The sequence below is a fragment of the Sturnira hondurensis genome, unplaced genomic scaffold (assembly GCF_014824575.4).
Source record: "Sturnira hondurensis isolate 20B ecotype Veracruz unplaced genomic scaffold, ASM1482457v3 Scaffold0016663, whole genome shotgun sequence".
Taxonomy (NCBI): Eukaryota; Metazoa; Chordata; class Mammalia; order Chiroptera; family Phyllostomidae; genus Sturnira; species Sturnira hondurensis.
The window spans coordinates 522019-739924 of NW_028089294.1; the positions used below are offsets into that span (position 1 = coordinate 522019).

The 217906-nt window shown below is 41.6% G+C and overlaps 6 protein-coding genes and 1 long non-coding RNA gene across 13 annotated transcripts; 5 read left to right on the top strand and 2 right to left on the bottom strand.

Annotated features, from left to right (window-relative positions):
• The first annotated feature begins 26130 nt into the window (after positions 1–26130).
• On the top strand, positions 26131–73666 carry GALM (galactose mutarotase). Its single transcript, XM_037066497.1, has 7 exons — positions 26131–26494; positions 34701–34855; positions 36620–36826; positions 42521–42602; positions 69904–70045; positions 72030–72204; positions 72816–73666. The coding sequence occupies exons 1-7, from the start codon at positions 26305–26307 to the stop codon at positions 72891–72893; spliced, it is 1029 nt and encodes a 342-aa protein (XP_036922392.1). The 5' UTR covers positions 26131–26304; the 3' UTR covers positions 72894–73666.
• LOC119001225 (uncharacterized) lies at positions 70052–71253 on the top strand. Its single transcript, XR_005069521.1, has 2 exons — positions 70052–70317; positions 70591–71253. It is a non-coding gene; the product is annotated as an uncharacterized LOC119001225 (long non-coding RNA).
• Positions 73667–84411: 10745 nt separating the features above from the next.
• SRSF7 (serine and arginine rich splicing factor 7) lies at positions 84412–89712 on the bottom strand. Its single transcript, XM_037066574.1, has 8 exons — positions 89564–89712; positions 88347–88527; positions 87903–88079; positions 86959–87033; positions 86775–86876; positions 85811–85864; positions 85249–85284; positions 84412–84711 (listed from the first exon to the last, which is right to left on the bottom strand). Exons 1-8 carry the CDS (start codon positions 89589–89591, stop codon positions 84657–84659), a joined length of 708 nt encoding a protein of 235 aa, XP_036922469.1. The 5' UTR covers positions 89592–89712; the 3' UTR covers positions 84412–84656.
• A 211-nt stretch (positions 89713–89923) lies between these two features.
• On the top strand, positions 89924–102976 carry LOC119001273 (tetratricopeptide repeat protein 39B-like). The gene is made up of 2 exons (XM_037066575.1): positions 89924–90152; positions 100850–102976. Exon 2 carries the CDS (start codon positions 101013–101015, stop codon positions 102783–102785), a length of 1773 nt encoding a protein of 590 aa, XP_036922470.1. The 5' UTR covers positions 89924–90152; positions 100850–101012; the 3' UTR covers positions 102786–102976.
• An 8376-nt stretch (positions 102977–111352) lies between these two features.
• Positions 111353–116433, top strand: GEMIN6 (gem nuclear organelle associated protein 6). Of its 2 annotated transcripts, none has more exons than XM_037066890.1 (3): positions 111353–111642; positions 112010–112143; positions 113924–116433. In XM_037066890.1, exons 2-3 carry the CDS (start codon positions 112019–112021, stop codon positions 114297–114299), a joined length of 501 nt encoding a protein of 166 aa, XP_036922785.1. In that variant the 5' UTR covers positions 111353–111642; positions 112010–112018; the 3' UTR covers positions 114300–116433. The 2 variants fall into 2 exon arrangements, with proteins under 2 accessions (XP_036922785.1, XP_036922786.1); XM_037066891.1 differs by lacking the exon at positions 111353–111642 and adding an exon at positions 111706–111785.
• An 8416-nt stretch (positions 116434–124849) lies between these two features.
• On the bottom strand, positions 124850–180618 carry DHX57 (DExH-box helicase 57). Of its 5 annotated transcripts, none has more exons than XM_037066886.1 (24): positions 180566–180618; positions 176282–176508; positions 169930–170088; positions 168437–168622; positions 167289–168127; positions 165194–165372; positions 163628–163749; positions 162450–162645; positions 161774–161898; positions 156679–156812; positions 153727–153781; positions 152056–152261; positions 148308–148424; positions 145468–145564; positions 144507–144680; positions 143708–143908; positions 141593–141869; positions 137439–137534; positions 137267–137350; positions 134222–134356; positions 132928–133002; positions 131970–132104; positions 128388–128588; positions 124850–126848 (listed from the first exon to the last, which is right to left on the bottom strand). In XM_037066886.1, exons 2-24 carry the CDS (start codon positions 176500–176502, stop codon positions 126705–126707), a joined length of 4158 nt encoding a protein of 1385 aa, XP_036922781.1. In that variant the 5' UTR covers positions 176503–176508; positions 180566–180618; the 3' UTR covers positions 124850–126704. The 5 variants fall into 5 exon arrangements, with proteins under 5 accessions (XP_036922781.1, XP_036922780.1, XP_036922783.1 ...); XM_037066885.1 differs by having other exon boundaries at positions 180443–180592; XM_037066888.1 differs by lacking the exon at positions 180566–180618 and adding an exon at positions 180332–180425.
• A 62-nt stretch (positions 180619–180680) lies between these two features.
• MORN2 (MORN repeat containing 2) lies at positions 180681–186253 on the top strand. 2 transcript variants are annotated; one of them, XM_037066892.1, is made up of 5 exons: positions 180681–180794; positions 182757–182807; positions 183194–183300; positions 184268–184404; positions 186020–186253. In XM_037066892.1, the coding sequence occupies exons 4-5, from the start codon at positions 184268–184270 to the stop codon at positions 186120–186122; spliced, it is 240 nt and encodes a 79-aa protein (XP_036922787.1). In that variant the 5' UTR covers positions 180681–180794; positions 182757–182807; positions 183194–183300; the 3' UTR covers positions 186123–186253. The 2 variants fall into 2 exon arrangements, with proteins under 2 accessions (XP_036922787.1, XP_036922788.1); XM_037066893.1 differs by lacking the exon at positions 182757–182807 and having other exon boundaries at positions 180716–180794.
• Positions 186254–217906: the final 31653 nt, after the last annotated feature.

Genomic DNA, 217906 nt, shown 5'->3' on the forward strand with positions numbered 1-217906 from the left:
TATGTACTGAGTGTCGATGCCACATGCCGGAGACAGCACTAAACCACACGAAGCAGGCAGTGTTATAACCCCCATCTCCCAATGAACAGACGTGGGCTAAGCTGTTGCCCAACTTACCCCGCCTGCAGGTGCTCAGACCAGAGTCCAAACCCAGGCAGTGGGATGGTAGAACCCACTCTGCAACTGCCACACTATATTGGCACATTGCAGCCCTGTTTCTAATTGGGGAAAAAAGGACCAATTTTTAGTGATTCAAAACAGTGTAAGACAGTTATCCACAGGGGGCAAGGGGGGAAAACAACTGGCAACCACCGAAATGTCCAATAATGGCCAAATAAGGTATTTCATACACACGTAAACACTTTAGGTAGGGAGAAAACACTCATTTCAGAAACTAATACACGGGAAAATATGCCTCTGAGAATTAAAGAAATGTAGCATCATGATGCAGGGCGACTGTACTACTGTTAGAATTAAACTAAAAATGAAAGTCTTACTCCCGGTGAATCAGTAATATCACCTTAGGGAGCAAAGGACGGCACCTCTTCATTTCAGTTTTAACTTAATGCTAGTGGATAATACGTTCGCAGTGCCCAAACATCAAACAAGTATGAAACCGCGTGGCAGAATGTCTCATTCCCACCCAATCCCAAACTTTGCTCCCACCCCGAACCCCACCGTAGTTCATTAACTTTAGCTGTTTCTCGGTGAGCCTTCCAGGGGATTGTTCCTGGTGAAAGAGGCCAATTTTTACCTTCTTCCTTTTTTATGTAAGTAAAATACTATCCACATTTTTCCAGCAAGTTAATTGTTTCATTTAGTATACTTTGAAGATATTTCTAAATCAATAAATACAGAAAGCACTTACTCATTTTTAATAGCTATATAGTATTTTAAGGTATAAGCTGTACCATACATGATATTAATTGACATTGTGTTGCTACCAATTTTTTGCTATTACAGGAAATACTGCAATAAGTAATATTTCTTAGATACCATCTTGAGAAATCATGATTAAAAGTAGAATGTTGAGTCCAAATGTATGTCTATTTATAATGTTCGTGGAGGCTGCCCATCCCTACTGGGCCAACATCTTCACCCTGTTAGGTCTTCCTACCCCAAACATGGTCTGCTCTGACACCTGTCGCAGCCGTCTTTTGTGGGTGTAACACATTTTGGACCAAATACTTTTCAAGAAGTAATATATATATATACACAAAATTGTATATATAAGTGATTTCAGTTAAGCAAAAAAAGGAACAAAAGGGAATAGTTCATTATGTTAACATTAATTAATCTATCAGGGCAGGTGGGATTATGGATTATATGGATTTCCTCTGTATTCTTTTTTATATTTTTCTGCATTTTTCAATGTCTTATTTTATTTTGTTATAATGAGCATGATTGCTTTTTAAATACGGATCTTAGTAAGGTCCTCTTGCCCGGCCTTTTGCATCTGTCTTCCAAAATGAGTCAGCTATAGCAGAGTTAGGGTGACAGGCCTGGGGTCACAGTAAACTATTCTCCATGGCTGGAGGACGGTGCAAGTCTCCTGCCTCCCAGTGTGGCACACCCCCCTCCCCCCCCCCCATTCCCGTACCACTGCTGCTTTATTTCACAACACCGGAGATTTTAATTACTCACTCAAGTTTGGAAAAGAGGCCTCCACAAATTTCACTGTGTCATAATGGAGCTTCTTTTCAAGCTTGATTTAGTGCTGAGTTTGAATGCAAGATCGGGCTGTGTTCTAGGAATGAGCTCACCATATCCCTGGAGTAAATGTCTCCCAAGAAGCCCAGACATTGCCACCACTGCCCTGCAGACTAGACTGAGTGCAGTTTAGTCTGGCCAGCCCACACTCGTCCTACACCTTCACTGACCCACCCTCTACTGGGATCTTCAAAAGTGAGGTCCTACCTTTACTATTAAAAAAAAATTGGTTTCAAGGCTTTTGGTTGGGAAATCTGGCCCAATTTGTTAACCAATAACCCTGAGGCTTATACAGGAAATTCTACACTTGCAAAGACACTGTCTGATAGAAAAGGAGAGGCAGGGGAGAGGACAGGAAGCAGGTGGAACCCGGAAAACACAGGTTTCTTTCAGAAACATAAAAAGGAAGTATGAGTCTGCAGTTATGCAAAGGAAAAAAATTATTAATTTAAAATCTTAGAATAGTCAATAACTTTTCAAAGTAATAAGATGGCATCATTCATCATGAAAAAAAAGGATTAATGATAAATCCACAAAAGATTGGCCCAGAGAATCAAGTATGCTGAGATGATATTGTAAATTGTCTAGGCAAGGCAGAGTCTCCACTTGTCATTACTGTGTCTCACTTCAAGTGAAGAGTTCCTGAAAGATGAGTCGAGGCTGTACCCTTGCACTGGGTTTGACCTTTCTCAAAGCAAAATGTGGTTTAGCCAAAATTAGAAAAGAATCTATCAAGGTCATGCTCTACTTAGTTGTTCTTTTACAAAATGTGGCACAAGTTTTGCCCCAAACCTACCCACAGCGCTGAGAGCTCCGTAGACGAATTTGTCTACGCTGCTGCCATGGCTACTGATGCAGAATCTTATTTTGGGAAAGTCCATGGTCTAGGGAAACCACAGTTTAGAGATGCATAATTTGATTTCCTCTGGGACAATTAAATAAAGAATTTCTAAAGGGAAAAAAATTTGTAAAATAGAGACTCATAGAAGAAAAAATTACTGAAAATTTCCTTTAGGGGAAACTTCCTATGTAGCATAAATGACGTTCCTCTTTTCTGATCAATTCTTATAATAATTCCTTTTTATAGGCCCAAACCTGTTGAACTTCATATATTTAAAAGAAGAAACAAAGGAGGAAAAGGTCTTCAAATCCTGGTGGCCATACAAAGGACTACTCAGTTGTGCTAGGGGTTCGCCCCAGAGAGAGTTACAAGCAAGTTTCCTCTCCTGCTGTTACGACTCTGGTTTCCTACTTACATGTTTTCATATTAGTGTTCCAAGCGCTTATTCCCAGCTGGATGTCAAACATGGGAAGTTCTTGTAAACAAACCCAAATCCTCACCAAGATGCTTTACCTTTCTAAGGGAAATTCACATTTCAAAAAGGTTTTGAGAAACAAACAAACAAAAAATGAAAAGGCCAAAAGGAACATAACTCTGACATCAGTGCTTTAAAGAACATAGGAGGGGGGGAGGGGACACAAGAGGCCCAGCCTGGGTCAGCGTTCTTGACTTAAGCACTCAGGTTGGTCACATATGTCACCTACTTCAGGATAGTCCCCAGTCCCCTAAATTCCTGAAGATAAAAATCTTGATTATTTCTTCTTCAAATAATATAAAAAGAAAAATGTTTAAAGAGAGGACATATAGATCTGGGTTTTTGGTGGGGGCCGGGGGTTGAAGCAAAATATACCTTCAAGCCATGACTCCCAAACTTGTTTCATTAGAGTTTCATCAAATGCATTCAAAGTCTATCTAACTATTAGATTAAAAGGATTCATGAAGTATTCATAGGAAAATAAGAAATGAAAATATCTATCACAGCTCATGGATACTTCAGTACAAGAAATAATTAATCCTCCTAATAATAAATGTCCTTTTTCTGTTACTGGTCAGCTGACTGACTTTTCCTGGATCAGGAGCAATGAAAACTCCCACTGACCACAGGAGATCGTTTGTTAAATTCTTTCTTAAATAAATGTAGGGCATCTCAGAAAAATTCATAAATTATACAGGATTTTTAAAAATGCATAAAGGAAAAACACAGACAAATGGTGAATGAAGATTAGAAAATAAAGACATGATGTGCTTAATACACAAATAGCATGTCATGAGGATATTTCCTGTTTATTCAGCTGTGTATTTGGTTTTGAGCTCCTAGCAGCCAAATAAGAGGAAGACTAGATCAGAGAGTCAAAACTCCAGGTGAAAGTTCCAGTCATCAAGCCCCCAAAGCCAGACCCAGATGTCATTAGGCGCAACATCATGCATTTATCTGCGCTTTTCTACAAATCTGTTACCTACTGAAGGGTAGGATTGAAGGAGGGAGAAGACAAGTCATACTCAGGAGAGGGGGCAAGACACACTACTCACCAAGTCTGGTGGCTAGAGGGGATGGATCCACAGACCAGTGGCAGCAAGGGCCGGCCTCTGGGGAATACAGCTTCCACCTGGCTCATCCCTGTTCAGCAGGGGAAACTGACTGTCCTAACACCTCCACCAAGAACGTCATACAAAAAAAGAAGGAGGAGAAGAGGGAGAAAAAGAGAGGAAGGAAGGAAGGAGAAGGGAAAGCAGAGAGAGAGAGAGAGAGAGAGAGAGAGGGAGGGAAGGAGGAAGAAAGGAAGGAAGGAAGAAAAAGAGAGAAAGAAATAACATTCATGGTACAGAATGAAGAAATAGCGGAAAATGAAAAATGAACACAGAGAGTTTACAGCAAATTCATGGTTGACCTTGCAAAGGATGAGGCAGTGGTGGGAATGCAATGACTTTGGGGATCAATGGTACTTCAAATGTATTGAGGAATATTTTATGACATACGCAGAAATACACTTAAGGCTAGAAGCAAATATGCCAGCAAGCTAACAACTCTTAACTCTGGGAGGTGAGAAAACTTGGTACTTTATACTTATCTGTTTTTTTTTTCCACTTAAAAAAATGGAAAAGTAAGACATTGCAGTAGGAGGAGGGACATTGGTAAAGTATTCCTGGAGAAGAGGCGTTCTGAGGCAAATTATTAAAAAATGGACTTTGAATGGCCTCGGGGGTGAGGTTCCAGTGTCAAACATGGAGGAGCTTTCTGTTATAAATATTTTTGCTCCTGTTGTTTAGAAGTCAATTGGGGGCATAAAAATTACATATGTGAAACACCCAGACTCCAATGTGTAGTAACACAGAGTTGAAAGTGGTATCACTTACTACTAGTAAAAGAGAAAGCAAAACAAAATTATATCAGAATAATTCAGAGTTTTTCACATGACTCAACCTCAAATATAACTTTGTTTCTTTAATCTTCCCCACTTATCATTGCCCATGTCTGTACCAACACTATGTCACTGATTTCCTTGGAATGATCTAGAAACAACCAAAAGAAAGAGAGAGAGGGAGGGAGGGAGGGAGGAAGGAAGGGGGGGGAGGAAGGAAGGAGAGAGGGAGATGGAGAAAGAAAGAAGGAGGAGAGAGGAAGGGAAGGGAAGGGATTGGGAAGGAAGAAAAAGAAAGAGAAGGAAAAGGGGAGAGAGGAAGGTAGGAACAGCGAGGAGGTTAGTAGAGACAGAAGAGAGAAAAGAGGGAGACCAATACATGTCCAGGTAACTCACTAACAGGCAGGATTTTCATACATTCTAGACAAGAAGGAAAAATCAAGTAAGTCCACAATAGATGTTCTATAATATCATATTAGAAAGTTAAGAAATTTCTGATTCCGAGGGACAAAGCAAAGCTTGCCCTAGAAGGATACACAGCTAGTCTCTGACTCTGTAATTAAAGAATACCTGAACACTTTTGACTCTGTTGGGTCAGCCATTTTTGTGAGCATGTGATTACAACAAAAATCCTCTACCTCATGGTTGAATCCTATTTGTACCAATTCAAGTTCTTTTTTTTTCAAATTTCAATTTTATGGCTCTTTATTAAAGTTCTGCTTTATTTAAAAATGGCAAGCATATTTTAAGATCACTGTTACCGCTTTTTTATGCTTAATTGCTTTTTTTCACTTTATGGAAGTGTAGTTGACAAATATCAATTCAAGTTTTGGATGTCACTTTGGTGTTAGACTTCTTTCTTTTTTAGGATACTGCATTGCCTTGGTATCTTTGCATGCCGCCTATCAGCAGCATAAGACAGAGGACACCTGGCCTTAGATGTTGTTAGCACAGCTGCAGAACTCATTTATTCTATAAAATGTCATTTAACTTTTGCCTTTTAAAGTGTGAATGAACTATAATTCCATTATGATGCTACTGATGCATTGATAGCATGAACATTCACCAACACTCCCTCCGTGATAAAACAGCTCAGCTGCCCCTTTTTCCTAAACAGTTGAAGACTGTGATCTGTTGCTTGTTGTTTTTTTTTTTAATTTATTGATCTGAGAGAAGGAGAGAAAGAGAGAGGAAGAGATCAATTTTTTGTTCCACTTCTTTATTTATGCATTAATCGGTTGATTCTTATATGCACCCTGACCAGATAACCTGCAACTTTGGCAGACGATACTCTAAAAATAACTGAGCTACCTGGCCAGGGCCTCTGTTGCTTGGTTTAAAACAACCTATAATATGAGACCAGAGTCAGATGCTTTAACAAACAAAAAGCATCTATTTTCATGCCGTTACTATGTCTTAGTCCTTAATGAGGAATGTCATTTCCAGAGAAAATTAAAATAGGAATTCTGATGCCGATAAAAATGTTTAAATTAAGGCAGAAAGTGCAAACATTCAAACCACTCTGAAACTAAATAATGATAAATTTTAACAGCTTCCAACAATTCCTTAGTTCTTATGAAAAATATTTACCATGGCAACCACTGCATCAAATTGCTCTTAAATAGGTCCTGAGCCACACCCACAAAAACAAAGGAAGCAGGAGGAAATTTGCCCCCTAGACCCATATTTGTCTGGTTTAGAGGCAAGGAGGTAGCCTACAGTAACACGATAATACACAGATAGCGTGGGCTCCTCTTCATACATCATGTCATATACACCAGCTTGTAGATGTGCTCATGAGGGTGGGATCAGCTTAATTGTGTCCATCCCTTCCTAACATTTCAAAAAGGACTTTCAGACTATTTCACTGTGAAATAAGAGGTCTTCTGCAAATGGTGTGGGGATCCCTCTTCTCATGGGATTACCAAAATTGAGTTAAATTCTTGAAGTCCCTTCTACACCACAAAGTATGGCTTCTTCCATACTTGGATTTTATATTATAAATGGAAATATGTAAGGGTTTTAAGGAAAGAATTTGATATGTGGACAAAGGTGTAAGAACACAGATATACAGAGCAGCATAACAATAGCCAAGAAATTAGAGCCTGCTCTTTCTCTCGTATTCTTTTTAGGGCAACATGAGAATAATAAGCATAAAGGATTAAGAAGATGGACAGTGGAGCCAGGCTGCCTGGTTTTAAATCCGGGCTATGCCACTTCCTAGCCAGGCTGCCTGGTTTTAAATCCGGGCTATGCCACTTCCTAGTGGGTGGCCACTTTTCCCCTGCTTTCCCCCTGTGAAATTGAGATAGTCATAATACCTGTTTATAGGATTATTGTTAAGGTTTGTTCTAATCAACACATACATAGGGCACATGAATAACACACACACAGTAAGTGCAATGTGAATGCCTGCTGTTACTGCCATCATTGTTACTAGTAAGCACATTCTACATGTCTGGCCACAAGACCCGTCGAATACACTGGCTCATTTCATCATTGTAGGTATCCCTTATGGTAAGCAAATATCATAAGTCTCATTTTATAACTGAAAATCCAGACTCAGAAAAATTACATAATCTACCAAAATTAGACAAGTAATTGCTATTGCATAGCTAATTAAATAAATAAATGTAAGATTCTGGACCAGTTTTTGCTACATTTAGGTAGAATATTTACAAAGAAGGATATGACTTAAAATTTAGACATGATTTACACAAGAATCACTTTGTGGGGGACTACAGAGTAGTTACTGTCCAGCGCATCTGATACTGGACGTGAGGTCATTGAGAGTGCTCACTGAGAGAGACGTGAAGTACCTTCACTGTGCACCAGTTGTAATGGCAAACTTCTTCCTGCTATTGTGATAGTAATTAAATGCTAAGGAAAGAAACGGCTAAGAGGAAGAGAAATTTGGCAATTTGGTTGTAACTGAAACCAAATGAACAACATTCAAATATGCAGGAGTCAGATGTCTCCTTTAAGTGGTATGTAGCCCGTGATCACAGGCGACTCATGAAAGTATTCCCTCACTTTGGTTTGGGCACAGTCTTTCTTTTTTCGGTGTTATCTGGTGCAAATTTTCCGTTTCCACAGCTCCTCAGACCGCTCATCGGAAGGCCCTGGCCCTGTCCTTCGCCTGTGCTCCATACAGGCCCCGTTTCCTGTTTTCTCTGTCTTCTTCATGCAACAGGTACAAGCAGGATATGACAGTCAGAGGGAATGGTGCAAACAATAATGAAAGCAGTTACTCTGAGCCTCAGGCCCCCTTTTTTTTTTTTTGCTCATTTTCCTGTCAGTAGAGAAGTGATATTATCTCTTATGTAATGTTTTAAGTGGGACAGGGCTGTCCCCGTGCACGTAGAGAAGAAAAGGCACCTGGCTTCAGCATTCACTGTGCATCAGCAGCTTGCTTGGCCTCTTTCGGTCTTAGGTAATTTTTTTTTAATTAAAGCCTTTCCACTAAGGAGCCTTCGAGTATGACTTTGGAGTTACGTAACTTTATATTTACCTTATGTTATTATAAATCTCACTACCTTAAAGAAAGGCTGAGATATAAGACAGACAAGATTTAGAAAAACAGCACGATTCTTTAGGACAAAATGAGGAAAGGGATGAGGTGTTTAGAAATTCTGCTTCTACTGAGTGTAATACTGATTTTGGTTCTTCACAAAAATACCCTACCACAGCAGATGAATTGCCTTTCATAATATATTTAAATCTGCCTTTATACCCTGGTGCTTATTTTTATAGTGTTTTTACTAGACCTTCCAGCAGAAAATCAGAGTCTTTTAAATATTTGTTCTCAAACAAAAAATGAATTAATAGTGGCCTAGGCCTGGGGGTGGATTAGGGGTTACTCTTTGGGGTAATGAAAATGTCCTGAACTTAGATTTGGGTGGTAGGTACACAACTCTGTGAATACTAAAACTGTTGAATTATACACTTTAAATGAGTAAATTTTATGGTTTATAAATTATGCCAATCATTTAATCAGTAATTTTATTTTTTTTGTCCTCAAGGAAACATCTGAAAGACAGAAGAATATCATAAAGAGATGTTAGAAGTCTCTTGGATCTGAGTCATCTCTTTGCTAAAACACTAAGGTCAGGACAGACATGAGGGGGTTTTTTTGTTTTTTTGTTTTTTTGATTCAGTATATCCTAGCCTTTCACTGTTTGTTCTCCCCACCTCCTACCAAAGTCCTTTCTTATAATCAATCTCATGATATAGCCCTGTAATAAAAATATATAGCAGTGGGGATAGGCAACCACAAAGTCGTTCATAATGTCCTGTTCTCGTGCCCTTTTCTACTGTTGAGACTGGAAAAAAATACATGAATTTCCCTTTTTTTGCTGCTAGCGGTGGCCATATAATTCCATTGTGGCCACTCCAGCCTAAGCAGAGCTCTCTTAGGTCCAATTTCCAGGAACTTTCTTACCAGACGAAAAGGGGTAGATGCAACCAGCAGAGCCTTTTTGCTCTTTTTGCCCCCATTGCTTTGTCCCTCTTCTTCCTGCCTAGAAAGCAGACATGAGGCCTGGAGTCTGGTGGTGACTTGAGGGGACAAGCATGACGACTAAAGTCCATAAACTAAGAAAGGTGGAACGGAAAGACTGAAAAAGCCTTGGTCCTTGTCAGCATGTCCCAGCAGTCAGACCAGTGGTAGACTGCTCCGTTCTGAGCTCCATTATATGAGAAAAAGAAAACTCTCTTTTTGCTAACCTAATGTTACTTGCTGTTACAAACAGGAATCCTGTTACTTGCAAACAAGAGCACTCCTAGCAAGCCAATTATGAGACTTCCATATTTCAAAATTATTTAGATATGTCAGTGTCAAAGTGGGTTTATTTTAATGTCAGGAGCTGCATCTTGTGAAAAGACCATTTATAGTTAATTGGTGTTTCAATTATTACGCAATTTATTAGAGACACAAATTTTCTTTAAGCCTTTAAGTTTCATTTAAACTGTTTAACCTTTCTTATAGAAAAAATAAGTGTCATATTAGAGTTTTCTATGCACTCTTTAGGAAAACATAAAGAAAAAGAAAAACCCTTCCACAGAGAAGCATTTTGAGCGAGGTAGAACTAAAGAATGAAAAGAAAATTTCAAACAGAAAGAATTCATAAACTCAGAGGCATGAAAGGGCATGATGTCTTCGAAGGGCCTGTGAGGCTGGAAAAGGGGAGGTGAGGCTGGAAAGGAAATTGAGGTCAAATTGTTCAGAGTTTTATCTATCAGACTGAGCAATTTAGAAGTAATTCCAGAGTAAACAGGATGCTTTTAGAGCATCCTGCTTTTAGAGGTTTTGAAGGAAGGTAGTGACACGATCATACGGGTATTTAAGAGAGAAAAAAAAGATTGGAGAAAGCCATAGGTAGAGAGGCTATTTGGAGACTATTGCAGAAGAGCTAACGGGAGAGGATAAGGATCTGAACAGAGAAAAGATGCACCCCCTGCCCAGAGGCTGCAGGGGACCCCAAGGCAGGGGGCCCATGGAGGACAAAGCAGAGGCTCAGGGTCCACAGGCAGAGGGAGAGAGGGTCAATGCTCCCAGGAAACATTGTCAAGGCTGTTAAGGGTCCCAAGAGGCTGCAGCCTCGGAAACAGCAGAGCACATAGCAAACAGGTGGACAAGGGACAGAGGAGGCAGAAGATCCCCCTGGCCCAAGGACCCTGACTCCTCCTGCTGTGACTTAGACTTGTAAGCTCTACCCCTTCCTCTTCACCATTTTAGGAAAACAAGCCAGGAGAAGGGGAAGTTATCTGGTAGTTCTATTACTTTTATCTGAGAGAAACTGAACATACCCATTATGAATTAAACAAGGAGGCCATTAGACAAAGTGGCTTTAATGCCATGGCGACTTGCATAAGCAAACAAGAATCTACGCCTGTAAACGTCTCAGTGTTATGAAATCAAAACCCAAGACAACTGACCGCAAACAGCCAACCGGGCTTTCTGCTCTAGCCAATCAATACTTTCCTTACTTTGCTTCTGCCTTTTCTCTACAAAAGCCTCTGGCCAAGCTCCTGTTGGTGGGTACGCCTAACTACTTTGGTTTGGTGCTGCCCCGATCCCAATCAATTTTTGCTGAAATAAACTTAAAAATTTTAATATACTTCAACTTATCTTTCAACATACCTAAAGGGATCCTTTCCGTTATCAGCACCACCGTGCTTTAAAACAATTCAGACATTTAGAGAACCGCCAACAACAACTAATGGTGTGGGTAGGAGCTCAAGATGAGCCTGGATTATTTATGAACAAAATAAAAGGAAAATTTATTTTCTCTGCTCAAGAGAGTGGTAGCCCAAGCTAAATTATGCACTTCTGATGCAGAAGCAGAGACAAAGCAAAGTCGAAACGCAAATATTGGGTGATTGCAGCCGGGGTGCATCAGCAACCTGCTCATCAGAAATAACTCCCACTGGTGAAGTTGGTGTATTTTGTGGGGCTTGGCTGTGGCCCTAGACTCTCCAGCTCCTTGCTCCAATCCATGCTCATCAGATGGACTTTGATTACTAATCAGTAATTACATCATCAGTTTGATGATTACATCATCAGTTCTTCAATACCGTAGACTGGAAAACAATAACCATCTTTCAAAGAAAAAATGGGCTTTTAGTTTATGCAGCAGTCTCTTAAGAATGTGGTTGGTATTAGCATCCCTAGTCAGGACAAATCCTGGGGTCCTGTCTGACAAGACTGAGTGTCTTGCCTAAAAGGCCAAGGACCAGACCCTGGACTCATGGGTGAATTCACACCCTGGTGATCACTTGCCCAGTTTCTCTGATAATACCACTCCCTTCCTTCCTGTCCGGTTCCTTCTGTCAATGTCATATCACACTGCTGCCTCCACCCAAGATGGACAAGAGCCTACATAGAAAGAGAACACAGGCCAGCTGGGTGTACATGTCTCCTGTACCTGCCATACCACATACTTCGGGTTTGCTAGCCAGCTATCCACTCAATGACTCATCCCCATTTCCTGTCACCTTGTCCACCTCCCTTTAACTTACTCTTACAGTTCCGCCTGCTGGTTTTTATATTCCTTCTCATATTTTTTTCGCCACCACTCCTGGTGGATTGGACCTTTGCAGACTCAAAAAGCATTGGTTCACACTTTCTTATGTCTCCTTCTACCCTGAGCCTGAACACAAGGGCTGCTCTCCCACCAGGCCTGCCCTGGCCTTACAGACAAGACAGAGCCATTAAAACAGTCCAGGGCACATTCGTCCTGTCAGAAGAGGCACAAGTTGGCATCAGCCAGGCTAGATTCAGCATGAGATGGGTAGACCCCAGCAATTTCCAGAACTGTTGGCTGGGTTTTACCTCAGGGATTGGAATTCAGCAGAAAAACCGAGGAACATTCACTCAGCAGGAGAGATGATTTCCCAGGGAAGCTCAGAGAAAATAGCTGCTTCAGTGAGTAGCATCTGTGGGCTGAAGCTTTTTGTACTCGGCATTGCAGAGCTGCCCATGAGCGCTGCCATTTCCAGAAGGGATGATGGAGTGGCTGACGGTCTGTACTGTGGCTGCAGCGACTCCAGCTCACAACCAAGTCACACCAGCTCAGCAGGCTCCCTTTTAATTACTTACCATTTTGAGGTAGGTATTGGAGTACCAGCCATACCTCCTTGGTCCCATCTTTTCTTAGTTTTCTCAGCCATGAAATAGTAACAGTTATCCTCCCTCACACATAATACACGTAACATCTAGCGGGCACATCAGCCAACACAGAACAGACACTGACCGATGTTAACCCTGATTCCTTTTCCTGAGATTCTGAGGCAGAATTTCCAGAATCCTAAATCTGCTTCACCTAAGGGTGTTCTGTACATAGTTATAATTCTTCTTTATCCTTAAATCAAGAGAAAATCACAACCTGCAGTCAGACCTCAGCTCTTCCTTCAGGGTGTGATTAGACATGCTTCTGGAAAGGAGTGGTGTTGGGGGTGGGGAGGACCCAAGGAAATACTTACTCCGTGGTTCTTGAACTTCCGTGAGCATGGGAGTCATTCAGGGAGTTTATTAAAAATACAGATACCCAGGCCTCTTCCTCAGTGACTGAGAGTCACTAAGTCAGTAGGACTCGGATACAGGAATCTATGTTTTTAAGTTTCCCAGAATATTCTAATGTGTACCGGAGTCGAGCATCACTGCCCCTTCTAGAAGTTTCTCTCTTCTCCTTGACCTGGTTGCTCTGGTAGGACAAAGTGGGAGGTGGGGTCCAGTTTGATCCATAGTATATACACAGGGTCCAGCAGAAGGAAGGCCTGCTTGAGTGTGGTTGGTAGGGTAATAATTGTGGGTGTAAAAATTTATAGTTTTAACTTGAACATTTCACCTAAAATGTCATATGGTAAGAGTGAGCGTGATATTGTTTCATTACATAATTACATGCTTATGATTTTATAACAGAAGATTTTGTATTAAGATGACTTAGCACGGGGGTCCTGGCAGCTACACCCTCAGCTCTCTCGCCAAAGCCACTGTCTCCAGTCTCTCAAGCATCTTTAGTCTGCTCTGTTTCCCCTTTGCCAGAGCCTAGGAGTTTTGGCCAACATGGGGGCATAGGCAGAAACCCTTTACTTCCTCACACAATCAAAAGGATAACAACCAACCTAAAATCAACAAACAACCAGAAGTGCCAGAAAATCAAACTGCATGGAACTCCAACAGCCAAGGAATTAAAGAAACAGTCAACCAGACCAACCAGACTGGTGCACTGAGACAAAGAAATATGCCCCAGCTGAAAGAACAGAGAGAAACTCCAGAAAGAGAGCTGAGCAATGAGGAGATAGCCAACCTATCTGATGGAGAGTTCAAAGCCCTGGTAATCAAAATGCTCATTGAATTGATTGAACTTGGTCGCAAAATGAAAAAACAAGTGAAGGATACCTGAAGTGAAATAAAGCAAAATATTCAGGGAACCAACGGTGACAGGAAGGAAACCATTTGATTTGACAGAACTCAAATCAATGATTTGAAACAAAAGGAAGAAATAAATGTCCAACCAGAACAGAAGGAAGAAACAAGAATTCAAAAAAATGGAGAGAAGCTTAGGAACCTCTGGGACAACTTTAAACATTCCAATATCCAAATTATAGGGGTGCCAGAGGAGAAGAGGAAAACCCTAAAATTGAAAACTTATTTGAACAAATAATGAAGGAAAACTTCCCTAATCTGGCAAAGAATATAGACTTCCAGGGCGTCCAGGAAGCCCAGAGAGCCCCAAAGAAGTAGGACCCAAAGAGGAACACACCAAGGCACATCATCATTAACTTACCCAAGATTAAAGATAAAAAGAGAATATTAAAAGCCACAAGAGAAAAGGAGACAGTTACCTACAAGGGAATTCCCATTTGACTCTCAGCTGATTTCTCAAAAGAAACCTTGTAGGCAAGAAGGGGCTGGAAAGAAGTATTTGAAGTCAAAAAAAAGCAAGGACCTGCAACCTAGATTACTCTATCCAGCAAAGTTGTCATTTAGAATGAAAGGGCAGATAAAATGCTTCCCGGATAAGGTCAAGTAAAGGAGTTCATCATCACAAAGCCCTTATTATATGAAATGTTAAAGGGACTTCTCTAAGAAAAAGAAGATCACAATTATAAACAGTAAAATGACAACTATCAACAAATGAACCAAAAAAAAAAAGGAAAACAAAAATTAAGCAAAGAACTATAACAGGAACAGAATGAGAGAAATGGACATCACATGGAGGGTTTTTGTCAGAGGAGGGGAAGAATACAGGGGGAAAAGACACAGGGAAGAAGAAGCATAGTTGATAGGCATAAAATAGAAGGGGAGACGTCAAAATGGTGTAGGAAACAGAGAATTCAAAAACTTTGCATGTACAACCCATGGACATGAACTAAGTGGGGGAATGTTGGAGGGTAGGGGGGTGCAGGGAGGAGTGGGGATAAAGGAGAAAAAATTGGGAAAACTAATAGCATAATCAATAAAATATACTTAGAGAAAAGACTTTGTATTAAAAAAGGGTCATTATTTGACCCGGACCCCATATAAAAAAATCGGTCTTTGTCTCCAGTTCCTGGCACAAAGCTCCCCAAACCCTTAAAATCTCTTCAGTGATAAGACCGTCTGTGCCAATGAGCAGGTCGGTGAGCCCACTGCTGCACTGGGAAGATGGAGCAGCAGGAGAGAGCACAGCTCTCCCCACCCCCACAGCTTGCTCTATGCATTTCTTCCCTTAGGCCATTCCTGAGCTACGTCCAACTAATGAACTGGTGAGAGTAAGTAGTGTGCTTTCCTGTGTTTTGTGAGTCCTTCTAGCAAAGTGCCAAACCTCAGAGGAGCTCATGGGAGCCCTCAGATGTGTGGTCAGCTAGTCAGAAGGGTGGTGACCTTTTAAGCCATTTGCAGCTGGTGTCTGAAGTAAGAACAGTCTTATGGGACTGAGCCCTTTAACCAGTAAGATCTGACCCTAATTCTAGGCGGATAGTATCAGAATTGAATCGAACTGTTGGCTACCCATTTGGTGTCACGGAATTGGTGGGCATGTAGAAAAACAAAAAACATTTAGTGTCAGAAGTGGTGTCAAAAAAAAAACCATGCAGGGGCCCTGCCACATTTGGTCTCCTCCTGACTTCACTTGGCCTTTGGGTAACTATGCTTCTTTATAGAATGTGGTTAAACCCAGAAGAAACAGCTGATTCTGCTGTAATTCTCTGACCTAAATTCAGAGGTGTGGAAGTGGGGTTTAAACTTTCCCCATTTGAGCCTACCCACAGGAGGGCAGAACTTGTCTACAGGCCTCCGACCTGCTGACAGCACACCAGAGCCGATGGGAAACCTCCAACAGGCCAGTGAGCAGAGGGCCTGCTCTGGAACAGGAGACAAGCCTGTTGGAACCTACTTATGGACCCACTGACTACCTTGACTCTGGCTGAACCCAACCGGAGCTGCCTCTTGGCCTTTTAAGCCTGTTTAGAGGTATCCGTCGGGCTCCTTCTATCTAGCTAGATCCTTCACCCTAGTTCCACTCCACTACTTATCAGTAGGCAAGGCTGTCTTCTTGCCCCAGAGTCACCACAATAAACTCACTGGGTCATTTCCACTAGAATGTGTCTCAGGAGTCTAGGCAAAGGCTTTGCTGAGGAGCCTTCCGATTCCTGGCTTCATGCCTGAGGTGCCAGCTGTGCTGCTGTCCCAGCATTTGTTGTTAAAATGCTATCTCCTCCCTCCCTTGCCTTCTGTTCCCTCTCCTAGAAAAGCCACGCCATCTTGCCAATCGGTGTCACACATCTTGGTATACCCGCTGGTATATTTGAAACTATATATTTAAACTAGTCTTTTAAAAAATGTGGTAACTTTTTGACATGGACTTTCTCTGCTAGGACCCTGTTCAAGACAAAGTTAATCTGGCCAATGATGGTGTTGCCCAGCTGCAGGGAGGGAAACAGTCAATTTGGCAGAAGATGGCACAAAATCAAGGGACAGGATTGAGGATCGATGAGGGGTAGAAGTGCCCGTGGCATAAACTGGCCAAGTGCTTCTACTCGGAGCAGAGGCTCAGGCTATCCATGAAGGAGAAGCTCCCCTGGCACCAGAGTGTTGTTTTGCAGAGCCACCATGAGCTAGCGGAGAGTACCTTTCACCTGCAAAGTCGTCCCCAAGGATCCCAGCTGGGCACTACTTGGGGTAGTGCCCCAGGCAGTTCCCAGTCACCTGGCCCCAGAAATTCCTTGCTGTAACTATACTGAGTCGGCACTGACTCCTTGAACCCTCACCCTCCAACACTGGCTCAATCTCCTTTTCCAAGACACAACAGCCCATGTGGTGCTACTGACTTGGGGTTCTCCATGTCCTTCTTGGGAGCCAGTTCTGTGAAGGTTGTGGGAGGGGCATGGAGAGTCCAGTGTGGCTAGGCTTTTTCCTCCCTTGACAAAAGCCATCACCATCGAATGGTGCTCACTCTATACTACCCAACTCTGGGCATAATGAACTTCTCCCACTAGAAATCTTTCAGTCCTTGAGGCTGTGATCTGTGGAGTCTCTAGCTCTACAGTCAAAAATTCACCATCACCTGGGTAGAATCCCTGTCTTCTTCCAGATCTGTGGGAATCATCTGACTCCTTTGTGTCCTCACCTTGTCAGTACCTGAAATGTTTCTGATACCTATAGTCTCATCCCAGTTATGTGCTTGGAGATATCTGGCTTCGTTCAAACACCCAAGCCACAGGCTCAGATTCTCATTATGTACAAAGGCTGGGGAGACCAACATAGTGGCTGCTTACAAGGTCCTTGTAAAGTATTTATTAGACTTCCAGCCAAGATGGAGGCATAGGTAGACACACTGTGCCTTTTCGCACAACCAAAAGAAGGACAACAACAACTTTAGAAACAAAAACAGCCAGAACTGCCAGAAAATCAAACTGTATGGAAGTCTGACAACCAAGGAGTTAAAGAAGAATCATTCATCCAGACCGGTAGGAGGAATGGAAACAAGCAGCTGGGCGGAGAGGACTCTGGGCAAGGTGGTGGCTGGCAGAGCAGGCAGTTCCATATTTGTGTGCAGATAAACTGAGAGGAACAACTGGGGAACAGGGCAGACTGCACAACCTAGGGTTCCAGCACGGGGAAATAAAGCCTCAAAGCCTCTGACTAAAACACCTTTGGGGGTTGAGGCAGCAGTGGGAAAAACTCCCAGCTTCACAGGAGAGTTTGTTGGAGAGACCCACAGGGTGCTAGAATGTACACAAACCCACCCACCAGGAATCAACACCAGAAAGGCCCAATTTGCTTGTGGGAAGCTGGGGAAGTGACTGAAATCTGGCAGAGAGCGGAGCAAGCATCATTGTTCCTGCTAGGACCCCTCCCCCACATATAGCATCGCAACGCAGCTACGTGGGTTGCCCTGCCCTGGTGAACACCTAAGGCTCCACCCCTTACTTTCAGGTGCACCAAGAAAAATGCAACTAAGCAATGAAGAAATAGCCAACCTATCAGATGAACAGTTCAAAACACTGTTGATCAGCATGCTCACAGGATTGGTTGAATATGATCACAAATTAGAGGAAAAAATGAAGGCTATGAAAAGTGAAATAAAGGAAAATGTATAGGGAACCAACAGTAATGGGAAGAAAACTGGGACTCAAATTAACAGTTTGGAGAAGAAGGAAGAAAGAAACATTCAACCAGAACAGAATGAAGAAGCAAGAATTAAAAAAAAAAAAATGAGAAGAGGCTTAGGAACCTCCAGGACAACTTTAAACATTCTAACATCAAAATCATAGGGGTTCCAGAAGGAGAAGAGGAAGACCAAGAAATTGAAAACTTATTGGAAAACATAATGAAGTAAATCTTCCCCAATCTGGCAAAAGAAATAGACTTTTAGGAAGTCCGGGAAGCTCAGAGAGTCCCAAAGAAGTTGGACCCAAAGAAGCACACACCAAGGCACCTCATAAGTACATTACCCAAGATTAAAAATAAGGAGAGAATCTTAAAGGCATTAAGAGAAAAAAAAGATAGTTACCTACAAAGGAGTGTCCATAAGATTCTCAGCTGATTTCTCAAAAGAGACCTTACAGGCAAGAAGGGGCTGGAAAGAAGTATTCCAAGTCATGAAGGCAAGGACCTTCATCCAAGATTGCTCTATCCAGCAAGCTTTCATTTAGAATGGAAGGGCAGATAAAGTGCTTCCCAGATAAGGTCAAGTTAAAGGAGTTCATCAACACCCAGCCCTTATTATATGACATGTTAAAGGGACTTATCTAAGAAAAAGAAGATCAAAAATGTGAACAGTAAAATGACAACAAACAGCTATTAACAACTGAACCTAAAAAAATACAAAAACAAACTAAAGCAAACAATTAGAACAGGAACAGAACCACAGAAATGGAAATCACATGGAGGGTTATCATCAGGGGAGTGGGACAGGGAGAGAGGGGGCAAAGGTACAGAGAATAAGTAGCATAAATGGTAGGTACAAAACAGGCAGGGGGAGGTTAAGAATAGCATAGAAAATGGAGAAGACAAGAACTTGTATGTATGACCCATGGACATGAATTAAAAGGGGGGGGCTGTGGGTGGGAGGGGGTGTGCAAGGTGGACTGGAATAAAGGTGGGAAAATGGGACAACTATAATAGTATAATCAATAAGATATGTTCAAAAAGATAAAGTATTTATTGAAATTCTATTGACTTTTAGTAAAAAATATGACAGAATACTACTTTGCTCCAATATCTTCTCATTTATACTGTATTAATAGAACCCCTAGAATAACAATTATACACTTCTCCACCTATCCTGAAATTTGATATTATGTGAATAAGTTCCAGCTAATGGGGTGTGAGGGACCCCAATAAGTGGCTTGCCACTATTATAAAAGTGGTAGGTTTCAGCTATAAGGCAAACCCACTGTGTGTATAGTGTCCACCTTGGTCCTTCCACATAGGCCTCCATGGGTCATGAAGGACATGGGGGAATCAGCACTAACATGATGTGCATGCTGCCTGCTACACAGTGGGTAATCAAACCCTCGGAGTTAAGGGTAAAATCCCAGAACCTAACACTCCTGTCTCTGGGCGGTTCCTAGGAAAAAAAATCAACTTGTACCTCTCTTAAGCTGCTGTTATTTTGGATCTCTGTTACAGGCAGTAAAACTCAATCCTGACTTATCAAAGAGTAACTTTTCAAAGTTTTGATTTGGCAAAAAAAAATGTTTACAATATCAGAAATTTATCATTCAAGCTGAGCCGAATAAGATCCATACAAAAGCCAGAAATGATAAGAGTGAGAAATAACTGCTGCTTGGGAGCTCTTGAGCAAATGTCACTTGGGAATTCAGAAGGTCGTGCTCAGACTGGCCCTCGTGGTTAGTAGAGATCAAAGGTAGTGGATCAAAGGTCCCTGAATCATTCTGGCAAGATCATGACAGTGAATTCTCCATAATTATTTGAGGGAGATAATTTTAAAATACTGCATAAGTGTTACTTTCTGCCAAGAATTATATTCACCTATGCTTTTTGATACAAGATGCCAGATCTTTGATACATATCATGAGGAATGGAGTCTCGATAAACCTGGAGAGCAGTTCCCAGACCTGCAGGGATGAATCCGCTTCAGGCTAGGCTGAATCTGAGCTAACATTCTTTCTAGAGGTTGAGTAAAACAGCAGAGTAAACAAAAACGTGCAGAAGGGTTCAAGCGAGGTTGCATCACTACCACATTAGTCAGAAGACCAAGGCACACAAAGATAAAACGGAAAGGAATAGAAGTGAGGATGTGGTGACACTTGCTACTGAACCACTGACAAAATGTTGAGAGCTCTTTTTAGACAGATATTTTGATGTGTCAAAATACTCTAGGTGCTTGAACAGTCTGATGAAATGAGCCCCATTACTCTTTTTGGTGGGTGCATGTTGCTTTTGCTTGGGCAGCATGCATTCTCTCTTTGGGAATAGCATCCTGATTTTCCCTTGGGGAGTCACCGCTCCCCACTCTCCCAGTCCGTGTTGTTGAGCCTGGCTGACTATCGTACCAAGCACCAGGTAATAGGTTCAGAAGGGCACGTGACCAAGTGAGATTCAATGCTGGGACTTTTGTAGCTTCTGCTGAGACTTTTATTTGAGTAACATAAGCCTGGGAATACTAGCAATCATAATTATAAAGAGCAATCCTGAAAATAGGGCCATCACAGGAGAAAACAGAACCAAGAAGAAGAGAAACACCAAGTCTTACTGATATAGTTTTGGGCCAGATCCAGCTATGCCTGAAGGCAGCAGACCCATCCCTGGACTTTTCACTATGTTATCTGATAAGTTCTCTTTTTGTCTATACCTTCCAGAAATAAAAAAAGTTCTGACTCTTGAAGATATTGCTGTCACAGGGATACCTAGAAGAGGCTATCTAGTTTGTATGAAAGGAAAGAATGTGCTCAGATCCACTGAAGCTCCAAATCTATAAATAGGTGCCACATTCAAGTCCGAGGGCATAGAAGAGGGATTTTTTTTGAAGCTGCTTTACATAAAATCAATTAATATTTATTACTCATATCAAAGAATAGGGGGAAGAAAAGACATGCCCCCAACCATTCCCTTGGCCCCACTACTGACTCACACTAGAGAAAGATCAGTCAACAGGGTTTCTAGAGTCTAACACATATCCGACTGTCAGTGCCTACCAGGGCCAGAATGACACAATGGAAAGTGTTCTGGGTTCAAGTCCTGGCTCTGCAACTCAACCACACTAAATGGCCCTGGACCAATAGCTTAAATTCAGGGAGATCTAGCTAGTTTTGCAATTTTTTTATATTTGCTATAAATGATATATTTGCAACCTTCTGCCACTGCTTGTTTCCCCTTAACATCAAAATTATGAAATTCATGCCTGAGGACTGGTGGAGCCCTAGTGCATTCATTTTCCTGTTTTGTCATTTTCCTGTTACGTGGATATACCATAATTTTTAATTCATTTCTCAGCTGTTGGACCTTTCCTTGTTGCCACATTTCTATTCTAACACATAATATTGCTATAAATATTCTTATGCCCATATGCAAACCATCGTCTAGGGGATATTCCAAGGAATGAATTTCTGGGCCTTGGCCATTGCTGAGTTATATGCAATTTGACTTTATTAAATGTTGACAAGTTCTTGTCCAGAGCGGTTTTATCAACTGAGATTTTCAGCAGCTCTGTATGAGAGATGCTTCACATCCTTTCTAGCATTCAAACATTCATTCAAAAAATATTTTTTAGTAACCTATTAATCTGTTCTAGGTACAGGAATACAGCAGTGAAAGTTCCCTTGGAACTCTCATTGGAGCTGCTCTCTTGGAGCTTCCATTTTCTCAGCAGGTTACACGATGACAAATACATGAATGAATATATATATATATATATATATATATATATATATATATGCCCCAAAGTGATCAGTGCCTTGTTTTCAGGCTATGTGGTGCCACAGACCAGCTCTTCTCCTTGTCCCCTCTTTATCCTTACTGTATAAGTACTTCTTGAGCTCAATGTGACCTAATGAGCTTCCAGAAGCCAATTTATTAAAATTTGTAATTACTACCCAAATTAGAGGACGAACATTTTACATGGTGTAATGTGTTAGACCTTAAGGAGTGCTTTGGAATTCATGCTCTCGGTTGCCCTCCATAGTAGACAACGTATAAGGAAGTGGTTACATTCTCCTATCTCTGCAGTCAAGCTGCCTGGGATCAAATCGTGGTTTCCTGACTTACTAACCATGTGACCTTGAACAGGTTGGCAAACCACTCTAAATCTCAATTTCTGCATCAGATAATAGTGCCTGGCTCACAGGGATGCTTATTACAGTGCCCAGTAAATTTTTCATACTTTATGTTTACTAGCAATCAATTAAAAATAATTGGAGGGACAATCATGTGATATTATTCCTAGTTAATAGAAGAGGAAATTGAGGTTCAGAGTAGTTGAACAAACTGCCAATAAATTCTAGTGCCTTTGAAACCAGGTCTTCTGACACCAGAGCCAGTTCTCCACTACAACATTGTACTTGTGAATGTATCATGTATTCATTCAATAATTATTTTTTTAAGATTTTATTTAGTTCGTTTTAGAGAGGGGGGAAGGGAAGGAGAAACAGAGGGACATTAATGTGTAGTTGCCTCTTGCATGCCCCCTACTGGGGACCTGGTCTGCAACCCAGGCCTGTACCCTGACTGGGAATCGAACCAGTGACCCTTTCCGAGGGCCGTACTCAATCCACTGAGCTACACCAGCCAGGACCAATAATTATTTATTGAGCATCTAATATTGCCAGTCACTGCTTGGTGCTAGTGAATTCTGAAATAATCCCAGTATGACTGATCACCTTTGGGCAACCCTGATATTATAACCACCTCGAGGCCTGTCTTGTACTTTGTTTCATCCGGCATGGACTGGTAATAAATTTCCAAGGTTTTACTGAAGTTTTCACAGAGAAGAAAAATGAGCATTTATTACATTGGACTGTCAACTCCCTAAAAGACAAGGACAATGTTTTACTTACCAGTGTACACCTGGCACTTAGCACAATGCCTGGCACACACTTGTTGAATACTTGACAGATGATTAACACATCATACAGCTAGATTTAATGTCTTCCTCTGTAACTTCTCACCTGCACCCATAATGTCTTCTCCAGCAGCTGCTCCAGAGTTGTGGATGAAATAGAGGCAAATCAAATTGTGAGAATTCCACTTCCCATGAACCTGATGGGATTCTCCCAGGTACAAGTGTTCCACCTTTGTTTTCTGGATACGAGTAGTTTCCTTCCGAGACTAAGTGTGGTGATGTTTAGAATAAATATACACAAGTCAAAATGTTGAGCCAGAGGGCAATGGTTAACAATCGCAACAGTCAAATGTACTCCCGGCAAGACAAGGCATGATCTAAGACAGTGCGTGCTGAGTGCCCAGTGAAGAGAACCGGCAATAAATACTATTGGCATTCAAAGTGGGAAGAAAGAAAGCAGGAAGGTGGTAGCGTGCCAACCTGACTGAAAACAATCTACTCTAGGTCTCTTTAGAGATAAACGCTGAGGTATTGCGAGTTGTTTTTATTGTTTTATCTCAGAGTCTCCTCTGCATGGCAGCCTGTCAACAGCTTAGGGCTGCCGTGGGCCCAGAGCCTGATGGGTCCCAGGAACGGTGCACCTGTAGTTTCCGTGTAGGATGAGGAGGTGGAACCCAGATGTCCTGGGGCTCAGATGTCCTCATTTCTGGCTCCCAAGCACTCAGCTGCAGGGACTAACCTCCAGCTGAGAACAATGACAGAACTTACTCTTCCCCTGACCACCCATATCTGATGGGAAGTGAAGTTACCCACTCTGAGTAACCCCTTATTAACATAAATGTCACAATTCCTACTCCCTTTACCTCAGAGTGTTACCCTCAGCCCCTATACCCAAAATAAAAATAAATTATCTGCTAGAATTTGACGTTTCCTTTTCAAGATTACTAGTTTGCTCCTGATCTAATCCAATGTTGGGAACTAAGAAAATGGGACATTTTAGTAAGAAAAATCAAGGTTTGTGCCTGTACACCTGCCTTAGCACAAGGTAATCCTACTTGGCACAATATGTTAAACTCTTAATAGCACAAGGAAATTGAAATCAAGAAGCGTGCTCCTTACATCTTAGACATCACGGTATGTTTCATTTTCTACCAAGCCAAGATACATGACTTCCCCGAGTGACTTTCAGGTCTGGTCATTCAAATGCATTTATTTCTTCCTGGTGACAACGTGAGCTTGGCAGAACATTGAGAGCTGGCAGCTGAGAAAAGAAAATGCAGTCTTCCTGCTCACAGAAGAGAGTCGAAGACATCCTTGCTAACACAGCATAAGCTAAAGGGCTTGTGTATGAATCAGCCATAAATGTGAAGTGGGCTGATGGGGGTTGCAGAGTTCATGAGCACTTCTGAAGAAGCCGCACGCAAGAGTGCTTATCGGTTATTGTATGTGTGGTGCAGTCTGTAATTTGGCTTGCTTGCGTCTTTTTATTATTATGTGCTATGCTTCACCGAAGCCTGTTGCAAGCTCTCATTTTCCTTTGCTATCAGAATTCCCCTGCTTCGTGAATGAGAATTGAGACTTTGTGGCAAGAATGCTAAATATTCTCTCCAACTAACTACACAGACAGAAAGGGCTAAGAGACAGTTATGTTTTATCAGCATCAGATTACAGAAACATGACCCCAATTCTCCTAATTTCTTAGTCATAGATGCTTTTGGCACTCACAACTGTCTAGTCGGACCCCCTCTGACCTAGGAACCAAACCAAAAGCAGCATCAAGCAAAGATGAGATGAGTATGCAGACCATCAAGTAAAACATGTCTTTAGGCTTCCAGCATCCTGCCTTCTGCCCAAGGCCCAGCACTGTCTAGCATTGCCAGATTTAGTAAAGAAATACATACACAGGCTCCTGTATTTTATCTGACAATTCTATTAAGGCCTTTAGTAGCTCTGTTTAAGTCCTCTGCCATCAGAGCCTATTTTGGGAGGAGAAAAACCCTGAAATTAGTCATCAAAATTTAGAGAAATATTTTTCAAGGCTTGTTCCCAGAAAATCTGCATTAGAATAACCTGGGGAACCTGTGAAAAAGACAGATTCCTGAGTCTCAGCCTGGACTCACAGAATCGAAAAGCCCAGGGACAGGCCTGGGAATATGCATTGTAAAAATCTCTGCAACCTTGACTGGTGTGTCTCAGTTGGCTTGGTGCCTTCCCGCAAATCAAAAGGTCGCCAGTTCAATTTCTCATCAGGACACATGCCTGGGTTGCAGGTTTGTTCCCAGTCGGGGTGTGTGCGGAAGGCAATGAATTAATGTTTCTCAGATCAGTGTTTCTCTCCCTCTCTCACTCCTTCCCTTCCCTTCTCTATGAAAAAAATAAAATCTCTACAAATAACTGTGAGGCATACTAAGGCATGACAATTCTTTAATGACCTCAGTGTCTTTCCCAGCAGTACACACTTACAGCCTTTTCCTGCTTGGGGAAAGGGGATAATAAAAGCACAGTATCAGATATTTATGAGGACCTTCTTAAATATTTGTTTTCTTAATCCCACGGTAAAGGAACTCTGGGCTTCAAGAACAAGACAAGGGAACAGATACCCTTACCCAGTCCCCTGAAGGCAGAAGTTTGCCTCCGATCACCTGCAAACACACCTGACCTTCTACAACGTCCCTGCCAAGTCGGTTACTGCAGGTCGGCAGTCAGGAGGGCCTTTGGGCAGTGGCTCCAGTAGAAACACCTACAGGACTTTGCCCCATGTGACAAACACAATGGATCTTCTGTCAGTGTGCAGTGCGACAAGAAGCCTGCAATTACTTACCCCTTCTTTAAACCACCCCTGCACTTCTTTGCCCCGGGATCAAAGAGCTAACTTAAAACCAGAATTTACCCCCCTCCCCCGCAAGATCTGCCTCACTGTCTCTAATTCTGCTCTCTGCGTTTCCCCGAATTTAATCTGAAAGTCAGCCGCCACCATTAATGAACAACAGCTCATTGTCTGTGGAGAACCTTGGGCCAGAACAGAGACCCCCGTGGAATCCTACAGGTTCAGCCCTGGATTTACAAAGACTACAGGCCCCAAAATGCAATTTCACCTCCCGAAGACTACCATTCCCAACATGCAATGCATCCAAGGTTAGCAGAGGAAAAGAACTACAGGCAAGGGTGGAATTTTTGCATTCAGGTGACCCTTAGGCAAATAAACTATTAGAAAGGCCCCAGGGGATATTTCTTGCTGCGGTAGTCACTCCCTGGATCCAGGCAAGGACGGGGAGGAGTCTGTGCCGTGGTCCCACCCCTTCTCCAGTAAACTGCTGTCGCTACAAATCTCCCGGCAGGATTTCGAAGTTCCAGGAGCAGCTGTACTCCCCGAGCTTTCCCCATGGTTTCGGTGACCAGATCGGTGTTTGGGGAGCTGCCCTCGGGGGCAGGAACGGTGGAGAAGTTCCGGCTGCAGTCAGACCTGCTGAGAGTGGACATCATTTCCTGGGGCTGCACCATTACGGCCCTGGAAGTCAAAGACAGGCAGGGCAGAGCCTCAGATGTGGTGCTTGGCTTTGCCGAGTTGGAAGGTGGGTTGAACTCTGCCCCGGGCCACTGGTGGGCCTCAGACCCACCCCACGCACGCCCCCGGATCAGACTGCACGAATCTGACTGCTCGCGGAGGGGATCCAGGGGAAGGACTGAGCTTGGGGCCGTCATGAAGGCTTGGATCCCACTAACTCCCTGTGTTGTGATCCAGTGCTTGGAAAAAAAAAAAAGACAAAATGAATGGAAACCGCTTTGGGACTTAGCCTCTGATTATCCATTCAGGCTTTGCCTTAAACGATTAAAAAAGTCAGTTGAAGGCAAGATTAAACTCCAGCAACCCTGGAGCGACCTTTGAACTGCCTGATCTTTGTGAGGGCTGGAGGGGAAAAAGCAGGCCAGAGGGGGCGTGGCTCCCAGGCCCTTCCTCCTGCGCTGTCTCAAGAAGGAAAATCAAAGACTTGCTTGTCTACTTCCTTTTCCTTCATCAGATTCTCTTTGAGGCACAGTTGTCTCAGAAATGCTCAGGGGTGCCGACAGCTTATCTACTTTGATCTGGGTGGGGTTGGTTGGTGCCCAGCGACCCTGCCTGCTCTACAGCTCTGCAAGGAATGGAAGGCAGAAGACCTCGTTGTCTACAAATGAGGTCTCCTAACTAGGGTGGACTTTCATCCTGTTGGAATCCCTGGGCAATTAAGATCACATAATAATACATGTGTCTAAAAACTGTTAATTCAATGATCTTATCCAATGAAGACAGACAAGGTCGTGTCCCCCCGCCCCCCCAATAGAGCTGCCTTTTAGCCAGGGACAAAATTGCTAGCCAAATAATTGCATAAACGCATAACTACAATTGCAGTTTGATCACAAAGCATCATTAGTGCTCTCTTTGCAGTAAGGGTGCAACTAGACAGAAAATGAGGTTTGAAATCAAGTTGGCAAAGAAACTGTTGAGAATGAATACTGCTCAGTGGTAGAGGCACGGACGAAATCTACTTAGAGAGGGATTTGAAGGCTTTCCTCTAGGTGTGTCTTTCTGTCTGGTTCTTTAGATCTGTAGCATGGCTCATGGTTGGAGGTCAACAGGAAACTCGTGAGAGTATTGGTTTTCCCCTAGGAGACTGAAATTTGCTCCCCATATCCTCAGTGTGTTAAAAGAATATTCCTGAGGACCTTATTCCTTGCCCTCTGTTTGTCTTTGTCCACCTTGGAGCTTCCACAGCTTGGCCTGGAGAGGGGGCAGGTCATCTTCAGCAGAATTTCTTTGGTAACTTCAGCAAATCCTTATAGGAGGCTCAAGGGTGGGAAGGTGCAAGGATGTAGGGAAAATCAGCTCCATGGCCCCTTGAATTTTGGGGGGTGAGGGTTCACATCTGTCTTCAAAGTCAAGAGGGTTGACAAATGACAAAAGAGGATTTCTTAGGGAGGGAGGAGAGCAAAAAAAAGGGGGGGATTTCTGAGAATCATTTTGCTGAATCATCTCTTTCTGTTAGTAGCATAACTATTTTTCAGGCTGAAACAGAACCGTAAAAAGATTACTTGACTGGTGCAAAATTGGGCATGGAGTCAAAGAATTAAGTATTTGGTCTCCAATTGCAGAACTGGGAAAGAACTGGAGACGATAAGCTAAGAGCACCTGCTTGCATCTCCTCATTTCCATCTCTGCCTTATCACCCTTCAGGAGGTAACCACCATCCCCCTATACACACTCAGTTCATACCATTTTTACATCTGATGTGAGTCACACAGAGCTTAAAGTACATGGTGTCTTTCTGGAATTCATAAAAAATGTGCGTCACGGTGACATGGCACGTGGGAAGCACCAGGCATCAAAGTGCTGATTTGGTGAGGACATTTATGCAATTGTCTTTATGAGTCTATGACTCTTGTGGGGGTATGGGTGAAAGAAAACATTCTCCCCAAATGTTCTTAAAGGGAGAAAAAACCATGACCCCTGAGATCCACTGACTTATATTGTGTCACCCACTTGCTGTTAACACCTTCTGAGAAAGTTAAACAGCATTTTCTTCCCCAAGAGGCATCACGGGCTTCACAAAAAGCATCAAGAGAGAATTTGAATTCCTATGCTATAATTTAGATAACTTACTTATTTTGAAAGGTAATCAGCCATTTTCAAAAGAGAAGTTGGGGTAAAGCCCTCAGACTATAAAGTAATACTTTCTAACATATTCAGCTCTCTTTGAGGGTGTTGCAGCTGGGCCCTTGTTCCTGTTTTAAGGCCCTGCCCTTCAAGTTTTCTGTAGATTCTTTGCATATTGCCAAAAATAAAGAAGCCTTCGTAACAAGAAGCATAACTGTCTCAATCAGTACATAGTCATGGCTACCTGACAGTATTCTGGTCAAGCTCGGACGTCACATGCTATGGTAGTGCACCAACCATACCATCTAGGTTTGTGTAAGTGTGCTCTGTGAGGTTTGCACAGTGACGAAACCTATGGATGTGTCCCCACCGTTAAGCTGCACAAAACAGTGGCCAGAAAGGGCTCTCGGCTATTTTGATCCATTGCAGTGTATTGAAACTCATGTTAAGAAATTGGCAACAGTGGTTGTCCTCAAGCCAAGACTCTGGGTAGTTGGGGTACAGGGATAGCCAGGAGACTTAATTTTCACTGCATAGTCTTTGAGAATGTCTGAGTCTATGCCATACTAACAAACTGAGGCAAATAATGTGAAGCAGTAAGATGTGCTAGAGTAAGGGGTTACATTCGTTACCATGTCCCCAGACATGTTTTGGGCTATGGGAAGAGCTAAGCATGGAGAATTCCACGAGACGTGGTCCTTTTGTAACCCCCAGGTTAGATGTGAACTATTTCCAGTTTCCCAGATAGCTTATGTAAACTGCTTGGATGATGGCCATGACCTGCGGTCGAATGGTTCACTTTCTCCCTGGGAAAATGAGATTTCTCTTCTGTAGAATTCTAAAAAGGTAGATCATATGATCTTTCAGTTAATAGGCTGGGAAAAACAAGTCATGCATCCTGTGAGTTTTTCTGCTGGTTTTTTTGTTTGTTTGTTTGTATTTAAAATATTTTTAATGTTTTAAAAAATATTTCATTTATTTACTTTTTTGGAGAGAGGGGAAGGGAGGGAGAAAGACAGGAGGAGAAACACTGGTGTGAGGAATGTTGATTGGTTGTCTTTCGCACGTCCCCAGCCAGGGACCAGGCCCACAACCCAGGCATGTGCCCTGACTGGGAATCGAACTGGCAACCTCTTGGTTCACAGACCGGCACTCTATCCACTGAGCCACACCAGGCCACGGCAAAATATTTTTAAATGTTTTTCATCTGCATGTCCCACCTGCAGTCATTATGATTTCTTTTAAAACCTATGATGAGAATATTTGCTTATAAACCACAGGAGCAAACAATACCCATACAATCAATGCGAGTCCTTCCCTTCTACCTCCCCATTGCCGCCCGACACCCAGCTCTTACTGCCATGAGAGCCACTATGGAAAACTAGAGAAAATAAACTTAGTGCTCTTAGAAAACCTGAGTTCATAAGAGGGCGTACCGCCGAGGAAAAGGGACCAGTGCAGAGGCTGCGGTTTAATACGATAAATGCCCAACAAGCCCGTATGGGAACACGGAGGATTCCTGGTTGAAATCTGCTCTGTCCCTTAAAACAGTGTGACCTTGAACAAGTTATTTAACTCAACCTCTCCAGACCTCTTTCCTCACCTAAAACAAGTGGATAATGATGATTAAATGTGCTATTGGCTGTGATAGTATGTAACTATGGTGAACAGTTCATTTTTATCTTCTTTCCTTCCTTTACCCGCCCCCCAAATATTTTCCCTCACACTACTTGAACTTCTTACTTCATTTTGTTAACACTGAAAAAAAATATCATGGAGATTCATCTGGGACAGCCAGCAGCCATTTAAAAATATATAAAAGATTTGGGATCCTTGAAGTGCTTGCTAATCAAGTAAAGTAATGTTTGTTCTCTTCAAAATACCAAGGAAGGTGGATCAGGGTGCGGAGGTTTGGGCTGAGATTAAGGAGCAACTTTATTTGAGAATTTAGGGCACCCTGGCAAAGGTTTGTCTGTCTGAAGTGCATGTTGTAGCTGGGATCCTTGGGATGTTAGAGGGGTGGAAAGACCATACTCCGTGGTTAAGCGTTTATGACTATGTTCTGGCTCATCCCTCGCTCAAAAAAGAAATGGAAAAACTTTTCCTTTACCCTTGACCCTATCTCAGCATTCGACTTGATTAAGTCAGCATTCCTGGCTTGACCTAGAAACTCTTTTTCTTCATAGAAAATAGTACTTTCTGCATTTCAAACAAGCTTTTTAGTCATGTCCTATTCATGATTTGGGGATTGTCACGTTTTCTAATTCTGATTTGATATAAAAGTTTAATAACATGTGGAGGTAGTATAAAATCCATTTGTTCCAAAGGGTTTTCCAGCTCTGGCTGGTGTGGCTCAGTGGATTGAGTGCCAGCCTGCGAACTCAGTCCCAGTCAGGGCACATGCCTGGGTTGCAGTCCAACTTCCCAGCTGGGGACATGCGAGAGGCAACCAATTGATGTTTCTTTTGTACGTCGATGTTCCTCTCCCTCTCTATCTCCCTCTCCTCCCTTCCAAAAATAAATACAAATCTTTAAAAAAAAAGGTTTCCAGAGACACTGGGAGCAGTGGTTTCTGCTGTCCTTACAGTTTAATCCTTAAAAATGCTTCATCTAAACCAAGGACGAACAAGTGCTTCATATCTCCATGAGCCTATTATTAACCACTTCCGGTTGAGGCAGTTCTTGCAAGCCCAGGAGGCAGCAGCCTTGTTGTTGGATTTGTCAGTGTTGCTAAGCTGTGACTGACAGAGAAAGGGCTCAGTGTGCACTTGTTGAATGAATCATCATAGGAGTCAAAAATAGATACAGCCAAACAATTTTTGAACAGAAATTCTGTTTTCTTCACATTTTTGAACTCCTGAAAAACAGATGAGTGTCCACATCATTTGTCATCAGAGAAGTACAAATTAAAATGAGACCTATTAGAGTGGCCAAAGTTCAGAACACTGACAACACCAAATGCTGGAGAGGATGTGGAACAATGGGAGCACTCATTCGTTGCTGGTGGGAATGGCCACTTTGGGGGACAGTTTAGTGGTTTCTTTGTAAAACTCCACATGCTCTAACCATATGATCCAGCAATCGTACATCTTGGTATTTACTCACAGGGGTTAAAAACTGATACCCACACACAAACCTATGCATGGGTGTTTATAAGAGCTTATTCATAATTGCCACCACTTGGAAGCAATCAAGATGTCCTCTGGTAGGTGAATGGATAAATGAACTGTGGTTCATCCAGACAATAGAATATTATTCAGTACTAAGAAGAAATGAGTTATCGAGCCATGAAAAAACAGGAGCACCCTGAAATGCATATTACTAAGTGAAAGAAGCCCATCTGAAAAGGCTACATGTTGTATGATTGCAACTATAGGAGATTCTGGAAAAGGCAAAATTATGGACACAGTAAAAAGATCGGTGGTTGCCAGAGACTCGGGGGGTAGGAGGGGATGAATAGGCAGCGCACCAGATTTTTAGAGAAGTGAAAATACTCTGTATAATATTATAACAGAGGGTACATGTCCTTATACCTTTGTCCAAACCCACAAAATGTACAACACCAAGAGTGAACCCTGATGTAAACTGTGGACTTCAGGTGACGGTAGTATGGCAGGGTAGGTTCATCAATTCTAATACGTGTACCACTCTGCTGGGGGATGTTGATAATGGGGGAGGCTGTGCCTGTGGGGGGGGGGCAGGGCGGATATGAGAAATCTCTGTACTCTCTGCTTGATTTTTCTGTGAACCAAAAACTGCTTTAGAAAAAATAAAGTCTATTAAAAACAAAAACATATGAAGCAAACCCAGGAAAAGATTATTCGGCCCTGTGGGACCCCTTTGGTTACCCAGTGTCTAAGGGGTTTTAAAGGGACAGCTTCAGAAAGAGGATAGTGCAGGGAGAGGTGGGTGGGAGCTGATAGACCGATCCGCCTGGCCTGTGCTGAGAGATGGTAGTGAGGTCAATTAACCAGGAAGGCTGTGCTTTCCAAGTAATGTCACGCTCACGAACACGTATTTAGGAGCCAGGCTGTCTGCCTTCAAATCCTGGTTCTGTCATAACTGGCTCTGTATTTGGGGGCAAGTTGCTTAACTTTTCTGTTCTCAGTTTCCACACCTATAAAATGAGGGTAATAATCCTATCTAACTGATAGAAGCATTCTGAGTTAACAAGTTAATAAGTTAACTCAGAATGAGTTAAATGTAGAGCACTTAGATAGTGGCTGAGACTTTGAAAGCACGCAGTGTTTGCTGTTATGATAGTCCATGGGCGGAACTCCGCGCACCCATAGATTAACAAAGAAGTGAACGAGGAAAGACCTGGAAGAGAAGATTAATGTCTCCTTTAGGCCCAGCCAGTTGAGTAATGGGAACCCGTGACCTGTAACTGGACTGATGGGTTCAGTTTCCACACCCTCAGAGCCCCTCCAGCCATGGTAAAAAGGATTCGTGTGCTGAAACTGCATACTCTTCTGATCTGCGGTAGATGTGGTGGATACCCAGCAGTGCAGGAAAGGGAAATGGGATTCCAAGAGCATCTGAGTGAAAAACAGAACAGAAAGTAATCCTGGTGGCAATACAAAAAACAAACTGCCTGCAAACCTTACTCTGCCAACGTAATCTAAACGAAAAGATTACAGGATGGAGAAATTCAGAGAGAAGGACAGTGCTGCGACGTGCCCAGGCACAGAGTTGCACATACATACAGGACACTGGCTCTATTTCTTTCAAAACCCTCCTAGAAAGCTAACAACAGTCTGTGCTCATCAATATGCCGTGTAGCCATCAGAAAGAATATGGGCCCTGACCAGTGTGGCTTGGTTGGGTGTCATCCCTCAAAGCAAAAGGTCACCGGGTCAATTCCTGGTCAAGGCATAGGCCTGGGCCAGGTCCCCAGTTGGGGCACATGGGAGAGGCAACCATTGAATGTTCCTCTCCCTCTCTTTCTCTCTCCCTTCCCCTCTCTCTAAAAATAAGTAAATAAAGTATCTTTAAAAAAAGGAATATAGTAGGTGGATATGTGTAGCCACATGGAAAGATCTTAAGATATTTGATAACAGAAAATGTTGCAAAATGTGTATAGCATAATTCTCTTTATATATGTATACAGAATGTGTTTGAGTATTCGTATGTGCTAATATGCTGTTAGCATAGACCTATATAAGTGCGTGTGAGCAGTTTCTCGTAACACTCTTAGCAGTGGCTTTCACTGGGAAGGAGAGGGGTTGGGAGGCAGAGGAGAGCTTTCGTGTTTTACTCTTCGTTAAGTTTGCCAGATTTAGCAAATGAAAATACAAGATACCCAATTAAATTTGAATTTCAGATAAATAACAAATATTTTAAAGTGTAGTATGTGCCATGTATAATAATATGGACATATTTATGCTGAAATAGCATTCATTATTTACTTGAAGTTCATATTTAACTGGGTGCCTATAATTCCTCTGGCAAGACTACACTATGTACTTGTGTATTAGTTAACACTGTTTTTAACTTTTTTAAATTTATTGATTGATTTTGAGAGAAACATCAGCTTGTTGTTCCACTTATTTATACATTCATTGGTTGCTTCTTGTATGTGCCCTGACCAGGAATCGAACCCACAACCTTGGAGTATCTAGATGATGTTGCAACCAAATGAGCTACCCAGCCAGAGCTATCTAACACTCTTTAAAGGACATTTTAATATACTAATTGTATGATTTTTTTAAGAAGAAACAAAAAAGAAAGATAAGATGAGTTTCTTCTCAAGACTACACACACAAAATAATTTTTAGTGAAAAAATCGATCAACCTAGGAAAAAAAGCAGATTGCAATGCAGCATGCATACTAAGACCCCAGTTTAATAAAAAAGAAGAAGAAGGAAAGTATATGTAGGCATATGCTAGAAGACAGAAGGATGTGTTTCAGAATATTAACAGTGGTTCTCTCTGTTGATGATATTAGGATGATTTAAATGTCTTCTTTGTGTTTCACAAAGTCCTTTAAAAATGTTTACTGCTTTTGGAAGGGGAAAAGGCCATGTATAGAGAACAGCATTTTTCTGTTTCCATGAGGATGTGCTCCCATGAGAAAGTGGTGGGTAGCTGTGTGAGCCTCGCCTTAGGTTTGAAGTTTTCAAAAACTCTACAGTGCCATGTCCTTGCAGGCTACCTCCAGCAGCAGCCCTACTTTGGAGCAGTGGTCGGCAGGGTGGCCAACCGCATCGCCAAAGGGACATTCATGTTAGACGGGAAGGAGGTCAAGCTGGCCATTAACAAGGGGCCCAACAGTCTGCACGGAGGCATCAGAGGCTTTGATAAGGTGAGTGGGGGCATTGGCCAGGTCCTGACCTGGCATACTCCACCAAGTACCTTCCAGCATACCTTCTGTACCAGGCACAATCCCGGGTCCTGGAGCAAATGCGTGGAAAGGTGGTTCAGGAAACAGGTTGCTCCCATGGTTAGGACAAGCAGAGGCACTGGCCCTGTTCCAGGACCCATCCTTGTCTAGTTCATCTGACTACAGCAGGCGGCACAGCCCCGACTGAGGAAGGACAATGGCCGCTGACTAAGGAAAGACAGGGAAGGACTTTCCTTAGGCACAGCAGGAAGGCGAATTGAAAATAATACCTAACCACTTACTTACTAAACAAGCCATTTGGGTATGTTATCTCTCACCCTGTATTATCACCAGATTAGGCGGCTGAGGGTCTGAAGGGTCACACGGCCCTAAGCCAGGCTGCCTGGCCAGACACCCTCATTCTTGCACCCCATATGCTGCTGTCACCACAGCTGCCACTGGGGGTGCCTCCAGTGCAACCTCCCACCCCATGTTTGTCAGTTAGCCGGCGGCATTCAGGCCTACCCTCCCATGACTCAACATTACCTCCTATTCTCTCCAGCTCCCCCTTCCCACATTAAAACTCCATTCCCCAAGTGAAGCGCTGGGAAAAAAAGGGTTAGGAAAGCAAATTGATCAAACAGTTTCTTCCTGAAGTGGGAATGCCTGGCCTCCTGCTCCCTGGCTGGGTGGGAGTCTGCTGGCTAACCCCAAGTGACTCTCTTGTTACAAGTCTAATTTCAGGCTGTGAGGGAGATAATTTCGATAGGTAACTTGCCTTTCCATTACAGCACCCAGGTTATTTCCTGGAGAAGACAGGAACATGTATGCAGTTAGAGCCGCAATTTTTTCTTTCCTGCCTCTCACCGCCACCTCTCCTTCAGAAGGAAGTTGGCCACTCTCTGCTTCCCCTGCCCCACCAGCTTCCTGTCTGTGGCCCAGACCCAGACTGCCCTGTCAGTTCCCTTTCGCTCAAGGAGAGGACTCCTTAGTCCAGGGAGGCAAAAAGCCAGAGGGCCTCTGGGATACGCCAGGTCTGCGGGCAGACCCCAACCAGAGGAAGTTAGACCCTGCCCTGCTTGGACATGGATCTTCAGAGGAGCGTCAGAACAGTACCTTGTTCCAGCCTGTTCCTGTTCCCTCTATTCCCCTGTGGCGTTTTTTATGGTGTTGACAGGTTTGCCTTGTATGAATGGAGCAAACAGTGAGTTTGCACACACATATCCTTGAATGTAGCGGGCCTTGCCTACTGAGCCCCTTCTGTGAACCAGGGCACATTATAGGATGTAAGGGTCACAATACAGTGAGGGAGCGGGACCCTTCCACAAACAACTGATTTCTCTATCAATGTTTGTAAATAGTACCCCCAGGAGAGACAGACTGATTTATTAAGGCTGTTTTTAATACTATTAGCAGGCAGTAGACATTGCTATATTGCTGCACTTTGAATAGGGTGCCGAGATTTCAAAAAAAAGTTTCAAAGTAAGGGAAGAAAATATTATAGACACATACATATACATTCAAGGGAAAACAGGATCGGAAATGTGAGTAGGTAAAGAGAAATTTTTTTCTCTCAAATTCTGTATAAACAGAATTTTTAAATAATTAAAATCTAAGCTATTATTTTAAACCTTGTTGATTGTCTCATCAGTTCCCTTCCTGGAATCAGTTGTCTTTAATGTGGAAATGTGGCATTCAGCCTGGGGTTGGAGTGACTCAACAGCTTTGAACACACTTTTTTCCTAGGTCCTCTGGACCCCTCAGGTGCTGTCGAATGGCGTCCAGTTCTCACGGGTCAGTCCAGACGGTGAGGAAGGTTACCCCGGGGAGCTCAAAGTCTGGGTAACATACACGCTGGATGGTGGGGAGCTCGTGGTCAACTACCGAGCTCAGGCCAGTCAGACCACGCCAGTCAACCTGACCAACCATTCTTATTTCAACCTGGCGGGCCAGGTAAGTGCCCTTGCCTCTGCTCTCCAGTGGTGCCATGTGCAACCTGCCCCTTCTCTCCTGCCCTGTGTTTTATGGAATGACCTGGGGGAGTGGCTGGAGAGACCAACCCAGCAGGAAATTACTCTGGATGATGAAAAGTGCCCAGCAAAGCATCTGGCTCAGTAGGTGCTCAATAAATGAAGTTATAGAGAAAGATACGTTGAGTACATTGTACCACCGAGAGAATTATCTGCTTCCTAAGAGCTCCCTTAAGAATTCCTTCTCACCCTGGCCAGTGTGGCTCAGTTGGTTAGAACATTATCCCATAACCAAAAAGGCACTGGTTCAACTCCTGGTCAGGGCACATGCCCGGGTTGCAGGCTCGATCCCCAGTTGGGGCATACACAGAAGGCAGCCAATCAGTATTTCTTTTTCTCCTCCCTCCCCTCTCTCTCAAATGAGAAGAAAATGAATTTGTTAAAAAAGGCCCTGGCTGATGTGGCTCAGTGGATTGAGAGCAGGCCTGTGAACCAGAGGATTGCAGTTAGATACCCAGTCAGGGCACATGCTTGGGTTGCAGGCCAGTTCCCAGCAGGGAACGCATAAGAGGCAACCACACATTGATATTTCTCTCCCTCTCTCCTTCCCTTCCCCTCTAAAGACAAATAAAATCTTTAAAAAAAAAGAAGAATTCCCTTTCATCTAGTAACATATACTTACATTTGCCCTACTTCACTCCTACTGTCCCCCATATTATTTCCAAGTAAAGTGCTTTCCATCCTTGGACTTTTGGAAATGTGCTCGGCCTAACCTCTTTAGATATGCTGCCAATATTTGTGTGTTCCTGCTGCGCAACCTACCCTAAGTATGGTATAGAGACATTGATAACCCCTCTTAGGTAATCTCTAAACTACCTCACCCCCTCCTAAAGCTAATATTTTAGCTTGCTGAAGAGGTTATTGCAGGGGATAGAATAAAAAAGCACAGCTAAACTCTGTAGATTATATCTGTTACTTCCTGTTCATATGAAGTACTCATCATTTTGTACTATTCTTGAATCACTTGGGCATGATTTTCTACCACAAAGTGATGTTCACAGCCAGCTAGTAATGTCTTATATTTTCACACTCTTTTAGGAGTTTGCTGATGATCTGCCGATTTTTTCCCGAGGATCTTTTCAAATAGCATAGCTGATGGGTTCTTATATAATTCCCAAAGTTCTCCCTTTAAAAATAAGAAAGATGTTTCTTCACTTGCTTGTTCCTTATCTTCAGGAACTTCCACTATCCTTGTTGAGATCTTAAGACTAACCAAAACACACACAAAAAAGCAAGCATGCCCAGCCATGAAAGGCTCTGCAATAGTATACATAAAGACCTTGCTTTCTAAAATAACTTCAGAGAGAAACTTGACAAAAACAGAGTGAAATATTAATGGTTTTATGTCATAATAGATCATGGTGATATTTCACTGTTTTCCACATTTTTATTTTATTTTATTTTCCAATTTTTTTATTTAATTATTTTTCAAGTACAGTTTTCTATCTTTAGGACATCCTGCTTTATAATCAGGGTGGTCTAAAGGAATGGGTTCAGAAACAGAAAGAGAAACTATGTGGGAAATACTCCATCTGCCCGTGTGTTCCGGTGGAGGGGATTTACTGGCAATGTAAGGTTCACTGAGGCTCTTTCCATTCACCTGGCAGCAGGACCCTCCTGACCAGAATTTTTACGCCCTTCCAATCCTACAGGCACTCAAAGTGGCGGCTATTTCTGAACCTCCTTCCCGAGGCTGGGTAGTTTCCCAGATTGCAAAGCCTACCCAGGAGGGTGGGCAGTGTCAGCTCCCTTCTGTCTTTGTAAGGGCAGCTGCGATCCACAGCCACTAGCTCCAGGGCTGAGGGTGGGCGGGGCGGTCAGCCTTCTGGGCTGCACAGGTGAGAGTGGAAGGTCCGTCACCAGGCCTGGGGGCATGGGGCCTCTGTATTTGCAGAGCATCTCTTGCCCCACCCCCAGACATGTTATCATGTATCTTCAACCCTCCCCAAGGAAACAGGTCAGAACTTGGTGTTTAAGGTAGTCAGCTCAACTTAAACATTTTCTTCTTTTGTTTGTTTGGGTTTTTTTTTAATTTAAAAGGAATACTTTTGTTCTACTTGGGGCCAATCTTTGAGTCATCATTTCCAAGTTTGAGTGTTAGAGACCTAGGGGGAAGGGAGAAGTGTGTTTTTCAAAGAATGGAAAAGTTATGCAGGTTGCAGTTTGGTTGTTTCTGTCTCTCTCTCTCTCTCTCTCTCTCTCTCTCTCTCTCTCTCGGCTGTTCCTGCTTGTTCCTGCTCTTGCCTAACACAAAACAGGGAGAACATGTTTCTTACTGAAACTTTATCTAAAGAGCTCTCAATACAGGTCAGGGGAACCTGAGATGCAAAGCAATAACTGGGGTTCAGGTACGACCGGGTAGGTATGTCACCAAGGACCCAGATTCTTCTGTCTTTCCATTCTGCTCCTTCAGGGTTTTGGCCTTTCTTCCCTTATGGTCACAAGATGGTTGCCACAGCTCCAGAAACCCATGTAGTCACTTCTAGAGACAAAAAAGGGCCTATTCCTTTTTTTCATATCTCTAATGTTCCATTGTATTTATTAATTATTTGTTTGTTTTTATTTTTTAGATTTTACTTTTTTATATCTAGAGGGAGGGGAATGGAGGGAGAAAGAGAGGGAGAGAAACATCTATACAAGAGACAAATATTGATGGTTGCCTCTTATGCGTGCCCTGACCAGGGACCAAAACTGCAACCCAGGCGTGTACCCTGACCAGGAATTGAACTGGTGACTTTTTGCTTTGTGGGATGATGCCCAACCAACTGAGCTACAACAAGCATTGATGGTCTTTTAAAAAAAAAAAAACAAATCACTTATTTTTAGAGAGAGGGGAAAGGGAGAGAAACATTGATGGGTGAGAGATACATCAACCTGTCGCTTCTTGCATACCCCTAGCCCGGGACCTGGCTCACAGCCCAGGCATGTGCCTTGATGGGAAATCGAACCAGTGATCTTATGGTTCACAGGCCAACACTCAATCTACTGAGCCATACCAGCCAGGGCTAATGTTTCCTTTTTAAGAACAAGCAAAACTTTTCCCAGAAACTCCCCACCCAACTTTCCCTCACATTTGTTGGCCAAAAGTATGCCCTATCTAACCCAATCAGCAGCAAGGGAATTAGACCACTGCGATTGGCTTAGACCACTTGAGATTTGCTCTCTGGGGCCAGGGTTGGGGTCCTTTCCCTGCATATCTAGTTTAGCAGAGGATAAATCGACGGGTCCTGGTTCTTCCAGGGGAAAGGGAGGGTGCTGGTAAAGGCGTGGCTATGGCTCGGGTAGTAACCAATAGTGTCTGTTATATCCTGCTAGAGGTGATTAAGAGCTGAATTAAGGCCATGGTAGTGGCAAAGCACAACAAAAAGATGTTTAAAGCCCCACACAGGTCACCGTGAGCTCTGTTTACGGTTAATGTTACAGACTAGTAACGGCCAAGCCAGGTTCACCAAAACAAACACTGAACTCAGAGACGGACCTAAGTTCTCTTTGTAAGGCAGCATTCCTTGCCAAGTTCTCATCAGCCTGAAGGAATGGACCCAACAGTAATATTCCACCGCAGCGGGCCGCTGCATTATTCCAGGTCAGGGGTCATGAAATGAGGCATGCTTCCCTTTCACGAAGGAATGTTGGTGCTGCCTAGTGACCCAATAGCCACGAGGCGACTGGGCGCCTAACAAACATTTTTTTTCCCTTCTCCTCCCAGGCTTCTTCCTAACATCTCAGATTCACCAGTTTCTTTGGTGTGTGGTTTTCATATTGAATCATTTTTCTTCCTGCCTTAGTACTAACAAACAAACAGATAAAGGAAATTCCTAAGCAGCTTTATTATAATAGTAAAAAAAGTGGAACAACCCAAAAGTCTGTCAGCAAGAGATTGGATAAACAAGTTGTGATGTAGCCATGTAATGGAATGCTACTCAAACTTGAACTGAGCGGTGAACAGATAAAGCCAAGGAAACAGTCTCGAATTCTCTTCTCTCATCAGAGAAAAGGCACCTCTCTGTCCCATAAGCCTTTTTGGGGCCAGCAGCCCCGCTGAGGCATAAGAGGGTGGCAGTGTGGAGAGCCACACAGGAAGTGACCCCTCCGGTCTAGAGTGGCCCTAGGCAGGGCTGCAGACCCCTCTCATTTGGGGCCTGCCCTCCCAGGTCAGAACAGGAACCAAACAAGGGCAAAGCTAGTGTAAGCAGAAGAGAGACCCGTGCCCCAGCCTTGCCTGCGCCCCATTCCTACCCCTGCCCAGCATGTACCTGCTGGGAGAAATCAAGAGACGTTCTTCAGAAACAGACCTTCTTAGTAGTGCGATTAAAACAATTTCTGTCTTGTCTGGACACATTCTCAAGGTCTCTAAACTCTTGGCCTTTCTCCTTAGGACAACTCCATTTGGTTATGTGGACCTGAGTCCTTCTGACCATGGGATGTTTTCTGTGAACCACAGGGCTCTCTCCTGCTGACTTCTCAGGAGCCCAACAGAACCTTCTGTGTAGCTTAGCTCAGGGTTTCTCAGTCTCTCAAAATCTGTTCACATTTTGGGCCAGATAACTCCTTATCGCAGGTCTGGGGAGACTGTCCTGTGCATTGTAGAGTGTTTGGTAGAATCCCTGGTCTCTTCCCCCAAGATGCCATTAGCATTACCACCCCCAGCCAGGACCATCAAAAATATCTCTATACTCTGTCAAATTGTTTCCCAGTGGGGCACCATCGTCCCCAGTTGAGAACCACTGGATTAACTTATTTTTTCATATCCACTAAACAAAAGCCCACATCTGGTTTCCCTTTCATATCTCTGCCGTGAAGCTCTAAAATAAACCATTATTAATAAAAAGAATCTCTTAAATTAGAAATGTACCCGTGTATCTTCCAGCTTGCAAGCAACACGACATGTCTTTACTAAACTCTTCTTCACAAGAACCCTGGAAGAGGTGGGGGCATCGTTAGCCCAGTTTTACTTGGAAGGAAATAAGATTCTTGGAGGGTTATGTAACTCCCTGAGGCCACTCAGTGGGAGCTGGAACTAGACTCCAGGCCTCTGACCACTACCTAGCCTTTCACTCCCCAAGATGAGCAGTGTTCATTTTTATGGAGGGGACAAACAAACTCTCAAAAGCAAGGACCCCAGTTCTGAGTCCCGGGCTTCTGTCATGTGGCCAGGAGTGTCTGGGTGAGAAGTGGGCCTGAGAAACGGTGACGGTGACGTGCCCCACCTCTAGTGAGCTGGAGGCCTTGGCTGTCTGGCGCCTGAGCTGCAGGCCACAGAGGCCTGCTCTTCTGTTCGCCCCGCATGTGAGGAGCGTGGGAAAAGCCCTCTGCTAATCAGCTGAAATGCTAAAGACTTGCAAATCATTGGCGTCTCTGTGACTTTGCACCTTTACAATTTCATTTGGTAAAGAAAATGCATGCTGGGGTCATGCTTGAGAGCTTCTTTCAAATCGGCTGCTATTTTGAGGACCTGTCTACCCACACTTCAGTGAAATTATCAGTCATCACCAGAGGTCAAATGAGATTTCTAAAGTTTGTGTCAACGCTTGAAACATTTCTGTGGGAGAAGTTATAAAGCAAGTGTATGAATAAAGACTTAGTCTAGATCTTTTCTTCTCTACTTTTTCCCTCTCAGGGCTCCCCAAATATCTATGACCACGAAGTCACCATAGAAGCTGATGCTTTTTTGCCTGTGGATGAGAACCTGATTCCTACAGGTCGGTGAATTTTACCTTTTTATAGGAATGTAGAGCTGGGGTTTGATTTGAGAAACATTGAAACTTCATTTACCTACACTGATTTTCCCTGTTGGCCTACCAAAATACCTCTAATTATCATGATTAGTCATTTGTTTTGATTAAGGTTGGGTGAACATAGAATCAAACACCCAAAACAGCACCCTTTTGAGAGGGAAAGGGGATGTTATTACTAACAAGCCAGGGCAGCAAGCATAAACTGGGACAGTCCCAAATACACTGGGTCCTCTGGTCATCGTAGCTGAGCCTTGGGTTCCAGAAGTTCTTTACTAAAATGTAAATCTGTTCCTTGTTAGCACCTCAGCACAGAGAGATTTCCCTGAGCATTACCTCACAAATGTAGGGCCCTGATAAGACTTCAGGTGGTTTCTGATAAAGAGGGAAGGGCAGGATGAGTTACACCCTGTGCAGGACAAATGCAGACAAGCCACCTCTGGGACACAGTTTTGGGGATGGGGTGGAACAGGGAAAGAGTATCAAAGGGGAAGGTGAGGTGCTGCCGAATTCAAAATTCAAGAGTGTGTGTGTGTGTGTGTGTGTGTGTGTGGGATCCTAGGTTACCTAGATTGAGATTATCTTGGTTACTGTTATTTGGAGTGAAGAGTACCTTGGTTCAAATAGGCAAATCCATAGAGGTAGAAAGTAGATTAGTGAGTCGCCAGGGACTGGAGGCAGAGGGCAGTGGGGAGTGACAGTGGGTACGAAATTGCTTTTTGGGGCAATGAAAATGTTCTGGAGTAGATGTGGTGGTGGTTACCCAACCTTGTAAATACACCAACACCACTGAATTATGCACTGTGAATTTGATAGGGTGTGAACTACATCTCAATTTGAAAAAAGAAAGAAAGAACGTGTTACCTGGGTTCCTGTGTCATCTCCAGGACTGAGTGGTGGAGTTTTGAACTGGATTGCAGGTGTTTCCTCCAGGGACAGTTGGGGACAGTTGGGTGACCAGAACCAGCAGGGAAGCTGTTGTCTGTGGCAGCTTATGGAAATTAACTTAAAGTAATTACCTCAAAGCAGTAGACAAATGTTCTTACTGGGATTTTATTAGAATCAGAGATCAGGCGAGTGTAGAAGGCTTAGTCTCAGAAAAGTAAACAGCAGTGGAGAATGAAGGGAAGAGCAGAAATCCAGAAAGACACAAACACTTCCTCACCAACTCCTCCTCCCCTGGGAGGAACGGCTGCCCTCACGTGGCCCCTTGGCCAGTCCAGGTCCCCTGCCTGTGTCTGACGGCAAATTCTCAGAGGTACTACCTCGTGGCTCCTTGGCCAGGTGGCTGACATCCTATGTTCCGTTCTCTCAGGCATCTGTCTCATCAGGGTCACCGCCCTTGATATGTCTGTCGGCCAGCAGCTACACGTAGAAGGTCAGGAAGGCCTTTCCCTTCCATCCCTCCTCCCGCAAGGATGCTGTTACTTCAGCTGTCATCTCTGCTCCAGGAAAGACCGTAGCATGACAGCATAGGAGGAATTAGAAGTCAAGGGCACCATCTTAACCAAGTAAACAGGGTTTGCATCACCAGTGATAAGACGTTTGGACATCACATTCCCTCTCACGTGATTTGGTGAAAAAGCACATTGCACGTGTGATGTTCTACTGAAAGTGCATAACCTCAATGCATTCAGAAGAAAATACCCCATGATCCCAACTGGGAAGAGGTCTACAAAATAATCGACCGGTACTTTGTAACAGTAACAAGAGTGTGAAAGTCAAAGAAAGACTAAAAAACAGTCTCAAAGGAGATATGACAACGAAATGCAGCCCAGGATCCTAGATTAGATCACGAGCCAGAAAAACGGCAATAGTGGTAACTCTGGTGAAATTCTAGTGAAGTTCATGGTTTCGTTAATAGTACTATTCCCATGTTAAATTTCTTTTTGTTTTAAGATTTTATTTATCTATTTTTAGAGAGAGGGGAAGGGAGGTAAAAAAGGAAAGAAACATCAATGTGTCGTTACCTCTGGCATGCCCCCCACTGGGGGCCTGGCCTGCAACCCAGACATGTGCCCTGACTGGGAATCGAACCGGCAACCCTTTGGTTCACAGGCTGGCACTTGTTCCATGGAGCCACACCAGTCAAGGCCCCACGTTCAATTTCTTAGCTGTGATCATTGTTCCATCGTCATGTAAGATAATAACAGAGAAAGGTGGGTGAAGGATACACACACATATTTTTGCAACCCTTTTGTAAAGTCTAAAATTATTTCAAAATTAAAAAAAAAAGCCCAGGGCACCAAGTAAGATAGTACTTTAAGTTTACTGGGTATCTGCCTTACTTTAGGGAAGTACTTTTGTTTTATTTTGGCCCCTTTAAAAAAATGGGGTTGTGTTTATGGCTGCTAGATCAAAATGTTCAGGAAGCAAAAGATAAGAACATGAGCCTGCATAATAAACAGCAACTTGAGTTAACTGTAGGAATTAGAAACTCCCCTAAATGCAGGGACTATGAAACTAATTAAAATAAGAATGAGAAACCAAGATAAATGATTCAAATTTTTGGCATCATAGTGCTGAATGTTTTCCTGGCCTCAGGACTGGGTTTAAAGGCTTTTGTGTTTGTCTTGGTGACACACCATATATTTTTTTAATATATGGACATGGCTCAGTACATGGGCATAAGTAAGCCAGCCCATCTTGTCCTAAATGCAGAATTAATGCATTTGAACTAAATATTGTGAACTGCAAGGAAAAAAGTAGTGGGGGCAGCTATTTTGTGACTGATAAGAAAATGAACTGAGTGGAGTTCATTTATAAGTGGAGGTGATGAAACTAAGTGCATATTTATCTGTACGTATTTATCTGTACGTATTTCTTATGCTATCTTATGCTATTCTGTTCAGTTTTGATCAGACACAAATCACAAAAAAATGTGTCATTAATGCTACATAAAGGTTATCTGTCATGACTATAAGAGACAAGGCACAGTAGATCTTAAATTAACGTGCCACCTAACAGACTGTATAAAATCACGTTCATCTCAATGTTGCACTGGAAGCAGTTTTAGGATCAAATCTTGTGCTCCACTAGCATTGAACACCTGCGAGGTTGAGTAGGATGTAAGAGCTCTGGACTCCGGAAGGCACGAGCCCTGGTTCTAGAGCCTTGGTTTTGCTGTTAACCAAGTAGGAGACCTTCAATGCATGTATAATGCTTTAACATTACACCTCTCTACACTCTCATTTTCTCTTCTGCAAATGGGAAGTATGTGGAACTCAATCCAATTTTATGAGCCAGCCATTTTTCTCTAAAAAACAATTTAGGCCCAGGTCATTTGATTGGAGCATTGTCCTGCTGTGCTAAGGGTTGTGGGTCCTATCTCCCATCAAGGGACACACAGAAGTCAACCAATGGGTACATGACAGAGTGGAGCAGGACACTCCATGTTTCTCTCTTTCTCTCTCCCCCTTCTTCTCTTTCTCTAAAATCTGTAAATAAATTTTTTTAAAAATTTGGGCCCTGGCTGGTGTAGCTCAGTGGATTGAGCATGGGCCTGTGAACCAAAGGATTGCGGTTCAATTCCCAGTCAGGGCACATGCCTGGGTTGCAGGCCAGTTCCCAGCAAGGGACACACGAGAGGCAACCATACATTGATATTTCTCTCCCTTTCTCCTTCCCTTCCCCTCCAAAGATAAATAGATTAAAATATTTAAAAATTAAAAATAAATAAATTTGGGAGAATTACCTAGGGTTGCCTAACTTTTCATTTTGCCAACTTAGAAAGCTATCATAGATCTACGACTATTGAAACTAATTAGAATGTATGTACGTTATATTTCAATAACTATTTTAAAAACTACTTGGGGTAATAATGAGGAACAGAGATAGACTACATTTATTTCTTTAAATTCCAAACTGCCATTTATAATCACTGTCTTTTCATACAAGAAAGAATATTTTAATACTATAAAAGTAGGGAGATATTCATCTTAGACTAAAAAACAATCCTTTAAATTGACTTCATCTTGTTTTTTTAAAGAAGTGTGGTAGATTATCCAAATATATCCCAGTTTTCTGTGGATCAGTGAAAATTTTATCATGGACTCTAGGACTGAGAATGAATAATCTGTAGGGTTACTTGTAGCTCCTACATTCTGTGATTCTGTGGAGCTCCTAGTGGAACAATTTACTGCCATTGCTGCCACCCATCATGTCCCCTAGGACTCTGCCCTGAAAGTCAACGAGTGTCAGCAGTCAGAGGTCTGCAAACATTGGTCAACAAACATTGGTCTCCTTGTACATGAATGGCTTTTACTATAAATCAGTTACTCTGGACTTCCGGCCAAGATGGAGGCATAGGTAGACACACTGTGCCTTCTCGCACAACCAAAAGAAGGATGACAACAAATTTAAAAACAAAAAACAATGAGAAATGCCAGAGAATTAAACCATTTGCAAGTCCAACAATTAAGGAGTTAAAGAAGAAACATTCATCCAGACCAGTAGGAGGGGCAGGGACAGGCAGCCAGGCAGAGTGGACTCACAGCAAGGCGGCTGGAGGACCAAGGTGGGCAAGGTGGCAGCTGGTGGACCCGGTGCACAGTGGCTGGCAGACAGGGCAGTCCCACATTCGAGTGCAGATAAACTGGGAGGAACAACTGGGGAGCAAGACAAATGGTGCAACCCAGGGTTCCTGTGTGGGGAAATAAAGCCTCAAACCTCTGATTGAAAACACCTGTGTGGGGTGAGGGAGTGGGAGAAACTCCCAGCCTCATGGGAGAATTCGTTAGAGAGACCCACGGGGTCCTAGAACACACACAAACCCACCCACCAGAAGGAAATTAGCACCAGAAGGGCCCAATTTGCTTGTGGGTAGTGGGGGAAATGACTGAAAACTGGCAGAGTAGAGCAAGCAGCCATGTTCCCTCTGGGCGCCCTCCCCTACATGCAGTGTCACAAAGCAGTGACGTGAGTTGCTCCGTGCTTGTGAACGCCTAAGGCTCCTCCCCTTACCAGGTAACAGGCTCTCTGAGACCAAAAAAAAAAAAAAAGGCCCAAATGAAAGAACAGATAAACTCTCCATAAAAAATACAACTAAGTGATGAAGAGATAGCCAATCTATCAGATCCATGGTTCAAAATGCTGTTAATCGGGATGCTCACAGAATTGGTTGAGTATGGTCACAAATTAGAGGAAAAAATGAAGGCTATGAAAAGTGAAATAAGCCCTGGCTGATGTAGCTCAGTGGATTGAGCACGGGCCCGCGAACCAGACTATCGAGGTTCGATTCCCAGTCAGGGCACATTCCTGGGTTGCAGGCCAGTTCCCTGCAGGGGCCAATTCCCAGCAGGGGATGCATGAGAAGCAACCATACATTGATGTTTCTCTTCCTCTCTCCTTCCCTTCCCCTCTAAAGATAAATAAATAAAATATTTTAAAAAAGAAAAGAAAAGTGAAATAAAGGGAAATGTACAGGGAACCAACAGTGATGGGGAAAAGCTGGGACTCAAATCACCAGTTTGGGGAAGAAGGAAGAAAGAAACATTCAACCAGAACAGAATGAAGAAGCAAGAATTCAAAAAAATGAGGAGAGGCTTAGGAACCTCCAGGACAACTTTAAACATTCTAACATCAAAATCATAGGGGTTCCAGAAGGAGAAGAGGAAGACCAAGAAATTGAAAACTTATTGGAAAAAATAATGAAGTAAATCTTCCCCAATCTGGCAAAAGAAATAGACTTTTAGGAAGTCCGGGAAGCTCAGAGAGTCCCAAAGAAGTTGGACCCAAAGAAGCACACACCAAGGCACCTCATAAGTACATTACCCAAGATTAAAAATAAGGAGAGAATCTTAAAGGCATTAAGAGAAAAAAAAGATAGTTACCTACAAAGGAGTGTCCATAAGATTCTCAGCTGATTTCTCAAAAGAGACCTTACAGGCAAGAAGGGGCTGGAAAGAAGTATTCCAAGTCATGAAAGGCAAGGACCTTCATCCAAGATTGCTCTATCCAGCAAGCTTTCATTTAGAATGGAAGGGCAGATAAAGTGCTTTCCAGATAAGGTCAAATTAAAGGAGTTCATCAACACCCAGCCCTTATTATATGACATGTTAAAGGGACTTATCTAAGAAAAAGAAGATAAAAAATGTGAACAGTAAAATGACAACAAACAGCTATTAACAATTGAACCTAAAAAAATACAAAAACAAACTAAAGCAAACAATTAGAACAGGAACAGAATCACAGAAATGGAGATCACATGGAGGGTTATCAGCAGGGGAGTGGAACCGGGAGAGAGGGGGCAAAAGTACAGAGAATAAGTAGCATAAATGGTAGGCAGAAGATAGGGGGAGGTTAAGAATAGTATAGGAAATAATTTATATTACAGGTGGCAAACACAAGGCCCATGGGCCAAATCCAGCCCTCTACCTTGTTTTATCTGGCCCTGCACCTTGTTTCTACCTGATGGCAGTGCTGAGCTCTGGCTTAAGTGTTAAAGGTAGTTACATTTATACAGTCCTAAAATTACATTTGGCCCTTTGAAGGCAACTGCGTGGCTGATGTGGCCCCCAGTGAAAATAAGTTTGACACCCCTGACTTATAACGTACGACCCATGAACATGAACAGGGGTGGGGGAGTGAAATGCAGGTGGGAACAGGTGTGCAGGGTGGAGGGGAGTGAAGGGAGGAAAATGGGACAACTGTAATGCATAATCAATAAAATATATTTTAAATAAATAAATAAGTTACTATGCTCACCACCCCCATCCTCTGCTTTCTACCCTCAAATCCTCATTCGTGTGTTTCTTTTTTAAAGCTGCCTTCCTAAGATCACAAAAGTCCTCATTGTTTTTCTTTGGAACTTAGAGATAAAAGTCTCATATCATTGTACCAAAAAAGAATCTACGAACCCCTAAACTGCACCCAGCATCACAAGAGCATATAGCAACTGAAAGTGTCTGAAACGAGGGCTCCTGAAGGAGGATGCAGTGGGTTGGGAGGAAGCTGCGGGCCACACTTTAACCCCGCGAGGCCTTTCGTCAGTTCATTCCTTGAATTCCACGTGGGCTTGTCCCAAATGCTTCATCTGACAAGTTTCGATTTCTTAGCCTCATTTGTTCAGCCTTCTGTGGACTTTCAGCCCAGGCTCCTAGGCTGGCTCCTAAGCTTGTGATACAAAGATGTTTCATAGTCCCAGGCCTCTGCCTTTTGTGTCTATCAATTTATACTTATATTTGTTTTTCAAGTCCTTCTTTCTGTGTGGCCTTCATAAAAGCTGTAATCTGAGTAGTTCTTGAGGAAAATGCTGATGCAAATCTAAACTTCGGGGGTGTGTTTCACCTTGGTTACAGACACTTGGAAAATAGTTTTTCAGGTGATGGGAAAACCCATTGTTAGGAGAAGGTAGCACCCCTGGTTTTACAGGGCTGTCAATCTGTGACCACGGCAGTCAGTGAAAAGGGACCTTCCCCAGAGTGTGTTTGGGGTGAAGTCCTGCCCTCCATTTCATTTGTCATCTGCTTACTAATTGGCTGGTGTCACAGAGAAAAAAAAGGGATAGTTGGCATAGTTTCAGGAGCCAAAGCAAGCGCGTGGGACAAAGTCCTCTTGTCTGAAACTTACAGCCCCATCTGGGCCGTCACCCCAGGTGGCCCGCAGGCCTGAGACAGCCTCGAGCACCAGTTTCACCCTCCCTTTCCCTGTTGGGAGTGTTTGGGGGGCATGTGAAATATGGAGACAACAGCCTGTGTTACATGGCTTCTTCTTTCATCCGCTTTCTCTGCTCTGCTACTTATTAAAAGGCTGCCCTTCTCCCAAGTCCAGTGGAAATGCCCCAGTCAGTGATCAGAAGCCTTCAAAGGGTCCCATTCAAGTCACTGAGGGTCACTCCCATTTTCCCCGTCAGAAATTTCAGCCATTTTGTCAGCCCTGGAGGCTTCCTAACACAGGCAAACAGTATCCTCTGTGTTTTCTAAGGCTGGAAGACTCCAGGATGGAGAAAGAAAGAAAGAGCTGGAATAAAAGGGTAGAATCCATCAGCTAGCTTCTGAAGCTGCTGCTCTGGGTGAGATTCTGGGCACTTAGCAGTCGGCCGTGGTGTTCTGAGCACAAGGTCCTTGCTCACTGGGCCCCTCACTGTGCAACAGGCACCGACCGAGGCCTCCGCAAGGCTGAGCATTTGGTTCACCCGCAGACCAGGAGCCAAGTTTGCAGCCAAGCTGTCAGGCTGGGTTCGCATGTTACCAGTTAGTTTAGCTTTGCTTCTTCCAAGCAGTTTTTTTTTTCCGTTACTTAAACAAACAAAAACAAATTATAGACCATAAAGCACTTGCTGATGCTTAGGATGGCCACACACTCTGTAAACGGGCCATCTGCAGGTCCTCTTTGCGTGTGTGTTGTTGTCGCTGTTGTCAGGGCTGTCTCTGTGGCTTCCCAGAAGTGCAGCTCCTGGAAGCCCTTTACCAGGAAGGACAGGTATATAAGGAATGTCCCCAGAGAGAGAGAGCACTCCAGGGCCAGACCTCTGTGCTGCCCTGTCGGGAGGTTAGCTTCGGGACCGGCGTCTAGTGTCCTGCCTGCGGCAACGAGGGGAAACTGGGCCCTGGCGTCCTGCTCAGGTACTAAGCCAGCTAAATGCAAGCAGGTGAGAAAAAACAATCCTGTTTCTCCAGGGACAAATTCCCCCCAGGGTTGTAAATATTACATTTCACCTTTTCGCTGCACACAACTGTGAGTCTTGGAGGCAATTTGGACAATGTCCCAGGAAGACATCAGGATGTAGACAACCCGGTATGGAACTAAGCATGTGTCTTACAGGCATTTACAGCACAAGCTTTTTTTTTTCTTTCTTCTTCTTCTTTTTTTTTTCTTCCCTTTATTTGCAGATAAGGAATTAAGAAAGCAAAAAATGAATGCTTCGACTCGGTCCTTTGAACCTTAAAGTAACATTAGAAAAATCCCATCTTGTTCTTGAGAAAAAAGATACCTCTTATTTTTATAAAAATTACCCCAACCCACTCTTTCCCCCAGCCCATCTGTGTTCACTTGCTATTCTTGCAGCGCTCTGTTTTTGAAAGCTCATTCTAAAATTACATGAAAGCAACCCTATTTTGACAAAATTAGAATTCTGGTGAGGAAAGGCTTACCACAGACTGTGGGGAGAGACCCAGCAAGATCTGTGTATTTTATTTCAACCTCTCTGGGTTCAGCCTGCAGTTCGGTCAATTTTATAATTACTTCCCCAGGGCAGGTGTGAGTCTCTGCCCTGGGAAATAACAAATTCCACAGTAGTCTCCTGGTTCAAAGATGGCACAAATGCAGACGGTTTTGATCTACATGTTTTAATCTTTCTGGAGCTTGTTCCAGAAAATTTCTTTAGACTTAATAGAATTCTAACATATTGGACATACTTGTTTTGACCCTCCACCAGAGTGCTTTCCCCACCCTATACTGTTAGTCATCTGGCCCTACTGATGTTTAACTCCTAAGTATTTCTTGACTCTGCTTCCTCACTACGCATTACTGATTATGTGGCCCCATCTTCATTGTCGCTGTCCTGGTTTAGGCTCTTCTTGTCAGGATCGGTGCCTGGCTTGTATGATGAGCTTCATAAATTTGGATCAGTGAATGAACAAATGAATCTGGACTATAGCTCTCTAATTGAGGGGGGAACTCTTGTTAGAGTTATTCCCCATTCAGTCACTGAAGTTATCTATCTACAAGGCAAATCCCACTTTGATACTCCCCTGCTTAAAAACCCCCTTCGACGGTGACCAGGTCAGATACCAGCTGCCTCCCAGACTCGTCTCTCCCACCCTGACATACACCCCACCCTGGTTCAGTGCCCCCTCCCACCTACAGGTCCCATGTGGTACCCCCTTCTTTGATGCATAAACCCCTAGTCTTTCTTCAAAGCTCAAACTTTCTCCTTAGAAGTCTTCCCCCCACTTCCTGGACACAGTAGACTCTTTGTTGCTCGGCGGTTTTGCAGTGACACACGCTGTTTAGAGCTCATCTTGTGCCCGAGTTGCCTTGTCCTCCCCAGTGCCAGGCCGCCTCGGGTGACCCTTCAGGACTTAGTTACAGCTCCAGAGTAGGGAGCCAGCAGGGAGCCTCAGGCTTGGTCTCTTTGGCTTGAAGCTAGAAAACCAACTTACACCAAACTGAACAATGAAACCACGCAACAGCCCTTCTGTACAGTCTAGGGATGCCTACACCTTCCTTTCCCCGCCCAGTCAGTCTCTCTCCACTCTTATCCTTTCTGTACATTGGTTTTCCACATAATACATTAAAACAGTACCGTGGAATAACTGGGATCCTGAAAACCTGGATATCTGCAGGTCTCAGTTCCGCTGGTCACCAACTATGCCCTTGGGTCGGCTATGAGGACTCTTGGGGCCTCATGCCCTCCTCAGTACAGTCTCATTAGGTGACGTTACATGAGTTGGACTTTGAGGCCCTGTCCATTTCCAACACTGATTCAAAGAGCACACACCCCTCTCACCCAGATCTTCTCAGCCAGGGTCCATATTTGTGAGTCTGGGAAGATGATGGAAGAACTTCAAGGGATCCATGAGCTCTTAAAGCTCTGGGTAAAATCTGTGTGAGTTGGCGGTAGCATCTGTATCCACAGAGGGGTTTTCTCATCTGTTTTCCTCCCTCAAGGTAATGATAGTTTATGTTTTTTCTATGTATGATTACACATAAATGTCATCATTGCTTTTGAGAATAGCAATAGATTGCTTTCCTTTTTTTTTGTAATCTTGGGGAGGGGGTTCAGTTTTTGTTGTTGTTAGATTTTCTGAAGGGAGCTGGAAGGCTAGCTACAGGGGGAAGACGGCCCACCAAGACGCAAAGTGACTTCCCCAAGGTTTTCCCGGAGGAGCAAGAGCAGCCAGGAGTCTAGGTTGGAGGACTGGCTTTCCTGTTCCTCCTCGATCAGAGGGGTGGAATTGCTTTCCAGTGTCCACCAGGCCCTGGAGCAGTCCGGACCCCAGGCCTGGCCATCGGTGTGTGGAAGGTAGGAGCAGCAGGTGCGCGGGGCCCTCACTGTAGGTGGGAGGCCAGAGCTCGGTGTTCTGGTTTTCACTCTTAGCTGTGCACTTTCACAGACAAGCCCCTCCAAGTTCATTCTCAAGTCTCCTTCTCCTCTTTTCCTTCTCCAGCTGATATCAAGTACCTCCTATGTGCCAGGTTCTATGCCGGCCCTGGGGAAGCAACGTTGGGCAAAACAGACACGGAGAACATACAGCTGTGTACATAGCACAGGTCTTTTCCTCAAACAAATGAAGCTAGAGTTCAGATATGGCACGTCATTTACCCCAGAGCCGTTTCTTCTCTGACAGGTCCCTCTAGACAGTGTGCAAAGAAGTTCAGTACAGAAACCCTAAGGGCCTCTCCTGGTAGCAGTGATACTCGCCAAGGGAGTATATTGCTGAGTCATTCTATGAAACGATCCCAAGAAGAATTTTACGAGGCCCAGGAATAACTCCCAAAGCTCCTTGTGTTCCTGCTAGAAAACACATCACTGCTGCGAGATTGGCAAACATGAGCCAGCACAGTGGAAATTTGGCAGGAAGAAGGTTCAGAAATTAGCACTTGGCCGGGCATTGTGTAATTCCTGTGAAAATTTGAGACCGACATCAAGTAAGTTTGTCAAAAGAGTTATTTGCTAGAGCTCTGACTGCTACCCGTGGAGAGCTGATGATTTAATGTCCCCCTGGGCCACCCCAGGTCTGGGTAGGGACTGGCTCTAGTTCATCCTTGGTTCACAGCCCTCCTGAGAGGTCACCCCCTTGTGAAGGGGCTGAGAGGTGACTGTGGGCTTTGCACCGTGGGCTAGAAGGCTGATGCAAGCAAGTTCCCAGAGCAGGCTTGCCTGCTGTTTAGCTAACATTTATGGAGCACCTATTGATTGCTACATGCTGCCTCATGCACTGGTCACAGAAAGGTGACTGCGCACTGTCTCTGCCCTTGAGAAGCTTCTAACGTGCCCAGATCACGTTAGAAAAGCATCCAGTGCGGTCAGAACAGGGACAGAGATAATGGCCAGGGGACTAAGGAAGCACAGAGGCAAGGGTAGAAGAGGCTTTCTCAAGGTCACCTTCAGCAACGAGAAGCTTCTTAGTATCTGTAAAGATCTAGCAACAAGGAAAGTGACAGTTCTAAAGCCAGACAGGCACTCGGGCGGGGGCGGAGGGCAGGGTGAGGCAAGAGACATGCAGCAGCGAGGGTGCAAAATTTAAGACAGCACTCACCCTTGGGGCTGTGCACCTGTCTGGTCAGCACCTGAGAGTGAGTGTGTCCTTAAATTTTGCACGCTGGGTCTTCACTTGCCTCATCCTGGTCCCAGCCCTGCAGCTGGATGCAGTCATGACGGGCCTTCCATGCGGACCCAAGCAGCTGGGCCTTTTCTGTGGATCACGGAGTACTGTGAACTGTTTCAAGCCAGGGGGTTGCCCTAGCAAGACTAGCAGGTTAGAAATACCACCCGGCAACAATTGGGGGTGGGGCTTGACTGGAGACTGGGGAGAGGCTATTTTAGTATGCAAGCAAGAGATGGCAGAGGGGAGATGGCAGAAACGTAGTTTTATAACAGTATTTAAGAGGGAAAATCAGGAGGCTGGAATTGAATGTTGCAGGTGAAGAAACAGGAAGGCTGTGTGATGACTCCTAGGTTTCTAGGGCAGCTCCTAGGGGTAGAAATGGAGATACTGAGGGGGTCATAAATAGAGGAGGAGGAAAAAGAGCTGGCATGGTGGCAGAATGGAGGGCAGGGAGGGACGGGGGAGCTATGGATCTGGTCTGGAAAACATTTGAGATTAAGGTGCCTGTGAGGCATCCAGGTGTTGTCCAGCAAGCAATTGGGCAGGTGGGCACAGTTGTTAGGGAGAGAGAGCAAGAGACATAAACCAGCGTGTACTTTGTAAGTTAAGCCGTGTGGGTGTCCCGGGGAGGAATCTTAGGCTGAGAAGAGCGGTAATCTGAGGACTGTACCCAAGGCAAGCGAGAAAACCTCCACCAATGTTTAGGGTGCAAGAAAGTCTCACACCAAAGGCACCAAGGGAGATGGTGAGAGGAAGAGGCAAAGGACAAAGGGTGACCAGAAGTTTTGGAGTGACTGACGGCATCGGCATTCCAGAGAGGTCAGGCCAGGGAGCACCTCCGCTGAAGTGGCTATTCCTGCTGACCCCATTTCATAGAGTGGAGTGGGCGGATGCCAGACTGACAGCTGGAGGAGTAACTGGAAACGCGGAGGGACAGTCGGGGAGTCCAGGCGGATGGGAGGTTCCCAACGGAGGCGCCTTCCTTGAGCACAGCCCCCCGGGCCTCACCCCAGAGGCTCTGACCCGTTTACTTTAGCATGGGGCTAGGAAGCCCGTCCATCGAGAAGCCACTGGGGTTGAATGTGCTTTCGCAAATCTGAAAGGAAGAAGAGAAAGGTGCCTCCGTAAGGTGGAGATGTGGGATCAGAGGCTTTTTAGGGGGAGAGGAGCCGACTGAGGGCGGGGTAAAATGAGGGTGCCGAGAATCCAGGTGAGGATTGAGACACGAACTCGTCTCGTGGTGGCTTCTTCAGTTGGTGCTTCCATGGGTTTTCTCCCATTTCCCTGGGCAGCATGGAGTGAGGACCAGAGCAGGTAGATTGTGGGATGATCCAAAACCGGGCCTTTGTCAGGTAGGAGGGGCAGTGGGACAGGGTGTCAGGTAAGTCGACAGGAGTGTCACTAACCAAGTGGCTCAGGTCACGGACAGTGGACCCAGGCAGGTAGCTGGGCACCTGATGGACGCCAAGGCGGGGGCCCCGAGGACATGGAGAACTTGGCAGGTCTAGCGGGAATGCCCCTGGGGAAGGCTGCAGACCGACAGACGGTAACAAGTTTCAAATGGCAGCAAAGCCCTGGGTGCCGTCGTGAGGGGAGTCTGGAATGGAAAAATTCTCTGCATGAGAATTTTCTGCCTTCCGTGAAGTGTAAAATTGCCTTCTCACCTGAAAGCACCATGTAACTGGGTTTAGCATTTTATGCTTCAGGTGACATGTCATACCCAGAAGCAGTACCCTCCCCCACTGCAAAGTCAAAGTAAAATGAGAACATGCTCAGTGGAAAGAAAACCCAACCAACCCAGCAGTGGAACAAAGTGGCAAACCCAACAAGCTTCCGCAGAGGAAAGGGGGGCACGGCAGCAGAGACAAGCTTTGACTCGCTGTGATCTTTGAAGATTTATAGAAATGTTACTTTACCAAAAAATCCCAAGGGGCTCTACTTGCCAACCGCTGGAATGAAGTCAAAATTCCCACCTAGAGTGTTACTTTTAACGATCATTCTCTTTATGTTGCCTCTGAAAATAATAGCAGGCATTCTAGAGATGATTGAACCAAGACTGCTTAACTAATTCGGTGTCATATGGGTACCTGTGCCAAGAGGCCCTGACCTCTGGCTTCCCTATGCAGATTTGACTCACTGTTCTGAAGCCAAGCGGAGAAAGAAACAGAATTGGAGCAGCAGGGCTGGAAGCACAGCTGGGCCATCCCCATGGAGACCAGACTCCAGCGCTCTTCCTGTTGCCCTCTTCTTCCTGAGATGAGTGCACCGCACATCTGAGCCTGGGTCTCCCTTGGATGACCTCCACCCCAGCGCCTTTCACATGTAACTTACGCACAGATCCCCTGGAGAACTTGTTAATATGCAGATTCTGATCAGCTGGCCTGGGGTGGAGTCTCTGGGTCCCAGTTTCTAACAGTCCCCAGGGGATGTGGTGTTGAGTCCGCTTTTTGAGTGGCTGTTTAAGAGGCTCCACTAAGCCCCATCTAGCCTCAGGCCACCTTTGTGGCCTTTTTCTTTTTGACACCCATTTGTCCCCATTCACGCCCCTCCCAACAACCCTGTGTCCTGCTGCTGCCCCCTCAGTTACCTTTATTTCTCTCTCCCCTCCACACTTCGCACACCCTACTCTGGCCCTCTCTTAAAAGCCGTTCACAGAGCTGCTCTTGGCCAGTGGCCTCAGGAGATAAACAACCTGAAAAATTGGCATAGAAAAAGAGGGAGGAGAGAAATAACCAGCTATCACTGTGTGTCCCTGAGCGGAACAATCTGCTTTGTTATGTTTGTCATGGGAGCCACTGGCTCTATAGCCCCGGAATGTCACAGTCGAAAAGAACCTTCTCCAACCACCACCCGCCTGTCCAGTATTTGAATTCCTGAACTGTGGGCCCTGCCGGCATTTCGGTGCCCCTGGGACAGGAAGTTCGATGTTCGTCCTGGGTCAGCACGCCGGAAATGCCTTCCTGATACTGAGTTGAAATTTGTCTACCCAAAGCTGAGCCCTGCTGGAGCTAGTGCTTGGGTCGCCGCAGAGCAGGCCCCGGGCCTTCGAAGGCAGCTATCCTATCACTCTGAGTCACTCTTTCTCAGGCGGCACATCCCCAGGCCCTCGGCCATTTTTCTTAGGCTGTGAATTGGCCACCTGCTCATTTTCCTCTGGGCCCGCTTCTGTGCATCTCTCTGCCTGTGATGCCTATATGGAAAAAAGTAACCGAAAACTGCCTCTGCCTCATTACACCCAACGTGACTCCTCCGGAAATGACTGACCACCACATCCTTAAAGTCATTTTCACACATGCTGCAGCTCAGCCCGGTCTCCTGAGTCAGTGACTGTTAGCCCGGACCTTTATGGGAGTTAGTAGCAGGGTGGCTAAGAGCCTGGGGGTGCAGCCTTCTAAGTACCATCCCGCCATTGGCTATCACCATCATGATCACCGTCATCATCCCTTTGCCTCCATTACTGTTTTAATCCCCATGACAACTTCATGAGGTGGGGGCTGTATTATCCCAACTGGGTAAGTGAGGAAATGAAATCTCAAAAGATGACCGTCTAAACCTAGGCCATGTCCTTTTTTTTCTGTCTGTATTATTTTTTTAAGATATTCATTCATTCATTTATTTATTTATTTATTTATTTATCTTTTAGAGAGAGGGGAAGGGAGGGAAAAAAGACCAGGAGAGAAACATGATGTGTGAGAGATACATCAATCAGTTACCTCTCATGTGCCCCCAACCAGGAACCTGGCCTGCAACCCAGGCATGTGCTCTGAGTGGGAATGGACCCGGCGACCCTTTGGTTCACAGGTCACCGCTCAATCCACTGAGCCACGCCTACCAGGGCATCTTGATTATTTTGGGGGAGGCACAAGTGCAGGACCTTTTCTGTTGCTGTTGTCTGTACATTTCATCTGGTTGCAATCAGTGCTTTACCCCCACTTTGCACGGTCTCTTGGGTTCTGGTTCTGTCATCTCGAGTGACTGCCTCCTGCTATCTGTCCTTGTCCAAGAAGAACACCTTCAACGTCTTCATCTAGATCGTCCACAGTTCAGAGGCCACTTGACAGTTTCTTACAGATCTGCTCCCAGAAGCCCAGATGCTGTCTCCAGAAGTCTTGAGAAGTTTGGGAAGCTCGCTAAGTCATCAGCCTTGTAACCCAGTCAGGCCTAGAGGGTGGCTGGGAAAGACTTGAATTTGCATCTATCATGTCAGGCTCCTGGTGAGCATCTTCCTCCCCCCTTTCAGGTCTCCATTCCAGATTCTCCCCAGGACAGACAGCAGCTCCTACATTTTTAATTTGTGGAGTTGACCCTCTGGGCAGGTCAGATGCAAAGAACGAGCAGAATGCAGGGTCTGGGAGCGCACATCCGGAGAGGATAACAAGCATGTTGCACGGATAGTGAGATCCAGAAGGCTGGCCCTGTGTGTCGTGGCTCCCAGCCTCTGACTCCACTCAGACACACACAGGCCTTCTGTGTCCCCCTAAAGCACAGGAGGCCGAGCAGCTGTGATGGAGCTGACATTTCTATGTAGGGGGAGCTGGGGACAGCCATCTCCTTCGAAGGAAGACGGGGCATGCTCTGAAACTGAGGTGGCATGTTGGTTTAGGGCATTTTGCAAGAAGGGAGAGCACTGATGGAAATCAGAGGGGCTCGGTCCCCCACGTGAAGCCATTACTTGGTGCTGCCACTGGGCCAGCCGACCAGAGAGGCTGGACGGATTCCTCCCCTCTCTCCTTGAGTGGTTCTCTTCTCTGACCCCGGGCCATTAATGTAACTTGGCTACGTTCAGTTAGAATCCTTTTCGTGGTGTCAGGATGTCAGCCACCTGTTCCTGGTGTTCCTCTTGGCTTCCTGTGAACTGAGACTGGGGGAGCCTTGTGACTCTTGGAGGAGAGTGAGAGGCCAAGCTCCTGTCTCACACAGTTGCCGCCGGAGCCTGCCTGAGCTGCGGGGAAGCAGCAAAATGAGCTTGCAGGAAAATTCTGCCCCAGCGTGTTCCGCTTTCAAAACCATCAAGCAAACCCGAACGCTGTCTGTCTGTGTGGTCGTGCAGAGGCGCTGTTCCTCTCACGTTAGAGCCATCAGTGGCCATCGGGGACTGAGCCCGTGGGGTCAGAGGGATTTGGGGAAGGCAGTCGTGGTCTCGGAGATCCCCATCTGGCCTGGCAGCGTGCCTGCTTTTGGGCATTGTGCCCCCTGCATGCCATGAAAGTAAAGCGATGGGGGTAGATGAGGACACTCCAGCCAGAAATGGAAAATGCCTCCGATCTTAGTAAAGCGAGTCCTTGGTATGACCCTGAATGGCTGTTTTCAGAAGCTGATTTTGATACATTATCATCAGGAAAATGCAGCAGTTAAGGGCATGAACTCAAGTCTTGACTTGGGTTTAAATCCTTACCAGTTCTGTGAACTTGGACAAATTATTTAAGCTCTGCAGACCACACGTGTCAAGAGGAGATAATATTGGACCTAACTCATTGGTTGTAAAGATGAAATGAGGTAATACGTACACAGTGCTTAGAGGAGTTCCTGGCATTTAGTAAGGGTTTTGTAACTAGTAAGTATTGGTATTACCATTATCATCATCATCACCACCATTTACTCAGCATTTAATATGCTCCAGACACTTAAGCACATTGAGTTACCTTTTTTAAAAAGACATTTAAAAAAAGATTTTATTTATTTTTAGACAGAGAGAAAGGGAAAGAGGGAGAGAAACACTTATGTGTGAGAGAAACATCGATCAGTTGCCTCGCTAATGCACCCCAATTGGGGATTGAACCCAAAACTCAGGCATGTACCCTGACTGGGAATCAAACCAGCGACCTTTTCTTTGTAGGATGATGCCCAACCAACCAGGCCACCCCAGTCAGGGCTGAACTACCCTTTGAAATGGGTGCCTCGGTCAAAGGAGCACATTCAGAGAAGTCAAGCACAAGGTTAAACAGAGAGCCATGTCTCCCCAAGCCCAGTCTGTGCTGTTATCACCCTTGGCTGCAGCCCATACTCAGCTATATTGCTGAGTCCTCCCTACAGACCAGGCAGGCCATTGAGCCCTTTACATGCTTTATCTTGTTTAATTGTCATAATCCTGTGAGGTAGATACTCTCGTTAACCCCATTTGACAGATGAAGAAAGCAAGGCTCAGAGAAGCTGAGCAACTTGGACAAATTTTTACAGCAAAGAAAGCCAGGATTCAAATCCAGGACTGCTTGGCTCTAAAATCGATTCGAATATCTATTGACTTTGCCAAACAGATGAGCAGGATGCTCCTGGGAGGCTGATGACGGTAGCTGGCGATCATGATTCCTGATACCCACTGCAACGCAGGGGGACACAGTTTGCCTAATCAGCCCCGTTTTCTGAGCTGTCATTAGGGGCAATTTCCAAAGGGTGTTGATTTGCTCAGATTAAGACAAGCTTCTTCTGTACCTTTCACACGTTAGTTTGTTGTATGTGCTGCAAGAATGCGGAGGAATCCTAAGCAGGAGGCGGCCCTGCTGTGTTATGCAAAGCCTTTGCTGCATTGCAATAGGAGGGATCTGCCAGCAGACTCCCAGGCTGCACTGCTTGGCCAAACACCCGAGGTTATTTGACTGCATCACTCCAAACGTGCATTTCAGTATAAAGTCATGAGAGAGCAACTTGTTTGCTAACAAGTAGCAGTAGACAGAACATATTCACCAGCCTGTAGGTCAGCGATTCTTAGACTGGAGCCCACACACTGGCTGGGCTTCAGAGGGCCTGGGGACATTCTGTGGGTGAGTGTGTGCATTTTCCTGGAGAGAGAGCCCATAACTTTTATAATATGCTCAAAGGAATCCATGGCTCAAAAAGTCAGTTTAAAATCTATTGTTCTATATTTTTTAATTTTTAAGAAAGCTTGCAAAAACAATTCTTTTTTTAAATGAAAATGGCAATGCCCCCTAGAGGCAGGAATGCGCCTTTCTTTTGCATGAATTATGCTATAAAGAACAATTGTTCTCTCTGCTCTCTGTATTTTTGAAGCATGTGCGTCTGCGATAGAGAGAACAAGAGAGGGAGAGAGAAAGAACTGTGTGCCAAGTTCTAGTCTAGAGATATGACCTATGTCATAGCATTCTCTCAATGAAACCTCACAGTATCTTCCTTGGCTGGTGTAGCTCAGTGGATTGATTGAGTGCGGGCTGCGAGCCAAAGGGTTGCCGGATCGATTCCCAGTCAGGGCACATGCCTGGGTTGCGGGCTGTGGCCATGATGGGGGCAACTGCACACTGAGGTTTCTCTCCCTCTCTTTCTTCCTCCCTTCCTCTCTCTCTAAAAATTAAATAAAATCTTTTTTAAAAAATAAATAAGTAAACCTCACAATATCTGTATTAGGTAGATACCAATATTACCTCCATTGTGTAAATGGGGACAATGAATCTTAGAGGCATACAAACTTATCCAAGGTCAGTCAGTCTGTCTGAATCCTGAGATGTTGTACCTAGATTTCTAAATCAAAATATAGGATAAACCATAGAAAACAACTTTTAAATAACATAGCAATATTTTAAAATATTTTCAAAGGGAGGAAAATATTGGAGACAATGTCTTTCTACTCCCACTCCCAATTTTTCTAGAAAGTCTAGGCCAGATTTCCTTTTTTGTTGTTGTTGTTTTTCCTTTCTTTGCTCTTTTCACAAAATCATTTAAACTGTTATCACCAACAGGACTTACCTGTGCTGAGGACTGTTCTGGCGGGACCACTGTTTTACTCCCGCAGTGGCGTTACTGGGTTGGGAGAAGATGACCTGGAAGGGACCTGTCAGGAAGGGAGGGGCTAACGTGGGTGAACGTGGAGACGCAGTGATGCCTGCAGTGACCATCTGTTCATCTCAGAGAGTCAGGCCCGAGGGCCACCAGGTAGAGAAAAGAGCTATTTCAGAAGATGGGACATTAAAAGCTTTGAATTACGATTCACCCCAGGTGAGTCTTCCTGTCAGACACTGAGAAAGTGTTCATGCCCAGATATTGAAAAACAACCATTTCACCACATTAGTGTTTGACCAGGAATCCACAAGAACTCATTCACCTTTTACTCCATTCTCTAAGTCTTTTGCCAAAAACGGATTAAATCAGAGCTAGGAGCCTATGGGACACGTGTAATATGAAAGCACCTTGCCTGTGCCCCAAATACAAGTTCACAGGTGGTGGGAGTCCATCCCCGTGCTTGCGCCTTGCCCAGTCAGCCAGTCCAGACGACAAGTCCTTCAAGGTTGGGCTTCTACCCTGACCTGGGGACAACCTTTCTCGATGCCCAGGGCTGCATTAGGTGCTGCCCCTTTCTGCTCCACCAGAGCTTTTGAGTGCCACTCATTGCCCTCGCCATTCTCTCCTCCAAGTCTTAATTTTTTGTGTCTCTTGGATCAGATTCTAGACTCCCTGGGGTTAGTGTAATGCCTGGTACATCAGGGTGCCTGATGCTAAAAGAGTAACCTAACGAATTTGTATTTGTTTTTTCTACATCCTAAAATAATTGCAAGGAGTAGTGACCTTAAGGTAGAACCATTTAAAAGCTCTCTGTGTTAAAACGGCGGGGCAGGGAGGGGCGCATTAACCTCCCACCAGGACTTGGGGCAGTGCCAGGAAGTGAAAAGGTCCAAAGGCAGTGTACTACTTACCTACTGCTATGTAAGGTATTATTTCAACACTTTCTTTATTATCTCTGTTTCTGTTGGTCAGGGATTTACGTGGCACATTATCTTGCCTCTGCTGGAAGATTAGAGCCGCCACCTGGAATTATCAGAATGCTTCGTTCGCTCACACGTCTGCTATTGGTCGGGGCCTTTAGCTGGGGCTGTCAGCCAGAACACCCACTGCGTGGCCTTATGATGGGACCTGAGCTTCCTTGGACCATGGCAGGCTGGGGTCCAAGGGCAGATGTCCTGACAGACAGAGAGCCAGACCACAGTCATTCTGGATTTACAGCCCGGCCTCAGAAATCGCCCAGTGTCTCTGTGCCACAGTCCATTGGTGGAGGCAGTTGTAAAGGTCCACCCCTTCGTGAAGGAGTGTGGACCTCCTGTTGTGACCGGAGAGTGTAGGGCGGGGAATATGCTGTGTGGCCATCTTTCTAAAGTCCTCCCTGCCACCAGCAGTTACGGGGAAAAGCCAGATTCCTCATAACAGAATATGTGTAAGAATCCCGTATCGTAAGAGACATGAATCAAGGCAGACAGATTTCATGCAGGTAGTTTCTCCTCTCTTTCCCGAAGACAGGTGATTATAACTCTGCCAGAAATGCAGATAGAAAGAGGGAAACTTAATGCCTTGTGACAGATACCTGAAATGTTAGAGTGTTCTATTTCCAGTTCTCAGGTCTACCTCATCTTGCAAGAATCAGGCAGCTGTACTTGCCAGGGTGCCACTCACAGGACCTCTCTTTGTTGAGGTCCTCCATAGACCGCTCCAAGTCACTCCTCACCCCTTTGCATCTCACCGTGTCACTCTTGTCATAATTCGTGGTGACCTCGTTATCCATACTGATGATACTCTGACCTCTCAGACTCTTGACGTCCTCTCTCCCAGTGATCTTACCCACCACCCTTCTCAGCTGCTCACTCCTGTGCTCGTGGCTCATACCCTTGACTTTGGCATCACCTCTTATTGCAGCCTTCCATGAGCTCTGTTTAAGATGTCTATCAACCCCCCTAATTCTTCCAAGTGAGAACCTACGAGAACCTCTCATCACTGATCTACCACCATTTCATTGTCCCTCGCGTCCTCATAAGTTCACTCTCCCCAAATGTGGCCAGCAGTCCATCATTAGAATCACCCCTTGGCACATGCTCTCAGCTCCCTTGCCCGCTTCCTCTTTTTTTTTTTTTATCCTCCTAACAAAACTCAGCTCTGATTAATCCCCCCACCGCACAGCTGCCAATAGGTCTCATTCTACATCCATGACTGTAACCTCAAGCGGGTCCTTTGCGGTGCCTGCAGTCAGACTGGTCCTGAAATGGGGAAGCACAAAGCGGCCTCGGGCTGCTCGGCGCCCCAGAGCCCAAACGCCACAGCCTTGGGTCGGAGCCCACCGTCTTCCAGGCGTTGCTGCTCGGACCTTCATACACACACAGCCAACCTTCTGGAGAAGAAATCCCTCTTTAGAAAAACAGCTTCTCTCTGCCAACACCCCAGCTTTGTGGTGGCTTCAAAACCAAAGTCACGTGATGTGCAACGGGGGGGGGGGGGCCGCCCTTCCCATTTCCGCTTCATTTTCTGTACATTCAGGGTTGCTGAGAGAGCTATTTTGGCATTTCCTTCTATTCTTAGCACAAAGCACAAAGTTAGAACTGCATATTCATTTTTCAATTAAAAAATCAAGAAGCCCTGACCCTGGAACTCAGTTGGTTAGAGCACCCTCCCAAAGTTGCGGGTTTGACCCTAGGTCAGGGCACATACAAGAGCTGACTGATGAATGGATAAATAAGTGGAAAAACGAATCAGTATTTCTCTTCCCCCCTTCCTCCCTGTCCTTTCCATCCACCCTCTAAAAATGAATAAAATTAAAAAACAAAACTAAACAAGAACACTTGGGTGTGGGGGTGGAAGGGGCTATGACCAAGTCACTCCAGAGGAGGTAGAAAGCACCTGAGTAGGGGCCCGAAGACTTTGACACTGTGGTGATGTGTCACCTTGGGCAAATCCCTTTAGCTGTCTGGGTCCCAGCCTCATCACCTGCAAAGGGAGAGGACTAGATGAGGCAATTCCTAAGGTTCTTTCTAGAGCTTTCATTCTGACTTTGTCACAGGATGCTACTTCATTCACTGTTGCCCCTGCTTTTTCAGCCTCCACTTCACTCATTCATCAGTTTTTCCATCCAGTAAAGGCTGTGCTTCATGCTCGGAAGGTACAAAGATAAATGGGACACAACTCTGGCCCTCTAGGAGCTCACATGCCTTATGGAGGGATAGCTTGATATAATCTTATTACGCCATGTGATGGATTTGCGGGGGGGAAGTATGTTCAAAATATGCTTGAAACAAAGAGGAAAAAGGAATTAGTCCTCATGGTAGAGGTTACAATCCACCAAGGAAATGGCATTAGAGAGCCCTCTTAAATGGTCCAGTGGACTTTGCCGGAGTGAGGCTGGCTCTAGCAGGTGCAGGAAGGACATCAGGTTATGCAAAAGGGCCCAAAGTTTCAACGAGTCTGGGGGACAAATTCCAAGTTTTCCATACGCTTGACCATTAGACACATGAGGGGATGTATCAGGGCATGAGGCTGGAAAAGACAGATTGGAAACTTTTCTCTCGATTTCTCCTTATTTAGCAAAAGTCTCATTTTGGAATTATCCCAAGTTACTCATTTTTTAGGTTAGGACTGCTCCGCCATTCTTGAAGTCTTACCCTCTCTAGTCTTTGCTCTCCGTGTGTTATATATGTTATTCTGAAATGTGGCTCTTTTATTTATGCCTTTTTCCTGTATATGTTCAACCAAGCCGGTGACCAAATATTTCCATGTGATGTATAAGGCGGCAAATAGCAGCAGCTGGGCTTTACAGAGAGAAAAGCTCAAATAATCACTGATTTGTAGATTGCTCCATATCAGGTAAACAGATAAGAAACGTGGGTCCTTCTGTCATGAAAACTCCATGATTTTCTTTTTTCTAAGTTGAGTGAAACAAATAATATTGACTGACCTAGGCAATCACAGTGAGGCTGTCATAAGGGTTAGAGTTACAGTCAAGTACAACTGTAGGGAAGAACTGAATATTGAGAACACCGTATAAGGGAAGGAAGCATTAAAAGTTACCGCTCAGCGCATGGGTGGGTAAAACTAAAATCTTGAGCCCAGGAGAAGAGCTGCTTCTTTTTCCCAGTCCAATTGTTTCATAAAGAAACAGTGTTGCGGTTTTAAAAGTCACTGTGGGAGGTGGTTGGTCACCCAAACTTCATAGGACAGTAATGCCTAGGTGGGTCACTATCCAAGATTTGGCCTTTGGCCTTAGAGATCCAAAAAGTTCAATGATTTAATTCTCTCAGTACAGAGCAGGGGTTAGAGGACTGACTCTGAACTCAGATGAAACATGTTCGTTTTATAAAGTTCTTTATATTGTGTCTCTAGCACCATCTGCTGGAAACCGAAAGTCCTCTTCTTCAGTGTAGAGTTGAAAGCGTCAGAAACCCAACTCAGCAAGAGGAGGAAAGCGGAGAAAGGAGAAGCTAGGCAGATTCTGTCTAAGAAAGAGATTGAGGATTCAAGTACTATATTAAGGCTACTTATGTATAGATGTAACCACTAAAAAAATATGCACTTTCTAAATTATCAGAAACACACACAAACACAGACCATATAGTAAAAGATTTTTTAAAAAGTAACTAGAATTGTCCTGGCTGGTGTAGCTCAGTGGACTGAGCGCGGGCCTGCAAACCACACAATCGCGGTTCAATTCCCAGTCAGGGCACATGCCTGGGTTGCAGGCCAGTTCCCAGGAGGGGACTTACGGAAGGCAACCATACATTGATATTCTCTCTCTCTCCCTCTCTCTCTCTCTCCTTCCCTTCCCCTCTAAAGACAAATAAATAAAATCTTAAAAAAAAGAAAACAAATTAACTAGAATTTATAAACGCAGAAAGCATGCCATAAAATATAAAGACAGAACTAAGAACACTTAGAACATGTGTCATATTAATGCCATCCAATGTCCCTATTAAACAAAGTTTCTCAGATGGAATCACAAAGCAAAACCCAGCGGAATGTTGTGTACCAACCAAGTGAGTCAGAAGGTAGAAAAATGAGAATTCAAAAGCACACCAAACAAATGAAAGCTAAAGTAGCAGTGGCCTCAACCTTAACCTCAGTAAAAGCTGATTTTAGGACAGGACACATTAAATCACCTAAGAGAGGACACCTTGTAATGATAAAGGATGCAGTTCACAATGAAGGTTCACCAAAAATTGAGTGTGTCCAAGCTCATTAAGAAAACGTGAGGCAGTTTCATAAAATATAATATAGCCGACATTGACCTCTTAGTAACTCGAATCAAAAGGAAATCAACCCCCTAAAACTAGGAATATATAGAAAATGACTCAATAGAATATTATGTTATGTGTTGGAATATATAAGAAGTGGGAATATTATAACGCAACATTATAATTCTATGTCATGGAAACTCCCGGTCACCTGCATTCAAGCTGTTTCCTCCACGCCTTCAGCCTTCCTCACCCATTCAACTTAACGTGCTCTCACCTCAGGCCTGAGCTCGACCCTGTCGCTTCTTCCATGAATTTCCCATCTGCCCCTCTAAGCGCACCCACTCACACTGCCTGTCTCCATCCCTTCCTCCAAACCACATGCCAGTTTCGCTTCTCTTTGATCTGTGTGCTGTTCCCTACCCCTCAGAGTGCCTGGCCTACTACAGTCAGTGTTTAATAAATGTCGATGGAGCGGAAGAGTGACCCAGTGAAGGGTTCCTGGTCCGTGGCTCTGGCTCTGACATATTCCAAGAACGTGCCAACAGGAAGAAGGAATGGTGCTGGGCTTCCTCACGTTACTAAACTAAACTAAGTGAACCAACTCCAAAATATTCATGTTCCCTGTTTGAAATGGCTCGGCCTAGCACCGAGGGAAGAAGAGACCTGGAAATTAGAAGAGAATGAGAGGTGACCAAGCAAGCAGCACTGTTTTAGGACAACGGACAATCCATATTGCGGCTGTTCGGCAGGCACGCCCAGAGGACTGTCTGTTGAGAAATGATCTCTCTTCCTTTAATCTCTAGTTGAAGTTACTCACAAAATAATCCTGATTTCTCTTCTTTGCTCTCAAATCCTTGATTACTTGTTCAGAGGTTTTAGAAGAGCAGAGGATACGGGAAACTGTTTTCACATGTTTAGTCAATTCTAAGATGTCATCCATTATAAAGTCATTATTTTACATCCTGTGAAGAAGGAATGTAAACCTGCCAGTTAAACTGTAACATGATTTCAGAGATCTTAAAATATGGAAATGAGGGCCTTAAACTAATGAAATACAGCATGTTAATACCATAGCGGATTGTTTGTTGACATCGAGTTACATGGGTCTCATTTTCCTCATCTGCTACATGAGTAGTTTGGACCAGATGAGCTCTGAGTTCCGTGACACCAGAAGGCATGTTCCCGATGGGGTACTGGTGCGTGATGACCACCAGGACAGAGTTCCTGTACATGGCCCTTCTGTGCTTTGACCTTTGAGAGTTGAGGGGCCCTACACTGCAGTGTCTTCCCTCAGGGCTGACCCCGACACACCATCGTGGAGGGGCTTCAGGATGTCCCTTGGTTAGAACGAATGCACTGCTCCTAGAGCTTGGGGAATCCGGTTCTCTCTCTCTCTCTCTCTCTCTCACACACACACACACACACACACACACACAGGGTGCTCACTGACCAGAACTCCTCCAGGGGTCACTCCTGGAGACACGAAGCTTTCATTCCAAGCATTGACTCTAAAACCGGCGCACTCCCCAGCTTGGCCTGGACTATCCCAGTTAACTCATTTGCCCCAGTGTTGTTATTAACAGCCCCCGTTATAGTTTAGAATGAGTCTACAGGGAGGGATTGGGGAAGGGTCGTGCTAGCATCCCTTTGGCTAATAATGGCCCCAAATGGTATGAGTGTCTGGTTAGCCACGGCCAGGTACAAACGCTTGGTTATGAGCCCTGGGACATTTCAGCAATAAAGCGAGAAATGTCAACAAAGTGATCAACTCCATGGTTGGCCCAACCCTTTAGCCAACTTAGCAGATAATGGAAATTAAGCGTTTCCTTGATCCTTGCATTTTTTTCATATGTGAATGACACTGAATGTTACAATCATTACATTTGCAACTAGGAGCATCTCATAATTTTTTTAAAAATCTAATAACTCATTCTCCTTCTTAGGATCTGGGCTCCTATCTCCTTTACAAATTGTATGAAGCCTGAGAGGATAGAACAGCGGGTCTTTAGAACACCTGTAAAAAGCTGGGCATTTATCACCCTTTTTCCTGTCTCTTCCCACCAGGAGAGGTTGCTCCAGTGCAAGGAACTGCATTTGACCTGAGGAAGCCAGTGCAGCTTGGGAAGCACCTGCAGGCGTTCCACATCAGTGGCTTCGACCACAATTTCTGTCTGAAGGGATCTAAAGAAAAGCACTTTTGTGCTCGGTAGGTGCTTTTCACTTTCTGCCTCTGTGGTGAAGAAGAGATAGCGACCCCTACTGGAGGAGCTTTTCCTCTGGCCACATCAATACTGTGCTACTGGGACCAAACACCACGTCCCATGTCTCTTCAAAGCTTATGTTCCACAGGTGCGCGTGGCAGAATTTTTCACCCCCTAACCCTACATGCCCTCATCCCTGTGGCCCTGCCTGGCTCCCGCCTCTCTCTGCTGCCCCCTCTCCATCTCCACCTGTTCCTTAACACCCATCTCTTAGAAGGTCTAATTCCTCCTGACTGGANGGTGAAGAAGAGATAGCGACCCCTACTGGAGGAGCTTTTCCTCCAGAGGAAAAGCACATCAATACTGTGCTACTGGGACCAAACACCACGTCCCATGTCTTTTCAAAGCTTATGTTCCACAGGTGCGCGTGGCAGAATTTTTCACCCCCTAACCCTACATGCCCTCATCCCTGTGGCCCTGCCTGGCTCCCGCCTCTCTCTGCTGCCCCCTCTCCATCTCCACCTGTTCCTTAACACCCATCTCTTAGAAGGTCTAATTCCTCCTGACTGGAGTCACTTCTGCCTTCCTTGAGCTTCCAGACCCCTCTGCGCTTCCTTGGCTTGTGCTTTTTGCCCCGCCCACTTTCCATGGAAGGTCAGAGGCTGCACCTCCAGCCTTGTTTGAAAGGCACTGTGTGCGCACTCCCCTCTCACTCAATTCTGAGTCCCTCCTGCCAGCTCGTCTTCGAGAATCCCTGCCTCCACCTAACACCCAGTGCCATGCCTGGCACTAGTAGATGAGCAGATGAATCATTAGTGTTTGTAGGATGAATGGATTGTCCATAACGCAGAGAAAATGATTCAGAGTCAAAGAGCACTTGAAAAGCCTTCTTTTCCTCCGCATCCTGGCACCAAGGCCCCAGCTGTGTTCTCTCAGCTCCGCTGCCTTTCTCCTCTGTGCCTGCTGTTCACACTGCTGTCCCCACAGCTCCCACCTGAAGAGACCCTTTCTCACCAGGCCTCAAGTCCTGGCCCTCCTCTTCCCAGACCTCTTTCCCCGAACCTCTTGGTTGACAACACATTGTGGAGACATTTTACTTCTTAGAGAGACTGAGAGACCCAGGCTTTCTTCAGCTATATCCCTTTAACACCAAGTACAGGACCAGGTAGGCACTTACCTCTGTAGGAAAAAAAAAAAAAAAAGGAAGCAGAGATTCTAGCAGCAGCCCCAGCCGATGTAGGAGAGAGCTGACTGAAGAGCATAGCCTGCTCTAGTCCCAGGGAGGGGGCGTTTAATTTGGCGAAATGTTTCTTCTCTGTCAAAAAGCAGCTGGTTGTTTCACCAGGCTGAACAGAGAGCTCCAGGTCTTTATGAGAAAGAATCCCAGCCCCGGCTGGTGTGGCTCAGTGGATTGATCACCAGCCTGCAAACCAAAAAGGTCACTGAATCAATTCCCAGTCAGGGCATGTACCTGGGTTGCAGGCCAGGTCCCCCAGTTGGGGGCATGGGAGAGGCAACTGATGAAGAGCAATGTATCTCTTGCACATAGATGTTTCTCTCTCTTTCTCCCTCCCTCCCTCTCTAAAGAGCAAATAAATAATATTTTTTTAAAAAAAGAATCCCAGTCCTTCCAGAACCCTCAACCTGCCTCTTTCTCCAACCTGGCTATCCCCCTCACCCCCGCCCAACACACACACACACACACCCCTGGCTGGTGGGGTGAATCTGTTTTGTCCTTCTCCAGAGAAATCAGAGTGACAAGTTGCTATTGAGGTTGAGGATCCTCAAAACCACCTGCTACTGCCTCACCTAGGAGTCACTAAGGAGGCTGAGAATTTCCCATGATGTTCTTCCTACCTTTGTCTCTTCCGTATATCTTGTCTCAGCTCTGTGACTGGGTCCGATTCCACTCAAAGCTGCTTCCCAGCTGCAGCTTGCCCCTGCCTGTTTTTCTGCCCTGGACCTAACGTGGTTTGGCTTTATCCTCAGGGTCCGCCATGCTGGAAGCGGGAGGGCACTGGAAGTGTACACCACCCAGCCCGGGGTTCAGTTCTACACGGGCAACTTCCTGGACGGCACCCTGAAGGGCAAGAGCGGGGCCGTCTATCCCAAGCACTCCGGTTTCTGCCTCGAGACCCAGAACTGGCCTGATGCAGTCAATCAGGTAAAGCCGCAGGTTGATCTGTTACAGTGGTGGTGTGTCCAAGGTCACACTGTATGACAGACATCATGACTCTCAAGTCAGGTCTGCGTGATTCAAAAGTCCATGTGCATTCTCTTCTCCAAGTCATGATAAACACAGGAAACAGCCACGTTACTAACCTGGCATTTACATGTTTTTAAAAATCTTGTTCTGTGCCTTCAAAGCCTTTATTCAAATTGACGTTTCTCGATACCTCCTCCTCGTCTGCCACCACACTTCTAAGATGATCCTTCATGTCTTCTCCCCGTTTGCTTCCTCAGGACGTTCTTCCCTGCCCGTTTCCTAGAGTAATGCTCTGCAAAGCCCCCTCCTGCAAGACACTTGGAGCTTGCATCAGAGTATACATCAACACACTGCTTCGTTCAAGAGAGTCTTGCTGTGACACAGTGTGCTTAGTGATGTAGCTGATTTTCATTCTGGCTCAAATTCTCAGTCTCACTGGAAACCAGTAACAAACAGTTCTTACATTGCTGTCCGGTTCTCGGAGCTGGTCTAAAGACCAGTCCAGAAGCCATCCTGGATAAGGGTTTGGCCTGGGCTGGCTGTAACCTGTGTCCTTTCTCCCTCCACAGCCTCACTTCCCCCCTGTGCTGCTGAGGCCTGGTGAGGAGTATGACCACACCACTTGGTTCAAGTTTTCCGTGGCTTAAGGAAGTACAAAGATATAATCTGCTCCAGGCCCAGGCTGGGAGCTCCATCAGTTGCTGCCTGTCTTCTATTCAGAAATGAGATGAAGATTTAGAGGCTTTAACAATGATCCTGTGATTTAAAATCATACAAATGGTCGCTGTCATGATATCAATCAGTAACCAATCTGAGTATCGATTTCCTTCCCGATGACTGGCTCCAGGCCAGGTCTAATGACCAGCTCTATTCTCTGTGTTGTTAAGAGGACCCAACCTCCAATCATCATCCAAACTCTAATCCTGGCCCAGAAATGGCACTTGGAGCCCCATGGGGTGTCCATGGGCTGTCTCACCACTGTGCCTCTTTCTTTTCTACTTTTCACCCCTCTTTTGAGTCTACTCTCTTGTTCCTTTTTTTCCCTTTTTATAAAAAGCATCCGCCTGAGTTTAACTGTCTCTGAGCCTTGTAAGTGGTGTGACTTAAAGTACAAGAATCTGTCATTTTGATTCTCTGCCATTGAAGTTAACTGAGAAAGCCCAGCCCAGACCCTCCAAGGTACAGAAGAAAGGAAGCCGTTGGGAGTCAGCTGTGTGTGTGTGAGGACAGCGCCCTCCACGACAATTGCACACGACACCTGGAACAGATGTGCTATGTAGATGAGGCTGGGGCTCCCTGTCTTCCTGAAGAGCTGAATCATCGGTGATGGGTATGGGTTGGTGGCTTTTAAAGAAATGTGTTTTTTATATACTAGCAATTAGTTGAAATTAAAAAAATAAAAGACCCGCACCTTCAAAAACTCCCAGTTTCTTCACTTCTTTAAACCTGTTGGGCGTGGATCTTTACTACTGGACTAAGTATACCACGTGTTCTGGATTCTCCAATGGGCTCCCATACAAGCCCAGCATCTTCGTAGGGGAAAGCTACCTAACTGGTGGCCAACTGAACTTCCCATTCTTCCTCTTTCTTAGCAACCAACAACAAATGAAAGATGGTGTTTATTTCTTAATTCATTTCAGCATGGATTTTCTGAGTATCTTTTTTGCATAGTTCTCTGCTGGGTCCCTTAAGCGCATCAAGAGGTAATGATGCCTAAGAAGTAGTATGTTCCCCCAGGGATATCCCAGTCTCCGGAGAGAGACCAGACTAACAGCAGCAATCCAATCATGCAGAATTACACTGCACAGCTGGGAGCCCTGAACTAGTACTATACTTTGCTTCTTCTGACACTTACAACTTAGGCAAACCATTTAATTTCACTTGATGTCTACTTTCTCACTTGCCAAGTACTTGGTTTTCCTCTGTTCTAAAAGAATTCTTTTTACTATAAGTCTAGCCATGAGTAGCCCAAATAAGGATATTCACCTGTAGGGCAGTTGAAATAAGTTACTGGTATTTGAAGTTTGGAGTTTGATTGTCAAGCCATAAATCTGATGGAAGTAAAATTTTAGAGAAACTATCTTTTGTAGCAGCAACCAGTCTATTCATTTTCTTGAAACACACACATGAGAGAGAACTTTGATGTGCTTGAGAAAAGACACTATATAGTTGTGACATGTAGGGTAGGATNTAAGGATATTCACCTGTAGGGCAGTTGAAATAAGTTACTGGTATTTGAATAGTGCTTATAAAAGACAATAAAAAGCCGGAGTTTGATTGTCAAGCCATAAATCTGATGGAAGTAAAATTTTAGAGAAACTATCTTTTGTAGCAGCAACCAGTCTATTCATTTTCTTGAAACACACACATGAGAGAGAACTTTGATGTGCTTGAGAAAAGACACTATATAGTTGTGACATGTAGGGTAGGATGGGAGCATAACTGTAGTATTTTATGATAAAACCACTAAAGCTGTCAGCCAGAAACAATTTTATAATAAGACCTGGACACTCTGTTCATGTGCAGTAGTGAAAATAAACATGGTATTGGATACAAAAAACATCATGTACCTACAGTACTAAATACCCACTAACATGCAATACACACTCCCCTCCAGGAACAAGTCTCCAGAGCCCTGGGAATCCAAGCCTTCATTGCCACATACCCACTGCCCACAACCAGATCAGTGCTTTACTATTCTGAGTTCTGGTCCATCACAGGTGAGCATGTTATTGGTTCAGCTCGAAGATCTGTGGAATCCTGTTTGTTTCATATTTGTGGGACATTAAGTTCTTATCTTTAGCTGTGGGATTTTCATTTTTCCTATTTCCACTCATTTTGCCTAACAACAAAGATGTAATATTAAATAACTGCACAAACATTGCTGTAAAGACTAAACTAAGATGACATGCTGTGGAGGTTGAACTGTTGTCTTAGGTGACCAATGACAGTCCAACCTCAGCAGACTAAAGGAAGTTAGTGTGAATTAAATGGACAGTCTGTGACAAGTAGAACATGAGGAAAATTGCAGGACTACTAGAAGACAGGAAGGAGGCACAACACAGGTATAGGCACAACATTACCCTGTTCTGTCGTCGCCAGGGCCCTTTATTATTTGTAACCATTTTAAACAGCTGGATCACCAGTTTGCAGCCGGCTATTTGGACGATTTTGACAGAAGTGCAGTCCTTTTCCAATCGAGCTACTTATCTTTTCCCTGTAAGTTCCAACTTCTTTGGTCCAGTCACTCAAATCATAATTTGCTTGGGGTAGCATTCAGCTGTAGCCAAATAAAGTGCTCAGCAAGCCCTCTCCTCAAAAAACCAAGTATAATGCTGAAAAAAAAATCCACAACTTCGCTGCTCTGGAAACTGCCCAGAAACACACAACAATCTGAGGCGTGTTTATGTTTGAAAACCCGAACGTTGGGCAGGAACAGTTGGGAAACTGTGGCGTTCTCTCCTGGGACTGCTCCCATTCCCCTCACTTTCCCAGTGCAGTCACCGTGGAGGATCTCCTAGGGCAAAACAGAACACGAGGACCGGCAGCTTGCTGTCGTTGACGGGGGGCTCACTCAGTTTGGAGTGGGGAGTGGTATCATGTCCAAAAACTTTATCAAGGCAACGGAAGTGATGATCTCCGTGCTACATGAGCACAAGGGTGGGGGGCTCTGCTGCCCTGAGGTTGCAATCATGATTGGAGCACACAGGTACTGGTCAATCAGAGGCTCGCACATGCATAGCGAGACCAGAGAGTCCAAGCCATTCGAGCAACTCTGGCCAACTCTGAGAGGCTGCAATTTTTCCTGCGTGCAGAAAAAAGCCAAGACTTGAAAACAGCCTAAACACGAAACTCACTCCCTGCCTACTTGCAAGTCCATCAGCAAATGGAAAAAGTCCAAATGAGGTGTTTGGTTTTTGTTTTTTTTTTAAGATTTTATTTATTTATCTTTAGAGGAGAAGGAAAGGAGAGAGGGAGAGAAATATCAATGTATGGTTGCCTCTCATGCGTCCCCTGCTGGGAACTGGCCTGCAATCCAGGCATGTGCCCTGACTTGGAATCAAACCGTGATCCTTTTGTTCCCAGCGCGCTCAATCCACTGAGCTACACCAGCCAGGGCTGATTGAGGTGTTTTTGTCCAGTTATTGGCTGACTGTTGAGCTATACAGTAGAGGGTAACACCCTAATAAGCTAAGCTTAAAAATAAACACAAGATTTTAAAAATAATTTCCAAAATAACTAGATTATAAAAAGGAACCAAGTGAAATTCTGAGGTTGGAATATACAGTAACAAATGAGAAGTTCACTAGAGAGGCTCAGAAATACATTCAAGATGGAAGAAAGAATAAGAAGATAGATTAATAGAAATTATTCAATTTGAAAACCCGAGAAGAGATTGAAGAAAATGGCAAAGAACCTGGGATGTGTGAGACATCAAGTACATCAAGCATATATATAATGGGAGTCCAAAAAAGAGAAAGGAACAGAAAAATATTTCAAAAAGTACCAGTAATTTGGGGGAAAAACTCAACCAAATTTGATGAACACCATTATACTAGATATCCAAGAAGCTCAACAAACTCCCAGGATAAACACAAAGAGATCCCCATTAACCTACATCATGTTTAATGCCAAAAAGAAAGGGAACATTTGAAAGCAAGAGGAAAATGACTCATCCATCTGTACAGGGGCACCATCAATACAATTGACATCTGACTTCTCATCTCAAACAAGGGAGTCCAGGAGGCAGTACAATGACAGTCAATATGCTTAAAATTCAAGGACTTGATGTCATCCCAACTACCCTTCCAAAGTGATGGTGAAACAAAAACATTTCCAGATAAAGAATGAGAGGATTCATTGCTAGCAGACCTGTCAGGCAATGACAGGTTTTTGACAGGTCATTCTCTAGCTATTTATTGCTATTACAACAAATACTAGTAGAGGAAACCCTTTCTGCTGAAAGGAAATGAAGATAGTAACTCAAATCCATGGAAAGAAATGAAGATCAGAAATGATAAATATGTGAGTTAACAAAAAACTGTATCTTCTCCTCAGTTCTTTAGAAGATAAAACATGGTTCATTGAGTTTATAATACATATATAGCATACCACGGAGGAAAATTCAGAAAAAGAAAATGTATTGGAGCAAAATTTCTGTATTTTACCAAATTAATCTGAAGTAGGTTGTGATAAATCAAGATGTAATTAATAAAAAAATAACTCAATAGTAAAAAAAAAATCAAGGAGTTAAAATATACACTAAAAATATTTAATATCAAAGAGGCAGTTATAGGATAAAGAGGAAAAAAGGAAACATAGAAAACAAAATAACTATAAATCTAATCATGTTTAANGAAAATGTATTGGAGCAAAATTTCTGTATTTTACCAAATTAATCTGAAGTAGGTTGTGATAAATCAAGATGTAATTAATAAAAAATAACTCAATAGTAAAAAAAAATCAAGGAGTTAAAATATACACTAAAAATATTTAATATCAAAGAGGCAGTTATAGGATAAAGAGGAAAAAAGGAAACATAGAAAACAAAATAACTATAAATCTAATCATGTTTAACTGTAGATGGTTTAAATACCACAAAAGGCAGTTTGTCAGACTAAATCAAAAAGCAAGATCGAGCCCTGGCTGGTGTAGCTCAGTGGACTGAGCTCGGGCCTGCAAACCAAAGGGTCATGGGTCGATTCCCAGTCAGGGCACATGCCTGGGTTGCAGGCCAGTTCCCAGCAGGGGATGCACAAGAGGCAACCACACATTGATGTTTCTCTCCCTCTCTCCTTCCCTCTCTCCTTCCCTTTCCCTCTAAAGAGAAATAAATAAAAATCTTAAAAAAAAAAAGCAAGATCTAGTAACTAATGATATACTCGTATGCCAATAAGCTAAAAGTAAATGGATGGGAAAAACATACTGTACAGCAGCTGGAATGACTACTTTAGTATCAAACAAAATGGACTTTAAAACAGTATTACTAGTCAGATATTTTATAATGATAAGAGCATCAACACATCAGAAAATATGATTATAAATGTTCTAAATGCATCTAATGGAGCCTTAGATGTTTGACGCAATTGTGACCAGAGCCCATGCCTGGAGTAGCACTGGTGCAGGTAAATATGGCTTCAAACTTCCTGAACAGAAGGTTCAGTGTTTTGTTTTTTTTTTGATGAAATTTCTCTGAGCACAGTGACCTCTACTGGTACTAATATAAACCAAAATGCAATTTCTGCCTTTTTCATAGAAATGTTCCATTATAGCGTTTGGTTAGAGAAAGGATCAGAGAATCCTAGAGGGTATGTAATAGAACCCTGCTTTGATGAGTGCTGCTAACTTTACAATATAATAGCAGTAAGCCAGGTCGATCCACTCAATAACTATTGAACCAGGCTAAGCTGGCTAACAGCAGTTTTCAATGCTGGTTGTATATTAGAATCAGCAGGGCAGTTGTTTAGACTTTAATGCCCAGGCTTTACCCTTAGCAATTTTGGTTTCATTAGGTTTTAAAGCTTCTTGGGTCCTAGTATATAATTAGGAATGAGAACCACTGCCCTTGAGTAAAAGCTTTTGCTATTATTACCGTATAAAACTCACCAATACTGTAAGCACATAAATGTATCCCACTAGAATTTGCTCCCTAGCTTCATGAAACACACCCTCAACAATGAATCACACAGGAACAGCCCTCCCAGACCAAAAGTGTGTCTTGGTAAACCCTGCCAATAATCCCGACACCCAAGATCTTCAGAGATTATTATTTTGAAGATTGTAAACAGTTGAAGATATATGTCTAAGCCAGGGGTTGACAAATATTTTGTGTAAAGGGTCAGAGTATTTTAAACTTCGTGGGACTTAAGGGTCTATCGTAATTATTCAACTGTTGTCATTATAACATAGAAAAATCATAAACCATATGTATATGAATGAGCACTATTCCTATAAAACTTTATGGATGCTGCAATTTGAATTTCACATAATTCTCATGTCCTGAAGTAGTATTATACTTCTTTTTCTCAACCACATAAAAATGTAAAAACCGCCCTCATTTGTGTGACTCAGTTGGTTGGAGCATTCTCCTGTACTCCAAAAAGTCATTCATTCACGGGTCTGATTCCCTGTACGGGCACATACCTAGGTTGTGGATTGGATCCCCAGTCGGGGTGCATAGCATATGAGAAGCAACGAGTCGATATTTTTTTCTCTCTCAAATCAGTAACATATTTTTTGAAATATAAAATAAAATCTAAAAACCATCTTATCCTATTAGCTTCATAAAAACAGCAGTGGACCAGATCTGGCCTGCAGGCCCTCATTTCCTGAATCCTGGTCTAACAAATAGCCAGCACTCTCAAATGATAGGAACGTTATCACATAGCACATTCATCCTTAGGCAAGGGAAGCATTACGTTACATTACAGGAGCCCAGAACCCTGGTGATTGTCCTCCTGAGCACAACTTCGATAAACTGGCTCATCTGCCTTTATCTCTGTCTTATGTATGTTCCCTACACCCAGAACTCTCACCCTTGGCAGTAAAAGGATTCATTTTCCAGATTCCAGATTCCTGAAGATTCGTTACAACCCCAAATAAAAACTAACAGGGTCTTTGTATAGGATTGCATCCAACCACCTTCAATTTCCTGTCTCTAAGATTCCTTTCAGTCAGAGAACCTAGAGGTGGAAACACATAACCTCAGACAGGCAAAGTCATCAAATGGACACTGCTGGTTCAATGACTTGACCTTCCTTACGTGGGTTAGGCTTACTCACCTGGGCTCTTGGGGTGGTAGGGAAGTCTGCACCCTTTTCTGTAGAAAACTCTCTGCACAGAAATTTCCCACACCTTTTCTGGAGCAGAACTCTCCAGCTTAACCCAGATAAGGAGGAAAAGACCTTGTTACAGTTACACAGGACACAGAGCAGGGCATACAAATGGTGGCCTAAGGATCTCAGTCGTCTGCAGGCAAATCCAGATAGGAGAGTCTTACAGGAGACTAAAAGGAAAAAGTGGGCTTTTAATTCAAATGGTGATTATAAAGGTCTCACAGAAGATGGGATTAAAATTTTATGTGCTTGCTTTAATAGAATTTATTCATACACGAACTCACTTTTTGTTCGCCAAATACTTAAGTATTAGTAAGTGCTAGGCAATGAAGAACTGGGACAAGGCCTGGTGCCTGCTGTTGTGGTGGCACACCTGCAGATAAGTAAACAGGCAATCACAGTGTAAACAGGTGTCCCACTATGGAAGAAGTTCAGTGTTGACAGCAAGGGAACCTAAACCAGACTTTTCAACACATAAAAATGTTCCAGAGCTGGGAGAAAACGTATTTTACAATTTAAAAAAGGGGGGAAAAAAAACTATGCTGAGACACCATTTTTTAATACAAGATTAGTAAAACTCAAGCATGACCCACCTTGTGTACCACGTGAGCAATGGTACAGAACAGGCACTCCTACACATCCGCCAGGGTAAACTAATACCTAGGAAAAATATAAAAGCACATACCCTCCTATCGAGCAATTCTACTTCTAGGGATTATACTACACATGCAGGGCTACATGTGCCAAGTATTGTACAAGGATATTCACTGTATCATTGAAATAGTAATTAGAAACAGCTCCCCTATCTATCAATAGGGAACCAATCCAATTCCTGTTATTCTTTGCTCAAAAACTCAAGGAAAAAAAGTGAGTCCTTTCCACAGTATACAGTCCTACATGTGTATCTTCCCACTCTCCTCTGTTCACTCCCTATTGGCCTCCTCACCCTACTTTAGGGCCTTTGCACTCACTGCACCCTCAGCCTAGAACACTCTCCAGTAGCGTGGTCTACTCCCTCACTAGCTCAAATGTCACTTTCCAAAGCCTCCCTAGACCACCTTTTACACCACAGCAACCAGCTCCCAATCTCTTACCCTGCACTCCATTCTTTTACAGACCAGTTATTACCCATCTGGTATTTTTTACTTGTCTGTCTAGAATTTAACCTCCATAATAAAAACTGTTCACCTCCATATTCTTAGGCTAGCACTACCTGGTACATTGAAGGGGCAGAAAAGTCTTACTGCATGAATTATGCAACACCTAGGCAAGTAGTATGCAACATTTTTAAAAAGTGCCATTTTCACCTATATGAAAAATGATGAGAAAAGCAAGGTATATGTATTTCGTGTTGTAAGAACAGGGGAAGAGGGATTGGGTACGGGAGGCGGGGGGTGGGGAGACAAAAAGAAACAAGGAGAAAATATTTGTGTATATTTGCTAACTACATAACTAGCTGACAATGGTTGCCTTCTGAGAGGTAACTGGGTGGCTGAGTCAGCTAGGGAGCCTTCTCACCATATACACCCCAAGTAATGAGACCACATCTAAAAATGAAATGAAAACAGGTTGAGTGAATGGCCCATGGGAAAAGGGAACGAGCAGTAAATTTGAGAAAAGTGCTCCAGAATTATCCTTCTATTCAGCATCTTTTCCCTATTAGGTGTGGAAAGAAAATTGCCAAGTTATTAGCAATGGAATAATCTTCAATGGGTTAGGAGCATTGGTTGCACCTATTTTTTTGTAGATTTTTATTCATTTTTGGAGTGGAAAGGAGGGAAATAAATGTTAATGTTTCTTTTGCACGCCCCACATTGGGTACCTGGCCTAAAACCCAGGCCATGTGCCATAGACTGGGAATTGAACCAGCGACCCTTTGGCTTGCGGGCCACCATTCAATCCAGTGAGCCACACCAGCCAGGGCTGTATGTTTTCTTATATTGTCTTTTCTATGTGATTCTGTTTTAAATGCTGAGTAATGTGCTTTACTGATTAAAAAAGAGCAGAGGCTTTAAAACCATAGATAGGATTCACACTTCTCTTACCTCTTAGCAAACTGTTTACTGGTGCTTTTTCCCCCTTTATTGACAATAATCCTGGGTATAACAGCTTTAATATAACACCACAACCTAGGCATCTTCGCCTCATTTCTTTGGTTTGTCACCAGTTCTCACCAGTCAGTCAAATCACTCGAAGACCAGCCAGGCCCCTAGTATTTCTCCTTTCACTTCTTTGCTCCCTATCTTTCCAGCTATACAATTATGTATACATCTTCTAGGTTATATTCCAAAGGTCTCTAAGCAGCAAGTGTTCACTAAGCTAGATCTAATGAATTCTTTGCTACTATCCTTCACTCTGATTAACTCTCTGCCAACATGTCAGTTTAAGAGCTTCCTATTCCTACTCACTTAATGTATCTTTGAAATCACTGTGCTCCTTCAGACTTCTAAGATAGGCCACGTAAAAAGACCATCACAACCCTATACACCACTCATTTAACTAGGTCTCAAACAGATGACCTTTCAAGACCATCTATTGTCTGTCCTCAGACGGTACACTGCAAGATGTAGGCCTGCACTTTCACTTGCTACTTAGCCTACCTAGTTCCAAGCTCGAGAGAGAACTACTACTGTCAGGTCAAGGGTATGCCATTCCTCACCTCTCTCTACCTGGGTGAGAGGACCAATAAGGTTCTATGTTAAAAGCATGCCTGTTGTGTTGTTAGCTATAAATAATCAGAGCCAGGTTTAAAATTCAGAATGATTTTAGAGTCTGGACAAGCACTTTCTCAAGGCAGTCACATATTTAGCAGCCCTAACCTCTAAAAACAGAATGGTACACAACACCAAAGTATGTCATTTGATGATGCACACTAACACAGGGGTACTGAGTTACAGTCAGTAGGATGACAGGTGTTTACCTACATATCCAGGCTTCCCTTTCCCATAGGGTAGACCTTTCTGTGCTTGATTCTTAAAACCATTTTGCCCCTACCCCTTCCTCATACTAATCTCTAGCACATTGACAATAATCCATCCCAAAGCTACAGAAATTACTCCTGCTGTTGGCTCAGAACTCCCACTCCCAAAAATTGAGTATCAGGATTGTTTGTTCTTTGCAGATTTATTGTGGAGTAAACTTATCTTTATGTAACACAGAACAATGTAAAGCTGACCAAGTGCAACAAGCCTGCCAATTACACAGTTTTATACCAACCATAATTTGGCCACTTTTCAAATTCCAAAAACAAAGTATCCAAACTTCTAACATACTGGTGATCATTCAAATCAAGTAATTTGAGGCAGACCAATATCCCCAAATTGCAATGCTACCCCAATAATCCAAGGAAATGGACAAAGGCAGACACTGTGCCACCAGCATTGACTTTTTTTGCACGATTAATTTTTTTCTTTTGCTTCAATGCTAGAGAATACCTAGTAAGAGTTTCACCAGTAAATTAAAAATTAACTATTACTGTCCTACTAAAGATATTTAAAGTTTAAAGAATCTACTGGCCATAATATCCTAAGGTCCACCAGATGCTACTAAGAAACTACATAAGGTGTTAAATATAGGTGAGATTTACAAAACTGCACCTCATTAACATTTGATTGACAGCTTTAATTACTTTGCACCAGCCTGGCAAAATAAAAGTATGTTGGTGGTTGAGAAGTGGAAGGAAAATCTAACGGGAATTAACAGATCTCTGCTCAAAATAAGGCAATTCATTTGAAGGGATAGGAGTATCTGGATTGGAAAATTTTGCAAAGCTGGTTTACATAAAGGTGTCCCAAATTTAGACAATTCCTCAAACATGCAAACATGTTGTATAAAATTGGCTAACACTAAAAACAAAGTACATTGAGAATTTCCTAAAATGGGAGTTGTCATTTGACACCATCCCATCTAATGGCCTAAAAAAACCCTTCAGTCACTCTAGTGTTCAGGAAGTAATTCAGTTCCCCAAGCATTGAATCCAATTGTTATTTTTGACACCATTTGCTTTAATAAGCTCTTTGTTTAGTTCTTGTCGTGCTTATTTATAGGCAAATCAGTGGTTCCTTTAGCTTAAAACAAATCGAGATCATTAGCCTGGTAATATGTAACACCAACTCTAACTGATTAATTCAGGGACTTGTAATGATGCATTCATGCTGTCAAGGGGTACTTGAGTTGTCTTACCCAAAGCTCTAAGGGTAAAAGAATTTTCCAAGTGTGTGTATACTACAGTTAATGATGTTGAAGACCAGATCTGTACCAGTATGGATGGTATCAAAATTGACTACTGAAGCTTACCAATTGAGTATTAATATTGAACACAGATCAAAAATCTAGTTAGAAACATTTTATTTAAATGTGCCAAATAAAAACCCACCATTTTCAAACCATAAGATGTTAATACATTCAACAAAAATTTATATTATCTTACTGCTGTGAATTTACAGAGTAATAATCCAGATCCATTTTGATTATGTGATTGAAATAACCTTCCTAGGTTACATTTAACAAACATCACAAATCCCTTATAATAATGTAAACAAAATAACTTTTTCCTAAAAGGTGAACTTGAGAACTTCAGTCCACTCTTTCAGGACTTGCACTTCTTCGTGGACTTCCTGATGGGGAACGACTAAAAAGAAAAACATTAGGTTTGGAACCCATTAGTGTCTACTGAAACTTATTCTTCTCATGAACCCGTCAGGGCAAAACTCAGTTTCAATCAATTCAAAGGTGGCCAAAGGAACTATAAGTTTCCACAGCAGAGATCTAAAAATTCATTTAAGATTTATATACAAATCTTCTGTTGCTGTGTTAAGATTAGGCTTATTAGCCTCCTTGATAAAACTACAAAGTTAATGAGAACTATATGAGTTTTTTTTTTAATCACTGAGCACCAAGTAGATAATAGTTTGGCTCCAAGATTTCAACCTAAAAATTTTTCTTCATGTAGGCACTTCTTTCTTACTTATTGTCACTATGTGGGTGATAATGAAGCAGGAAAAACAATCCTCTAAGAAACTTAAGATCTAGTGTTTTTTATATACATAGCACCAATTCTCCAAAGAGCTCAAAATGAAAGCCTACAAGTAGGCAGGAAGCAAGCAAACAAACAAGTTATACAGAAGCCACATCTAACAGTTAAAATTTGGCAACAAATTTAACTTACCTTCTTTTTGGAGATGGAGATCTGGACTTTGATCGGCTGTCAAAACATGAGAAATTCTATTAAGAAAATGTACTAACCAATCCCTTCATTATAGTCACAATATTATGAAATGAACCCCCAAACTGTCCTAAACATAAAATGTCAAGCTGCAATTAAACTGAGGAAAGGTGGGGCGGAGGGAGCTATAGGATTTAACTAAAGCCAATTTTCCAACAACTGTTTATCATAAAAATGAACTGCTGCACCATGATTAATCTGTCTTAAGCACAACTATTTCAGAATGCTCCTCCATGCACCTATCAGTTCTAATATGTGCTTCCTAATGTAACACCAAAGTCACAAACTTCTTTCTCACTATAGCTTGACTTTCTCTTGTCCAAGTCAGCCAGAACAGGCCACGTACAGATGAAGTTCCAAAGTTTATTATTAAGGTACTGTGTTCCCACTTAACACCTAGGCTTAGAGTTTACACCTGAAACTTCAACAATTCAAAATACTTTTGAACTTTTTCGATATTGATGCCATGTAACTATAGGAGCATTAATCAAATGTATACCCTTACCTGCTTCGTGGTCGTGAAAGAGACCTGGACCTTGATCTTGACCTTGACCTAGATCTTAAAAACAAAAATTACACCAATTAGTCCATACTAGTGATTTCCTTAAACACCTCCTGAGCACCTTATGGGGTAGGCTCAGAAGCAGTGGCTAAGACTGAGAAAGTTGCAACTCCTGCCTATCAGTCTACAAGTTTAGATAAATTACCTATTTTCAACTAGCTCTGATAGCCAACAAGGTATCACCATTTCAATTATTTACTTCTATCATACTCAGTGAGCTAGATATTCTTAAAGTGTATAGTATCCGAGAGACAATAGATGGTTTTCATTTAAGACTGCTATGATTTGATTTTATCTTAAAAGAATCAAATCAACATCACATAGACCCCTGAAATGAGATTTCAATTATTCAGGTGATAAGCCCAATGAAAAGAAAATCCCAACACAACAGGTAAGGCAATAAGCTCTCATGGTTCAAGACCATCACTTTATCTATCACGAGGCTGACGTACACACCTTGGGTCTGGCAATCAAATTAAAATTCATTTATCTAGAGAGGGGGTCCAGAGCTTTTACAGATAAGTTTTAGACTCTGCATTTAAAGAATTATAAAACAATGGTATGTCTCAGTAGCATTCCCTAGTACTCATCAACTATAGTATCAACTTATTTTAGACTTGACTCGTTTCTGTCACCTTTACAGGCCTTCTAAAAAAGGGAGTAAAAAAAGCTTAAGTTTTTAGTTTGATCTTTAACTTCTTAAATTTCAAAGTCTAAACTAAGCGTCTGGCTGCTAACAGGCCACATCCAACCAGATATACTACTACTTCCCTACACAATGTCCCAAGGTCTCAAATTCACCCCCCCCCCCAACCCAGATTGTGTCCTTGAGACACTGCTAATGTCATTAAGACGTGACAATCCAAATACAAATGGGGCAGGGGGAAATGTTACATACTGGAAATACCTTGATCCTTTTATAGAACCAGACCTAGATCGTCTGAGTGAGGCGGACCGTGATCTCCGAAGAGACACAGATCTTGATCGTTGAGGAGATGCTGATCTTGATCTAAAAATTAACCAAAGAGGTTTAGGTTCATCTCCAGTTAATTGTTTATTGCTTGTTAAAATCTCAATTAATGATTCCTTACCTCCTTCCCCTGCTCCTGCTCCGTGATCGAGAGTATCGCCTACCCCTGGATCTCGAATGTGATCTAGATCGTGACCTATTTTTCAAGTTAGAAATAGACAAAATGTGAGATGGCAACTCATTTTATAGTCTGTATACCTCTGCTGAAATCAAATCTCAAAACTATTTAAAAATTTAGCGTCTCATATGGAAATAAACTCTGGGCCTATTAGTTGCCGAGTTTGTTTTTTTTTTAAATTTTTAACTACCTAAAAAAAGATTCGTTAACAGCTGAATTACATTTTAGAATTACAAAATAGAAAACACTGTAATGTGTATTTAAAATAAACCTTGCAAGTTTGCAGGTCGACCCTCTTTGGCCCATGGTCTAGTAGATCTAGACGATCTAGAAGTATCTATAGCCGATCGCTGCATCTAGATGTTTTCTTCAATCTAACGACGATCAAACTGACAGCCAAATGAGCCAGGTGAGGCTTGATTGACGCAAGAAGATTTTTCTAGTTGGGAATGTGGTCAATCTGGTGTTCCTCTTTCTAAACCGGAGGGGGCCCCAATTGTAAGCCAAATTTACTGTTACGGCGATCACCGACTCAAATTTTCTGCCTTTTAAATAAGGTGAAGCTAGGTGTAGATGACTCGAGGGGATCTGGCCTCTTATGCTGATCACCTCAAGGTCTAGGAGGATCTTAATTGTCGGATTTGCAAGGCGCCTCAGCATATCATAAGGCTCGTGACATTCTGAATCAAGGCGACTGACTCAAACGAAGAAACCTGAAAGGTTTTGACCAGGTTGATTATTAATATATTAACATTTAATTAAACAAAAATTGTAAAATACACCTGTACAATTAACATTTACAATTATATAAAAATACTAATTTCTGCCTTGCTAATAAAAAATTACTTGATTAACTAGTATACCAACCATTTCTTTAAAATAAATACCTGCTTCTTCTTCGGCGGCTATAACGATGACAATCATAAGCATAATGTCCCTTTTCACCACACTCATAGCATCTATCATTGGGATCAAAGGGACGTCGAGCAGGTGGTCTATCAAAACGAGATCTCCGAGGCATGCCTGTCGATAGTTCAACCCTCACTCGGGAACCACAAATCACCCTATAAAAGAGAATCGACAAATTCTAGTGCTAAAAAACTCCTGTGACGTCTAAATTTACAATCTGCCAACCACTCTTTCCTTTCATAAGCTTCAGCTATCTTTGTTAAGTCCTCCTAACTCCAACTTTGCTCACTTTCTTAAATACATAAAATTAGCTACTCACCATCTCCTCTATACTACAGAATCCAAGCTTAGCACCTAGCTCATTACTCAATCCACTGGACTATTCTAATAAACCTAAGATTCATAATCGGCATCTTACTTACTTGCCATCCAGGCCTCGTACTGCATCTTCAGCATCTCTAGGGTCTTCAAATTCCACAAAGGCAAATCCTGGAGGATTTCTTGCAATCCACACAGTTCTTAAGGGACCATAATAACTGAAAGCCCTTTCTAACTCTCCTTTGCCAGCACCAGTTCCCAGGTTACCAACATACACCTTGGTTTCTGTTTAAAAACGCAAATAGAAGAATGCATGTTATGCAACATTTAACCCAAGTTTGAATGAATTCTTTGCCTTAGGACAGGCCGACCTCGGTGCAAACAAGTTCAGTGCTCTATCAAGGGTTGTATTTGGTCTCAAAACCAGCGAGGTGGGTAAATTTCGTAAGAGTTAGGCACAGGACATAATTCTCAACATTCCAATAAGGTAGGACTAAAACCTCCAAAACTCAGGCTTGGAAGAACTCAGGTCATATTCCCAGGCGCGAGGCGGGCTCCGCCCCGGCCCCGCCCCCGAGTCCCGGCAGCCCCGGGCACGCTGGAAGCGCGCGGACCCGCAGCAGCAGCAGTGGCGGCGGCAGGCAGGCAGGCCCCATCAGGGTCGGCCGGCAGAGCAGGGCTGCACCGGCTCTCGTCCTCCGCGGCAACCGCCCCAGGCACAGGCTTGCCTAAGACTCCAGCTCCCCGCCCCAGTCCATAAACTGCGCTCCAAAGAGCTAAAAGAGAAAAGAAACCAGCCTCCAGACAAAAAGATTATGTCTCCATACCCACTCCGCAGTTCGACCGACTGTATGATGAGAGAGCAGAGCTCGAGGCGGCCAGTTTTGTTCAGGCTCAAATTCACCTTTGATTTTATGGCTGCGATCCTATCTGTCCGCTAAAGTGGCGGGAAAGCGCCAAGGAAATGCGCCACCATGCTCCTCAATGTGCGCAAAATGGCAGCCGAGGGCGGGGGGGTGTGGGGGGCGGCAGGGCGGCTCGAAGAAGGGCAACAGGATAACAGTGACCGTGGGCCTCACTTGGGCTGGTATGCGAGACGAAAATGCCCAAGAATTAACATGGAAGTCGACACAGACCTACACCCGCCATCCCCCGTTTCCTTCAATATCCCGCCCCCGCTGCCTCCAGCTTCGCATGGTGTGCGCCGAAGCCGCCATTACGCACGCGGAATAACCGTCTCCCAACCGACGCGCCTACCCCACAGCCTCGCTATACTTGCTACACCCACACTGATGTCCCTTGTTGGGCCACAGCCTCTTACCTCCTCCGTACCGCCCGTAACGCGACATGATGACTGGCCTGCGAGCTCCGCTTCTTCAGCTCGCAGTGCCCAGGGATCAGCGATACAAAAAGCTGCGGATCCCTTACACACCAACACTCCCAGTGGCACTAAGAGGAAGAGCCTGGGGTTCCGGCTTATAAGTGCGGCGCTGGGGTTTTTTGCGCATGCGTCATGTCACTGTACCGCGCGGCACAAAGGAGCTGGGCGGAAACTCCGAAGAAGCGGCGCGGAGGGAACCGAAGAAAAGATACCAATCACAGGCGGAGGGATATGTTTCCATGGAAACGATAGAATCTCGCCTGTAAACCCTCGGTCTTCCCCACGGTGTCCCGCTCCCTCCCTCCTCCTTTTCCTTTACGGTCCTTGTTTTCCTTCCTTTCCCTTTCCCTTTTCTTTGTAGTTTCCCCCAATTTAGGGACCCTCAGCCTTAGTAATCTTACTGCAGGTGTATTAGACTGGCCTTATGAAAGGCTGTAAAATTTAGCCGCTGATGTTGCAGCCGTCGCCGCAGTTCTGCTGGGGGACGTGGCCTAGAGTTCTACTCGGTGATCTTTGGGGCTCGGCAGAGGTAATCGGGAGTTTGTCCAGGGTGAAAACTCCATGAACCCCGCCATTCTGAGTAGTGGTCTCTGCATTACAGACCTCGCTGCACCACCCTCCAATCCCTTCAGAATAAGCCACCAATTTTCCCCAACACGTTCCGCATACTTGGAGTCTGGGGGACGAAGTAGAGTTGTTTCTTTATTTCTCTTTTTCTTTTTTTTTCTGTTATATTGAAATTACGACCAAACCCTAAATCCTTAAAGCATTTTGACTAGTGGCAATTCTGAAATTATTTGCATTTGAAACAATTGAGCTGTGCTTCCCTTCTAGTTCTTTTTGTATCGTAGTTACACATCTCATCTACTAAACACTCAGATCCTAAGGACTGGGACTGAAGTCTTTGAGTAGCAGCCGCGTGCTGCTCAGCCAGTCTGTATAGCAAATACATGGAAACCTCTTTACATGAAAATCACTTAAAGTCCACTTTTGATTTTACACATTGCATTTACCAGCTCTACAAATTCAGTTTTAACCTTTTTGTTCACTATCCACCAAAAAAAAAAAAAAGACTTTATACTGTAAGTACTTGGCATACACAAGTTGGAAATGTTCCACATAAAAGAAGAATTCCTTAAGTATTTGTTCTTTTTTTTTATCTGCTGTATCTTCTGCTGTGGGATACAGAATATATGTATAGAGAAATATATGTATAGAGAATATAGAGAAAAGGAGGCTTAGTTGAATAAGCCTTTATTCAGGTGAATAAAGTATAGATTTTCTCCAGGTAATGCTATGAATTTATATTTTTTCCAGATTTATTAAACTATGGAAAGAATTTGTCTGTCTGAAGGAAATCTAGCCAGAAGAAAATTTCTGTATAGTATGTTATGTTTGTTCTCCATTAGCCTTATTGATATTTCTGATTTACTTAACAGGGTTCTTCTCCAAAGGGTTAAATGATAAAGATATTTTTACATACTCTGAAAAAATACAGTATCAATTCTATAAAGCCTCACTAATTTGATTTTCTCCTATTAAGAATTAATGAGAATTGCAGTTGGACAAAACATGATAACATCAAAAGACAGTACTTATTAGTCAATGGCCATAACACCTTGAATGCCCAAGATTTGGTCTGATCTCAGGAGCAAAACTGTTGGGTCTAGTTAGTACTTGGAAGGGAAAGATAGTACTTATTATTCTGCATAGCTCCTAATAGGCCCCAATAAATATTTTTTGGTTCTGAATACAAAGTCCATTGTACAAAAGAGAATTTCTAAGTAAGAAATGCTAACAATATTAAAGGAAGCAATTTTCCAACTGATAACAAACTGCTTTCAAACACATTAAAGAGTAAGGGGTAAACCCTGACTGGCTTGTCTGCCTCTCTAGGAGACAGGCCCTTTGATAAGCTAATTACATATTATATATCTCTTAAAAGGGCCAATTCTAGGTTGGGCTTTGCTAACATAGTTGCCATGAAAAAAAAATAGTACTGTATACTATTTCTGTACACTATTATACTGGACACTCTTTCTCTTAAGAACATGTAACCAATTCTTTTCACTAAAAGCCAATCTATCTAAATGAGGGAGATTTTATTGTAAAGAGTTCCTTTATTCCTGCTGATTCTTTTGAAATCAGTTTCAACTACATTTTTGCCTCTAGGTTTCTGTATTAAATTAAGATCCCATTTCCAGATTCAATTTGAATGTGAAAGCTTCCTAATTCAATTCAATAAATATTCTAATATTTCTAATATGAAATAGTTCCTAACACATTAGTGTTGAGTAGTTAGTTCCTAACACATTAGTATTGTTGAACACTGATATTAGTTTGTGTGTGGGGGGTAATTCTTAATCCTTTTACAGCAGCTTTCAAAATTTATCTGCATTTCCTAGTTCAGTATTTCCAGGGAAGCATTAAAGAAAAAGTCCACCTTTTTATCTTATTTTCTTGATTTTAGTTTCATTTTTAAGTCATTGTCACCATTTTAGATTGGCGTAAAGCAAGAAAAACAAGTTTAGAACTTTTGCACATGTATCAATTTTTAATCTAACAAAATAGTCTGTAGTTACAAACACTAGTCTTTTAATAAATATGTATGTATTTGCTGTGTGTCAATCCAAACAGCTATGGTCAAATACTTCCTTTTTTCAATATTTCATAACCTGTTTCTTCTAGAATGCTGTACATTCTGGGAAGGAAAACTTCTGAGAGACATGTTTATAATTTTTTATATTCTGTAAAGACATTAAGTTCTCACTAGCCAAGTGTTGGGCCACAGTCAGTACTGAAGTATAACATGGGGCAACAGTTAAAGAAAGCCAGTGATTTGACCAACCTCAGAGCAAAACTGGGTAGAAGACAAACAGCAGTGACAAGTATTTCCCAAATGGGTGATTTCAGAGTGTAAAAGAATCTAGGGAGAGTGAGGCTTGCTGAGGAATGCCTGACTGTATTAAAAAGTGTGAAACTGGAGATAAAGGCGGAAAAATGTGCACCTGTAAAACCATCAAGCATTGAACTAATCAGTTGTGCCATTCCTTCTTGAAAGAAAGAATATTCGTGAAATGGACTTGGTCAGCTTGGTGTCTGAACAAGAGGACTAGACTAGTTTTTCTTTTTTCTTTTTCTAAATCACACTCACTGGCGTGACAGTGGTTATGAACTACTTTCAAGTTTAGCAGTTCATCCAGCACTGTCTTCGAAGAAGAAAAACTATGTTACTTAGACAAATACTGCTCAAGACCATTGACTTCCCTTTGTTTGATGTTTTGATACTTTCTATAGTCCCTGGACATGAATATGTTCTACTGTAAATTAATAAAAATGGTTTTAGTTCATGGATCCTTAGGAGAGGTGGCGCAGTGTGGTAACCAAGAACGTAAGCACACAAAGTATCACAGCAATGGGTTTGAAGCTTGACTCCTGTATTTAATAGCTGCCTTCCCCAACCAAGTTTTTAATCTCCTGGTACTTCAGCTTTCTTATCTGAAAAATGGGGTTTAATAATAGTAACTACCTCAGGGAGTTGTTTTTAGGATTAGATCAGGTAAACCAAGTAAATAACATTTCAAAGTGTCTAGCAGTATTCAATAAATGGTAGCTGGGAGGAGGAAGAGGAAGAGTCATAGTAGTGGCAGTAGTAGTCTGAGTAAACTTTGGAAGCTTATAAAAATCTGCTGTGGCGCGTGAACAAAATTGAGGTTTGTTTGTGCAAAGCTAAGGACTAGGCTCTGGAACATGGTGACCAGCCTTAAATGGCCACTCCTAAGACATCTTTGTCTCCTTACTCACTGAGTAAGGGGCAGAGTCATGCTCTGGTCCCCTTTGGTAAGGGACGTCGTCACCTTTCTCCTTTGACCCAATCCACAGAGAGAAAAACAATCTGACATATATAAGGAGCAACAACTCAGAAAAAGACATTTTCTTCATGGAAAGTAAACCCCCAGAAATTCCAAAATCAAATAGCAAAACCTTGTCAAGGGTTTATACAAAGGTACTGGCCTGTGGAATGGAGCAATGTGTGTTCATCAACAATGGGGACATTGTCAATTTTTATACAGAGTTTAGTCATTGAAACTAATTTCTGTAAGATTAGGTACATCTTTAAAAAGAAGCCAAGATTTATTTCAAAACCAATAACAAATACACTCCAACTCTCAGGTAGATAATTAAGTTTAGACTACCTGTGAAAAGAATGGCTTGAAATTATTAGATCATTAGTCTAACAACTTTGTTTTCCAAATGAGACTGAGACACAGAATTGCGGAGTGGTGAGAGCTTCCTTCCCGAAGGCTGCTACAAGGACTGTTGGTCAGAACTTGGATGAAACTTGCCGCAACCCCAGAAAAATGGGAGCTGTTGGCAACCATTCTTTCTCGGGAAGAACCATCCTTTATTCTGTGAATACATCTTTTTATTTTCCTATTAAAATGATCCCCCCTAATTTTTTTTTTAGGAAAGGATGCTAAGGGTAAAAAATTTAAAAATCTCTTATGTTTTCTTGATAGAAAAATCTGTCCCCTCCACCCCCCAATTTTTGTTAGATCTATCTAGTTGCCAAAATATGAGAGTCTGGAAAAAAACAAAGCATAACTTTACCCAATAAGAAAATAGAGGACAAAAAGAAAAAGAAAGAAAGAAACACAAACACCCAGAAACAGTTCAGAAAAGAAAAAATAAGAAAATAAAGTCTAGCCTTACTAAAAATGCAAATTAAGAACAGCATGCTTTTTTTGTTGGGAGTGCAATGAAATTGGCACTTATACCCACTAATGGGAATATGAAATAATACAATATATTTGAGAGTCAGTTTTGTGGCATGTTTTAAAGTTATTAAATTGTGTGTACAATAGCCCACCCCTTACCTGCAGTTTTGCTTTCCATGGCGTCAACAGGGTCCAAAAATATTAAATGGAAATAGACAATTCATAAGTTTTACATTGTGCACCATTCTGCGTAGTGGGATGAAATATTGAGCCATGCTGCCCTGTCCCGCCCATGACATGGATCGTCCCTTGGTCCATCACGTTCATGCTGTGTGTACCACCTACCCTATACTCGCTTAGTAACTGTCTAGGTTAGTAGATGATTCCAGAGACAGTCCACATTCACAGAACTTTTATTATGAGTGTTCTGTTTTACTACTAGTTATTATTGTTAATCTCTTACTGTGCCTAGTTTATAAATTAAATTTTATCATAGGTATGTATGAATAGGAAAAAACATGGTGTATACAGGGCTCAGTGCTCTCCACTGTTTCAGGCATCCCCTTGGGATCTTGGGACATAGCCCCTCAAGGTAAGGGGAGAATGTTGTACACTTTGGCCCAGCAATCCTACTTCCTGGAATTATTCTAGGAAATAATTACAAATATGCATGAAGACAAAAATGTTCGTAGGATCTTATACTATCAAAAAATAGAAATAGCTTAAAAATCAAAGGGATTGATTAAATATGTATGGTACATGAATTAATTATATATATTATGGCCATTAAAAACCAATTGTAGAAGAATTTTTGATGTCAGAAAAATGTTAATGGTATATATAAGTAATAAAAGCAGATTCACCCTGGCTGAGTATCTCAGTTGGTAAGAGCATCCTCTCAATATGCCAAGGGGGTTCGTTATATCCCTGGTCAGGGCACATGCAAAGATCAACCAATCAGTGTATAAATTTATCCACCAATGAGTGTATAAATGAGTGGAAAATGAATTCTCTCTCTTCCTCCCCCTACCTCTCTCTCTGAAATAAATTAAAAAATAAATAAAAATAAAGGCAGATTTCAAAACAATATGAATGTACAGAATGATTCTGGTTTTGTAAAAATAGGTTGTATTAATGTATTAATAAAAGTAAGTTTTTTTCATTTTGCCTTTCTGTATTTTACAATTTCCTATAATTTTTAAAAGTGGGATGCTTGGAGACAGAGGAATTCTCCGTCTGAGCTGAGGAGTCGCTGTTCAGTAGCTGTGTAAACTGGAGCATGTTACTATACTTGTCATCTGGGCTCTAGAACTCCGAGGGGGACATAGAGGCTTTAATGTTGCTGTCTGTGGGTGGGTGGTATTCTAAGAAGTTTACCTGCATTTTGGCTATTTTTTTATTTTCTGTTATGACCTGTACTACTTATAATTGAAGAATTAAAGTAAATCTTAACTATAAATATATTTAAATATTTTAAGTCGAAGTACTAATGGAAGAATGAAATAAGATAGTTAATATACATACTCCTCAACTGTTTACCGCAGTTGCCTGTGGGACATGAGACTGACGTGAAGATAGGGAAGAGCTTCCATTTTTTAACTATATAATCTGCTGTATTGTTTGAAGTTTTTGTTTTTTTTAAACAAATATAGCACTTTTGTAATAATATTTAAACATTAGTACATGCCCTTCTTCTACACTTTCTATATCTTTTACTCAACTATATTTTCCTTCATAGCTCCTCTCACCTTCTGACCTCTTTCTTTCATGACAGCATCTCGCAAGAGCAGGCACTTAGTTTTACCCACTGATGCGACCCTGCTGTCTGACATTGTGCTTGGCCTGTACTGGATTCTCAATAAGATATATAGAATTAGTGAATATACGAAGAAACTATTTCAGTGACGTCACATGACTGTTACTCAATTAATATTTATAAATGATTTTTCTAAGGTTATATAGATACTTAGTGTCCAAATCTGAACTTCCGATTCTCCCAGTCCAGAGATGTTTATTTTGCAGCATGCTGATTCCCTAAAAGTAACTTGTCTTGGCTTTTAACCAATTCTCTGAAAGTTGTAGTGAGATATTTGCTTTATATTTCAAAACTGTGCCTATGACCCTGTAAGTATACTACCATTTTCCAGTGGGACACTGTTGGTGTTTAAAACAACAAAATCCCACTTTAGTCTAGAATTTTTCTCTTTGGTTACATACCACAGGAAGTTGTTTATTTTTTTATGAACAAATACCCCTGGTCCCTCTTCCTCCTCCCATTCAGTACAGCGGGTTCAGGGTTTCTCAAACACATAAGCAAATTACTACAAATATTGGAAGGCATCTTGATTTTTGGTAACCTCAGATTTAAATATCTTTGAGATGCCAATGAAGTCTAAGTTTTATTTCCTACAGGAACCTTACAGCTTCCATGAAAAGAAAACTTGAATGCCTATGTGTATTTACTTGGGTACTAGGAGCAGAGTATAAATCATTTAACACTCCTTACACTGCCAAATCTGGGATTATAGTAAAGATATGTTGACTTCCTTTCATCCTTTCTTTCTCAAGAGCTTGTATGATGCACTTGGTAGGTATAAGCTACTGCTTAAACACCAAGACAAAAAAAAATATTGATCTTGCCCTCAAGTCCAGTAGGATATAAATATGTTAAAAATACAAACACACATACACGAACATATACAGGGTGAGGCAAAAGCAGGTTTATAGTTCATATGGAAAATAATATAATAATAAATAATAAGAATAAACTTTCATGTACTCAAAACTGTAAACCTACTTTTGCCTTACTACACACACACACACCACACACACACACACATTTTAAAAACAAACTGACTTGGGATCCATTATTTTAGATTTAATACTCTCACTTGTTTATTTTCTATTAATCATTCTGTTCTTTCCCACCCTGAGTTTTCTCGGAGTCCTAGCTGTGTTGAACGAATGATGAGAAGGAAGGTTCTTTGTTAGTGGGAGAGGTTTTTCTCATCTAAGTCTACTCCTTCCTTCATGCGTGCTCTGTGCATCCCCCCTGCCTCCTTTTTACTGAATTATTCCTTTCTGTATCTTCAACTTCTCTCTCTCTACCTTACTCAAGCCCTCAGTGACTGATCTGGCTCAGTATTAGCCATCCCTAGTCAATCCCCACTAGACTGATCCTTTCAAACATAGACAAGCAGATAGAGGTAAAGAACACAGTTCAGACAGAACATTTTAAGCAAAAGAATAATAGGAGCATGACTCTGCCTTTATCACCAAAAGCCCTGGAACTCCTACGGAAAGCAATCTGCATCCCAAACCTCATTTAAAACAATTCTGTAAGCACTTACTATGGGGGGAGGGGTGGATATAAAATAATATATTGAGAATTTACAGTGTATGCCAGATACTGTCCCGATTGCTTGATATACATTAATTCACCTACTTCTGCCAACCACTCAGGCAGAAGCACTGTTACTCTCTATTTGCAGATGAAGAAGCAGCAGCACAGTGAGGTGAAGCAAGCGGCACAGTCAGGATTCAGACCTAAGGAGTCTCTCTTCACGGTCTGTCCATGTTACTATACTATAACCTTAGTGAGGAGCCTTGGTAAAGACTTTTTCCCAAGGTGACTTAGGGGACAAGAGAGAGGCACCTTGCTTAGCAAAGCAGAATTGCCAGGGCTTGGATGGCAATCGCTGATGGACATGGAAGAAGAAAAGAAGTGAGAGACTACAGTGGTTGATTCGATCAACCATCTAGATAAGGAATACAAGGGTAGATAGAGGAGGAGATAGTGTTAGGGGTCAATAAATAACATCCTTTTCCTCCCCTGAGTTCAGAACCAATGAGATACAAATGCAAGAGTCAGGAAAAGGAGACCAAAACATAACCTCTTTTTTTTTTAAAAAAAATTAAGTTGATAGTTACTGTAACTTCAGAGGTGTTGTCCAGTGGGCTCACTAATGCTTCACCCTTAATTAAACAGATTTACTCACCTCGTCCCAGGAATGGCTGGATAGCAGAAAATAAACTCTTCCTGTTTTTTGGTTTCAGACTTGAACAAGCTGGTTACAAAAGAAGGAATTAAGAAGGCACAAGGGACACTTTCCCAGTTCTTTCTATCAGCTTCCAGCCAGCAGTCAACCCACTGGCCAGGAGTATTCCTCTAGCAGAAAAGTCCCCTTTGGGCACCTCAAAAATAGGGGATACGCGCCCTGGCTGGTGTAGCTTAGTGGATTGAGCACGGGCCTGCGAACCAGATGATTGTGGTTCGATTCCCAGTCAGGGCACATGCCTGGGTTGCAGGCCAGTTCCCAGCAGGGGACACATGAGAGGCAACCATACATTGGTATTTCTCTCCCTCTCTCCTTCCCTTCTTCTCTAAAGATAAATAAATAAATAAAATCTTAAAAAAAAGAATAAGGGATACAGTGAAGGGAGAAACAGAGAGAGGCTGTTTAAACAGAACAAACTTCTAGTTTTGAGATGAGTAAGGTTGATGAATAAGGTCTGAGGATCTTATGTATAAAAGGACTACAGTTGACAACACCACTGTAAACTGAAATCTGCTAAGAGAGTAGAACTTCAATGTTCTCACTCCCCCCAAAAAATCATGTCATATTATAAACTTTAAATATCTTGCAATTTTGTCAATTTTACCTCAACAAAACTGAGAGGAAAGCATAACTGGGAATAGGGCTTCCCCTCAACAACTCCCCGCAACAACTTGTTTATTTGTGGATTAAAGAAGTATTAGTTCTTGAGATAAGTGAAAAATGGAATCTCAGATAATCAAAGGAAAAGGAAGAAATTCCGATTTTTACACAAAGGGAAGAGAAAAATCGAAAAATAGAATCCCCGGGATATTAGAGCAATATACAAGTAAATCTTGGTACCGTGAATTCATTATGGTTACATCTTTATGTGCTTGTTGGGAGTAGCAAACAGCAATTATGTGGCAGAACGATGCGTTTACAACTTGCTTTCAAGAAATTCCTAGAAATATGTTGTAGGTACCTGAAGTCATTTAGCAACCATTTATTAATGCCTACTTTGTTTAAGGGAGTATGCCAGAGCTGGGATATAATGCTAAATAGGACAGAAATTATGCCTTGGAGCTCCCAGGCTCCACTTGGTGAAAGCAGGTGTAGAAATCATTACAATGCGGTGGGCTACAGGCTAATAGGAATCTATACAGAACGGTTTTAGAGTGATTGTGTTGACAGACTCCAGTAAGGTTCTGGAAAAAGGAAAAAGTTTGTGTTGGATGGAGAGTAGGGATTCTATGGAATATCATTTGAAAACATTAAGCCTGAGGAAAGGGAGCATTTCACTCGGGTTGACTCTGGCCCTCTACTAGGTTTCTTCAGCTAATCCCCAGCTGACCATAATCCAGCCACTACTACTGCTGCTCCAAGAATAATGTCCCTTCTCATGGACTGCGTGGCTCTTCCACTTTAGTTCCACTAAAGAACTGAACCTGTAGATCAATATGTAATTAACTTAGCTTTTCAATGGATAGTGATTATAGTTACTAATATTCGGAAACATAACTAAACCTTAAGGTATAAAAACAAGAAATTGAATGAAAGTAATAGCTCCGAGGTGTCCTTCTCCCCATCACTTTTTCCTCACATACAACATATTTTCCTTCAGGTTTTTTCTTTTCCCTCTGTGTAAAAATCTGAATTTCTTTTCTTTTGATTATTCTCCTCTGCTTTATCTTCTACTTCTGTCCTTTAACTTATTCAAAATATAGGATTAAAGTACATTTTAAAGTATACTTGTACTTATTGTAAAGCGTGGTCGTTAAAACTAAAGTGCTGTGTTTGCTGTTTCTACTTTTTAAAATAGATTAATTAAACCTATTGCATTTTTATGAATAAATTAAGTAGCTTGCTCTGTAATTGGTTTTCCATTGTGCCCATCCCCCATCGCACTTTCTTACCAAGATACCACAGTAATGCTGTGATAACAACTATTACATTTGATTTTTTGCCTAACTGCAACAATGCTAGGAAGTCTTGCTAGTTCACACAGTACTTTCCATGCCCAAAGTACCATACGACTAACCATAATATTTCACAATGATCTAGTTTTTTTTAATGGAAATATATGCAAGTGTAGTGGTGTTACTAAGAATAGCATGGAAGGGATTTTTCATTCCCAAAATCTTTATTCTTTCATCTGACAGTTCACCCTTCCTTAGTCTTAACTAGAGACCTAGGCAAATACCTTCCCTTTTCAAGCCAGATTCTTGTCCCCAAGGCTTTCCTAGAAATTTTATAGCTGTCCCAGTACAGCCATATAACATAAATATGCAAAAGCATGATCTTAGGAAAATAATAGATTGGAAGGGTGGTTACAAAAGAAGTCTTCTGTGATTTACTTCACAGTGTTTTAAGAGAACATGTTTCCTTTAGTAATTTCCAAATTATTTGAATTTTCCAGAAATACATCTTCTAGGTAAATAAAATAATCTTCCCCCCCGCTTTGTCTGATCTAGATGAGAATATCGTAATGCTGCACCTCACAGCTCTCAGTCTGTTTGCCTCCATTATAACCGCACCTGGAAGAAGGGGCCCCAGTCGGGAGAACGGGAGCGGCCCTCGGTGCAGCCACATCATTCCACTGCAAGTATTCCCCGTCTCTAAAGTGGGGCAGCAGATATGTCGCTTGCTCTAAGTAAAAGGGGAGACGGTAAGGAAGATAACTTCACATCGTTGACTTTGTGGAAAGAAGAAAATGATAGGGAGGACAAGTTTGAAGACGCCTATGAAACTATCCCCGCAGCAACAACAATGACTCTAATGTCTTCCCTGGAAGAATGCACAACTGGCTTGTATTTATTTCTAAATAACAGATTCTCAGATGCTATAAATCTCATTCACCCATGGTCGAAAAACAGCATTTACCACGCTCTAATTTATAGTATCCTTATGGTCGTCAAAGCCGTTTTGACTTTTGATCCACAGGATATAGAGGTGGCGATGACCGCTACAAAGGAAGCGTTGAGAACCTGCAACAATTTCCGGAGAAAAGCTAGGGTGATAAGCTTTTCTCGTCTAGTAAGTAAACACGGAATAAAGTCTGTCAAAGAAGAGGAGTTGCATGCAGAAGTCTGCTATGCTGAGTGTTTGATCTTGAAATCCACTGTAACATTTATGCAGGATGAAAGTATACTTGGTTTTCTTAAAAGTGGCATCAGCCTTGGGTTAAGTCACCAAATATACAAAGACTGTCAACAAATATTAACACAGATACCTAACAAACAAAGCAAAACCTACGGACACTTAGTGGGAGGAGTAAAATTTGGTCTTGGAGCATTCAATTTGATGTTATCACTTGTGCCACCAAAGACACTTAAATTACTCAATATTGTTGGCTATTATGGTAATAAAGAGGTAGGCTTGTCTTTGCTTCATGAGAGTGCATCCGAATCCCATATAAATAACATCTTAAGTATTTTGACTCTACTCTTCTACTACAATTACATCTGTGTAGTTTTTGGTGTTGAAAAGGGTCACACTTCTACAGTAGAGGACCTCTTCTTGATCTACCTCCAGAAATTTCCAAAGTGTGTCATACTTAAATTTTTTCATGCACGTTTTAATATGCTGAAAGGAAACTTTGAAAATGCACAGTTAATATTAGAGGAGTGCATTTTTATTCAGAATGAATGGAAGCAGCTTAATCATCTCTGTTACTGGGAACTCATGTGGTGCCACATTTACCTGCAGGATTGGAAGCAGGCCTACCACTATGCCGATCAGTTATTTCAAAATAGCAGGTGGTCCAAAGCAATGTATTCCTACAGTAAAGCTATGCTTCTGGCTTTGCTTCCTTCTGGATTTGCTCAATCAATAAGTGAGGACATGAACTCTCACTTTTTAAAAGTGGATAGCCTGAGAATCAGATTTTTAGGAACTTCTGTGCCAATAGAAAAGTTTGTTGCTGAGAAGGGTCGGCGCTACGGTACTACTACAGGCTGGTTTACAGCGCAGCCCCTTCTGGAATTCCTTTATGCCTGGAGTGGTTTCCGGATCATGAGCAAAAAACTGCAACTTATTTCCTGCTGGCTATCAATAATTAACAAAGGAGAAGACCTCTTACGAGAAAATCCAAATAAAGAGTACGGTACAGATGACATAAGTTTGCTAAATTTACTGAAAGGTCTATGTCTGAAATATTTAGGCGAATATTCGACGGCTGAGCAGTACTTTATTCGTGTCATTCAAAATGAGAAATTGTTAAAATATGACCACTATTTGGTGCCATATACTTACTATGAACTGGGAATTCTGTACTATCTGAAAGGAGATTATGTCAGTGCAACAAAAAACCTAGACAACATAAAAAACTACAAAGACTATTCCATGGAAGCCCGATTACAGTTTAGGGCTCATGTAGCTCTTGAACAAATAGCTAAAGAAGAAAAGTGATTTAGGCCAAAGTGTTGTTTTGTTTACTCTGAGTGAAGTATTCTACAGCCAGCAAGGTAATTAACAGGTAGGAAATAATTTCTTTGTGGAAGAAATCTAAAAGGAGGCAGCTGCTGAGAATCTGACTGGTAACAAGAAAGAAATTACTTTTCCCTCTTTCTTTCTCCATATCTATAAAATGGAATGTCTTAGTCTGGCAAATGGAGTGATGTGCATTCTTGAAAAAGAAAAGGCAAATGATGTACCTCTCACATTATGAAAGATACTCTCTTAGATGTCAACTTATTAATCATGTTAAACATTTTCAAACACTCAAATATATTTTTTAACATCTCATTAGATAATGTTTACAACTCGTAAATAAATTAGGGAAAGTAGCTACACTAGGAATCCCTGTGCCCTGTAAATGTTTTTATTTAACTAGTAAGAGAAGGAAAAAAGTTTGTGTTACATTTCAAAACAATGAGGAACAAAAGAGCACAGACTCTGAATGGTTTTCCCTCATGCGCGGTAATTTTTACTGGCTTTTTGTACAAGAGAAGATACTCCCCCCGCTGTGCATTCAGTGGTATATTCCACCTGTTTTCATTAGGAAGCTCAAATATGGGGCTATAACGTACTGGAAGATAGAGAAGAAAGAGGCCCCCATACACACACACACACACATGCACACTAAAACCCTTTGAAGGTAATTGGAGGAAGCCAAGAGGACAAATACATTGGGTAGAAAAAAAGAGAAGATGAGGCCATTGGGGGGTAAGTTTAGTTTCCACTAGCCCTCCCTTTAAAAAAATATTTTACTTATTTTTAGAGAAAGGGGAATGTGGGGAGAAAGAAAGAAACATCGATATGAGAGAGAAACATTGACTGCTTGCCTCTCATAAGCCCCTGACTTGGGGACCACACCTCCAACCTGGACATGTGCCCTGACCAGGGTTCTACCCAGCAACCTGCTCTGTGGGAAAAGCTCCAACAAACTGAGTGACACTGGTCAGGGGTAGCCCTCCCTTTAGCTGCTCTCCCCGTAGCTGCCCTCCCTAGGGTGTAGTTCCTATTAAGATCAGCTTTTTAACATAATTAAACCACTTGCAGCTATCCTCTGTCATCTTTAGCAGGCTAATCTGAGAGCAAATAGCAGCTGTAAGCATGAAGCTTGGTATTGTTTTATTCACCTTAGGGATGAAATCAGTCCCTAGTTTTTAGAGCATTCAGTCCAGCTGAGTGTACCTTCTGTGCAGTAGTCACCCATGGAAAAGAAGTTTCTGGGAAAGTTTGCTTTGCTACAACACATTAATGAAATACATTGTATTAATGCTTTGGGTGTCCAAACAACCTACTGGAGCACATCATGGGGCTATATTTCAGATTTAGAAATGCTTAGGTTGAAAAACATTAGTTAAAAACAGACTTTTGCACCCTGGCTGGTGTGGCTGGCTCAGTGGGTTGAGTGCCGGCCCGTAAACCAAAGGGTTGCTGGTTCAATTCCCACTCAGGGAACATGCCTGGGTTGCAATCCAAGTCCCAGTAGGGGCACACGAGAGACAACCGCACACTAATGTTTCTCTCCCTCTCTTGCTCTCTCCCTTCCCCTCCGTCTAAAAATAAGTAAATAAAATCTTTAAAAAACAAAAAACAGACTTCTGCCCTTGCTGGTGTGGCTCAGTGGATTGAGTAACTCTCAATCCACTAATTATGAAATTAGTAACTCTCTGCCTAAATTATGATTTTGTGTTTTGTTCTGATTTCTAACAATGAATAGCAAGTTTATTAATTGGTTAAACAAATACATGTTGAATGCCTACTACATGCAGGCACTGAGCAGGGTCCTGAGGATATAAAGACAAAGTACGTTCTCTCTCCTGAGGACTTTATTAGAGACACAAGTTAGAAAAAGATTTTGATGGGGCTAGAAACACTTAAAGCAGTTGCTTCAACAGACAGGAGTTTATTTGTCCCAAACAAAAGAAATCTGATGGTAGGTAGTTCAGGTCTGGTCTGGCTCTTTTTATCTTGTGTTTTTCTGCTTGGCATATAGGTCTTCTTATGCATATTTCCTTATGGTACAAAGAGGCTGCCTCACATACAGGCCTTATGTCCAAGCCAGGCAGGCTGGAGGAGAAATGGTTAAGGACAAAAAAGGCTTTCTCTTTCTTAGGAGGTTTTGCCTTTTCATTTCAGAAGAGATGGTCTTCCTAAGAACATCCATGTATATATTTATGGCCTGAAATAGCCCTATGGCTACTTCTACCTACAAAGGAAGCTGAGAATGAGTTTTAGCTTTCAAGCCTCATTTATTAGGAGGTTGTGGGGAAGGATTTTAGTTAAATGAACCATTCTGCAGTTACTGCTCCAACCCATATGTAAATAACAGTAAGTTAGAAAACAGTATCAGAGGGGTACAGTTAAAGGAGACAAGGTAACAATGAGATCAAGGAATCACCTGGAAAAAAACTCTCTGCAGATCTAACATCTTAGTCAGTCTCGTGATTGACATTTCCTTAGTGAAATGTCAATTTCACAGGCCAGGTTCTTGCTACCCACAGCCCAGGTTCTGACCTTTACCGGGCCCACAAGTTGACTAGACACAATTGAGGCTGATTTTCACCAAACTCACTAAAGATTAAGGTATAATTTACTTTGTTAACTTATTTATTTATAGCAGGGATTACTCCAGCATTACAAACTCAATTTCCTATAGGGGTCAGGCAAGCAATATAAACATGAAAGAGCCAAGTGCAAAACAATAAAAGTGGGAACTAGTTGTGAAGAAGAGAGCACACCTATCTAAAAGCTTACACATTATAAAGAAATTTAACACTGCAGACATTAAACCTGACTGCATGTCCTGATATGACCCTTGGCCCCTAGTCTCTGACTTCTGGTCTATTCCTCTCTATTCCTGACTAGGAAGTGCTCACATTTCTGTTTCAAGAATCATCTCTCCTGATAAATCATGTACCTAGAAAACCAAGAAGGGGTCGCAGGCAGCATGGTGAGAGGCAGCACAGAATCAGACTATAGAGAGACCAATACACTTTGAGGAATATCTATTCCAGGCCAGGGTGAGATATAATGAAGTATCCATTCCTCACTGTATGGATACATCTCTGGAAAGTCTCTGTCTTCCAGACTCAGAGTCTCTGAGATGTAGCTCTCAATCCTTTGCTTGCTCACCTTCTCTTATGCCTTCTGCTGTCAACCCTGAGCTACTGAATGTCTCAGCAGGGTTCAATGCAATTAAGTTTTCATCTACTAATATACCATCCCATTCCAGCCCTGCTTCCAGAAAATGCAACCAGATCACTTAGTTTGGAATTTCCAGTCATCCCCACTGAAAGGATAAAGTCAGCCCCATTTGCTATTGTGGCACCATCTACCTTGCAGGCCTGTGACCTTGTTAAACACAACTGCTATTTTATTCTTCTAAGCTTATGTCCCCAGGACTGGAATGTACTGGAAAGCAAAAACAGAACTAACCTCCCTATAGCCACAGGCAGAAGGTAACGTCAGAACAAAACTGCAGCCTCCTGTTACAACACCTCAACAGCCCAGGGGCCACAGGACAGCAACCCATCCACCTTTTTTGAATCCAACTGTAATCCAATAAAAGCTCAAAGCCCCGCCCCTCAATGCTGGTGGATCTCTCCACTGCATGCCCTTCTCTTTTCTTGGAAAGTGAGTCAAGAGTACTCTCTACACTTTCTACTCTTTGTGAATTCTTCCACAGCCCATGTTGCTGACCACCCTAACACCCACATTTTTGGTTACCCGCATTATAGATGATCTCTTTGTGCAGATGAATCACAGATCTAATCACATCCATTTTATTTAACGTTTAGGGTCAGTTTATCAGAGCTTGGAGAGGGCACCTCAATGTTGCCTCCTGCCATAAAACACAGAGAGCTATGGAAACATTTTTTATTCCATGGAGAAATTTTCTCATTTAATGTAGTAAATATAATAACTATTTGGAGGCCCGACAGCCTGAAAAATGAAGAGGAAAACAAGGGGTTATGCATGAAAAAAAGAACAAAGATAATTTCTGTGAAAGATACTAGTATCAAAGGCCTTCCCAACATGCCCTTGCCCCAATCAATCACTAAATGCTGCTGATTTCTGCTTTGAAATATGTGTTGAATCTACTCCATTTTTTTCTCTCTTTCACTTCCACTGCTATCAGCTTAGGCGAGGACTTGATTATTTCCTGTCTGAACCACTGCACTAATTTTTAGGAATTCAGTAGTAGACTTCCTTTTTTGTCCCAAGACAATTCCAGTGAAAAATAAAAATGGTTAACTTTATTTTTTTTCAAATTAAAACATAAAATTATGTAACATCTATATTCTTACCACTGAGCTTGATTACCTCATTGAATAAGAAGAATGCAATGAAAAAAAAAGGCCCTGGCTGGTGTGGCTCAGTGCAATGAGTGCCAGCCTACGAAGCAAAGGGTCACTAGTTCGATTCCCAGTCAAGGCACATGCCTGGTTTGCGGGCCAGGTCCCCAGTAAAGGGCTTGCAAGAGGCAACCACACATTGATGTTTCTCTCCTCCTCTTTCTCCCTCCTTTCCCCCTCTCTAAAAATAAAAATAAATTCAATCTTAAAAGAAAAAAAGGTACTGATTTGTAGCCATAAAGATATTATCTGAGCATATTTGATAGGCAATGTACACAGTAGCAGTTTTGTACATTTTCACACATTACATTTGTTTAGTATGTTGGAGTTCACAAAGTCTGTTCAAAGCATTTTCATCCTAGGAAAACAACCCTATCTTCATTCTACTGCTGGGGAAATTAACCTTCCCTCTCAGAGGTAGTAAAATCTCCCCTCTCTGAGGAGGTAAAACCTCCCCTCTGGGCAGGTCTGGGGAGGGCAGATAACTAATTCATTTGGAGATACTGCCTCCCACAAACTGGATTTCCATTGGGAAAGTGGTTCTGGAATTACCGCCCGCCCCCACGCCCAATACCATTGGTTGGTTGAGTAGAGAGGCTACACTTTATACATAAAGTTTCATGCTGTGTATGCTCCACACTTCCCTATTTTTCCCACACCCAGTTTCTCTGCATCCTTTCTAATACACCAATTTCATCATGTCATTCCATCACTCAAATTTTTCACATTCTCTTTGGTTTATTTATTCATTCATAAAATGAGTTAATGTTTGAAAGTTCTTAGAGTAATGCCTGGCACATATTGGGTGCTATATTACTGATTAAGATATAAATATTCAGCCCTAGTTGGTGTGACTCAGTGGGTTGGGCATTGACCTGCAAACCAAAAGGTCTCAGGTTTTTTTTTTAAATTTATTTATTTATCTTTAGAGGGGAAGGAGAGGGAGAGAAACATCAATGTATGGTTGCCTTTCGTGCATTCCCTGCTGGGAGTTGGCCTGCAGGGAACTGGCCTGCAACCCAGGTATGTGCCCTGACTGGGATTCGAACCGCGATCCTCTGGTTCGCAGGCCCGCGCTCAATCCACTAAGCTACACCAGCCAGGGCAAGGTCTCAGGTTTGATCCTTAGTCAGGGCACAATAGGGTTGTGGGCCAGGTCCCTAGTTGGGGGTATGTGAGATGCAACAAATTGATCTTTCTCTCTCACATCAATGTTTCTTTCCTTACCTTTCTGCCTCCCTTGCCCTCTCTCTAAAAACAAATAACATCTCTGAAAGAAAAAAATGATATAAAAATTCAGTTTGAATTGAGTATCACTTACAAATACCAGGCAATGCTCTAGAGGTGGGGTGCACGGTAGTAGGTAAAACAGACAAGGCTCCTGCCGTTAGAGGGTGTAGAGGGCCTAGTAAGTGACTGTGTGTGTCTTAGTCATGAGAATTTAGAGCTGAGAGGATCTTGGGTCATCTAGTCCCACATTTTTACTTACAGATAAGAAAACTGAAATCTAAGAAGGCAAATAAAGGACTTCCAAAGCCCTACAGCTGGGATCAGCACAGTCAGCGGTGTGCAGGAACCAGCTGAAACTGGCTCAAAAGAGCGCGCTGTTAAATTTCGTCAATTTTTGGAGCCTGCTGTTAAACCATCGGCACCTTCAAATCAGTCGTGGTGGGAATCTTACACCATAGAAATTGGCAAATTATTGCCTATAAATCAAATTCAAGCTCTGGTCGAGTGGCTCAGTTGCAGCGTCCAACCAACTGGTTTGACCCCTAGTCAGAGCACCAGGAGGAACTGACCAATGAACTCTTTCCCCAGCCTTTCCCATTTACTATTCCCTTCAGGTAGAATGATGGCTTACTTGCTTACAAGTACAAGGAAACATCAACTCCCCGGAGACAAGATGCTTTTTAAATCAGGCTTTGAACCCCTAGTTCTTAATAGAAAGTATAGAACGTATAGATACACAATATATGTTTGAAGAATAAACATGGACGTAAAAAATAGAGGCTTTTAGTGGGTTCTATTTGTTGAATAAGTGAAAAAGTCAGAATATTTTAAAAATCTTTGGCAAAAATGATGGGGGTTACTTTTTTTCTGATCTTACTTTGCATAAAAATACAGTAAATTACCACCCCACTCCACTTCATTTTTTTACCTACTTCTAAGACTACCCAAAGTATGAATTGAAATGTATCATAGTTCAGTCCAGGCAGGCCAGGTTTATCTTTGTACCTGATAAAGAACAGTGAACAATAAGACTATTGACAGTTTTGAAACTTTTTATTATCTTCAGAGCATTTAAGAAACTTTAAAAAAAATGTTTCTTACTAACATTAAACTAAATGTACTCCAAAATCTAAAATAAGCAATTTGGTATTGGCAGAGGAAGGGGTTATGTATGTGTGTGTGTGTGTGTGTGTGTGTGTGAAGGTCTGACGGGGAGGCAGACCTTAGGAAGGAGATGGAGGAAGAGGGACTGGGACTAGAGGGAGAAAAGTAGAGAATGTGAGAGGAGAGACACCAACTGGTGTGAAGGACACACCAGGGCGGCCAAGGGCAGGGGCTGTCTGAGGAAAGGAAATGGCACCATCTCATCCCAGTGATGAGGGGCTTCAGGAGAGGGTCTTTCTGAGAACTTGTGTTAGGGAATTTGCATCAGCAGATGTCGAGAATGAGCCTTTAGTTTAGTCAGGAGACTAAAGGGAGAGGGGAGAGAAGGGAGGGCAACTGCCCAGGCTCAGCCTCATCCCTGTAGAAGGGGTAACTTAAGCTAAGCTTGAGGTTAGCTCATACTTGTAAAATTTTACTAGTATATACATATATTTGAAAAATATACAACAATATATAATATACTATTACATTATAATATATTATATATACTTGTTATATATATATATATATATATATATATATATATATATAATCAAAGGCAGAAGTCTTTCATTGTGCAGTATAGCTAGAAGGTTTAAAATGTAAATGACCAGTTGTTACAAAATGATGGGATTTTTTGTGAGGTCAAATGTTTTCCTTTACTCTGTAATAATAATTGGTATTTAAGTTAGCTCTTTGTAGGTTTAACTGACAAAATCTGATTTAATCCACTAAAGCCACATTAATATAATCAACCAGCTTTGGCTGGCGTAGCTCAGTGGATTGAGCACCGGCCTGTGAACCAAAGGATCACGGTTCAATTCCCAGTTGGGGCACATGCCTGGGTTGCAGGCCAGTTCCTGGGGGGACACAGGAGAGGCAACCACACATTGATGTTTCTCTCCCTCTCTCCTTCCCTTTCCCTCTAAAGATAAATAAATAAAATCTTAAAAATATATATATATATAATTAACCAATCATTCAATGAGTGGAGGTTGTGGGAAGGATTTTTTTTAAATGATGACAATAAGAAACAGGATTATATGGAACTCAAATCTCAAGTCGTAAGGGAAAAGTTTCATTTTCCATGTTTTCCAAATTATGTGTTTTGTAAATCTTCCTTCGTGTTCACGTTTGCAGGAACTCAACATTTACCACCTTGTATCATTTTTCAAGATCACAATCCAGAAAACATTCTGGACCAGGCCAGGAGCAGACCAGACCAAGTACATAACCAGAAACCTGTGGTGGGAAAGAGTCTCTGGCACTTTTCCACTTGGGAGGATGTTCACAAGGAGTCTTCGACTGGGTGGAATTCAACCCAACCCCGTGCTTTTGTCCCCAGTTTCTGCACCTCCTGCAGGAGCGGATCAGGGCGCATCCTAAAGGAGCAGGCACCGTAATCGCCTTACACAGGCCAAACAAACAAGAAATACCTTGGCGCTGTCGCTCTCCTCCAAGGCACTGTCTCCACACTTCCAGAGCTTTAGGCTTTACCTAGAGGTTTCATGTGCTTTGAATTCCATTTCTCCTGCCAACGAGGACCTGGCACGAGCATTTTCCTCTTTAAAAAACATTTTTTTAAAATGCCCGCCGCGGCAGTGGAGAGGGTTGGCCCCAGAGGAAAAAAAAGCTTATCATCATCACACAAAAATCTCTGCCCCTGCCCACTCCTGCCTACAACACTCCAGGGCTCGCGACTGTCAAACCCCTAGGTTTGACTAAGGCCAAAGACTACAAAAAACGGAATTCTGGGGGCAGGAAATGACGCCACGGCGCAAAGCACGCTGGGCGCAGGCGGGCTCCACTTGAGAACAGTTCCCTTCCCACAGCGTGGATGCTGAGCCCGAGGTGAGCTAGCGGTTGAAACTGACACTTTTCCGGTTTGTGAGGGTGAAACGTTAAGTACCACCCGGTTTGAGCACGGCCCGGGATACCACGCGGCTGCAGGACAAGCCAAGAACTCTGAGATCTAGAGCCGTAGCTGCTGCTGCTTGGTTTATACACCCGCCAAACAAACTAAGAGGACACAGCGACAAATCCGGGGACCCGGCCTCTTCCTGGAGGCAGAGCCATAGGGCCAGTGGGTGGGTATCTGAGTTTTCTTTTACAGTTTTTGGTGTGGCGTGAGCTGCTTGGCTCGCAGGAGAGCACAGTTTACGGGTTTGAGCAGACCCGAGTTCAAAGCCAGCGGGAAGGCGATCTGGAATGGGTTTGGGGTGGAATTGAGGTATATGAGTTACCGCAGGCAGGGCCCCGGGGCTACGCGCTGTCGGCCCCTCAGCTTCTGTGACTTCCAGGAGTGAGTAATAAATACCGGGTTAACTAATTTTCTGATATGGAACTTGAGGCAAATCACAGATGATTTTCTAGGATGGAGATTAGGGGTAAGACATTTGCTTGGGTGGAACACATATATTAACCCAAAGTGGTGGTGGTTTTAAATCTCGCCAGACGGCAGCCATGAATGAATGGATGAAGAAAGGTCCCTTAGAATGGCAAGATTACATTTACAAAGAAGTCCGAGTGACAGCAAGTGAGAAGGAGTATAAAGGATGGGTTTTAACCACAGACCCAGTCTCTGCCAAGTGAGTATGGGTCCTGCTTCCCAGAAATCACGACACCCTTTTGTGCTCCCTCTATGCTATATCCAAACTCAAAAGGCAGACAATGAAAAGCTACCGTAATTATTCCTGTATAAGAATTTTGTTGCCTTGGAATCTAACTGCTCTAACTATGGAGTACCTTATCGGACCAAACAAGTTTGTAGAAATGAGTAATTTCTTAATATATTTTATTGGAAAATTTCAAACACACAAATGTAAAGAGAATGGTATAGCAGACAGTATCTTACCCCTCCCACATGTTTTAAAGCCAATTGCAGGCATATAATTTTGTTCATAAATACTTAAATATATCTCTTGGTAGATAGAGTCTCTAATACATATAGGCACAATATTATAACACCTAACAAAAGAAATAAAAATTTTAATATTAGCTAAATCCTAGTGTGAGTTCAGATTTGCTTGATGGTCTCAAAAGTATCTTTTTATATTGGTTTATCAGTTTGATTGATATGTCTCTTAAGTATCTTACTCTGTAACTCTGCACTTTCTTTTTTTTTTTTTAGTTTTCCAACTCCTTTATTTGTTGAAGAAATGGAGTCGTTTGTCTGATAGAACTGAACACATTTTGATTAGAGTTTCCAAGGCAGGGACCTGGAAATCTCTTTAACGAAGCTATTCCAATGGTTAGAATTGAACACATTCTGGACTGAGCTTATCGCTTTATCATGATGTAGTTTAACATGTTTTTATCTTCTGTATTTCCTACAAACTGGTATTCATATCTAGAGGTTTGATTAGAATCAGATTTATTTTTGCAAGACTACTTTAAAGGTGATGATACGTGCATACATACACACACTTTTTATTTTGGAGTAGTTTTAGATTTCCAGAGCAAAGCAAGTATAGAGCATACCCACGTACCCAGCTTCCCTAATGTTAGCATCTTGTCAGAAGTAAACATTTATGTTAACTCAACTGTAATCATTTGTATTTTTACTGGTTTTTCCACTGATGACCTTTTTCTGTTAGGATCCCATGTTACATTTAACCATGTCTCCTTAGTCTCCTCCCATCTGTGACAGTTTTTCAGTCTTTCCTTGTTTTTTATGACTTGGATTCATTTGAAGAGTACCGGTGAGGTACTTTGTAGAATGTGTCTCAATTTGGGTTTGTGTGTTTTCTCATTAGTAGACTTGGGTCGGGGGAAGAGTACCACAGAAGTGATATTCCTTTCACATCATATCATATCATATATATTGTATTTTATTTAGAATTTTTGTGTTTGTGAGATTAGCCTGTGGTTTTATTTTTGAAATTAATTTATTTTTAAAAGTTATTTTTTAGAGAGAGGGGAAGGGAAGGAGAAAGAGGGAAACATCAATGTGTGGTTGCCTCTTGAGTGCCCCCCTACTGGGGACCTGGCCTGCCATCCAGGCATGCACCCTGACTGGGAATCGAACCAGGGACCCTTTGCTTTGTAGTCTGGCACTTAATCCACTGAGCCACACCAGCCAGGACGAAGGCATTCATAACTCTAAGTAATTTAGCTTTTGCTGCTTCCCACAATGATTAGCTTTAGGCTGGACAAAAAGTTTAAAGGTTTAGGACCCTCAATGAATGGTTGCTGAACCAGTGAAAACATCTGGTGGTAGAAGGATTAATTTTAAATAGGGACTAGCATTCCCTGTTATTCTAATGACCAGGTTGATGATGCCTCTCATTCCATTGCTTCTGCCATAGTTTTATGGGCCTTTAGGCTTTTCTTTTGCAAATCTGCTCTGAACTTACTTTTCCTCCAAAGTATCGTCCTCGTGAACTTCCTTGAAGATGGCAGCATGTCTGTGACTGGCATTATGGGACATGCTGTGCAAGCTGTTGAAACTGTGAATGAAGGGGACCATTGGGTAAGAGAGAAGCTGATGCATTTGTTCCTGTCTGGAGACTGCAAGGCATACAATCCTGAGGATCTGGAAATGAGAAAGAACAACCTAAAGAAATGGCTTGAGAAGAACCACATCCCTGTCACTGAACAGGGAGATTCATCAAGAACTCTCTGTGTGGCTGGGGTCCTGACTATAGACCCACCATATGGTCCAGAAAACTGCAGCAGTTCTAATGAGATTATTCTGTCCCGTGTTCAGGATCTTATTCAAGGATATGTTGCGGCTTCCCAGTGAGAGGCCAAGAACTGTGAATACACTGATCTGAGACTTTTTTTTCCCTTCATAAAATGTTTTGAATGTTAAGGTCATCATAATACAGGACTTTAAAGGCACATACATGTGGGTATGAGTTTTAATTTGTAGTTTTTGTGAAATCCAAGATGTGGATTGTGAGTGCTAAGTGAGCCGTGACAAGGATAACATCATGTGCAACAAAATAGCACAGGGGCATCAGAATTGGAAGTCTTTTGATGGGGCTCTACTTCATTTTTGTTAGGTTGGAAGCGTATTTATAATATGTATTAAGTCACTTGCACTGACTATGTATCTCTTTAAGTTTCTATTTTTATTTTTGGTGTAATGATGAAACTTGGTTGAAACTTGAAAGTTTTGGCTATTGTTAAATACCTCAACACATAAGCCTTAAAACTGTCAAAGCCTTTCAAGTGAGAACAGGCTGGTATCTTGGAGGGAAAACGTTCAATGGGATGAGTATTCTGCAGCTGAACCCAGCGCAGGTCCTTGGCCTGGTGGAGTACGCCCAGCTTCAGGCTGCTCTCCGCCCAGAGTCCGCATACCCCAGGTTAGGCTTCACGGAGTCGGGAGAGTACAGGAAGTGTGCTTCGCTGCACCTGACCCGTGGAAGCCAGTCAGGGTCAGGACGCATGTAGGGGTGTCTGGCCTCGAAAGGCACCTCAGCTTATTAGTTTGGGGTTTTTTTCAAGGGCATGTCTAGAATGCTGCAAGGTTAGGTTAGAACTCCGAGGTCCTAACTTGCTAGGACAAGGACCAACAAACTCTTGGCCCTTGTGACAAATCTGGCCTGTTGCCTCCATTTATTCAGTTTTATGGAAACACACAGACTAGTTTATGTTTTATATACAGCTGCTTCTGAGCCATTGGCAGAGTCGAGTATTGGGACAGAAACGATGTGGCTTACCTATTTTGTAAGGACCCTTCACAGGGTCCTTCCCTCACAACTTGAAAGTTCCACGATCCTCTGAGTGAAATTCAGCACATAGCCTTTTTCCTTGTGATCCTGGAATGTCTTTGCAAAGCAAATAGGGGAAGGGGAATTAAATTTGGCATGGGAACAATGCTGACAAAACAAGGACTGGAGTAAACCATCTAGGAAATCATTCACAGTGTCATTCAGCCTTGGCCCTTGGCCCAGGGACAGGTGTGTGGGTGTCAGTAGATTTATTTGCTGCCTGACTTAATGAGCTGGGGACAGAGGCTGTTTCTTGGCGACTGAGTCTTCTGATTGTTGAAACAATTTGCCCTGCTGCTGAAGACGGTAAGTGATCCGGCTGGGCCCGGGAAACCTACCTGCTCAGGGAGTTGCCCCAGCCCCTGGGGCTACGATTCTTTCCCAGGGGTCTAACTCAGCTGTTTTCAGATGCGTCCTCTGGATCCAGAGGCCAAGGAGATTCCACCCCAAAGTTGGCTCTGCTCCCAGCCAGCTGGAGGCAGTAGCCAGGGCAGTCTCTGAACACGCTGGGTATCCAGAACACTTCAAAACGAAGGTGGTTAGGGTTTTCACTGAGTACTTTTTGCTTCCCTTGGAGCAAAGTTTCCAACATTTGCACCAATTTCTTGCTATGGCATTGTTCACCTGATTTCCTAAATGTCTTCACCTTTTCCTAAAAAAGTTATTGCTGAAATAGGTTTTTTTTCCATGAATTGTTTTTTAAAAAAATTGTTAGTGAGAAATTCAAAACATTCACAATCATTGTATTTGATGAGAACTGGTGAAACTTTCATGATGCCTTGAAGCAGATTCTAGAATGCTAGACAGAGGTAAGGGTTACTATAATTCACGCTTACATTTTGGGAGAAATCAGAGCAATGAAGGACTATAATTACATATACTCAGTTGCTTCTACTGTCAAATACAAGAGTGTTTTTTTGAACCACTTTATTGAGATACAGTTAACATAAATGGCTGTACATATTAAATGTATACAACTTTGTAGGTTGGAGAAACCACCATTGTTTGCCATAAGCATACCCATCACCTCCGTAAGTTTTCTCCTGCCTTTATTACACAATTGGGTTTCACTGTTGAAATAAAATTGAAGGATTTTTCTTTTATTAAACATTATTCTAGTACCCACACATGCTTTATATTTTGTATGTATTTTTTTAAAATTTTAAAAGTTTTGTTTATTTTTAGAGAGGGGAAGGGAGAAACTTCAGTGTGTGGTTGCCTCTTGTGTGCTCTACTGGAGACCTGGCCGGAATCCGCCCTGACTGGGAATAGAACTGGCGACCCTTAGGTTTGCAGACCAGCACTTAATCCACTAAGCCACACCAGCCAGGGCCATATTTTGTAAATTACTTTCTAATCCTTTAAAAGATTTTACATAATTATAATCAATGTTTTCAGTTTTTTTGTTTTCATAATATGTAAGACAATATTTTATAGTTTATAAACCATGCTTATTTACATATTCCTCTAAATTTTGACATGTTGACCTTTTTTGCTATCATAGATTATGTTGCAAAGTATATCTTCATGAATGCGTCTTCATTGCTTTATCAAAGACTATTTTCAGTGCCTAGAAATGAAGTACTATCAGAGTAAGAACACATGTAAGTTTTTCCTTATATTTTTAAATGGTTTGTACTGCTTTCATTGACAAGAACAATAAGTACATAATAAAAATTTCATCAGACAACTAGAGTATTAACAATTTTAATTTTTTTCCATCTTGAATTAATATTTTATTTATTTTTATTTAACTCTTGTTCAAGTACAGTTTTCTTTCTTGTATTCCCAGCCATGCCCCCCCTCAGTGCTCCCCACCTCCCTCCCATCTCTGCCCCCCACCTTAGTTATTGTCCCTGTGTCCTTTATACTTGTTCATGTGAGTCCTTCCCCTTTTCCCCTGTGTTTCTCTCCCCTCTGGACCCTGTTAACAATTTTAATTTTTGCTACTCAACATGAAATGGTGTTTTAAAGTTGTTTTAATTTGTATTTCTTTGTTAGCATTTCTCCATGTGCTTCTTTATTTCCAGTATGGGAAATGTTTGATTCATATCTTCATTTTAAAAAATAGTAATTTTTGCCCTGGCTGGTATAGCTCAGTGGATTCAGTGCTAGTCTGTGAACCAAACAGTCACTGGTTCAATTCCCAGTCAGGGCACATGCCTGGATTGCTGGGCCAGCTGTGTGAGAGGCCACCATACATTGATGTTTCTCTCCCTTTCTCCCTCCCTTAGCTAAAAATAAAATATTTAAATAACTTTAAAGAAGTTATTTCCCCTATATTCTCATGTTTATTATCTAATTTTTACTCAATGGATACGTTAATAAACACTGAAATTATAACATACATATACTGCATTTATTTTGACATGTAAATTAGAGTATTTGCAAGAACACAACAAAGAATTCCCATGTATCTTTTCCCCAGCAGATGTTAACATTGTACCACATTTGCATTTTCTGTGTTTGTGTATGAGTGTGTTCATTTTTTCCTGAACTGTCTGAGAGAAAATCATGGACACAATGAAAACAATGAGTTCATTTTCCTAAACGACTGCAGGACAATCACTGAAATCAGGAATTAACACTGATACAGTACGTGTTTTAATACAGATCTTACCAGATTTCACTGATTATTTCAGTGTCCTTTATAGCAAAAAAAACCCCTTTTTTTCGTGGCCCACATATTGTATCCAGTTGTCATATCCCTTTAATCTGGAATAGTTTCTCAGTCTTTGACTCATGACGAGGACATTCTTGAATACAGGCCAGTTATTCTGGGGAATAACCCTCAATTTGGAATTTTTTTTTACGATTCAATTCAGTATGCACTGGAACACCCTGGAAGTGATGGTATGTTCTTAGTACATCGTATCAGGAGGCACGTGATGTTAATTTGTCCCATTTCTGGTGATGTTAACTGTGATCACTTGGTTAAGGTGGCCTCTGTTAGATTTCCCCAATGTGAAGTTACTAGTTTTTCTTTTACCTTTTTTAAAAAAGATTCTTATTTATTTTTAGAGAGAGGGGAAGGGGAGGAGAAAGAGGGAGAGGAACAACTGTGTGGTTGCCTCCCACACGGTACCTACTGGGGACCTGGCCTACAACCAAGGGGAATTGAACTGATGACCCCTTGGTTTGCTGCTCAAACCCAATCCACTGAGCCACACCAGACAGGGCTCCTTTATCTTTATTTTTTATGTTCAAGTACAGTTGTCTCCACTTTACCCCCATCACTCCCCCCCAACCCCACTCTCGATCCTACCCCCTTAGGCTTTGTCCATGTGTCCTTTATATATGTTCCTTGACAAGCCTTCCCTGGTTTCCCCCATTATCCCTCTCCCCTCTGTTTACTGTCAGTATGTTCTTTATTTCAATGTCTCTGGTTATATTTTGCTTGCTTGTTCTGTTGATTAGGTTCCACTTACAGGTGAGATCATATGGTATTTGTCTTTCACTGCCTGGCTTACTTCACTTAGTGTAACACTCTCCAGATCCATCCATGCTGTTGCAAAGGTAGTTCTTTTTTCCTGCTGTGTAGTATTCCATTGTGAACTGTACCAGACTTTTGATCCACTCATTTACTGATGGGCACTTAGGTCACATCCATCACTTGGCTGTTGTAAATTGTGCTGCTATGAACACTGGGGTGCAGAAATCTTTCGAATTGGTGTTTCAGGGTTCTTGGGGTATAATCCCAGCACTGGAATTGCTGGGTCAAAAGGCAGTTACATTTTTAGTTTTCTGAGGAAATTCCGAACTGTTTTCCACAGTGGCTGCACTAGTCTGCATTCCCACCAACAGTGTACTGGGGTTCCCTTTTCTCCACCTCGCCAGCACCTGTTTGTTGATTTGGTTATGATGGCCATTCTGACCCATGAAGTGGTACCTCATTGTGGTTTTAATTTGCATCTCTCTGAAGGCTAGTGATGCTGAGCATCCTTTCATGTCAGTTTTTGTAATTAAAGGTATCTTCATATATATTTTTAAAAAGCCTTTATTGAGGTATTACTCACATACCATAAAATTCATCCACTTTTAAGTGTATAACTCAGTGATTTTTGGTAAATTTAGAGTTATGCAGCCATCATCACAATCAATTTCTTAAAAACATTCCCATCATTTTATAACATCCCTTATCCTGTTTGTAGCCAATTCCCATTCCCATCCTCAGTCCCAGGTAACCACTCATCTCCTTTTTGTATCTATAGATTTGATTTTTCTGTACACTTCATATAAATGGAATCATACATGTATAATCTTTGTATGTGGCTTCTTTCACTTAAGTTCACTCGTGTAGCATGTACCAGTGGTCCCTTTTCACTCTTGATAATATTCCATTGTGAATATACTATATTTTACTTATTCATTCACTAGTTGATGGATATTGGGTTCCATTTTCTTCTATTATGAAAAATGCTGCTGTGAACATTTGTGACAAATCTTTTGTGGACATATATTTTCATTTCCCTTGGGTGAAAAACCTAGGAGTGGAATTGCTAGGTCATATGATGAATTTGCTTAATTTTTTAAGCAACTACCAAACTGGTTTCCAGTGTGGCTACACCATTTTATATACCATCGAGGTATGGGGGTTTCAATTTCTCTGCATCCTCACCAGCACTTACTATTGTGTGTGCTTCCAGTGCTTATGAGGTAGTAGTATCCCGTCGTCGTTTTCATGTGCATTTCCATAAGGACTAATAATATTGAGCACCTTTCCACGTGCTTGTTAAGCCATCTGTATATCCTCTTTGCTGAGATGTTCACTCAAAGAATTTGCCTATTTAAAAAATGAGCTGAGTTGTGAGAGTTTATACGTTTTAGATGCAAGTGCTTTATCAGATATGATTTGCAGATATTTTCTCCCAGTCTGTTGTTCGTATTTTTTAAGTTGTTTTTGAACTGCGTAAGTTTAAAAGAGTGTTTAAAAATTGATTAATTACACTTTACCAAAAACTTTTTTTATAGATCATGATTTTGGTGTCATAGCTGAGAATTCACTGCCTAACCCAAGGTCACAATGACTTTGTTTTCATTTAAAAATTTTAATTAAATCTTAAACTTAGGTATATGTTCCATTGAGTTAATTTTTGTGTACGGTGTGAGGCAAGGGTCTAAATTTATCTTTTTGCACAAGGATATTTTACTACTATTTGCTGAAAAGACTTTCTTCATTGAACTGTCTTGGCACTTTTGTTGAAGATCAGTTGATCATACATTTTAAGTGTTTATTTCTGGACTAACAGTTGTGTTTCATTGCCCTATATGTGTTGGTAACACATTGTATTAATGACTATAGTTTTGCAGTAAAATTTTCTGTGTATACATGTAAGTCTACCAACTTTGATCTTTTAAAAGACTGCTCGACTATTCTGGCTCCAGTGCCGCCCCACCTAAGTTTTGGAAGAGGCTGTCAATTTCTGGAAAAACCACTGCCAGTGGGGTTTTTGATGGATTGTGTTGAATCTGTGGATCAACTGAAGGAGAGTGATCATCTTAATATTGAGTCCTTCATTCTATGAACTAGAATGTCTCTTCATTTATTTACCTTTAATCTTCTTAAAACAATGTTTTGTAGTTTTTAGTGTACAAGTCTTATATTCCTTTTGTTAAATTTATTCCAAGGCATTTTTTATACTATCCTATATGGAATTGTTTTCTCCATTGTATTTTAAGCTTTCATTTAATGATTTATTTATGATTAAATAAAAAAATAAAGGGAACGGAGGGAAACATTGATGCACGAGAGAAACATCAATCAGTCACCTCCTGCCGGCCCCCAACCTGGGACGTGGCCTGCAGCCCAGGCACGTGCCCCAACTGGGAATTGAACTGGTGACCTTTTTGTTTGCAGAACAACATCCAACCTACTGAGCCACTAGTCAGGGCTCTTAATTTCATTATTGATTGCTAACATATAGAAATAGTTAATTTTTGTATAGTGATCTTGTTTCCCACAGACTTGCTGAACTGATTCATTTTTATAAACATACTTTTGACTTCCTGTTCCTTATTAACATCACCCAAATACATTTTGAAGAGGGAGTGGGTATTCCTTATAGCTTTTTCTTTGGTAGTAAATGTCTGCAGGAGTTTCTCACAAGACTTAGAGAAGCACACCTAATTACTGAGTAAGATAAGAGTGTTAAAAAGCAGAATTAAGGGAAACAAAGGAAAAAAACAAATGGGATTACTTTGAATTAAAATGCTTTTGCACAGCCAAAGAAACCATTAGCAAAATGAAAAGGGAACCTAAACTCTTTTCCAGTGATATATTGGACAAGGGTTTGACCTCCAAAATATATAAAGAATTCATAGGACTCAACACCAGGAAGACAAACAGTCCAGTTAAAAAATGGATAAAGGACCTGAATAGACACTTCTCCAAGGAGATGGCCCACAGAAATGAAAAAATTCTCAACATCACTAGCCCTCAGAGAGATGCAAACTAAAATCACAAGATAATCACCTCACACCTGTCAGAATGGCCATCATTATAAATCAATAAACAAGTGTTGGCGAGGATGTGGAGAAAATAGAACTCCAGTACACCACTGGTGGGAATACAGACTGGTACAACTACTGTGGAAAGCGATACATGGTTTCCTCAAAAAATTAAAGATGTAACTACCTTTTAACCCTGTGATTCCTCTTCTGGAATCCCCAAAAATCAATCCAAAAGAACTTATGCATCCCTATGTTCACAGCAGCATTTTTTACAATAGCCAAGTGCTGGAAACAGCCTAAGGGCCCAACAGTAGATGAGTGGATAACAAAGCTATGGTAAAGCCCTGGCTGGTGTGGCTTAGTGGCTTGGGCACCAGCCTGATATTGGAATGGTCACCAGTTTTGATTCCTGGTTGGGGCACATGCTTGGGTTGTGGGCCAGGTCCCCATATGGGGGCATGGGAGAGGCAACAGATCACACATTGATGTTTCTCTCCCTTATTCTGTCTAAAATAAATAAAAATAAACTGCTCCTGCTTTTCAAAAAGCATTTTTAAAAAGCTATGGGACTTTTACACAATGGAATTCTAGGCAGCAGTAAAAAAGAAAATAAAAGGAATTCTTACCTTTTGTGACAGCATGAATGGAACTGGAGACTATTATGCTAAGTGAAATAAGCCAGATGGTGAAACACATACCATATGAGGCTTAGTGGCTTGAGCACCAGCCTGGAATCTAATGAACAAAATAAACTAACAAGCAAACAATCTGAGGCAGAAACACAGAACAGACTGACAGCTGTCAGAGGGAAGGGGGACAGTTGAGACTGCTTGAAAGAAGGTGAAGGGATTGAACAAAGAACATACATGCATGACCCACAGATATGATCAATGGTGTGGGAACTGACTGTGGGAATGTGGGACTTGGCTGAGAAAAGGGGAACACGGGAAAAATTAGGACAACTGTAATAACAATAAAATGAATTTTTTTTTAAATTTAAAAAAGCAGAATTAAGAGACTTGATCAAAGCCATTAGTACTTTTAATTTCAATATATAGTTATCCAGTTTCTTTAGAACCTTTGGAGGCTCTTGCAGGGGGTATATCATGTTCCTGAATTTATTAAGTAGACTTTTCTATTATCCTGTTTTTCCTGGGTCCTTGCTTATCTTTGTATCCTCCTGAATTCCTAGGGTGACTGGCACATAGGACCTGTTTAAAGTAAGTTGATTATATTGAAATTATTAGCATAAATGTGGGAGGAATTTCTGCAGCCACAATATGGGTCTCAAACTAGACCTGTAGCACACACTAGTTAGTTATAAGCTGGACACTCAGCCCCTTGTTACTGATCAGACTGCATGCTTCAATTCATCCAATCTCAGCCAGGCGTATTGTAGAAAAGGACAGTATGAAGATTTATGGGCTAGAAATAATGGGGGCAGCTGGAATTTAAACGGGACAGTGCACAGGTGAGTTTCAGAGACAGAAGGTGGCGTTAACAGAGACGCCTACAATTAGACTGTTCTGTGCTGGGTCTGCAATCAGTGGATTAGTGTCCTCCTCAAATGAGATAGTCCCTTGCTGCCCACTGTATAGCATGGCCCTGATTTGTAAAGACATCTGTCTTCTGAAGAACATAACACGTCTTTGACATTCAACCTGGTAATCTTACTAATAATGAAGTTGCAGTTCCTGATAAGGCTTCGTGTGAAATTTAAATGTTTTACAGCCATCCTCCCATCCACTCCCTTTTTAGCCCTGTTTGTGTTTTAGTATATTGGCCAAAGTCTACTAGGTTGGACTCTGTTACCATAACACAAAGGTAAGGTAAGGGTGTGTGTCTCTGTGTGTGCATTTTAAACATTTAATGTGGGCCCAAGTGTGAGAACTTGAGTTTTGAAGTGGAAAGTGTTAGCGCTATTAGTGTCAAATACAAGTCATATATTTGAAAGGCATGTTCTAATTTATTTTCACAATCTAAAAATGCGATTTTTTAAAAACTAGAATTTTTTAAAAACTTAAAATAAAAAGATGTTATTTATTTTTAGAGAGGGAGAAATAAAGGGAGAGAAACATTGACTGGTTTCCTCCTGCACGCCCCCAACTGGGGACCTGACCTGCAACCCAGGCATGTACCCTGACTAAGAATTGAACCTGTGACCTTTTAGTTCCTAGGCTGACACTCAATCCACTGAGCCACACCAGCCAGGGCTCAAAATAAGTGTTTTAAAAAACAAAACTTAGTGGTAGGACATATTTTAAAGTAAAGATATCCCTACCTATCTGTGCATGGCTTTTCCCATGTGTATATATAATTTTCTCAAATTTGTAATTTCTCTATAATTTATAGAGAGAAATATACAAATTTACAATTTGTAATTGTAAATATACAATTACAAATATACAAATTTATATATTTGTAATTTCTCTAATTTCTATATTTGTATATAGAATTTTCTCAAATTCTTAAGTACTCATATTTTGATAACAATGTATTTATAAGGTCTTATTCCTATGGTACATGTTTATTAAAATTTAGATATATGTATATATAATATATACACATGTGTAATATATATGTATATATTATATATATATTTTTAAAATAGCTTGGTTTTTTTAAAAATTGAGTTTAGAGGGCAGGGAAAGGAGAGAGGGAGAAACATCAGTGGTTGCCTCTTACATGTGCCCTGACGGGGACTGAACCCCCAACCCAGGCATGTGCACCGACTGGGAATTAAACTGGTGACCTTTCACTTTTGTGGGATGATGCCCAACCAACTGAATCACACAGGCTAGGGCTATGATAACCTTAGGGACATTTTTAAACCACTGGCTAGAAAGAAAGGGGAATATTTACTATATGCCTACAAACCCACAGGCTGTGTGCTTTGAAACATTATTTAAACCACTCAGGTAACAGAATGGGAGGGTGAAGACCAAAGTTCAGAACTTGTCAGGGAGTCTGAGTTGTAATATTCAGATATGAACTCAAGGGGGAAGAAGACAAAGCTAATGCTTTGTTAACTGACGACCACCACTCTAAGAATGTTTAGCTCTTCCAATTCTCTGAGAACTTCTCGATTAGAAATAGTACAAATAGTACAAATAGTACTGCAGACTAATTTTGTAGCAAGTACTTTATTAATACTGTTCTCTAACTAGAATCCAGTAAAAGTAAAACAAATACTTAAGAAAACATTTACAGAGATCTCCATAAAATTACCATTAAATGCTGACCATCTTGTTGGGGCTTAGAAATCCAGTTTCACATCGAAGTTATCTAGTACATTTTGATCTTTAATCACAAAGGAGTAACCTTATTTCATATGCCACAACTTTAATAGTTTTGGGGGTGAGGACCTTATTCTGTGCCCTCAGTCAAGGCTTCAACCTTTCTGCCATCCTGGACCATGTGTAAAATGACAGGATTTGTGCGTTTGTGTGGGGCTGCGAGCAACCCGCCCAAGCACAGCTTCCCTGAGGGGAGCAATTTCTCAGCACTGAGTGGGAGGTTTCATTGTTGACTGACACCCAGCTGCGCGGCCTGGGGCACAACTGTGTTCAAAGTCTCCTCGGCTCTAGCTGGGGCAGCATGAGCTCCATGATAGCACCGAGAGTCAAGACCGGCTTTAAAAAACTTTTTTAGAGGGTTGGGCAGTCTTCTCTTTCATTTCTCTTTAATGTCCCAGCCTAGTCACCTCTGTAACATGAACCTTGTTTCAACAGCAAGTCAGGACTTGGATACTGTACATGCTCTGCATATGTATGTTTTTTAAATTAAACTGATACAAATTAATGCCTTGAAACAAACACTTAAGAGTCTAAGCTCCAACTGCACTGAAGCTTGATGCACTTGATAAAGATCATTCTGGACAGTCTAAGAGGTTTCCTGGAACCTTAACTGAAATAGTATCCTAAAAAGTGAACACCCTTCACTGAGGTGGTGTTTCCTGATGAGTTTGAATTCTGTCTGTGGTATGAAACCTGTAGTGACCGTCTGTCTGCCTAAGGGCTTGGCAAACACAAGAATATTTTTTCCACTCAGTTCTTTGGGATTCTTCCTGGCCACACTGATAGATGTCCAGGGAAAATGTAAATGTACGCCTATTTTTCCAAAACGCTAGGGCCCCGTTAACTGAAGTGGTGGCCGAAAATAAGCCCCCCCATGAAGGTATCTCTGTGGCTGCAGATCTGACACTACCTACCGTGGCCGCCTTCCCCGCCTCCACCGCGCCACCTCTGTGCCAAGACCCCGCTCCAAGTCACTCCTCTTTGGGGAGTGTGCAATGTGGCCAGTAGCCCCAGGGGAGGGCCCAGGAGAGAGTAAAGATTTCTAAATGGGAAACCTAAAGGAGAATAAAGACGGTTCCACTTGTAAGAATCAGAGTGTTATGGATAAGACCAGCTCCCATTTCAATAATAAACAAGAGCTCATTAAGTTTGTTTTTTAAGGCTTACCTTGAATGAGTAAAAATAAAAATCCCTCACAAATCAAGTTTACTCTGTAGCCAATAGCCTAAAATGAAATTTTAATTTTCTGGCTCACATGATTTTTTCTTCTCTGTCCTGACTTCTCTCAGTCGAGCCTGTATGACAGAAAAAACAATCAGCGTTTCTCCTCGTGCCTCCATCTCACTTCAGTAAAGAGCAGGAGAAAAATAATACACGGATTAAAGCAGAATTGGATTACACATTCACTTTTGTGTTACCAGGCGTATTTCATTCATTCTGGGGCAGTCACAGGGAAACAGGCAAGTTCCTCCTTAGACTGTCTCACCACGACACTCCGAATTGTGCTGGGAGTGCCCAGTGCTTTGTTACAAACTCCCGGTCTAGTCCGGGCATTTCCCTAAGGGGCTGGGGTGCTCAGCTGTGCGGGCCCAGCATGTAGCTTTGCTTTGAGGTAGCAGTGCTGCCGTTACTCCCCGGTGAACACGGAGCAGCGAGCAGCGAGCACTCTCCTAAGACTGGTCTTTATTGTGTGGTGACGAGTTTCACAATCGTGCTGATGATCCGGGATCCTCGAGGACATGTGCACAGATCGATGCTCGGGTTTTTAATCTTATCCTGGAGGAGCTGGTCAAGTTCGCAGCGCAGTTCCTTCACTAATTCCGCCACCTAAGATGAAAGTTGCAATGTAAGCGGTGCTTGGGCCAACAGAGGAGGGAGGCTGTTAAAGGACATGCCCTCTGGGTATCATTCTAGACTTCTGGAGTTAATTTTAACTTCGTTAGTGGGGGTGGGTGGGTGGTGGAAACAAAACATACTTTCATTCTGAAAGTGCTTCTAAAATTTCTTGATGGGACAAGAACATGCACTCAGTGTCAGCTCTGGAATGTACTAAATGAGGTCTAATACAAAAGGTCTCCGTTATCACATCTCATTTAAAGAAAAGATTAAAGCGGGAAGAATGGCTTTTATGTAGTGTCCTCCACATTAAAGTGTGGTCAGCTTTTATAATTTGCTCCAAAGAAGAAAGTAGGGAAATCGGTTGTGCAGTTTGGACCCTGATCTACAGCCCACAGGCTCAGGGCTCAGGTAATCTCGGCCTTAGGTCCATGACATTCCTTTGGCCACGAGAATTGACTGAGGAAGAGGAGGTCTGATGGAGCTTCGGTAAAGGTTTGGTCTCCCCTTCCAAACGCCACGCTGCACGGAAGGCGGGCCAGGTGCTACTGCAGCCATCTTGCTACCACCAGGTCATCGAGCTGCTCGATGAAGTCAGCCCAGCCTCCTGTTCTTGCCCTGCACTGCCCAGCGTGGCAGCCACTGGTTGCACGCGGCTCATCTAATGACCACAGGAACTGTGGCTGGTCCAAGGTGAGAAGCGCTGGGAGGGTAAAATACATGCCAGGTTTTGAAGAGTTAGTGTGAAAAAAGAATAGGGAAAATCTCAATAAATTTTTATATTGATTATGTGTTGAAATTAAAGCCTCTTAGATGTATTAGGTTAAATAATATATATTAAGATTAATTTTACCTCTTTTTACTTTTCTCAATGTGGCTAACAGAAAAATTAAAATTACATAGTGGCTCACATATTTCTATTAAACTATGCAGCTTTAGTCTTTACAGTTAAATACATCAGTAAGTTCCCCTTAATGTTTGAGCGGGTGTTTCTGCTTCTTGAAACATAAGATTTCTAACAGGTGCAACTGTTAAACTGAATTTTTATTTCTTACACATATACTCCCCCTTAAATGTTTTCTACAGACTCTATGTAGAGCATGATTGAGCAACCTAAGAATAAAAGAATTCTGATCCATTATCTTTCTGTGTTGTTGTTAATGGTAGTGATAGAATCAGGGTGTTTTTTATTTATTTTTGCTCATCTGTATTTTCTGATTTTTCTTTGGTGAATACATTATTTGCATAACATTTGGGAAGATTCTACACCTCCCTCATGGCTTCTGTCTCCAACCTTTCATACCAGCCCGCCGAGCCTCCCCTCCGGGTGCACTACCCAGAAGTCTTACTAACAAGGCTCCGCCCTTGGCCTCATTTCAGCCTCAGTCTCTCTTGGTGTCTCATTGCAGGCTCATCCTCCACTCTTAATCAGTCCTGTGGTTCATGGTCCCTGAAGGAATGCCTAGTACTTCATGTCATCGAAGCCCTCCATGGCTCGAGCCGCATAGGACAGATCCGTTTAGCCCTCACCTGATGGGACGCAGCTGCAAAACGAATCCAGCCATCATCCAAGGAGACGATGAACTCTCCCTTTTGAAGCTGCACATTCACTTGGCCACCTCCAAACAAGACCAGCGGGTACACGGACACCATGCTGCAGTCTCGGATGAACACCCGGCTGGTTTTGATCTTCTCATGGTACAGCAGGTAGGGGCTGTCAAAGTGTCTGACCTGGAGCATAAAACCTCAGATGATGACAGTGATGTCACTGGCAAAATGAGGGGACCCCCGCCAGCCCCATGGACTTAAATACCACCTGTCAGTGACTCAGCTGGACCTTTCCCGAGCTCCAGACTTGTACATGCAACCACCTACCTGACATTGCCACTGGATATCTAAGCATGTCAAACTTATGTGCAAAGGAAATCTTGACTTTTACCCTCTGTGCAGGGTTAACCATCTCACTAAATGATGCTGCCATTCACCTGCGTGCTCAAGCCCCGAATTTAGGAGCCATCCTTGATCGTTCTTTTCCCCTCACTCCCTCTGCATCACCACTAAGTCCTCTCGCTCTATTTTCAAAACACATAATGATGGACTCATTCTCACCGCTCCTCCAGCCTCCCACTTGTACAAACCACCACTGTCTCGTAGGGAGGACTGCAGTGGCTTCCTAAGTGTTTGCCCTGCCTCTCTTTTTGCATCTTACAGTTTCTTTTCCGTACAGCAACCACAGAGATTTTTTAGAAATATGAATCCAGTTAGGGCCCAAAATCCTCCAATGATTTCCCAAAGACAAAGTCTCAAAACCTTCCCATGGCTGACAAAGCCCTTCCTGACCTGAATGCCGGCCGCTTGTCCCATGCACCCTCCCCTTGCCCCTAGTGGTCCTGCTCCACTTGCACCAGCTGCCTTCTCAAATTTCCTGGAGCACACCAAACGTGCACCCCTCTGTGGTCTTCACACTTACTTCCTCTGCTGGGATGTTCTCTCTTTAGATATCCGCATGGCTTGCCCTTCACCACGTTCAGGATTTTGCTCCTCATACAGTTCTTCCCTGACCATTTTCCGTAAAACAGGCCCCCTCCCCTGTCTCCCTCAATCTCTTTTATTTTTCTTCGTAACATTTGTTACCAAGCTGAGACTGTTTCCTTGGCTCCTGCCTGTCTTCCCCACGGGAATGTGTGCGCCCTGAGGGCAGAGACCTCGTCTGGCTACTGCCTCCCAGATGTACAACAGCACCTGGCCCAGAGGAGGTGCTGTGGACACTGACTGGATGCACCAATGATCTGCGTCCATTGTGTGAGTGTCAGCACACTCAGAACAGGGGGAGTGGAGCACAATTGGGCCTCTGGTTCCTAAACACATGCACTTGAGAGGGCAGATGACCCCGGGGTCCTCAACCTTCTGAGCTTAATGAAGGAGCTCCTCTCCGTGCTTTGCTGACACTTGACTGAGTGGTTTCAGGGGGCTGACCAGCCCGAATGCTTCACAGTCTTCCATTCTCCTTTCCTCCTTTTCTCCTAAAAGCTTTATCAAGCATCTGCTTTTGGCTAGGCATCATGCTAGATATCAAGACTGTACAGTGAATACAGTTCCTATCTTTAGGAACCTCATAGTTCTGTGAGGGAGACATACCACAAACCATAAAGACGTACCATAAGACATACCATAAACCGCCAAGTAACATGAAAAGCACAACGGTGGACTGGACAAATGCAGGCTACGTGGTGGTGGGACAGAAGTGAGGAGCAAGTCAGATGGAGGAGGACACTGGGGGTATGGTGTTTAATGGAAACCCGGAGGGTGAGTAGGAGCTTGCTGGGGAATGAGAATGTTATTCCAGGCACGGGGAACAGTGTGTGCCCTGTGCCACGGCCTTTGGGGACACTGCTGGTACTCTCGCACCGTCGGAGCACACAGCCTGACAGAGGGACAGAGTTGAGGGGACGTGGCACAGGAAGGGGCCAGGTGTGAAAGATCGTATGAGAGTCTGCAGATGCCAGACGTGAAGAATGATAAGCAAGGGGAGGACCTGATCAAATGTATGTTTTGTAAAGAGAATGCTGGCAGCTGTAGTGTAAAAGGTGGGAGAGAGAAAACGCATCAGAAGGCGGAACAATACTTCAGGCACAAGAGAGAGGTTTGAGGTCTGACCTGGGAAAAGGGCAGTGGGGATGGGAGGAGCACGCAATTCTGAGACATGGCAGCAAGTGGAACTGTAGGGACCTGGTCACTGGCTGGACTGGAGCAAGGACAAAGGGAGCAGGGTCTCTGTTGCTCCTGGGTTCCGACGTGGATCGTGCCAGTCCAGGACAGGGAACACAGAAAGAGAAGAGTGAACCGGGAGACAATGAGTTTGATTTTTCAGCTTTTGAGTGTGGGATGACCAGAAGGCATCCAGCTCAGAGAAACCCCAGGACTGGAGCGAGAGATCTGGGGGGTCGGTGGCAGCACGCAGGTTGCAGCCGGAACGTGATGCTGTGGTCTGGCTGTTCAGGAAGAGTTTGTATCCCATGGTGAGAAAATAAGGACTAAGGACAGAATCTCATTTCAGAGCAAAGGAAGAGAAACTAGCAAAGGAGATACAGGAGAATGATGAGAGAAATCGAGGAGGGTAATCAGAGAGACAGAAGAAAGTGATTTTGTAGAGGCAAAAAACATCAAAGATAGCTTTAAGAGGGAGGTCAGCCATGTCAAATACTACGTGAGAGTCAAATGTGATGAGAAGCAGGGAATGAATGTTCACTGGATGTGACAACTCTGAGGTTCTCGTGACTTCTGAGAAGTTCGGTGGAGTGGTGGGGGCAGAGGCCAGCTGGCAGTAGGCTGAAGGAGGAATGAGAGCCGAGTGCGTGGGATCAGCTAGTATAGGTCACTGCCTCTCAAGGCACAGGTTCTGTGATGCCAAGAAAAATTTTATGAATTGACTGAGAAGTCCAAATCGACGTCACAAAACAGTCACAGGGAGGTACTACATAAGAAATATCGTTAACACTATTGTAATAACTACATATGGGCCCAGGTGGGTAGGGAAAATATCAGGGTGAACACTTTGTAAAGTATATGATTGTCTAACTACTATATGTTGCACACCTGAAACTAATATGAAATAATACTGAATGTCAGCTGTAATCAAACATTTTTTAGGCCCTGGCTGGCACAGCTCAGTGGATTGAGTGCAGGCCTGTGAACCACACGATTACAGTTCGATTCCCAGTCGGGGCACATGCCGGGGTTGCAGGCCAGTTCCCAGCAGGGGACACATGACAGGCAACCACACATTGATACTTCTCTCCTTCTCTCCTTCCCTTCCCCTCCAAAAGATAAATAAATAAAATCTTAAAATTTTTTTTAAATTAAAAAAAAACAAACAATTTTACATCTGAAAGCAGCTTGAACATTTTTTTGTATCCAGCAGAATCTTCTTTAAATGGAAAGTCTTTCTGGAAACAGCCCAATATCTAGTCTGTTCATGCTTACTCAACCTCTCCCAGGCCAGTGGTGCTGCTGGCGACAACAAGTGACAGAACAGGGTCTGGCTGATTTTACGGGACACGTTTCTCACCTCACCTGCCATATGTAAAGCATAAGTACACCCGCCGTTCTCACCTGATAGTTCACTGAAGAAGGGTGAATGTGCACATATCCATCGTTCTTGGCAACAAACTTCAGCTCATCCGATTTGGGCTGCATTCTGACAGCCCCGGTACTGGTCTTCTGAAATTTACCTTCTGGGCTTTTCACCTAAACAACAGGTGTTTGTAAAAACAGATGAAAATACGCATATTTCCACTGAAGGATGTGTTCCGCAGCACAAAACCAGTCCCGTATGAATGCCTTTGCTGTTTCCTCAAATTCTAAGGTGACAAGGGACTGGATTAAAGCGCAGGTAAAAGCCTTAAAAGGGGGTTTGCAGAAGAGGGGCACAGGTGGTCCCATGGAAAAGCACTGACTTGTTTGACTTTGTTTGTATCTAATTTTAGTCCAGGGTAGAGGGCATAAGAGAAAATGTAGTAGAATCCAGTTTCTATCTAACACAGAAAGTTAGTTGTACACAGATCGGCTGAGAAAGTGACATACATGTCCATTTTAATTCTTGGAATGTCATAGTATGTTAGAAGGATTAATGGAGCAACCCATTTTATACAATAAATGTTCTTTTTTAAAAAAAATTTAAATATTTTATTTATTTTTATTTATCTTTAGAGGGGAAGGGAAGGAGAGAGGGAGAGAAATATCAATGTATGGTTGCCTCTCGTGTGTCCCCTGCCGGGAACTGGCCTGCAACCCAGGCATGTGCCCTGACTGGGAATCGAACCGCGATCGTGTGGTTCGCAGGCCCGCGTTCAATCCACTGAGCTACACCAGCCAGGGCTAAATGTTCTTGAACAATGTATCTAAACAGATTTAAGGGATTAAAGCATTAGAAAAAGCACACTCACTTTAAAAGGCTCTGTGTGTGTTTGTGTGAGTGTCTTTATGATGATTAGTGTGTATGAATTAACTTATATCCGTTGGCTACAAATCAAACAAGTTGTGGGAGAATACAGGAAAAATGTTTTGTTACCTGCACTACATTTGGATACAGAGCAGCGCACAGCATTGCTGATATCAGCTTGTGGTTCTCAGCATTGGAATTTGCCTGTAAGAGAAGTGCAGCATTAATTTTGTAGGTAATGTGGCTACTTCTGTCTGTGCCCTGGAATTTACCATCATACTTCATTTGTTTTCTATCTTGAAACAAACAAAAATATTTAACTTCTATCCCTGTGCTAGAAAAATTACTTTTTCTCAGTGAAAAATAAATCTGTTAGAACACATTTATACAGGACCCACTCCAAGAAGCCACAGTAACTCTTTCCAGATTTCTACAAAGCAGTTTCGAAGTCAGTGTTCTTAAGGATGACCAGAGGGGACACATTCTGGTTCATGAGATGTTCACGATTTCCAGAAAGGACTAACTTCACATAGAACGGAGTGGCAGCAGGTTCATCTTGAAGAGGTATGCTTCCTAAGTTCAGTGGTCCCCAACCTTTTGGCACCAGGGACCAGTTTCACGGAAGATAATTTTTCCATAGACTTGTGAGGGGAGGGTGGCTTCATAGCCTGCCACCAGATGCAGCTTAATTGTCACTTGCCACTCATTGACAGGGTTTTGATATGAGTCTGCAATGGATTTATTATGGTCTTTGTGCAGTCCAGCTGCTCTGCTGCTGCTGATCTGTACTTGCACGCGCTCCCCGGTGCTAGCAGCATCACTGCCTCAGCTCCACCTCCGATCATCAGGCCCCTCATAACGAGTACGTAACCCAGATGCCTGGAACGGGCAATTCACAGTAGGGTTCATGCTCCTCTGAGAACCTAATGCTGCTGCTGATCAGCCAGGAGGCAGAGCTCAGGCGGTGATGCGAGCTGTGGGGAGCAGCTGTAAATACAGATCAAGCCTTGCTGGCGCTCACCTCCTGCTCTGCAACCTGGTTCCTAACAGGTCACGGACAGGTACCAGTCTGTGGCCCAGGGGGTTGGGAACCGGGCCCTACAATAGTTATAGAAATGACTATCCTTGGTTGTGAAAAGTCTGGTCTGATTAAGACATTGTTGGAAAGTCTACTCTACCTCCTATGGACTTAATCAAGAACTAATGTGCAATTTAAAAAACGAAAACAGTAGCAACAACTAACAGAAAAACTCTTCTGCTTTTGAGTATTAGCTGACACTTATTTGTGGGAAGAGGAAAACCAAGAATGCCATAGACCCATTGCTTAGAGGGCTTGCGTGAAGGATGCCTATAAGTGTTCCTGAGTTAAAATACTATTCATGTGCTAATTAAGAAAAATAAGAACTAATTACACACTCTTTACCTCTTCTCCGGTGGCTTCCAGGATGCCATCTCCTGCTAGGGCCCTTTTTTCTATCTCCCTGGCTCTGAGTCCCTCCTTCGCAAAGCCTATATCTGACAACAGTTCAGTGAACTGTCGTTTGAGGCTGGCCATTTCCTGAAAGAAGTGGAAGAAATCTTTAAGCAAAGGCACCGACATATCAAAGGTAATACAGACGGTCTTACGATGATGAATGAGGCCAAAATGCTCTCCTTCAGTGGACAGAAATGAGGCTCATGTGGGTTCATCAAACAGGCCCTTTCCAAAAAGGCAGTTGACCTGTGTGCAAACCCGCAGAGGGTGAAAGTTACACAGAAATTCACAAACACAAAAAAACTCAACGATCATTTAATTACCTGTAGACTGCATTTCTAAAATCATGTTCATTGGATTTTGGGTAGGTCTGATTCTCCTCAAAATTCTTAGGACAACAAAGAAATGTATTCTACTTTGGAGCCCCGACTCCAGGCGCTGAGACCCTGTGTAGTTTTTCCTGCCTGCATCTCTGCTTGGGTCCCCTGAGCACCTCAGCTGAGCCCACAGTGGTCAGTTCTGCATTCATACTGCAGGACATCCGCCCAAGAAGCTCCCTCTTTCTCTCACCTTGAGGTCTCGCTGGCTCACATCTTTCCCTAGAAATAGGGACATTATTAAGTGGTTTAGAGTCAGACAGCCCTTTTTGTAGCTGAGCACAAGAATAAGAAAGAAAAGCCCAAACCTCTTTCTCTTCTGGCTACTGTGCAAATATAGGCTGTATATCAGACAATAGACAAGGAGATAAAGAAATCAAAGGGAATGAAAGGTAAGCCATACTATTCTGTGTTTTGATGACAATTTAAGTATTTCCTTGGCATGGCTCAAGTACATATGGATAACATGGCAAAATACTACTAGGAGTTAAATATAGCATGAATAAATATATGCTTTTAACTGACATCTGGATAAGAATACTATAATCTAAGCTAGAGTTTAGTGAGTAGTGGGAACTCTGATGGACCTCAGAGAGCACGGCAAAATCTACATATATCCTGAAGAAAAAGAAATAAATTTAGTGAACAATATAATTTAAAATAAAGATAATTTGATACTTAAAAATCCTTTAAAAAAGATTTTATTTATTCTCAGAGAGGGGGGAAGGGAGGAAGAAAGAGAGAGGCAGAAACATCAGTGTGTGGTTGCCTCTTGCACGCCCCTACTGGGGATTTGGCCCACAACCCAGGCATGTGCCCTGACTGGGGATCGAACTGGTGATATTTTGGTTTGTAGGCCAGTGCTCAATCCACTGAGCCACACCAACCAGGGCTCTACTTACAAATCTTAATGGCTTGAGGAAACATTTATTATTGCATTTCACATATAAAACACCCTTTAGATTAGTGGTTTTCAATACTTCCTACATACTTGAATCATTTGTTCAAACCAGCAACAGTGCCCATAACAGATACCAAGGCCCCACCCCCAGAGACCCAAATGTAAGTGGCAGGAGATGGAACCTGGGCATCTTTACTTTTTCAAAGCCCCTCAGGTGAATCTAATTGCAGCCAGGATTGAAAACTTACTACTTTCAATGTACTTAGAATAATGCTGGAGCCTTTGTCTCTACTGAGAATATCTAAAGGCAGAGGAGGCTGAAGATAATACTGGAATGCGTGCACTCAGTCAATGAATCTTTACTGGGCATCAACCGTGTGCGGGCACTGTTCCGGGTACTGGGAACCCAGTACTGAACAGGGCAGGAAAGGTCTCAGCCCTCCTGGGGCTCCTGGGACCGAGAGATTCATCAATAATGTCAGATCCTCCTAAGTACTAGGAACATTAACTTTGTGTTCTACTCCAGGGCAGTTTTTAATACGAAAGTAAACTCCTGCCCCCTCCTAAGCCTCAGACTTTTCAAGTAAAACAGATGCTTTGCCAAGATGTGCACCATCGCTGTCTCGCCTCTTCTCCCACTCAGGAAGGGGTCCCAGGACACTGTCACAACAGAGGACACAGCCCTGTGGGTTACAACACAGTGGGTGACAACCCTTCTCTTTCCTGTGTACTCACTATTGATATAGTAGCTTCAGACGAACATTTTTATATATATATAAAATCTGGTTCAGTGTTCATTCTGTGGTTTTGGGGACGGGATAAGGGATTAGGAGTGGTCAGAGACCATGTCGAGAATTTGCTGAAAGCTATGACTTTTTCCTTCTGGAATAAGGCACATGTGTAGATCATATGATTTTGTATACCATTTCAGAGGTTTACGGATCCGGGTGAAGAATGCCTGGTACAATTACTGAAAAACAACCCAGAAGAATAAAGTCAGTGCCGTTTGCTGCCTAGCACCATTGGCTGATCAGGCCTATGACCTTGTTAAACATGACTGCGGTTTACTCTTCTGCGCCCACATCCCCCAGACTGGAATGTACTGGAAATCAAGAACAGAACTGACTGACCTCACCCTACACCGCAGGCAGAAGATAACATCAGAACAAATTGCAGCCTCCTGTGACAACGCCCCCCACAGCCCAGGGGCCACACGAGAGCAACCCTCCCTCCTTTTTTGAATCCAACTGTAATCCAATAAAAGCTCAAAGCCCTGCCCCTCAATGCTGGTGGATCTCTCCACACCACACCCCCATGCCCCTCTCCTTTTCTGGGGAGTAAATGAAGACTTTGCTCGCTACACCTTCCTCTTTCTGTGAATTCTCTCACAGCCAGCAGCCACCCTAACAAAACTGACTTCCAGTTTTTCACAAAAATCCCTTCAGAGTGTCTATAGTCCCCTATCCTCCACATACGTGTGCATAAACATAGGTTCACTGAAAAGAGGAAAAATCAGTAAGTTAAAGGGTTAGCTCAGAAGGCCTGATGTCATACATAGTTCAGGAGTCTGTTTCACACAGCTGTTAAAGCTAAGAATATTCCAGAAATGACATTTTCAATGTCAAGGCAGGACAAGCAAGATGACGTTGCAACACGCTCTGCTGTACTGCTACAACAGAAAATGGATGAAAACCAAATGCCAGACAAAGGACTCACCTGAAGAACTCTTCCTGACAAGAAGTTCTGTCTGCAGTAATTGTAACTTGTACGCATACCTTCTCTCACACTTAGTTGCCATCCCTAAATTTTGGAGAAAATAAAAATGAACTTCCTCTGTGTTTAGCACCAACTCTGGAAATAAACCCCAGCTATTAGGTTACATACTTACCTTGTATGCTCGTAGGAGGGCCAGATAATCACTGTTCGCGAATGCAAATTCTAACTTCTTCTGGTTAGCTTCCTCTTTCTTATCCCAGGGAGACACCTAATAGGGAACACGGGGTTTGAAGGACACAACTGACCTCAGGTTTCACACGGCTTCCCAAGGCCGAGGCCAGGTGCCGTGTGGAACCAGGAGAACTCAGCGGGTGGCTGATTAACAGCAACCATGGTGGCCAAGGGCTAGCCACCACCTATTTGTCCTTGTGAGTCCCTGCCCAACCTAAATAAGCTCCACTGGGTCTTTTAGTTCCCCTCGGCAAGATGTCATCAAAGAGCCACTCCTAAAAGCTAGATCTAAAATTCTAACAATGCAGTATCTTTATTTTACAGACTCCCTTCTATAACCATAACTAATATTTTCTTCCTACTTTTTATAATGCTTACTGATCCTCCCTTCCCTACGAATTTGTAGAATTAGCTGAGAACTTACTTCTCAGTACTTCCACTCACATGCACCTGCACTGAAGACACCAGCATGAGCTACAGTAGCTCCTCATAAGAAGCCGAAACCAGGCCCTAGCTAAAACACTGCTGAAAATCACTTTACACCGACTGGTGCTTCCCTCTAGTTCTTGTATAAACACCTTCATAGCTAACACCTTCCTTTTTAGGAGGGCCAGTGGGAAAAGGATTACATTTGGGAGATTAACATATTATAACCCTGCAAAGGACAGGGGCTCAGTTTAGACTAAGGATGACATCAATATTTCTAATGAACAGCAATATTTCTAATATCTCTGTATTCCAATACAACAAAACAGTCAGTGAGAGGTTTATTTAGATGTTTGAGATGGAGGCCCTACTCACAACGATAGTGATCACTGATCCCTGAGCAAGTTACAACTCCTATTCCGGTCCTTGTTTCTGTCATTTATTGTTAAATGAAGGGGCTGAACTAAGATCTTGCAGGCCTATGTTGCTTACAAGTCCATGAAGTATAACATTAAAACTGAAGGAAATGGCTACATTTATTTGTTCCCCCATCTCCTGGAGGTCAGCCGCGGTGAAAATAAGGCAGAGGGAGGCGCTACCCACCAGGAACAGGATATCCATTCCCAAGTCCACGGAAAATACTCCCCAGGACAGATGATATGCTTGGTCATAATTCAAAGCTTAGTACATTTTGAAGGACTGAAATAATATAAAGTATGTTTTCTGTCCATAATAGAATGAAATAAGAATCAATTGTGGAAAAAATTGGGAAACGCATAATTACGTGGAAATTAAAGAACAAATGCCTAAATAACCAATGGGTCACAGAAGAACTAGAAAGGAAAATACTTACAATGAATGACAATGAAGATACAACGTACCAAAATTATGACATGTGGCTAAAGCAGTTCTTAGAGGAAAATTCCTAGCTATAAGTATCTATATTAGAAAAGAAAGATCTTGAATCAGTATCCTAACCTCCTACCTTAAGACACTAGACAAAGAAGAGCAAACTAAACCTAAACCAAACAGAATGAAATAAAACAGAGCAGAAATTAATAAAACAGAATAAAAAAATAATACAGGAAATCAATGATATCAAAAGCTGATTGTCTAGAAAGATCAGTACAATTGACAAACCTTTAGCTAACTTGACCAGAAAATAAAAAAAAGGCTCAAATTACTAGAATCAGAAATGAATCCTGGCTGGTGTGGCTCAGTGGACTGAGTGCTGGCCTGTGGACCAGGGGGTGCCACTCTGATTCCCAGTCGGGGCACATGCCCGGTTTGCTGGCCAGGTCCCTAGCAGGGGGCGTGTAAGAGGCAACCACACACTGATGTTTCTGTATTCCCTTTCCCTCTCTCTAAAAATAAATAAATAAAATCTTTAAAAAAGAAATGAAAGGGGTCGTTACTACCAACGTCTCAAATAAAAGGTCTGGTGACTGCTGGAGGGAGGGGAGTATAAGGGGACTAAATGGCAATGGAAAAAATATAATAAAGATGATATTTTTAAAAAGAAATAAAAGGTCTATAAAGGAAACTATGAATAACTATGTTAATGCATTAGATAACTTAGATGAAATGGACAAATGCCTAGAAAAATACAAACCATCAACACTAACTCAAAAAGAAATAGACAATCTGAAGAGACTTATAACAAGTGAAGAGACTGGATCGGCAATAAAAAATTGCTCACGAAGAAAAGCCTTGGTGGCCACACCACTGAATTCTACCAAACATTTAAAGAAGAATTAATACTGATTCCTCATAAATTCTTCAAAAAACAAAACAGACAGAAGAATGATTTTATGTGGGCAGTATTACTGATACCAAAGCCAGAAAAAGACATTATAAGAAAAAAGAAAACTACAGAGCAGCATCTATTCTAAATAGAGATATGAAAATCCTCAACAAAATAACAAAAGGACAAACTGGAGGACTCACACTTTCTGATTTCAAAACTAACTACAAAACTAGAGTAATCAAGACAGTGTGGTACTCAAAAGGATAAAATTGAGTCTAGAAATAAACCCATGTACCTGTGGTCCATTGATTTTTGACAAGCATGCTAAACCCATTCAACAGGGAAGGAACAGTCTTTTCAACAAACGGTGCTGGGATGACTGAACCACATGCAAAAGAATGAAGTTGGAATCTCACCTCACACCATATGCAACAATGAACTCAAAATGGACAAGTGACCATAATGTAAGAGTTAAAACTATCAAGTTCTAAGAAGAAAACAGAGGGATGAATCTTTACGCCTTTGAATTTGGGAATGGATTTCTGACTAAGGCAAGAAGCAATTAGATAAACTGGATTTTGTCAAAATTAAAAACTTTTGTGTTTCAAAGGATATATTAAGATTGTTAAAAAGGTAACCCACAGAATGAGAGAAAGTATTTGCAAATCATTTATCTGATAAGGGACTTGTATCCAGAATATATATTGAACTCCAACAACTCAATAATGAAAAAAAGAAATATCCCAATTAGAAAATGGGCAAAGGATCTGAGCAGATACTTCTTGAAAGATGAAATAGAAACGGACCATAAACAAATTAAAAGATCTTTAATATTGTTAGCCATGATGAAAATACAAGTGAAAACCATAAATTCACACCCCTTGTGATGGTTATAATAAAAAAGTCAGAGAATAACAAGTGTTGGCAAAGATGCAGAGAAACTGCAACCCTGATGAAAGGCTGATGGAATGTAATAATTTGCAGCTACTGGGAAAGGGTCTGGAAATTCCTCAGTAAGTTAAATGCAGATTTACCATTTAAGCCAGTAATTTCACTCTCAGGTGACCCATGGCAACTGAAAATATAGGTCCACATAAAAAGTGATATGTGAATGCTTACAGACATAGGTGGGAACAACTGTGAATGTCCATCAAGTACTGAATGCAAAAACAAAATATGGTATTATCCATAGAAAAGAATATTACTTGTTCATAAAAGGAATGAAGTACTGATAAATGCTGCAACAAAGATGAATCTTAAAGGCATTATGCAAAAACAAACAAAACAACACATAAACAAAAAAGCATTATGCTAAGTGAAAAAGCCAGTCACAATAGGCCACATATTATATGATTTCTTCAGCAGGAAATTCCAGAAGAGGCAAATCTATGAAGACAGAAAGTAGGCTGGTGGTTGCCCAGGCCTGGTGTGGATAGGGGGATGGGAAGGGGGCTGGGGAGTAATAGCTATGGGGTCTCTGTATGAGCTGACAAAACATTCTGAAACTGACTATGGTGATGACTGCACAGTACTAAAAACTACTGAATTACACACTTTGGATGAATTATATTTCAATAAAACTGTTTTAAAAAAACCAGTCCACTGTATTTTATTGCCTGTTAAAATCTTGCAGGGCACCTTTTACTTGGTTGCATTTTTTTATTTTTCTATAAAGAGAAAGTATAGTAGATATAATAAAAAACATAATCAAGTTAGATTATTTTAATAAGCTGGATCTCCAGTTCTCAATCTTTATTTGGGCCATGAATTTATTTGAGGATCAGATAAAAGTTAGAGACACTATCCCCCGAAAAATTCACATAGAATATATGAGAACATTTTTAATGGCTCACATAACCCTGTAGCCCCAGGGTCCCATAGAGACCAATGGCCTCCAGTTTAGATGAGTGTTGTTTACTTACAAAAGGAGACTTAAAAGCCAAACTGGCAGCAATGGTGAGAGCAGGATCCAAACAGCGGAAGATAGAGCCAAACAGCATCAGTTTGCCGATTCTCACATCCACGGGCAGAGAGGCCAAGTGATACCCCAGGGGGGTCAGTTTCTCATCAGGAGTTAATGCTCCCAAGTCTCGTAATCGTATTTTTGAGGCGCGAAGAGAATCAGGATGTGGCGGTTCAATGAGCCGAGAGAACACAGACTGGAGCGTATGTGTGCTAAACATCTCTAAAATTTTAATTCTGGAAAGAAAAATAATTTATCAATTTTATTTGTGGTGGGATCACACCAAGGAGTAAGCTTCTTTCTTGAATGAAAAATAATTTATAATTTTCTAGATACATACTTTCATAAACCAAACAAAAATTTTAAACCAAAATAAACAAAATTTTTAAATCTCTTATGCCTTCTTTTATTCCAGCAGTAAATTGCAGAAAGACTTTCAGGTCCTGAAACTTACTGAGACTCAGAATAAAACCCTCTCTATAAATTTTCAAATGCTTCTTTCCATACAGTGGGATCAAATCAGGAAATAAATCTACTGACTCTCTCTCCAACATCTGAAATTGCACAGCAATTGTTTAGAAAATCAATTGTGTCCTGCCTTTTGACACCTCTTGAAAAGCCATTATTTGTTTTCAGAAGAGGAAAATCTGATATGTATAAAACTTATTTCACTTGTACAGGGGTGGGCAAAAGCAGGTTTACAGTTGTGAGTATATGAATCAGTTTATTTTTGTATTATTATTGAACTTCCCTATTTTTATTATTTCCACACAAGCAACTATAAATTATATGTACTTTTGCCAACCCCTGTATGTCCTTTTTAAACTGTGAACCCATAAACATACAATTTTACATATTTACTAATATGTACATATTTGATATCTAGTTTTTTCCACTTAAATCATGTAGATGTTTCACTTTAACACATGCCCTGATAGTAATCCAATTACTTAAATTTTGAATGACCAAAAAAAACCCGAAAAGAACCATGTTGGCCTATATAATTTACCTATTTCCCCACTGTTGTATTTGAGTTGTTTTTAAATCATATATGCTACATTAGATTACATTTCTCCTTCTCTCATCCTCTCTAAAGGGTCAGTCGACGTCCAAAGCTCTCTCAAATCCCCCCTCCACCCTTCATTTGCTCTGCTACCACCTGAGTCCAGAGCACCTGCTTGCCCAGTTTCTTAAGACCTGACCACGAACACTTGAAAATGGACTGTCTTGTATCTGACAGTACCCCTCGTGCTTAGCCCAAGCCCTGGAAACTAATGCTCTCAAAAATAAATCTGCTGGATAAAAGAAGAACTGTAACATCTTTGCATAAGTAACTTTTTTTCCTTCGTGTTATTATTTTACAGGTACATTCCCTCAAAGTGATGCCTGAGTCAAAGGGCATGCACAGTTTTAGAATCATAGTATAATACCAAGCAGATTTTCAGGAAGGCTGAACCATAGGTTGCTCAGCTTCAATGACACTGAATTTGATCATTCATTTATTAAATTCCATTTTATCATATTCATTTTTACTTGCTCACTGTAAGTAGTGGTGTCTTCAAGTAGTTTTTGTTTACTTTGCTCTGATAATGAGGCTACAGATTTTTCCCTGTGACGACTTAATATTGGTGGCACCTCTAACTTATTTCTTGATAAGTTAGAATACTTTTATGACTTACAAATGTATACTTACACTCTATTTTAGGGTTATCCTCTCCAATGTAAGGGATCTTTATGTGCAGAAAGTTAGAGGAACAGTAAAGGCAAAACTGAAAAGCTCTTTCTTTGTCCACTTAAAAAAAGGATTTATTTACTTTTAAAGAGAGGAGAAGGGAAGGAGAAAGAGAGGGAGAGAAACATTGATGTGAGAGAGAAATATTCATCAGTTGCCTCTCGTATGTGCCCCAGCCAGGGACTGAACCTGCAACCCAGGCACATGCCCTGAATGGGAAATTGAACCAGGGACCCTTCGCCTTGCAGGAGGATGCCCAGCCCACTGAGCCACACTGGTCAGGGCTCTCTGTACACTTTCAGAAAACTGTCTCTTACTAAGAAAAAGCACACGTGGATGTACCTCAGACAGAGCTGTTCCAATGGCACCCTCTGGATTTCCGGCAGCTGCTGCTTTAAAAGCTGGTGATGGAAGTGATGGCTAGTGAATAAATGGAAGCAGACCCCAGACGCAACACGACCTGCTCGGCCTTTTCTTTGCAGAGCATTGGCTTGAGAGACAAACGTGTCCTCTAGACTTTCCATCCCTTTGCTGGCATCATATCTACAAAGAAAAAGAAAATGTAAAAAAGTTAATTTTCGAAAAACATGGTCAAGAGTCTATTTAGCATGGACAGCCTAGAGGAACCAGCTGAGATGGATACAGGGTCCTCTGTGTTCTGAGACAGCTGAGTTCCTGGTGGGAGCATAGTGCTAATTTAAATGGCATCAAATGCCACTATATACAGTTTCTTTAACTTTCAAAAAATTCTTTCTCATGTTAATTTATTTCTGACAAATAAAACTTATATGTGTTTAAGGTATACCATGTGATGTTTTGACATATGTAGACACTGTGAAATGATTACCAATACCAAACTAATTAACACATATCAACTCTTTCATTCAAGCACATGCAAAGCACATAAAAAAAGGAGAGGAAAACTAGTTAATTACTTCCAAGATAGAACTTTAAACTTTCTATCCCTGTTTGACTTTAAGATTATGGCCCAGCTATACACTCACTCATATAACCACGTAGTTTTTATGCAGTACTTTTTAAAACAGCAATCCATGTGGTTTAACAGCATTAGCTATTAAGAGCTGTTTCACTCTAATTAAGGCATCTTTAGCCCCTCCCTTATATCGCCCAAAGAGAATACCTCTTTTCTTTCATTTTCCCAGAATCAATGACATAGACAACATCATCGATGGTTATGGAGGTTTCAGCAATGTTGGTGGAGATTATTATCTTAGTCACACCTGCGGGAGGCTTTATAAACACAGCCTGCTGCTCTTCACTGGACAAAGACGAATGGAGGGGGTGAACAACACATCTGAAAGGCAACCGACGCACATTAGTGTTCGAGCACGAAGCGCTGAAACTGGATTCTAGTGGGTGAGTTCCTTCCTCGTCACCGATCACACCCAGTATCAGCAGCTTCCCCATCCTCAGGGCCCAGCTCTTCTGAGTGGGAAGGTTCTTTCTGATTCTACAAAGTACTTACTCAGGTCTGTGAACTAAAAACCTTGCATCAACTTGGGAACACGGGAGTGCAGCTGAGTAGTAAATAATCGAGAGGACGACACTAGCTGACATTCTACAAGTAGCGGGATGAGAACACACTAACCAGCAAAGAACCCTGTGCTGCCTACCTTCAAATCCAGAGAAAGAGAGGCAGAGACAGTAATGCACACTAAGAAATGTCATTCTTATATTTCGAGGGAGTGTTCATCTATCAAGTACTTGTTCTTCAATATGAAGGGACAATGTTTCTTGCCCCCAGAATAGGAACCATTGAAAATTATTTTTTCCCCTAAAAACAGTAGCATTTCCCTGTTGTTACTAACATTGGCTTCTCCCATCTCTTGTATCTGGCAACTGAAATGACATGCAATTTTGCTGAGCCAGTGTGCGAAGTATTTTCATTGAATGGAATGGGAATGACTGATTTCCTGGAACAGACAGGTTTTGTCTATTTCCAGCTGGCATAAACAAACATATTCTTGAGGAGTGACACAGAATCTAAAGAGGGTGAAGCCTGTTAAAAAGACCTTGCTGGTTGCTCATCTTTGAGTAGAATTGCAACAGGTGACTGTGGATACAGGAAGCAATTAACTTACCGATTACTGCGTCTGTTGTTGAAAAGAGAATTAGACTGTAGTTGTTCATAAAGCATTTTGATTTCTGCCAATCCGGGTAAAAATACAAGTATAGCACCTGGGTATATAAAAATAATCAATCTAATAGATTTAGAAAAGGAAAAACCAACAAATTATAAAGCTATTTTAAATGAAGAAATGTAATCTGAGATTCTTCACTTTCAATTTTTCAAAAATTTGAAATTTCTCAAAAATAAAAAAAACTTTATTTATTCATTTCTAGAGAGAGGGGAAAGGATAAAGAGAAACATCAATGTGTGGTTGCCTCTCCCATGCCCCCTACTGGGGACCTGGCCTTGTGACCCAAGAATGTACCCCAACCAGAAATCGAACTGGCGACCTCTGGGTTTGCAGGCTAGCACGCAATCCAGGGCCTCAATTTTCTCTGTAAAGTCCCCAAGGTTCTTATTTTAAAGAACCTTTTAAAATACATTTTCTGACTTAATGACTACCAAATGAATAGGATATTATCTTTTTCTAACAGAAAAAACAGAAACATGGAAAAATACAATGCCTTGAGTTATACAAGCATCACTAGCAGACCTTTAAACATTGTGGTGCACTTAAAGTGACTGTAACCTGGCCAGGTCACAGGGTTAACAAGAGTGGAACTTGGACACAAACCTAGGGTCTCTGGCATCAGACCCCTGCTCTTTCCACTACATACTGCGTGCTCCTCCCTATTAAAATACTACATTTAAGAATGGTAATACAATCTATAAGGAGGGAAGAAAATGTTTTGTGTATATTTTTGTGTGCCTTCTAATCCGTTTTGCCCTCATAGCTCGGCCATATGTATCAGGGATATCTCTAATACTCACAAATTTATCACAGACTCCCTAAACACTACAACTACTTGGCTTTGAATGCAGTAATTTTCTAATATTTCTTTTTGCCTGCTATTTTTGTTTTTTTTTCAATAATAGTCTCTTCTTTTATGAAATAAGATATTAAGTCTGGTGATAATGGATTAACCAATATTAATGACTTGCCAAGAGATCAGAAACAAGGCAGTTTAATATTTTTATGTGGTTCACACATCTCTACAGATTACCATATAATGATTAAAGTCTAAGCCAGTGATTCTCAACTGGTGTGCTGCAAGGATTTTTAAAGTGTGCAATACCTAACTATTTAGTCAGGGGTAATGACTTCTTTTCACCCAGATTGTCAAATAGAAAAATGACAAGAGCCAACGCAAAAGCCATCCATTGTAAATGCCCTGTCTTGAACCACAAACATATAGGTCATAAAGACAGTTGCCTTTTATTGGTCATGTTGCATAATAAGGCTGCATCTGATTGGTTAATTCTTGGTATCAGAAATCCTTAAATATAAGTATAGGCACCTGATTTTTTAAAAAGTCACTTTGAAGGAAAAAGTGTAGGTAATTACTTTTATTATTATTTTTGTAAATCAATCAAAAGTATACTTATTTTTTTTGTCAGACTGAGAAAACATATTATTTTTTGGCGTGCCAAAGAACTTTAGTAATTAATTTATGTGTGCCATGAGATGAAAAAGGTTGAAACCTGCTGGTCTACGCAGAGGAGGGCGGCCGTGCCCACTTCTCTAAGGCACTGTGTAATCAGCATATAATGTCACTGTTTGGTCTGTTACTCAGCTTAATGGTCACTCCATACTGACTGCACCTGTTCACGTGACAAATATGGACTCTGTCCCTAAACCTTCCAGGCACTGGTTTTGGGTCTGAGGCATATAATGGTGTACAAGAAATCCTGTTCCTTGGTTTGCAGGTGGGCACTCAGTCCACTGAGCCACACCAGCCGGGGTAGAAATCCTGTTCTTAAGGAACATAACATTCTATTGAGGAAGACTGTCAGTAAGCAGCACTGTAGTTTTGGGTACTGTTAAGTGCTACAACAAAAATCAAAATCATTTTTGGATATTACAATGGAGTAGGGAGAGCAAGACAACAGACTGGGTAGCCAGAGAAGACTTTTCTCTGAGGAAAAGACATACGGCGACTCGAAGGATTCAGTTACCAGGAGACCTGGGCCATTCACTCTGCGGACCCGGGGCTGCACGCGGAGTAAAGAACGCGCCCGGGGCGGGCAGACAGTGAGGAGGGGAACGCAGTGATTGCTGTGTGCCGTGGCAGCAGTACGAACCGTGACAGTAATAATAATGATGATAATTATAAATATCATCAGCATTATTATTAGGGGTAATCTCTAATTGGCATTGACTACATGCCAGGCACTGTGCTAAGTGCTTTACATATGGTTTCTTTTACTCACCAAGATGGCTTTACCTACGGGGATTTATTAGTGTCTTCATTCTACAAACAAGAAACTGAGGCACGGAAAAAAAGGACAAGGACTTCACCCGCGGTTATGGAGCTCCTGGAGCTCCTCAAGTTTACCAGACTCTACAGCTGCCCCCCCCCGCCCCCCCAGGGCCCCGTGGCCTCCAGGTGCAGAGCCTTCACTGCACTCAGTCCTCACCAAGGGCTACCCCTTTAGCCAGGGATTGCGTGTGTGGTATGTGGATCGTCAGCCCTTTTCAGCTTTTTCCCTTTGGGACTCTGTATTGTTAACATCTTTTTGTTTGGTGAGAGCAAGAGTGCAGAGCGAAAAAAGTGGGTGAACCTCAAAAGGTAAAAAGTAAAATTTCCCCCAAAAAGCCTAATACGCAACTTTAGACACAACTGGGTTTTTAAAAGGTTGGGCGGGGCCAGGGCTGCAGGAAGGGAGGGTGTCCCCAGTGCCTGAGGCCTCTGTAAGCAAGCTCCTTCCCTTCCACCATCTGACACATAAGTGAAGACAAGGAGCAGTTACCTGGGGGGTAGGAGTGCTTTCCATCTACAATCCATTCTAACAAGGCTTCTATTAATTCAAGGTTCACCTTTTCAAAATCCATGACGGACATCGTTTTGATGACTGATTTGCTAACGCCTGAAAGAAAGGTAAAAATCAGAAGGATAATTATGCCTTATTAAAGACAATTTGCCTGTGGACTAGGTGTCTCGATGTGACTTAGTAACACAGATGTTCACATTTAATGTACTAAATGAATTTTTTCTTTCAGTTTCTCAGAACATGCACACTCACTCAAAGCACTTTTGCTTGAACAGTGACCCAAAGAGCAGGCTCCTAAACCCTGCTGGGAAGGCCCAGGTAGGCTACGCACCCCTCCTTCCTTCCCCTCTTTTATCCATCACATACGTGTTGACAATTTCAGCCCTGGAAATGAAATTCAAAGTCAAACCCATTTTAGAAACCCCTTCCAGATTCGATCAAGGCACGAGTCAGGTCAGACCGAAGTCCAGGAAACATTAACCCGTGGAAATCGTTGGACAGAAACCACAACTTCCACCAGCACCCTTAAAACAGTGACTCTTAACCTTTCAGTTCGTTTGAGAAAATAATAAAAGTTACGAATCTTCCTAGAAAAATATATGTGATTTCAATGGCTTCACCAACATCTCTGAAGTCCATCCACAGACTTCCAGGTGAAGGGTCTATGCTTCCTCCTAATGCATCGGGCCTGGTGGGGTGGACAGTTTGGGGTTGTTCCACAGCCCCGCTCTGTGAAAAACGAACAGCACATTCTCGGGAGACAAACCCTCCGGAGACTGCCGCCCTTTCCTCTGGGGTCCTCCTCGGGCACCCTGAAAACAGTCTAACAGGAACAAAATGACTCTTAACTGGAAGCGAGAGAGGGAAGCCTCCTATATTAATGCTGTGACATTTGAAGAAGGAAAAAAGTTTCTAAACAATGTTTTCCTGGCAGAGCAAACCCTGTATTTGTCAAACACAAAGAGAAAGGAATAGGCTGTGCAAATAAGGGTGTGGTTGGCTGCGGGAGGCGGAGAAGGAATCGATTCTGTTTGTCAGGGTTCCACACAGCCAGACTTTCCAAAAAGCAGAAACGATCAAATAACTGAAAAAAAGAGGAAGAGAAGTGAAAACCATCAAAAATATTTTTTAATACTTTGGCAGTGTTTACTAATCAATTATATATTTTAAAGGACTGTTACTATTTTTTTAAACTAGAAAACGTTTTAAAAATTGAGCTTGGGGACATTATTCAATTTTCTGAAAAGTGCTAGGCCGCCGAGACCAACGAGATCTGGTCTGTCTGTCCATCTGCCTCTCACAGGGGAGGGAGGCTCAGAGACGCTAAGCAGCAGCCCAGCACCATACAGAGGCTAGCGGCCAAGCTAGGATTTCTGACCCAAACCTGCCATTCTCCTTCCTTAGAAAGCAATTCTCAGAAGTCCTTTCTGGGCTGTGGTTCCCTCTACACTTGAAATTAGAAAGGCATTGCTTAGATCCAGTCACAGCTCTTCATTTCAAAAGAAAAACCAAAAGGATTTTTCCCATCACATAATTCAACAGAATAAGGAAATGGGAACTGTCAGTGGTTTTACAGAAAGAACACAAACTTCTGAGTCAAACATATTTTAATTAGAATCACAAATGTGCACCTACTAGCTGGGCACTAGGTCGTGGATTTGTATTATCTCATTCAACCCCCAAATAACTCCATTTTATAGATAAGGAAACTGAGGGACAGCGAGGACTAGACACGTGGCTCAAGATCACATCTGCCTATTGCTTTACACGCAGAACCACGGCTACTGCCCTAATTCCTTGATGACCACCACTCCCCATGCAGAACTGGGAAGAGAGTCTTTGGGGAGGAGAAAAGGGAAACCTCACTTGTCCCTTCTCCTACTGAGGCAGTAACAGGGGTTGGGGGGGCAGTCCAGGGAACTGAAGGCAGGAGAAGCAGCCGAGACCTGTCTCTGGTCTAGGATTTCAGGAAGAAAGCAGAAGTAGTTGCCCCAAAGTTTCTATGGGTTCAGCCCAGCTTCTTCGTGCAGAAGACTACGCAGGAACCAGAACAGCTGGGTGGGGTCTGGAACGGGCGGAGGGAGTACCTAACAACATAGTATATACAACAATGCTCAGCACAGGGCGGGTCCTCGAAATATGTTGTCTGAAAAGTCCATGAATGGTACTAAAACCAGAGGGCAAAAATTTGGGGATATTATAGGATAGTTAGAAAGTCTCAAATATCTCTCCACAAACAACTTATTAACTATAAAGGGAATAAACAATAACTACAAAGGGGAAAAACCTAGCTGACATCACCTTAAAAGTGATCAAAGTCAACATTGCCAATTGTAGGACAAACCAACATCACGTATTTCTGATGTACTGAGAAGGACTCAACATTGTTTCTGTGGTTTTCTGACCCAAAATGCATCCCCTAAAGTGAATGAATCATAGGGAAACATTAGACCAACCAAATGGAAGAACATTCTACAAAACTGGCCCAAACTTGTAAAAAAAAAAAAAGTCAAGGTCAAAAATAAAAGTAAGGGCTAGGCAATTCTAGATAGGAAAAACTAAAGGCACATGACAACTAAATACAATACGTAATCCTGGGTTGGATCCCGGACCAGGAAACAACAGCAACAGAGGACATTACTGAGGTAACTGGTGGCCAAATTAGAACATGGACTGTGGGTTAAGGAATAGTGTCCATTAAACGTCTTCATTCTGATAACATCCTGTGCTTATGCAGGAGAATGTTCTTGTTCTTAGGAAACACATACTGAAATGTTAGGGGCTATGCAGCATCATATCTGCAATATACTTTCAAAGGGTTCAGGAAAAATATATACGGAGCAAATGATAAAACGAAGCAAAATAACAACTGGTGAATTGGGGTCAAGGATATATGAATTCATTGTACAAGTATGGTCTTACAAACTTTAATTTTGAATTTGAAATCATATAAAAATAAAAAATTACAAGCTGACAGCCGTCAGAGGCGAGGGCGGAGGGGGCCAAATGAAAGAGGGGGAAGGGATTAGCCGAAGAACATACAGGCATAGCGCGCGGACACAGCCAATGGTGTGGTGATGGCTGCAGGGGAAGGGAGGTGGGGGCTGGGTGAACGTGGGCAGAATGGGGACATCCGGAATAGTGTCTGTAATAAAAATAAAGACTTTAAAATATTCCCCAAAACTCAAGAATATAATTTAAATTTTACTACCTCCTGATTTTCTACAATAACCACATTTCTTTTAAAATCAGGAAAAAAACACTGATAGTCAGAATAACAATTACAATCTGATACATGTTGGAACTGCTCTGAGTTTAAGGTTGTTCTGATGAATTAAAGACAATGTAAGTATAAGAGTCACATATTCTTCCTCAGGATCACGATGGGGCAAAAATCTACAGCTGATCCTGAACAACAACACAGGTTAGGGGTGCCGACACCCTGGCACCGTCGAAAATCCACTTACAACTTTTGACCCCACCGAAACTTAAATACTAATAGCCTACTGCTGACAAGAAGCCAAACTGATAACAGTTGATAATATATTTTGTATGCGCTATGTATTAAAAAGAAAATGTTTTTCAGAAAGTCATAGGGAAGAGAAAATACATTTACAGCGTTTATTTTTAAAAACATGCGCACAAGTGGACTCAGCTCAAACTCGTGCGGTCAGCAGTCAGCTGTGTTATCTCGGTGTCCCCATAACACCCCCCAAGAGCACACTACCTTTATAGCGGGCCAGCAGCTGCCTGAAATCTAACTGCTGGTCTGGCACCGCATCTTTCACGGAGTCCTGATCCTGGAGGTGAAGGGACAGCCTCAGGTCCTCCTCCACTTCTTCAAATGCAGTCCTGTTGCGCCTCGCTCTAAGCTTCTCCTTTGACATCTGTTTCAGGGAGCGCATGTACGGGCTTCCGTCCTGCAACACGTACCTGAGGAAGGTGGACAGAGGATGTGTCTCTGTTGGGGGGGGAGTCTGCAGGTGAACGGAAATATTCACCTGTTTTATGTGCTCATCCAGCACAATGCCGCTGTTTCTAATCCACCAGTCCAGGGTTCTGGTGGGGAACACGCTGGGGTGCTTCTGGTTTTATTTTAAGGTAATTCTGGAGGCAGTGAGTTTGAAAAAGTCAGAGAATAAAGACAGGTAAACTAGTTGAAAGATGACTTCCCCACAGTCACCTTCAACAGAAGTGGAAAAGGGCCCATAAAACAACAGTTTCAGAAAGCTCTCTAAGTACGCTTACTGCACACTGAAGTCTGAGGGCCACTGCTTCTGGATTTTGGGCTTGGGTACGGTGCCACGAAATACACACAGGCCCAGGGTGGGGGTTAGAAGGAATGGAAGGAGCAGGAGAAGGAGAGAAGTTCGGAGCTGAGTGTACAGTGCCAGACATCAAGGGGCTTGCAATCGGAAGCGCAGGCTTCAGGAATGATGACACCGATCGGGGAGTCCCTGCCAGAGATGACAGCTGTAACCACACGAGTCTAAGGGAACTAAGGAGAGTTTGACAGGGAGGAGACACAGTGGCAGGATAGAGCCCTGGGGACCCTTCAAAGTTAAAGAGCAGCAGGAAGCTGCAGGGCTCTCAGAGGAGAAAAATCTGTACCCGACAGACATTACCACTTGCTCCCCAGGACTAAAATTATATAGACATCTTAACATCAACCCATACTGCAACTTCTTGAGGGTAGAATGATGAAGATAATAACAGCTAACATTTACAAAGCACTTGCTACATACCTACCAGTCAAAGGACGTGGCAAAAATTAACTCCAAGTATTAATTAATTCATTATCCTCATTAACAACCCTGTGAAGCAGCTACTGTTAATACACCCATTTTACACACGATGAAACTGAGTCACGGAGAGAATAAGGTACCGATGCTACCCCAGTAAGCAGAGGGGTTAAATACTGGCAGTTGGTCTACAGAATCAGTACTTTTTTTTTCAAGGATCAAATTCTCCATACATTTGGTCCTTCTGCATTTGTTCAGAGCGACTTTATTTTTAGAGCACGTTCAGGTTCACAGCAACACTGAGCTGAAGAACAGAGATCTTCCATACGCCCTGTCTCCCCACCACACGCACAGCCTCCCCACCCCCACCCCAGAATGTCATTTGTTACGACTGATGACCCTGCACCAACACTCGGGATCCCCCAAAGTCCGTGGTTCGCACTGGGGTGCCAGGGCCAGTGCTCCTGACCCACAGCACCGCCTGCACGTCGCAGGTGCTCTGTACGATAAACACCTGCTGCGAGGGGAAAACAAAATCCTCCAATGGAAACAGCAGAAGACAGACTAACACACTGACTAGTACCCTGGCCTCTGAGGTAAAATGATAACTCCATTTTCAAGGACTCTCACCAAACCCTTACGAACGTCGCCCTCACCTTGTCACAGCGAGTGCGTCTTCCAGGAAAAACTGATCGACAGGAAATGTACGGCCTGGGAAAACAAAACGGAAAACAATTAGAATGGAAAAAAAAAGCCTCAGAATACCTGTCAACTATCTTGAAATAGTTTACATATGCAATATTCTCTTAAAACAAAGCTTCGCATAATAAGGTATGGTTTGTTTTCTGGTCTTAAAATTATAAAATTTAAAAAAGCTTTTAATGATAGAAATGGTAAGGCACAGATTTTGGTTAGTGAAGAAAATAAGTGAAAAGATGATCACTTGCTAATAAAATTTTTTACCCTTAAAAAATTGGGGGGACTTCTGGCCAAGATGGAGGCATAGGTGGAAACACTGTGTTCCCTCTCACAACTAAATTTGGAGACAGCAAAGTTTTAGAAACAAAAATGCAGCCAAAACAGTGAAAACTGAACTGTACAGAAGTCCGACAACAACAAACCACTCAGCCAGACTGGTGAGAGGGGTGGAGTCAGTGGCGGAGTCAGAGGCGGAGTGGGGTCAAGCTGGAAAGATCGTTAGGTCCACCACCCCAGGAGCGAAGGCGGAGGCAGTTTGGTGGATCCCAGGTGTGGGGTGGTGACGGGCGGACCCAGTGAAGGCGCAGGCGGCTGGCTGACTTCAGTCACACATTCGCACACAGATAAACCAAGTGAAGGATTGAACAGTGAGACAGACTGCTCAGGCCAGGGCCCCAGCAACGGGAATTAGAGCCTGAAAGCACCAACTGGAAAGACTTTCTCAGGGTTGAGGGGCCGGGAGAGGCTCCCAGGCTCGCAGAGTTCGTTGGAGAGAACCACAGGGTCCCGGAGGGTGCACGGGCCCACACACCCAGGAACTGGCACCAGAGGGGCCCAATTTGCTTGTGGGAAGCCGCATAGGGAACAGAAATCTGAGAGAGAGCAGAGCGGAGCAAAGTGCCATTTTTTTCCCTCTCTGACCCCGCCCCCACATAGTGTCATAACCCAGCGACTGGGTCGCCTGGCCCTGATGGAAACCTAAGGCTCCACCCCTCATACATAACAGGTACGAATAGACCAAACATTATAACTCAAGAACAGCTCAAAGCCTCAGAGCCTATAATTCTAAGTGACCAAGAAATAGCCAGCCTTTCAGATGCACAGTTCAAAATACTGATGATCAGGATGCTCACAGAATTGGTTGATTTTAACCACAAATTTGAGGAACATATGGAGGCTAAACTGATTGAAATGAAGGGAAATGCACAGGAAACCAATAGTGATGGAAAGGAAACTGGGACTCAAATCAAGGGAATGGACCAGAAGGAAGAAAGAAACAACCAAACAGAAAAGAAGGAAGAAACATGAATTCAAAGAAATGAGGAGAGGCTTAGGAACCTCCAGGACTTCTTTAAACATTCCAACATCCGAATTATAGGGGTACCAGAAGGGGGAAAGAAACAGCCATGAGTGGAAAACATATCTGAACAAACAATAAAGGAGAACTTCCCCAGTCTGGCAAAGGAAATAGACTTCCAGGAAATCCAGGAAGCTCAGAGAGTCCCAAAGAAGTTGGACCCAAGAAGGAACACACCAAGGCATATCATAATTACATTAGCCAAGATTAAAATGAAAGAGAGAATCCTAGAAGCAGCAAGAGATAAGGGGACAGTCACCTACAAAGGAGTGCCCATCAGATTGTCAGCAGATTTCTCAAAAGAGACTTTACAGGCAAGAAGGGGCTGGAAAGAAGTATTCCAAGTCATGAAATCCAAAGACTTACAGCCAAGATTGCTCTATCCAGCAAACTTTCATTTAGAATGGAAGGGCAGATAAAGTGCTTCTCAGATAAGGTAAAGTTCAAGGAGTTCATCATCACCAAGCCCTTATCATATGAAATGTTAAAGAGACTTATCTAAGAAAAAGATGATAAAAAATATGAACAGTGAAAGGACAGCAAACTCATAGTTATTAATAACCACACCTAAAATAAAAGCAAACTAAGAGGACAACTAGATTGGGAGCAGAACCATAGAAATGGAGATCACATGGGGAGTTAGCAGCAGGGGAGTGGGAGGAGGAGAAGGGGGAGAAGGTACAGAGAACAAGTACCATAGATGATAGGTAGAAAATAGACAGGGGGGAGGGCAAGAATAGTATGGGAAATACAGAGTCTAAAGAACTTGTGACACATGGACATAAACGGAAGGAGGGGGAATGTAGGTGGGAGGGGGTGTGCAGGGTGGAGGGGAGTGAAGGGGGGGAATGGGACAACTGTAATGGAATAATCAATAACATATATTAAGAAAAAATTTTGTTATGCTTTTTCCATCCTCCCCACTTTCCCCACAGGGAACCTTTAAATATTCAACAGGCATATAATTCAAATCAAGCATATAATTTCTCCTTCAAATGTATTATCAGTAGTCTCCATACCTAGAACCAACATGACTATTTTATTCATCTGTCACCGCTTTGGAATTGACCCTCGGCAATCAACTGCAGGATAAACCAGAGCCCAGGGCGATGACATAATCCCACAGTGAGACCACAAAAGTGCCAAAAGGAGACACGGGCTACCCATCTTCACTCTGTCTCAGGATGGACCAATCCCCAGAAGTTTAGCTGAATCCAGCAACGAATTAACGTATGCTACACAGACACAACTTACTTCCGTATGGCGGATTACCACTATCCCCTCATGTTTTTAGGTTAAACATAATGGAATGCTAAAAACACTAATAACCCAGACTTTTCAAAGCAACATACAATGAAAATCTCCCAACAAATAGACATAATGTTGCATCTTTATGGATTTCATTATATGGTTATAATTTTATTTGTTACAAACTAATAAATACTTCTCTGGAGAGAGGAATTAATATCTATCAATTTGTATTTGAATTTAACATCAAATAATTTCATTTTCTTATTAGAACAATACATACTTAACGATGCACTTTAATTACCTGGTATAGTAATGACTGGGCAGGAATTGAAATATTCTGAAAAGAGCTCAGCGTTTAAAGTTGCACTCATCAGAATGACCTGGAGAGTTGGTCTCTGCATCACAATGTCCTTCAAAACCAGCAGCAAGAAGTCACTAGAGGAAATAAAAGAAACATCTGAGGATCTAACAAGTTCAACAGAACTGATACATTTTGAGCCAGGAATGTGTAAGACCTATGTCACAACAATTATAATATTGATAGGGGGATGTGTCATGCTCCTAGTGATGAGGCTTAATATTAAAAAGATGTCAGCCCTGGCTGCTGTGGCTACATAGACTGAGTGATGGCCTGTGAACCAGAAGGTCAACAGCTGGATTTCCGACCAGGGCACATGCCTGGGTTGTGGACCAGGTCCCCAGATGGGGGCATATGAGAGTCAACTAATCAATGTTTCTCTCCCTCTCTTTCTCCCTCCTTTCCCCTCTCTCTAAAAATAAATAAATACAATCTTTTAAAAAAAGAGATAGTGTAGTAGCAACCAAAATACCAATAGGATTACTTCACTGCATTGGTTATTCTATTTCTTCATATCTATTATGTGCATAAAGAGGCACACACAAAGATTTCCATTACGGCACTATCTGTAGTGGAAACTACCTAAATGTCCACCAAGAAATGGTTCATTATAACAATATCACCCATTCTGTGGAAAAACGTGAGAAGAAAAGGAGTAAGGTAGAGTTCTAGATTCTGACACGACAATGTTAGTGAATAAAACCTAAGCTGTACAGTGATAGATACTGTAAAATAGCAATTCTCAACTGGTCTCCCTGCTTCAGCCCTTGTCCCTGAAATCTATTCTCAATAGGCTAATAATTCTGTTCAAATGAATCTGTGCTACCTTCTGCCACTTCTTACTGATGTCCTCACTAACACAGCACTACGTGACATGAACTGGACCCCCACCACTTATTCCTACTGCTGCACCTCTAACTCACTTGGCTCCAGCCATGCTGTCCACCTTGCTGGCTGTCCTTGAGGCATGGACCTCAGGTCCTTTGCACGTGTTACCAATCTGCCTGGAATTCACAGAGGTAGCGCCTTCACTTCCCCTCAAGTCTTTACTCAAAAGATACCTTCCTTTTCAGCCAGCCCTTCCCCAGCCTCCCTATTTAAAATTTCAAATGCTCCCTCCCTTGCATTTCATATTACCTCTACTCTTCTCAGCACTTACCTATGTATTTTACTGATTTATCTTGCTTATTGTTGGGTGCCCCCACTAGAATATAAGACATACAAGGACAGGGAGTTCAGTTATTGTGTTCACTACTCCAGTATCTAGAATAATGCCTGGATATAGTAGGTCCTAATTAAATATTTGTTGACTTACTAAATGAATACGTCATTCGTGTAAGAAAAAAGGCCAGGAAAGAAACTATTTCTAACAAAGTTCAAATATATCCATGCACAGAAGGGCATATCATCAGTCTGATCATGGTAATTACCTCTGGGGACAGGACTGGGAATGGTTTGGAAGTGTTACGGGACACTCCCACCTTATCTGTATTGTGTGAATTTTTCATGAGAGAGTATTGTTGTACTCCTTAGTTCTCCTTCACTAAATGACCTAATTTAGTTACATTTATAATTATTTTTGTTTCTTTAGGAAAAAGGAAAATAATATAACAGGCAAAGGTTTAAGCAATTGATGGTACATTCATACTTCAGAATTTCCTTATGCAATTATTAATAATAATTTTCAAATACAGTTCACGCTATTAGATCAAAAGCGTCACAGAAAATTATACAACCCCGGCTGTCTTTGTGGAGATGCATCTCTTTATCTCATCGCTCCCCCAACTCCCAATTCACTGCTGCAAGGAAACAGACCAAAACTGTAACATGTAATTAGTAATTTCACAGGGGAAATTACTTTTTCTTGACATTTCTTTAACATTTTCTAAGTGTTTTAGAATAATCATGTTATCTCTATGATCAGGAAATGTATTAAAAATTTTAAATACAACTGTAAACTTTTTCTATATTCAACCTTTGTTTATTTACTTTTAAATTAAAAAAATATTGATTAGAGAGAAAGGAAGGGGGAGAGAGAGAAAAAAACATCAATTTGTTGTTCCACTCATTTATGCATCCATTGGCTGATTCTTGTATGTGCCCCGACCAGTGATCGAACCTGCAACCTTGGGGCATTAGCATGATGCTCTATCTAACCAATCGAGCTACCCAGCCAGGGCTATTTTTTAAAAACTGATTTCAGAGAAGGAGAGGGAAAGACAGGGAAAATCATCAATTTGTTGTTCCACGTACTTATCCATTCGCTGGTTCAATCTTGCACGCACCCTGACCAAGGATCGAACCTTGGCATATTGGGACAATGCTCTAACCAACTGAACTACCTGACCACAGCCCTCTATTCAACCTTTAATCTTGGCTATATTTTTACTGATCTTGGTTCCTACATCACTAGTTTCTGTTTTTTTCAATCTGAGCTAGCAAATATCCCCCTACTTTCTCTTGTAATTTGTACACTCCTTCCCCAGGGTCTGTAATACTAAAAACACTGAGACATCAGCATCTGTTCATCACAAGTCATCTGTTAGATGGACCCCACCTAATTAGAGATACTTAACACCCTCCTGGCATCACGCTGAGCTGGGCACTGTACTTAGCAGGAATAACAGGTGTAACACATGTTGCAGCTGATGGACTGGCCGCTTCAGACTTCATTTGGTCATTCATCGTCTTAACATTCATGCATATTTTTACGGAGCCTGTATTAGGTGCTTCCGTTTCTGGTAGGTAATTTCTCTTTATTCAGATGTAAATATATTTTAAATTTTAACTGCTGATATATCATTAGGTTTTATAAAAATCTTTTGAGAACAGAATTGCAGCCAGCAACCAAATCCAGCATTATCTATGCTCGTTTCTCTGAGGCTGTGGGAGAATAAATGTTATGAAACACAAAGCTACTCATTATATTCAAAATCGAACTGAAGAATTTCCCCTGAAATTTTAAATTTATTTTTATAATATAGTTATTTAAATATTATTAGTCTGGTTGAATGTTTTCATTTCCTCTTCCAAGTTGTTCAGTGATTCTGTTAAAAAATTTTCATCTTTCAAATCTTCATTTAAACATTTAGCTGCAAAATGAACCTACTATTTCTTCCAACCACTGTTTTCTGGAGTATATATAACATAATTTGCCCCTCAAAGATTCTCAGTGTTTTGTTTATAGTCATTTAAAATTTATTATTGTCTTATTTCAGGAATTTTTTTTTTTTTAAAAATGGTTTTATTTTAGAGAGAGGGCAAGGGAGTGAGAAAAGAGAGGGAGAGAAACACTGATGTGAGAAACACTCATCAGCTGCCTCTCCCATGCACCCCAACCGGGGATGGAACCCACAACTTGGGCATATGCCCTGACCAGGAACTGAACCCTCGGCCCTTAGGTTTACGGGATGAAGCTCCAACCAACGGAGCCCCAACAGCCCAGGTTCCCACTAGTTTTTTTACTGCTCTAGAGCATGATCTACATGACAAACTATGATAGATGCCATTTATATACCTGCCCCTTCCTTTTAAAATATTGAGAATTTTGATTTTATACTTCAACCCTTTAATGTTTTCTACTTTCATTTAAATAAAGTCCAAATGCTTTATCATCCACGATGTATAAGCCCCTGGAATATCTGCCTCCTGCTTTTCCCACCCGCCACTTCTGCTGTCATTTGCCACATGCCAGCTGCACGGGTACCCTTGTTTCTGGACTCCCAGTGAAGCCCCTCCCACTCCTGTTCTCACAAATACTGGCCTTGCCTTCATCTGTCACATAGAACCCTTCTTGTACTTCAAGTTTAATTTAAATATCTTTTCAGACATATGATCCCTGGCTATCTTCTGGGCTTGTCCTGGAAACACATTCGATTTACTTTTTCATAGTACTTATTCAAACCTGTAATTATTTATTTACTTGTTCATTTGTTTTTCCTACCAAACCATGAGATAAAGAAGAATAAACACTTGCTCACTATTGTATCCTCAGCAATTAACAGATCACTGGGCATTTAATACAGGCTCCATAAACACATGAATGGATGTCAGGGTTGAATCAATGACTGAAGGAAGTCCACACTGACCAATCCATCAGCTACAGCATGCGTCACACCTGTTACTCCTGCTAAGTACAGCGCCCAGCTCCGCATGACACCAGGAGGGTGTTACCTTCTATTACATGATGTTCATGTAACAGGATGACTTTTAGTGATGAGCACAGGTTCTCCTAGCATTTTTAGTACTACAGACCCTGGAGAGGAAAGCAATTCCTCTTTATAACTTAGGTCTTCTCTTGGCAAGTTACCCTGAAGTAACTCTAAGAAACTGAATTGGAAGCAGAATAAAATTTTCTCTGCCATGTCTTCATTTTATGTATGTGGGTATTCATTTGGAAAATCTTTGCTTTACCTTTCTTCCCAGATATTAAAAAATTCAACATATTTACTTTTAAAATTTTATTTATTTATTTTTAGAAAGAGGGGAAGGGAGAAAGAGAGGGAGAGAAACATTGATGTACAAAAGAAACATAGATTGGTCGCCTCTTATACTCCCCCAATGGGCGACCTGGCCTGCAACCCTGGCATGTGCCCTGACTGGGAATCGAACTGATGACCTTTTGCTTCACAGGCTGGTGCTCAATGTGCTCAAAGCCCTGGGCCACACCAGCCTCAGGGCTATATTTATTTATTTTACTTTTTAAAAAGATTTTATTTATTTTTAGATACAGGAGAAGGAAAGGAGAAAGAGAGACAGACATGTGTCCTGACTGGGAATTGAACCAGTGACTTTTTGGTTCACAGGCCTGTGCTCAATCCACTGAGCTACACCAGTCAGGGCCTATTTACTTATTTTAAAATATCTTATTTATTTACTTTTTAGAGAGAAATGGAAGGGAGGGAGAAAAAGGGAGAGAGAAACACCAGTGAGAGAGATTGCTTCTCATACTCTCCTCAACCTGGAATCGAACTGGCGACCTTTGACTCCGTGGGACGATGCCCAACCAACTGAGCCACAACAGTCTGGGCAGTTTTACCTTTCTTCTGTCCTCTCATGAACTTCATCAACAATGATGTGGGTGACTCCTTGGAGAGCTATATCTCCTTCCAGCCTCCTCAGCAGCACTCCTGTGGTGCAGTATAACAGTCTGGTGGCTGAGGACTTTCATGCGGAAGAACACAAAAAACATTCATGAAATTTTGAAGAAAGGAAACACTTCCCTGGCAAAGCCATTGTGAGTAGACAGGGACAAAGAGTATTGAAAACAGTACGTTTTGAAACGAGCAGTTCCATTTAATATTGAACCACACTAAGCACAGTTTCTTGCTGGTGACCACAATAAAGGCTGTTCTACTTCATATCAAAATCTTATGGTTAAGACTCATAAAAAGCATTCAGAAAGTATTATAAAACATGAAAACAAGAGTGATAAAATAAATTCTGAATTTGTCCATTTCTTATTCAGTTAAGCAGATTAATTCCCAGGTTCAAGAGCAAAACAGCACTTAGTAGATCACTTGTGCCAATAAAGAATAAAATGTCTTTATAGAGAAAATTAATTACATCCAAGTAAGAGTTCTTATACCAAAATATTTCTGAAAGGACTTCTGAGTACAGCCCAAATTTCCCGCAAATCTCCAGACACCAAGAACTATTTCTTTACACTTGAAAACTAAATTTCTGTCATCAGGAAATCAGCAGAGCACACGAACCTTGACACTCTCCAACCGGATCTGGTACCCCACAGTCAGGCCCACCCTTTCTGCTCGCTCTTCAGCCACACGCTCAGCGACAGAGATTGCCGAGATTCGTCGGGGCTGGGTACAGACAATGTTGGCCACCTTCTCCGGCGGCCCGTGCAGAGAGTCGTCCAGGATAAACTGTGGAATCTGTGTGGTTTTCCCACACCTGTGTGCCAAAACAAGTAAGTCCTAAAATGAGAGTCTACAAGTGCTAGTTAACTAAAGAAGAAATCATATATGCAATGCGGAATGACAGAAAATTCATTCGAATAAAAGCTGCTCAGCTTCATCTGCTTCTAAACCTACCTACTGACTTATTACCTAAAGCTGATAGTTTCTAGGAATTTGCACTCATTTCCAGGATGATCAAAAAACAGTTTACTATCATTGTAAAACTGGGACTATTGAATAGACACTAGATTCAGGTCTATAAATGCCTCTAGAGATGTGAACTCTACATACAGCTCCTAAAGAAACAGGAGTATTGTCTTAAGATTATTAAAATACTCTAAATTTTTTCCTTTGATGAGTATTGACTTGGCTATAGGTAAACTAAAGTTAATAAGATAAGAAACTGCAAGGTACAAAGTTAATACCACATATAAGTTAGTCTGGGCACAAATGGAATTATTAAACTGAAACACTTAAATAGGTAACAAAATTATGCCTGTGACTTGTCCTCTGCTAAACAGGTTCCAGTAACATATATAGAGTGTGAAATGGAAAAATAATGTGCCCTAAGTTGTTCTTAAAAGAACAAACAAAGGCTCTGAAGAAAGTAGAATAAATTTGGAAGATAAAAAGTTTTCAAGCTAAATGTTCTGAAACTATCCTTTACCTTTTAAAATGGGCCTTGTTAAAAGCCTTTAACTAAATTTTTTGTCTTAAAATTACCTGAAGGCAGAGGTGTACAATGTCTATAAATCCCTAGATATATTTCTGAGTTTTGTTTTTGTGTTGTGTCACTTGGCTCTGACAGCTGTAGATGCTGCAGCGGTAGTGCTTGTGAAGTATTATTTAATATTTGGCAGGAAAAAGTGCAAGTAACACCAACTACTGGCTTTTCAAAATTAGAACTGGCTACGGTAACCAGGGTACATACCATATTTACAGACGGATGCTGCATTACAAATAAACTGCATTCTTACCCAGTCATACCACTTATAACAAGTACTTGGTGCTTGCTCAACAATTTAAGAATGGTTTCTCTTTCTTCCCAAGCAGGGAGTGACTGTCTTTCTTGCAGAACTGACTGGAACTGTCTGGACATCTAATAAAATAAAAGGTATCAGTTGGGTTACTTTGAATGGCCTTGCACGAAGGAATGTGAAAATCCAGAGTCAGGCCCACCCTCTCCTTGTTAGCAACTGATTCAGGGGAAGAAATCGCAGATTTGCAGGGGCTGGATACTGGTGACTTTAGTCAGAAGGCTGCTCAGAGGGTCAGGCAGAATCAGCTGAGGAATCTATGTGGTTTTCCTAATCAGAATAAGCTGGAAGACCTTATAACAGAAATAAAACCCTCCTGCTTAGTACTTATCTAGCTCTTCCTAGCAAGAGCTTTTATACCAGCACTGTCGAATACAACTTTCTGTATTGATGGAATGTTTTGTATTTGTGCTGGCTACTAACACTTTACTGTGGTCAGTACTACTGAGGAAATGAATATTTTATTCAATTTTAATTAATTTCTATTTAAATAGCCACACACGACTAGAAGCCACCATGTTGAATGGCACATTTCCACACAGTTATCAAATTTTTACCCAAATCAGTAATACTAAGACCACTCATTAAAGGGTTTTTTTCAGCCAATCATCACATCTGTACAACTCAGCCTGACAGATAACGCAATGCTACATAGTACTATACATTCAAAGTATGGATGTATTTTTGAAAAATGTAACAAATTTATACTAACACATCATTTTCTGCATATAATTTTATCACACCAATCTGTCACCTCTAAACACAGTGAACGAACTGAACATGTAATTTTTTGTTTGCACCATCTTATGATTTATGGTGTGATTTTGACTCATTTTGAGATTCCACAGGTATTGCACTATATATGAGATAGTTGTAGACTGTGTCAGAACCAGAATCACAGCACTTTAGGACTGGAAGGGCCCGCAAACAGCATCTCTCATCCAATCCCTAGGCTGGTCAAGCCACTCCCACTTGTCCTGCATCTGACTCTGCCTTCACAGGTCATTTGCAGGTTCTTTAAAAACAATCTTCCTGTAAAGGGGTACAGTTAACCAGGGCTTTGGAAACAGAGAGAGTGAGCTTGAACCTCTACAGTTGCCACTCTCCAGCCATGTGACCTAGTGCAAGTTACTTATCCTGTGGGCCTTTCAAAGGGGTCAAAGTCCCTCCTTACCCTTCTCCTTTTCCACAGCGACTTCTCTAACAGAAGCTGTGGTATTAATTTTCCTTCCTCTTACCAGACTGTCTGTCATCCTACCAAAGCCGTAAGATTCTGAGAATACTTGGTATACACGTGTATATTCCACTGTCACCAGTCCTTGGATTTTCCAAAACTATCTAGAACGTGTGCCCAAGTTAGTTAGCTGTGGCATGCAGATATTTTGACCACTCGGTAAAAGAGAACCAAAAGTATACTGGGGAGTGTAGCCAAAGCTTCCCAATTCCTAATCCCTCCATCCGTAACATCAGGGAGGCAATGCTGGCCATTCTCTCCGAATACCCTACCTGTTTTATTCGGAACTGCTTGCAGATTTTAGCATTTTCAGCATGTACTGATTTTGCCTGCCAGTCATATCTTTTGGAAATCTTTTTCTTAAGGTTCACATAGCTTTCATTCTCCACTACAACTGGTGCAGGACCTTCATCCTCATCTGTCTCCTCCTCAGGCTCTGATTCTTTTTCAACTTGAAAGGGATAAAAGGAAACATTTTCGATACGGAGCCCTTTCTTTATCAAAGGGGGAAAGTCACTATCTAACAAAGTAACAACAAAATCATAAGATAGAGAAAAAATTAAAGCTTGAATAAGGCAAGTTCATTCATTTCAATACTACTACTTCTGCTAAAGAACTTAAAAATGCATTTTCAATCATATTTTTATCAAGCATATGTGGCTATCGTTAAAAACTAGATTAAATTAAAAACAAAGAAGAGAAAATTATGGCATGCCTTAACCTAGTAGCCTCTTTACATTCAGGAATTAACTGAAATTTTCAACTGTTTGCAAATGTACCTAAAATTCCATGACACAAAGCAATCTATCAAATAATGAATCAATAAATAAAATGTGGTATGTTCATATAACAGACTATTATTCAACAATAAAAAGGAATGGAGTCCTGATACATGCTACAACATGAATGAACTTGAAAACATTAAGTGAAAGAAGCCAATCGCAAAAAGCCACCTATTGTATGAATCTATTTCTATGAAGTGCCCAGAATACAGACAGAATCTATAGAGACAGAATAGAGGTCCCTGGCCATCAGGAGTTGGGAGAAAGAGAAATGAGTGACTGTTAACAAATGCAGGGTTTCTTTATGGGATGATGAAAATGTTGTGGAATTAGACAGTGGTTATAGTTGCACAGCTCTGTGAATATACTAAAAACTGTTTGACTGTCTACTTATTTTAAAGGGTGAATTTTATGGTATGTAAATTGTATCTCAATAAAGCTGCTATTTTCTGCAAAGTTCACAACCCACAGTGTCATTTCTCAAGGAACACAGGTGACGCCCAGGGCTAGTCAAGTGGCGAGTGAATGCACACCGGTCAGCATCCTACCTCAGTGCCGCTTCGCTGATCTCTAGGTATCGACAATTACTGTATTTTGCCATGTATAATGCATCCTTTTTTGCCCAGATTTTTGCGGGAAAAGTAAGGACACACATTATACATGGGTAGTACTAATTATACATGGGTAGTACACACATTATACATGGGTAGTACTAATTCCGTATCTATATGTTTTACATTCTTTTATTTATGCTTATACATTAAAAGTGTAACTCTAGAAAGTAATAATGATATCCATATGCAAAATAATACCCTGGAATATGAGAATCGGTTTTGTTTCTAAATATAAATAAGTAAAAACTGAGTCAAATAATTAAAATAAAAGATTTTTTTCCTGAAAGTTTGGGCCAAAAACACGGGTGCACATTATACATGGCAAAATATGGTACCTAGGAACTCTTGTGAAACAATGAAAACTCAATTCTCTGAAAGAAAGATAGTAACAAAAGAGGGAGAATCCTTTGGTGAACTAAAGGAGATTTACTTGCAGTGTTAAGAATTGCCCAGCAAACCTGGATGTGGATAAAGCCAGAAGCCTGTGCAAACACTTGTTGGAGAATGCAGGGATTCATAAAGATAGCTCCACCCCAGTGAGTTCTGGGAGTCCAGTGTACCAAAAGCAGGAAGGTATGGACAGTGGTATAGAAAAGAAAAGTATCTCTGGAAACTCATTTGAGAGTGATCCCCCATAAAGTATCAGAAATAAACAAGTAAAATCAAGTAGGTTAAATGAAACAGGTTTTCTGGTAAGATTGCTGTAAGTTTCTTCTAACTCTCAACTGCTAAACTAACACATCACTTCTAACTTTTCAATTCAGGGAGCCCCACCACAGTGACAGACTCGCACCGCACAATTCAAGTCAGGCCACAGCTCAGGGGTTCTTACTCCTCTTCGCCCAGACCTTCCTAAGGTCACCGTGACAGCGTAGACCAGCCCTGAGAACCTCCGACTTCCTTAACCCATCATTCTGAACACCCCCACCCCAACCCCCAAACGCCCTCCATGTGATCAATGGCTTACATACCTTCTGCAGTTTGACTTGAAACAAAAGAATTACTTGGAATCACTGGTTTGCGACAGACAGGAGTATTTATTCTGGTTCCAGAGGGTACTGGCAGAATATTCCCTGGAGTGGCGCTGTACTTGTGATAAGTATTTGTTAGTAAATTGACTATTTCAGATTCTTCCTCTAAAAGGGTAATCAAAGAATATACAACAGGTTCTGAAGTTTCCGCAGATGACAAGGCCTTGCTATAAAGGAACTCAGAAATATGTAAACGACAAGCCAGAGGTAGATTCTCATTGATGGAATAAAACGCCACGAGGGGAGCTTCATAGGGGTATTTGTGGTCTTTAGAAAATCGAATTTCAAGTTCATATAAAAAAGATCCATCTTCATCAGCATTAAGATGAGAATCATCTACACTTCTCTCTACTCTTCCAACAATTTGACTGGGGGGCACTTCATGTTTGAATTTGCATTTTGACCCAAATTTACAATTTCCTTTGAGGTAAAATTTACAGATTTCAACGGAAGTCTCCTGTATATTTTTGGTACTTTCCTTTTGCTTGGATTTGCAGAATTTACTTGTCAGATACTCCAGTTCTAATCCAATGGTCCAGACTCTATTCTGAATTCTTTCTATGAATTTTTCTCCACAGATTGACTTGAGAGCAAACGCTTCTTCCTGTCGTTGTTCCACACACTCTTTCATGCTTACACGGGCGACCGCCTGAGAGACCGTCATCCTCTCTCCAAACGCCTCAGAAAAGCACTGGGTGAGCAGATGTTCAAGGGATGCACCCACATCCCCACCACAAACCCTCAGGGCTGCCTGACAGCGTTCACTGTTGAAACCATACCTGCCGAGTGTGAAACGGGATGAAAAGGGAGTGAGTAATATCCAATAACAGAAGTGAAATTCACTTAAATACACTTATGTGAAGCTATAACCATGTCTTGGCAGGTTGTACTTTGAAAAGGAGTCTCTGATAATACCGATTCCTCCTAAATTTCCCTAACCTAAAGGAGGGAATATTAGGCATATCAGGCACTTCTGGAACCCATACAATAGGAAAGTGCTCCAAGGGGGACAGAGAGAGCTGGGTTCACAATATGCTTTCCATTTCCTCAAATTCTCCCCAAATGCTATAAATGTTGAACGCAATCACCTGGAAAGTTTTTGCACCGCAAATGTCGAGACTGTAAATTCTGGATTATGAGGCTCCACTAGGCCTGAGCCAGCGTATTCTGAAGGATCAGAGTCGGGAATGAGGGAAGCTTCTCGTCCAGCTAACCAGTACTGTGCCTCATCACAATCGGGCTCATCATCTCCCTCCTCCCCAGAAATGCTTCTTCTGGAAAAAGTAACATTTTCATGTATTATACATTAATTTATATATGTATATTAAATCCAGTATTAATATATAATACTTAAAGAGTCTAAGAATTTAATGTAAAAGCTAAAAGACATAGGATTCTGACCACTATTCATTGATTTAATCTTATTCACTTATTAATTTATATTTCAGCAGTTAACATTTATCAGTTATTTACCGCATGCCAAGTACTATGTTAAGTGTTCTGTATGTATTCCCTCTTTTAGACTCTTCCCAGTAACCCAGCCAGACACTATTGGAATCTCCATTTTTCAGGTGATCAACTAAAATTTAGAGAGGATTAGTAACTGCCAAAGGTTACACAGTAAAGCGAAACTAGAGACTGAGATTTTAACTGAGACAGTCTCACCCCAGAGCCCATATGCTTAACTATAAAGTCTTAGCTATCCTCTCTTTCTCTTCTCACTCATAAAAACCAACCCTCATTTTTTGTTTTGCTGTATAACTGTTTTTCCTAAACCTAAGACAGATAAGAGATTTGTAGATAGGATGGAAATTGAGCTGCTCATGACTGACCACTCATTAATTCTGGCAAGTGGAAAGAATTAATCTCTCCCACTGAAATCACAAAGCAAAACAACCAATGGAGTAGAAGTTGATAGGCAGATGGTCATAGGTAGTGTAGTCTTACAACTTCATCAGATCAACTCAATATTTGCTCCCAGAACAATACTTGTACTTGTTCACTACAAGGTTTTATTTAGAAGGATATCAATAAAGCAATTACTGAATCCTTATTAGCATTGTCCTAGAACAGTGATTTTCAAGTGGTGTGCCACTAGAATTGTTAAAACCTGCAGTACCTGACTGTTCAGTCAGTGACATCGATCTCTTTTCCCTTAAATTGTCAAATAAAAAAATGACAACAGCCAACACAACAATAGCCGTCTGGTGTGAATCAAAATTATACCTATTTTTTGTCAGGTCGGCAAAAACCGTATGCTTTGGTGTGTCACAGAATTTTAGCAATTAGTTTATATGTGCCATGAGATGAAAAAGGTTGCAAATCGCTGTCCTCAGGGGAAAAAATAAGAGATGAAAAGGCAAGCTGTACTACTGCTCACAGATGCTGTAAACAAACCCACTTTAAAACTGTTGCTGAACAATTATTCTTGCATTTCTCTTAGCTCACTTTCAACTAGCTATATGGCCACAACCATATAGTGTTGGTACCATATTCAAAGGACACCCAGGATCTTCGCTGTACGTGAAGATGCCAATACATCTCCCTTAATAAAATAATTCACTCAAATAAAATAATTTACTCAGATCCAGCATCTGCATCTTGTTCTTGCAGGTCTCGGAGAAGGGCTTTCACTTTCTCTTGATTCTCAGAGGTCATGTGTAGAGTCTGTAAGGGCACCTTGGCTTTGGGCTTCCATTTGGGGTGTGCCTCTCCTTTTCTTACATTACTGCTGCCAGGTCTGCAAAGGACAAAAGAAGGAAATTACCCGTTTCCCTGTAATCAGAATTGTTACACTCTCCTCAGAGTCCCCAAATGTGTACAACACAAACTAGATTGTCATGTGGCTGATAGCCTTTGCGTCCCTGTTCCGGTGCCAGATGTGGTGGACCCTGGCCAGCAGAGTCCGCCTGTTGTGGCTGACGACGAGAATGAATGCACCAGTGACAACAATCCTGTGGAAAAAGGGAACAGGCATGGCTGCTCTCTCAAGGGGAGAGTGCCTATGAATGCCTCGGCCACTCCCTCAAGAGGGGAGCACCCCGACCCTTGCCTAGACAGGCTTTTATTTTTTTCCTGGGGCCTTACATCAGAGAAAGATTTATTATCTATTACATAGAATATTATTGTCTACACTTTAGGTATAATCAAGAAAATGAAAATAACATGCAGAGGGGAATGATGATGAGCTGATTAGCTCTGTCCTTGGGAGAACTCACACAGGCTTTGGAAATTACCTTGAAGATAGACGATACACATTTGTTGTTTTAGACCAGGGTGATGGAGTTTTAGCAAGAGTAAACCATAACAGTCTGTATGCATTTTTCTAGGCCTGATTCCCAGGGGACAACTCGGTTTGAAGGTCTGACTTCTCCCCACCACTTCGCTTCTGCAGGTTTTTTCCATATAGACCTGAGTCACATTTGCCAGGCCAAAACAAAATGGTCCCCTATATTGTTGAGTATCTTTAAAAAGATGACAACAAATGGGAAGAGGTTCTCTATTTTCCACAATCCTTACCAGACTTCGTCATGCTGGAACTGCAGCAAAAAAACACCAGATTCTCAACCATCAAAACTGGCTTCAGTACCTCAAGATCCCTCTGGAAGAAGCAGTGCTCTCATGACTCCCTCTGCACTAGAGAACTTTCTAAAGAAATACACTGCACACGAAAAGTGTGTATTGATTCTGTTTTAGGTGGCCAGCCTGAGAACAACCAAGGGTTCCATTTTACTCATTAATACTTCAAGTTAATACTTGGCCTATTTTAAAAATACTTACCTAAATTATTTTCTGATTATTAAAAAAAACCATGTGCACTGAAGAAAGGTAAAGAACAAAAAAGAAAAAAGGGGTCACCCTAATTCATATTATCTTTTCCACATACATTAAAAAATTGTACAGCATATATAATCTTTTAAAATATGCTTTATTTCTCTATCAAAATAAAGCTGGCATTTCCCCTAAAATTAAGTATTCTCCTACAAAATAATTTTAAATGGTTATATAAGGATATAGATGTACTAAAATTTATTTCATAAATCTTGCATTGTTGGAAATTAGATTTTAAAGGACTCCTTAATATTTAAAACATGAATTCTAAGGTTTAATTTTATTCACTTAGTTTTTCTGTTTGGCATATTTCATTATAAATTTTCACAACTCTAGGGAAATGGAAGACACATTCTCTATATTTACAATGCAGAATATTGCTGAGACTTTGAGAAGAACCATACATTTACACTTGTAAAACTGGGGAGCAAAGGAGAAAGTAGAATTGATTGTGGTTTTTAATTACTTAGTTGCAACCTCTGAAAAGAAATGTTAGCCAAAAATCTGTCATTTCCACTAACTCTTTGCTTGGAAAAAATTTTAATCTACAAAAAATAAACACCTGTTACCTAGATTGACTAGTTCTTAACATTTTCCATACAGATATGTACACACACATTTATCACTTCTCTTCCTTTGTCTACACACACATATGTCTATAGATAAGAGGTTTGTCCAGAAAATATCCAGCCATGTAATATAAAGAGACATTTATCCAAGAAGATACAAAAAACATTGTACAAAGGACAATGAAGCCTCAGTCCCCTTCAAAGGAGGCACCTTGGGACTTCACACAGTTCTCCCAATCTCCATTAGCTGCCCCATCATATTTTCCTGAATCTCATTGATGATAAGAAATCTATTTCCTTTCAAAGGTATTTTAGTTTTGGGAAAAGCCAGAAGTTGCAGGGCACCAAATGTGGGCTGTAGAGGGGCTGAGTCACCTGGGTGATTTGATGTTTTGCCAGAAATCTGCATATGATGTGATGCATGAGTAGGCGTGCTGTCATGATGAAGCTGCCAATCACCAGTTGCCTATAGCTATGGCCTTCTAAATCATCCAGTTTCTGTAATGTTTGAGTTTCACACAAAATTTGATGCAGATTTGTTGCTCTATTTGTTCAGTCATTTTGAATATGACGGTCACATAGGACACACGCTCACTCAACAGGGTCTACCGCCCCCACTGATTAGTATAGTGAAGTCATCATTGTCCATGCATGTGCATTCCAGTGCACTCTCCTTTGCTGCCAGGCTACATTGATGTCACACAAACTGCTCTAGTTATATTCACAGTGGCTGGACTTTTTCTGGACAGACCTCGTATGCCTGCCTTTCCCTCTACGTGCATATGTACATACTGCTGAACCACGTGAATGTAAGCTGCAGCTATCACATTCACTCAATACTTCAGCATGTATTTCCTAAGAACAGAGATACTCTCTCTCTCTTTTTTTAAGATTTTATTTATTTATCCTTAGAGGGGAAGGGAAGGAGAGAAGGAGAGGAGAGAAATATCAATGTATGGTTGCCCCTCGTGAGGCCCCTGCTGGGAACTGGCCTGCAACCCAGGCATATGCCCTGACTGGGAATCGAACCGCGACCGTGTGGTTCATAGGCCCGTGCTAAATTCCACTGAGCTACACCAGCCAGGGCAGAGATACTCTCTCTTATAACCACAACATTATTATTACTCGCAAGTATTTTATATTGATACAGTAGCATCTGATATATAATCCATGTTCAATGTCCCTAATTGCCCTAATTATGTCTTCTATAGGTTTTTTGATTTAGTACCTAATTATTTTCGAACTCTCTTAATTTAGAACAGTCCTCTCACTTATTTCCTGACATCGACATTCTGACTCCCTCAGGTCAGCTGTCTTGTATAAATTCTCACAGTTTGGATTTGCCTGACTGTTTCCTCATAATTAGTAAAAAAAGATAGGGGAGGGGGACCTCCACATGCTCCTATCTCTTCCGCCACTCATTTGTGCACCCATATACTTTGCCTTCCTTCCTGTTACGAAGGATAAACTATCCTTCAACGTCAGTCCATCTATTTGTATAGTGTACTCCGATCTCTGTAATCTCCTCGGGGGAATCATCCCAGCTCTTAATCCCTTCTCTACATCCTCAGTTCTTTGTTCTCCTCTGCATCACTCCCATCAGCATGTACACATGCTAGATCATGTTTGCCATCTTAAAAAAATAACAAACCAACAAAACCCTCCCTTTGATGGCAAATCTCCCTCAAGCTATAGCCCTTTCTCTCCTTCATCCCCTGGTCAATAGAGCATTGGTCCCCAACCTTTTTAGCACCAGGGACTGGTTTCGTGGAAGACGATTTTTCCACAGACCAGAGGAAGGGGGGATGCTTTGGGGATGATTGGAACACATTACATTTAAGTTCACCTCCTGCTGTGTGGCCTGGTTCCTAACAGGCTCCAACTGGTACAGGTCTGCTGGTCTGCGGCTGGAGGTTGGGGACCCTGCTTTAAAGCAAAACTCCCCAAAATGCATATCTAAATCATTCTCTTTGTCTCCACTTTCTTTCTGTTTCACTCGGAAACACACTCTGTCAGGGTCTGTTCCCTACCAACTACTGCACACCAAACAGCTCTATCGAGGTTACCATGCTATCCACATTGCCAAGTCCATCAGACAACTGTCAAGACACGTTTCTCCTGACCTACCAGAAGTATTTTTTAAACAACTGAATATGCCCTTAAGTATCCAATCTAATCAGATTGGATAATCCCCTTTAAACCACTTTTATTTCTTGACTTCCAGAAAACACGCTTTTAGTTTTCCTTCTACTCCATTGGAAACCCTTTCTCAGTTCACTCTGAATCCCCTAATCTCTCTCAGTGCTCAAGCCTGGAGTTCCAGGGCTCAAAAGTTCACACCTCTACCTGCAGTCTAGCTCACCCATTCTCATAGCTTTCAACAGCATTTACTTATAGGACACTCACATACTTACTTCTCTACCCTAGGTCTTTTCCTTGAACTCCAGACATACACGAAGTTGTCTATGACATCTCCACTTGGAGAGTATCTCCTCACTGGTCTCTCTGGCTCCAACCCACGCCCCTAGGCTCTTCTCCACACAGCACACTGAGTTGGGGCTACTTAGTATGGCTGCACAGACTGTACACTGTGCACAGGCTCCTGGCAGAGGCGGGAGGAGGACAGCAAGGGCTAAAATCCAGCCCATGCCGTGCTCCCCAAGTCAGGCATCCTGAGGCAACAATGCTCAGAGAAAAGGGCACCAGTTTTTAATTCACGTAAAGCTGTACACTGAATAGCGGCAACTCTGACCAGAGTGACTAATGTCACACACCCTTCCTTAAACCCTGCCGATGACTTCCATCCTACCGAAAGCAAAAGCCAAAGTCCTTACCATGGTCTATAAAGGCCTACAAAGCATAGCCTTTCAGCTCTAACTGTCATCCCTCGCCTCTTTACTCATCCACTCTAGCCGCTGGCTTCCTTGCCATTTCTCGAACCTTTCAAGTACACTCCTGGCTTAGGGACTTTGTACTCACTGTTCCCTCAGCCTTGAATGTTCTTTCCTCCGTTAGCTTCACAGCCCACTCCTTCATTTCTTTCTTATCCCCGCTGAAACGACACCTTAGTAGGGAAGCTTTCTCTGATCACTGCGTATAAAACAGCAACTATTTTAAATACCAGCAATCTATTTTGGTATTTTTCTATCACCTCTACCCTCCTTTATTTTTTTCCATAGCACTTAGCACCTGACACAGTATACATTTCTTTATGGTTTTTATATTTCCAACATCCTTCTATGAAGACAAGAACAGGATTTTATTCATCGCTGTAATTCTAGTTCCTAAAATAGTACCTGGTGCACAGCAGGCTCTCAGTCAGTATCCGCTGCATGAATGAACACCTAAGGCTGCAAAAACCTATACTGTCTGTTTTCAAAAAGAATGAAGCTGCATCTAACTCAGAAACTGAGTTCCTGAGCCAGCAGCTAAGGTGAAAATATACTTTGAAATTACGCTGGAAGATTCCTTAAAATGCTGTCAAGCTTGAGACTGCTATATTCCCTCTTAATATGTCCAAAGTGGCCATTATCTTCTGGAATGAGAAAAAAATGTAGGTTTTCTTGTTGAATACCAGATCAAGTATTTGGTTATGTTAGGCACTATGAATGGAAAACATATTTAAACCCCAAAATCACATGCTCAGTGCACGTGAGGCGAAAACTCCAAGAAGCACTTGGAGACCGAGTCTGACTGAGGGAACGGCAGATTCTTCTCCCCAGAGCTTGCTCACGTGGGGCCCAGACTCATTTCGTGAGTGGTAAGTTTAAAGTATTTAATTTCTTACCCATTTTTCTTTTTCCCCCCCCAATGCACAAAGTTGAATTCCTTTATGTTGAAAGTTTGAGAGTTGTTCCCTTTAAAAAGTGTGTGTGTGTGTGTGTGTGTGTGTGTCTTTAAAGCAAACTCTCCATGTCTGAAAACTCCAATGGAAAGCTCACAATGCAGTTTGAGGGGCAATTACAATTTTACATCTATATTGCATGGCACACAGCAGTAAACCTTTACTTTCATTAAATATGCATTAGAATTACCAGGATTTACTCATTATTTAAAAGTTGAATACAAGAGAAGCCTGGATATGATGTCTGTCACTGGTCATAGCATGAAGCCCCAGTGAAAATTTGGTCAGTCTGGTTGGAAAACAGATAATTCATCGATGAGAAAGACAGAGTACAATCAGGTCACATACTGGGACCTTCAAACCATAACGCCTAAGAAATACTTAAAATAATTTTCATCACTTTCACCATTTCCTAGTAACACTGGTCACACAAGAGTATTACAGTCAATTCACAGGGTCATGTGAAAGTTCATGTTAACTTCATATTCTGAACTTCCAAAAAGAAAAGGCCATTATTTGCCATTGTGGCTTTAGAATATATTATACCGAGGGGGGCCACTGCAAAGTTTTAAGATAAGAGGAACAATGAACTTGGCCTGAATCACTTGGCATTTCTCCCCCCTTCCCTTAGCCATCTGTGCAGATTAGGAATCAACACTGTTTCTACATTTGAACACAGGGCATAGTACCTGGCTGAGTGCCTTGATTCACTGAAGATGCAAAAGTCATCGCCATCATCCCAAACTCTACTGGAGGCCTTTCTGTTGCTGCCACTGCCGCCACTGCCACCACCGCCGCTGCCGCCCCCGTGAGATTTACTGGTGTGGCTCCTGCCTCCTCTTCCTCCTCTAGAAGACCCTTTGCCACTTCCTTTGCCTGGCTTGCCTTTTCTTCTTACTGAAGAGCTCATTTTCACCTGCAAGAGAAAAAAAGTATGATAGGTATCATAAAACCAGACAAGGATAATAATTCTTTGTTTTCAAAGTTATGGATACAGCCTATCTTAAAGAAATAAAGGAAAAAGGCACATTTTAAAAGGGCCAGTTTAAGGAAAGAATGGATAAGTTGCTTCACAAAATATTTAAAAGCACATCCCTGTCAGGACTGATATTCAGTGAGTTTCTCTGATGCAGATTTCTTAACCAGAGATGTGCATCAGAAACACACGGAGAAGTGTCAAAACAAGGACCTAGGGCCCAATCCTACATTTTGATTTGGTCAGATGTGCTATAGAGTTTAAAAAGTTTTAGTTGTGTAGAGATGTTTTCATTTACTGAGTATATGATTTGATAAACAAACTTTAAATTTACACATACACTTTCAGACACAGCCCTGGCTCAGAGGTTATGCCTGTGGGGAGAAAAAGTGTGGAGCTTTTGTATGCAATCCAAGTTAAGCTGTTATCAGTTTACAATAAAATGCTGCAAGATTTTTTTAGGTAAGCCTGAAGGAAACTCCAAAACAAATATAGTTGATATACAAAAAATAAAGAGAAAGGAATAAAAGCATATCATCAAATCACAAAAGAAGACAGAAAGAGAAAGAAAAGAACAATGGAGCTATAAAACACAGAGGAAACAACAAAATGACAAGAGTAAATCCTAGCCATCAATAATTACTCCAAATGTCAAGAGACTAAATTCTTCAGTCAAAACACACTGAGGGGCTAAATAGATGAAAACACAAGAGCCAACTATATGCTGCCTACAACAGAATTGCCTCGGCTTTAACACACACAGAATGAAAGTGAAGGGATGGAAAAAGATATTCCATTTGGTGAATGGAAACCAGAAGAGAGCAGGGATAGCTATACTTATGTCACACAAAATAAACTTTAAGTCAAAATACCTAGGAATAAATTTAACCAAGGAGGTGAAAGACTTGTGCACTGAAAACTGTAAGATGTTAAAAAAAGGAACTGAAGAAGATGTACATAAATGAAAACACAGTCTGTGCTCATGGACTGGAAGAATTAATAGTGTTAAAATGCACATACTATCCAATGCAATCTACAAATTCAATGCAATCTCTATAAAATACCAATGGCATTTTCCTCAGGAATAGAACAACTAACTTGTATATTTGTATGACCATTTCCTAAAATTTGTATGAAACCACAAAAGACCCCAAATAGCCAAAGCAATCTTGAGAAAGAAGAACGAAGCTGGAAGCAGCATACTTCCTGATTTCAAACTATATTACAAAGTTATAGTAATCAGAACAGTATGGTATTGGCATAAAAACAGATATATAAATAAATGGAAAAAAACAGAAAGCCCAGATATAAACCCATATACATTTAGTCAATTAATTTATAACAAATAAGCCAAGAATATATACAGGAAAGGACAGTCTCTTCAATAAATGGTGCTGGGAAAACTGGACAGTCACATGCAAAAGAATGAAACTAGACTACTGTCTTGTACCATAAACAAAAACGTATTCAAAGTGGATTAAAGATTTAAATGTAAGACCAGAAACCATAAAACTCCTGGAAGAGCCCTGGCTGGCGTGGCTCAGTAGATTGAACACCAGCCTGCAAACCAAAGAGTCACCAGTTCAATTCCCAGTCAGGGTATATGCCTGGGTTTCAGGCCAGATCCCCAGTAGGAATGTCTCCACACACGAGAGGCAACCACACATTGATGTATCTCTCCCTCTCTTCCTCCCTTCCCCCCTGTCTAGAAATAAAATAAATAAAAATATTTTTAAAAAATAAATAAAAAGATTGTGGATATACTTTTAAAAACCCTCCTGGAAGAAAACATTGGTGGTAAGCTCTCTGACAGTGGCCTGATGAATTGTAGTGCTACGTGCTCAGAACAGGGATACAGGGGAGAAAAAGATTTGGAAGAAGAAAGTCACAAGTTCAGACTGCATATGTTACATTTGAGATGCCTTAGATACTGTAAAGGAGGTATGTGGAAGGTAATTGTATATATGAGTCTTTGATGAGGGGGAAGGTAAGATTTCTAAATCCTCTGAAAATCTTATAAGGGAAATATTACTTTCTATATTTTATAGAGGAGCAGACTTGTCTAATATCATCATCGACAGAAACAAATTCTGGAGCCAGGGTTTGAAACAATCCAGACCCTGAATCCAAAGCTGAAATTCTTTCCACTGTACGGCCTCTTTACCACACGCACATACTTACCAATTCAAAGGCTTCTGAATTGCTTTTGATAAGCTTGCCCTCCTGTGACTTTGTGCCTCGGTCTTAATATATAGAGGTAACTGAGTGAAAATGCTATTGAAAGAAAAGTTTAGCATTAGAGTTCCCCTAGAAAGGAGACACATGTCCTGTCACCAGGAGCCACAGGGGGAAAGCACCAGTGAGGAGGCAAAGAGGAGCCAGGAGAAGGTGCAGGCCATACCCTTTCTGGGGGTTACCTGGGAAAGGCAGGGCAGGGTAAACAGTTTGGAGGTGGCTAGTCTGAATAACTGCAGCAGACTTTGGGGCTCAGGTGCTGTCCCTACTTGCCTGGTACCTGGCCCTGGACTGATTTTGGGTCAGGGAAAATTAGGAGGTGGTTGAGGCTACAGACTCCAGATTGGTTGGTGTGCAATATAAAGGGCATGTTCACAGGTCAGTTGATAATTAGCTATCCCTAGGAAGGGCAGTTTCTTCCTGACCAGCTAGGTCCTCAATGTGTGAAAACATCATAAAAATGGAAAATAAGAAATATTAATAATCCAATGAAAATTTTAACCCATAGCATTACAAATTTCCTAACTCTAGAGCATCTTTTAGATAAGAACATCATAAGAAAGAAGCATGCCTTAGTTTTTCTGTAAAAACAATAGTAAATATACATACACTCACAAAAATGTAGGGTTATTGAAAGCTTAACAGATCAGAACAATGGAACAAACTAAATTCTGTAAAGTTGCACATTAATAATTATCTATTATTTCTAAAGTTTAGAAAAAGGGGAGGGATATAAAAATCAGAGGGAAAGACCAGAACGTCATTTCAAAAACCATCCAGCCAGGTAATTTGTGCAGTAAGAAGCACAAATTGGGAGGAAAAGGAGATACTGTGATTTTATCTAAAAAGAGAAGAGCAGCTAGCCAGCCGCACCAAGCCACAGCAAGCTTGCCTAAAGAGCTATCAACAACTCGTCTCACACCAACCCAGAAAGTGTTACCTTTACAACTTGATCTGAGATCTGCTCTCCAATTCTGGGTGAAGACTTGCTGTCTGCAGCCAACATGTCTCTACCCACACGTTTTTCGGGCAACAGGAATTAGGTTGTATAATACACACTGATGGACGCCACTATTCAATCCATCCCACTTACCCTGGGAAGATTCCAGTTATTTGTTTTCACCGTGGACACAGGGACTTAAGTTTGGCTCGAAGAATATCCTTTGTTTCACACCCAGGTCTGGTTCCCAGGAGCAGAATCACTAAACGGGGCGCTCAACACTGACACACACCACTCGCCTTCCAGGCAAATCTCCGACTGACTCCATATTTCAGCTTCAGCACGTACCCAGACCTAGGACCTTTCTTCGAGCAAGAATCATCCCCATTCCTCTCTCCCACAGATCCTTTCGGTTCGAGAAGGAAAAGACAGGAAATGAAATCCGAGCCCCTCCAATCCAATCCTTTACCCCGCTCGGCGCCCGAGTTTAGCTCCCCCGCCTCCAGCCTGAGGCTGGTGGATCACCTCAGCTGTCGACCCCCGCCTGGCCCGTTCCCAGGGTCTGAAATTCTGCGGGTCCAGACTCACCAGCCCCAGTCAAACAGGCTGGATCCTATCAGATCCAGGCAAAGGGAGGCGGTGGAAGGGTCTGCACACGGTCCACCGGGCGACGCAAAGACCACGCACACGGACACCCACCCCTTGTCCGCGGAGAGGGAGACGGTACAGGGTTCGAAGTGCTGCTTCCTGGGGCGGCTGTCAGTAGCGAGAGCCCACGGCGGTAGGGGTCCCGCCGGGACCCGCCACCCTCACGGATCTCACCTGGAGCTGCTCGGCCTCGGCCCAGCAGCAGCTGCACAACTCTGGCGCCTTCCGATTGGCTCAGTCTTGGCCCCTCGCATTTTAATTTCCGGGTGAAAGGTGCTTGGTTGCCCCAGCAACCGAGTCGCATTCTGCTCAGATCTAGCTTTTGGTTCCCTCATCGCCGCAGAGCTGGCTACTCCGGAGGAATCCCAGAGTCCAGAAAATCTCTCCAGGACCTCTCTGTCAAGTGAGTGGCCCTCCTCCCAACGTCCCGAGCCGGGAAGGGCGCCGTTAAATAGAACTCACATTGATGCGAGCTCGGTTCCTGGTAACTCCTTTGCCGGAGTGACATACTACCTGAAGGTCTACACGGGGAAAGGGGTAGGGGGCGCGGAGAGTCCCTGGCCTGAGGATCAGGAGATCGGGATTCTAGCTCTGATTCGGCCGCTGGTTTGCTGTTGTGACAATTTAGGCAAGTGCCGACCTCTCTAGGTTTCAGTTTCCTCTGTGCAGCCAGATGATCTCGGTCTGTTAGGTTCGTTTCTTCTAGCTCTAACATTCCAAACCTTGGACTATCGAGCCATTTAAGAGCAATTGAAAACCATTCGGTTTCTTGTATGACCAGGTTAAATGCTCTGTGTTTAACGATTGCTTTCCGAGTGCCATTCATTCCCTAGACATTCAGTTCCTGCTGGACACTAGGGTGAGGACTAACCTGTGATCCCTGACCTAGACGAGCCGGGTATCGTGATAGATTGCGGTGTGTGTGTGTGTGTGTGTGTGTGTGTGTGTGTGTTGTTTTTAACAGGGCCCTAAGTGCTATGGTAGGGATAGGCCAGAGTATTGTGGGGGCTCCTAGAGAAGTTTAGTGGGGAGGGGAGATTTGAAAAGCTTTGCTTAGGTGATATCTGTTTTTCTTTGTGCCTCTTTCTGGGAAAGATTTTCAACCTTGTATTCCAGTTCACTAATTTACTTTTCAGTCATATCTTTGCTATTCAACCCCTCTAAGGAGTTTTATTTGATCATTTGTTGACTTCTCATTTGTTGTTTCATAACTACCTGTTCCTGTCTCTCCGAGGATGTATTTTAAAGTCTTCTAGGTATCGTGCTGTTAACTATTTCCTCAGAAGGGATGAGCCTGTAGCTTTTCTCACCTGGCACTTATATTAATTTTTAAATTAAAAATGTCAGTTCTCTTGCCGCACACACAGATATTCTGATTCAGCAGTGTAGGGTAGAGCCTAGGAACTTGCAAGCATCCCAGGTGATTCTGATGCATGGGCCACACTTTGAGTAGCATTCTAGTAGACAGTAAAGTTAGTGTTTGTCTTTTCAACTCAATATTTTCTTCAGTATTGGAAAAATGTAGTGCTTTAGTTCACTAAATGTTCCAGTGCTCTGAGGCATAGGTTCTCCCCAGTCCTTGGTTACTTTCTTCCTTTTTCACCCTGTCTCCATTCCAAGCTAATTCTGTTTGGACACCTCCACTCTCACTCCTCTTCGTGTACTACCTTTATTTTCTATTGTTCTCCTGTCACATCAGAGATTCCTTACTCTACCTCTGAGACAGTCAATACATCACGTAGGCTACCCAAGAGAAAGAAGAACATGCATCCATATAAAAATTTATATGAATGTCCATAGCAGTATTATTTATAGTAGCCAAAACTGGAAACAACTCAGCTGTCCCTCAACTAAAGAATGATAAACAAATGTGTCATTTCTGTACAATGGACAATTATTTATCAATACATGGATGAACCTTGTAAATATTCTAAGTAAAAGAAGCCAATAACAAAGGACTGCATATTGCATGATTTTATATATACATATGAAATATCCAGAATATGCAAATTCATAGAGACAGAAAGCAGAGAGAAGTTGCCAGGGGCTGGGGCGGTGGTGGGGTGGGCATGGGGAAATTAAGGGAATGGAGGATAGCTGCAAATGGGTACATGATTTCTTTTTTGGGTGATTAAAGTATCTTAAAATTAGACTGTAGTGATAGTTACACAAAATGAATCATCTAGACAGAATTATTTATTTCCCCAGAACCCTGCACTAGATAATAGGATGTCAAGTAAGCATGATATGCTTGTGATCATATGAAGTGAGTCTATTTGGTTTGCTCTTAAAGCATATTTGTTATAGGTCTTATGACATAAAAATATTTAAGTTTATGTGACTTTTCCTAAATCTTTTAAAACAGCTCCAGAAGTATATAAGATAAACTTTATTTTTCCAAATGGAGACAAGTATGGTAAGCATACATTTCAATTACTTTTTCTATAGAGGCTAAAATTAAATAGCTTAAGAGTAAAAAAATGAACTGTAACATTTTATAAAACAACCACTGGGATATTAACTCCATTAAATAAAATAATGTAGGTGAGCAGATTTTAAATCTATTCTAATGTTAAGTCTAGGCAGGGTGCCCTGGTAACTTAGAGGATCTGTCAGTCTTCCTGGGTCTCAGTGATTACAAGACCCTCTAATTCCTCACCTCTGGTCTCCTTGGTGTCAGTCAGTGCTAGAGATTCAAAGAGACCCACATGTGTAGTTGTGATTAGGCCTGAATGTAAATACTTTGTTACTTAGTCCAACCGGGTTGCCATCTATCATCTTCAGTGTGTCTCTCTTGTTTAGATGGCGATTGTACAAGAACACCTTCTGGAATCTTCGAGAGAAATGGAATAGGTATTCATACCACTCCAAATGGGATTGTCTACACAGGAAGCTGGAAAGATGACAAGGTATTTTGGTTTGAATACTGACAGTGAATAAGTAAACCTATTAATAAATGATTCCAGGCATTTCTCCATTAATCAAAAACACACATGAGAAGACTATACAACAGAAAACCAAATGATTATAATTAATACAATATATATGAACATATGAGTAATATTAAACTTAGGCAGAGAGCTAGTCATTATCATCTTTCTCATCTCCTATTCATTGGGTAAACCTAAATTCATTACACAGTTTTCTTATATAATCCTGAAAGCAACTTCATGAGATAGATACTATTAATACTCCTATTTTACAAATGAGGTAAATCAGGCTCAGGTTTTTTGCCTAGCTAGTAAGTGATGAAACAAGAATGTGTACCTGGGTCTGCTTGAATACAATTTTTTTTAAAGGTTTTATTTATTTATTTTTTTGAGAGACAGGAAGGGAGGGAGAGAGAAGAAGAGAAACACTGATGTGGGAGAGAAACATTGATCAGTTGCCTCTCACACACCCCAAACCCAGGGCCTGGCCTGCAGCCCAGACATGTGCCCTGACCTGGAATCAAACCAGCGACCTTTCGGTTGCAGTTTGTGGGAGGAGGCCCAACCAGCCCACTGAGCCTCACCAGTCAGGGCTGAATTCAATTTTTGTTCTTAACAACTGTGTACTGTTTCCTGGGCTAACTAAACTGGTTGCCTTTTCAGATTTTTGATAATTCAAGGTATCTCAGGGACCCCTGTTATCATCATCATGGTATTTAAAACATGATGTTCAAGTGCCCCAGATGGTCAAATGCCCCGGGTCAGGTTGGAGCTTCACAGAGAGATGCATATGAAGGAAAATTATTAAAATGTCTTATTTTTTTATGGAAACAAAGGGTGATACAATGATAGATTAAATAATACCTAAGTGGATGACAGACACGTGTACATTTTCAAAGTGTTCTAGGGAAAGAGTTACTGAGCTCATTTCCTTTGTTGTGAACAGATGAATGGTTTTGGAAGACTGGAACATTTTTCAGGAGCAGCTTATGAAGGCCACTTTAAGGACAACATGTTTCATGGACTGGGGACATACACATTCCCAAATGGGGCAAAGTACACTGGAAATTTCAATGAAAATAGGTAAGCTTAACATAAAAGTCACTGTAGTTCTTTGTAAAAGATTCTTTTAGGCATTTTTGGTTAAATATTATATTTAGTTAATGCTAAACACTCTTTTGTAATATAGTTTGTTAAAATACAATATATTTAGTAAGAAATGTTGGGTTATTTTGGGGGGAGAAAAGAATGTCATGAGATACTAAGACTGTCACGAGCCGTCAAAAGAAAATATCACTCATGGTGATAATCTCTTAAGACTTTTCATTTATTTCCTCTTGAACTCTTCTATTCCTGTAACATTGTTGGCAGTTAGCTTGGAAATGGAAAGCTTATTGCAATTATTGAGAAAATTTAAGCCAAAAATTACTTTCACTTGAAATATCTTGTTAAGTTTTTAAAAAGTAGCCTTGGGAATAATGTCATAATTATATATTTAATTGTGACCTGATATTTGTGTATACATTTTTACTAAGCTAATTTTTAAAATGTATACCAAATTAGTTAATTTTCAAATTGTAGAAAGGTACCCACTTTACCAGTTTAATCTTTTATTTTTATTTTATTAAACTTAAAAAAAATATTGATTTTTGGAGAGAGAAAGATATCAATTCATTTTTCCACTTATTTATGCACTCATTGGTTAATTCTTTTGTGTGCTCTGACAGGGATTAAACTCACAACCTTGGGGTTTTGAGATGCTGCTCTAACCAATTAAGCCACCTGGCCAGGACTATAAGCTTAATCTTTTTAAAAAATTTTTATTTATTTTTTAGATTTTATTTATTTATCTTTAGAAGGGACGGGAAGAAGAGAGGGAGAGAAATATCAATGTATGGTTGCTTCTCGTACATCCCCTGTTGGAAACTGACCTGCAACCCAGGCATGTGCCCTGACTGGGAATCAGACCGCCATCCTTTGGTTCACAGGCCTGTGCTCAGTCCACTGAGCTACACCAACCAGGGCCTAAACTTAATCTTTATACCAGATATTATGCCATGTCATCCAGAGGTTCATGTTCATTTAAAAATACCTCTTTATTATTTCCAGAATTGAAAATGCAACCTAATTGTTATGAAGTGATTGATGTGAATACATTTTGAGGAGGGCAGAGGGGTATTCACTTATATGGACTCCAAGTTTACGTGTGATGTTAACACGTAAACTTTTTCCAGTTATGTTAATTAAGGGAGAGAAATCTAACCTGTGGAATAAAGGTCTGTTTGTTTAAGTGAAGTGCATTTTTATCACTCTAAAGTCCGAGGAGACATCAGCACAGAACACAGTACCCTGAACATAGTTGGTGGTCAATACATATTTGTTTTATAAATAAATGACCTAATATAAACTTTTCATTTTTAAACTGTTTGAGTTTTGTGTAAACCTAACTTACGTGATTACAAAATCTTGGACACCAGAATTTATATAATGACAGTGGTTATTTGAAATACTAATATTAATAGTTTGGTTTCTTTATAGGATATGAAAACAGGGTGCTGGGTTTTAAACCAAAGTCTGAAAATGGGAAGCTGTAATTTTCCAGACAATAGTATATAATATGTCACCAAGTAGACAGTCTTATATTTGGGTTGTAAATTCTTGGTCTTGGAGAGTGAACAAACGTTTCTCACTACTGCAGGGTGGAAGGCGAAGGACAGTATACTGACACCCAAGGACTGGAATGGTGCGGCAGCTTTCATTTCACAGCTGCCCCTGGCCTGAGACTGAAGCTCCACATGTAGATGTTCTCCATTCAGGTTTCAATGTGGTGACTGACGCCTTTCATTGTGAGGAAAACAAGGATGCCATCTGAAATAGCTTCCTACACCGCCTCTCTATTATAATTTTGCCAATAAAGCCATCATTCACTTATGCCTTTTTGAACTTTATCTTCATCATCTTATAATTAGTTTAAAATAAAATGTGATTCAATTTTGAGTTTGCTTATTTTAACAGCAAAACTATCCAAATTGTGGCAAAGTCCATTTCCAATCCTGTGCCTGACTTTTCTCATTTTTAAAAAGTTTAAGTGTTAAAGGAAACTATCAGGAAAATGAAAAGATGGCCCTGGCCACTAGCTCTGCTGGTAAGAGAGTCCTCCTGGTATACAAAGGTTGTGGGTTTGATTCCTAGTCAGGGCACATGCAAGAACCAACCAATGAATGCATGAGTAAGTGGAAAACAAATTCATCTTTCTCTTTCTCTCTCTCTCAAAATCAATAAGAAAAAAAACAAAAATGAAAAGATAATCCACAGAATGGGAGAAAATATTTGGAGATCACATATCTGATAAAGGTTTGGTTTCCAGAATACATAAATAACATATATAAATATATATAAATAAAAGCCAACCCAATTAATAAACAGGCAAGGGATTTGAATAGACATTTTATCAAAGAAAAAAATAATGCCTACTAAGCAAATGAAAAGATGTTCAATATCGTTATTCTTGAGAGAAATGTGAATTTAACCCACAGTAAGATACCACTTCACAATCACTAGGATAGCTCTAGTTAAAGTGACAGATAAAGTTTGGCAAGGATATAGAGAAGTTAGAAACCTCAAACATTTCTGGTGAGAATGTAAAATGGTATATAGCTGCCATGGAAAATAGTTTCTCAAAAAGTTAGACATCGCTCTGGCTGGGGTAGCTCAGTGGGTTGAGTTCGGGCCTGTGAACCAAACAACCTCAGTTTGATTCCTAGTCAGGGCAAATAATGCCTAGGTTGCAGGCTGGTTCCCAGCAGGGACTACATGAGAGGCAACCATATATTCATATTTCTCTCCTCTTCTTCCATTCCCCTCTAAAAATAAATAAATAAAATCTTTAAAAAAAAGTTAGACATGTAGTTACCATACAGCCCAACAGTTTCTAAGTATATACCCAAGAGAAATGTACAGGAATGTCCCCAACAGCATTATCCATAACAGCCCAATAGTGGACACACCCAAATGTCCAATCATCTAATATATGGATACACAAAGGTGGTAGATCCATGCAATGGAATTTTATTCAGCCCCCAAAAGGATGAAGTACTGATACATGCTACAACATGAACCTTGAAAACATTGTAGTTAGATCCAGTCACAAAGGGACATATGTATGGCCGTTGCGTGACATGTCCAGTAGATTGGTGGCTGCCGGGGAGGGGGGAGTTGGGAGGCATGGGGTTTCTTTTTTGAGTGATGAGAGATGTTCTAGAAGTAGTGGTGAGGTAACATGACCTTGTGAATACTAAAAACCACTGAAGTGTTCACGTTAAAGGGGCAAGCTTTGCGTATGGTATGTGAATTTTCTCAAAACTAGATCTTTGTGTCTTCACATATACTATGGCTAGAAAGCTTTACCTTCTACCTAAAAATTTTTCAATTACCAGAACAGTCACCTACACATTAAAAACTACAATTAAGTCCTGAGTGTTTTTGCTGAATCTATACTAAAACTGACAAAAAAATGGTGCATGCACTAGATAACTTCTATATCATATTTTTTTATTCAGAATCTTATTAAAATTTGTATTTCTCAATATATCATTGCCAAAATAGTATTTAATTTTTTGGTTGTACTATAAATCTGTGTTGAAATGTATTTTAAAATATTAAAATAAAAATGGTATTTTTGTTCATTTTTATAACAATAGTTTTGTATTTAATTTCAAAAGATCCTACTTTTAAGTGTTCAAAGATACAGTTTAAAAATTTGACATATTTGAATTTGTTGCTTAGTATTAACTGGTATTCTTTTAGAATTAAATATTATTGTACTGGAATTTATAAGGACAAATACTGGACAGAGTAAGATTAGGTGAGAGGATGTTTTTCAGGAGCAAGACATATAATACATATTCAAAATTTCTGAAAAATATAAAACATCTGCTTTACTGCAAACTAAATTTTTGAATTGTTTAGCAAGATATATACTTTGCTTTTAAAATCTTTAACTTTATTGATAATTAAATAACTTTTCAATGCTCAAATTTCTAGTTTTCTAAGATACCAAAGTGATCCCTCTTAAACAGCTTCTTCCTTTTACTCCTTGAAACTAAACACAGTTCAGTTATTTGATTAGTTGATGCTAGAATTTGACCTGGAGCTTATATAATTAGAAGAGACACTAGTTTTCCTCATTTAAAAGCCTAGTTAGCATATGACAGTCTCGTTTCTGGGGAAGTCAAACCTCTCTTCTGCTTCTTTTTATAACCTTTAAGTTAATTCAGAATCCAGCTAAGCCTTGATCCAAGGATGATCTAACCACAGCCAGCACCATGGGGTAAGTATGTGCTTTTATGTGCTTTGAGAGGCATTGAGAGGGGAAATGTTTTTGTTCAGAGAAGAAAGTCCATCAATCCTTATTAATTTTTATTCCAAATATGCTAACATTAATTTAAGTTAGCCATTGAAAGAAATAACTTTTTATTCAATAGTTATAACAATTTGTAAAGCATTCATTTTCTTGCTTAGTTTGAAAATTATGTCATAATCTGCCTTTATAGGTTGTCTACTAATTAAATGTTTGGGGACTGAAGAGTTTTGCATATTGCATATTTAACTGAAGCTGCATTAAATTTTGACAGCAGTCTTAAGAGTGATGGGTTTTTTATTTACAAAGCAAATAGATCCAGTGTTTCTTTAGCATTAAGAATAACAAATGAAAAAGATTAGGAATGCAGGGAGGTTGGTTTGTGCCTTTTGTAACAGAAAGGGATAAAAGAGTTCACTCTATATTAAAAAAATGTGTGCTGATTAAGTAACAGGGATATTGGTGAGTCTTAATTCTAAACTGTGTGCAGGGTTTTGGGAGCAGGATGAGAAGAATTGGGTTCACTTGAAAGGGTTCTATTCTTTAGTTAAGTGAGAGTACTATTCCATTATAATTAGAACAGGAATTATATGGGTTTTATATGATAAAACAATAGTATTCTGAAAATATAGACATTTGGTTTTTTAATTCTTTTTGTCTTTTTAAATTGTACCAAATTATATTGCTGCAAATGATATAGTTATTTCATTGAAGGCACTTCTGAAGGATTTACCATAAATGGATCAGAAATTTATACTAGAGAAGTAACTTTTTGACATACATTTATTCTAAAGTTTTCATGAATTTAATTAACATCTACATTTTTGTTAATACTATGGGCTCTGAAAATGCAATCTAAAAATGTAATCTAATGCAATCTCAGAGGCTTTTGAAAGGAAGATGATCATATTATTGTTAACTTTTAATACAAATATAAATGTTAATAGATAAGTGCCTTGTACCAACTTCACATACATTTGTCTCTCTCCCCTTCCCTCTCTTCTTTTTTCTTTAATGGTAGTAGTTCTTAACCTTTTGGGGGTCAAGGATCACTTTAAGAATCTTTGGGTACCAGCCAACCTCCTTTACAAGAAAATGTAAAATCACACAAAATTTTCCATACAATTTCAGGGAATTTACAGATGGTCTGAATCTTATCTGTGGACCCCAGGTTAAGAACCTTTGATTCTGAATTTTAGGACTGGTGTATGAGTTGCTGAATATTTTTCTGTTTCTGGAGATTTATAAAATGTAAAAATCTTTAGGTTCATAATTCCTGCTAATTTTCTCTCAGGGACAATGTTGAAAATGCGTATTCTCACACTGATCACCTCTCAAAACACACACGCACACACACAATTAACTTGATAGTGAAATGCAATTTACCAATAGCCATAGTTCTGACAATCACATTACTGCTGCCTGTCCCTAGTGACTTGATTAATCATTTGCACTGTCGAGAGCACCAGGAATCACCTGGGGAGTCATAGAAGGAAAAAGTGCTCATTATTTATTTGTAAGGTGCTTTCGGTGTTCCAAATAAGGTGAATTAAACCATAAATTGCCAGATATTACACAAGAGACTCTTTGAATTGGTAGGCTCACGGTTATTTTGCTGTCTGCTCCTGCCCTTAACTGAGAAAAAGGTTAGTAAGTATTAACACCCATTTAAGTTTTCCTAAAGTAATCAGAAAAATAAAAAGAGAAAGCTACAGCTGACCAGATATTCAAATTTGTATATTTTAGGAGCTCCATAAAATTTGTTCCCTGGATATGAGGAAGCAGCTACTTAGGATTTTTTTAGGGGGAGTTGGGGTTACTTATCTCAAAGCTATTTGAGAATACAGTACCGTTATATGGGTGTATACCAGTTCTTTCTATTTTTCTGCTGGCTATGCTGGCATGGTTTTAGTGAGAAACGAATAGGCAAACACTAGAAAATTCTTATGCACTCTAGAAAGCCTTTTCCTCTTAAATTTTCACTGGATTTCTTATGGAGTTTGTGGGTGGGTGAAGTGGGTAGAGATATCGAATAAAGGTGGGTAAAGGGATAATTGGGCAAAAGTGGAAGAATCTCCCTTTTAAGCTACCCAGACACCTGCTATTTACCATAATACTTGGAAAAAAGATGAACAATGGAAAAGAAGGGATGGTTGCATTTCTTGGCTAAGATACTTTTCGATACTCTTTCTCTGTCCCCCAGTAACTAATTCAGTGCACTGCCAATTGGTATCTGGGAGGAAAATGCTCTGCTAAAATTATAGAAACAATTAAGTTTATTGTCACAGCATGTTCAGCCTTTTTCAGTTTTCTAGTTCAAGTAAGTGCATAAAAATTAAAAAAAAATCTTTAATGGATATATTCCCCACTTCTGAATCTGAGAATTACAAGCCAACTCTCTTTCCTGGGCAGAGCAGACATGTAACTTCCTGGGCAAAGCAGCTCATGCAGTAGCTTTTGAAACATTGCTCCTCTCTGTGCTTTCCTTGCCCTCCTTGCCATCCTATCCTAATTCAGGTCATTGTTACCTTTAACTTGGAGTATTAAAGGTGCCCACTCACTGGCCTCTTTGCAGCCCATCTTTCTTGTAACACAACAAACAGACATCTTCTTACTGAGGACATGTGATCCAGTTCCTCCCTTGCTTAAAAACCTTCAGTGACTCCTTGAACGCTCCACTGCAGAGCAGCCTCTGAAGAAGATATTCACAGCCCTGTATCTGTCCCCAATCCACCTGTCTAGCCTCACCTCCTCCTCTACCCTCCATGCTCCCCAGGATTCCTAAATCTACCCATGCCCTGTGACTTTCTGCCTCTGTTCCTTTGTGGATCCTTTTTATATTTCTACACATGGTTCAGAGCCCAGCCCAAGTCCTATCTTCTTCATGAAACCTTCTCTAATCCCCACACCTGGGACTCCTCTTTTCTCCTCTGGAAGCTCTGGGCACGTTACACTTTTCTCATTGCATTTGTCACATTCATGTGTCTCATCTTTCCTACTAGACGGTAAGCTCCTTGCAGGAGGACCAATGTCATCTTTATAGTTCTCCAGCACGTGATACCGCCCTTTACAAAGCCTATGCATAATCAATGCTTATTGAATTGAAATGAACCTTTCTTTCTATAATCTACAAAGAAAGCTAAAGACAATTTTAGCCAAACTTCCTTTTTTCTTCCCCAATAGAGCAGCCCCATTTTCCAATATCTGAGAGTTAAAATTCTTATCTGCAGAGCTCAAATGAGTGTAATATTCGAAATATGAGTCATGAAAGGGAGAAAGGGCAAAAACAAGGACTGGAGTGACACATCAGAGGCTTTAAAGAATGAGGAATTTGTTAACAGGCAGAAAGCACACACATGCTCAAAGGAAATGAAAGAAAAGTTTCAAGAACTGAGACTGATTCTCGGTTCTAGACAACTTCCTAGAGCGCCAGCATGTAGGTTGGGTTCATCTGTATATAAGAAAGCCAAAATAATAGTGGCTTAAATAAGCTAGAAGTTTATTTCTCTTACATTAAAAAAAAAGAAAAGAAAAGCCCAGAGGAAGGCAGTCCAGAGCTGTTAGAGCAGGCTCATGTGTGAGGGACCCAGGTTCCTGCCATGTTGCTCTTCTGCCATTCTCGTGCATCACGTCTCGGTCCAAAGAGATTGCTAGGATGCCACCTACCTCACTGGTGGTTGGCCCGCAGGAAGGAGAAGTAGGAGAAAAAGATGCTTTCTCTCTTTTAAGGAGACGTCCCAGAGGTCACTCACATTCTTCCTCCTTGTACCTGATGGGGAGAATCTATTCTCGTGATTACATGTAGCTTAAATGGAAGAGGTGAAGAGGAAGGTGAGATACAGTTTTGTAACTGGGTTACTGGAGGGAAAGGAGAGAATGGATATGGGGAAGCAGTTAGCAGTGATTGACAAAGCCAGTATCAGGCTTTACATGGCCTCTTCCATTCTTTCAGGACAAAGAATAGCATTATGCACCAAAAGGATTAAAAAATAATATCTGTAAAGTTGAAAGGAAAAAAGAGCAAGCTTAGCTGGGAGTAAACATAGATTTCCTTAGGATAATGGACGGGGACCTCGACAAAATGATACAGGTGACTGAGTCAGCCTCCAGGTCTGCTACTGCCCAGGTTCGAGCCTCTGGCTCTCAGCCTTCGTCTCCCTTAATCCTGACACCTGCACTGTGAGGCTACCATTACCATTGCTATGCCAGTTACATAGGTCAAGAAGCTGAAGCCCAGGCTATGAAAGAGGAAAAGACAGAATGCTGTACTGGAATTGCAGGGTTGAACTGAAATTTAAGAAGATACCAGAGTAAAATCATGAGTTTTAATATATATTGATAACTAAATATATTAAAATGAATTTACATTTTTAAAAAAGATTCAGGGACACAGCCAAACTGCCCTAGAGGTTTCAGATAATGAAAAATAAATACAAGAGGTAGCTGGCTTAGAACCTGTTGCACTGTTCACAAAAACAAGATAAATCATCAAGTGTTCTCCAAATGGGTCTATATTTCATTCTGACTGTAAGTCACTTCAATTAGCCCCTAGAGAAAAACCCATTACAAACCTATTTCATTGTCACTTGAAGTAGGTGACTTCATTTAATGTGGGATACTTAGGAAAATGTCTAGATTTGGCTTTTATCATTTTAGGGTCAGATGAACTGCTTTGAACTCCCCTTATTTAGCAAAGCTCCCTGACCCATGTTGGAATACTCCAACTATGTTTTTAAATACATAGGTATTTATTTTTATTAGTTACTCCAAAGATAAAAATATTGAGATAGTTGTACCTACCCAATACCAAGTGACTTAAAAATGAAAAGACTATGAGAAATAAGAATTTTTACTTTTATATTTTAATGTAAATATAAATATATTTACTTATGTATTTTTGAACTACTAGAAAATTTTAGCAATGGTCAGTTGCACATATAATGAAAACTTTTAGTTCTAAAATTATAGGAACAAAGGATAGTATAAATTCCAAGGCACCTATCATTATTAATGGCATTTTATTTTTTACAGACCCTCTAGAGAAATCAGGAAGACTTTACCAAACATGGTGTGATGTCTACTGGTGGAGACAGGCCATGAGGTGAGTGAAAATTGCAAAGAACTTCTTTCTAATAAGAACACAGATAAACCGAGAGCTTAGTTTAAACCAGTGCACTTGTACTTAGTTTAAACCAACACTTTATTCTTGAAGTGCAAGCGTTATAAATTATTCTGAAGAATTCTGTAACCTTTCTTTGTTTAAAAACAAGCAAATAAACATATTACAGGATTCTATTATTAGTTGGAGGTCAAAGCTAATAGCTACCTTATAAATCGTCCATGTTACCCCAGAGTTTTACTGCATACATGAATGCTTACTCACAGTATTGAGACAATAATGAACTACGCCTTTTAACTGAGTTCTATTTTAGATGTCTTTGGGGATTGCAAAAAAACCTTAGGAACACCAAATTTTACATTCGACTAATATTTGCTGAGTCCCTACTTTCTGCGAGGCTTTGTCACACAAGAGCTATGTGACATAGGTATCATCCTCACATTGCAGTTGAGGAAATGTAGGTTTCTACAGGTTAAGTAAGGTACACAGAGTCACAAAAATAAGTAACACAGCAGGGGGTTGAAGTTAAATGTCTCATGCACTTGAGAAAAAAGTCCCACAGTTTAAAACACGATTTTTAAGTTTCAAAACTGAAAAGTACACATTGTAAAACAAACAAGCAAACAAACAAACTTGATCAAGACAGAAGACCGTAAGTAAACTTTGAAAGCCCATCCCCTCCTGCCCCAATCCTCTTCCCAAGCATAACCATTGTTAGTTTGGCATAAATTCTTCCCTGTCTTTTTGCCCATCGTGTTCTTCACTGTATCACACTTCCTATCTACTTCAAAACATTAACAAATAGAGGAGGTTGAATTTACTATATATTTAATAATATAAATGTCTACCTTCACATGATAACTGAAATGTTCATTTAGCTAACATTAGGCATCTAACTGCAGAGATTGAAAGAAGAGAACTCCCCCTCTTTTTCTAGGGATTCATAACCCAGTGCAGTGGTTCTTGGTTTTGAGAGTGCATATGGGCTCCTTTGAGAGTCTGATATGAGCTCTGCAGCCTTCTCTTTAGAAGAAAATGAACTTACATAAAATTTTGCCTATAATTCAGGGGATTCCTAGACACTGTGAGACAATATGGACCCCTGCTCTTGTAGAAGAATTTTAAATTAATAATTTACCATAAATACTAAAATAGAAGTGTGGACAAGATACTATGGCAGCAAAGAAGAGCAAGGACTTTCTTGACAGCATGTCAAGAAAGACTGGGCAGAGTGACTTGCACGGAATCTTGAAGGACACAAGAAGTCTGACGCTAGTTCAGGGCAGGAGGAGAATGTCCACTGAGGAACAACATTTATGACACCCATAGGCTATAAAGGGCAGGGAAGCACAGGCCTTTCTGTATGATAGGAGCCTAGTGTGTGTATGAGGGGGGCTGCCAATGAGTTTGCAGAACTGACTGGAGGCCAGATCATGGAGGAAGAGGTCTGTTGTGTTGGTGGGATGTTTGAACTGCAAGAGTCACCAAAGAAGTATGTCTAGATTTACATAGGCAGGAAAGAAGTCTCTAATCAATGCATGGCTAACGGAGTGGTTGTGGGAATGATACTATGGATGACAGAATAAGAAACAGAAGAAAGATAAGATGATTTGATTCAGATTTGTTGGACGATCAGTGACAAAATAGGTCATTACAAAGCTATGTTGCCAAAAATGAGGTGGGATTCTTTGGAAGATCACTGCTTCTACAAAGGAGATTTGGGAGAACAGAGCTCTGGAACCGTCTTTGTAAGATGAAGCTCGAAATTCGGGCAGCACACCCGTCGCCTCAGGCAGCGCGCCGTGGGTAATCAGGCTTGTGTCAGTCCCGAGGGGCTGCCATCCACTGCTGGTCTGCTATTCCTTCCGCCCCTCGGCTGCCCTCCAGTAACTCCTGGTGGGCCACGTGGTTTCCTGGGGACCCTCCTACCTGCAGAGAGCAGGAAGGAGAAGGAGGCGGAATGCATGAGTTTCTCGATATTTCTACACTGAGCATGTGCTGCTTTTATAATTATCTGTGTAAAGCAGGTTTTAAAGTACTGTAGTTTAAAGCAAGGCATGCAAATAATGTCACAGCTGGTCACAGCTGTCACAGTTGGCTGTCCTTAACCTGATATACTAACTAAAAACCCACTATTGGTCTCACCTAGTCCTTGGCAGAGGCTTCAGAACTGAGGCAAGACTACAAAGCCTCAAAGACATTTTACTTGATAATATTTATTATTCATTTAAAATGTTACTTATCACATGCTATAAAGGCTTGGAAGACTATATGCAATTTTGTATGATGTATTATAAATTTTTTAATACAAAGAAACATTTGGTCTTTGCCCAAGAGTAGTGCTCCCAAAGGTCTCTCAGTTTACATGTGTAGCTAGTGAGCTTTTGTTAAACAAAATTTATACTTCAGGTGGAATAGCATTGCTTTTTCCTGTTTGCCTTTTCTAGCTTGTTAATTTTTTAAAAATGTATCTCTCTGCTATTAATATGAATAAAGAAAGTTCTATGCTGTTTCTTTCCCCCCCAGATTTATTCAAGTACAATTGGCATATTAAATGGTAGGATATTTAAAGTGTGCGATGTGATGATTTGATATACATTGTGAAAGGACCTGCCCATGCACACATGGAGTTAACACACCCATTATCTCACATGTTTACTTTTTCTTTCTTTCTTTTCTATTTTGTGAGAACATTTAAGTTCTACTCTCTTAACAAATTTCAGTTATACAATGCAGTCTTATCAACTAGTCACCATGTTGTAGATTAGATCCTCAGAACTTAGTCCTCTTACTACTGAAAGTTTGTATGCTTTTATGACTCCTCCCTATTGATTTCTTTAGGGAATGAAATCATTAACCAGGGACACCCTTTGAAATTTGGTTAAATTCAACTCAAACTTGTATTGAGTGTCCACTGCAAAAAAATGCTCAATGTTTTCATGCCTCTAATTCCCAGCAGGGAGAGATACTAGTATGGTATGAGAATGTAGGTAGGAAAGGGGTTGACTCATAATACCTTGAAGAATCAGGGAAGACTTCTTTTTTTAAAAAAAGATTTTATTTATTTATCTTTAGAGGGGAAGGGAAGGAGAGAAATATCAATGTATGGTTGCCTCTTGTGAGTCCCCTGCTGGGAACTGGCCTGCAACCCAGGCATGTGCCCTGACTGGGAATTGAACCGTGATCGTGTGGTTCGCAGGCCCGCGCTCAATCCACTGAGCTACACCAGCCAGGGCTTAGGGAAGACTTCTTAGAGAAGAAGGTACTTGAACTGAGCCTCAAAGGATGAGAAATATTTCCTTAGGTAGAGAAAGATATTTGAGGCATAGAGGATGGGAGGAACGAACGTAGAGAGGCAAGCGTTTGATGAAATGCATGAGCTGTGAACATCTACATGTCTACATCATATACACTAACTACTATAAAGTAGTTTATAGTAGTTTATAAGTAGCTTATTTGGACTACTATGAAATAGGATTAGCTGAACAAATTAAGTTCAGCTAATCCAGCCATTGACTGTTACAAGCAACAAAATCATATCAGCTAATGTCCAACATGCTACAGGGACACATGGGACTGCCACTGAGGCAGCCTTTCCGAGGTTCAGGAAAAGAGTGGCCTCAGAAGATACAGTGAGGTAGAGATTTGCAGAGCTGATGAGCCAGAGAGAGTGAGAAGGAGAGCCTGAGTCAGGAAATTAAGGTCCCATATGTAGAGCTGGATCAAGAGACACGAGACAGGCTGAAAATCTAAGCAGCCATTCAAGTGAATTTTCTGATAAATACAGTCCTGACAAGTACAGCTTCCTTGCTGTCACATTTCCAGGGCTCTTTCAATACCTCTGATAGATGGATGCATGTGCCCTTCCTTCATCAAGGTCTAAGCCCATTTTCAGGCCGGAGATCGCCAAACAGTTGATTGCTGGGAGCTGCCTCCCTCCCCACAGCTGGGCAGGGACATCTGCTATGGATGCAAGTTCTCCATCAGGATCCCTGCAGTGCGTACTGGCACCTGCGCTGCCCCACTGCCCTCACCTCTGAGCCAGGTGCTTCAGACCAGAGAAATTTGTGTATAATCCCTACGCTTGAAGACCTTTGAATCTAGACTCCTTGGAAGGGTCCAAAGATTGCTTTTTCTTTTATCATGATTGATCTTAGGGTAGAGTGTCCAGCTTCATCCTAGGCAAAATTGCAAAGTATACTAATAATTACTGCTAGAGACTTATAATTATACCAGAAACTGAGCTAATCGGACGCTAGGAAATTAAGTGATTTTCCAAAGATCGACCAGCTATCTAAATCATGAAGCTGGGATTTGAACCTGGACTTTCCATACTTCAGGCTCCATCCCTATGTCCTATGGGCACCTAGCTTGGCTCTCAGTTTTACTCCCAATTAGCTCAAGTGTCAGCTGACAACAGAGGGAGGTGTGTTAAACATTTTCTCAAGATCTAAAGGAAGAGAACTATAGTGTTGATGACAGGCAATGAGTCTGATGTGGCTGGGAAAGGGGCCTGACCGACGGCCATTTTTTCCCACTTATTCACAAGGCCCACCTCACTGCGATGGAAATGGTGTTATCAAATTCTGTACTTACCATATTCCTACAAGCCACTGGTACTCTGTAGTGAGCCATTTTATTATTTCCATCAAAACAGGAGCCTATAACTTAGTCAAGTCATTGAACCTCTTGACTTCATTCTCTTTATTTGTGAAGTGACAGGGTTTGGCTGGCTGCTCTCTGTGTAATCTTTCAGTTCTGATTTTCTTTACCATTATAGACTGAATCTTTAGTTTATATCGTAGCAGTTCTGGTGAGTGTGGTTTAGTTTGCCTTGATTTGGTCTTTCCAAATTATGATAAAAGTTCACTCATTTATTCACCACCTATTTATTTGGTGCTTCTATAATTCTAAACATTTTAATTTAATATTTTAATGACTTTTCAATATATAGCATCTATTTGTTTATTTAATGCTTGCCAGTGGGATTATGGCTATTACTAGCAGGAAATTTAAAGAGTTATGATAACTGAATTTACAGGATTTTAAGAAGCAGGGATTTGTTCTGCATGTGAACTTGGCATCCACATTGACAAGTACAGTATTTCTCTCTTCAGCTTCATAAACCACAGGCTAGAGGAAGAACCTGAGCGGAAGAGCTAAAGAGTGTGTGGGGAGGAGGTACAGACTCAGAACTAGGCAGGAGATGCAGCTTAAGGCGGGGTGTTTTTTTCTCCACATTCATCTTGCATATACCAGCTATAACATTGTTTCCAACAGAGAGCAGGGCTGAGCATGGATCCCCAAGCTGCTGACTGGCAGACACTAGGGGCCAAAAGCAGGTCCTGGGGTGTTAAAAGGAAAGTAGTGGGCAAGGAGTGAGGTTTCTAAGGTGTATTCCAAAGCAGGTGAAGGAAGAAAATGATGAACTTCCCCTCTATATCTAAAACATTAGGACCTAGTATATATAAAACAAGGCTAAACCATTGCAGTTCATCCTATTTTCTGACCCTGTAACTCTGGACACGTCCTTTAGGGCTAAGATAGAGAATTAATTCCCTTTGTTCCACTCTCCCAGGGTCTGGATTTCCCTGGCCAAATTCTTCCTCTCTTACTCTCTACAGCCTTGACTATTGATTATCAGCTTTTTAGGTAAAAGAACATTAAATTAATAAATTTTAAAACTTCCGGGCTTTATTATGCTGAGGGAAATAAGCCAGGCGGTGAAAGACAAATATCATATGATCTCACCGTTAACAGGAATCTAAACAAACCAAACAAGCAAGCAAAATACGACCAATGACACTCAAATATGGAACAGGCTGACAGGGTCCAGAGGGGAGAGGGGAGAGAATCATAGGGGAAAAGGGAATGGACTCACATGAACAAGTATAAAGGACACAGGGACAATAACTAAGGGTGGGGGGTGGAAAGGGGAGGGAGGCGGGGAGCATGGGGGGTGGGCAGGGTTGGGAATATAAGACAGAAACCTGTACTTGAACAAAGTTAAATAAAAAAAAAGTGCTAAAAAAAATAAAAATAAAACTTCCGGGCTTTATTTATTTATTTATTTTTAATATGCCCATTACATATTACACAAAAATGAAAGTCAAAGGAACTTATTATTTATAAATTATTAAATAAAAATACAGGAATACATATTTATATTTATAGAGCTTTTTCTTCTCTTCTAAACTAACCAGATCTGTTCTCCTGCCGTTTTTTGATTTAAAAAGAGTATGCTCTGGCTGGTGTGGCTCAGTGGGTTGAGTGCTGGCCTGAAAACGAAAAGATTGCAGGTTTGATTCCCAGTCATGGCACATGCCTGGGTTGCAGGCCAGGTCCTCAGTTGGGGGCATGTGAGAAGCAACCTGTCAATGTATCTCCCGTACATCAATGTTTCTTTCCTTCTCTTTCTCCCCCCTTATCCCCTCTCTAAAAATAAATAAAAATATATTTTAAAAAAAGTAAAATAGTATATGCCCTAGAATAAATGGGGAGTGGGCTTCACAGTCGCAAGATCCAGTTGCCCTACTTCTGCTCCTTCCCTGTCCTAAGCAAGTTCCTATCTATCCCTGAGGTCTCTGTAAATTGATTATTAATAATTAATTAACACCTAATAATTAGAGGAGGATAATGTGCTAACAGTTGCCATGGAAAGTGTTTGTCAGGTTTATCATCTTTGTGAATCAACTTATTGAACTTCTACTCTATGTAAGAACATAGAATGAGCACCAGAGATACTAAGAGGTGGGTAGAATATCCTTCTTTCTTAAGAAGCTTATAATCTATTTAGCAAATGAGATTATTTATGTAAGATAAATAACAGTGGGAAATTGTGGTTTGGGTTCTAATTGAGTCCTATAGGTATTCTAAGAAAGAAGAGTTAATTTCCTACTGGATTGAAGGGGGACAGTTCCAGAGAGGAATGGGCCTAAGTTAGACTTTGGGGAATGAGTAAGGATTTGACAACTGGAGTATGGTGAGGAGAGCAGACCAAGCAGCCGAGAAGGTGAGAGACAAGGTAGGAATGCAAGTGACAGATAAGACTCAGAAGGCTGAAACACCTCCTACACACTGGAAACAAAGCCGGAGAGGAAGGTCAGGGGCATTGTAGAGGACCTTGAGGCTTAGAGTATTTTTTAAGAAGAGAGCTTTTCAGATTTTTTTTAAAAGCAGGAGCTAAGTGACATTTAAAGGAAAACGGTGTAGTAACTGTATAGAAGATGTGACCAGGAAAAGATAAAGAGGAAATTTGAGAAACTTGATAAAGTAAGACCCAGAAGAGTTTCACGAATGGTAGACTGTAGGATGAGGGGAAGATCCCTGTAAGCCTTTGAGCTTGTGTCAATGGTGGTGCTAGTAAGAGAGCTAGGAAAATCTAAAGGGGGTGTTGGATGGGGTAAAAATCACTGTTGTGATTTAAACTGGCTGCGTTTGAGGGGACCATGGAACAGCCAAGTGAAAATATTTATTGGAAAGAAATATAAGAGCAACCAGGGATATGCATTTAGCAAACAAAAAATCAGGAGAACAACCAAATTTATTTCCCCCCCCTCAAAATAAAGACCAGAATCTAAAAAGTAGCTAAAACTGCATAATGGATAAACTGGGAATTAGGAAATTGTGAACTGCTTAGCATAATTTCAGTTTGGGTAAAGTGTTTGTAATTTTTTTCTATAGCTTGAACAAAAGGACAGTAATGGAAGGCTCTGGGGACTGGAGGGCTGGGAATGGTGGCCATTGGTTGCTATATCACCATGTCACTAACTGACACTGGGAGACACTCTGCTAGATTTCAGCCTCAGTGTTTTAGAGTCGCAGAGATGTTGAGAGCCTCCATACCCGAGATGAGGAAGTGAAAGCTGAGAGAGGGTCCCTGGCTTTCCCACAGCCCCACAGTGAGTGAGAAGTCAAGGTGGGTCTCAGTCCAGTATTCTTCCCATTCCCCTGCCCTGCCAGTCAGCAGGTGCACCACCTTCCTGACTCTCAGGGGGGACATTTGTACATAGTTCTTTAGTAGGAAGCCTGATGAAAATGTTCACACGCTGCATTATCAAAAGCAAAACAGACAGCTTATGAAGAATGCCAAGTGCTTGCCATTGACTTGTCTTCAGGAAAGAGAACTGTTTTCCAGTGACATCAAAACAAGATGAAATGGACAAAATGTGCACAGAATGATATCCTTCTAGTGTGCTTAAGCAGCCCTGGAATAGATCTCAAGTGATGTAGTTCTCCTGTATAAACTTTTAAAGGTTGTGAAGAACAGGACTGCTATCCAACTATGTGGGATGGGGAAAGATGTAACTCAGTTTGGAGGCGGGAGGACGGAGAACTTCTACATTTTATTTACTTATTCTTTTTTAAAAATTATTTTATTTTATTTATTTTTGGAGAGAGGGGAAAAGAAGGAGAAAGAGAGGGACAGAAACATCAATGTGTGGTTGCCTTTTGCATGCCCCACACTGGGGACCTGGCCTGAAACCCAGGCATGTGCCCTGAATGGGACTGGAACTGGCGACTCTTTGGTTCGCAGGCCAGTACTCAATCCACTGAGCCACACCAGTCAGGACTTTATTTACTTATTCTTGTCCCAACTAGTTCCAAAAAGGAAACAGAAATAGTATAACAAAAGATTTAGGAATCGGCATATGCCTTTTTTAGCAAAACCAGCCCCAATGTGTTCTGGTGTCTCTATGAAATACTTTTAGGACTTTTCTTCTTGTGCCAAACTTACCAGATATGGTAAGAAATGACTCATTGGTTGGTTTCAGTATGCCTTAGCACGAGGGAGGGCATGTATGAAATAGGCTGGAATTGTAAAAGAAATAATACAACTAATAATGACTTTACGTTTTTCATTGATCAATAAAAATGTTGGCTATTTCTTATATCTAGGTTACTGTGCTGTTGAATGCTGCTGATAGCTGGTTATAAGTTACAGTATCCTCAGTGGGAAAAGTGACAGTTGAAAAGAATGGCCAAGGGAGGTTTGAGAAGGGCATGAGACAGAAGGCAGAGGTTTTTGTTTTTTAAAATAAATCCCCATTTGAGAACATGTTTATTGATTTGAGAGGGGGGAGGGAGAGAGAAAGAAGGAGAAACATTGATGTGAGGGAGAAACATTGATCAGTTGCCTCCCCCACACAGCCCAGCCGAGAATCACACACACAACCTATGTGTGCGCCCTGACCGGGGACAGAACCTGCAATCTCTTGGTGTACAGGACGACAAGGAAATCAACTGAGCTCCAATCAACCGAGCCACCCGGCCAGGGCAGAGGGTTTTAAGGCAGGGGACCTGCAGGGAATGAGATCCTCAGGTACAAATACATGTGATATGGCCTTGTGGGTGGACTAGTTCTGTAGGGAGAATTGTCCTTTTACTGGCAAGAGAACACTGTTGACCCCTGTAAATGGTGTGCAGGCTGTGGGCCACCCTTCTAAATGAGGTTACAGGTTTGCAGGGTTTGTCTATGATTCCCAACTCCTGGAGTCTTTGTTCATTGGGAGGTAGTGAGAAATCATAGTCATCCTGAAGACTGGATTTTATTCTACTCTTCTTTCTAGCAGTTCTGAAAGTGCCAACGGCAGATCCAAATCAGATTCATATGAACTACGAAAAAATTCTCCCAGGAGAGCCAGCAGTAACCTGGTTTCCCCTCTCACCTAAAAAAGGCTTTGGTGACTGCTGATCTATTTCACAATACTACTAGCTCAGCCTCGTGATCCCTATCTTGTGAGCTCCGCAACTGCCTCTGCTCCTGCAGGGGGAATGCTTCTTGAGGACCAGTTAAGGTTTCGCCCAGGTGATGTACCACCACGTTGAAATTAGGGCCACCCTAGGGCTACAGGGAGCTTTCTCTAGAGCTCCGGGCACTTCCCTTTCATAATTCTCTCGGGAGCCTTTCTTGCCTTTCACTGTCTTCCCTCTCTCCCAGTCAGGACTGACCTAGTAAAAATAGTGACAGTTTATTTCTTTTTTTCCTTTGAAGTCGGTATTTCCTCCACCTCTTGCATAGAGTATCTTAGAGAGACTCTTAACTTTCACTCGGATGAACCCAGGGAGAGAACCTATTTGAAAGGCTGAAATTGAAGCAAGTCAAACCAGGATAAGAAAAGTTGAGTACATTTTCCTCACTGGACCCTTAGCTCACAAAGCATTCAGACTCACAAATCAGGTTCTGACACATGTATGTGAATCAATTAAGCAAGTCAGAAGAGAACCTGGAAGTAATATGGGCTGAAACTCTTGATATGTTTTGATGTCCTAAATGAGAAATTCTTAAAGTTGAAATAATTATCTCTAGCCATTGGGTGGTGTGTGTGTGTGTGTGATAGCATGCTGGCCTTCTTTATTTTCTGACTGATGTTGACACATAGCAACTCAACCAAATTACTCTATTCTGACTGATACGTCAGGTAATCAAAGAGAGTTAACATGGCAGGGGCGTGGAGGCCGGAAGATCTCTATTATTCCATATGCTGACACAAAGAAACTCTGTGGCTCTCGAGCTGGGAATTGCCCACTCTCTGTGCATTGCCCTCTTCTCAATGGCTTGGGGCACGCTGAGGTTGCTGGCCACGGTGGCACATCAGTTATAAGTAGATTCAGTGTGGAAACATTCCTTACGAGAGCATGCTCTCTTGGTCTTCAAGCCCAATGGTGGCACAAGGATATATTTCTGCCAGTGACACTTTCCGTGATACAATAAAATAGAATGGTTTCTTCCTCCACCCCCAACAAAAAATCATCTCCAGGCTAAACTCTTTCTATATTTCCCACTAAGGCTCACAACCTGGTGAGGGGATTAGCATTAAGGCAGTTAATTAAGGATGGGATGGGAGCAGATGGTGACCTTATGACCTGGTTCAGTGGCAGAGGCCACCCACTTTCTAGAAATACCCATGTATGAGAAAAATCAAGGACGAGGCTGACCTGAGGGTTAAGGACCATTCTAAAAACAAGACTACTTGTTGTTTGGGATGTCTCCTGGCACAGACCTTATTTTTAAACATTTTAACATTTTTGTTTCTAAATTTATTTTAATATTATTTAAAAATTTAAAAAAATTATATTTCATGGATTATGCTATTACAACTGTCCTGATTTTTCCCCCTTTGCCCCTTTAACCCAGCACTGCCCACTCCCTCTGTTCACATCCATGGGTCATGAGTGTAAGTTCTGTGGCCACTCCATTTCTTATATCGTACTTTACATCCCCATGGTTTTTCTGTGACTACCTATTTGTACTTAATCCCCTCACCTCTCCACCCATTCCCCCACACCTCCCTCCCATCAGGCAACCATCAAACACTCTCCATATCCATAATTCTGTCTCTGGTCTTCTTGTTTGCTTAGTATATTTTTTAGATTCAACTGTTGATAGAGCTAGCTATATTTTTGCCGTTTTATTGTTCATAGTTTTGATCTTCTTTTTCTTAAATAAGTCCCTTTAACATTTCATATAATCATGGTTTGGTGCTGATGAACACCTTCAGCCTTTTGCTGACTGGGAAGCTCTTTATCTGCTCTTCCATTCTAAATGATAGCTTTGCTGGTTTTCATCATTTGGCTGTAGGTCCCTGCTTTTCATGACTTTGAATATTTCTTGCCAATCCCTTGTAGCCTGCAAAGTTTCCTTTGAGAAATCAACTGAGAGTCATGTGGGAACTCCCCTGTAGGTAATTCCTGTATTTTGCCATATATAATGTGCACCCAAGTTTTTGGCCCAAATTTCCAGGAAAAAAGTCTTTTAATTTTTTAAAGCCAATTATTTATTTATTTATTTATATTTAGAAACAAAACTAATTATCATATTCCAGTGTATTATTTTGCATACAGATATCATTACTGCTTTCTAGAGGTATACTTTTAATGTGTAAGCATAAATAATTAAAAACATTTATATAGATACAGAAGTAGTACTACTCATTTATAATGCATATCCTTATTTTTACCTCAAAAATTCAAGCAAAAAAGTGCACATTATACACAGCAAAATATGGTAACTTCTTTTGCTGCTTTTAAGATTCTCTCTTTATATTTAAACTTCAGCCTTTTTATTATGATGTGTCTTGGAGTGGTCTTCTTTGCATCCATCTTGCTGGGGACTCTCTGTGCTTCCTAAACTTGCATAGCTATTTCCTTCACCAAATTAGGGAACTTTTCTTTCATTATATTTTCAAATAGATTTCCAATTTCTCACTTTTTCTTTTCACCTTCTGGTACCTCTATGATGTGAATGTTGGAATGCTTGAAGTTGTCCCAGAGACTGCTAATACTATACTAATTTTTGTTCAATTTTGTTTGTTGTTTATTATTTTTTAAATATATAATCTTTATTATATTTTTTCCATTACCACTTAGTTCCCTATACTGCCAATTTTTTGGATTCCTTTTTTCTTTTTGTTGTTCTGATGGGTTGTTTTTTCTTCCTTATGTTCCAAGTCATTGATTTGATTCTCAGCTTCATCTTCTCTACTGTTGTTTCCAGGTAAATTATTCTTTATTTCAATTAGTGTATCCTTTGTTTCTGACTGGATGTTTTTTATGCTATTGAGCTCCTCACTAAGTACCTTGAGCATCCATATAAACAGTGTTTTGAACTCTGCATCTCATAGATTGCTTATCTCCATTTTGTTTAGTTCTCTTTCTGGAGTTTTGATCTGTGCTTTCATTTGGGCCATGTTTCTTTGTCTGCTCATTTTTTCAGCCTCCCTGTGTTTGTTTCTATGTATTAGGTAGAGTTGCTGTGACTCTGTGTCTTTGTTGTGTGAACTAATGTAGTAGGTGTCACGTAGGGTTCAGTGGCATAGCCTCCCCTGTCACCCAAGATGGGTACTTGGTGTGTACCCTTCCTGAATGGGTCAGGCTGAGGTCAGGCCCAACCTGTTTTGCTGGGGGCCACCCTGCCTCAGCTATAAAGCAATCTGAGATGGCTCCTACTTGTGCTAGGCTTGGAGATACCCAGGCACAGCCAAGCTGTGAATCTAGGCTGGCTGCTGCTAGTGCTGGGCTTGGGGCTCACTGAGGTCAGCTGTTGCCTTTTTGAGAGGATCTAGGAAGTTGTACAGCAAGAGCCAAGACCAGCCATTCATATGGATAAAGCAATTTGTCTAGGCCCAGAAGTTGGGTGGGGCAAAGTTTCTGGAGATCTCCAAGGCAGGTCAACAGTGTTAGCCAGGTTGATAGAGTCTCAGATATGGCTTGCCAGTTCAGATACAGAGCTTTGCCAGCTCTGTAAGGGGAGGGTTTAGGAAAGGGGAAATGGCCTCTGCTTGCTTTGATGCCAGACACTTCAGTTTCTCCCTATATGTCACTGGTACCTTTCAAGCTGCTACCCCAGTGCTGGAGCTCAGAGGGAGTGAGTCAGAGTAGGTGACTCCACGTGTGGTTTAAGAGGAACTGCTTGGGGCTCCAGAATTTTCTTCCTCTGATTCAGTCCCCACTGGTTTTTGCAGCCAGAAGTTATAGGGACTTACCTTCCTGGCACTGGAACCCTGGGTTTCGAAGTTGGTGTGGGGCTGGGACTCCTCACTCTTAAGATATCCCTCCTGAATTTTTATCTACCACATGTGTGTGTGTGACCAGCCTATTTCGTGTCTGCACCCCTTCTACCATTCTGGATGGATATGATTTCTTTAATGCTATAGTCATAGACTTCCATTCAATTCGATATATGATGGTTTGAAGTAGTGGCTGTTCTATATTCCAGTTGTAATTTTGATGTGGTTGTGTGAAGAGTTGAGCTGTGTCTGTCTGCACCACCATCTTGACTGGAAGTCAGAAGACATATCTTTTTTCTTTAATTTGTTGCCTTTCCTACTTTTAAATTGCTATGTACGCAAGGATGGTTTTATTATATATTTATTTGGAAGTGGGAATATGTCAATGAGGTATCCTCATTTAAAATACCTGCATACATGCTGCTTATGTATTGTGAAATTTGTCATTATCTCCTTGGACACATAATGTGTTGTTTTCCTGATCATGATTAATGAATATATTAATAGATTTGTAAGTATCAAGCTACTTTTATATTCTAGAAAAACTCAACTGGCTACAGTGTTGTATTTTTGTTTTCTGATATTTTATTTAGAATATTTCTATATTTATTTAAGCTATCTTAGAGTAGATTTGGTACCAGAACCACACAGAATGGATTTAGTAAAATTTACATATACTCTATCCTGTGGTATGGATTAAATAACAACACAATGATTGTTAATGATAGAAACTTTTTATTTTATTACCCTGGGTTATTTCTTATTTGGGGGTTAGATATACGATACTCCCCTTTCAATATCTTCCATAGGTAGTTATTCTAGTTGATTTTCCAGTTTTTAAAACAGAATTCAGCAATTCATGTTTCCTAAAAAGTTGACTTTCATCTCGCTTTAAAAAATTATTGACAATGTTACAAATAGAATTTTTAAAAATAGCATTTCATAGCCTATGAATCTGTGGTTCCATCTCTCTTTTTTTGTCCAATTTTGAGTTCTTTCTCTTTCTCTCACTCCCCCTCTGTCATCAGACTTGCTAGAACATTCCTCATCTCATCAATCCACTTACCCAGTTTTTTTCAAAGAGTATCAGAGCCCATGTAGAAATTGATATATTTTTAATGACAATAAAAGGGCTCCTTATGTTACAGTGCTTTGGAGTCCTGTGGTGAGAAGTGGACTATTTAAAAAACTAGAATATTAGAAAAAATAATGGTCTTACTGGGAGCGACTTCCTATGAAACTCTGGGTAAATGGTTGTTCAAACTGCAGTTTCCTTCCATAAAAAATGGACGGCAACACGCCCTGGGCCACATTCTGCAGTGACCAGGTGAGGTGAAGTGCGTAAGTGCTGTGAAAACTCTAACAAGGTCATGAAATGTGCTGTTTCATGAAATATGTGTTGCTTTTAGGCTGCATAGAAAGTAACAAGCCCTTTCATAATTTTAAAAGCATTTTCTACATCACAAGGATTATTAGACTCTCCTCTGTGAAAACATTTGCGGGCTCTGTCCTGATGAATTACTTTAGTTTCAGGGGAAAATATTTCCTCATTACCCTTCGCCTAACATAAAAAGTTCTCGTTCTACTAAATTAGAAATGTGCACTGAAGACCCATTCAATAAAGGACACTGAAATGGAAATTAACTCAAGTCTGCTTTCAATTAATTTCAATTCCCCAAAGGGCCCAACTTTCCTTTTCTGTCACAGCAGTAATTGGAAAGTAATAGGCAAGCCTAGGCTTCTGCCATCTAGTAAGTGTACGTGTGGGGGTGGGGGTATACATTCTAGGTCAGTGTTGGGGAGGGTCAGGAAATTTTCAGTATTCTTTAGGTGTCTGTTAACTTTATTATTTGAATTAATTATACAAAAATCTGGCTATAACTTCTCAGGTTAATGTTTCAACATCCCTCTTTCTCCATCTTAGAACATTTGTTTTTAAGCAGCTGAGACTAAGTTTAAAAGGAAATCTTCCCCCCAAAGCTGTGAAAACAGACAAGAACAGTGACACTCTCTGGTTGCAGGGAATGGGGGGGGGAGCCCTAGAATCCCACCAGCTTGGTGGCCTTCTCTCTGCTCCCAAGGCAGGCTCAGAAAAGCCTGAGGGATCCAAAGCGTACAGACAGCAAGCCATTGCTCCATATAATGACCAGGCATGGCTTAGAGACTAACAGACTTTTTCTAAAAATGTAATACTATTTCCCCAGGGTCTGCCCAGGCCCAGATGGGTATTTTTAGAAGCTTGCACAGCTACTGTAGCGAAGGAAAGAAAGGAGGAGGGCTGAGGAGGAATAGAAGCCACATGAACTGGATGAGAGCAATGTGGTAGCATCTGACAGTCACCTATTCAAAGGCAGCAGTGACTGAAGGACTCTGAAGGGCAAAGAATTAGTGGGCCCAGAGAGAGGGATTCCCACAGAAAGTTAAATCTCACAGGGAATTTCATAATGTAATAAGGTTCTTTTCACAAAGTAATACTATGTTTCCTTATAATTCTGTTGTCCTCTTTTTTGAAATATACCTTTCAGTATATATTACTCATTAATATGATCATATTCTTCAAAAAAGTAATTCTCTTCTGAAACCCTAGCCTAAGGAAACAGTGTGTTAAATATGAGGGGGGAAAAGCTATATTTCTTTTTATATTCATTTATTATAATGAAAACCAGAAAACTATCCTAATATTCAATAACAGGGTGAGAAGAAGAAAAAAATGACACATTTCCTCAAACAACTATTTTTCACTAGTTAAATATAATAATCGCACAACTATTTGCAAAAATCCAGGAGTGTTAAAAGCACCAACTCTGAAATCACGGAGACCTGAGTTTCCAATTCTGGCTCCCTCTGCCTGGGAATATTATTGCCTCATTTCCCTAAGCCTCAATATTCTCATCTGTTAAATGAGAACAATGATACATATTAAACAGGGTCAACATGAAGCTACAATTACATGTAACAATATAAATAAAATGTGAAGTATAGTGCTTGGTACATAGCAGCTGTTCAATAAATGTCAATTCCCTGTGTAGCATTCCTTACATAGCACATGGAGAGATGTTTATTTTCTATCAACAGATTTGTTGACAAACCTAAGAAAAAAAATGATTTCCTAGGAAATATAAATCACAAGATTAATTAGAAATGTTGAGTAGACCCGTTATCTTTGAAGAAGTTGAAAAGAACTTAAAGATCAGTCTACCATTTTAAAAATGCACCAGGACCAAGTGTTTTCATGGCTATGCTTTGTTACCTTTTAAAGAATTGGCAATTCCAATTTAATTGAAAATTTTCTGGTTATAGAAAAAGGCAGAAAACTTTCTCATTTATTTCAAGAAGTTTCCATAACCTAATGCTCCCACAAACAAAATAATAAAACAAAAAATGAAATCATTATAGATCAAAATCACTATGAATATAAATAAAAACATATATAAATATTAACAAATAGAATCCAGCAGTGTATCAAAAGAACTACATCTTATGACCAAGCAAATATTCCAGGAATGTAGAGCTTATTCAACATTAAGGAATCAGCATAATTCATTATAATAATAAATTAAAGGAGAAAAAGGCAATTCTACTGAAAGGGTTAATAAAATACAGTATCCATTCTTAATAACAAATTTTAGTAAAATAGAACTAAAATGAAATCACTTATGTGTGATACAGATTATTTACTAAAGAAAGCAAATATCATTCTAAATGACTAAATAATTTATGTTAAAATCACAAAATAGATAATGATGTTCACTGTCACCATTATTAGAAGACATTATTCTGCAAACTCTAATAAATACAATGAGATAGGACAAGGAAATACCCAGTATAAATATTTGAAAATAAGGTCTAAAATAAGGTCTAAAACATCACTTAGAAAACTAACTAAAAAAATAACATTAAAAAGAATCTTCCATCAGACTTCTGGTCAAGACAGAGGTGTAGGTAAACATGGCTTACCTCCTTGAACAACCACATCAAAATTACAACTAAATTATAGAACATCCATCACTCAGAACTGTTAGAAATCGAGATGAATGGAAGTCCAACAACTATGGGATTAAAGAAACCACATCCATCCAGATAGGAGAGGTGGAGATATGGAAACAGCTGGCCCCAAATCCACATGTGGTGGAGAAAAATTCAGGAGGGATATCTCAGGAGTGAGGAGTCCCAGCCCCATACTAGGCCTTAGACTAGAGTTCCAGTGCCAGGGAGATAAGTCCCCATAACTTCTGGCTGCAAAAGCCAACAGGGATTGAGTTGGTGGAAGAAACTTCTGGAGTACCAACAGTTCATCTTAACAAAGTTGCATACAGACTTACTCAGATTCACTCCCTGTGAGCTCCAGCATGGGGGTAGCAGCTTAAAAGGCACCAGTGGCACACAGGGAGAAGCTGAAGTGTCTGGCATCAAGGCAAGAGCGGGGGGACAGCCTTCTCTCAGACCAAAAGGCAGGAAGAGGCCACTGTCCCTTTTCTGAACCCATGTCCACAGTGCCACAGGGCCAGCAGGCAGATGCCATATCTCAGATTCTATCAACCTGGCTAACATTGTTTGCCTTGCTTTGGAGATCCCCTGAGGTTTGTCCCATCCAATTTATAGGCCCACCCAAGTTGCTTTTCCATATGAATGACTAATCTTGGCTCTTGCTTCACACTTCCTAAATTCTCTCAAACAAGTAACAATGAGCCTCAGTGAGCCTCCAGCCCCCATATCTCTTGGTAAGTGGCCCCCAGGTCTGGCACTAGCAGGAGCCAGCCTAGGTTCACAGTTTGAGTTCATCTGGGAACTGCCAAGCCCAGCATAAGTAGTAGCCATCTCAAATTACCTTACACTCAGGTAGGGTGGCCTAGGGCAGAACATGGTTGGGTGCTAACCTTGGCCTGCACTACCCAGGAAACCCCAGAGTTATCACACCCAGTGGACAGACCACATTGGAACACCACCACCCTGTCCCTGAAAAGGAGATCCTCCACAGATGGCAGAGGCTGGTGGTCAGTGGATATGGCCAGTCCCTGCAGCTGAATGGCCAGGGTAAATCCCTTCCATTGCCCTGCCAACAACAATCATGGCTCAGCTACAAGAGGAGGGTGAACTCATTCCATTCAAAGGGCACACCCTGAGTACCCAGCTTGGGTAATAGAGGAGACATGCCACTCAACTCTACATGACACCTACTACATTAGGCCACACAACAAAGACACGGAGTCAAAACAGCTCTACCTAATACATAGAAACAAACACAGGAGGCTGAAAAAATGAGCAGACAAAGAAACATGGCCCAAATGAAAGCACAGACCAAAACTCCAGAAATAACTAAACTAAATGGACATAAGCAATCTATGAGATGCAGAGTTCAAAACACTGGTTATGTGGATGCTCAAGGTACTTAGTGAGGAGCTCAAAAGCATAAAAGACATCCAGTCAGAAACGAAGGACACACTAGTTGAAATAAAGAATAATTTACCTGGAAATAGCAGTTGAGTGGATGAAGCTGAGAATCAAATCAATGATTTGGAACATAAGGAAGCAAAAAACACCCAATCAGAACAACAGGAAGAAAAAAGAATAAAAAAAATTGAGTATAGTATAAGCAGTCTCTGGGACAACTTTCCAAAAGCATTCCAACATTCGCATCATAGAGGTGCTAGAAGGAGAAAAGAAAAAGTGAGAAATTGGAAATCTATTTTAAAAAATAATGAAAGAAAAATTCCCTAATTTCATTTGGGAAGTAGACATGCAAGTCCAGGAAGCACAGAATCCCAGACAAGATGGATTCAAAGAGGCCCACTCCAAGACACACCATAATTAAAACGCCAAAGGTTAAAGATAAGGAAAGAATCTTAGAAGCAGTAAGAGAAGAGCAGATAGTTACCTACAATGGAGTTCCCATAAGACTGTCAGCTGATTTCTCAAAAGAACCTTTGCAAGCTAGAAGGGATTGGAAGAAAAATTCAAGTCATGAAAAGTGGGAACCTACAGCCAAGATTGCTCTTCCCAGCAAAGCTACCATTTACAATTGAAGATAAAGAGCTTCCCAGACAAGAAAAAACTAAAGGAGTTCATCATTACTAAGCCATTATTGTATGAACTCTTAAAGGGACTTTTTAAGGAAAAGAATAAGATCAAAACTATGAACAATAAAATAGCAAAAATACATATCTATCAACAATTGAATCTAAAAAATAAACTAAGCAGTCAAGAACAGAGACAGAATCATGGATATGGAGAGCATCTGACAGTGCCAAATGGGATGGGAGTGGGGGAATGGGTGAAGAGGTGAGTGAGTTAAGGTATAAGTTGGTAGTTACAGACTTCCGCCAAGATGGAGGCATAGGTGGAAACACTGTGCCTTCTCCCACAACCAAGTTTGAATACAACAAAGGTTTGGAGAAACAAAGACACAACCAAAGGACAGAAAATTGAATTATACGGAAGTCCAACTACATCTAACTGTTCAACGGGGACGGTAAGAGGGGCGGAGCCAGCAGCGAGCAGGGTCGGGCAGGACAGGTCCCCTGACCCAGGTGCGCAGGCAGCCTGGAAACAGTTGGGGTGTGGGGCAGATTGACCGAGGTCACACATTCGCGCACAGTGAGACGGACCATGCAGGCCCCAGGGGGCGAGGGCTGAGGCGGTGGCACACTCGTGTGCAGTGGAATGAAACGTGTGGGCCCGGTGACGGCAGCAGCTGCGGCATCAGTGAGGGCCGAGGCAGAAGGTGGCAGACAGAACACCATAGTCCCCCTTTGACCCCGCCCCCACATATAGCGTCACAACCCAGTGACTTAGTTGCCCTGCGCTAGTGAACACCTTAGGGCTCCAATCCTGCTACGAAATAGACACGAACAGCCCAAAAGATGGTGCAAGAAGAACTCAAAGTCCCAGAGCCAATAACTCTAAGCAACCAACAGATTGCCAGCCTCTCAGAAGCCCAATTTAAGACACTATTTATCAGGATGCTCACAGAACTGGTAGAATATAGTCACAAATTAGAGGAACATAGTCACAAATTAGAGGAACATATGAAGGCTAAACTAATTGAAATGAAGGGAGATGTCCAGGAAACCAATAGTGATGGAAAGGAAACAGGGACACAAATCAATGGAATGGACCAGAAGGAAGAACAAAACATCCCACCAGAAAGGAATGAAGAAATGAGAATTCAAAAAAATGAGGAGAGGCTTAGGAACCTCCAGGACATCTTTAAACGTTCCAACATCCGAATTATAGGGGTACCAGAAGGGGGAAAGAAACAGCCACGAGTGGAAAACGTATTTGAACAAATAATAAAGGAGAACTTCCCCAGTCTGGCAAAGGAAATAGACTTCCAGGAAATCCAGGAAGCTCAGAGAGTCCCAAAGAAGTTGGACCCAAGAAGGAACACACCAAGGCACATCATAATTACATTAGCCAAGACCAAAATGAAGGAGAGAATCCTAGAAGCAGCAAGGGATAAGGGGACAGTCACCTACAAAGGAGTACCCATCAGACTGTCAGCGGATTTCTCAAAAGAGACCTTACAGGCAAGAAGGGGCTGGAAAGAAGTATTCCAAGTCATGAAATCCAAAGACCTACAGCCAAGATTGCTTTATCCAGCAAAACTTTCATTTAGAATGGAAGGACAGATAAAGTGCTTCTCAGATAAGGTCAAGTTCAAGGAGTTCATCATCACCAAGCCCTTATTATATGAAATGCTAAAGGGACTTATATAAGAAAAAGAAGATAAAAATGTGAACAGTGAAAGGACAGCAAACTCACAGTTATTAACCACACCTAAAACCAAAGCAAACCAAGAGGACAGCTAGATCAGGAGTGGAACCATAGAAATGAAGAATACATGGAGGGTTAGCAACAGGGGAGTGGGAGGAGGAGAAGGGGGGAGAAGGTACAAAAAATAGCATAGAGAGTAGGTAGAAAATAGATAGGGGGAGGGCAAGAATAGTGGGGGAAATATAGAATCTAAAGAAGTTGAGACACGTGGTTATAAACTAAGGGGGGAGAATGGTGGGGGAGGGAGTGTGCGGGGGGGAAGGGAATGAAGGGGAGAATAGAACAACTGTAATGGTATAATCAATAAAATATATTAAAAAAATAAGTTGGTAGTTACAGAGTAGCCCTGGGGATGTAAAGTACAGTAAAGGAAATGGAGTAGCCAAGAACTTACGTGCATGACCCATGGACATGAACAAAAGTATGGGGATTGCCTGGGGGAGTATAGCGTGCTGGGATGATGGAGCAAAGGGGGAAAATTGGGAAAACTAAAACAGCATAATCTATAAAATAAAATTGAGAAGATAAAATAAAAATGTTCTATAATTAATAAAGGAATTGAGTAAGGTCATGGAATATAAAATAAATATATAATAAAATAGAGAATACAAAACCCAGCTAGAAATGAAAGTGGTAAATGTGCCATTCATTTGAAATCCATAAGAACAAATTTTACAGGAAAAGTATAGAATTTTTAAGAAGAAACTATGAAACCTGATCCAGACAAATGAAAAGAATGATATAATCTTGGATGACAAAATTCAATGTAAGAAAAATGTCCGTGTTCCCAAATTAACATATAAACCTAATGCAATTCCATGAGAATCATAATTTTTGTTGCAATGAGTAAAATAATCCTGGTGTTCATTTATTCGTATAAAAAAATAAATGTCAAGTAAAACAAATTATAAAAAAATAATAGTTGACTTGCTCTAGCAAATAGTTTTAAAACACTATATTTTGGTTTGATAAGGAAATTGAATACTCCATCATACTATATGTAAAGACAAATTCTAGATGAATTAAACACTTAAAAATTAAAAGAAAATTTAGGAAAACATATATTAATAACTTCAAGCTGCAGAGAGCTTTTGAACCAACACAAGAAACACAGAAGCAATGAAGAAAAAAGTTCTATTTGACTTTATAAATTTAAAATATTCCAATAGCAAAGGTGACATTCCAATGTCAAAAGACAAAATAAGATGGGAAAATATTCAACCTTCATAGGACAAATAAAGACTTAATCCCTATTACATAAAAGCACTTACTAATTGGTAAGGAAAAGGTAAATGACCCAATAGAAAAATACGCAAAGCAGAAGAATAGATAATCACAGAAGAACAAATGTAAATGTCCAGTAAGTATATGTAGTGATGCTCGATAACACTAACAGGCAGTAAAAGTAACTATGAAATACAATTTGTCACCCATCTGACTGGCAAAAACTAAAAAGTATTAACACCCACTATTGGTGGAAGAAAGTTGTTCATGCTCTATTCCTGGAGGAAATGAGAATAAATACAGTCTTTTTGAAAAGCAGCCTAGTCATACCTATGAAAACCCCATATAGGTAAATCACCAATATGTAAGGCTCTATGGATGAAGCTATTTGTTATGGCATTATTTGCAGTGGCAAAATAATAGAAAGACAGGAAATATATATCAATATAGAATGATTAGCACAGATCATTTGTACCATTGATTTTTTTAAAATAATTTTTTTAGTTTAATTCTTGTTCAAGTACAGCTTTCTGTCTTATATTCCCAGCCCTGCCCGGCCCCGGCCCAGTGCTCCCCACCTCCCTCCCATTTCCACCCCCACCCTTAGTTATTGTCCATGTGTCCTTTATACTTGTTCATGTGAGTCCATCCCCTTTTCCCCTATGATTCTCTCCTCTCTCCCCTCTGGACCCTGTCATACCATTGATATTACGCAATCATTAAAAATAATCTGTAAGATCTATACCAACTATCTGACAAAGACTGCCGCAGTGTATTATTAAATGAGAGAGACAAGATGCAGGTGTGCACAGAGGTACAGTATGAACCTACTTTGACGGCCCCGCCCCACATGTTCATGTTCTGTATATATGATTATATGTGATTATACGAGGGTAAAGAAGCGTGCTGGGAAAACAGCAGATAGCACTGATTGGGACAGGAGAGGAACACTCCTACCTCTGCTCAAATGGCCAAAGTACAAACAACATGAGCGATGATAATCTAATTTTTAAGAAAGCAAATTGCTCATGCTCTGATGTGAGTGAAAAAGTAGATACAAAATTATATGCAGGCTTCATTAGCGATCATATAAGACATTCAAGAGAAAAATGTTGGGGGGCAATACAACCAAATTATCATGATGGTTGTTTAAATAGAGGCATTATAGCTGTTTTTTCCTCCAGATTTTCAAAATTTTCTCTAATGCAGTTATTTTTACCTTGGTAATTAAATAAATAAAATAAAAATTCTAATTCCCTTTCTGTTAACTATGTACTTTTTATTATGTCTTGAAGTCAGTGACCGTGTGCATATATGTGAACTTGATGATGTTCAGCTCTGAAAATGTGTGTTTACATTTAATCTGATATATGAAGGGATTTGGGGTTTATTTTCACTTAGTTGTAGATTAGATATCTAAATCCTCATGAAATAATTATCCACAAAAATATGGCTTTATGTATTTCTGGATGTTTCTCCTCAAACAGTAACTGAAATAACGTCTAACCTCAATTTTCAAAGCGGCGTGGCTTTGTGGGCAGGCCATGTCTCCTCCCCTTCCAGGCCTCAGCTGCCTCACTTACACATGAAGTTGGATGAAAT

What these genes read in the sequence shown, in the direction of transcription:
- GALM (XM_037066497.1), top strand. Translation starts at nt 26,305, where the DNA reads ATGGTTTCGGTGACCAGATCGGTGTTTGGGGAGCTGCCCTCGGGGGCA. An exon ending in TGAGAACCTGATTCCTACAG is followed by an intron (nt 42,603 to 69,903) that starts GTCGGTGAATTT and finishes TCTTCCCACCAG; the next exon opens with GAGAGGTTGCTCCAGTGCAA. An exon ending in GAAAAGCACTTTTGTGCTCG is followed by an intron (nt 70,046 to 72,029) that starts GTAGGTGCTTTT and finishes CTTTATCCTCAG; the next exon opens with GGTCCGCCATGCTGGAAGCG.
- SRSF7 (XM_037066574.1), bottom strand. Translation starts at nt 89,591, where the DNA reads ATGTCGCGTTACGGGCGGTACGGAGGAG. An exon ending in TTACGGGCGGTACGGAGGAG is followed by an intron (nt 88,528 to 89,563) that starts GTAAGAGGCTGT and finishes GTTTTTAAACAG; the next exon opens with AAACCAAGGTGTATGTTGGT. An exon ending in TCTCCATCTCCAAAAAGAAG is followed by an intron (nt 84,712 to 85,248) that starts GTAAGTTAAATT and finishes TTTTCTTTTTAG; the next exon opens with TCGTTCCCCATCAGGAAGTC.
- LOC119001273 (XM_037066575.1), top strand. Translation starts at nt 101,013, where the DNA reads ATGTCGCTTGCTCTAAGTAAAAGGGGAGACGGTAAGGAAGATAACTTC.
- GEMIN6 (XM_037066890.1), top strand. Translation starts at nt 112,019, where the DNA reads ATGAATGAATGGATGAAGAAAGGTCCCTTAGAATGGCAAGATTACATT. An exon ending in ACAGACCCAGTCTCTGCCAA is followed by an intron (nt 112,144 to 113,923) that starts GTGAGTATGGGT and finishes TTTCCTCCAAAG; the next exon opens with TATCGTCCTCGTGAACTTCC.
- DHX57 (XM_037066884.1), bottom strand. Translation starts at nt 179,809, where the DNA reads ATGTTGGCTGCAGACAGCAAGTCTTCACCCAGAATTGGAGAGCAGATC. An exon ending in TCTCAGATCAAGTTGTAAAG is followed by an intron (nt 176,509 to 179,743) that starts GTAACACTTTCT and finishes TTTCTCTTGCAG; the next exon opens with GTGAAAATGAGCTCTTCAGT. An exon ending in TCCGGTTGGAGAGTGTCAAG is followed by an intron (nt 161,899 to 162,449) that starts GTTCGTGTGCTC and finishes TCCGCATGAAAG; the next exon opens with TCCTCAGCCACCAGACTGTT.
- MORN2 (XM_037066892.1), top strand. Translation starts at nt 184,268, where the DNA reads ATGAATGGTTTTGGAAGACTGGAACATTTTTCAGGAGCAGCTTATGAA. An exon ending in GGAAATTTCAATGAAAATAG is followed by an intron (nt 184,405 to 186,019) that starts GTAAGCTTAACA and finishes TCACTACTGCAG; the next exon opens with GGTGGAAGGCGAAGGACAGT.